Source organism: Marmota monax, unplaced genomic scaffold (genome assembly GCF_021218885.2).
Source record: "Marmota monax isolate L192 unplaced genomic scaffold, Marmota_monax_Labrador192_F-V1.1 WCK01_AAM20220418_F8-fsc00266, whole genome shotgun sequence".
NCBI lineage: Eukaryota > Metazoa > Chordata > Mammalia > Rodentia > Sciuridae > Marmota > Marmota monax.
In genome coordinates this window covers 129,431-411,555 of record NW_026694572.1, presented here as the reverse complement: position 1 = coordinate 411,555, position 282,125 = coordinate 129,431, and the positions used below count along the sequence as shown (strand labels likewise).

At 51.3% G+C, this 282,125-nt stretch overlaps 8 protein-coding genes, 1 long non-coding RNA gene and 2 other non-coding genes across 40 annotated transcripts; 7 read left to right on the top strand and 4 right to left on the bottom strand.

Annotated features, from left to right (window-relative positions):
* The first annotated feature begins 4,881 nt into the window (after positions 1-4,881).
* On the top strand, positions 4,882-48,330 carry Sun1 (Sad1 and UNC84 domain containing 1). 16 transcript variants are annotated; one of them, XM_046420981.2, is made up of 23 exons: positions 4,882-5,018; positions 17,937-18,033; positions 20,800-20,988; positions 22,457-22,641; positions 23,564-23,590; positions 23,698-23,874; positions 26,926-27,096; positions 27,674-27,757; positions 28,050-28,160; positions 29,397-29,495; positions 29,991-30,084; positions 30,939-30,997; positions 31,129-31,274; positions 31,704-31,943; positions 35,307-35,393; positions 36,505-36,548; positions 37,867-37,978; positions 40,026-40,280; positions 40,845-40,929; positions 43,344-43,459; positions 44,423-44,590; positions 46,392-46,484; positions 46,802-48,330. In XM_046420981.2, the coding sequence occupies exons 2-23, from the start codon at positions 17,957-17,959 to the stop codon at positions 46,913-46,915; spliced, it is 2,733 nt and encodes a 910-aa protein (XP_046276937.1). In that variant the 5' UTR covers positions 4,882-5,018; positions 17,937-17,956; the 3' UTR covers positions 46,916-48,330. The 16 variants fall into 16 exon arrangements, with proteins under 16 accessions (XP_046276937.1, XP_046276935.1, XP_046276942.1 ...); XM_046420979.2 differs by having other exon boundaries at positions 26,926-27,123; XM_046420980.2 differs by lacking the exon at positions 4,882-5,018 and adding an exon at positions 5,680-5,701 and having other exon boundaries at positions 26,926-27,123.
* Positions 48,331-50,623: 2,293 nt separating this feature from the next.
* On the top strand, positions 50,624-65,704 carry Get4 (guided entry of tail-anchored proteins factor 4). Its single transcript, XM_046420993.2, has 9 exons — positions 50,624-50,837; positions 56,682-56,760; positions 57,386-57,467; positions 58,848-58,997; positions 61,285-61,423; positions 62,551-62,691; positions 62,787-62,862; positions 63,007-63,079; positions 64,558-65,704. Exons 1-9 carry the CDS (start codon positions 50,686-50,688, stop codon positions 64,644-64,646), a joined length of 981 nt encoding a protein of 326 aa, XP_046276949.1. The 5' UTR covers positions 50,624-50,685; the 3' UTR covers positions 64,647-65,704.
* A 1,691-nt stretch (positions 65,705-67,395) lies between these two features.
* On the bottom strand, positions 67,396-110,803 carry Adap1 (ArfGAP with dual PH domains 1). The gene is made up of 11 exons (XM_046420991.2): positions 110,582-110,803; positions 96,759-96,889; positions 90,945-91,036; positions 84,594-84,676; positions 73,366-73,478; positions 72,548-72,694; positions 70,090-70,173; positions 69,657-69,719; positions 69,060-69,131; positions 68,689-68,917; positions 67,396-68,540 (listed from the first exon to the last, which is right to left on the bottom strand). Exons 1-11 carry the CDS (start codon positions 110,661-110,663, stop codon positions 68,512-68,514), a joined length of 1,125 nt encoding a protein of 374 aa, XP_046276947.1. The 5' UTR covers positions 110,664-110,803; the 3' UTR covers positions 67,396-68,511.
* LOC124076944 (small nucleolar RNA SNORA27) lies at positions 101,681-101,789 on the bottom strand. The gene has a single exon (XR_006846495.1). It is a non-coding gene; the product is annotated as a small nucleolar RNA SNORA27 (small nucleolar RNA).
* A 10,631-nt stretch (positions 110,804-121,434) lies between the features above and the next one.
* Trnas-cga (transfer RNA serine (anticodon CGA)) lies at positions 121,435-121,508 on the top strand. Its single transcript has one exon. It is a non-coding gene; the product is annotated as a tRNA-Ser (tRNA).
* Positions 121,509-125,837: 4,329 nt separating this feature from the next.
* On the bottom strand, positions 125,838-133,310 carry LOC124076935 (cytochrome c oxidase assembly protein COX19). Of its 2 annotated transcripts, XM_058571693.1 has the most exons (4): positions 133,158-133,310; positions 131,487-131,602; positions 126,535-126,657; positions 125,838-126,290 (listed from the first exon to the last, which is right to left on the bottom strand). In XM_058571693.1, exons 1-3 carry the CDS (start codon positions 133,237-133,239, stop codon positions 126,577-126,579), a joined length of 279 nt encoding a protein of 92 aa, XP_058427676.1. In that variant the 5' UTR covers positions 133,240-133,310; the 3' UTR covers positions 125,838-126,290; positions 126,535-126,576. The 2 variants fall into 2 exon arrangements, with proteins under 2 accessions (XP_058427676.1, XP_058427675.1); XM_058571692.1 differs by having other exon boundaries at positions 125,838-126,657.
* Positions 133,311-139,027: 5,717 nt separating this feature from the next.
* LOC124076925 (cytochrome P450 2W1) lies at positions 139,028-147,815 on the top strand. 4 transcript variants are annotated; one of them, XM_046421010.2, is made up of 9 exons: positions 139,028-139,238; positions 140,590-140,752; positions 141,009-141,158; positions 141,225-141,382; positions 142,632-142,805; positions 143,000-143,138; positions 143,220-143,404; positions 143,713-143,854; positions 144,007-147,815. In XM_046421010.2, exons 1-9 carry the CDS (start codon positions 139,065-139,067, stop codon positions 144,192-144,194), a joined length of 1,473 nt encoding a protein of 490 aa, XP_046276966.1. In that variant the 5' UTR covers positions 139,028-139,064; the 3' UTR covers positions 144,195-147,815. The 4 variants fall into 4 exon arrangements, with proteins under 4 accessions (XP_046276966.1, XP_058427669.1, XP_046276965.1 ...); XM_058571686.1 differs by having other exon boundaries at positions 143,000-143,404; XM_046421009.2 differs by having other exon boundaries at positions 141,009-141,382.
* A 2,155-nt stretch (positions 147,816-149,970) lies between these two features.
* Positions 149,971-267,096, bottom strand: CUNH7orf50 (chromosome unknown C7orf50 homolog). Of its 4 annotated transcripts, none has more exons than XM_046421032.2 (5): positions 267,025-267,096; positions 258,778-258,907; positions 155,844-156,037; positions 152,106-152,187; positions 149,971-150,668 (listed from the first exon to the last, which is right to left on the bottom strand). In XM_046421032.2, the coding sequence occupies exons 2-5, from the start codon at positions 258,904-258,906 to the stop codon at positions 150,489-150,491; spliced, it is 585 nt and encodes a 194-aa protein (XP_046276988.2). In that variant the 5' UTR covers position 258,907; positions 267,025-267,096; the 3' UTR covers positions 149,971-150,488. The 4 variants fall into 4 exon arrangements, with proteins under 4 accessions (XP_046276988.2, XP_058427673.1, XP_058427672.1 ...); XM_058571690.1 differs by having other exon boundaries at positions 267,005-267,088; XM_058571689.1 differs by having other exon boundaries at positions 258,778-258,910; positions 267,005-267,085.
* On the top strand, positions 176,387-193,880 carry Gpr146 (G protein-coupled receptor 146). Of its 7 annotated transcripts, none has more exons than XM_046421016.2 (4): positions 176,387-176,670; positions 176,792-176,888; positions 187,291-187,450; positions 189,753-193,880. In XM_046421016.2, the coding sequence occupies exon 4, from the start codon at positions 189,778-189,780 to the stop codon at positions 190,780-190,782; it is 1,005 nt and encodes a 334-aa protein (XP_046276972.1). In that variant the 5' UTR covers positions 176,387-176,670; positions 176,792-176,888; positions 187,291-187,450; positions 189,753-189,777; the 3' UTR covers positions 190,783-193,880. The 7 variants fall into 7 exon arrangements, with proteins under 7 accessions (XP_046276972.1, XP_046276973.1, XP_046276969.1 ...); XM_046421017.2 differs by having other exon boundaries at positions 176,507-176,670; positions 187,291-187,438; XM_046421013.2 differs by having other exon boundaries at positions 176,654-176,670; positions 187,291-187,371.
* Gper1 (G protein-coupled estrogen receptor 1) lies at positions 205,628-227,913 on the top strand. Of its 2 annotated transcripts, none has more exons than XM_046421023.2 (3): positions 205,628-206,507; positions 214,756-223,498; positions 225,560-227,913. In XM_046421023.2, the coding sequence occupies exon 3, from the start codon at positions 225,930-225,932 to the stop codon at positions 227,055-227,057; it is 1,128 nt and encodes a 375-aa protein (XP_046276979.1). In that variant the 5' UTR covers positions 205,628-206,507; positions 214,756-223,498; positions 225,560-225,929; the 3' UTR covers positions 227,058-227,913. The 2 variants fall into 2 exon arrangements, with proteins under 2 accessions (XP_046276979.1, XP_058427671.1); XM_058571688.1 differs by having other exon boundaries at positions 210,589-223,498.
* Positions 267,097-267,199: 103 nt separating the features above from the next.
* LOC124076924 (uncharacterized) lies at positions 267,200-269,184 on the top strand. Its single transcript, XR_006846491.2, has 3 exons — positions 267,200-267,322; positions 268,450-268,582; positions 269,022-269,184. It is a non-coding gene; the product is annotated as an uncharacterized LOC124076924 (long non-coding RNA).
* Positions 269,185-282,125: the final 12,941 nt, after the last annotated feature.

The following is a 282,125-nucleotide window of genomic DNA, read 5'->3' as shown; positions in this document are numbered from 1 at the left end:
TCAGCCTCCCAAGTCACTGGGGATTACAAGCATGCACCACCATGCCTCCCTTCGCTACCATTTTTAAGTGGACTGTTCAGTAGTGGGAAACACATTCTCCTTGCTGTGCAGCTGTCACCACCCTTGGTCTCTAGAACTTTTTCATCTGGCAAAACTGAAACTCTGTGCCCATTAAAAAACTCTCCATTTCCTCGTGCTTTCATGTTTCTAGATCTGACAACTCCAGGAACTCACAGAAGTGGAATCACACGATTGATCCCTCTGTGTCTGGCTATTTGACTGAGTATCAAGTTCTTAAGATTTGACCATGCATTAGCATTTGTCAGCCTCTGCTTTTTTTTTGGGGGGGGTGGATAAATTCTACTCCGTGTGTACACCACAGTTAGCTTTTTTCCCCTCTCTTTTGGTACTGGGGACTGAACCCAGGGGCACTTTATGACTGAGTCACATCCTCAGCCCTTTTTATATTTTGAGACAGGGTCCCATGAAGTTGCTGAGGCTGGCCTCAAACTTGTGATCCTCCTGCCTCAGCCTCCCAAGCTGCTGGGATTACAGGTGTGCACCACAGTTTCTTTATTCACTCATCATAGATGGACACTTGAGTGGTTTCTGCCTTCAGGCAGTGAACATAGGTGACTAATTAATTATCTCTTTGAGATCCTCCTTTCAATTCTTTTGGATGTAGACCCAGAAGTTGGAATTGCTGGATGCTAAGGTCCTATGGTAATTATGCTTATTGTATTTTTAATTGATTGTGTGTGTGTGTGTGGGGGGGTACTGGGGACTGAACCCAGGGATTCTCTACCATTGGGAACATTCCCAGCCCTTTTTATTTTGAGACAGGGTCTCATTAGTTGCCTAGGCCAGGCTCAACCTTGGGATCCTCCCAGGTAGCTCTGATTACAGGTGTGCACCATCGCACTTGGCATGTTTTTAATTGTTTGAGGAAATGCCATACTGGTTTCCATAGTGACTGTACCTTTGAACATTCTCATAAAATGGTTAATTATATGTCACATGGATTTTACCTAAATTGAAAAACAATGAAGTAAAAACAGGGCAGAGGTCATTGAAGGTCACAGTTAGGCCTTGGGCTTCTCCTGGGAGCCCCCATAGGTTGGGTCTGGAATGATTGGACCTGCCCAGCTGCCGTACTACCTGGGGGAATCCGAAGGCAGGGAGGCCAGGCCAGCTGTGTGGGGCCACCGTAATCCAGCCAGGACTGAGAGTGGCTTGGGTTGGGTTAGCAACCGAGGGGAAGATAAGATCCTGCATCTGTTTTTAAGGTAGAGTCAGAGCATCACCCAAGGGTGTATGTGACAAAGGGAGGGACCAAGGGGACCCCAGGGCTTTGGGCTCAGGAAGAGAAGGAACAGGTTGTCCTTGACTGATGTGAGGAAGGAAGACTTGGGAAGGAAGGGTTGAGTGAGGCCAGGAATTTCAATTTGGACATGTCAAGCTGGAGATGCCACGAGATACTCCAAGAATAGGTAGGGGACATTTGTATCTGGGGTTCAGGGACATCCGCGTCTGGTGGTGGGAGGGACAGAAGGATCCTGAAAAGAAGTCACAAAGAAGCCAGGGACAGGTGGATATCCAGATACGGCCAGGGTCAAATGCCAAAAGTTAAGGGACGCCGGGGCCTGAGAACTAGCCCCCAACTTCGTAAGTGGGAGCTGCTAGTGGCCTCCACAAGTGAGTGATTTCTGCAGTGTGGCGAGGATAGGCTCAGGCAGAAGAGACTGGGTGGAGGGAGGGAGTGCAGAAAACTGAGAAAACCTTCTCAGTTGCTGAATAAAAAAGAGCAAGCGGGTTTACTTAGTGCAGAACTCAGGGGCAGGATGTCTCTTAGAAGATTTGTTAAACACCTGTAGGAGACAGAACAGTAGCCCCCAAAAGACAGAGCATCCAGTATGAACTTACTTGGGATGAGGGTTTTTGCAGATGTAATTAAGGTAGAGATCTCAGAATGAGCTCATCCTGGTGTAGGGTGGGCCTTAAATCTAATGACAAGTGTCCTTTAGTAAAAGGAGAAATGAAGAAAGAGGAGACACTGAGACCCAGTGAGAGCCCGGCGAAGACTGACCTCTGTATGCTATGGCCGCAGGCCCAGGAACACCTGGAGCCTCCAGAAACTGAGAGGGAAAACCCTTTCCTGGAGTCTCTCCAGGTCCTGCCACCTAAGGTGAGTCCCTCTCATAAAGCTCTGTACTGAAGGGACATACCCCACCTGAGGGAACGAGGACTGTTCTCATCTTGAGCAATGCTTTTGGTAGTGGTTGTAGGGATGCAGGGCAAGCCAAAACAGAGAGGAGCCCTTGTTGGTAGTGACCTCTGGTGTAAGAATTCTGGATTTTGGAAAAGCTGGCTAAGGGAGGTCATCTCATCTCTCGGCCTAGTTCTTTTACCACTCTCTAAGGACTTCCACACCCCAAACCACAGCAGGACTAGGAGCCTCTCCCGCTAGCCGCAGGGCACAACCACCAGGGACAGAGACCATTTCCTCTGTGGTGTTAAAGCAGGAACCAGAAGCCAGGAGGCTGAGGACCAGCATGTGGAGAAGCCCAATTGTTTCCTTAAGAGGAAGGGATTTCAGGAGCCCAAGGGTGGGCTGCTTTATTTTCCTTCACCCAATTCTCTGCTGGCCCTGCCCCCTGATCCCTGCAGCACCCTAATCCAGATGGCAGAAGCCTCCGGGCTCAGGTTTCCCATCCTGACCTTACTCCTCTCTCAGGAATCGGGTTCTGTTTACAACTGAAAGGCAGAAATGCTGCCAAGTCTGAGGTGTGAGATCACTGAGAAATAAACATTCCTGCCTCCTGGGAGCTAAGCAAAACAAGCCTGGCTGCCCCAGGCCCTGCAGCAGACAGTGGCCTTGATGACAGAGAGCCCTGCCTAGCCACATAGTCCCTGTGCCAGTCTCACTCCAGACAGGCTGCTATCTGAGCCTGCTTCAGTTTCCCTTGCTGAGAAACGGGAATGGCCATACCACTTGTCCTGCTAGACATCGTAGGGCAGATGGGAGCACAGTGTGCAGCCAGTGTCTTCCTCTGAAGTGAGGCTGTCCAGGCAGAGAAACCCAGACCAAGGTTCGTGGACACAGCGCCCCCCAAACCTCCTGTTTCTTCCTTGTTCAGTCTGGGTGCATGCTGGCCAGCACTCTCAGAGGTGAAGGCCTAGGATTTGAATGTCTGTCATCTCTAGTGAGAGACTCAGGTAGTGGGCTCTGGTTGCAGGATACAACCATGTGTCAAAATCTTTCCCCTACAGAGAGATTTTATAATCTAGGGTTGGAACAGTAACGTATATGCAGCTGAAACAAATGCACTACTAAAAAAGTCAAATTTTGTATATCCAAACCATTATCAAGAGAAAAGTAGGGAACAGATAATAAACCTAGAGAACTAAGAGAAATGTCCATATGAGAAATGTCTACCAGTGAAGGTTTATGGAGGCTTCTATCATAATAGTCCCAAGCTGGAAAAAAACCAGATGTCCACCAACAGACTATAGCCACAGGGCCTGTGGAGCCAGCCAGCCACCTGTGGTGAAGTTTCCCTGGCACCTACTTTCCCTAATGTGGACTTGAACATTTGCTATGGAGACCACATGGCCCATAATGCCTCAAATGTCTACCAACTGGCCCTTTGCAAACCTGTCAACTACTAAATGGGACAGATCAACAAACTGTAGAATACTAGTGCATAAGGGGGACAGATGCGTGCAACATGGATGAGGTTCAAAAGTTGCCCACAAGAGCAACTGCTTGTTGTCCCAGCTGCTTAGGAGGGTGAGAGGAGCTAGCTGCTTGAGCCCAGGAATTGGAGGCCAGCCTGGAGACAGCCCACTTCAAAAGAAGAAGGGGAAAAAAAAAAGGTTCAGGTTAAGTAAAAGAAACCATGTTGAAAGGATTCCATTCACAGCACCTTCTGAAAGGCAGGGATAGAGGACAGAAGACAGTGGGTGGGTTGGGCAGAGGGCAGTGACCCCAAGGGGAGGAGGGAACTTTTTGGGGTGAGGAAAATGTTCCATATTTCTATTATGGCAGCAGACAAATACAACTACTTGTATTTGTCAAAACAAATCAAGGAAAGCACTGTAAGAAGGTTAACGTATGGTCTATAAATTATATTTCAATTAAAAAATGCAGACAACCAACCCATATTTGCCCATGCGGGTAGGAAAGGGCACTAGTGAAAATCCAAGGGCAGACCTACAAGTCAGCCGTCCCCCGCCTGCCACCATCCACGTCCCTCACGCAGCCAGGAGAGAAACCAAAAGGAGGTTCACGTTGTCTCCAGTAGGTACCAGCCTCTTGGGGTGCTTGTCCCGCCGAAGGCAGACACCAGATGCACGGTCCCAAAGCGGCACAGTCCAGAGGGCTCCTGACCCCGGCAGAGGCACTGGGATGGAGCTCAGGGCAGCTGCACAGGGAGGGTCACAGCGCGGGGTGCAGCAAGAACCCTCTGGCTGGGTGGATCTGAAAGGGCCTGGCTACAGCGCCGGCAGGGCCAGGAGGGGAGTAGGGCTCCTAGAGAGCACCTCAAAGGAGGGGCGCCCCTTCTGGGGAAAGACCTCGTTCTGGACCTGAGACCCTGGCCGAAGATAAGACCCTTCCCCGAGAGACCCTTCACCAGAATGAAAGACCCGGAGGTAAAACCCCTCCTCCGATGCGACCCCTTGGGGAAATGCTGACCCTCCAACAAGACATCTCAACACCCAAAACGCAACCCGCCCCCCACCACCACTTTCGAGGCGGGCCTACCCCGCCCCGCAACTCAATCCGGGTCCCGCCCTTCCCTCCTGCCCTTCCCTAGCTCCGGCCCGGCCCTTGCGACCGCTGCCCGCAGCTGTCTCCTCATTGGCTGGGAGCTTTAGGTGGAGGGCTCCGGATTGGCTAACGTTCGCATTGCTCCCGTCCCTGGCCCCGGCGCAGCGCGCGATTGGCTGGCACGGCGGGATCCTTCGGGACTGGCCTGGGCGGCGCGGACCAGGCCTGAGGCAGCGGCGCGAGGCAGGTGAGCTCTGCTGGGTTGGCCGGGGCGGGGGCGGGGGCAGGGTTCCCCCCCCCCCCGGGGTTGCGCCTGTGCCGGGGGCGACCCTCACAGTGGGCGGAGACGGTGGCAGCAGGACCGAACTGCGGAGCCGCCAACGGTCTCTGTCCCGGCCCGCCCGTCGCCCCTGCTCGCGGCCAGGCCGCGGCGCCCTTGTATCCCCCTTCCCCCGGTGCCCGTAGCCTGCTGGTGCCGAAGTCCGGCCCCTGGTGCCCAAGCCCGGCCCCCAAGCGCGCTAGTGCCTGAGCCGGGTCCTCGGTTTTCTGAGCGTCCTGGTTCTGGAGCCTGGTCCCCCGTTCCCCTTGAGCGCGCTGGTGACTAAGCCTGGCTCCCAAGCTCCCAGTGTCCTAGAGCACCCGAACCCGACCCGGGTTTCCCCGGGAGCCCTGGTGCCCAAGCCCCGCTCCAGAACCCGGACCCCGGTTCCCCGAGCTCCCAAGCCCGGTGTGACCCCCCGCCGGAGCCCAGCGCTGTGGCACAGACCCACGGTCGCAGGTGCTTGGCGGGGCGCTGAGCGGGCTGGGTCGCCGGTCCCGGCTGCCTGCCTTCGCGCGCGCCCCAGCTCGCGGGCCTTGGCCCGCGTTGTCCATGGTCGCTGTCCGTCGTTGGATGCTTCGCAGTGGCGCTGAGTCTGAACACTCGTGGCCGTTAGTTTTGGGGAGTGTCTTCTGGCCTGTTTACTGTGGGATTTCTTTTCCTTTATTTTTTTGGGGGGCGGGGTAGTGGGTATTGAACCCAGGTGTGCTTTACTACTGAGCTACACTTCCGCCCTCTTGAAAAGATATTTTTCCTTTCCTTTTTTTTTTTTTTTTTTTTGGACAGGGTTTTGCAAAATTGCCTAGATTTGCCTTGAACTCGCGGTCCTCCCGCCTTTCAAGGCGCTGGGATTTTAGGCGTGCGCCACCGAGCTAGGCTTCTTGGTGCTAGAGCCCTAATTTATGTTCTGTTTTCCCGGCTAGATTACCTCGGTCTTTTCGAACAGGTGTGTACCTGCTTGTATTTTAGTTTGGCTACTCTATTTTAAATTCCCTTGAGCGTTTTTTCCCTTTTGAACAGTGACCTCCTGTTCTATTCATAGACTCCCTCCCACCCTGCCCGATCTTATCAACTGGGGGTGATGGCTGGTCAGCGCGTCCCTAGGAACCTTCCCTGTCATCCTTTTTGGTCTTTTCACTGGGTTTTATATTCCCAGGGAAGGGAATTGAATCTGCCTCACTTGAGAGTTGAGGGGAAGGGTTGTCAGTGCAGAGAAGCATTGAGTCTAGAGGAACCTCAGTTTACCCTTCATTTTTGGGGGGTGAGAGCAGAAAGGGGATAGGCATGGCAGCTCGCAGCTTTTTTTCTGTATTTTGGTAAAATGCATATAAAATTTACCATCTTAAACATTTTGAATTGTGCGGTTAGTTGGTATTAAGTACATTCATGGTGTTGTGCAGTCAACACCACTGTCTATTTAGTTCCAAAACTTTGCATCACCCTAAATGGAAACCCTGTAGCCATTAAGCAGTCAGGCCCCATTTTTCTTTCTTCCCACCCCTTGGCAGCCACTGATCTGTTTATTGCCTTTGGATTTGCCTGTTCTGGACATTTCTTATCATTGGAATAATGCAGCATGTGGCCCTTTGTGTCTGCCTTTTTTTGAATTAACATAATGTCTTTGAGGTTCATCATGCTGTAGCACTTATCAATATTTCCTTCCTTTCTATGGCTAAATAATTTTACACTGTATATATGTACCCAATTTTATTTACCTAACCTCTGTTGATAGACATTTCAGTTGTTTCTTCGTGGTGGCTCTTAAGAATTAGTGCTGCTGTGAACATTTGTGTGCAAGATTTTATTTGAGCACCTGTTTCCACTTTTTGGAGTATATTCCTAGGAGTAGAGTTTTTAGGTCATATGGTAATTCTCTGTTTAACTTTTTGAGAAACCGCTCTACCTCAGAGCCCACAGAAAGTTTTTCAAAGTGGCTGCACTATTTTACATTCTCACCAATAACACATATGAGAGTTCCACTTTCTCTACATTCTTGCCAGCATTTGTTATTTTCCTTTTTTAAAACTGTGGACATTCTAGTGGGTGTGAAATGGCATCTCATTTTGTTTTGATCAGCATTTCCCAAATGACACTGTGCTGTTGAATATTATTTCATGTGTTTTTGTATATCTTCGGATAATGTTTGTTTCTTTTTCCTGTGTTTTAATTGGGTTATTTATCTTCTTGTTAAATTGTAGGAATTATTTTGTATTCTGGACACCAAACTCTTACCAGATATATGAGGCTGTCTCTTAGTGCTCAAACTGATGGAGTCCAAATATCTATGTTTCCTTTGTTGCTCATAATTTTGGTATCACATCTGAGAAACCTTTGCTAAATCCTAGGTCACAAAGACTTAGCTGTTTTCTTTTGTGTTTTAAAGTTTTGATTCTGACATGTGGGACTTCGGTCCATTTTTAAATGACTTGGGGCATGATGTGTGTGTGTGATAGGGGCCTAATTTCATCCTTGTGCTTGTGGAAAGCACCATTTGTTGACCCCCTACTGAGTGGTCTTGGCACTCTTGTCAAAATCAGTTAGCCATAGATGTAGGATGGCTGTTTCTGGGTTCTGAATTCTCCTGCTCTGTTGGTCTATATGTCTGTCCTTTTGCTGGGCCACGTTATTGTATAGTGAGTTTTGAAATCGAAAAGTGTGCTTCCTCCAACTTTGTTCTTTTTCCAAGATTGTTTTTACTGTTTAGGACCCATCACTGTTCCATGTGAATTTAAGGATTAGATTTTCCATATCTGCAGAAAAGGCCATTGGGATTTTGGTAAGGATCATAGTGAATCTGAAGATTACTTTGGGAATATTGCCATCATCATAATATTAAGTCTTCCATCCTTCAGTTTGGAAGGTGGGACTTTTAAAATTTCTTTGAACAGTGTTTTGTGGTATTCAGTGTACAAGTCTTATACTTGCTTGGTTAAATTCATTTCTGAGAGTTTTGTTTATTATTTGCAGTACCGGGGAGCTCTACCTCGGAGCCTACTTCCCCAGCTCCACCTGCGCTTTTCTTATTACTATTATTTTATTTTGAGACAGGGTCTTGCTAAGTTGCCCAGGCTGGCCTTGCAGTTTTTGATCTTCCTGTATCTCTGGAATTATAGGTGTGTACCACCATACCAGCTTCTAAGGTTTTTATTCTTTTTGATGCTCTTGTAAAAGGAATTGTCTTAAATTCACTTTCTGATTTTTCAGTGATAGAGTTTAAAAGTACAACTGTTTTTGTGTGTGGATTGTGTATCCTATACCTTTGCTGCTTTTGGTTATTAGCTCTGGTAGTTTTTTAAAGGGTTTTCTATATATGAGATCATATCATCTGAGAATGAAGGTAGTTTTATTTATTTTTTTCAATTTATTTGCTTTCCCCCAACCCCCTTTTTCTTGACTAATAATTACTCTGTCTATAACTTCGAGGACAGTATTGGACTGCAGTGGTGACGTGACAGTGGGCATCCCTGTCTAAATCCTTATCTTAGGGGGGGATCTTTTGACCTTTCACTTTTGAGTGTAATATTAGCTGTGGGCTTTTCAGGGATGCCCCTATATCGTTGAGAAAGTTCCCTTCCATTCCTGGTTTGTTGAGGGGTTTTATCATGAAGGAGTGTGGGATTCTTAAGTGTATTTTCTGCACCTGTTAAGATGATCATGTGGTTTTGCCTAATTACGTCTTAAATAGTCTATGAGGATTTAATTCCTCCTGTATTTTGGCTCCATCCTCCACCCTGGCTTCCAAATGTAAATAAGTGCAACAGTTCTTGAATCTTGGGGGGAGGGGGGGAATGGGTCCTGTGGTGAAAATCAGATATTTTTCAGCATTCCCCATTGCAAGTTTATTATACAGCTTATTCTGGCTTAAGTTTTGTTTTTTTTAATGTTCATTTTTTAGTTGTAGTTGGACACAATATCTTTATTTTTTTTATGTGGTGCTGAGGGCCTCACAAGTGCTAGGTGATCACTTTACCACTGAGCCACAACCCCAGCCCCTAAGTTAATTTTTATTCATCTAATTTCCAAAAGTTTCTTTGTTGTGGCTCTTTTCTTTTTGTTTCCATGGATATATGTCTTTTAAAAAACAGCCCTCTTTTGAAAGGGTGGTGGAAGAGAGTAGAATCTGACATCTGTGTTCATCACATTTTTAACTGGAAATTCCTGGTGACCTATTTTCAAAGAATGCTGGTATTTAATGGCGTATGTTGTCAGCTCATAACCATTGTCTCTTGGTTCTGAGTTTATGACAGTCGAATGGCCTCCTAAATAATCTGCCTATAGCCTTTCCAGATCCTGGAAACAAAGCCAACCTGAATTTGCTCACAATAAATGCAGGCACATTGTTAGGAGAAGTTGGGGTTGGGGTTAGTGGTGCCTGAGGAGGCCTCCATTCAACCTTGCGGCTCACTCTTCCCTGGTCTTCTCACAGGAGGCAAATCCAGGGAACTATAGGGATTTCCTAAGGCCACGGGCATGTGGTCCTGAGCCCTCCAGAATTCTGTGAAGTTTCAGAGCAGGAGGTTGTGGCCCTTTGTTCCCTGTAAGAGGGTTTTTGATATTTAGTTTTTTGAAATCGGCTCTTATCTTTTTCCCCCCTTGCTCCCTAAATTTGGAACTCACTGCTTTTGGGGACTACTTGCACACTCAAATTCAGGTAGAGAATCTGGGAATGCTAGCTCTGCATGTGAACAGTTTACTTCATTGGCCAAAATAAATGAGGAGGTGACAGATGAAAAATACGGAACATGGTACTGCTGCCTATAAGGCTGTTTATTATGTTATAGGTTATAATTTGCTCTATTTCATTAAGCAGCTTGTATAACACAATAACCAGTTTTGCTGCTCAACTTTAGCTGTAAGTAAGCACACTTCATGTGGTCCATGGTTTTCATTTGGTTGCTAGAGGCACCAGTGAATGGCTATGGATTGCAAATTTCAGTGTAGGAGATAAGATCTCTGTGAATGGTGCTCTTTGACCTTTGTGCAAAATTAAATTTCAGGTTATAAGTTGGTGTAAAGGTGCTCATTCTAGACCAGTGGCTGCCAGTGGAAGTGAGAGGGTTCCCTTGGGGCGTGTGGGGTTTAAAAGGAAAGCAGCCCATTGTCTGGCTGCTTTTTTCTTAGTCATTCTGTTTACTCTGATTTTCATGATTGGAATATGGGAGCTATATCTGGAATATGAAAACATCAATTTCTGATTGCTTTGTTTGCCATTTATATTCATGCTGCAAACCTCTTCAGTACTAGAGAGTACTCACCTTTAGCCTGGTGCTTCCTGTTTGGAAAGACAGAACAGCAAAAGGGAAGGGTGATCTAAAAAAGGTATGGATGAGCTGTGTTCGTGAGACAAATAAAATCCTGTGGTTGTTGCTCTTGTTACCATTCCCAGTTATGGTTGGAAATGAAATGGCTGACCCACCAGTTTGGGCTGCATGAATCCATTAGGAGGAGGAATAAAGAGGCCCATGTACACATGACCGTTCTGCTTTCATAAGTTCTTATAGCACTTTGAACAAGATTTTCCCAGAGTATAATCAGATAAGAAGCAGAGAGTGGTGGGGGAGGTGAGTATTTTCAGCTTAATGGCAAAGCAAGTCAAGGGCATAATGATGAGTACTCCTGCTTTGTAGGCACTTACACAGTGTCCCACCACTGGGTGTTAGACCTGCAGGAAAACAGTGCACAATTCCTACCCTTGGAGTTCAGAGTCTAGTTGGAGATACTCATTACTCAATAGTGGTTAGGGTTTGTGTTAATGAACAGAAATGCTGGGAAGCATTAGCTAGGCACTTCACTGGGCTGGAGGCTGGGGTCCCAGGGACTTCCTGAAGGTGATGTCACTACTGAGCCTTTAGGGTGAAGAGGTAAGCCATCACTTGGGCATAGCTAGACCCAGGGATGGGAAATAAAGCGGCTAGAAAATATTTCTTTATTAGAAAATAAAGCAGCTCTTTGTAGGTCAACTATTCAGGTAAGTTTATAAAGAATTGGCTTAAGGGGGAAATACTGGAGCTCGGAAGTCAGTCTGAGTGCATATAAGGGGCTGGCCAGAGATGGCAGGTTGAGGGGCAGGATGAAGAGGAAGAAGCAGGCTTTTAGGGTGATGAGACGGGGGATGAGTGGCTTCTTGGCAAGCCTGGTAGAAAGGTCCAACAGGAAATAAAACCAGATGCAATCCTCCCTGTATACAAACTTGAATTACAGATGAATCAAATAAATTATAAATGGCTTAACATGGACAAGTCAGAGCACTGAGTAGGAAACTGTGTTATAGATCATCCCTTTGCTCTTGGCTTAGAGCACCTTTCTAGAAGCAGTACATGAGCCAGGGAAGACCAGGCCAAGATAGTAACAAGGGGCATCCCTGGCATGTGTCATGTGGAAAGGGCTAATACCTTACATGTATCGTGGTCCTCTAAGGAAATGGGAATAAGAAACCCCTAAGAGCATAAGAAATGCAGTAGGCCCAGAAACACAAAAGGAAGATTCAAGTCATTGATAATTAACACACTCTGTCAGACTGGTGGTATAGGCTCATGGCTTCAGTGGCCTCATGGCAGTCCCATATGCAGGGCTACTCCCCTAGATGGGGTCCTTGCAGTAGAAATTTTGTGGGTAGTCCTTCTAATTGCACTGTTCCCAAGGGAATTCATTACACTCTAGGTTTCTGTCTAAACTATGAAATATTTCTGTATTCCAAAAAGGCTCTTGAACTTAACATGTACAAATCTGGAATAATTTGATCTTGGGCCCTTTGTCATTGTAAGAGGAAGTGGGGTTTTATTAGAAAGTTTGGACCCCTTATAATTAGGAGATGCACACATGTGATAATGCCTCTTCATACTAAAGCTCTCTCCTTATACCTAGAGCTGTTTTCTTGATGCCAACAGCCCATATAGCTTAGCCTCTTCCTGTTGGTTCATCATTTCCAAAAGTGTGCAGAAACGGTACAGCATGGTGAGAGGTTATCTGCCACTGATGATGACTCATTTTTCGTTCTTGTTCCATGTACTGAGGTGGGCAGTGCTAAGCAGGTTGAGTGTTAAAGGGCTCCTTTGGCTGCACCCTGAGTTGAGCTGCAATTTGTGTTTGCAATGGCATTAGAGGTGAAGGCACTGTTGCTGCCTGGCTCATAACTAGAGCCCTGGCCTTGCCTTGGGGAGAGTAAAAGAACCAAGGGGTCTGGCTGCCCCACATCCCTTAACATGGGAAGATGGATTTATCACAGATTCGATATTATACATTTCTAAAGGTTTTGTTTATTGTTTTGGTGCTGGAGAACCCTGGGGCACTGTACCACTTAGCTGCATTCCCAGCCTTTTTTTTTTTTTTTTGTAATTATAGATGGATAGCATGCTTTTATTTTGTTTATTTTTATGTGGCACTGAGGATCAAACTCCAGAATTGTGTACCACTGATCCTGACTTAATACTGATTTTACTTAAAGGGCTGCTCAGAATTTTAGTGTATCTTTGTAAAGGACATAATTAATGAATTGCCTGATAGCAGTCTAGCTGCTATAGAAAACCAAGCCCTGCAGAGGTTAAGGATTTATGAGGATGGAGTTACAAGCGTGTACTCACGGATGTGTGTGTGTTGCACTTGTGTGTATGTCAGTGTTTCTTCAGAAGATTAAGTATCTGCCTAGCAGGGTCAAGTGAGCATCCACTGTAGGCTGTGGTGGGGATCAGGAGCTCATCCCCCCCTGAGGGATGGGGCCTATGGCAGATGCCACTTCCTGGGGAGCTGGGAGTAGGGCCTGGGTTTTGTGCCTTGGATTACAGTGAGGACTAAGAATGCTATTATCTTGGAGAAGCTCTAGACTTGAGCCTCAGAGTTAGATCTGATCAGGGAAGAATGCCGTCTTAAAGGCGGGCATACTGCAATGCCCCTGTGCCCAAAGGAAGTGCCACCCACCAAATTTAAATTTTGCCTTTTCTTTTTCTTTTATTAAATTATTTATTTATTCTAATTTGTTGTACATGATGGCAGAATGCAATTCATTTCATATTACACATATAAGGCACAATTTTTCAAGTCACTGATTGTACGCTAAAGTTTGCCTTTTCTAGTTATATCGGGAACTGATATTGTTTCCTATCAGAAAAGATTGCTGATTTTATTTCAGAACCAGAGTTTTTTCCTGGTCCTTAGCTTTGAGCAAATAGAACAAACCTATTTTTAACTTTATGTGACTTATTCTTTTTGAGATTTTTGCAGCCATGTTTTCTGAATTGCAATGAGGTTGTGCAGACATTCTAAATAGTAAAGATTCATATGATATGAGTGATTAATATGATGTGAGTGGCTAAAACCCATTTTGATGAGAGCATTCACAAAAATTGGACTTTATATTTTCTTCTCTATCATACAATGTGAATCTTACGATCTGTAATATAGGAGATAAATGTTTTTGAAGGAGAAACCTGGTGTAACTTAAAAAGAATCTTAACATCTAATTTTAAAACCATGCTAGGACATGCATATTTATAAAGATATTTCTTTAGATTTGGAACCTAGGTCTGCTCTCCTTTTGCCTGTCATTGAGTTCCATGTTCTCTTGGCCACCCGAAAACATAGGACAAAAGGGAGAGCCCTGCCTAGGTGACAGGTAGCAATGTATCCTCCTTTACTCAAAGATGTCTCTCTAGGCTGCATCTCCCAAAGTGTGTGTTTTCTGAGGTGCTGGCTCTTCATGGTCCCTCTGGGATCCTCCATTGGTCAGTGAGCTGACTTTTAGGAACCCCGGCCACGGGGCTCTCTGAGATGAGGCAGGCCCAGCTCCTGTTTCTGAGTTCTGCACAAAATTGGGTTCAAGTTAGTCATCCCCTTCATAGAGTCAAAGGCACCCATAAGGAACACAGCTTGAGTAAGATGATAGCAACCGTGACACTTGACACAGGGCTGCAGGAGAGCACTGCAAGAGCAAAAAGAGTGAAGCCTGAAGATAGGGGCCTCTCCTGTAATGTGTCTGTTTGCAAACTTGTCGACTTACAGGTTCTTTCCAAGATCATCTTATGCCATTGAAAAACATTTGTAATCCATTTTTCAGTTGGAGTCATTGCTATTCAGATTGTGAATGCAGATTCCTCTCCTGAGTCTGAGACTGAAGCCCCACCCCAGCAGCCCCCACCCTAATGGAAGTGGAGATACTGAGCACTTCTTTAGCCACCAGTAGAACTAATGTCACTGAATCTCACCCCCAAGTGTTCAGATGTGTCTGTAAGGAGCCAGTGCTGTGCGTCTGCCTGAGCTGTGCACACTAACTGGTGTGCTTATTTAGAGCAGCAGCGAGTTAATCTTCCACTTTGAGGATTGCTGAACTAGGAGGGAAATGTCATCGTTGTTGTTGTGTTTGTTTTTTTTTTTTAATTTAAAGCATAGATTATTTAACGTTATTCCATTGTATGATTATGGTTAGCATTTGAGTATTTGGCCTCTATCAAGTACTGCCTTACATGCATTATGTCATTTAGTCCTTTAAAATTTTATTTCATTTTATTTTATCCTACAGTTTAACGTTCAGTCTTATACAGCACTGAAAATGAAAATATTCTGAGTCCTTATCATGATGTGTTTAGAGGGAAAGAAGACAGGAAAGGAAAGAAGCTGGGGAGAGAACGGTAGAAGGAAGGACCAAGGATGTGGGGAGAGTTTAGTTCTGTCTGGCACTTGAGAGATGACGGGCTGGTCACCCTCCCTCCTGGATTCTGAGCCCACACCTCCTCCTTTGTATGAGTTTGTTCTTTTTGTCCTGGAGGGGTGTGTGTGCGCACATGCATGCGCACTTGTATGTGCTCTGGGATATGAAGGGTGGCCAGAACATCTCCTTACGCCTCAGATCTGGTCGGGCTAGGCCAGGTCAGGTGGGCCAGGCTCTATGTTCTCATTTACAAGTATTAGGAAATAAAGTGATGGACTCTGTACATAGTGTTATGCTTTGATGTGTTTCATGGGAGAACGTAAACCCAAGATCCATGTGATCCAGGTGGAGTTGGACTAATGAAGAAAGAGTAAGTCATGATCACATGCAACAACTGCTGAGCCATGAGTGTGAGGTCTCTTCTCCACAGTTACCTTCTTATTCTTGCTGTCCTGCCCTAGGCCTGGCTGCCTGAGTCACCACATGTCCACGCTGGTTCTCTGTGGTGATGTGGGCTTTGTCATATTTGTAGTTCCATTCATCAAACTTTTTCCCAAACCTCTACCAACTGCATCTTGCCCAACTGTGGGTCCTTTTCTGCCTCCTTCTTCTGTAGGCTATTGTGTCCCAAATAGGAAGTAGAACTCATGACACGTGGCTGCTTTGGTTCTTCAACAGGTTTGATTCAGAGTTGGCAGTTACATTTCTCCTTAGATTGTGGGATGGGGCTCTGCTGTATGTGGCACAGGTTAATCACACATCCCACTGACTGCAGGAACCTTGGTGGTAGTTGATCCTGTGTGTTGCCAGATGCTCAGGTTCCTTTGTTACCCTGAGTCTCTCATATGGCCACACATGTGAGAACATGTGATGTATGTGGGTACTTTTGTCCCTGGCACCCATCTTCTAAGAGCTACACACTCTCCTGTGCATGTATTAGCCTGAGCCACGCCCACCCCACTTGCCTCACCCAGGGAGCCTGCAGGCAGGGCTGTCAGCAACAGGGCAGAAGAGGAGTCCAAGTCCATGCCTGCACACATGTGTCTGCATCACCCAAATGTTGGGACACATGTACCTCCATCTCATGGTCTTAGGGCTTACAGGCATTTGCATTCATTTGCTTATGACATTGTTCTCAGATTTCAGGCATGTGAAGCCAGTCCCCATTCACTAGTACCAGTGGACTCTTGATTAGAAGACACTTGGTCGGAATCAGTAAACTTTTATCCTTAGGTTAATGGTGGGAAACAGTGCGGGCACAGTGAAATATGAAAGTGAAAATCACTTTGGGGAATGAAGCAGGAAGTTTGGTTTTGATGGTGAATAAGAAGGGATGAAAACAAATCAGTTGGCCACCTACCCTAAAGGATGAAATGGTAATGGGATATAATATCATTACTCATCCCAGTGTTATGGTTGCCTAGTGAATCATTACCAAACACAAGGGCAGCCAGAAGCCATTATTACATTGCTACTGAGGTGTGGCTCTGTTCCGGAGGGCAGCGGGAGTGGGGCTCTCTTAACGACTCAGAGCAAGTGTAGAGGCAGGACACTCTGTACCTTGACATTCTCTAGGTGTTGATTAAAGTAGGAAAGGGGAGATTGAGGCAGTTAAACAGGTATTAAACCTTACATGAATTAAATAAGAATAGTTAATTTTACTTTCAAAAAAAAATTATTGTGTAAATGAATAGAAAGCCAACTAAGAGTGCACTGTGCTCGTCTAGTGTGTTCTGGTAGCATTGGTGGGCCAGGTGCCCCAAGAAGAACCCAAGAGTTACCAGGTGTTCTTCATGTGCAGGAGTTTTGTGATATTTGTTGAAATTAGTAGATATGCTGAGCACAATGTTGGCACCTATAGTCTCAGGTCCTTGAGAGACTTTGGCCTCTTGAACCTGGTTCTCTTGAACCAGGAGTTGGAGGCCAGCCTGGGCAGCATTGTGAGGCCCTGTTTCGAAAAAGAAATTAGGAGATGCAGTAACATTTATACACATATTCACATACACACACGGTGTTCTTTATTTGTATATGAGTGTTTAATTTTCAAAAGTGTATTTGTTGGGCTGGAGGTGTAGCTCAGTGGTAGAGTGCTTGCCTAGTGTACAGGAGGCCCTGGGTTTGATCCCCACTACTGTAAAAGAAAGGAAGGCGGGTGGTGAGGGGGAGTTTGGGTAATATTTTTTAAAAAATTATACACATTAAAGAACTTTTGTCTTAGTTTATAGAGTTCAGTCATTTATATATAAATACTTTCTTGCCCAAGATATTATTTAGATTTGTTTTTTTTTCTTCTTCCTTAGATTTTTCAACAACAGGTTTTTGATTTACATTACTACTATGAGGGCTCTTAAATTCAGAGAGGGAGGGAGAAAAAGAGAGAGAGAGAGAGTGTGTGTGTGTGTGTGTGCGCGCGCGCGCGTGTGTGTGTTTGTGTTTTGCATGTGTGTTCTCTTGAGTGAATATTTTTAGCCAGTGGAAAGTTTGAGTCATTCCAAAGAAATTAAAATGGCAACCTGAAGAACAATGTGCTCACACACACACCCTGCCTTTTCTTTTTAAGGGATTAGTCCCAAGGCCCTGTGAGCTACTCCCCAGCCCTTTTTATTTTTATTTTGAAATTGGGGTCTTACTAAGTTGCTGATGCTGACTTTAAACTTGTGATGCGCCTGCCTTGGCCTCCTGAGTCACTGGGATAACAGGAATGTGTCACTGTGCCCATCTCACTACCCTTTAATTAAAAATAATCTGTTTTATGAGGGGAGTATAATCAATGTCCTAAACTTTTTTTTTTTTTTAATTCATCCCATAGTTTGTTTTCTGATTCTGAGGTGCTTGTGAAAACTTCAGCTATCTAGTAAATAAAGTATTATAATGCTGCTTTCTGACCGTGGAATAATTAGTTCTATCTTAGATAATAACAATGAAACTTTATTCCAGAAGACTAAGAACATTTTGACACCTTCAGGAATTTAAAAATCTATTTCAAAAAAGGGTTCTGAGTACTTTGAATATTTCTTTGAAAGTGCCAAGTTTTCTAAGTCCTGCCCAGTATTTCTCCCATGACTTTTCTGTGGGTGTAGTGGGGAATAGATATGGCAGAAGCCCTGGGCTTGTAACGGAGAAAACTTGTCTCCTTTGTTAGAAATCAAAAACCACTCATGGCTCATGTCATCAGAGTTCTTACCACCCTTTCTCTGCCTCTGCAGCATGATCTGAGACGGCGAACATGGACTTCTCTCGGCTGCACACATATACCCCACCCCAGTGTGTGCCGGAGAACACTGGCTACACCTACGCACTCAGGTGAGGTGCAGCGCCCACTGGGGCCTGGCTATGAGGCTGCATGTTGCTTAAGTTGGTGGAGATACAGGGACTGGAGAGCACCACCAGCTATGGGTTAGAAGGTGAAACTGAAGAAACCTGCAGCCTTCACGTCTCATTAGATTACAGAACTGACGTGTTGACACAGAGGCTGAGTTAGCTTTGCCTGTGCATGAGCACCCAGTCATTGCAAGTGACCAGCAGATTTAGGCCCTACCTGAGGGCTGCGATCTCAGGAATAAGTCTGTGGCTGTGACCAGTGTTTGGGGATTTATACAGATGGGGTGGTGTATGTGATAACCTGGAATAGGGTTTGCCTTTAGAGAGCCCACAGTTTGAAGAGTGTGACTTTTCTTGGGTGCTATTTCTTTTTAATTCATGTCTGATATCCTAAAGTTTGACAGTTGAGTCTTCAAAGTTGCCCATCCGCCCTGGCTAGTTTGGTGAGGATCTGACTAGCAGGAAGGAAATCTGGGCACCTGGCAAGATGCATCAGGCTCATGGGGAAAGTGCTTTTATAATTATTCAGTGGCTTGTTAAGAATATATGAAAAAGGGTGAAAATGTGAAGGAAACCTTAAGAAAATTAGCAAGTGTTTTAAGAAAAATACTTCTTAACAGTGTTGGTTAAAGTTCACATTTGACGATCGAGCTTTTGTTCACAATTCCAGGTCTCAGTGTGTTCACATGAGGCCTGTCGTATGCCAGCTCAAGTTAAACTGTTCTCTATTCCTGTAGTGGAGCATAGAAAGTTATTCTTGGTAATTTATTTTTAGCTCTTAGGACCTATTCTAAAGACAATTTTAGAAAGTGCTATGTGTAGGGTCTCTACATTGGGAAAGCTACCCTTAATTTCAGTAAAATTTACAGCCTTTCTTCAGTTAGACCTTCGGGTAAACTTGTGGCCAGGTGGAGTGAGAAATGGAGGAAAGGTAGGCAGGGGCTGGCCAGGTGTGGCCAGCCCAATTGGTGAAGGGGAGGGGTGTGGCACTGAGTGGAAATTGTTTTATCCACAGGATTGGCTGAGAGTCTGTGTAGATACTGATGGTAAGGAGAGTTGGAGATTCAGGTAAGGAGAGTTGGAGATTCAGGAGAGAGGGCAATAAATGACAGAAGGAGGGAAGGTTCTTCGAGAGTGGAAAACTTGGTTCAGAGCACAGCACACAGGCTTGGTTGTAGGATTCTCCTTCCATTGCAGAAGGAAGGAAGAGTATGTGAGTCAGGTTCCCTAGAGGAACCAAACCAGGGTAACGTGTGCATGTGGGTGTGTGGAGACAGACTGAGGACAAGGAACTGGCTATCCTGAGACATGCAGGTGAGTCAGCAGCTATGATGGAGAGCCAAAGGTGCAGCTGCAGTTTGAAGGCAAACAGACTAGCAGCCCCGGAAAAGCTCATGTTCCAGGTTGAAGGCTTAGGGCTGAGGGGACTCCCTTCTGCTTTGGGAGTGTCTGCCTTGTGTTCTGCTCAGGCCTTCACCTGACTGGATGAACCCACCATGTTGTGAGGTCCTGCTGCTTTTTGGGTGTTCTGATTCAGATGTTAATCTCATCCAGAAGCCCCCTCCTAGTGACACAGAAATTTTACGACCAAATATTTGGGTACCTCATTGCCAGTCAAGACAGCACACAAAACTAACTACCACAAAGATTTGGAAGCACCCTGAGACTGGCTGTTGTGTGGATCTGGTGGGGGTGAGATAGCATTCTTTTTTTATTTTTTAGTTATCGGCGGACACAACATCTTTGTTTTGTATGTGGTGCTGAGGATCGAACCCATGCCGCACACATGCCAGGCGAGCGCACTACCGCTTGAGCCACATCCCCAGCCCTGAGATAGCATTCTTACAGTGTCTGGCATTTCTGGGAAGGAAGAAGCGGGTCTTCCAGATGGAAGGGAGGAGATGGTGACATCGGAGAGTGGTGGAGAACAGGTAGCCAGCAGATAGCTAGGTGCTACAAAGCTCTGCAGAGTGGACACGGGGATGGGGTGCCTGCCTGATGGGGAACTTTTGAGCCACAATTCCCCTGCCAGGGCTCTGTGTGTGCAGCTTCCTCCTTAGACAATTGTAGCTCCTCTTTTGATTGTGCAGGGGTGGCCTCCACTATTGGGCACCTTGGCATGTGTAACACCTGTCTTCCCCAGGGACACAGATTATTCGGTCAGTGTTTTGACTTGGGAAACTTGCTAGCCACACAGCACAACGTATCTCTCTATTTAACTGCATTGGCCTAATGGCCGCATGGCAGGTACTGGAAGTTACTTTGTCGTGGACTCACGGTTTTGCTTTCATCTCTAGCTTTAGTGTTAGACACAGTGTACTGTGGATGGCTCTGGGGCAGGCCTTCCCTTTTCTTCTCACGTTGACTCATTCAGTGACATCCTGGCCTACTGGGTTACATTTCATGCCATGGTCACTCCTATTATTGCTCTGTCAGGCCTGGTGTCTACTAGCATGTGTCCACTGATTTCCATACTGTCAACATAATTCCCCACAGATGGGGATTCTTATGGATAGCTCGTCCTCAGGGAGCTTCTGGCCATGAAACCTAGACATCTGCACCTGAAGGAGGAGTGGTGAGGATGTACGTATCAGGCCCCTGTTTGCTGGTTTTGTGCCACCTGCCTTTTACTCTCTAATAAAGTTGTTATATGATACAATACATGATAGATCATGTATTATTTGTTCAGTTTGTTTCAGCCCTGGGGCTATAAGCTTATTTATCTCTGGCACATTTTGTTCCTTCCAGTTCAAGTTATTCTTCTGATGCTCTGGATTTTGAGATTGAGCACAAATTGGACCCTGTATTTGATTCACCAAGGATGTCCCGTCGTAGTTTGCGCCTAGTCACCACAACCTACAGCAGCGGGGATGGCCAGGCTGTGGACCTGCACTCCTGCACCAGCAGGGCTGCCTCCCTCCAGGGTGGAGCTGCCAGGTGAGCACTGCTTGTCTTGTCTTCTCTTCATATGACTTCCAACACCAGTTAAGTAAAACCAAGCTTATAAGTTCTTTTGGTCTGTGAAATCATGCAGTCCTTCTTGAATTTAACAGTATGTGTGTGTCACATATACAAGCTCAAGTGCATCCTACAAAGTCATATCTTTGCTATGAATAAAGACTGAAACTAATTCTGGAATATGTGAGGGTGTCTGGGACGGATATTTTGCAGAATAGAGCTGGTGTGGTAGAGCTCTGGAGAGGCAGCTCACCCCCTGTGGCACAGATGTGCTCCATGTCCTCCAGGGAAGGCCACTTTGTCCTTTGAATGAGCTGCACTTCATCTGCACGCCAAATGTTGAAGGGAAGGAGGCTTGCAGAGCATCATGGGCTCCACAGCTGGTTTCTGTTGTTAAGTGTGTTTATTAAGACGTGTGAGTTGATGGTGAGAGGTACAGTTTGGGTACTTTCCTGTGTTTGATTGTCAAGTGCATTTGCCTCTGAACTTTCTGTCCCATCACAGCTCCTGTTCCAAGAAGGAGCAAAGTTTGCAGAATCTGTGCCACTTAGAGACAGTGAACCTTTATGTTGATCACAGGAGGGTGATGGGACTACTGGCGCCTCACCATCTGCCCAGGGACCTGTTAGTGCTCCCCATGGCTTGTCTGAGGCTGTTCTCTTGAGGAGTCAGAGGCCTCTGTAGAGCCCAGTCAGCAGGTGCTTGGCAGCAGCTGAGAGCCAGTTGACTACAGTGTAACCCTCAGTGCCAGGCTCTTCCAGCTGCACTACAGCCTTCAGAAGCCTTTGGGGTTTCTGTGACGGGAGACCAAGCTGTGGCTTCACTGTGCTCAGGCCGTAATTCTTGGACGCTGCTGTCAGTGCTGGCTTTTGTCCACCACTAAGTCTCAGGAGGGAAGAATCTTGTTCCATTGGCCTGTATGTCCCCACTGCTAACTCAATGCCCCAAGGGTTTGTACGCTATTTTTTTTAAGGGCTTACTCTTTTTGTCATTTGTGGTTAATATGAATGCAGAAATTATCTTAGGTTACAACTTATTTTTGCTGTACTTAACTCAGTTCAATCTTTACTAATGACAGAAAAAAAGAGGGGATATTTATGTGTGTACAGTTGCTTTTTTAGAAAAGGAAAGGGTTTGAACTTATAAATCATAGATTTTTAGGTCATTTTTACTTTTAGGTTATTTTATGTTTAAATTACTTTGGATCACTGGGTCTAAAACCATCTGAATTATTTTGTGTTTATGACTTTAGAGGCACTTCTTGGGCTCTGCTTACAAATCTTTTTTTAGGTGAATAGATATTTCATGCAGCAGGAAAAGCATAAGAAAATGGTTTAACCTTAAATGCTGTCTTTATTCTTGGCCACAGATTTTGTGTTGGTAAACTAATCATTTTGTGTTTATTAGAAAAGGTCTATAAACTTGTTTTTTATTCCTTTCTGTTTAGAACAGCCAAGCAGCGCAGAAGTGCAAGCAAGCCAGCATTTAGTATCAACCACCTGTCAGGGAAGGCCACATCCTCAGGCGCCAGCCAGGGCAGCTCTCACAATCTGCGGAGCACTACAGCCCCGCGGCCACCCGTGCTGGACGAGTCTCTGATTCGTGAACAGACCAAAGTGGACCACTTCTGGGGTGAGTCACTGCGAGGCATTATGGGCTGTGATTGTTTGGGGAAGAAGGCAAAGTATGGCCAGGTGGTTAGTTTGCTGTGCTCCACGGGAGCATTGGTGAGGTCAGACTTGCTCCAGACTCAAGTAGGAATGCACTGGGCACTGTCCCATCTGTTGCCAGATGCTTAGTGAGGGTGTCATTGCTTATTATGATGTGGAAGATTATGTGATCAGTCAGAGTAATCTGATAACTTTTTCTAAATGCATGCTTTTGTAGGATGTTTAAGCAAAGGCAGTATAAAAATCGGGACCAGCATATTTCTAGAAAGCTCTAAGCAACAAAACAGCCGGGTTATTTTCTGAGTCATAGGAGTTCTGGTGTGGAGAAAATGGCACTGGGAAGGAGCTGGCTGCTCTGACGATGCTCACCCCATGGAGGGCTGCAGTGCCTCTGGGGCTGAGTAGGGGGTGGCCCTTTTGGTGAGGAATGAGGAGCTGCTTGTCAAGTGCAGCTTGTGTTCTGCTTGACCCTTGCGAGGCAGTGGAGGACCAGATCAGTTCCAGGAGTGCTGTGTGCTGATGTAGAGAGCATGGGGTTGATGTTCACTCCTTTGCTCAGCTACTGAGGCCAGGCAAGAGAGATACAGTGTTGGTGGTTAAGAGGCTGTGCTTCCTGGATGGGTCACTGAAAGTGACCTTACCAGTCTGTTCTGCACTTCCTGCCCCCTCTTTGGGTCAGAGTATGTGTTGGTATGTGTGGGCCTTGAGGCAAGCCTCCACCTGCTTGCATCCAGAGGAATCTCTGTCACCGTAGGAGATGAATCTTGACCTGGGCCATGATGCTGGCTTAGCACCCATCTTAGGTTTTACTTATGTTTAACACCCCCACCCCCACCCCTATGGGTTTTGTTCTATTCAACAGTGAAAATATGTGTTTTTTTCAGGTCTTGATGATGATGGTGATCTTAAAGGTAATTATTTTAGATCTTCTCTCTCTATACTTTCCAGAATAGAAGTTGTAGATTAGTAATTTCTCGATTGTGATAAACAGGTTCCATCTACTTTTTGAAAACTTTAGGTGGAACTAAAGCTGCCACTCAGGGAAATGGCGACCTGGCAACAGACGCAACCACCCACAACGGGTACATCTGCAGGGACTGCAGCATGCTCTCCCAGCGCACAGAAGCTCTCACAGCACACCCCGCCTCCCAAGGACCCTCGTCAAGAGTTTATTCTAGGGATAGGAACCCAAAACGTAAGTCTCACTCTTAAAGTTAGAAAAAGATTCAGTGACCACAAGTCTCCTTGTTCTAAAATTGACTTCATGAAATCTCGGTATCTGCACTATTTCTGTTGTAGACTTGACTTGAAATTATCCTCTGTAAATGTAAAGAAATACACCCAAAGTTAGCTTTGTCGTACTTATCCTCTTTTAGCCTGCACTTCATGTGGTTTGTATTTATACCTAGAAGGATTTAAAATTCTGTACGTTGGGACTTTAGGTAAGCAAAAGAAAATTCCTACTTCAGTGAACTCTAACAAGCCACTTCCAGATGTGTTCCTTCTTTTTTAGGAAGTGTACGGATGTTCAGATGTGCTTGAGTAGTAGCACTTTCACCTCTGCTGCCAGAGTGTCTGTGCCACTGTTGACAGAGGAGGTGCTTTCTATGGTCACTGGTCTGGTGGTCATGACAGTGGTTGGGGTTGTGGTGTCGGGACAGTGGGGCTTTCTGGGCTCGCAGGGAGACAGCCATAGACCCCCTTTCTAGGTTACAGGTGTAACTGTGGTGTCGCAGGAAGCTTGGGGACTCTATACCTTTCATGACCCTGCCCTGAGGTCACACCTATGGCAGGAAGAGACAAGCCCTGATTGGTGGGAGCTGTCTCCTTCTGAATTCTTGTGCCTGTCTGTGGAGCCCCAGCCTGGCAGCCTGGAGAAGCAGGATGGCCCAGAGGTGGGCATGTCTGCCTGTGCACCACCCCAATGCTCAGTTTGTACTTTCCAATGACTAGACATAATGAAGGATGGTAGTAGGACGAAGAATATAGTCCTCATTTATTTCTAGTGTCTTTTAAGTTATTTTTCAGGTCTTATTCTGCTGTGGCATTGTGGACACTGTCAGCATTAATAGAACAAAATAAGAAAGCATGAAAGGGCAAGGAGTAGATGGCAGAATCAAAATGATATGTGAGTTTCCTAATAATAATTTGAGGACCACGTAGGCTCAAATACGTCAGCACACGTAACTTGAGTGCTTGTGCTGGGCCCGCACTCTGCACAGGTAATCACAACAGATGGGCCGACAGGTGCGGTCAGCTTAGGAAGCCTGCTGTAGGTGAAGGAGCTTGGCCCTGAGCCTCCAGTGTCTCCAGGAGTGCCTGGGGTATCAAGCACGTGAGCTAACTTAAGTTGTCTCCTTTTCTAAGTGGATTCTTTTGCTTTTTTAAAATGACTTAACATTCATATAACATAAAATTAACCATTAACCATCCTAAAGGTACAATCAAATGGAATTTAGTGTATTCAGAGAGTTGTGCAGCCAACACCTCAGTTCTGCTTTTATGTACTATGAAGAGAGATACCCTGTGTCTTCATTTAAATGCTGTCATAGTATGTATGTCATTTCATAACCATTTTCATCTTACATGTGTTAGTTGAGATTAGCTTCATTTTTGGGGGATACTTATCACAATGTTTGTGGTTGTATCTAAATTTATTCAGTTCCTGAGCATTTTTTTAAGCTTTTTTTTATTTATATGTGGTGCTGAGGATCAAACTCAGGGTCTCACACATACAAGACGAGCGATCTACCGCTGAGCCACAACCCCAGCCCCAGGTTTATTTTTCTATACCATGAAAAACATTGTTTCTTCAGTGTGTTTGTTTGTACATGTGTATTTGTGTGTAAGCCTCTCCTGTAGACAAGCTGAAAGTAGCAAGAATATGTTATTGATTATGTGCAATTTTAATTTAAATACAGTTTTCCAAGCGAGGCGTGGTGCCACACGCCTGTAATCCCTGTGACTCAGGAGGCTGAGCCAGGAGGAGCACAGGTTTGAAGCCAGCCTTGACAAGACCCTGTCTGAAAATAAAAAATAAAAAGGAGGATGTAACTTAGTGGCAGAATGCTGCTAAGTTCAACCCCCCAGTTACACTAAATATACATTTTTCTATTTACTTTCATTGAAGGCCAGCCCAGGTTCCTACTATGGAATAAGGGTCCCACTGCACTTCTTTTGCTTTTGGTGCTGGGGTTAGAAGCCAGGCCTTGCACATGCTGAGCATGTACCCTGCAGTGAGCTGCACCCCAGCACCCACTGTACTTATGTCAATTTTCATATTTTTGTCCTGTTTGAATCTTGACAACTGATGGAAGAAAAATGAAGTTTAATGTTTTTGATTATCAATAAGAGTGACATGCATTACCTCTAATTAAATTTTTGTCATTTTTGCCAGTGGGGTATGCCTATAATTCCAGCAACTCTAGCTGAGGCAAGAGATTTACCACGTCAAGGCCAGCCTTGGCAAGACCCTGTCTCAACATGAAAAATAAAAGGCTGAGGAGCGCTTGGTGATAGAGCACCCTGGATTCAATTTCTGTTAGTGAAAAAGAAAATAAGTTTTTTTGTTTGTTTGTTGCTATTTTTGCCCACTTCTTTTTTTTTTTTCAAAACTTTTTTTTTCTTTTTTTAGAGAGAGAGAGAATTTTTTAATATTTATTTTTTAGTTCTCGGTGGACACAACATCTTTGATGTATGTGGTGCTGAGGATCGAACCCGGGCCGCACGCATGCCAGGCCAGCGCACTACCGCTTGAGCCATATCCCCAGCCCTGCCCTCTTCTTTTTTAAGTTTGTACGTCTATGTAAAACAATATTGGCCTGGGGCTAGTTGACCCAGGTTTATGTTTTCTCACAAGATTCCAGCTCACAAATATAATTCTTTTGAAAATTATAAAACCCTATTTTAAATTTTGCTTTAAAATTACTCTAGAGACTGGTAGGGCAGAGGTCATGGCAGAGGCAGTTATGTGGCAACATGTAAATGTCGTGTTGTGTGTGTAGACAGTGCTGAATGGGATGGTCCCACAGTGGATACCTTATGGAAGAGACTGGACCAACCAACAACTCCTTTTTCAGCTCTGTCTCTGGTCAGGATACTCCTCATAGGTGGTCCTCTCTGGTGTCCATTTAAAAAGTGTTTTGTTTATGTTTTTCCTGAAATTAGTGATTTAGCTCTTTGGCCAGTCGGGAGAAAATGCTGGCTTTGTGGGAAGAAATAACGTGTGTTCACGGTTTTTTAATAGGCGGTGCTTCTCTCTACGTGGATAGTATTTTGTGGCTGGCCAAATATACTGCGTCATCTTTTTCATCATTCTTAGTTCAACTTTTTCAAGTGGTTTTAATGAAGCTCAATTATGCATCAGAAAATTACAAATTGAAAAGTTATGAATCAAAAGATTATGAATCAGAAAGCTGTAAGTCAAAAAGCCATGAATCAAGAGGTATTTAAATATTTATTCCTCCCTTCTCCACCAAATTCGCTTTCAAGGTGGAGAAGACGCTGCTCCTCTGCAAGCTCTTTCTGGCTCTGTCACGGGTCTCTGCACTGCCCCCTCACAGCTGCTTTTAGTGATCTTTTATCGTGGGAGCTTGTGGGAGTGTTAATGTGCTATGTGTAGCTCACCTTCCTGAAAGGTGGCTGCTATTTAAATATTTTAAAAGTTCCTTTTCTTTAAATAAAGAGCTAATATACTCAGCCTTTGATTTTGATGATTACCTTTTGAAAGCAAAACCAGTTTCTTTGAATGTCATTTAGAATCATGTTTCAAAAAAGTTTTAGGCAAGCCAGTCTTTGTTTGGTATTGTCCATGCTTATTATTAAGCTGGAGGCTTTACAGTCTCTAGTCATATCTAAAGCCTTGTCGCCTGTGTTCATCCACATTGTGACTCTGAATCCCTGGGAAGCCTCTCTGTTGCTCTGGCTTTGTGGGGCATAGGAAGCATTTGAGCTCGTGCAGTGAGCTTCCTAAGCCTCTTGCACATATGTTGCAGCTCATCGCAGTTACCTCGGGAGGATGGCTGTCAGAGAGCTTTCCAGAGAGGATGGCCACACCAGTGTGCATGGGGAGTCCCAGTGTGAGTACGACTCTCCTCCCACACAAGCAGTTGGTCTTGGAAGTGCATCCTCCCCCATTGTAATATGGAGCCATTAACCATGGAGAATGAGCAGCCTGCAGGAGCTTGGTGGCTTCAAAATTAGGACATGCTGTTAAAGTTATTGCTAAACCCCAGTTATTGCTAAATCACCACAGGCTGCATTTGCTATCATTTTTTTTTGGAAATCAAGTCTCCTGGCTTTTCCAGCTATTGTAATTGACAGGGTTTGCATATTAATCTGTCACTCCACTGCTTGTCCCCACACCCACAGGCGACGACTGTAAGGGAAAGAAGCACCTTGAGACCCACACAGCCGCCCACTTGCAGCTGTCCAGGCCACGCAGGGTGGCAGGGGCCGTGGGGCGCCTCTTCACCCATGCAGGTTGTGTTTCGTACCTTGTTTGTGTTGTTTGTCTCATGCCGTGACAGTGCCGCTGTTTTTGTTTAATTTGTTTGCAATTCAAAAGTTCTAAAGCATTTTAAAAAGTGGCAGAAGTAACATCAACTATGTTTTTTAAAAAAATGGAGACTCTTTGTTGAAAAGCTTCTTTGTAAGTTTATTTAGGATGAGTTAGATGTATGGAAAGCAGTTTATTAAAAGTGAGAACACAAGATGAGAAAAGGCCTGCTGCCTCCTGTGTTGGAGTCTGTGCTTGTAGCTGCTGGCTGCCCCTCACTGCATGGCCATCTCACTGTGTCCAGGAAGTGTACACAAAGAAGGGTACCTCAACCTAGAATGGTGACACACACCTATAATCCAGGAGGATTGCAAGGTCAAAGCCAACCTCACAACTTCACCCATAAGGAATTTAGAGTCAAAATAAAATATCAAAAGGGCTGGTTAAGACCTCTGGGTTCAATTTCTGGTACCAAAAAATAATAATAATAAAAATTAAAAAATTATAATCTTCTCATAGCAGTTAATAAACATGAAACAGTGAAGCTATATTTCTTTGTGTATCAGCACACTGAAATGGCTTAGTAGTTTCAGGAGTCAACATGCAGATATTAAGTTATTATGAGGGTAAGACCTCCAATAATTGCTCTGAAAAAATGGAACAAAATTGATTTTATGAGTTTTCTGCCTTACGTAGCATGTGTTGTTCATGGCTAAATTTACTGGGCCCAGTCCATCATTCCAAAATACTTTTTTTTTACTGGAAAATATTTGCCTCTTAGATAATTTTCATTGTGGTCTTTGAGTAATCATTTGCTCAACCAGCACATGTGACTGCTGGTGTCTGGAATTTCAATATCTCTCCAAGACTGCATTATCTTTCCAACACAAAATTCTGCTTTCACCAACTGCCAGCATTTATAGGACAGCTTCTAGTTCTGTCCTGGGTCTTAAAAAGGGGATATATATACATCTTACCTTTTCAGTATCTGCAGTCAGGAGTGAATGACAAATTATTTAAAAATAGCAGGGGTTTCATTAGTTAATTTCATTGAATATCTTGCTTAGACTTGAAAGGTTGTTTTGCCCTTGAGGAGAGACCTCTGACTTACTTCAACGAGAGCATATATTGCAGTGTATTTCTTGTTGAGCTGTCAACATGTAGGCAGGCACTCTGCTGCCTATCTCAGGTGCCTCCTGCTCCTGTCTCATCTATCGCAGGTCACTTCCTGGTGCAGATGCTGCGAAGGGTTGGAGCTGCTGGATGGCTTGTGTCCGAGACAGTGCGGTCGGTCCTTTGGTTGGCTGTTGTTGCTCCAGGTGGTTATTTTGGGTTTCCATGTTAGCATTCTCGCCAAAGTTTTTGGCAGCTAAGAACCTGCAATAAGTAATTCACCTAAACCAAATAAAAATTTCATTGTAGGTTCCCATGCTTTGATCCTCAATGTAACATATTCCATTCTTCTTACTTAGAGATGTTAACATCTTATACTTGGGGTTGCATGGGCATTCTTTTTGCTCTGACACGTTGGGTTGTGTGTAAGTCTGCTGCTCAGCTTTCATGTACACAAGGTGCATGGACGTGATGCCTCCTTGGGACTCTCATCTGTGTGCTTGTCAACATTGAACCTTGCTCTCCTATTGTGGCCCCAGCATCGTTCTGTGCACTCCCTCCCTCACTGACTCATCTTAACACACTCCCAGGAAACCTATGAGCAAGTTTCCTCTGCTTCTCGTTCTGTCTTCACAGCCCACCTGGGAGCTCAGCTCCTTATACACATTTCCTCAGAATGTTTAACCTTTTCTCTCTCTCAGGGAAGGCAGCCTCCAGAATGCTTTGGTGGCTAGGGATTGGATGGTACCAGTTTGTTACTTTGATTTCCTGGCTGAATGTGTTTCTTCTTACAAGGTAAGGAAACTGATACCACACCAGCATGGTGTTCTAAGAACCAATTCTGTCCAGGCATGATGGCACACACTTGTAATGCCAGTGGCTCAGGAGGCTGAAGCAGGAGGATTGCGAGTTCGAAGCCAGCCTCAGCAACCTAGCAAGGCCCTAAGCAACTCAGTGAGACCCTATCTCTAAATAAAATACCAAAAAGGGCTGAGGATGTGGCTCAGTAGTTAAGTGCCCCTGGATTCACTCCCCAGTACCAAAAAAAGGAAGTAGTTCTGTGCCAGTTGCAGGCTGTTGTTTGTTATTTTTATAGTGATTTAGCTTATATTTGCATTGTTTTGTTATTTGGTATGTTTATTTCTTAAATTTATTTATGAATAATTACAAATTATATGTGTATTTGTCCTGGGGATTGCCTTTCACATACTAGGCAAATGCTCAGCCTCTGAGCTAGATTCCCAGCTCATTTTGTATTTTACAGTGTTTTCATGTTCATACTTGATTTTTCCAACCCACTTGTGAGAGGGAAGGGTGGGTGTTATTGTGAAGGAGAGGAACAGTGTGAGTGGCACCCAGCTAGAGGTCTAGTCAGTCTGGAGCCCGAACCAGCACACCTGCTCACCTCAGCTTGCAGTGACTAGGCTTAGCGATGTGGGCACTTGGACTCTAGCCTGGGACCTCCCCTGCAGATGATCTGAGTGTTTTGTAGGAATAGTCTCCTGTAGGTATATCCAAGCCTTGGAGATAAAACTATCATGCGTTTCTAATGTTGTTGGGGGGTAGGTTGCATAAAATTATTGAGAGACAGAATAGTGAACCCTGCCTTTTTCTTTTCCCAAGTTAAATGTTTTTATTTCTATTCCCAGGTGCCTTCGAAATATTTGCAAGTTTTTAATTCTGCTCATTCCACTATTACTTTTACTAGGTAAGTAAAATTTGCTTCACTGCCTTAGATGATCCTCATGGGCACACAGGTGACTTGGTGTGGGAATCGCTCATTTCAGTGCATGGGAAGCCATGTGCATATGTGTGCATAACTGTTTTCTCTCTTTCAAGGTGCAGGCATCTCCCTGTGGGGCCAGGGTGACTTCCTTTCACTCCTGCCTATATTAAACTGGACAAATGTGCATTCAGCACACAGGGCCAGTGATCCTAAGGACATGTTCAGACCTGGGGCTTCTTACCTGAACCAGCCTCTGCAGGTAACAGTGTGGATATTCTTGCTGACATCGCAAGTATGTGCTGTTCAGTGTAAGTTGCATAACGGCCTGTGAACGGAGTGGCTTAGTTGGGGGCCCGTATAGAAAGTATTGTTAAATGTCAAATAAGCAAATTGTATAGTTCCTAAAATGTTCTGAAGTAGCTCAGATAATGTGTATTTAAATAATCTCATAATCAATTAGTTTTAAAGAATATCTACTGTTTTCTATCAGAATATCTATTTCTATGCAGAATATCTATTTCTGCAGAACCGTATGAAGAACGAAATGATGACCACTTGTAGTCATCATGTGAGGGTAGTTGCCAGCAATCAAGGCTTGGCATGTTTCCCTCCTGTGTGGATGCCCTGTTGTTGGCATCTTGCTAGAATGGCTATCAGTGTTGACTGAGAATACCTGGTTTTGTCTTAGGCTGATGACAGGGCTTCCCAGTGGCATCAAGAGAGTGACATGGGGCATCAGGTGGCCTCTCTGACTGCACAGTGCCACAACCATGACCAGAAACTCAAAGAGCTGACAGTCTTGCTCCAGAAGCTGCAGGTGCGGGTGAACCAGATGGATGATGGCAGGGAAGGGCTGTCATCCTGGGTTAAGGACACAGTCAGACAACACCTGCAAGAGATGGGCCTTGCTGGGCTGCCAAGCACTGAGGTAAGACCCAGAAGTTCCTGGGAGAAACTTGGCTTCCTCTCCTAGGAATTCCCACCGCCCTTGTCAGCTTTTACAAACAAAGAAATCTTGTTCACACTTTTACTTATTCTGCTAGCACTGGTTTGATTTGCATTTATTTCCCTGTCACCACTAGTTTAAAAGTTTAGGTTGGTGAGCTGAATGAAAGCTTCTCAAGACTATGAGGTTGATAGTTAAGAGTCGCTGCTATTCCATGTGGAACCATAGGCCTGTGGCAGATGAGAATGGGTTGCCACTTTCACAAAAACATTTGTCAATCCAGTTCCTTAGATTTCTCAACTTTGGCTTGGCATGAGGCGTTTGAATTATTGATGTGCTGACTCCAAGGGGCCCTGAGGCCCCCAGAGTGTTCCCACCTGCTTTGAGTAGTCCCAGAGTGTCTTTCCTGGAGTTTTTGTATCAACTCAAAGAATACCTGGGTGTCACACTTGGTTCCTCTCTATTTACTTATTTTTAGTTTCTCAACCATAAATTTGAAAAGATTTCAGTAAGATCTAATTGGCATAGTATTGTTCTGTTCCTGTTGGCCATTTTCAAGCCTTGTAGACAGAAGGGAGAAAGAAAAGCACAAATCTGAATTTTGCTGCTGCTTTGCAGATGTGGTAAAAGTATAGAAAGGGTTGAGACTAGCTCAGCTTAGAAACAGGTGCTGGTGAAGAGCCAGCAGCGGAATCCTCTTGGTACAGGTGGCTGAGTGCAGTCCCTGAAGGCATGCAGTAGCTTGGCAGTGACTTCCCAGAGAGAGTGTTGGTGGGGCAGCCCGAGGCACTAGGCCCTCAGAATGGCTCAAAGTGGTCTGGTGACCTTTGGTTACAGGGTAGCCCTTTCCTGTGAAGAAACAGTTGTTCAGAAAACCCAAGGCAACCAGTCACTGTGGTGCATGCCTTTAATCCTAGCAACCTGAGAGGTGGAGGTAGGAGGATCACATGTTCAGGGCCAGCCTCAGCAACTCAGTGAGGCCCTAAGCAACTAGCAAGACCCTTTCTCAAAATAAAAAATAAAAAGGGCTGGCCGGGTAACTCAATGTTTAAATGCCCCTGGGTTCAATCCCCAGTTTGGAAAAAAAAAAAAAAAAAGAAAGAAAATCAATTTATCTGGTGTTTCAGAAAATAAATTATATGGATTTTGGGCTTGTTTTCATACTGAATTTCCATACAGAGTTAGCCCATTCTATTCATGTTGTCCCCTGTCCATGGGTGCAATTGTGATAGCAATCCTCATGCAGCCAGCTTATGTGTGTGCAGTTTTCTAATTATCTGATAATTGGTGCCCTGCAAGCTTTCCCGTGGACCTCTGCACACATTTACCTCATGTTTGGTTTATCTGATAGGCATGCCACTAGCTGCATGTGGCTGTGTAAATTTTTTGATATGTTTTTATATTCAATTTGCCAGAATTTTATTGAGAATTTTGCATCTATGTTCATTAGAGATATTGGTCTGAAAGTTACTTTCTTTGGTGTGTCTTTGTCTGGTTTTGGAATCAGGGTGATATTGGCCTATAGAATGAGTTTGGAAGTGTTCCCTCTTTTTCTATTTCATGAAATAGTTTGAGGAGTATTAGTATTAATTCTTCTTTGAAGGTCTTATAGAACTCAGCTGTGTACCCATCCGGTCCTGGGCTTTTCTTGGTGGTAGGCTTCTAATGGTGTCTTCTATTTCATTATTTGAAATTGATCTTGTGTATATCATCCTGATTCAGTTTGTGCAAATCATATGACTGTAGAAATTTATCGATGCCTTTGACATTTTCTATTTTATTGGAAGTACAAATTTTCAAAATAATTTCTAATTATTTTTCTGTATTTCTGCAGTGTCTGTTGTGATATTTCCTTTTTCATCACAGATGTTAGTAATTTGAATTTTCTATTTTTCTCTTCATTAGCATGGCTGAGGTTTATCAAAATTTTTTTCTTTTTTTTTTTTTAGAGAGAGAGAGAGAGAATTTTAATATTATTTTTTAGTTTTCGGCAGACACTACATCTTTGTTTGTATGTGGTGCTGAGGATCGAACCCGGGCCGCACGCATGCCAGGCGAGCGTGCTACCGCTTGAGCCACATCCCCAGCCCTATCGATTTTTTTCAAAGAACCAACTTTTTAAAAAATATTTTTAATTGTAGATGGACAATGCCTTTATTTTATTTTATTTTATTATTTTATGTGGTGCTGAGAATCCAACCCAGTGCCTCACATGTGCTAGGCAGGTGCTCTGCCATTGAGCCACAGTCCCAGTCCAAGAAGCAACTTTTTGTTTTGTCAGTTTTTTCAATAATTTAAGTTAATCTTAAATAAAATTTTACAAGTGTAGTTTCTCAGGTGCACTGGCTACTGTGCTCAATGGCCATACATTGCAGGTGGCTGCTGCCCTGTACAGCTCAGCCACAGGATGGTTCATCCTGGCTCACAGATCTATGGACAGCATCTCAGGAGATTCTGAGAACCAAGCTGGGGCCAGGCTTCATGTGTGTCTGCACCTGGAGTCATCTCTTTAGCTGGCCTTCATCCCTTTGCTCTGGTTTGTCCCATTTCTTCTTAGATTTCCGTCACTTTGGTTGTTTTCCTTCCTCCGTTTTTGTCTTGTGTCCGAGGCCATGGTCATTCTGAATGCATGATGCTTCTGTTATTGCTGCTCTCTGTTGTCACTGCCCTTTTTCCTGTGGCTCAATGCTGTGTCTATACCTTCTCAGGGAGTGTCCCTGATGGTCTCAAATATTTTACCTTCGTAAAAGTTTCCAGAGATGCTGGTGGAAACCAACCACTATTTTTAGCAATTAGCTAATATTCAGAAAACTTTGTTCTTTGCTTTTTGGTGCTCTGATTTATTAAATGCCTCACTGAGCCTGAAAAGCCACCTTCCTGTTCACCTTCTTGGGTTCCTTTAGTTGCCTGGTGGGTTCTGTGGGGGACACTCTAATGGGTTGTTCCTAGTAAGTGTGAATATATTACAAGTTTTATTTGAAAGTGAGATGCTCAAGGGAAAACAAGTGTATCACAGATCTCTGTCTAGGGTTCCTTTCTTTGAATCATTAAACATGGTGGTGCCTAGTGAGCTGTGTTGAATGAGGACTGTTGATTTGTTTTCTGCATCGAGTGTCTTCTGATCTTCATTAACACTCTCATGTCACCAGAAGAGCATCTATGCTGTTGGGCTTGGGCTGGATATCTTGAGTCAGATAGAGGATGCCATTAGGTGATGCCTTTCCCAGGTGTCAAGCCATGCAGCAACCCCAGAGCCTTAAAATCTGGCTGAAGTGACTTGGCCTGACTGGCTAGCTTTTGTTTATTGCTTAACTTTAAAATTGTTCATTCATTTTTCTTTCTCAGACCAACATCATGACTTTCAACCATGATCATGAAGTGCGTCTCTCAAACTTAGAAGACATTCTGGGAAAACTGAGAGAAACATCTGAGGTATTTATTCTTGACCTTATAATTGTGACTTCTAACAATCTGGCTTTCTTAAAAAAAAAAAAAAAACAAAAAAAATCAACTACCACTAATGTTTTCAAAAGTCCCCCAGCCATGAATGTGCTTCCTGGAGGGTATTTGCCATGGTCTTTTATAAAATGTGAACATTTGTTTCTGACTGTCCTTTTCCTGTGGTGGTCTACTTTATTGCTGGAGTGCTTGACCAGGATTCCTGGTTCCTGGTGACTCTTGGGAATGGAGCCAGCCTGCAAGTAAGAGGAGGCAGTTGGTTCTGGGGGCACGTCCAGCCATCCTTGCTCTTCCTGGTACCATGCAGCTTTTGCAAGATCTGCTTGTCTGGAGCGGGGCACAATTAATTTTGGGTGGGAAATATGTCACTGTGTGATGTAGGGAAGGCCAGGGATTTTTGCACCAGTCTGAGACGTGGAGATTTTGGGCACTGAGAGTCAGGTTCTTGGCATCGCTAGGGCTTAGCATGAAGCCTGGAGCCTGGCGTTGTAGATACTCATGTGTTAACTCAACTAAATTGAAACTCATTTTATCTTGGGGTCAGTGGAGTACAGCCCTGTGGAGGTCTTGGGGCCAGCTCCTGTCACTGAGAGAGCCAAGCAAGTTCAGCAGGATAGGGGACTCACCTTCCCAGGGTGCTGCAAGCATGTGTCCCTTGGGGTAGCCTGAACACCATCTCTGATCAACCTGGAATGCAGGCTGCTGTCTTCCTGGCATGTGCTGCAATCTGGATGCCTCTGTACAGCCCATGTGAAGTTGCATCCTCAGGTGTGACCGCCCTTTCCTTAGCCTTCCACTTTGGCAGCTTTCTTCTCTCGACCTGGGTGCCAGTTAAAGGAGCTTTATGTTTGGAAGGTTTACAAGGCTATTTTCAGGTGATTTCACACCTCTCTGAGTTCAATGTCTTTTAAAATTTACATTGAAAAATAAAATAAATATTCCTCTCCACCAGGTAGATCTGGGCTTTGAATTAAGGCTGGGGTTGGGGAAATTCCAAATAGACATAGTTTAAGTTCATCATATAATCATTTTATGAAGTTTGTTTATGACATGTGTTGAAACAGATTGTTTCTCTACTTTTCAGGCCATCCAGAAGGAATTAGAACAGATCAAGCAGAGAACAATTAGGTAGGATGATTGCAAACGATTCTATAGCTTGACCCTTGTATTTTTCTTTCTGGTTGCTAGATGACAGCAGTCATTGACAGTAGTGTTCCTGATGTACCCACTTGCATGTCACCTGAAGTCACTGGCTTGTGTGTCTTTCTGGGTGTCCCTTTGGGGCCATGGGAGGGCAGAGGGCCCTGAGGATCTTGGACATAGCATGAACAGGGCCTCTCAGAGGGCCACCCTTAGGGAGTAGACCAAGGGACCTGGGTTGGAGCTCCTGTGAGAGGGATGCATGAAAAGCCTCCACTGGCACCATTAGTGTCTCAGTGAGTAGCCACTGTCCCTGCTGCTCACAGTCCTCAGGTGGGTGGGACACCTGCCTGCTGGGCAACACTCACACACTAGGATCTGCTCATGCGGTCCAAGCCTTTTCACAGCTGCAGCTTTTACACTTAAAGTTGGTGGCTCTGAACCATTCCCAGTTATCTCCACAGCCCTGGCCCCCCACTGTTCTTGGGGGTCTGGTGCTTATTCCCACCACCAGCTTGCTTTCTCCTGCAGGTTTCAGTTTGCCTGAGGCCCTTAGAGTGAATGTTCCTTTCTTTGATGTTCCCAGAGTTGCATCTTCCCATACATGCCCCCAGCCAGCTCTCTGCCCTCCTGGGTCTGCATGTGACAGCCTTTGCAATCCTGTTGTCCTGAAACCATTTGGAGGGCTTTAGCTGATGAGAGGGCAGCTCACATGCATCCCCCACGTCTGCTCCTCTGTGCTCTTGCAGTGCTGGGCCCTGTGTGGGGGATGCAAGTGCTAGGCATACTTTATCCCTGCAGCTTTGGTTTCAATGGGAAATGGTTTTGATATGCCAGGATGCAGATTTCATTGTTTTTCTGAAAGGAGTATGGTTGTAAGATAGGAATTGTTAGTATCTCAGCAAATATGACGTTAAATATGTATGTTGTAATTACATTACCTCCCTAAAGTAAAATTGTCAAATTCTCAAGCCATTTGTTTTTAGTGCAGTTGTTCATTCCATTAGCTTGAAAATGTATATTCAACTTATAATAACTGTTGATAAATTTTGTCTCATTTCTGAAGTTTTATTTATAATTTTAAGGATTTTCAGAAAGAATTTTTTCCTCATGAGCATATAACCATTGCTAATAGCATTCTGGTAGGTGTGATGCATACATGAATTGAGCAGAAAAGAAATCCTGTGTGATTCTGATAAGTGCTGCTTATTTGTTGACCGTGCTGTCTGGGCCATGGTGGGGCAGGTTCCTCCTGAGTGTGTCTGGGTTCCTGACTTGCTTCTCCTCCCTGGTTGCTGGTTTACAGTGGAGCTGAGGAGCAGCCCCTCCTGCCCCGAATTCAGCGCCTGGAGCTGGAACTGGGCCTGCTGAGAACACAGCTGTCAGACTGGCAGCATCAGAAGGCCAGCTGTGAGGAGGTAAGGGTAGTTCCAGGAATGGCCAGGCCAACTCCAAGAACAGGCAGCTGTCCTGGTTCCAGCCTTTTGCTTTGTAACAAAGTAGAAGAAAGTTATGACCTATGTTTATCAAGGTGTTTAATTTTGACTTCCTTTAAAAACTCCTTTCACTATATTTGAAGTTCTTTTGTTTCTCTTGTGGTGCTGGGGATGGAATGTACTCTACCACTGAGCCCTCTATTTGACATTTTTAAACATTTCAAAGTAACAAATTCAAGGCTCCTTGAATTTCCCCTATTCTAGTGATGTAACATAAGAACGAGCATGTAACTTTCCATGCATACTTCTGTGCACACAACCACATGCTGATGTGTGGTGCATTTGTGTATTATCTTACCAAAGCACTGGGCTGCCTGTGCACACAGGTGGTGCTGCGGATGTGGCTTCAGGCCCACTTGTCTTGTCCTTGGGCAGAGAACATCCAGATGCTTATGGTTGCTGGGAATGAAAGCAGACATTAGACTGACAGAAGTCCTCAGAAGTCCCAGATGATCAGAGTTACTTGTGACAAGAGTGGTTAAGTTGTCTCTGCAGAAAGCTCTCAGAACTGGTAGAAGAAATAGTGGAGAGGACAGAGCACGTAGGCAGGGTGCAGGCTCGTGGCTGATGAGCAAATAAAAGTACATGGCTGCCTCCAGCCACGTGTGGATAGTGGCCACCACTAGTCTAGCCATACCGTGAGCATTCTTGCTTGTGTAAAGCTTTGGGGGTGAATTTTATGTTGTTAGCCAATTATAAATATGCATACTGTTTGAAACTGGCACCCACACTCTTCAGAAAGAGAGGCAGAGCAGAGTCTGAGAGGAGTGGTCAGGGCTCAGGGTAGCACTGGAGAGGGTAAGGGCAGGGGAGTACAGTACATGGTGCAGTCACTCATGGGGTGCCAGAGAGAAGCAGAGGGATGAGGCAGGCCTATAGGTATGTAAAGGAAGGTATGTCGCTGGGTGTAGTGGGTACATTTTGTTGATGAAGACAGCCTTGGTACATGTGTAATTCCAGCTGAGGCAGGAGGATTGCAAGTTCAAACCCAGCCTCAGCAACTTAGTGAGACCCTGTCTCAGTGATTAAATGCCTCTGGGTTCAATCCCTGGTACAAAAAATAAAAAATAAAATAATAAGGAAGAGTGGTATGTCTTGTGCAGCTAGCTGCCATATTCTGTTCCTTAGAAAGTAAAAAATTCACATGCACAGGTGTGTGTAGAAATTATATACATGGACAAGTCAGCATTCGTGATATTACATTCAAAGCTTTATATTGACATTTTGTTGTTGTTTGTTTGTTTTTGATACAGAGCACTGAGCCACATCCCCAGACCATTTTATTCTTTATTTGGAGATGGGGTCTCCCTAAGTTCCTAGGGCCTTGTTAAGTTGCTGAGGCTGGCTTTGAACTTGTTTTCTTTCCGCCTCAGCCTCCCAAACCACTGGGATTACAAGTGTGCGCCACTGTTCCAGGCTTGACCTGTTTTTTTCATTCAGGCCCAGTTTGTTGAAGAGGATGAGTTCTGTCATTCACGTTGGTGCCTCACCCATGGGGCTGCTGGCAGAGGCTTGTTGAGCGCAAACAATGGCTGAATGAGGACTCCACCCGCTTTTTTTAGTTCATGTTTACGCAGTACTGGATTCCTGTTCTCATTAAAGTGTTAGCTGGGCTTGGTGGCACATGCCTGTAATCCCAGTGACTTGGGAGGCTGAGGCAGGAGGATGCCAATTTTGAGGTCAGCCTGAGCAATTTAGCAAGACTCTGTTTTAAAATAAAAATGAAGAAAGGGCTTGGGTATAGCTCAGTGCCACAATACCCCTGGGTTCAATCTCCTGGACCCCCAAAAAGAAAATATTTCAGCATTTTTGGAAGGGGTCTTAAATTTAATATGAAGGGAAAAAATGTGTCACTTTTATATTACATACTTTAGAAAGTTATATGATACTTCTGAGGCATCTGTATTGTGTTGATGTGGTTTAGTTAAAACAGTAAATTCACTGTAATTTTACTAATGACTGCCACCAGGTGGATACCCAGGTCAGAGAAACCATCAAGCTCCTATTTTCTGAGGACCAGCAAGGTGGCTCCCTCGAGTGGTTGCTGCAGAAATTTTCCTCTCAGTTTGTGAGCAAGGATGACCTGCAGGTTTTGTTGCAAGACCTGGAGCTGCAGGTGCTAAAGAACATCACCCACCACATTACAGTGACAAGACAGGCCCCAACGTCAGAGGCTGTCGTGTCTGCCATGAGTGACGCTGGCGTCTCTGGAATCACAGAGGAGGTGAGCAGTGGTGAGACAAGGTTCAGCCTGCATTTGTTGTGAGACTGGATGTCTGGGTGTCATGCAGGCAGGCTGTGAAGCCTCATCCTGAGAATGGTTTCCAGGGCTGGGCCAGGTTCAGTGAGGGGAGGCAGAGGTGCAGGTGCAATACCAGAGCCTATGAAAGCATGCTGTAGGCAGTGTCACATCCAGCTGCTCCCTGAAGCACTTTATACGCTGAAACTTTTCATTCCAAAGATCCCATCCACCTGTGCTGTGGTATACTTTCTGAGATTTATTAGAATTTTCAGTCATACACAAATTTCCCAGATTCCCATGTTAATAGCTCCAAAATCTAATCCCTGTTTCACTCTCCTTGATGGCATCCTGGGAATGATATGTCTGAGCCCTAGTAAAGAGGGTCTAGCTCTTCTGCCCTTCTGACATGGCCCTCGGGTACAGGACAGGAGCATCCCCTGCCTGTCACCCAAGTATACTGCGCCTCTGGTCTTCGTTCATATCACTAATGTGACTTTTTTCTCTTGCACTCGTGTTTGGGCTTCCTTTGCACATGTGTTTGTCCAGCAAGTGCGTGTCCTTGTGAACAAGGCTTTAAAGCTGTATTCTCAAGATAAGACTGGGATGGTGGACTTTGCCCTGGAATCTGGTGGTGAGTACACAGATATTTGAATCATTAAATATGATGTTCACCTGCTAGCAGGCTGGGAGCTCGAAGTATTAAGGGACTTGGTGGAACATTGACCAGTCTGAGTGCAATTCTAGGCGAGTCCCTTGTGCTTTTTTGTCTCTAGACAATTACCTTTTGGACAGAAGGACTGGAACACTGGGCCTACATGCTCACAGGGCACATCCTAGAAGGGCAGTAATGTGCTGGGCCCACATGCTTGCAGGGCGCACCCCAGAAGGGCTGGAACACCGTGCCTATGCATTCGCAGAACACACCTGAGGTTTGGTCAGTGTTGCTGATCATGAGTGTGGTGACTCTGCCCTCAGGAAAGATGATGAATAGGGCAGACAGTAGGAAAGCAGCTGAGAGTAGAAGGACATAGGTGTTATTTTGGTCCCCCAGAGTCATGATCCATTATATCTGGGAAATCAGAACTGTGGTTCCATATACCCTGGCAGTGATTTTGGGATTGCATACTAGGTCAGCACACTAGCACTCTACAGATACCACTTGGACAGCATTGGTGAGTTCAGGTATGGTTTCGCCTCCATGGGTAGGTAGTAAAGAAAATCTTGGTCTTCTGATACTTTTTTTCTTTTTTGCAATACAGGGGATTGAACCCAGGGCCTCACACATACTATACAAGCCCTGTACTACTGAACTATGTCCCCAGCCCTCTTTGTTTTATTTTTGCACAGGGTCATGCTGAATTGCCTAGATTGGCTTCAAACTTGTGATCCTGCTGCTTTAGACTCCCGAGTAGCTAGGACTATTGGTGTGCACCACGAAACTTACCTTAAATTTTTAAATTTTAGGAATTGCAAATGGGGCTGGTGGACTAACATTTCTTGGGAGATAAGGAGATTTTGAATATTCACTAGTGTACAGAAGGGTTGTTGAGCCTGCAGAGGGAATGGGGATTTTTACAACCCACAATCCGTTTGCTTTGGCTTATCTCAGGTTAGGAAACCTGGCAATGGAGGTCATGCACGTAACCCCATTGTTGCTGGAACAGCTGGGTTTTGAGTCTGGATGTTACCCTCTCCTGGGCTCTGGATGTGGTGGTGGGTGAGCCCCAGGGCTGCCAAGGACAGTAGGTCCTTCATGTGCTAGCTAGAAGCCAGCACTAATGTTCACATTCTCTGTATTTTCTAAAATGTCTTTCTTTAGGGCATAGATTTTAGTTATACCTCTGAAATTCAACAATTTAGAAGTTAACTTTGAGTTCAATGGCATCAAGTGACATTTTAACCAAATGGTTGGGCCAGTAGTCATCCTTCATTCTTATGGTCCTCGAAGATTTGTGTATAATTAATTCAGAACCCTCTGCAATGCCTGGCCAGGTTCCATCTGTCAGCTCTCAGCACTGTTTTTATGAAGACTCTTGTTTTTATTGATAGTGGGACTTTTTTTTTTTTTTTTTTAAGAGAGAGAGAATTTTACTATTTATTTTTTAGTTCTAGGCGGACTGGTGCTGAGGGCCGCACGCATGCCAGGGGAGCGCTCTACCACTTGAGCCACATCCCCAGCCCCATAGTGGGACATTTTTAAAAGGCATTTCAGTGGTTCTGAAAAATCAGATAGCCATCAGCACGTTGAACACCTTGTTTAAATGTAAATTCATACCCCTCCCATCTCTTCCTAGAGGAGAATCACTGAGTTGAGGTCCTGCTGTGTAACCACATAAGGGTCCAAGGGCAGAGGGCCAGGGCTGATGCAGCTCTGTGGGAATCTTGAGTTCTTATCTGCTTGTTTGTTGCTGATTCCAGTGTCTTGTCTGTGCTCTTCCTATGGAAGGGCAGACTGGAACTTCTTTTGCTTCTCTGAGATTAGAGGTCATATAACATAAGCATCTTAATTAAAAGAATGCAGCTAGGGCTTGAGTCATGGCTCAGAGGTAGAGCCTAGCATGCATGAGGCACTGGGTTTGATCCTGAACACCATGTAAAAGTAAAATAAAGACATGGTGTGTACCTATAACTTAAAAAAAAAAAAGTATGCAGCTCAGTGGTTGTGAGTATATCCCAGTGCTATGTAGTCATCACCACCAATTCTGGAATTTTCCTGTTACCCCAAACAAAAACTTATACCTCTTTGGTTACTACTGGCCCCCAGGACTTTGGTTTTAATTGAGGATTGTCATAGCATTACCTTACCCCTTAAGTAGTCCTTTGAAAACTCACCTACCACTAGGACTGGTGCTTGCTAGAATTCTTGATTCTTTATCTAGAAAAATTTAAAAGGAAAGGAATAGGGCTGATCTTAAAGCTAAAGGCTCTTTGTGCGAGTGGAAACTTGAGAAGATCACAGCACTCTGGGTAGTGCTTAACAGGCAGCAGTCTTTGCTGGGGGCAGTAGTAGAGTCAGATGATGAAATGAACTTTACTTTGTTCCAGGTGGCAGCATTCTGAGCACTCGATGCTCTGAAACATATGAAACCAAGACAGCCTTGCTAAGCCTGTTTGGAATCCCCCTGTGGTACTTCTCACAGTCACCCCGTGTGGTGATCCAGGTGAGTAGATGCTGTCTGTCTCTATGGTGGCTGAGGTCCTCCACGCAGCCTGGGCCCTGTGCAGCGGCTGGAGAAGTGCAGGGATCATGGGTAGGCAGCTCAGTGGGAGCTCATGAGGGAGTTCATGCCTGAGGGACTGGCCCCAGCACTTCCTTACTGTTTTTGTCAGCTTTTTCACTGCTGTGACTAAAAGGACCCAACCAGAACAACTGTAGAGGAGGAAAAGTTTATTTATGGGCTCACGGTTTTAAAGGTCTTCGTCTGTAGAAGGCCAGCTCCATTCTTCAGGGCTCAAGGTGAGGCTAAACATCATGGTGGAAGAGTGTAGCAGACAGAAGCAGCTCCATGATGATCTGGCAGAGAAAGACTCCATTCTCTAGATAAAAAATACACCCCATTAGCCACACTCCCAATGAACCACTTCCCTCCAGCCACATCCTACCCTTCAGTCACCACCCAGTTAATCCTGTCAGGGGATTAATCACTGATTGGGTTAGACTTTTACAACCCAATCATTTCTCCTTTGAACTTTCTTGCATTGTCCCACACATGAGCTTTTGGGGGACACCACACATCCAAACCTTAACACATTGATTCCTTGGTGCCTCCACCTAGGCACCTCCCTGTGTTCAGCTGTCCTGAAGCTCCTCTGAACTTTTGGCCTTTGGGGGATTTTTGGCTGCTTCATCACACAGGCATAATTGATTACATCTTTGGTGGTTAGCGACCAACTCAATCATCAGCACTTCCCCTTTCCAGGGGAAAAGGAAGGGACCCTTATAGGTACACACTGCAGCCACCTTTCCCTGTTTCTCTTCTGATTTGTTCATGACAGTTTTTACCATGCAAAAGTCCTTATTATTTTTATTTTAGTATTAGCATTGTTTTTTCTTAATGCTTCTGTTTTTTAAGAGGTTAAAGGCTGATTCAGACTCTGAGTTCTCGTGTTTTGCCTTTCCCTAGCCTGACATATATCCAGGTAATTGCTGGGCATTTAAAGGCTCCCAGGGGTACCTGGTAGTGCGGCTGTCAATGAAGATCCATCCCACCACATTCACAGTGGAGCACATACCAAAGACATTGTCACCAACTGGCAACATCTCCAGTGCCCCCAAGGACTTTGCAGTCTACGTAAGTGCACCCTGCTGCTGGGGCATTTCCCTCTCCGGAAATTTCCCAAAGATGAATGACCCAAAGACTGATGGCAGCTCTCCTCTGCCTTCTCCCTCTGCCCTTCAGAAGAATTAGTACATTCAGTGTTTTGGGAACATTCTGACACTTTTCCAGGGAGGGGCACTGATGAGTAGCACAGCAGTCAATGACCAGTTCACATGCCGGGCTTACCTGACTGGGTTAGATGTGCCTGCCTTTGAGAGTGGGGTTCTCCAAGTGTCTGTTCACCTAAGAAGGAAGTTCGTGAAAGAAGCCTCCATGCAAGACAATTTGCTGGGGAGAGTTCCACTTTATTGCAAAAGGCTGTGTGCTTATATAGATCTAAGGAGAGATGGCAGGGCTTAGATAAATGGCGGGCCACCCGTTTATTGGCAAGTTCTTCCAGATATCAGTTCCAGAGCCCAGGAATTAGTTCTTATTTGGGCTAAGGTTCCCCGCCAGCGAGATTTGAAATATTGGCGCCAGTGGGAGAGTTCACACCCGCAGGAATGGAAAAAGGGGAAAGTAGGAAGAGAAGGTCCTTAGGCGCCATGTTAGGGTTTTTTTCTGGGGTGCGGCTGCCGTTATACTTTTCCCAACAGTTCGGACCATGATGTCACTGAAGCAAGTGAAGGATGAACAATAAAGCAAATTTTCTTTCTTTACTTTTAAAATTTATAGAAATAAATGATATAGAATTTGGAAAAAAGCCTGATGTATTGGCCCACACTGTAATCACAGTGAGTCAGGAGGCTTGCAAGTTCAAGGCCAGTCTCAGAAAATTAGTGAGACCCTCTCAACATAAAAAGGCAGGGATATAGTTCAGTGGTAGAGCACCTCTGAGTTCAATCCCCAGTACAAAAAAAAAAAAAAATTCTAAAAGGGTACCCACAACTCTAGCACCTAGAGAAAGCCACCATTACCATTGTGACTTCCTCCCCTTTAAAAAAAAAAATCTATTTTAGACATTACTATTCATAAACTTTTGTTTTCTGCCATTAAAAAAAATCAAAATTTTGTCACAAGCATCTCTCTATGACAATTAAGAGTCTCCAGGCATCTGTAAGTACAGGAGAATGCTGCCCAGCTGAGCCCATTGACTAACCCTTTGGTGGCATGAGTGCAGTGGCTTCTGTCTGCACTTGTCCTCACATTAGATGCTCAGGGCTTAGTAAGAGTGCAGTCAAGGTATGGGGAAACTGCACCAGCCCGGCTCCTGTCTCTGCCAGCCCCAAGCAGAGGTGTGTTCTTCTGGTAACTCCATTCTGGAGATCACACCCTCTCCTTAGTCACTATGTCACAGATAAGACTCCCATTGTCACTCTCAGTTTTTATTTAGTTGCTCATGGCCTGTAATTTCTTTCATGGCATTTTTTATACCTACAAAATCCTTCCTCATTATGAAACAGACATCAAATAGTCATTTATATTTTTTTATTTTTTATTGTGATAGAATGTATACAAACTTATCCTTAAATTGGTGTCTCCTTGGGCTCATGGGAGCCTAGAGTTCCCACTGGTGAGGGCAGCTGTGAGTGTGGTCTGTGCCATTGGACAGTCACATCTCTGCTACCTGCACACGCCTCCTGCTGGCCTCAATCTTCCCCATCTGTATTATGGGAGCAGTCACACCTGGCTAGGAGGGTGGCTCTGGTTGAAAGCCCATGACAAAAGCTTCTAGATAGGGCTTCAGTACTGCTTATGGAGGTGAAGTGACACAGTCACTTCTGTTGATGACTGCTGTTTCTATTGGCTGATGACTACCTGGTCTTGTTTTCAGGGTTTAGAAAATGAATATCAAGAAGAAGGGCAGCCTTTGGGACAGTTCACATATGACCAAGAAGGGGAGTCACTGCAGATGTTTCATGCTCCGGTAAGGACTGGGGCCGCGTCCCCCCACCGTCTCTGTCACTGGGAACAGTCTTGTTGAGGGGCACATAAGGATCAGCTTTGGCAGGAAATCAACCTGTACCTCCCAGCTGTAGTGAGCTGTGTGCAGGTGCAGGTATTGGTGGTGACAGCAAGACAATCTGGCTGGTTGGTTCTGAGAGTCTCCCTGAATTTATGATTTAGAAAGTTCATACTGAGAATTCTAATTTCCAAAGGCTGTTTCCTGTCAGATAGCATACTAGGAGAAGTGATGGTGTCAGGGCTCTTAATCTGAAGTAAATGTGTTTTTTCCCATTTCAGGAAAGACCTGACAAAGCCTTCCAAATACTGGAACTCCGCATCCTCTCAAACTGGGGCCACCCTGAGTATACCTGCCTGTATCGGTTCAGAGTTCACGGAGAACCCGCAAAATAAAGGATTCCCTAGTTTTGTATATGCTTGTATATACCAGAACTGCCAGAAACACTGGATCCTTGGGGTGAGGGCATGCGTAGAACAGTAACATGTCAGCCCTACAATCAGCATATGCAGTGGCAAAGGACCTGCACGGTGAGTCCTCGCAAGCACTGCATGCCATGTGTGTGGTCCACAAAGAGCTCCGTGGTGGGTTCTCTGGAAACTCATTTGAATGTATGGTTCTCAAAGACACTCATTTTATTTGGGGGATTTGTTTTTTAATATAAGCCCTTTAAATTCTTGATATCAGGAGCAAAGCAGGGGGAGTTGACAAGTTTGTTGGACCTTTAGGAGTGCAGACACAGTCCATCTGTCAAACCCACACATGTTCTTTCAGGGAAAACCATCTCCTAGTTTTTGGATTCTGAAACTTACACCAGGTGGGTTCCATGTTTCAGCACCTAGGTTCCCCAGTTGCGTAGGGGCTGAGACGTGTCCTGTGCCTCCTTGGTGCTGAGCAAGACAGAGTGTTTTTCTGCTGAGGGTGGGAGCGTGACCTCAGCAGAGGCAATTTGGGTCCCAACCAACATCATAAATGGAAGAGCTCAGGAGGATGTTGCAGTTGAAATTCACAGCATGGACAGCAACTAAAAGATCTCACCTTCTGTTGTCCTTGGGCTGTGTTTTGAGTTCTGCTGAAGGGGCAACACTAAGGCCCCTGACCCTCCAGGGCATGTCACCATTGCTGTAGAGTCCAGTCTTTCCTATGGCAGCACTGTTTACTGGCTCTCAGTGGGGTTTGCCTTTTATCCAACTGTCAGCTATTCTCACTTGATTCTTGTGAGACTTCTTTTGGTTATAATTAATATTTAATACTACAGACTATTTTATGAGCAGACTTTATAATGGAGATATGTACAAGGCACTTCAAGTGTTAGATGTTTTACTTTAAGAATTATTTGCATTTTGTTGGTCAAGACAGCCTTGGCACACCATAAATGCTGTACTTTCAGAAAAAGCATGGCAGTGCTCACTGGTCTCTGGAGTTTTGTGTGGGCTGTACAGTCCTCAAGTACTTCAGCCACATGGATCTGTGCTTCTCCGAGAGTTGAACCAATGCCCATGCAGCTAGGTTGGGTGAAATGTGTACAGATGTTTCCTATATTATAGGTACATATATAAGTCAAATTTCCTATATAAAGCTAAATTTGGAAGTTGGGGTGGAGATATTTTGAATATTTATTTTTAAAGATGCAAGATAGGACTTTGTGCAATGTATTTTTGTAAATGCTTTTCAAAATATTTGTCTTTGGTAGTGTTTCTTTTGCTGCCACCAAATTGATAAGATGCTATTGAGATGTTTAAAGAGTTTAAATTTTTAAAAGTGCATGTGATATTTCAAATGAGTAATAAACAGTATATTTCCTTTCTCAGTTTGCTTTCTCTCTACCCATGAGGTGTGGGAAGGGACAACTAAGTCTGTGTGCTGAGAGTGAGAGCTCAGGTGCTGCAAGCACTGGCTGTGTCCTTCAAGGCCTTTAGTCTACAGGTTCTCAGGGCACCTCTTCCTGCTTAGGGGAGTCCAGCTGGAAAGCAGATACAGAGTAGATAAGAAGGTGCTTAGGCACTGGGGTATGGCTCTGGTGGCACAAATGCCTAGGCTGTCTGAGACCCTGGGTTCCATACTTAGCACCACAAAAAGAGATACTCAAGTGAGATCATTGGGAAAAGAGGGCTTGCTCTCCCCGAGAAGCGACCTGCCACTCAAGGTGCGTGCTGCAAGTGACCCTGGGGACTCATCTCTTGCTTTTACACAAGTGGCAGCATACTCACCACACTGTTTGCACCTTGCTTTCTTCCAGTTATCAAATATACTTTGGAGATTATGTACCAGTGAAGAATTTGTTTTAACAAGTTCTTTGAAACCTTTTGGTTTCATTGTATATATTGTATTGATTGTACTGTTCAATTTATGGATATCAGTTTCCATTTCCTTGCTATTATAAACAATAATACAGTAGCTTTGATTTTCACTTCCAATTACCCATGGCTAATTGAATGAGTAACTGGGGTTAAGCAATTCTGGTTCTTTTAAGGATCTATAGTAAGTAGTTCTAACATTGTACACACTGTCCTAAGGTAAGGACCCATTCCATTTAGTCCCATCCAGACCCAGTTGTCCCTTGTTCCATTTCCCCACACTGTGACTGCTTCTGGCTGATTGGTTACTGAGTGATTATCAGGAGTGTTGTCACATCACAGTGCTTGTGTTCAGGTGATCTTTAGGTAGTGGTGCCACATCACAACAAGCCTGTATCACGGCTCCTTGCTTTCACCTTGCTGGCACTGCATCATCCCATATCCCCACAAGAAGGGTGAGGACAGCACAAGCAGACACATGAAAGTGAGCCCACATTCATGTACCTAACTCCCAGTGCATTACTGTAATTGAGCTCTTTTGTTAGTAATCTTTTACTGTGCGTAATTTAAAAAAAAAATAGTTGTAAATGGACACAATGTATTTCCATGTATTTATTTTTTTATGTGGTGCTGAGGATCAAACCCAGTGCCTCACACATGTGAGGCAAGTGCTCTACCACTGAGCTACAGCCCCACCCATAGGAGAGTGAGAGTGTGTGTGTATGTGTGTGTGTGTAAAAACAGTTATTGTGCTGGGCGCAGTGGCACATGCCTGTAATCCCCGTGGCTGGGGAGGCTGATTGCAGGATTGTGAGTTCAAAGCTAGCCTCAGCAAAAGCAAGGTACTAAGCAACTCAGTGAGACCCTGTCTCTAAAGAAAATACAAAATAGGGTTTAGGCATGTGGGTCAGTTGTCAAGTGCCCCTGAGTTCAATCCCCTGTACCCACCTACCCCCTCAAAAGAAAGCACAGTTCTTGTATAGGGTTCTGCCTGCATTCCAGCACCCCCAAGTCTTGAGCCAGCCCCACAGTAAAAGGCTCATGTACAGCTAAAGGTCCGGCTGGACCCTTCACCACACAGCTTAACCCATGGCCAAGCCACCCTATCCCATCTGCCTCTGCTCTAATCCATAGCTAGGCCATCCTGTCTCAGCTGTCACCCACTGTAATGCCTGGCCAGGGCACCCTGTCTGGCTGTATCACCAGGAATCGCCAGTGCACCTCAGACAGACCCTTGCATCCCCTCTGGAGCAGGTGTGAAGGCTGTTCATCTTGGTCCCCGAATAATAGATTTCCTAGCAGGAAACCCAAGACAACCTCTTGAATATTCCAAAAAGGTTTTAAATCACTGTCAACATGTTTGAAACGCCCCCTGCCCAGGACCGATGAAGGGCGACTGCTTGGCTCCACCACGGGAAGCTGGGGTTGGACCTATCGCGCTGCAGAGGCCACCACTCGGCCAGTGACCGCCGCGGTTCGCGCGCATTGTGTAGTGAGCAGCGCCCCGCCCCGACACGTGGCCACCCTGGACACGTGGCAGAGGTTCTGGCCCCACCCCGCTTGCGTAGCACCGCCTGCGGTCACGTGGCCACGCGCAGCCCCGCCCAGGGCACACAGCACGAACCTAGGCCCCGCCTCACGATCACGTGGTTGCTTACAGCTCCACCCAGGACACGTAGCCCCGCCCTGCTCACGCGGCCGCCCGTAGGCTCCGCGGCCCCTCCTTAGTCACGTGTCGCCCGCAGCCGTCGATCCCCGCGGCTCCTCGCGGCCACCGTAGAGGGCGTCGGGCGGGCTCAGGGACGGAAGCCGAGAGGCGCCGCCGACCGCGCCTGCGACAGCGTCAGCCCTGCGCGGAACGCCGGCCCATGGCGGCGGCGGCAATGGCGGAGCAGGAGGGGGCCCGCAACGGCGCCCGAAACCGCGGCGGCGTCCAGCGCGTGGAGGGCAAGCTGCGCGCCAGCGTCGAGAAGGGCGACTACTACGAGGCGCACCAGATGTACCGGACCCTCTTCTTCAGGTGGGCGCGGGCGGCGGCTTGCCGCCGAGGCCCCGCCCCCGCCACCCATTGGCCGCCCCGCGGCGCCCCGCTCCTCGATTGGCCGGCTCAGCTGCCTGTCGCGACGGCTGGAGAGGGGGCGGCGGGCTCCGGGTTGCGCGGCGCGGCCTGCCCTATGCGGCCTCCTTTTCCCTTCCCTGGCCTTCGCTTCTCTTCTTCCCCTTCAGAGCCCTACGTTTTCCTTCCTGGGTTTCCCTGTTCGCTTCCCCCGTGTGGTTTACCCACTTCGGTCTCCGCCTTCCCCGGCTGTCTCCTTCCCTGTCTACTCTTTCCCTTCTCTGGCCTCCTTTCTCGGGTCTCCTCTTCCCTAGCCTCCTCATTCCCTTTCCCTGCCCTCTTCCCCAACCTCCCCCTGCCCCTTTTTCGGTCTCTCTTTCCTGGGCCCAGCCTCTCTTTCCTGGCCTCCCCTTCAGAGTCTCCTTTTCCCTCCTTCCCATACCCATTCCGTCCTCATTTTCCCCAGTCTCCTTCCCTTCCCAGCTTTCTCCTCCCCTTCCCCCAGCCTCTAGCCTGGCCCTGCACCCTGTCCTTGTCACCCTGTTCCTTTTCATAGATAGGTTCTGTCCTAGAGCTGTTTTTCTAGAGCGGGCCTCTCAGGCAGCCTTCTCTGCGGGCAATCACGGCCAGGATTGCCTCACAGAGAACAGAGGCCCTGGTGACCCGACGTGTGGTTAGGCCGGTGCTGTTGAGACAGTAACCATTTCCTGTTTTGGGGACTCCCAGTTGTACAGTCCTCTGCGATTGGACTGGTCATTAGGCCTGGGCATGTTTGTTGATAGCCTTGGCCTGAGCCTGCCATGTGCTGTGGCTTTATTCCTAACTTCAGGGCAGGACTGCCCTGTCCAGTAGTGAAGGCTGTGGGTCTAGCCTTGACACTTCTTAGGCCTGCAATTTTCTTTTAATAGACTTTGCATCTTAGAGCAGTTTTAGATTCATAGCAAAATTGAGCAGAAAGTGGTTTCTACTGCCCACCCCGCAGGCCAGAGCTGCCACAGTGGGGTGTTTTAGAGTTACCCCTCCTGTTCTGTGGGCTGAACAAAGGTGCTGGGACAATGGTTCCTCAGCCTAGTGCCTTCTTTTGGTCCTGGGATCATCTTAAGGGCTCTCTGGGACCTTTGTCTTACATTTGGGTGCACTCAGTTTTGAACCACCCAGCAACTGGGTGGACACAGTGGGAGAAGACAAGATCCAGGCCAAGTGTGGGAGTACTCCGCCCTGAGCCTTGCCCTGTGCCCCAGGATAGAGCCCTGCCTCTGTGTCTGCCCACCAGCTTGCAGTCTGGGAGAGGCCCTGGCACCTTGTTTTCAAAGATTTGTTTCTATCCTGTGTTGCCAGGATCAGAGGCCTTGAGTTTAGTTGATGACTCTAGGCTTAGGGAGAAATATTGGCCTCTCCTCTATGATCTTGAATAGCCTGAAGGACAATCTTGTTCTGGAATTTTCTGGGTATTAAACCCTGACACGCTATAAATACAGACCAGTCAGGTTGCATCTAGTTTTGTAATTATGAATGCCTTGCTTTTTGAACTCTGTTGTTTGCTTTAGGAAGAGACTTGTTCTTCCCTTTAGTTTTACCATGGTAAATTCTACCAAAATGAGACCTGCACGTTTGGTAGTCACAGGGGCAAGTTTAACAAAGTTGAGCTGTCACTAACTACATTTCCAAAAGCTCTGAGTTGTCACAGCCCCTTTAATCTGACTGTTGAAGGATCGGCCAAAAGCAGCAGGTGCTAGCATTGACTGGGGCCTTCTACCCTGATGGTCAGTTCCAGCCACACATCTGTGCACACTCATAGCACTTAGGATTCACCCTGACCTTTGGTTTTTGGGGGAATTTGTGTATGAATATTTGCCCAGTGACTAATAAGTAAAAATGGGCCCATTTAAAGACCCATAAAAATGGGTCTTCTCAAAAATAGGCACTGCGTTCCTTTGTTCTGAACCAGCCCTGCCTTTCCTTTGTTCTGAACCAGCCCTGCCGTGACTAGAGATTTGCTTAACTTAGTATTTATTCGATGAGCCCCTTGGTCCAGGGTGTGTCTAGGTGACAAGATGGTGACAGGTGAGCTCTGCGACCTTGCTGCCTCTGGGCTGCTCCTTCTGGGGCCAACCTGCTAGGAATGGTGAGGCAGTGCAGTGAGTGCCAAGCCCAGGGCCACCCTTCCTCTGGGGCCCAGGGAGTGTTACAGAGCCTCCCTGAGCCTTGGCCTCCCTGGGTCACTCCATTAACCCCACCCAGGAGGCCCAGGCTGGGAAGACTATGGGTATTTGGCTGTGGGAGAAGTCAGAATCCCCAAATCATGGGCTGGGGTTGTGGCTCAGTGGTAGAGTGCTTGTCCCTTTACAACTGGAAAAAAAAGAATCACAAAATTATGTTAGTTTTTCAATGTCTAGTAAATGTCTGCATATTTACATTTAAGTATTTACATTACAATTGGACGAACTTTGACATTTGAACCGACCCAGGATGCTTTCAGGAGCAAGGTGTCAGAAGTTTCTCCTCTGCCTTTGTGAGGCCTTTCTCCCCACCCCCACTCCCATCCCCTGGGGCAGCTCCCCTCTACTTAGTCTCTGCAGGTGAAATTGCATTTTCTGAATTCTATGGAAGTGGATTCATAGTACACACTCTTTTTTTTTTTCTTCTGGTGTTTGTATATATATATGCACACAATTTTTTTAATTTACTCAGCGTAATTGCTTTGAGACTGACCTGGGTTGTAGGTCTTTGGTATTGCTTTATGATATTCCTCTGTGGATGTCAACACACTGTTTTGATTCAGTTAGAGCCTACATCAGGTGCGAGGATCGAGAAGAATAGGCAGCCCAGCAGATGGTGTCTGTCCAGCAGATATTGGGTGGTTCACCTGGGCGCCTTGAAGCAGTTTCTTTCTAACTCAGTTTCATGTGGGGCTGTTGGGGGCAGCTCCCTGTGTCTCTTCAGACCTCTCTGCCTGGTGAGAGGGGGAGTAAGTTTTGCAGGCCTCTTGGATTATTAGCACCTGCAAAGTCAGGAAATTGTGTCTTTGAGGACAGCTTTCCCAGAGTGCAGAGTGCGGCCTTCCTGTGTCTAGGATCTTCACTGCGGCCTCAGTGCTTGCAGATTTGCTTTCAGGTTGTGGTTGAGAGGCTGACCCAGAGGCCATGACCTTCAGTTGCATCCCACCTGTGTGGTTCCTGTCTCCCCTTGGCCTCAAGGAAAGTGGGCCGTCCTGCTGCCATTTTTCCTGAGAGTTGTTTGGATTGCTAATTGTGGCCTGTAGCCCTCCTGTGTTGCCTCTTAAATCACATAAATGTTGAAAATGGAAATCCAGAGTGAATGTCTGCACACACAACCTCATGCGGGAGGCAGCCGCACCCTGGCAGTTAGGGTGTTGGGCTTTGGGGCTTCTGGGCTGCCAGCAGGCACTAACCGTGCTTCCTTCTGCTCTCCAGTGAGCATTTTGGGGGCTGGGCAAACCATGAGTTCCACCTGTATTTACTGATACCCACAGGTGTTTATCCCTAGTGTTAATGCTTGAATTTCTGTGTACTGCTTTTTTAAATAATAAGAGCAAAATGAAACAGTTCTTGCACAGCTCTGTTGGTCTTTGGATAAGATGCTGCTGTTCATTTTTGACTGACAGAACACACCAAGATGGACCAGCTTGGAGTGTTCACCAACAACGCCAAGTCCACCTCTAGCGTGGGGTGGTGTTCTTGGCATTTGTGTGATGTCAGCATTGCTCAGCATGCAGAGGGCAGGGCTGTGTGGCATGCATCCTGGGAAAGCCAGCTGCTTTCGGCAATCTGTGGCCTAGGGGGCCCCCACCCTACTCAGTCACCCAGACACAAAAATCCCTCTCAGTTCCCGGCATTCTGCAGTGGAGAAAGACCCTCATTCTTTTTTCTTTTTCTTTTTTTTTTTTAATATTTATTTTTTAGCTATAGGTGGACACAATATCTTTATTTTATTTTATTTTTATGTGGTGCTGAGGATCGAACCTGGCGCCTCACGCATGGTAGGCGAGCGCTCTACCTCTGAGCCACAACCCCAGCCCAAGACCCTCATTCTTAAGGTTGACTGAGACTTTGTTTTCTTACCAGGTTTCCTTGACGTGGCAACAGGTGATTTCTGCAGGATGGGGGTGATGGTGGATGGTTCTGATCCTGTGCACACAGATCCCTGTTACCTGGTCACCTCTGCCCTCCATGAGTTCGCAGTGTCTTGCCTGGAAGGCAGGTGGCTGCAAGAGCCCAGGCTGCTGCAGGCCAGGCCAGGCCAGCCAAGGGATGCTGCTGTGGTCACCAGCAGCCCCGAGAGGCAGACAGACTCCCTTATCTCAGGAACTTGGCTCATTTGCCTCTCAGGGAACTCTTCATCTGCATTTCCAAGAGGTCATCTCTTGTTGGGCCTCAGAAGAGTCTAGAAGGCTGTAGACCGGTGTCTGCCATGTAGTTCATGGGGTTTCATGTCCCTGCAGATGGCAGTGCAAGGCTGCTGCTTTTGACCACAGAACATGTTTTCTGAAATGCTCTGCAGCTTTCCTGATCAAAGAAGGTCTGGGTGCTGGAAGGCTCATGGCTTCTCTGGGCTCAGGGAACACCTGGAAGGGTGACCACACTTGGGAGTAGCACTGACAAGACAGATATGTGTGACCAGTGGGCTGACTGAAGGCTTCCTTGTGGGGAGTAGGCTTTGCCTGCTGGCCCCACCCCAGCCCAGCAAGGTGGGGTCTCCTGCTAGGACCTGTCCCCTGAGGACTGTGGTGTGCTAGCTGGGGTTTGGCTATGGGCCTTTTTTCCTATGGCTGATGGATAGCAGACTGTGCACTCTGACTCCTCTGTACTGGGGATGGTGAAGTCACACTCCCAGACAGGAGCACTGCTCGTCTCTCCTGTCTGAGGCCCTTCACTACTGCTTGAGGATCTTGTATTATTTGGATTGGTTTTGAACACAGCTTTATCCCAGGGGACTTGGGCTGAGAGGCAGTGTGCTGACTCGTCCTGTTGTTTTCTGATGATAAGACACTGATGGCAGGGAAGTGAGATGTCCCAGCATCACCTGGCCAAGTGGCCACAAGAAGCTGACTCTAACCTTGTGCACTTCTCCTGTGGCAGGGGCTCAGGCTATCTGTGTCCCTCCACACCATCCAGTGTACAGACCCCCTTACCCTCTCTGTTACCAGCATCATTCTGGCCACTCTGTCCTCTGTCCCCTGTCCCTGTACAGTGAAGAAACCAGCTCTTCCCAACTTCCTGCACTGTGAGAGGGCATGTGCTCACAGCAGGTTGGGGACACCCACACCATGTGACACATGGGCGGTGGGATGCCACCAAGCAGGCTTTCAAGGACCCTGGCCCGTGACTGGATCTGAGTGGGGGCAGATGTTGGTGCAATCACAGTTGTTATTTTCCCCGATAGGACCCTGTCCTGGAGCCCCACTGTCCCTCAGCTTTCAGATGAGTGGCATCTGTCTGCCCTACTTTGTGGAGCCCCTGCACAGGCAGGCCTGCACTAGAAGATGGAGTCAGGCCCTGCCTCCACCCTCACTGGCTCCCTCTGCCAAAACTCCTAGCTGCTTGAAGGAGGGGCTGCTTTTTGCCTCCTGCCAGGGGGCCTGCTGTGCCCTTCTACTGGCAGCCTGTGCTGTTGGAGAAGAAGCAGCTGGGCCAGGGCACAGCTCCCTCTGGGGAGGGCCTGCCTGGTTTCCCTTCTCCATGGATGATTGGGCAAACCTCAGCATGAACGTCCACAGCCCACCAGTGAGCATGCATCTGTAGGGTTCACATCCTGGGCTCCCTGCTCACACTTTCCTTCTCTTTGCAGATACATGTCCCAGAGCAAACACGCAGAGGCCCGAGAGCTCATGTACTCAGGAGCACTGCTCTTCTTCAGTCACGGCCAGGTAAGGGGTTTCGCCCCTTCCTGTGTGCTCTGCTCCTCGTGGGAGAGTTGAGGGGGGAATGGCCAAAAAAAGGCCTCGGGGTGGCATCAGGACATCCTTGGCTCTGGCTGCAAGTGGAAGAGGGTCCTCTGCCCCTGACTGCAGATGCTTTACACTCGGGCCTGTTACTATGGGCCATTCGTGGCTGGGTGCAAACCTCTGGATTTGTGGGTGTTGGGGTGCTACGCTGTACATGTAATTTTTAAAAAAAAATTTAGTAGTAGATGGACACAATATTTTTATTTTATTTATTTATGTATTTATTCTTTATGTGGTGCTGAGGATTGAACCCAGTGCTTTCATGTGTGCTAGGCAAGCAGTCTACCGCTGAGCTACAACCCTAGCCCTGCACATGTGATTTTGATCTAAACAGCTCTCTCCATTTTTTTATGTGCTTCTGGGCTGAGAGCTCTATGACTGGGCTGCATGGCTGAGTGGTCTGTTCCTGTTGGTGCTGGTGTGTTCACGACTGTAGTGCATTCATGTCTGTAGGAGGAGCACCACCAACCAACCAGCCTTGTCTGTACTGCTCTGAATGACTCAGGTCTGTTTCTAACTTTGTGAGTCTTGTTCATTTGTTTTGTAGCAAAACAGTGCTGCAGACTTATCTATGTTAGTCTTGGAGTCCCTGGAGAAGGCAGAAGTGGAAGTGGCTGATGAACTGCTGGGTGAGGACCCCTCTTGCAGGCTGCCCCGTTGTTCTGATGTAGCCCCTCCCTAGGCACTTCATCCCCTTCAGTGCCCACTTGTGGGTCTCTGGTGTTCTGGGGCTTATCTTGTTGTGGAGGTATTTCCTGCCCAGTTGCAGTGGCCATGCCCACCCATCTGGCCTGCTCCACATGCATGGGCACATAGCAGGATGGGTAGAGCATGATGAGGTCCTGACCCTGCTGTGGCAGTCAGAGAGGTGGGTACCCTGTGACCAGAGACTAGGCTTGTTGGTCTGCCCTATGGGTGAGCGTGCAGTTGGTAAAGCCCTTCTGGGACCTGATGGAAGATGAGAGAGACCCCACTGCCTCTCCTGCTCACATGGCTGGAGGAGGGGACACTGGACCCCTGTCTGCTGCAAAAGCCCCTCCCTAGCTTGTTTCAGGGCTAGCTCTTCACCACAGCCCACCCTTCCTAGCATGACCCAAGTAGATCATGAAGATGCAGCCCACCCTTCCTAGCATGACCCAGGTAGGTCACAAAGATGAAAGGTACTTGTCCTTCCTTGTGGCATTCTGGGGCATGCAGCATTAGCAGACAGGGGTCAGTTGGAGTGGCTCTGGGTAGCCCTAGAACCCACAGGACACACATGGGGGACATCCACCAACTCATCAGTGGCCTCTTTGCTTTCTTTCAGGGTTTTTTTTTTTTTTTTTTTTTTTAAGTTGTTGATGGACCTTTCTTCTATTCATTTGTGGTGCTGAGAATCAAACCCCATGCCTCACACATATGAGGCAAGCACTCTACCACTGACCACAACCCCTGCCTTTCTTTGCTTTCTTTTGAAGTTATAAATAAGTTATTTTTTTGGTACCAGGGATTAAACCCAGGGACATTAATCACTGAGCCACATCCCCAGCACCCCCCCTCCCTTTTTTTTTTAATCTTAAGACAGTCTCATTAAGTTGCTTAGTGCCTTGCTAAATTGCTAAGGCTGGCCTCAAACTTGAAATCCTCCTTCCTCAGCCTCTTGAGTTGCTGCCATTATAGGCATGAGCCTCTGCATCCAGCTGGAGTTAAATAGTTTTTTTAAATTTGTTTTTCCAAGATGCACAATACAAAGAACAGCATTATGTTCCTTCTGTTTTTTGAGGGTTTTGGTTTTTTTATTTTGTTTTATTTTTGTCCTGGGGATTAAACCCAGGAGCATTCTGCCACTGTGCCATACCCCCAGTCCTTTGTATTTTTTATTTTGAGACAGGGTCTGGCTAAATTGCCCATACTGTCCTCAAATTTGGAATCCTTCTGCCTCAGCCTCCCATATCACTGAATTACGGTTGTGGCCGCTGCCCAGTTCCCTCGTGTTCCTTGGGATGAGGATCTGTTTGTGTTGTTTTCAGAAAATCTGGCTAAAGTATTTAGTCTGATGGATCCAAATTCTCCGGAGCGAGTGGCTTTTGTGTCCAGAGCCCTGAAGTGGTCCAGTGGAGGGTCCGGGAAACTGGGCCATCCCCGGCTCCACCAGCTGCTGGCCCTCACGCTGTGGAAAGGTAGGCCTGGGGTCCTCCACCATCAAGGGGTAGGCAGCTCTGCAGCAAGGCTGGCCACTTGCCTCCCCTGGCTAGGCCAGTCGTTTCTACCCTGTACTGAGCTGCCCAGTGGAGCTGCACTGCTCCGGGCAGCAGCAGGACACCAGGCCTGCTCTGCCATCTTTTCACGCTCTAATCTCCAGCCCCTACAAACACTCAGATCCTTGCTTAGACCGCCTGTCCCTCCCACTCTTCCTCCTGCAGCAGCCCTCCATGGCCTCGTTCTTTGGTTCTTTTCTCAACAGTTCTTTTTCTGATGAAGTGTTTGTGGCATTATTTGGCCCGTAGGGTGGGATCTTGGGTGTTTTCTTTGGGGCGGTCAGTGTCTGTGCTCCAAGTCTCTGCTCAGGTACTGGAAGAAGCCCTCAGTAAAGGTTTTCTGTGATCTGAATGACAAATTTGCCAGGTTATGACAGGCTTCCTCCTCGGTGGTGTTCCTGGGGACAACTGGCATCTAGGGCCCTGGTGCTTTGGCTCTCTAGGCCTTGGCCTGTGACTGTCGACATATGGGAAGGCTATAATGGCCGGCAGTGGAGATGGCAGGGTACAGAGCAGCTCTTCTGAAGCCCTGGGGATTCAGGGCCTCTTGGGAACAGCTGCAGTCTAGTGAGTGGCACAATCATTGGATAGGGGGGTGTCAACCACCTGGGCTGCACTCTGCCCTTTCATCTACCAAGCAGACAAATCTGAGTGTTCACCATGGGCCAGGTCCTGTTGGCAAAGGGAATTGGCAGCCCCTGCCTGCCAGGCACTGGTAGCCCTGACTGGAGGAGGCACCAGTGTCCCCTGTGTGGCAGGGGGGAGCAGAGTCTAGAGATCTGCCTGAGAACAAGCCAGTGTTGGTGACTTCCTCTGGTGGTGGGGTGAGGTGCTTGTCCTTAGGTCATGGTGGCTCTGCAGTATACTCAGCACTTGATGGGAACAGGACCAGCTCAGTGGGGCTGCTGTCCCCACAGTAAGCAGCGTCACTATGTTAACAAGAATTGACTTCAGTGCTTGGGCTTCGGTATGCAGTAATCTTCTCATGTGGATGTCCAAATCCAAAAGGTCACCTTGGAAGATTGATTGGGGGTCCAACAAGAGACAAGTGGAAACCTGACTCCTCCTGATTCTGACTGCCATGAAGGCAGCTTGGGGGGACAGGGATCCAGAGTCAGTCCCTTTGAGGTGGGTGGGAGAGTGGCTCTTAGGATGGTACCAGGTCAGAGGTGGGAAGGGGGCTCTTATGAGTCGAGGTTAGTAAGCTCAGAGTGGAGTGGAAGGGAGTGTGAGCAGGTGTTAGAATTGGGTAACCCAACCGGTGTGGTGGGGCATGCCTGTAATCCCAGCAGCTTGGGAGGCTGATGCAGGAGGATCACAAATTCAAAGCCAGACTCAGCAATTTAGTGAGGCCCTAAGCAGTTTAGTGAGATCCTGTCTCAAACAAATAAAAAGGGCTGGGGATGTGGCTCAGTGGTTGAGCACTCTTGGGTTCAATCCCTGGTACAAAAAAAGAAAAAAGAATCAGGTGACCCACAGGGTCCTTTGTGGTATCAGGGATCTACTGGAGAGAAGGGCTTCAATGTGCTATTTTGGAAGGGCTCAACTTTTAGGGTTTTTTTTTTTTTAAGGTTCTTACAGGTTTTTTTAAGTTGCTAGTTTGGTTTTGTTTTGTACTGGGGATTGAACCCAGGGGGCACTTAACCACTGATCCATATCCCCAGACCTTTTTATTTATTTTGAGACAGGATCTCACTAAGTTGCTGAGGCTGGCCTCGAACTTGGGATCCTCCTGCCTCAGCCTCCTGAGTCACTGGAATTACAGGTGTGCACCACTGCGCCCGTCTTAAGGTGCTTGTTTATAAAAGAAAAGCAGTGCGTTGGCAATCTTCACAGTGCCTGCCCAGAAGCATCCGTCAATCAGGCACCTTCAAGTAATCAGATGGATCAAATATTAGTCATTTTTATTGTCCCACCTCATGTGCATTTATGTTGACTGGAGCAGCTTCACACAGCTTGGAGAAACGAGGTGTTGCTGGGGCAGCCTTCTGCTCTTCAGCTTTCTGCATTTGTTCTTTGAGCACAAGGAAGTTGGGGTGTTGGTGTGAGTAGCCCTGTTGTGGTCCCATGAGCCTTATCACTGGTTTTCACCTGGGTCGCTGTGCATTGGGGTGTGCACGTGGAGCACATTTGGGGAGCAGGGAAGGTGGAGCCTTCAGCAGTGTCTCTGTGACATGTCTGTCTCCCTTTTTTTCTTTCCGCTTTGCAGAACAAAACTACTGCGAGTCTCGGTATCACTTCCTGCACTCCACTGACGGCGAGGGCTGCGCTAACATGTTAGTGGAGTACTCCACCGCCCGGGGCTTCCGCAGTGAGGTGGACATGTTTGTGGCCCAGGCGGTGCTTCAGTAGGTATTCAGTATGGCTTTGTGGTGTCGGTACCCTGCTTCCAGAGGTGGCCTCAAGTGGGCCACAACATCCCCTGACTGTAACATGCCTAGAGGGAGTGTAGGGATTGCAGGAGCTGACCACCGAGCTCACTTGTCACCTGTGACCACTGTGTATAGGAGTTGTCGAGGTGTCATAAACTTGGAGAAGCAGGAGCACGCTTTCAGGGGCTGTCTTCACAGCTGTTTCCTTGAGTCTCGATCCCTTTAGCGTGTGGACAGGCTGCACCCTCCTCTGCCAGGAGGGCCTGTCATCTGCTCTGCCAGGCCTGCCTGTCCCATCGCTGATCTTGAAAGTACTGAAACTTGTACTAGAGCTGACAGAGCCTTCCAGCTGCTCACTGACACAGGACACGTCGGCCAGGAACTGTCCCTTCCAGACTCTCCCTGTGGTCCAGTTCAACTGCATCTCCGCACAGGTGGCTCAGAGGCCCACAGGTGCTTTAACGTCATCCACAGCTGCAGAGCCCTGCCATGCACTTGTCATTGTTGACATCTGTGACTTTAAAATGAGTTGTTTAGAATCTAAGATTCCCTGACCCAGCTTGGCCGGGCATGGCGCAGTGTCCTCTCGGGGCTGGGCTTGACCCTGGTTCACTGCCTCTGAGTTCTTTCTCCCTGACCTCTCGGGAGCTGCCTGAGGGATGTCCTTCTTGAGTGGAATCCAGGTGTGTCCAACACCCCACGAAGCATCAGACTGTGGGCCACTTGGGACCCAGGTGCCTGCACATGCTCTGATGCACAGGTGTAAAGAGGCCACGCTCCACGGGGTTCTGCAGATGTGGGCTCAGGTTCTGGCCCCATTTCTTAGCCTTTTGACCTTCAGCAGCCGAGTCTCCTTCCCAGGCTTAATATGCTTCTCGCATAAGTGTAAAATCCCATGGCGTTGGTGTACTTGAGGGACAGCACCAGGATGCAATCCTGCCTGACCCCTTGGCCACAGCTGTGGTGCCCTCTAGATCCTGCCAAGCTGTACCCTTGCTGGTGTGGACCGAGGTAGCAGTGCAGGGGATGCACGCCCTCCTAAGCATCCATAGAAACCAGTCTTCCTGCAGTATTCCCACCCACCAGCATGTTCTCATTTCCAGGTTTCTCTGTTTGAAAAACAAGACTAGTGCACTGGTGGTCTTCACAACGTACACGCAGAAGCACCCGTCGATCGAGGATGGGCCGCCATTCGTCCAGCCCCTGCTCAATTTCATCTGGTTCCTGCTGTTGGCCCTGGAAGGGTGAGTCTGGCTGCCGTGTGCGCAGGTGGGGCCTGGGCAGTGCCGCACGTGCTGCTCACTGGGACACACATCTGGTTGTCTGGTTGTTGTTGTAGCGGCAAGCTGGCCGTGTTCACGGTGCTGTGTGAGCAGTATCAGCCGTCCCTCCGGAGGGACCCAATGTACAACGAGGTGAGGACTCTTCACTGTCAGGCTGAGGCAGCTGCCGAGAGGAGGGAGCCTTAGTGCGTGGGTGGCCCCTGGGGACCCCGAGGGCTGGGGTGGCTCTGCCAGGCCTGCAGGCTCAGTGACCCACTACTGCTCTGCCTCTTGCAGTACCTCGACAGGATAGGCCAACTCTTCTTTGGCGTGCCGCCCAAGCAGACGTCCTCCTACGGAGGCTTGCTAGGTAAGCTCTGCTGGCCTGCAGTGGGCTCCTTGCCGGCCCCCTGCTGGCCCGCTTCTGAGTCCTTGGCATAATTCCACAATTGAGCTGTGAATGGCCATCTGCAGGGCACCCTCTCCAAGGGCTGCAGTGGAGGCCACCTCCTGACTTGCCACTGAAAGTCAGGCAGTCTGCACCCAGGCAGGCTGGACTTGTGAGTGCGCCTGTGGGGCGAGGCCGTGCAGTGCTCTGTCAGAGCGTGGCTTATAATCCTGATACTTTAAGTGTTTTAATTTTACTTGAAGAGTGAATCACATTTCACAGGGTTCAGAAGTACAGAGCGCCCCTGTCCCTCTGGCTCCGTGCTTGGTCTCCTGCCGGCAGGCAGCCCGGCCATTTCATTCCCGGCAGAGGCAGCTGTGCAGGTGCCGGGACACACACCTGCTGCCACTCACCTCGCAGGTGGCTGCAGGCCGCACCTCACATGTTCTACTTGCCAAAGCGCGCACCACATGATGGTTAGGCCCCATGTGCACACAGCTGTGTCGGGCAGCATTCCTATGTGACTATGTGACCGTCATGCCACATGAGCTGGCCAGCACACATGTGGCTCAGATGGAGACTGCCTAACTGCTCCAGGGCCAGGGCTTCTCCGGAGACGCCACTTCACGTTCGTTCTCCCTCCATGACGGGCGCGCTTTTCTCCTTCCCCTTGGCTCTCGTCTGTCTGGAGTGGAGTTCTGCCTTTCCCTCTGGCCTTCAGCTGTGTGTGTTGACCATGGCGCGTGGGAGGCAGGGCCCTGCTGTCCGTGCTGGGCCCCTGTGGCTTGGCACCACGTTGCCCATCGTGGCCTGGGCCAGGAGGTAGCATGTCACATGCACGTGTCTCAGCTTGGGAGCACAGTGTGGTTCCCTGTCCCTCAGGCTGTTTCTGCTGCACTCCTGGCTCCACACTGTCCCCAGCCGCACAGTCAGTGTGTGGTCCTGCCAAGGCCGAGCTGGAGGTGTGAGGAGCCTGCCTTAGGCTGTGGTTCACTGAGGACTGCGGAACCTCTGGCTTGCACTTTGACCCTCATGGGGTTGAGGGGACTTCTCAGACTGAGTTTGCAGTTAGATATGGCACCTGTTGGTAGTGATGGCATGTGCAGGTGACCAAGAGTAGCCTTTGAGGCTCTGCTTTGTTTCTGGGGTGCAGTGTGTGGCCACTGCACAGCTTTCTCCTGGCTAAACAGTCTGCCCGTGACGTCGCTGGCGGACTGCTGTCCCCCGTTGGTGGATGCTTCGGGTTTCCCATCACAGTTCACACGCAAGCCTGAGCACTGTCACTGCACATCAGCACTGTGTCCTTGGGGAACCTTCATGGGGTTCCTGGGCACAGGCTCACCAGGCTCTGCTTGTCCCCCACGGCATGCTGGAGGCCTGGCACAGCCAAAGGCTTCTGGGGGCAGGGCCAGCAGCTGCGTGAACCCGTGCCACTGTTGCCACACTGTCTCTCCTTCCAGGGAACTTGCTGAGCAGCCTCATGGGCTCCTCGGAGCAGGAGGAGGGGGAGGAAAGCCAGGATGACAGCAGCCCCATCGAGCTGGACTGAGCTGCCGGCCTACATGGAGACGCCCACGGTCGGCACCACTGGACAGTTTCAGGAGCCAGGCCCAGAACGTGGCTTCTCACACCCAGCAGGCTCTTGGTCTGTAGTTGGCAGGGCTGCCTGTGTGGCGTCTGTCCCTATTTATGTAAGGTGGCTGAGGGCTGCACAGTCCGCCTGATGCTGCGTGACCAGGACTTGAGACTGAGGCCCAGGCTTCTGCGGGCGGCCGTGTCCCTTCAGCTCAATCACAATAAAGCGCAGGCCTTGCTGCGGCGTCCCTCTGCCATCCTTGTCTGTGGTTCCTTGGGGAGGGCTGCGGGATGACAGGCAGCCTATCGTCAGTGACTAGACCGATTGCGCCCAGCATCCCCGCTCCGGGCCCCCAGCACAGCTTGTGGCATGCAGAGGAGGCAGTGGCCACCAAGACGGGGACTGAGCCAGCCTCCTGAGGTCCTGTAAATGTGCGCGGGTTTCTCGTTTATCTTTTATTGTTTTGAACACGGGGTCGTTTTGCAATCATGGTGTACTTGCCCCTCACAGATGGGACGGGTGAGCTGTGGGCTCCTTGCAGCTTGGGCAGCAGCTGGCCAGACCAATGCTTGCATGGTCCTTGGCCGTGGCTGTGGCCCCGGTGGTGCCCTGACATGGCCAGCAAAGCTCCTCTGTGCAAGTCCCGAGCCACAGCCCTGCTGCTCTCGCAGGCACCGCGCTGCCTCTCCAGAAACGCCCTTTTAAAGAGGGGCGCTGAGAACTTTCCACGTCCTTCGTGACGCAGTATTTATTTTTATTGGGTGATGGATTTCTTTGACCTAACGTTTCAGGTTTTAACCAAATAAGCAGTCCAGGAATGAGCAAATCTATCCTTTATCACTTATGATATTTCACATGTTACCAGTATAATTATAAAGGGAAACACTTTATTTTTTCACGATTAAGAGTTGTAGATTAATACACAGCGATCCTGCATGGGAAGAAGGGAGATGTACGTTATTTACTGTAAAAAATGGAATTTAAAGGAAGGCTTGTCAATTGTTGAGTATAAATAAATCCTTTATACTGGGCTTTGCAGCGCTGGTCCTTTCTGAATGAGCTCATGGGGCTTGCTGTGGGGTCTCGGCGTCCAGCCCCCCACCTGCTGGTGTAGGGCCTTGGGTGGGTCCACTGTGGCCCTTTGCTGCTCCTGGCCCTCCCCTGCCTTGGGTTGTCCAGAGCCTTTGTGGCTCTTGGTGTGTGAGCCCCCCCCCCCCCGGGGGGGGGGGGATGGTGGCATGTGCCGTCCGAGCGCCTGCCTGGGTTAGTCCAGGGCCTGTGTGCAGAAGTAGCCAGTATCAGGAAAGTGTCAGAATCCACAGGCTCCAACTGTAGATGTAAACGTGTGGTTTTATGAAGTCACACGCACCAGGTGTGGGCCCCACAGCTTCAGTGAGCAGGCCGGCCCCTTGGTGGCAGGGAAGTGGACTGTGCTGTTCCACTGGAGCCCATTGCTACAGGTACCAGGAGGGAAACACCAGGGGTTGTCAGTGGGGGCAATCCTGAGGGAGTCACAGAGGTCGGGAAGGAGTCACAAGATTGGCATGTGATTGACGATTTGGAAACAGTTTGAGCACAATTCAGATTTTGTTTTAGGTGAATGCGGAGAATGCCCGAGGTGTGCACCTGTACACACCTTTGCTATGCCACCCACCTCCCGTGGGCCTCCTTCACAGACCTCGGGACCGACCAAAGTAGTGTACTGTGCTTACTGTGGCATTTGCTGTATGCCCGTGACACTCTGGCCGGGGATATGGCACCATTTCTACAGCCCTTGGTTAGACTTAGCTGTGCTGGGCAGGGCACCCAGTGCCCAGGCAGCTGTGTCCCCACCAAGGGACAGCCTGTGGAGCCAGTGACTGTCCTTCCATTGCTGTAGATTTCCTACCGTGTTTGGAAAACTTTCCTCACCAACTGTAAAGTTGTTCTGTGATTTCTCATAAAAACATGCAGGTTTTCTTGGTAGAACACACGCCACACGTGCACACAGCACAGACACCCACAGGCGCACACTCATGAGCTTCCGTGAACCTGGACACACGGCAGACACAGCATGTGCACGTGCCCATAGTGGAAGAAGGTCCAGATCCCCCAGGAGGGCTGGCCAGGGCTGGCCCTACAGTGGTGCGACCCAGGACCAGTGCTGTGGTCTCAGGGCCCAGTCTCCAACTCTGGGAACTCAGGTGTCTGTAGAAGCTGCAGCTCCACAGGGCAGTGAGCAGTGACTCTTGTGGTGGGATGAGGGAGGGAGGGGACTCCAGGCAGAGTGGCTCCTGCCTCCCCAAGGCCTCAGTTTCCTCATTTACAAGTGGGGGGGGGGTGGGGGGGGCCCAGGCTGGGTGCAGGGTGGCCCAGGCCAGGGTAGACCTTACCAGAGGTACCCGCAGACAAGTTGGAGGGGGGCTGGGCCCTGGAGGACCTGCTGGGAAGGGGCACCTCGGGGCCTCCGCTGCAGGCCCAGACCTAGCCTGGGGCAGCTGTGGGAGCAGAGGTGTTCAGGAAGGGGCCCCTGGGAAGACACAGAGACTGGGCCTTAGTGAGCCCAGGGTAGGCCACCAGCCTTTTCTGGATGTGCCAGCCCAGACCATCTGAACCTGGCCTGGGGGCTGGGGTCAAACAGGCTGACGCCCACGGGCCTGTTACAGGGAGTCGTCCATCTGCGCCAATGGAGGGCAGGTGTTCCCAGCTCAGCCCCGTCTCATCCCAGCCTTCAACACATAGATGGGACCACACCAGAGCCACACTTTATTCCAGGATGTGACACAGGGCAGCAGGGTGCCCGGCCTTAGGAACCCTCCCCCATCTCCTCCGGGGCATGACTCTGCTAGAAAGGGCTGGAGTCACCCAGGTCACCCCTGGATGCATCTACCACCAAAGAGCTCCACCAAGCCCGTCCAGCTGGCCAGGACCTGCCCTGCAGGGGTCCCATGGAAAGGGAGCCCAGCTGTCCTGGATGGCCAGAGTGCAGCACGGAAGGAGACGAGGTGAGAAATAAATATGAGGTGGCTTTAACTGCTGGCCAGCCAGCAGCAAGCAGGGTCCCAGGGGCAGAGGGGTACAGGGTCACCCCTGCCTCTGGGGGCCTCTTGGTGGCGCCAGCCATCGTCCTCAAAGGTCAGGGCCGGTGGGCATGGATCACTGGTCAAGGCTGAGCACCAAGCTGGGCACAGATGCCCATGAGCAGATGGTGTGGCTAGGTCCCCTCATGGCACCTGGCAGCCCCTGGTGAACCCCTCCGTCCTCCTGCCCGAAGCCAGGGCCCCAACTGGCAGGGCCAGGATCCGCACGCACCATTCTCCTGGGAAACTGCCCCTGAGGACAAGGGCCACATGTCCTCTGCTGGCCCCAGACCCATGGCTGACACACAGCAGATACCCAATAAATACTTGTCACAACGGGGGAAGGGAGGGGGGGGCATGCGGCAGGTCCGAGAGGCCCCAGTGACCCAGCCAGCCCACTGCTACCACTGCTGCCCACAGCCACCCAGCACACAGGGTCCACTTCAGAGGCCCAGAAGTCCCTTCAGGTTGGGCAGGTATCCAGGAGTTCATGGGGGCTGCTCCTGAGCTGGGAGACCCTGCAGGGCCATCAGGAGAGGCGTCCAGGGGCAGGGAGAGGAGCAGGTCAGCCGGTGTGGTCAGCAGCAGCAGCAGCATGGCTGGGCTGGGACAGGCAGATGGGCCTTTGATGAGGTTCAAGTGCCTCCTAGTGGTTAAAGCTCAGGCTCCACCCAGCTGAGCCCAGGGCTGCCCCGGAGAAGGCCTCCCCGTCCAGCTGCGTCCTTGGCCAACACATCCCGAGTCCAGTGTCCTCAGGCCTCTGGATGGACCGTCTCTCGCTAGGGTTTATGCTTGAAGTGGGCTTCCACTGGAGATGGGACAGACAGCCTGGTCAAGCTGGTCAGCTCAGCCCAAGCCTTCCCCGCACGACCCACCTGGGGGGTTCCGTCCGGCCAGAGGCCATCCCACAGTGTGGACACAGGGCCTGGGGCCTCACCTCAGTGGCCAGCCCTCACCTGCGTACTCCTGGGGTAGCATGGGCCTGTCCACCACCTTCTGGAAGGCCTCCACCCACTCCCTCCGGTCCAACTCCGTCTCGCAGGTGAACAAGAACTTGCGGTCAGGTGTGACAATGGTGATGCCATGTGGCCAGTGGTGGCCCTGGGTGGACGGTGGGAGTCCCTCCAGCACTGTGTAGCCACTCTCCTTGCTGCCAATGAAGACCTCTCCTCGGGCAAAGGCGTCCTACAGCAGGGACCAAGCTGGAGCTGGCCACCCTCCCTGCCCCGAGCCCCACCATACCCAGAACTGGGCGAGGCTGAGGCCAGGACTCTGGGAGCCACCCCCATCAACACCCCACGGTGGCTGCCAGCTGGACCCTCCTTACCAGGGGATCCTTGAAGTACATGAGCCTCCGGTCATCCATGGTGAACCAGCGCTTCCGGAAGCCCTCTGTTTGCTGTCAGTCAGGGAGGACTGGTGACCAGCTGGCCAGCCCCACCAGGCCCCTGCCCTGGCTGGCCACAGTTCACACTAGGGGGCTGGGGCCATTCACTGTCCACTCATACATGTGTACAGCTGGGCCCTGCTCTGCCCACCGACCAGAGGCATGAAGTCCTCACCATTGCTCCTCTTTCCCTGGACCCCTACCTACATGTCCCCACTGAGCATTCGTCCCACCTCAGGGGCCACCAGAGTCCTCCATCCCCAGGCAGCAGGAAATGGCATGAAGGGGCCTGGGGCCAGAAGGCTGAGGTTGACCCAGAGCTCCAGCACCCAAAGCCCAGGGTGGTCCTGGGTTGGCTGGAACTCCCACCCAGCAAAGGGGCCAAGAGGACCGACCTGTGCCTAATAGCACTCGGGAGGCACCTGGCAGGTCCTGCCTCACTGTGCCCTGTGCCGGGTCCCTGCCCACCCAGGCAACAGGGAGAAGCAGCTGACCTTGGAGTGTGCCCGGCAACACCCCACCCGCCTGCAGACCCACCTTGGGCCCCGTCTTCTCCATGTAGCCTTCCTTCAGGTAGTTTCTGGAGAGCTTCGGCACCAGCTGGGGCAGAAACGGGTGGGTCAGGCACCCAGGCTGGCCCCACAGAAGCCTGGCCCAGCCTCCAGGCCAGGGACCCCACCACACACCTGGGGTGAGGTCGCCCCTGCTCCCCTGTCTCTCCTTCCTCTCCTCCTCCCCTACACCTTAGATCCACTCTGAGCTAAAATTCCCCAGGGAGCTGTGGTCACTTTGGGGCTGGCCTTAAACCAGTCTGCAGGAGGACCTTTCTGGGGGCCCGTGCAAGCCTTTGGTCAGTCCTGTGACCCACCCTGGGGCCCAAAGCCATCCCAGACTAGGGGGCATGAGGGCTGAGATGTCCACCGCTAGGTGTCCCCCAACCCTGGGAGATGACCATGGGACAGCCACTCACGTCTGCATCACTGGCCCCTGGAAAGGCCACCTGCAGGTAGTGGAAGCGGGCAGCCCGCAGTGCGTTGAACCAGTCCACGATCTCCTAGGGGCCAAAGGCTGTGTGAGTGTAGCCCAGGGGCCTCCCAAGGCCACCAGACGCACCCTGCCCTCTTCTGGGGCTGATGCAGGCTCCTGGCAGCCTCACTGGGGGATGGGCTGTGTCCCCACTTGGGCCACCATCCCCCCACGGGTCTCGTTCCCACGAGTCTCATGCCTACCTGTCTGCTGCTCCCCAGGTGCAGGGCTCCCACCCCAACACCCCACCACTCCTCTCCCAGACCCTCCACCTTCTGCATCCTTCCGTCCTGCAAGGCCACCACCAAGCCAGTGTGGGACCCCCCCTCCTGCACTACCTCAGCCCCGCCCCTAAGGCTCTGCCCCCACCTGCCCCACCTCAACCCTCAGGCGCTGCCCATCACCCAACCCCCTCCGTGGAACCCACGCTGGAGACCCACTTGATGGGCCACATACTGCCCGTGACCCTCACCCCAAGGTTGCAATGGCTCACACTGACCCTGACATCAGATCAGTCCTGCCCATTCCCAAATCCTGGCCACCTCAGTTCTCAAGGCACTGCCCTTCAGGACCCCCCCAGGGTCACAGGCCTGGCCTGACCCGAAGCCTCCGCTCCGCACTGCCTGGCTGATGGCAATCCAGGTCCTGCGCCTTCCCACAGTTCTCCCACGGCACGCCTTGGAAGGGCCTGGGACGGCACCTCCGCAAGGCCAAGTGCCCTCCTCTCCATACCTCCCCTGGCCTTGCAGCTCAAGCGCATCCCCCTCCTCCTGCCCCGGGGCCTTCACACGCCACTCTCTCCCGAAGCTCTGCCCTCCACCTTGGCTCTCAGCCTGGCGCAGCTGGGATTCTGGCCCTCTCGGCCCCACGGACAGTGCCCGAGGGCAGGGCAGGCCCACGAGTCCTCTCTGCCCCCCACACAGGACCCAGCACAGAGCAGACACCACAGCTGTCCCTGGAGGGTGGGACACTAGGGTCCCAGAAGAGACTCACTGAGAAAAAAAAGTCTCTCTTGTCCCCGGGCCACAGGCCCAGAGGAAAGTAAAGTGGACATCCACTCTCCCCCTGAGCCAGGCTCCCTCCCACCACCTGCTGATTGACACAGCGTTGGAGAGGAACATTCCAAGAACCCAAGGGGTGAGCGATTTGAGAGAAGTGAGCCCCTGACAAAGGGCTGGAAGACAAGTCAGAGAAATTCCCCAACTAAAAAAAGAAGAAAAATGAGGGAGAGAGCGAGTCTCGGAGCACAGACCTCTGGATAACAGGGTCTTGGGAAAAGAACGGACAGAGAAAATTATTCAAGGAAATGCTCCCTAGCCTCCTGGACAGGAGTCGCTGGATTGAAAGGGCCAGCACAACCGAGGGGACAGGCCCAGGAGGAGGCGTGTCACCAGAAACCATGAAAAGCTCGGGATGATGCTGGGCAGAAAACTCAGCACGCAGGCCTTCAGAATGAGGAAGAAATCCACCGGCCTAGAACCGTCCAGCCAGCCAGGCTGCAGGCAGGGGAAGGCAGGGCTCCCCGTGTGCGGGATGTGGCACTTTTCTCAGGAAGCTACATAAGGGTGTGCTCCACCAAAACGAGGGTGTAAGCCACAGTGAACTGAGGCCCAGGCTGCAGAACCATGAGGTGAGTCTGCGATCGTTAGGATGCCTGGTGCCTCAACACCAGTCCCAGGCAACCGCCAGTCCCAGGCCACCTCGGGAAGCCCGGCTGTTTACCCGGGAGACAAGACAGTACGCAGGAGGGAAGAGCCGTGGAGGCAAGCCCCCAGGTGCAGGTTCGATGTCATTTTCAAGTTGTCAGGATGGTGTGGGCAGACCGCAGGAGAATCAGGAGGGGGATTTGCAGGCCCCAGGGGAGCCCTCCTCAGAGGAGTCCCCAGAAGGTACAGAAAGTGGCAGATCAGGCCAAAGGATCTGCCAGAGACCTGGGAAGGTGGCCACCTGGGGAGAGGGCGCCTCCAGCCTGCGGAACACTCACGATGCGCACTTGGGTGAAAATGGAAATGAAAACCAGAATAAGAGAGAGTCTGGGTTCACCCCTGAGGTCTTGCCGTCTGGCCCAGGGACAGAAGGACAGACTCTAGGGAGCTCTGCTGGTGGGGCCCTGCCACACCCCTCCAGAGATGCGGGTGGGACAGCCATGGGGGTGGGATGGGGGCGGCACTGCCCTCCCCCTGCAGGGCCAGTGGGAGCTCAGGAGACCTGACCGAGCCAGAGCCATCCCTGCTCTCCCACAGGGGCCCAGGCCAGGCTCCCCGCTGTGCACGAGGGTGGGTGACGGATGCTGCTGGGTGAGCTGCAGACCCTTGCAGGGGACAGGAGCATCCCTGCTGAGACAGTAAGGGCCCCCTTGGTGACCCATGCCCAGCCCCCACCCCCCAGCCCACATGCACCACCTTCCCATCCTCATGATAGATAAAGATGTTGCGGGTGCTGTTGTCCTTCAGGTAGGTGACCTGCAGGCCATGGGGGTGGCCAATCTTGGCCGGCTGGAAGGTGGCATTCAGGTGCTCAATCTTCATGACAGCCTTGGGCTCCTTGGCCTGCAAAATGAGACTGGTCTGAGCATCAGGCAGGGGCCATTGTCTAAGCTCAGCTAGAAGGAAGGAGAGGGTGGGCTGTATATGGATGCAGGTGGCATATCTCTGTGCTGTGTGACCTTGGGCAAGTTACTTAACCTCTCTGAGCCTTGCCTCCTGGTCTGTAAATCAAAGGTAATAGTATCTCCCTCCCTGGACATAAGAACTAAATGTCACTCTGCGGGGGGCACTCAGTGTCACACCCCTTCCCTTTACCTTCCCCTGTCATCTGAATTGTCCCCTGAGAGCTACTGGCTTGAACCCCAGTTCCTTCCTCCCTTTGTACTGTGGCCTGCAGCCATGACGGTGCCCATGGCAGGGCGGCCAGGCAGTGGGCAGGGAGCTGTGCCCTCCCCACACCTGGGCCCCAAGCCCTATCCTCTCCCAGGCAGCATCCTCAGAGGCCATTGGGGGGGTGTCCCATACGGGTGAATCCTTGGGCTGTATCCTCAGGGTCTGTCCCTTGGAACTGGCCTCGTGGGGGGTGGCCTCGTGCCCGTGGGGGTGGCCCCTTCACGGGAGTGTATCGGTCATGGTTCCTGTCCAGGGGTCGGAATTCAGCCACCGCGGCCCCGAGGGCCACCGAGGGCCACCTCCTCGAGACAGGCGCCCCACCCTGGCGGCACCCCGCTCACATCATTCCTGTTGAAATACTTCAGGGCCCCCTCACGCTCCGTCAGCACGAACTTCCGGCTTAGAAACTGCCCGTTGTCCCGGCCGCGCTTCCAGAGAAAGCCCTCGCGGTACCCTGGGGTGGAGAGGAGACACAGGGTCACAGTGAACCAGGCCCTGAGCAGACGGATCCCAGCCTGAGGAGGGGACGAGTGACTGGGCCTTTAGCCAGCTGTCCTTGTATGGACCTGTCCCCAGGGGCCCTCCACCTCCCTGACCTTGGCTGACTGCCAAGACGCCACAGGTGCTGGGGCTCAGGCCCCCTCCCCGTCCCCACCAGGACGTAGGCTGCCACCTGCTACCCTTTGGGAGGTGCAGCTTGCATAGGGGAAGGAGGGCCAGCGCCCAGTCCCACCCCGTCGCATGGGTGCACACCCACGGGCCACCCTTGCCCACGGTGGTGGCCCCAGTGTCCACTGGTCTCCCCACACCTAGGTGACGGAAGGATCTGCAGAGGTGGCTGAGGACCCTGGGATGGGAGGTGTCCTGGGGGGCCAGGGGGGACGTGGTCACCACAAGGAGGCAAGGCAGGGAGACGAGAGGGAAGAGGTGGAGAGATGCCAAGCAAGGCCTGGGCCACACAGAGCCCCCGACAGCACGCCGCACACTTGCTCGAGCCCTGGAGAGTCACCTTGCAGTTCTGACACCAGGTGTCACTTACAAGAATACGTGTGGGTGGTTTTTAGTCACTGAGCAGTGGTAAATGACTCAGGTACCACCCAGCTCCAAAGCATCTGTTCCCCTCCCTACACCACTAGGCTTCACTTTACCATCATTCCCACCCACCCACCTACCCACCCATCCCGTCCCACCCATCCACGCGCCAACCCACCCACTCACCCACCTACCCATCCACCCATCTCACCTATCCATCCCATTCATTCACCCACTCATTCATCTTCCCATCCCACCCTCCAACCCATCCACCCACCCATCCCACCCATCCATGTGCCAATCTAACTACCCACCCACCCACTCATCCCCCTATCCACCCATCCCATCCACCCACCCATCTATCCACCATCCACCTACCCACCCATCCACCCAGCCCAGCCCACTCATCTCTCTGTCTACCCATCCGTTCATCCACTATCCATTTTCCCATCCATCCGTCCGTCCCTCTGGAACTTCATGGAATCAGGTGGCCTGCCGCTTCCCCTCCCCAGGATGTTCTCTGGAGCTGCCCCTGAGCTGCCATATGCAATAGGATTCCTTTGTGAGTTGCCCATGGTCCCACATGTCCCATGGGCTGATGGACATCTGGGTTGCTTCCACTTTGGGGCTGTCCTGGGCCTTACTGCGCAGTAGGGACATGTCCTCCCACCCAGTGGACACAGCCCTGTGCTTCTCAGGGTCTTCCTTGGGCAGACTTGCTGGGTTTCAGAGCAGCTCTCTCTCTTTCGAGAACAGGGTCCTGCTGCCCCCGGGGTCTGGAAGCTCCATGAGGCGTCACCGGAGGGGCTTGAGGGGAACGTGACCTGGATGCAGGGAAGGGCTGGCAGCACCACTGTGGGAGGGCAGCCCCTGCGCGTCCTCATCACCATCCAGCAGCCCTTTGGGAGGCGCAGCACCCACCGGCCATGCGCACAGCGTCCCTCCTGCCCTTTCTCCCCTCCCCACTCTCGGGCTTGACTGGAGTGGATGACCTTGCCCGCGGGCAGAGGGCGGGTCCGTCATTTCCTTCAGCTTCTTTGAGTAGGTGAGAGTGAGATTCCACCTTTCCAGCAAGAATGTTGAAGGACCTGGCTTCTCAGCGCACTGGTGCACTGATGCCTCACGGTTCAGACACCGCTCAACCCGACCACCAAGTCCCCCATCACGTCCCCTCAGCTGCTGGGCAGCCTCATCCCCAACAACAGAGACAAAGGGCTGTTCTCTGCTCCCTGAGACACGGGGCCATAAGAGGCAGAAGCCTGTGTCAGGAGGGGGCGGTCGGCTCTGTCTCCGGTCAGTGCCAGGCATGGTCCACTGCCGCCCCTACAACTTCAGGGGCCCCGTGAGAATCTCTGAAGCCTGTGGAGATGCTGACCTGCCCTTGCCCCCCCACCATATCCCCAGTGCCCAAGCAGGACATGCTCAGAACATGCGCTGACCAACTGAGCGGGCACCAAGGTCCTCTTCAGCCACTTGGTCCTCTTCAGCGTCAGGTCCAGTCTCTCTGCCCCAGCTGCTGAGCAGGACTCCAAAGAGTGCTGCATAGCGCCTTCCCAAGCAGGCCATAGTAAGTGTCCCCCAGCCTCAGAGTGGCCCAGCCCCTGGCAGGCACTTCGCACCCCCACCTCACTTATGCCCAGAACTTCCCAGGTACATGTGCTGGCCCCAGCCCACCAGCCGCCTTTCTCCTTGCCATACCCGCGGCGCCCAGCAGGTGGCAGCAGTGCCTCAGGAGCCGGCAGGCCACAGGGCAGGGCAGGCTCTGGGCTCCTGCTGACCAGCTGCCCCCAACAGCTGCTGCTGCTGCCAAGGGCTGGGCACAGAGGCAGCTCTGTGGATGCTCGTGGTCCAGCACACATCCGAGGTCACAGGGCCAGAGACGCACTTGGAGCCCATGTGGCGAGACAGCAGGAGGCCTCATCTAGACATGAGGGTGTTTCAGATGGGTGCTGGCCAGGATCTCTGCACCCAAGTCCAAACCTCCAGAGCCTCTGCTTCCTTCTCAGGAACAGGGTCAGCCCAGGGATGAAAAGTGTCCAGGCTCTGTCCTGACCCCGAACAACCTGTCTAGAGGACCTGCCCACCCTAGACTGGGCCCTTGGCCAGCGATACAGCCAGCAGAGCCTGCACCTCTGCTGCTCGGGCCCTTGTTCCATGCTCCCAGCCCCCCCCCCCCCACTCCAGGCCACCTGCACAACTGTCCTCCTGCCCACACTCAAGGCTGGTGGACCCAGCAACCAACTTCTCTGGAAGTTGCAGTCCCAAGGCACAGGCTGTCAACTTGCTCAGCACTAATTGAATACCCACTGCATGCTGAACCCAGCACTCCAGGAAGCGGCCTCTGCTCCAGAGTAAAGAAGCTTCTGGGGCCGACCGTAGTAGGCGCGCTGGAGCACGCTGCGCTTCCATCTTGAGGGGACTGCCTGCACCCAAGGACAGCAAACCCAGCCAGACACAGAGCGGCCGGCCTGCTACAGTGCCCTGGTGACACGTACGGCAGGCCACCTGCAAAGCAGGTTGGAGGCTTCTTCTATGGGAAACACACACATGCATGTGACCAGAGAGCCGTGAAAGTCCAGGAGAAATGACAAGGATGTGCACAGGTGATGGCTTTAGTCTCTCAAGAGTCACAAACCGGACACAACCCGAATCCCTCAGCAGGAACAGAGCACACCCACCGTGGTGCACCTTGCCACAGAGCCACCCTGGACCTGTAGCAATGCGAGGAGCCTCCTGTGTGCCCAGGGAGGGAGCCAGGCACACCCTGCCCGTCTCCACCCAGCGACACAGGAGGGCAGAGCTACAGGCAGAAGGCAGGGCAGTGGCCACGGGGACTGCAGGGGCAGGCAAGAGGACTGCGGGGTGCTCAGGTGAAGTCGGGGTTCTGTACATGGCGTCTGCCGCAGCTCTGAGAACTGTGCTCTAAAACGGATATGCAAAGTGTACGCCAATCATGTCACGTAAATACAGATTGTGTGTGTGTGTGTGTGTGTGTGTGTTTAATTGGGGCAGGGGAGTGTATGGCCTTGCTCTGAGGGTGACAGCCAGGATTGCTGAGTGGTGGGTGGCTGGGCATTCTGTGCCTGGGCCTCTCGGTGGGGCCCTCTCCCACTGTCAGGGGTCTCCTGCTGGGGTGTTGCCTCAATGAAAGGTGAGCCGTGAGCTGGGACTGCGGTGGGGCGGGGGGGGGGCGGCATCAGAGAAACTGAGGCCCTTCACCCAACCCTGCCCAGCCCAGGCCCAGGACCTGGTCTCTGGACTTTAGAGTCCATGTGGGCCAGCCACACCTGGAGAGTTCAACCCAGAGCCAAAGGCCACATCTGTGAAACTGCTCAGGACTCTGCCTCTCCCTGCCCACTGCCCGAGGCACCTGGGCTCTGTCCCCAAACTCCCTGGGTCCTTGCTGGCCTGTCACCTGGGCAGGACCTCTGGCACCTTCTTAGTTGATAGAGGAGGCAAAAATCAGCACCCACACTCTGGGGGCCTCACTGCTGCCTGCTGGGGTCTCACACTGGGAATTAACTCCAGAGGGGAGGGGGGCCACATGGAGGCAGGTGGAGCGAGGCTTCGGGGCCATCCATCCTGAGTGGGCTCAAGGTGCAGAGGCCTACCCGGTGCGTGTGGCCCCCGCTGCCCCCTACTCCCAAGCTACACAGGGCTCAGAGACACTGCCTGGTGCTTTAGGGCTGCTCAGTGACCAGCAGGGTAGCTGGCACCGAGTCAGGGCCTCACCAGCTGGCCCCTGAGACCTCCACCACCCCCTCCTGGCTCTATCAAAGGGGCAGGGCTGAGGCGAGGTCTGCTAGACCCCCTCCCATGGTCCCTGAGAGCCAGCGAGACCACTGGACTTATCCAGCACATTCGGCACAGCTGGGCACAGGACCCCTGATGTGACTTCAGCACATCAGATACTAAGATGAGGCCAGAGGGCGGGGCTGGTGGCTCCTGAGCCACTGTGCACCTCTTGTCCTGGGTGCACCCCACAGCAAAGGGCACACACTAGCCCCGGAAGAGGTCCGAGCACTCCTAAATGGCTGGCCAGCAGCCACAGTCCCTAGAAGGGTCGCGTGAACACTAACTCCAGGCCGATAACTCTAGGCCGCCTGCTCAGAGCTGCTGGGGCCACCTCTCGGGGGTATCGGAGAGCCCCTCCCCACTGCACAGCACCCAAACCCTGAGCCACCCCTGGGGGGAAATGCTGCCAGGAGGTAAGGCCAACAGTCCTGAGACCCGCAAGTATTCTGCCCTGGGGAGGGACAGGCAGCCCCACCCGCCTCCCATAAAACCCCACAAACATGTCACCTCAAGGTATTTGGCATCCTCCCCCAGGGACACCCACACTGAGCAAGTGCCCAGTAACTCTCTGTGCTGGGCACCAGGGCTGACCCCACCACACACCAGGCAAGCCAAGGCTGGGCGAGGCCCTGTCACTCAGGAAGTCCCAGCCCACTGTACCTCTCCATCTCCCTAAGACAGGACAAAGGTTGAGGGTGGTGGCAGCCCTGGGACATCCCTGCCTGGTACAACCAGGCGTCCTAGGAGGGCCACCACTCAGCCCCAGGAAGAGAGGCAGAGGAGGCGGGGCCATTCCCGGAGGGACCCAGTCTTAAGGGAAGGAAGCCGGGTCTGCTGGTGAGCGGTGGCCTGGACCCTGGACAACATGGGGCATTGTGTGGGCCCATCAAAGGCCACCATTGAGGCTCGGCTGGAGGCAGGGACAGCTATCACGGGGTCAATCCAAGAGCAGGGGCCTGGGAGGGGCAGGCATGAGGACACACCCATAATGCCCCACATCTCCACATACTGGGAAGGCTTGGGCACTCCCACACACCAATGGCCCTGGACAAGGAGGGCCACTCAGAGGGTGGGGGGACAGGGCTCTGCTCCTGTGAGGGGATCTGTACCCCAGTGTCCCAAGCCCCTGGCTCCAGGACATTGAGACAGAAGTGAGGGCCTGCCAAGGACTCCGCCTCTCCCTGACCACCTGGGGGCAAGCCTGTCACCAAAGAGAGCTTGCAGGCTCCCCACCCCTGCACCCACCCATATGGAGCCCCATCTGCTCCCTTGGCACCCTGAGCCAGGAGTGGCCCTTGTTCCTTCTGAGCACTCTCAGCCCCCCAGTATCCTGGGCGTGGGGGTCTCATTCCCAGCAGCTCCCACATGAGCAGGCAAAGCTGGGGGCCACAAGCACCTGCCTGACCCTGGGCCTGGGACCTGACTTCTCTCACTCTCCCTGGACAGTGAGACCACTCCCGAACCCCACTCCAGGAGAGGATATGCCCGGGGGACCCCAGGCCTGCCCTGCCCCCGACTCCTGTGGGGCAGCAGAGCCAGACACCCAAGAGTGCTGGTGGCTAGCAGGCCCTGGGGACATCCGACCTGGAAGGGACACTTGGTCTCTGCCTCCACAGAGCTCCCCTTGTGGGGAGGATCCAGATGGGGACCCAGCAGGGTGGGGGACAAGAGGCAGGGTTGGTGGGCGCCAGGGTACCTGGAGACCCCGCCGTCGGGCACCTCCGGCTCCCAGCACAGCCAGTCCCGGTTGACTTCTTCTTTTGAACTAATTTTAGACTTCAAGGAAAGTTGCAAAAAATAGTCCATGCAACAGCGAGGACGAGTGGTGCTCTGTGACAAGCCAACCCAGACGGCCACGTGGTTCACGATTCCGTTTATGTGCAACATCCAGCGCAGGAAAGCCCACGGGGACCGAGAGCAGCTGCTGGACGCCAGGGCTGGAGGGGGTGGCAGCGGCTGCCTGGGGACAAGTCTCCCGGGGGGGGGGGAACTGTTTTGAAGCGCTGGCTGGCGGACTCTGAGCGCAGGACCACGAGTTTGAGTTTGACGCTGGGCCTTCCTGCTGCAGCACCCACCGGCCATGCGCACAGCCTCCCTCCTGCCCTTTCTCCCCTCCCCACTCTCGGGCTTGACTGGAGTGGATGACCTTGCCCGCGGGCAGAGGGCGGGTTCGTCATTTCCTTCAGCTTCTTTGAGTAGGTGAGAGTGAGATTCCACCTTTCCAGCAAGAATGTTGAAGGACCTGGCTTCTCAGTGCACTGAGCCAGGTGCCCACGTCACCCGTGACCCCACTAAGTGTCGACCTGCGGTGAGGGGCATCCAGGTCCCCCCCTTCCTGGATGTCCCCCACCACCTGGCCTTTGGTTGCTGACCAGCCTTGGGGAAGACACTCTGAGCCTGTGGCTCCTCTGCTCTGGCCCACTGAGTCCTGCACTGGCTCTTGGTGGAAACTGTCCCCTCCGCAGCAGCCCTGGGAGCCCACAGTTCTGGCTCATTCCAGGGCAGGTCTGAGGTCACTTCTTGGTGCAGACTCCCAGGCCTCACCCCATTTCCCCTTTCTCCACCGGGAGGGACTTCTGCATTTCACAATGGCCTCAGGGAGGGGCCCACCTGCCATCATGAGAAAGTCCTCTGTGGCAAACAAGGGGCGGAGCCAGAGGGGCCTGGGAATCCCCTGGGGCAGCCTGAAGGGGCTGCAGCGGGGAGCCCTGCTCCCTGCCCACCCAGGGAGGCTCCTGTCCACTCCACCCACCTGGGCACTGCAGGTAGAGGGGGATCTGGAGGGGGACCCTGGCTCCACCTGAGCACTTGGGACCTATCGTCCACCCAGCAGAACGCCAGGTTGGGGTTTGGGGTGCAGGACTTGGGACCAGCCTGTGGTCCCCAAACACTCGCTCTGCCCCCAGAGACAGGTGGGGAGACTCTCACAGAGCATGGCACCCCACAAGCGGAGACAGTGGCCGGGGGCTTCCCCACTCTGAGCCCAGCTGGCAGAGATGGCCAGGAGAGGCAGACACTCTGCCAGAGCAGGTGGGGGGCAGAGGTGGCTCGGGGGACCTGAGCACAGGGCCGCTCCAGCTCCTGGATCCCAGGGGACCCCAGCGGTTCCCCACCACTGGGGCTTCATATGTCCAAGCTCTGGCCTGTGGCCTGGTACGTCCCATGTGACCCTGGGGTGCCGTGTGTGTGGGTGGCTTAGTGGAAGAAGGGTGTACTGATGACCCCAGGTCCTGCCCACACCCAGGGTTCAGTTAGGAAGGGCCACCCAAGGGTGGAGTGTTCAGGCCCCGTGTCGTCATTGTGGTGGCAACGCTTTAAAGGGGAGAGAATATAAATGTGGTGGGTCCCTGTGGTGGTCTGTAATCCATCCCTCTGTGCAGGCAGCACCCGAGGGTCCTAGGGTCTTATTTCCTCCTCGAGGGGAGCCTGATCTGAGCCCTCTGGGGGCCGATGCTGGGTGCAGCTCCCGGGCAGAGATGCCAAAGGTGGGAGGGAGAAGACCAGCTGCAGAAAGGACAGGAAGGCCCCCACACAGCCCGCCAGGGTCAGAGTTATTTCTCATCTGGGGAGGGTGGCACCCAATCCCACCTGTGCCAATGGCCCCCGAGGCAGAGGAGAAAGTGGCTGGAACAAGGGACCATGAGGTCTCCCTCCAGCCCGCTCCTCCTGGCCAGTGGGATCCTTCCCCTGGGTGGACGGCCCTACCCCCGCTCCTGCTCTGTGCCCCCCAGCCAAGCTCCAGGTGTGTCCGGAATCTCGTGGGCTCAGCTGAACTCTGCCCCTCACAGTTGGCATTCAGAAAGATGGGGTGCTCATCCAAGCCCTCACCTAGCCCAGAGGGCCCCTGCCCTCCCACCCTATGAACACCACACTGGCCGTGCAGCCAGGACACAGATGCATTCAGATGGCCAGCCCTCCGTGAGGGAATCCCAGCCTGGGTCTGAAGACCATGATGCCTTCATTAGATCTGGCAGGACATCTCCTGCTTAGCCGTGGCCCACCAAGGCCTATGCCAGGTCCAGGCTCCGCCCTGCCAGTGTGCACCCTGGGACATCTGAGCCTCTGGAGTCTGTCCTCTGGGAGGCCTCTGCTGCCCAACGGCTCAGGGAGTGCCTTTAGCTGCATCTCAAACACTCCACAGCTGGCACTGGTCTCAAGACAGTAATGGGATTCCGGGGGATCCTTGGGCCTGGGGAGGCCTCCTGACTTACAGTGGTGTCCCCACTCCCTGAGCCCTGCTTATGAGCTGGGAGAGACCAGGTCCCTGGTGACCTAAGCACCAGGAACTGACACCCCAAATGCACCCACAGGATGCTTCACCCTCCAACCTGCTGGGGTGCCACCTCTTGATTTTGTTGCCAGCATGCACCCCACTTCTGGAACCTGGACCCCAATTCTTCTCAGGAAGACCACTGTGGTTCCAGAGGCAAGCATACAACCCAGGGCCCTCCGTCACCCTGGTTATAGTGACAGGATCACACGTACAACCTGGACTAGTCAGACCAGCCAAGACATTCCTGGCCCCTCTGTGCATTCCACTCACCTCTACCTTGAAGCCCCAACAAGAAGGATGTGAAATCCAACTCTGCTAGAGTCAAGGTGCCCTCAGCAGTTTGGTGCTAGGCCAGAGAAGCACAACTGGAAGGTGGTGACCCTGAAACCAAGTCCTGACAGAACACCACTTAAACCCTAGATCAAGCTATGCCTGAAGCTAGACCCAATTATGTGAGCCAATCCATTTCTAGATTAGCTCCTCCCCAGTTGATTTTCTGTCACTTACAACAAGAGAGTTCTAGGAAGAGACATCACATTCAGGGATATGGTTACGTCAGCCCAGCCTGCACCTGCCTCTGACACAAGGTCATACACCACCTTGTGATAAATTGCTAAGGTGCTTATGCCAAAGACGAAGGAGCTCTGGGTGATCCTCCTGGGGCTCCATCATCAGTGGGCTGGAGTTCCAGGCAGGGTAAAGCACAGGAGTGCCCAGGGCCGAGGTGGGACAGGGGACCACTGCTCTTTCTCGCATCTGCTCTGAAATCTGGGACCCTAGAAGAGGCAGGACTGGCTACCTGGGGCGGACAGTAACTGGATCAGAGGGGTGGGGTCCTCCTCCAGAACCTGCCACACGGCTGTCTCAGCTCCAGGCTCTGCCCTGGGCACGACCTCTCTCCAAGCAGAGATGGAAGTCATCCTTCTTTCACTGAGCGCCTCAGACATCGTTTTAAAGCAGAGCCCACTCACGACGTTGAACACCCCCCACCTCTGCTGGTTCCAGAACATCCCCAGCACCCTGCAAGAGAGCCTGGCACCCATTAGCAGGAACTCACGCCCCCCCCACCACCACCACTGACCTGCTTCCCCCTTGAGACGATCCTTTCCTGGACGCGTCCTGTGGAGCCTGCCCTGGACGCACCGTGAAAACAGAACACGACGTGTGCCTTCAGGTCTGGCTTCTCTGGCTCAGCATCACAAGGTCCAGGTCCGCCCCCATCCCACCCCCCGCCCCGTTGTGGCTGAGCAACGTCCCTCTATGCAGAAGGCCACACTGCCCATCCCTTTGTTGGCTGATGGCATCTGGGCCGCCCCCCAACTTCTGGCGGAGGCTGCTATGGACATTTGTGCCCAAGAACCTGCTCCAGTCCCCATCTCTGGGGCCTGCCTGTCTTGGATGTGAGGTGGACATGGCGCTGGCAGCAGGACAGTGCTGTGTCAAAGGTGTCAAAGGTGAGGCCTGCCCAGGGCTCTGTCTCCGCACAGAAGGGACCTGGCATCTCCAGACAGCCCTTGCTGCTCTCGGTTCAGCCTTCTAGAACCCACCCGATGTCGGCTGTCAAAACCAGGCCCACGGCTGCCCTTGCTTGCCTTGGCTGCCCCTCTGTCAACTGCAGGCACAGGAAACGGGGGAGGCTTACAAAGCCAGGGCTTGGTGGTGTGCAGGTCTCAGCTGGGTGGTACCCACCTGCCAGCCCGGCCCAGGGGCCAGCTGTCCAGCAGAGGCCCAGCTTCTCCAGAAGCCCTGGAGACTGGGCTTCTGAAGGGTCCTCCCCTGGAGTGGCATGGAACTACCTCCCCTGCCCTGGGGAAACAGCTGGAAGCCCACCCACCACACACAGAATAGTGAGCAGGAGGAAGCCCTGCACATCCAGGCCGGGGACCCACTGGGGCACCCGGTGTTTTATTTTACTTATTTATTTATTTGGGTACCAGGGATTGAACTCAGGGGCACCTGACCACTGAGCCACATCCCCAGCCCTATTTTGTATTCTATTTAGAGACAGGGTCTCCCTGAGTTGCTTAGGGCCTCACTTGGCTGAGGCTGGCTTTGAACTCTCGATCCTCCTGTCTCAGCCTCCAGAGCCACTGGGATTACAGGTGTGCGCCACCACAGCTAGCAGCACTTGGGGTTTTAAATGAGACACATGATGTTCACAGCTGCAGGGCCACCTGCGGAGGGTGTGGCCTGAAGCTAGGGCCACCTACTGTGTGATGGGGAGACTGAGGCCAGGAATGGGGGCCCCTGCCCACAGCCCTCCTGTGGCCCCTTCAGAGGAATGGGCAACCAGCCTGTGGCCCTCACGGGCACCACACACAGAGGGGATTCAGCTCCATGCTGTAAAGCAAAGCACGTCAGGACGCCGCAGGCTCCAACCAATGAGCCAGTTACCAGAACAAGATCCTCATAGTGCTCTGGGGAGGGAGGCAGAGACGGAGGCCCAGATCCAGAGGCCAGGCAGCTCACCTGCAGAGTAGGGCTCCTGCTTCTCGGGGATGATGAACTCCTGCCGCTCGTACTTGGCTCGGATCCACTGCTCTCGCAGGAGCCTGGGAGAGAGAAGGGGACTCAGCCGGGGCCCTGATCCCACCCTGCGGTGGAGAGAGCCCTTCCTGAGAGGCTCCAGCCTCGGGGCCAGCCTGGGCCAAGGCCCCGGAAGTAACCAGTGGGTCAGAAGCTCCAGAGGTGGGCACGTGCTGGCGGCCCCACCTGAGGAGAGGTGCTTAGGTGGAGGTCGGATCCTGTCCCCCTCTCCACATCAGTGGGTCCTGATGGCCCGGCCTCACCCTGCCCCTGGAGGTGACTCTTCTTGGTCCCCTGCTGCCCCAGGTCCTGATCTCCCTGTGCAGCCAGGTCAGCAGGTGAGGGACCTGAGCCCTGTGCTCAGCCCCCTCCAGGGTCCTTCAGTGACATCATGCTCTTCCGCAAGCCCCCAGGGCTCAGCCTCAGCTCCCCAGCTCCGCCCCTCCAGGGCCTCAACACCCACCTGTGGGGCTGTCCCACCCCCTGAGCCCCTCCGCAGTCTTCAGGCCACAGCCCTCCCTGCCCCATGACACTCTGCAGCAACCAAACTGGCAGGAGGTTCACTCATTATGTGATTTCTCTGTGTGTCCACCTCTGAGTCCCAGAGTGGTGGCACTTCCTGGTGGGAGGCCAACCAGGTCCCATCTCCTTCCTGCCTTGGTCCAGCCACCACCCATCAGGGTTGTGTGCAGGACAACAGAGCCAGTAGCCAGATGCCTGGGCCCTCCCTGCCTCTCCCTGGCCTCGCTGCTCAGACTGGGGATGTGGCCTCCCTGCCCAGAGCTTGTAGGTGGCTCTAGGTCCCTGACAGCAGCTCACTGGAGACACAGATGCCCCCTGGCCAGCTGGGTGTCCCTAGGGGCCAATCAGGGCCAAGACTGAAGAAAGGCTGCCATGGGCAGAGGGGGGTAATGTGGCCACCACAGCAGGTGAGCCAGGGCCTTCCTGTCCCCGTGGCCACCACGGCGTCTCTGCCTCTCCTGACACATGTGAGGTCAAACCATTACGTTCCAGGCCAGGCGGGGCCAGGGGCCTCAGCGCTGTTCCTCAGGTTTGGGGTTTTTCCATTTCTGGTCAACTACATGGAACAGACTAGGAAACCCCTGGGTTCACATGGGGGTCCTGGAGTCAGCCTTGAAGCAGGGAGTCACATCCCCGTCCATGGGGACCCCTGGTGTCTCTGGCGGGTGGAGGAGGTCCTCAGTTGCCATAACAAACTACCCCAAACTGGGGGGCTTAAAATAGCAGGAATACGCTCCCCATGGTCAGGGGCCTGAAGTCCAAGGTCAGGGTGTGGAAGGGCCTAGGACACTTGCGCTCCTAGACGTTCTTTGCCTTGTGAGGTCTCGTGTCCTCTCTCTGTTGTCACGAGGCCTCCTCCCCTGTGTCTCTCAGTGTCCCTCTCTTTCCTCTCACGGGGACACCAGCCAGGCCCACCTATGGCAGGATGACCTCACTCAGCCTGAAGACATCTGCAGAGGCCCTCTCGACACGCCAGCCTGCACAGGTGCCCTGGGTCAGGACTGGAGGCAGCATGGCAGGTCACTCTCAGTCCTGAGGGGCCCAGCCAGGGAGCCAGCTCCCCTGCTGACCCCAGCACTTAATCTGGGGATGTGCGATGGGAGACCCCCATGCCGTGCGAGGGGCAGCTATGGGGGGGCGCTTTGAAAACATCATAAACAGCCGTTGCAGGGTCTCAGGGTCTCGTGCCCATCACCATGGGCCCCAGTCCAGGAGAGCCAGGTGCCCAGCTGGGCCTGCCTCCACCCTGGGGTTCTGGCCTTGGCCCCCGAGGCCCTCTGCATTGGGAGAGCTGGTATGGACGGATCCTTCACCCTCACGGCCCAGGGCCGATGATGACGCCCAGTAGGCAGACGGCACCTGGGGGGCCAGAACGGAGCCCCAGCCTGAGACTCCAGAGGTCCCTGCCCACCCATTCCTTGGGGTCAATCCTGTGTTAGGGAAATCGGAACCCAGGCTGCACAGCCCCCCTCCCCTCAGGGCCCCTGGGATGGGGATGGGTCCCCTCAACCTGCAGCAGACTCTGGGCTGGGTCACGGCTGGGCCAGAGCAAGGGGGACTGAGGGTTGGGCAGGTGTTAGGGGTGACTCCCTCCCTAGGACCCCCACCCCCGCAATCCTCCTGTGCATCAGGGTTGGCTGCTGACTGTGCACATCCTTGGTCCCCTGCTGCCAGGCTCTGGGTCCCCTGCTGCTCCAGCATCCCCTCCCCCTCTGCTTGAAGATCCTTCTCCCTCAGTGCTGTGGATTTAGGACATCATAAAACCCTGCCCAGAGGTGGGAAAGGCCAGGCTGGGCCTCTTCTAAAAGTCTCCTCCTCCCCCCAGCTCACCCTCGACTCTCGGCACCCCCCAGGTGGCTTCTGTCCTTCCTTTGTATTTTGGGGACAGAGACAGTGACCCAAGCCCATGGACCCCTGCCACTCACGGACCCCTGCCACTCACGGACCCCAGGCACTGGGCAAACTCCGAGGCTCTAGGCTGAACTGCCTTCCTCCCCTCAAGTCCTGAAGCTGCAGTCCTGACCCCCGGACCTCAGAGGCAGCCTTATTTGGAAAAAGGTGAGTGCAGATTTGTCAAATTAAGATGAGGTCATACTGCCGCTGTTGATCCCTCATCCAATAGGACTAGAGCCCTAAAAGGGGAAATTTGGACCCAGACAGACAAGAGGGGCAACCACAGGGGGACATCACAAGAAGGGGGCCACCTTGGCCTCAGGAGGAGCCAGCCTCCGCCTGCACCTACAGCCTCCAGAGCTGTTTCAGGTTCTGGGGTTTGGACTTTGGTGCTCTGTGAGTGGCCCCAGGAAGCCAGGACAGAGCAGGCAAGTCAGAGGGGACACCTGCCCATCTGAGGTGCCCAGGAGCCTCCGCAGAGAGGAGCAGCCAGCACTGGTGCTCAGCCCCAGAGCTGCGCAGGCCTCCCGCCCACAGGGAAGCAGCTCAGCAGACTCCCTGTCAGGTGAGCCTGGGGGCCCTACAGGGTGTCCTGCTGGTCTCCCCTAAGTCATGGCCTTCCCGCCACCAAGGACAACACACCTGGGACCCTCAGATCTCCTGTGGCTCCACACTTCAGAAAGGAGGGAGGGAAGCCGCTGACCTGAGACACCTCCTCCTCACAGCCCTGAGCAGGGGCCAATGGCCCGTCCTGTGCTGGGGAACACGAGCCTCTGGAGGCCATGCGGTGCCTGTCCTGCCTGGAGGTGACCTTCAATGGACACTGGGAAGCCATGGCGGCAGGGTTTGAATCCTGGGATTCCCAGAATTGTTTGTCCTTCCCAGTGTCCCTGCTGCTGCTCTGTATGTCTGCAAAGATGCCACCAAGGCACCTGAGCAGTGCTTAGCCGGGCACAAGCCTCCACCCTGACCTGTCGGGGACTATGGGCTCCAGGGGACAGAGAGAAACACCAAGGCCTCCAGGGATCCTCACTATGCTGATCATGAACCGGTCACCTGGGCCTACCATCTGGTACAGCACCGTTTCCACGAAGCTGAGGGTGGCCTGAGTGCCGGAGCCTGGGGCAGGCCGGAGGAACAGCAGCCACAAACCCCCAGAATGGGAGACACTGGCTGGGCCCCCCAGAGCCACAAGGTACAGAAGCCAAACCTGCAGCCATGGCGGTGGGCAGGGACCACCTCCGGTTCACTATCCTGGTGTGGCCCTACCTGTGAGGCTGTCCTGGACACCGGCTCTGACAAGGTCTGGGGACTCAGGGGCCAAGGACCCTAGGCAGGCTGGGGCCTTCCTATACCCGCCTGGTGACACCAGCAGGCCACACGGCCCCTTCCGGTTCCTCAGCACCTACAGTTGACACAGGAATTCCCCCTCTGGCTTTCCAGGGCTCCATGTCACCTTACAGTTGACAGAGCTCCTCCCACCACTTCCTCCAGCCAGCTGCAAACATCCCCACCTCCTGCCCCTCCACGAGCTCCACGGTTCACACAGCACGTTCTACCCCTTTCCGTCCATGTTACAGCACTCCACAGTTTACACAGCCTCTTGGGGAAGTGTCAGCCCCAGAGACCCTGCCTAGGAGCCTGGGTCACTGAAAAGGCCCTGGAGCTAAACACAGCCCAAGGAGGAGGAAGTGGAGGGGCTTCCCGTGTCGCCAGGGGGCGCCTGAGGCACACATGCAAATAACCTGGCCACCAAGCAACCTCTGGGTGACAAAATCATGCTCAGAATAGCTGCCCACAGTCTGGGCTCCCGGCTCACACTGAGGACCCAGCAGGACCTAGGTGGCAGGTTTCCCTGTGAGCGTGAGGGCTGGGGAGAGGTGGCTCCTGCAGGTGTCCCCTGAAGAATCAGGCTGAGCTGCCGGCTTGCCTTCTCCTCTGTGACGGGGTCCCAACAGGACCTGCCTCCCAGGCCCCAGTGAAACTCACAAATACCTGCCAAGAGCCTGGCGGGGCCTGGCACATGGTGACCCGGTACCAATCACAAACACAACACCAGACACCAAGTCACCTGCTGCCAGGACACGCCCCCAGCTCCTCCTGCCCTAACAAGGCCCCAACAGGCCCTGACCGCGAACAACGGTGGGCTGGGATTACAGCCAAGAAACCCACCCGCTCCCACCCGCACCCCCAGATTCCCTGCAGATCCCATGAGAACCCCTCCCCGCTCGCTGTGCTGGGATCCCCCCACAGGACCCTGATCCACGGCCCCAGGGGTAACTCCTGAGGGACAGACCAGGGCAGCAGGGCAGGCCCCGGCCTGCTGACCTCTAACCCCAACCCACTGGGGCAGTAGCACCCTGGGAACCTCACTGTGGGGAGTGGCCCCACCCACTGGGGAACCTGGGGCCCAGATGTTTGGGGACATCCCTCTAAGGGGTGTCAGGGAACACATGAGCCCGCACCCCGCCTGCGATTCCGCAGGTGTCCCTGTGGGTGGGTCCAAGGAGTTTGGGGTCACGGAGAAGTCAACCAGAGAAAATCGCTGAGCAAACAGGAGGCCGGGTGGGGCCCAGGTGTGCAGAACTGAGTCACAACGGGACCTGGGGAGCGGGGTCTCACGGCAGCCTGGGGATGGGGGGCGCAGGGCCCGGTACTGACTCCTTTTCCAACAAAGGGAAAGTTCCAGGAGGTGGGGCAACTTGGCCAGCTGTGCAGTTCTGAGCACCAACTGGCCCTCCCACCTGCCAGCCTGCCCCCTCTCATCCCTGTCGGGTGACCCCCTGACTGGAATGAAGATTTCTGGGCTGGGATCCCCGGTTCTGTGCCCTCTGGGAAGTGTACTCAGGACCCTGGGCCTCAGAAGTACCCAGTTAGGCCAGGCCCCCTTGTCATCCCAGAGGCTCGGGAGGCTGAGGCAGGAGGATTGTGAGTTCAAAGCCAGCCTCAGCAACTCAGTGAGACCCTGTCTCTAAATAAAATATAACAAAGGGCTGGGATGTGGCTCAGTGGTTAACGCCCCCTGGATTCAATCCCTCGACCCTCTCCCAGCTTCCTCAGCCCCAGACCCCTGAGGCCCTGGCCCTGGCCCACTGGGCAAGGCCACAGGAGAACCAGGGAGGTGCTCAGCCCCACCCAGCTCAAGGGAGGGCGGGGACTCCAGGAGGCAGTGGCAGCCAATCAGAGCCAGCTCGAGGCGCTGGTCAGGGTCAGGCAGAGCCAGGAGGACACTCCAGGTAGGGAATAGCGGGCCAAGGTCAGGGTGGGGCGGAAGGCGCAGGGCGGGTATGGGAAAGGGAAGACCCGGCTAGACAAGCAGGCCTGGGGACCTGGACGAGGCTAGCAGACCACACTGTCCCTCCCTGGGTGGGGCAAGAGGAGGGCACTGGTACAATTGAAGCTGTCACCTCCTCACCGTTCCCGCTGGGGCTGGACAGATGTGGAGGCTGAGGCTCAGGGAGATAGGTGAGTGGTCGCAGGGGGCCCCTGAGAGCCATACCACGCCAGTGGCATCAAGAGACCCCCTGAGGCCCCCCAAGGAGAAGGCCCTGCCGTGGCCCACCCAGATTGACTGAGCCCTGCCCGCCCTCCCCCATCCGCCCACCACACCAGGAACCCAAGCCAGACAAAGGGGTCTGGACCTTGGCTAGTTGGCTCCCTCCTACCTGCACAGGACCCAGTCCCAGCCCAGAAAGGAGATGAGCCCCAGGGACCAAGCAGCACGGGGACGGGGACGTGCTCTCCTGGGCCGTGGGCCTCTCTGCTGGGCAACTGGGACCTGGGCATGGCTGACCTTCCCCCAGACTCTGGATCCTCCCTGCGCCCCCCAGCCAGGCCCAGGCTGTTGACCAGAGGCCCTGACCAGGCCCGAGTACTCACTGGCAGTCGGAGAACGTGGGCCGGTAGTAGAAAGACGGGACTTTGGACTCGAAAGTGGCTCTGGCGGCTTCATTCCCATGGGACGCCATGAACTGCAAGAGAGGGGCCAGGGTCAGCGCCCTGGAGTCCCAGGTCAGGGGCAGGCTGACCCCAGACACCGAGGGCTTGGCTGGCAAGGGGACGGGAACTCCATGGCCCTCCTGTCCCGGGCACTGTCTGAGTGTGGAGAGAAGAGACTACTTTCCACGGCCCATGGAGGGGCTTCCTGAAGAAGAGCCCAGCCAGGGTGGCCGAGAGCAGAGCCCCCACCCCAATGGCCCTGACTCCACCGACACGTCACTCGGTTTTAAGCCCACAGCCTCCTGCAGGCCGGGCGCAGAGATGCCCCATCTCTACTAGCCAAGATCCAGACCAGAAACCAAAGGCAAGGTCCAGACCACAGTCCACAGTGGCCTGGAGGACAAGGGTGGGTCTGCTCCAAGCCACAGTAAAGCCTCTGTGGCCTTTAGAGCTGAGGCTGATGGAGGACCCTCGTGGGATATGGATATGGCCTCCAGGTACACATAGACAAAAGTCCTGTCCTCTAGGGGTCACTGTGGTCTCAGGACCATGTGGTCATGAACATGAAGGATCAGAGGGATCAACTAAAGGAAATCACAGACAATGAGACCATCCCACGACAGGCCAGTACCACATGAAAATTCTGAAGTCCAAGGCTTTTATTTTTTAATGAAATGTCAGTTCTTTAGGGAGCTATATGGATATCAGAGCTGTCCACTCAGCTAACCATTGGAGAAAATGCCCAAGGTGCAGCTCAGGAAAATAGGTGCAAAGTTTCTGGAAAAAAAAAAAAAATCACATGCTCTTTTTTTTTTTTCTTTTTTCTTTTCTCCTCCTCCCCTTCCTCCCCCTCCCCCATCCCCTGCCCCACCCCCTCCCTCCCCCTTCTTCTTCTCTTTTGTTATTGTTGCAGTGCTGGGAATAGAACCCAGGGCCTCACACATGCTAGGCAAGTGCTAACCACTAAGCAACACCTCCAGACCTTTCATTTTCATTTAGAAACAGGGCCTTGCTAAGTTGCCCTGGGTGACCCTGAACTTGCAACGCTCCTGCCTCAGCCTCCCACATCACTGGGATTACAGGTGGGCTCCAAGCACCCCGTTCTTAAAGGATGCAGGAGAAACGTTGAACAAAGACCTGGGAAGATGGAAAGCCCTCCTCTCCTCTGTTAGCCTATGTATTTTGTACAATTCACCCAAAAAGTAGGAATTGAAACTTTCAAAGCTAGCAATGATTTTAAAGTTTATTTTAAAAATTAACAAGCAGCCAGACAGTGGCCTGGCCAGGAATCCCGGCCACTCAGGAAGCTAAGCAGGAGGACTACAACTTCCAGGCCAGCCTCGGCAACTTAGCAAGATCCTGTCTCAAAATAAAAAGTGAGCTGGGCACGGTGGCAGTGGTGCACGCCTGTAATCCCAGCGGCTCAGGAGGCTGAGGCAGGAGGATCGCAAATTCAAAGCCAGCCTCAGTAATTTATCGAGGCCCTATGCAACGTGATGAAACCCTATCTCAAAATACAAAATAAAGGGGCTGGGACTGTAGCTCAGTGGCAGAGCACTTGCCTTGCATGTGTGAGGGACTGGGTTCAATCCTCAGCACCACATAAAAATAAATAAATAAATAAATAAAGATACTGTGCCAACCACAACTAAAAAAATAAATAAATAAATAAATAAAAAGGGCTGGGGATGTGGCTTAGTGGTAAAGCACCTCTGGGTTCAATCCCCAGGTCCAAATTAAATAAATATAAATTAAATAAAAATAGAAAAGAAAGGGCTGGGGGTGTGGTTCACACGGGCCGAGCATCCCAGTTCCATGCCCAGTACTCTATATAATAATGATGTGTAATAATATAGTTAATTTTATGATGTAAATGTCTCCTCAAAAATAAAAAATAATTACATAGCACCTTAAAAATACAAACTGTACTTTTTGCATTTAAAAAAAAAAGAAAGCTAAAAATCAACCCACAGTATGAGGGAAAACTATTTGAAAAATCCATATCTGATAAGGGATTTGTGTCCAGAATACACAAATAATTCTTGCTTAATAATGAAAAAAAAAGAAAAAATATTTTTTTAACCTTTATTGGTAAATATATATATATATCAAACCAAGTGCCTCATGCATGCTAGGCAAGCGCTCTACCACTGAGCCATAACCCTGGCCCCAAAACTCAATTTTTTTTAATATTTTATTTTCAGTTGTTGATGGACCTTTATTTCATTCATTTCTGTATACGCAGTGCTGAGAACCGAACCCAGGGCCTCACACATGAGAGGCAAGCGCTCTACCACTGAGCCCCAGCCCCAGCCCAAGAACTCCATTTTTCCCTGGTAAAGGATGTGAATGGACATTGATCCAAAGAAGACCCACAGCGGGCCGGTCAGCACCACCCACCAAGGAGATGCCAGTCAAAGCCGCAGTGAGCCACACCCTCACCACAAAGATGGCTGTGACCCCAGCAGGACCTGGCAATGTGAGACTCTCCAGCCTCCTGGGCCGCAGATGAACATGTGAGCTGGACAGTGTCCCCCCGAGGACCAGCTGACTCGCCCCACTCCGGGGAGAGGAGATGTGCTCCTGGCAATATACTCAAAATAGCAGAATATGGAAACAACCCAGGTCCCATCAACTGGCCACTGGACAGACTGTGGCCCAAGCGCTCATGGTGGTGCCATAGTGAGCCCTGACAAGGGCCAACGTGGTGAGCTCAGGGAGACCCGCCAGACGCAAGGGCCCTCGCTGCTGTGTGAGCTGGGCAGGCACAGGCAGTGGCCAGGATAGGCAGACCTGGAGCCTGGGCGGGTCTGCCCCTGGGGAGGGGTGGGACATGGGGCGTGGCTGCTGTGGAGCCGGGCTCTGCTGTGGGGTAGGGAAGTGCTCTGGAATTAGATGGTGGTTAGGGCTGCCCAGCGCGGAGGCCACTCTTGACCTGTCCACCTCACCACGATGAATTGGAAGTGTGTGGATGAGATCTCAGCAGAGGTGCTGTTAAACAATTACACTGGGATGGGCGCACCTCGCTAAGTGTGCGATAAACCCTCAAACCACAAAAGAAAAGGATCGGTTTGACTAAGGTCAACGGAGAAAAATTTCCACGCTAAAACCACCATGAGCAAAGCTGAAAAACACGGTTTTCCACAGATTTCTCAGAGGGTGAAAAGAAACCAAGATGAGAGACACAGCCAAGATGAGACGGGTGGGAAGAGCGGTCCTGAGGGGAAGCATCCCTGAGGCTCCCTTCCAGGCAAGATAAGAAATCCCAAGTTCAGACCCGCCCTGAGAGCCTCTGCACTATCCCATCAGCACAAAAGCCACCAGGGGCCACCTGTGGGCAGGGGTGGCAACACTCACGCTGGGTGGGGCGTGTACCTAGCCAAGGTGCAGTTGGGCAAAACCCCTGCCAAATACAAAGCTATGTGACCTTTGATCTTGAACTTCCACCACTAGGAATTTAGGCCACCGGTCCATTCCCACACACGCAGAGTCACCCACACGATGAGGCAGTTCATCTACCCAACCATCAGGGCAGAGAAAGATTGGAAACAACCTGAATGTCTGTGGGGGCGGCGGGGGGCGGAGCGTCGATGGGTGAGGAACTTGTGGTTCACCCACTTGAGGGACAATGTCACAACCGTGGACTGGATAAGAAGGTCCCAGCACTGATTATAAGATGCACACACGCTTGTACCCATAGTTTGGTGTCCCAGAAAGATGCACAAAACCCTGGCCCTGGTTGCCTCCAGGGGTTGGGGGAGGCTGGAGTCAAGGGCAGGAGGGGCTTGTGTTCTACTCATGCTCTGCTGAAGCTGTTGGATGTGTGACATGTGCAAATGCTACCAAGTTGTTAAAATATACTGAACAAGCTGGGCACAGTGGTGCAAGCCTGTGATCCCAGCAGCTTGAGAGGCTGAGGCAGGAGGATCTCAAATTCAAGGTCAGCCTCAACTACTTAGTGAGACTCTAAGCAACTTGGTGAGACCCTGTCTCAAAATATTTTTTTTTTTTTTTGTTAAATGGCTGGGATGTGGCTCAGGGGTAAAGCGCCCCTGACTTCAATCCCTGGTACAAAAAAAAAAAAAAAAACACTAAACAAGTGGAGCCAGCCAGGGTCCCTCAGGGGCTGGACCAACATGCTGTGGGCATCCACACATTGGAACATCAGCCACAGGAGGGAGCGTGGCACCAACACAGCGGAACACGGAGGGCCTGGCATTGAAGGCCTCCTGGTATGCGATTCTATTTTTGTCAAATATCCAAAATAGGCAGATCTATAGAGAGGGTTTGTGGCTGCTTAGGGCTCGGGAGGAGGTCACACCCAAAAGAAAAGGGGTATGTTTCTGAGGTGATGAAAATGTCTAAAATCGGCTGGGATGTTGGCGGCACAACTCAGAATACGCTAAAACCACTGAGCCATGCGCTCCAAGTGGACGAATTGGTTGGTACATGAATTTAGTCAATGAGACGTTTGTTTAAAAAGACGTTCTAGGGCTGGGGTGTGGCTCAGCAGTGGAGCGCCCGCCTAGCATGCAGGAGGCACCGGGTTCCATCCCCAGCATAAAGAAAGAAATATGAAATGGAAAGATGTTATAGAAGAATATAAAGTTGAAAAGAGAACCATGCACGAAACATGAAGAAAAGAGGAGGAGAGGCGCACGCCTATGATCCTGGCAGCTGGGGAGGCTGAGGCAGGAGGATCAGAAGTTCAAGACCAGCCTCAGATGCTTAGTGAGACACTGTGCAACTTATGAGACCCTGCCTCAAAATAAAACATCATCATCATCATAATAGAGGGCTGGGGATTGAATGCAGGGGTGCTTTATCACGAAACTACACCCTAGTCCTTTTTATTTTTTCAGACAGGGCCTCCCTAAGTTGCCAAAGTGGCCTCAAACTTGTGATCCTCCTGCCTCAGCCTCCCAGGTTGCTGGGATTATAGATGTGTGCCACTGCACCCCCTTGACATTGATCTTTGATTCTCACTAGAGACGGGGACAATCTAAGGTCCATCCTACTTATTTTTCAGAGAGGGAAACCGAGGCTGCCAACCAAAAGATACCACAAACCAAATGTCTATCCAGGGGTCCAGAGCAAGGAGCCTCAGGAGCCCCAAGGCCTCACTCTGCTGGGGTCCCACAGGCATTCACGGGGCAAGGGACACCTTTTGCTGCACAGCACGCAGGACAGCCTTGGTGCCTGCAGTCTGCAGGCCACACAGGCCTGGACTGCATTTCCAACAAGCTCTAGGGTTATAAACTGCTGTTCCCAGGTGTGTGGGGGGCAAGTGCCACCAGACCCACCCCATCCCCCCGAGGCCTCCTGGCCCCACCTGCTCTCACCTGGAGAGCCTCCTATACCCCAGTCACCAGCAGCCGAGGCAGGGTGGGGCTGGGCTTTCAGATCTGTCACCAAGGTTCAAAGACCCTGTCTCCACAGCTCCCATCAAGGGTTAGAGCAAACCCCTCACCCTGTGACGGACAGCTATCCCCCAGTCACGTCCCCTCTACTCTGTGTGGGGTGTCCTTCTGTGGCCCCCACAAGGGTCAGCAATAAAAGCCTCAGTCCTGGGCCAGCCCGAGCCCCCTGGGGGCAGGAAGAGCCTCTCACCAGTCATGGCCAAGCTGCCTGGAGCCCCAGATATTGGAGGGACCTCAGAGGTGTCTGAAGCCCAGAGAGATGGGGTCTGGGGTCCCCCGGCATGTGGTCCCTCTACCCTCCGCCCACGCCCCTTGTCCCTCTTCAGCCCCGTACCTCCACTTGGGCCTCATCCCAGGCATCCAGGCGGACGGACTTCACCTTGCTGATCTGGGGAATGTTCCGGTGGATTCCAGAGCAGCTCAGACAGATGAACACGCCCAGGGTGTAGGAAGCCCAGTCAGGGTCTGGAATGGAAAGGTAGATGTCAGGGAGGCTCGGACAGGGACACTGGAAGGTGGACAGATATTCAGATCAGGGTCACGAGGGCCCCTGAATGGAAGCCTCGACCCCCCTCTGCTCAAGGGGAGGCTGCGGGAATGATCCCTGGGGCCACCCGACTCTGGGCCCAAGCAGGGCTCCCTGCCTCCCCCAGAGGAGTAATTCCAGCTGGCTGTCCTGGATGCCCCCTAATGTGGACAGTGCTCCCCACAGAAACTCCAGAGATTTGCTGAGAGTCCATCCACCCAGGGGCCATGGCGAGTGCTGGGCCCCAGGGCTGGACCAGCACCCAGGATTCCAGAGACCCCAGCAGGGCTGGACGCGCACACACACACACCTTCTGGGTGGCTGCCCTGGGGACATTTGCCTGCAGAAATCATCCCAGAGCAAAGGAGCTGAGGTTGGGGTTTGAGTCTGAGAGAGACCTCACACCAACGCAGGACATGGCCCACGGGTCCCACCACAGTCATGAGGGACGCAGCAGATGGACAGTGCATGGGGGGACAATCGGTGGTCAGCACTCAGGTTATCAGGGGCGATGACGGCCTTGTGGCCCAACTTGGCACCGACATACTTAGAGATGATGCATCTTGGTATCTAGTTTATTTTATAAAATTCAAGAAAGCTGCAATGGCACACGCCTGTGATCCTAGCGACCTAGGAGGTTGAGGAAGGAGGATGATAAATTCAAGGCCAGCTTGGGCGATTTAGCAAGACCCTGTCTCCAAATAAAATAAAAAGGTCTGACAATGTAGCTTGGTGGTGGAACACCCCTGAGCTCAACCCCTAGTACCAAAAAAATAAAAAACAAGGTCAATTAGGGGCTGGGGTGGTGGCTCAGTGGTAGAGCACTTGCCTAGAACACGTGAGGCACTGGGTTCAATCCTCAGCATCACATAAAAATGAAATAACGATATTGTGTGTCCACCTACAACTAAAAAATAAATATTAAAAAAAATCTACTGTACATCACGAATGATTCAAATATGATAAAATGCTAATGATGGTCGGATCTAAATGGGGTGTGGGCAAGTGTGGAGGAATAACTACGTTTGAAATTTCTCATGTTGAACATGGCAACGTGAACATGGGGACAAGAGGCTTGTTAAATTGGGTGAGAGCACTTGTTGGGAGACTTGGTTATTTTCCTTCCCATCTTGCACACCCCATCATAATAACTGAGCAGAGGGGGCTTTGGGAGCTGAAGGAGTTCTCAAAAGAGCAATCTCCCTAAAAAGGGGTACAGTCACCTCTGAACTGCTTTTTGCAAAGGCTCTCCTGGGTGAGGTCCATTGAGATCAAGATATTTGCCAGCAGTTGGGTACAGCCACCAACCAAATTCTGGCCAGTGAAATGTGAGCAGAGCGACTTCAGTTCCTCCAGATCTGGCTGAGAACATCCCCTGGTCCCTGACTGATGGGGGGTGCTCTAATAAAGGAGGAGTGGGGCTCAGGGTTAGGAGGGTCCTGGGCCTTGAGTCAGTGCCCAGAGGAGACCCGTCCAGGAGAGCCCAAGTGGGCATCGTGGCAGGACTGTGCCAAGAGTAAAAGATCACATGCTCCATGTCTGAGGGGTGGGAGCTTCTTGTCACAGCAGCCAGGCTCCCTGACTGAGCCAGTCTGTCTCCCCTTGATGGTGGCTTCCCCTGCTTCCTCACGAGCCCTGGGCTGCTCCTCACCCTCACTCACTAGAGCGGCACCCAGGCTAGTGCCAGGAGCTTTGTTCGTGCAGCAGAACAGAGTTGACGTCACATGCTTTCCTGGACAGCACATGGGGAAGGACTGATGTCCCAGAAAGGAGAGACCCAGTTCCCTTCCTGAGCTCCATCTCCTCCAGAAACCCTCACCAGGCGGCTCACAGTCACTTGGCCAACGGCTGCACATGAGGTCCCCAGCTGGAGAACGGCCTTAGACAATCTCCAGCTCATCTGTGGCCTTGGCTTCCCCGTTTGTAAGACGGGACAGTGGCATCCAACTGCAAGGGGCAGTGGGTACAAGAAGCCAACTAGGACAATCTCTGGGCTCCCGGGGACACCACTTCTCACTGCATGATGATATTGCAGGATTCTGCTCTGACAGTGTGTCTCCACAACCAGGGCTTCGCTTCTTGTGGCCTCATCTACCCATCTGGAAATTGCTCCGTGACTGAACTAAGGTGCCAAAAGTTCCTGCCCAGCCAAGGGCTGGGGTGCCTGTGCCTACCCACCGTCCAGCTTCACAGAAGCTGTGGGGCAAGGCTGTCCAGGTCCTCCAGCAGCCGCCGCCACACTAGGCCCCTGGGCCCACTGCCTCCTTCTGCACCAGAGTTTCACATGAACATACCATGCTTGTCCTCCTACAGGGCGAGCTCTGTGACAAGACTGAACAGCCCTCAGGTCATCTGGCTTTTAAGAAAAAGTCTGCCAACCCCTGCTTAGAGGGAGAGATAGGCAGGCCCGGACAAGTGGACACAAGAGGCTACAGCCACCTCTAGTGCTACCACCTCTAACAAGTTAGCAGGCAGGGCTGGATGAGGAGACAGATATCTCTCTATATACATATCCCATATAATCCAGCCATTCTACTGTTAGGTATTTCTCCAAGAGAATTCAAAACATGTCCATAAAAATTTGTACATATCCAATAATACTTAAAAAGAATAGCCCAGTATGGTGCTGCATGCCTATAATCCCAGCTACTCAGGAGGTTGAGGCAGGAGGATTGCAAGTTCAAGGTCATCCTAGGCAACTTAGTCAGACCCTGTCTAAAAATGGATGGGGATATATCTCAGTGACAGTGTATCCCTTAGTTCAATCCCTAGAACTGTGAAGAAGAAGGAGAAGAAAAAGAGGAGGAGGAGGAGGAGGAAGAGGAGGAGGAGGAGGAGGAGGGAACAAGAGAGAAAAGGAGAAGAAAAAGGAAGGAAGGAAGGAAGGAAGGAAGGAAGGAAGGAAGGAAGAAAATATCATGATCAACAGAGTTTGTACCAGGAATGCAAGGTTGGTTTGATATTTGATAGTAAAATCGGTGTCATCATATTTACAGATTTAAAAGAGAAAAGCCATATGATCATCTCAGTAGGAGCAAAAATAGCATTGGACAAAATGTAACATCCTGATAAAAACTCTCAGAAACCTAGAGATAGAAGGAAACATCCCCACAGAATACCTCACAAAACATCTACAGTGAACTTCTCACTTCCTTGAGAGAGACTATTTTCAGTCAGGTGCAGTGGCCACCTCTATACTCCCAGATACTCAGGAGGCTAAGCCAGGAGGCTCACAAGTTCAAGGTAGGTGTGGGAAATTTAGTAAGATCTTGTCTCAAAATAAAAAAAGAAAAAGGGCTTGGGACATAGTCAGTGGTAGAGTGCCCCTAGGTTCAATCCCCAGTATTACAAAAAGAAAAAAGAGAAAAGATAAAGACTGAATGTTTTCATTCTAAGATCAATAATAAAACAAGACTGGGCTGGGGTTGTGGCTCAGTGGCAGAGCACTTGCCTGGCATATGTGAGGCACTGGGTTCGATTCTCAGCACCACATATAAATAAATAAATGCTCATTGACAACTAAATATATTTAAAAAAAACAAACAAGACCACTATTCAACATTGAACTGAAGGTTCTAATCAGTGCAATGAGGCAAAAAAGGGGACTAGGGATATATCTCAGTTGGTAGAGTGCTTGCCTCACATGCACTAGGCTCTGCGTTCATCCCCAGCACCATCAAATAATAATAATAATGCAAAAAAGAAAAATAAACAACAAGCATCTAGGCTGAGAAGGGAGAGATATAAAATGGTCTTTATTCACAGACAACATAATCATCTATGTAGAGAATCCAATGGACTCTATTTTAAAAACCCTTAGAACTAATAAGTCTTTTAGGAAGGTTTCAGAATACAAGAAAAACATACAAAAATCACTGTAGTTCTATATACTAACAATAAGCAATCAGAAAATGAAATATTTTAAATATCTTTTTTCTAGTTGTTCATGGACCTTTATTTTATGTATTTACATGTGGTGCTGAGAATTGAACCCAGTACCTCACCCATGCTAGGCAAGTGCTCTACCACTGAGCCACAACTCCAACCCTCAAAATTGATTTTTTTTTAAATTCTCATAAGTGTCTCATCAAAAACACAACAGCAATGCAGAAAATGGTTTTGACAGCTCCATTTATTATATAAATCATGAGTCATTTACTCAGAATAACCCAACAAGGCTATGATGTCTTGATTCGTTTTTCAATTATTAATCTAATTGGAAGAGGCCTTGAAGTAAACAACCCTTTGTTGCTTTCTTTTATTAGTGCATTATAGTTATAACAGTTGGGTTCTTTTGACAAAAATCATACTTGTATGGGATTTGATTTACTCCAATCAGCTCTGGGTGCCCGGCCACCTCTCTCACCTAGTCTCCTTCCTCCACCTGTCCTCTTTTCCCTCGAAACACCCCTACTTTACAGCTATTCTTCTGATGAGGTGACAACCTCTGAACCACTAGACAAACCAAATCAAATCGCTAATATAATTTAAAACTTCATAAACTTTTGATGCTATAAAACTAGAACTGCTTTAATATCAAATTGTGTAAGACCTTCCAGGAAATCTATTTCAATTTGCTTCCTCTGACAGGTTACATGGCAAACACTTCATCTGCCTGAGTTTTTTTTTTTTTTTTTTTAGTTTTCGGTGGACACAACATCTTTGTTTGTATGTGGTGCTGAGGATTGAACCTGGGCCGCACGCATGCCAGGCGAGCGCGCTACCGCTTGAGCCACATCCCCGGCCCCAATCTGCCTGAGTTTTAAGAGAACATTTCCTTTGCCCCACTTGAATGACCAATAAAGACATCAGTCCATTTGGCAAAGTGAAAGGGGGACACCAACATTGAAATTTTTGAAACACCATTTATAATAACAAAATACATGAAATGCCTAGGGATAAAGGACAAAAGATAACATAGTACACAGAAAACTGAAAAATACTGCTCAGAGAAATTAAAGAGGATCTATAGATATGAAGGGAGAGCCTGCTTTCATGACACACAAACTTTCTCCAAATTAATCTATAGGTTCAGCTGGGCCTGGTGGCACACATCTGTGATCCCAGCAACTCAGGAGGCTGAGGCAGGAGGATCTCAAATTCTAGGCCAGCCTCAGCAATTCAGAGAGGCCCTAAGGAACTTTGTGAGACCCTGTCTCAAAATAAAACATAAAAAGGGCGAGGGATGTAGCTCAGTGGTAAAACATCCCTGGGTTTAATACCTGGTACCCACCAAAATTAATTAATTAATTAATCTATAAGTTGAATGCAGACCTATCCGATTTCTAACAGTACTTTGAAAGCAGAACTTAAGTTGATTCTAAAATGCAAGACAGAATAGTGAAAATAGCTTAGAAAAAGGACGAAGATGGAGAACACCACATGTTTTCAGAACCTGTTATCAAATGACAATTATCAGGGCTGGGGTTGTGGCTCAGCGGTAGAGCGCTCGCCTAGCACGTGTGAGGCCCTGGGTTCGATCCTCAGCACCACATAAAAATAAATAAATAAAATAAAGATATTGTGTCCAACTACAACTAAAAAATAAGTATTAAAAAAAACCTGAAAAATTACAATTATCAGGACAGTGTGGCATTGACATGAAAATGGATACATAGATCAATGGTTCAGAACAGTGAATCCAAAAACCATACCCACCCCTAGGCAGACATTAATTATTGACAAAGATACCAATGCAAATCAGTAGAAAAAGAATACTTTCCCACCAGCTAGATATCATCTGCAAAGCAATAAACTTCAATCTCCAGCTCACCATATACAAGATATAACTCCAGTTGCCTCCTAGTGCTAAATGTAAACCCCCAAACTATAAAACTTCTAAAATACAACACAGAAGAAATTTTTCTGTGATCTTGGGTTAGGCAAAGATTTTCTTAGATACAGCACCAAAATCAGAATTGAGGGGTGGGAGGAGATAAAATGGCTTGATGAGAATTTTTTTTTAAATTTTTGATTATTTATTTATTTGGCACCAGGGATTAAACTTAGGGGTACTTAACCACTAAGCTACATCCCCAGGCCTTTTTAAAAACTTTTTATTTTGATACAGGTTCTTGATAAGTTCCTTAGGGCCTCACTAAGTTGCTGAGGTTGGCCTTGAACTTTTGATATTCCTGCCACAGCCTCCTAAGCCACTAAGATTACAGGTGTGCACCACCAAACCCAGCCCAGAACTTTTTTTTTTTTAATCTGCTCTTTGAAAGCCACTGTTGAAGAAGTGAAAGTCAGGCCACACTAGGAAAAAAAAATATTTGCAGATCATTTATCTGATAAAACAATTTGTATGCAAAGCCGATAAAGAACTATTCAAGCTCAGTGATAGGAAAACAACCCAATCAAAAAGTGGGCAAAAGACCTCAACACACTCCACCAAGACACAAGAAAGATGCCCAGCACCCTCAGTCACCGGGGGCAGGGCTGGCTGCGAAGGGTCCTGAGGACATTCTGGGAATGAGAAAATGTCCCGTACCTGAAGTGTGACTGTGGTCACTTTTTCCAACTCTGCGTCTAAGGTAGGTGTGTGGTGGGTGTCAGCTACACCCCAGCAGAGATGAACTTCAAACAGAACTGGTGCATCTCTGAGCCCACCTATCCCAGAAGATGGGCCCCCTAGCATGCACTCACGGTCTTCAGGGACCCCTCCCAGACCCAGGGTGGCCAGGGTCTCCAGGTGCTGTGAGAGACCCTGGCCACCCTGTGCTCCTGGCCTTGGTGGGGGAAGCCGTGCTGTGACCCCGCTGCAGGCTCCCCCCAGCTCCCCTCCTCCCAGCTCCATCCACCCTCCCTCTGACCCTCTGGCCCTGCCTCTCCCTGAGGTGACTCAGCCCCTCACCATTTCCGGGAACTGGTCTGAGGCACCTGGGCAGGTGAGGCACATCTTGGGGCTGAGCTGGGTGGAGCAGGTGTGTCCTTGGCTGGGGCCCAGGCAGTGTGGAAAGGGGGTGCAGAGGACCCTGTTGCTGGAAACTGGTGTGGCCTAGCCTGGTGGCCTTGGTCTGGAGAACTTTGTCCCTTCCACTGCTAACACACAGGTTAGCACTGTGTGACAGTGAGTCCACCTGGCTCTGGGCGGGGCAGATGGGCAGCTCAGGTGAGAGCCAAGCTCCCCTCAGGGCCAGCCTCAGGGGAGGGGTTCTGGCGCCTACCACCCTTTACAGTGGTCTCTAGGGGTCTTAGAAAGTAGGGCCCATATGTGGGGTGTGCATAGCTGTCCCCCAATCCACAGCACCCCACCCTGCACTGAGACACAGGCTCCTTGAGGCTCCACCTTCCGGCCTGTGTGGTGGCACCTGCTCCAACACTCCATGTCACCAGGTGTCTGTCATTTTGCCCATCCTCCACTCCCTGCTGGAATCCACAAGACAGCCATGTTGCTTCAGGGCCCTGGCAGATTCCAGTGGCAAGGGGACACCTTGAACACAGTGGGCACCAGTGAACATCTGGGCCCTGGGTGGGCGAGGGGTTTGCACCCCTCCCCACCTCGCTCAGCCCTCAGCCCTTCTCCCACAAAGGCAGCACCCACCTGGCCTCCTGGGTCACTCCCATGAGACCGCCCCCCACCATTTGCCACAGTCCCTCTCTCCATCCCACCCCCACAGCTGCTCCGATGGGCTCCCACGGCCTCTGCCTCCCACGGCCTCTGCCTGCCCCACTGTGACTCCCACCCAGGGCAGGGCCTGGGCTCCCTCCTCTGCAAATCATCTGTGAAAGCCATATTTTTGGAACCAGCTAGAGGTGGTGGTTGCACAACACTGTGAATGTTCTAAATGCCACTGAGTTTTCACTTTTAAACGGTTAATTTTATCATATGTGGATTTTGCCTCAAGAATTTTTAAAAAGGAGAAAGAAACATTTAAATGTGGATGGCGCCCCAGTTCCACCGCAGTCTCTCTCCTGCAGGGCTTCGCTGTGCCGCAGGCTCCGGTCTCCAGGCTTCCCAGCACCCACCCCCAGGAACTCCCGCACCTCCACCGCCCTCCCCAGGGCTGTGGGCATCTCCATCCTCCTGACCATGGGGCTCCTGGCTCCTCCCTGCCCATCACACCCTACATCCCGGGTGCCAGCACACCCTGTTGCCTCTCAGGTCAAGGACATGCCGCTGACCCACAGGCAGCCCGCAGTCACCTGTCTGGATTGATGAGTCCATCCATCTGTCCCGCCAGCCGAGGGTCCTGCCACAAATCTCACTTCTCTTCTCACGTCTCTGCCCCGTGGCTCTCATGTGACCGGGAGTAAAGGCAAGACCTACAGTGGCCCTGGTGGGTCCTCTGACCTCACCTGCCTCGGGCTGGGACATGCTGGCCTCTCTTCTTCAGGTTGTAAAGCAAGCCATCTGCCTGGCCCTGCCACGGCAGCCCCTCACTCTCACTCAGAGGCTCCCAGGACCCTCCCCCCATCCCCTCACACTGCTCCCAGGCTTCAAGTCTGTGACAATGACACATCTGGAAGTTCTCCACCCTAAACCCAGGCACCTGGCAGCCCACCGCCTGCATCCAGCGCTCCCCAGTCGTACCACTCTGTCTTACAGGGTCCCACACCTGCCTTCCCATGGGCCCACTCGAACCCTGCCCCCAGCCTCCAGAGACCCCACCCTCCCTCACCTCCCCCCATGTCTTGGCTTCCCCCTTATCCCACTGAGGTTCCCAGGCGGCAGGAGATCCTCAGCCCCTCCCTCTGTCACTCCATGCAGAGCCCTCCTCTCCACCCACTGAGGTCTGTGCCCAAGATGCAGAACATTCTAGAGAAAGACACGTCCCTGTAGAAGGTACTCTGCAGGATTCAGGACCACAGACCTTGTGGGTGCTGCTGGGAGCCGCCACTCAGCCTCGCTCTCCCTGTTCCTTCTAACTCCCCGAAGTGGGCCTTCCTGCCCCCAGCCCCCCTCTTGGCCACGAACACGGCCTCTTATTCAGGAGGAAACCACAGCATCCCTCCAGGCAGGCTGAGCCTCCCCAGCCCGGGTCCCCAGCTCCCCCCAGGGGACCCCTCCCTTTCAGAGCAGAATCAGGACACCTCCAAGTGCTGCCGCCAGCTCCCAGGCTGCACCCCACGGAGCCCTGGGTGGCTTGCAGCACCCCCTTCCTGAGAGCCCAGCTCACCTGGCCAAGCTTCCAGCCCCCTGTGTCTCCCTGCTGCCATCTCCTGCTGCTCAGGGCCACCTCCTTACCTGCCTTCCCCGGAAGCCCTTCCAGCCTTGGGTCATCTGCTGCAGCCTGAGATCAGGGAACCAGGGCCCTCAGACATTCACTGAACTTAGACCACCCTGCAGGAGGTGACACCTCTGCCCTGTGGTTCCAGAGCTGTCCCCAGCCTTCAATGCCACTTCTTCCTGTTCCTCAAACAGAGACCAGGGCAGAGCAGGGCCTCTGGACCAAATGTCCCAACGGCCAACGTTCTTCTGAGACACCAACGGCCCAGCTCCTGTCTGTCCTCTGGCCTGACCACTCCTGAGAGGGCAGCTGTCCGTCACCGCCACACTCTCACCTGAGGCAGCGGGGCAGGTGGTGCCGCCCTGACTGTGCGGTCACTTCTCTGCCTCAGTCTCCCCAGGCCCAGGCACGGCGGGGAGGAAGGTGCTGGCTGAGGCTCCACCACAGCACGGGAGCGCACAGTCCCCAGCCACACCGCACAGGCCACCTCCACCACCCCTGGCACTTCCAAAGCCCCTTCCTGTCTCCAAGCACAGGTCCTTTGGTTTTGAAGAGGGATTATGCAGTGGTCTCATAGGGAACAGGTGACAGGCAGGTGACATACCTGCCCGACGGGCACCTGAGGCCGAGCCAGGTGTAAATGAGCTGCAGCAGCCTGCAGGGCCTGAGGTCTGGGGAAAGTCGCCTGCACCTGAGCAGTGTGGGAGCCCGGTCACAGTGCTCGCATTCAGAGAGAAACCAGTGGTCACCATGGTTGGCCCAGCAGCCTAAGAAATCCATTGTGGAGTGACCTCAGCCAGCAGCACAGACCAGGGTGCCCATGCGCCCAGGGGTGAGAAGAGAGAGGCGCCGTCTAGGAGGAAGGCAGAGGCTGGGGCCCCCAGTGCTTGAGCAGAGGGACAGGCCTCCAGCCCCCTCCAGCACAGAACTGTTGCCAGCCCAGCTGCGGTGGGCAGGCATGTCGTAGGTCCTGTGGCTTGAGCAAAAACCAGGGGAGACTTAGAGCCTCTGTGGTTCAAAGAAATACTTGTATCCCTGTGTTTCACAGTAACACTGATACTGTTGCCTAAAGGTGGATGGAGTAGCCACCCAGCAACCACACACCTATGGGTAGGTACGCACAAGCGGGTCATTCACACCGTGGAATATTATTCAGTCTGAAAAAGGAAGGACATTCTGACATCTGTTCAAAATGGATGATCCCCAAGGACATGATGCCCCATGAAACCACCAGTCACAAAAACAGACACTGCAGTTCCACTCACAGGAGACCCCCTGAGTGGTGAAGTCCAGAGAGAAAGGAAGGAGCATGGTGGGTGCCCGGGGCAGGGGAGGGATGGGGAGTCAGTGTTTAGTGGGGACAGGGCTTCAGTGTGGGGGGATGAGGAGGACCTACAGGTGGAGGTGGGGACGGCTGCACAGCCCTGGGAAAGTGATAATGCCACTGGGCCACAGACTCAGGCACGGTTAAGATGACAAGTATATTTACAAAAAACAAACAGGTGAGCTACTGCCAAGGGGAGGGGTGGGCTGGGCCTGCCTGGAGTACCTCTTGGCAGCCTGCTGCCACCACACAGACCCCCTCCCAAACCAGGCCAAGTTTCTGAAACTCCTCCCACCCAGTGCCTCTGCCAGGCTGCCAGTAACGTCTGAATCGAAATTGTGGCCTCTGCCCTGAAGCCCTGGGGCTGAATGAGGACTTCACACTCTGAACCCACAACTCCTGTCCCAGACCCTGAGGAACTTCAAGGACTGGGTCTCAGGGTCCCTTTCACCCAGTCCCTGCATGCATCCTGGCCCCCCCAGAGCCTGGACCTGCCAGGGTCCTCAGGCCCAGGATGGCATGCACTTTACTTCCCTGTGATGGTCTCAGACCACCTGGACTAGCTAGAAGCAAAGACTTCCTCCGTGAGCCAGACCTCCAGAACCGGAAGGCCAGGGGGTCCTAGGAGTGTCCAGGGGACCAGCATCACCTGGAATTATTGCCCACACCCCAACCCACCCAAAGAGCTCAGACTCCCAAGCCCTCCTGGCATGTGAAGCACTGGAAACTGTTGCAATTAGAGCAGGCACTAGTGCACCTCCTCTCTCCTGAAACCCCTACCCGCAGAGGGACTCCAGGGCATCTCCCCAGGAGAAGGGGCCCAAGCACAGTTACCCACCCATCCCAGCCTGTGATAAGAAAAGTGACTCTGACAGTGGTGGGTGGGTCCAGGTTCAAGGTCAAGGAGCCTGCTACTGGGGAGAGAAGGGGAAGGGTGTAGGAGGAGACCCTCAGGCACAGCCAGCTGGTAGGGTCTGCCCAAGTACACCCCAGGGTCCCCAGCTGGTGGTCAAAGGTGGCTAGGACTGCCCTGCTGTCCTGCTTTCCAGAGACAGTGTTGTGGGGAGGGTGCCTTGCTCCTGCTGCCATGGTCAGGAAGCACAGCCATGAGCCCGCACGAAGGTGCTCTGATGACTGTGGGCAGCCCATGCCCTCTGCCCCCCACAATTTCATCAACACCAGCATGGCCCCTGTTGCTATATCCCACAGTGACACAGAACAGGGACCCACAGCTGAAGAGCAGAGAGCCACGGGGGTCCCAGGCAGGAATAGTGTGGTGCCCACAGCCTGGGGCAAGGCAGAATGATGGGGAGTTGGCACAGACAGCATGGGCAGTCAAGGCTAGGAATCAGGAAGCTTGGTATGCTTGGGGGCCCCCAAGTTTTCAGGGCCTTGGTTCCCCTGGTTGTAAAGTGGAAACAACCTCAGATCTTGCCTGCTCCATGGGGCTGCTGGTCAGATAAGGCAAGCTGCTGATGTCATGGACCAATTCTGAAAAACTGGTGGCTTGGCCCAATGTCAGGAAGTGCTGGGCCTTAAAAGGGCCAAGGCTGTGCTGCAGCATCAAGCAAGGCTGTAGCAGGGCCATGGCCATGGGACTGAGGGGCCTGGGGACACTGAGTGGGCAGGCATGGCAAGCCAAGGAAGCTCTTCTTCCTCCTGCCAGGCTGGGAGGACCAGGTGGCGAGAGAGTGGATATGTGACCAGGGAGGCCAGGGACAAGGCTCACTCCCCTTCCCCTGGGCATGGCCCCCCAAGGCAGGCCTGAGAGCTGACTGCCCTCCCCTCGCAGGCTCTCCCTGGCACAGCTCTCCTGAACATGTGGAACGCAGGTCTGGAGGAGGGAGGTGGGGAGTCGGTTGAGCCAGCCCGGCTGCCAGGGGCGCTGCATGCATGAAGAGCCTCCGCCCCACTGCGCCATCAGCAGGGCCCAGGAGGCCAGGGAAAAGTCCACTTCAGCCCCACGGTCTGCCCAGCTTCCCAGGAAATCCAGTCATTGTGTCCCTTGAGGGACAATGGGCTTCTGGTGTGGCTTCTCCAAGCCAACCAACAGATCCCCAGGACCTTGGGGTGTCAGAGATCCTTCCCAGCCCAGAAGATAGGGAGGTAGATACAGTCACAGAGGTCCTGTTCCCAGGGTGTCAGCAGGCTGTCTCCAGCCAATATCCCAGGGATGGTGCAGGTCCCTTGGGGGCCCTTGTTCCAAGGGGCTTCAGCTGGGAGCCCCCAGGCTCCTGGTGTACCTAGGTGAAGGCCCCTGAGTGGGCACCTCCCGCTGGGGCGGGTGGCATAAGCAGGAGAACCTCTAGGGGCCACCCTCACTCCAAAGCCCAGGGCCAGCCTGGGCAGCTGCTCAGGAGCAGGCTCAGGCCGGTATGAAAGCACAACCAACCTCTGGGCCCCCTGGACCCTGGCGTCTTGGAAATCACCCAGACCACGGGTCACTAAGGGACAAAGTCTGGAGAAGTCTGGCAGGGAGGATGGAGTGTCAGGTGCACCGAGGGCCTATCTCCACGGCCTCACCTGTCCTGGTGCCCCATCTGTCCTGGCTGCCTGCCCTAGAGCAGCTAGGTGCAGGGAGCTGGATTGGAGTCTGGAGTCCTTCCCCACAGGGTCCCCGCGGCTGGACAGGGTTTCCTCTCCCCCCCCTCCCCGCCTCACCCTCCGCCCTGGGCCAGTAATCGAAAGTGCCTCCTGTGCCATGACGTCACCTCCAGGTAGCTGGAAGCCAGGTGGACCCCACATCCCGGCAGAACCCCTGGGGCTGCTGGCGGGCCCTTTCCTGCAGACATCCGCCCCCAGCAATTTCCTCTTTCTTTGAGAAGCCCGAGGTTTCGCAAGGCGGCTGGCGGTCCGCGGGTGACAGCGAGACACGCAGCCTGGCGGGGGAGGGGAGGAGGCGGCACAGGGAGGGCGCGAGCGGGGAGGCGCCCCAGCCCGCCGCCCGCAGGTGCACTTGGGGCCGTGCCCCACCCTAGCGCGGTCCGAGCCGGGTGGCGACGCCCCCACCTCCAGAGGCGCCCTGGGTACCCCTCCCCGTCCCTGGGGCGGGCGGGCACCTGCCCGAGTCGCATCCGCCCGGCTCCATCCACCTAGATCTGCACCCACCCGCACCCAGGCGACCGGCCCGCACCTACCCGGGGAGCCGCAGTCAGCGCAGCGCGCGTTCCCCGGCCGCTGCAGCAGCTCCAGCACGGCCCTCCGCCGCTCCTTGGCCATGGCCGCGATGCCGCCCGCGATGCCGATGCCGGGCCGGGGCCAGGAGCGTCGTGTTCGCTAGGGCCGCACGCAGGCCGCCCGCCGACGCCCCTGCGCCATCCCCGCGGCTCAGCCCGCGCGCGGGTTCCGCATTCCTGCTGCCCGCCCGGCTCCACAGCCGCCCGTGTGTCGCCGCCGGCCGCCTGGCGCGGAGCTGTGCGGCGGGGCCCAGGAGCACGGCGCGCTCTGGCCGGCTCGGCCCGCGGGCGGCCCCCAGCGGCGCGGGCGCACAGCTGCGTAGAGCAGCCTCCTCCCGCGCCCAGCCGCGCCCCGCAAGCACGCGGGACCCACCCCGCCCCACCTAGCACCCGGGGAGAGAACTGGCTGGTCTGGGTGGCACCGGCTGCAGTCGCCCGTGCTGGAAGTGTTCTGCGCCCACCGAGGTCCGGCGCAGGGGACCCGGGCTCACAGGGCTCCAGATGAGCACCCCCACCCGGCGCGCGCACCGCCCTGACTGTATCCTAGGACACCCTGCCAATGTTCCTTAAAGGGAGGTGTGTGCCCAGCACTAGGGACAAGGGCGGCTCACACCCTCCCTCCTCAAGGAAGAGACAGCCAACGGGTGACAAACTCCAGGGTGACAAACTCCAGTGTGGGAGGGGACTCAGTCTGCGGCGAGCCTTCCACTCTCAGACTGTACCCAGTTCCCCCACCCACCACCACCTACAGAAAGTACAGGGGTAGCCAGAGGATCTAGACACATCCTTCCTGATCAGGGGTAACGCAGGGAGGGGAGGAGGAGGGTGGGGGTTATGTGTGTGTGACAGACCTGCCGGTGTCTCTCCCTCTATGCATCCCAGCATCTTTTCAGATTCCTTCCATTTTTCTTAAATTATAAATGCAATCTGTTAGAAATAAAACATACCCAGCTGAAAAATTAAAGGCTTTCCCCACCTGCCCCGCTGTGATTCTGAGGCCGCCCAGATTCCTAGAGCATCTGGTCCTTCAACCATGAAAACACCCAGTACTGCAGGTCTACCACTAGGGGGTGTTGGTTGTGCTATGGTTGGATCCTGAATGTGCCCCCAAAGGCCTGTGTTAAAGTTTTGTCCTCAAAGAGATGGGGCCTAGTGGGAAATCTTTGACCACTGCGGGGTGTGCCCTCCAAAGGACTGTGGGACCCCTGCCCCTTCCTTTTTTCCTCTTTTGCTCCCTGACCAGGAGGTGGGTTTTGCAGCACCACCTGCCAGGGTCATGGTGTGCTGCCCCATGGCAGGCCCAAAGCAACAGGACCAATCAATCATAGACTGGAACCTGAAAAACTATGAGCCCAAATGAATTTTTTATCTTTATAAGTTGATTGTCTCAGGTCTTTGTGATCATGGCAGAAAGTTTGATTGTTTTTCACTTAACAAAACCTTCTGTGCCTCCAAGTTGATATGCATAGATCTACCTTTCTTTAATGGTTGCATCTATTCAAATGTGCCACTGGAAAATTATTTGCTCACCCTGTCACCAGTTAAGGAGCATGTAAGGCGTCTTCAGTCTGCTGGAATCACAGACAGGCTGTACAATGTACCTTCATACCAACATCTCTGCAAGCACTTTGGGTGGATTCCCATCTGGTGGTGTCATTGGTGAGCATACAACAGGCACAAGTATTTAAAACATTGGCAGACCCTGCAAATGGCCCTCCATTGGTGTACCACAAGTACATCAATGGCACTCTCTCCCTCCTGTCCCTTTTTAAACTCTGCAGATCTGCAGGCAGAATGTAGCAACCAATGTTGGTGTGCATTGCTGAGGTCCCGAGTGTCTCCTTGTGTGCTCTTTCCCTTCACCTGGTCACAAGTCTGTCTCCTTCATGAGCCCGGAGCCTTTTTTGGTAAAAACAGGTGGTATTTCCATCTCTGGGCCCTGTGCCAGGCTCAGGATCAGCCCCCTAGTGCAAGCTTAGAGGATGTCACTGGATGGAGACAGACTAATGCTAATGACAACTCTGAACCAAGCATCAGGGGAAATGCCCAGGAACTCATTCTACTGAGTTGTGTAAAGAGGTTGGATCTGGGATGTGCAAAGGTTCGAACGCTCGCCCAAGGCCACGCACAGCTCATGTGTCCACAGCAGGACTGAAGTTAACAAACCCACCAAGACATGCACACTACACAGCATAGTTATCCAAGCCTACAGGAAAGAGATTATTCTATGGAGGGTCAGAAAAGGCCCCAAGGAGGCCTCAGAGGACAAGCAGGTATGAAGCAAGACAAGAGCTCAGCCTGAGGGAGCAGCATGAGCAGCAGTCCAGCACTGGGTGGCTCTGGGGGTTGTTTGGCTTCTCTGTCCTTCCATTGACAGGAAGTAATGACGTTGTCCAGGGAGGTGGGAGGGACAGAAGATTGAAGACAAAGGTGTGTGTGTGCACAGATCAGAGATGTTGGGATGTAAAAATTTCTCCAAAAAAAGAGGGCTAGGGCTGAGGTTGTGGCTCAGTGGTAGAGCGCTCGCTTAGCACATGTGCGGCACTGGGTTCGATCCTCAGCACCACACAAAAATAAATCAATGAAATAAAGGTATCTACAACTAAAAAAAATTTTAAAAAGAGGGCTAGCCCAGCATGATGGCACATGCCTGTAATCGCAGCAGCTCAGGAGGCTAAGGCAGGAGGATTTCAAGATCAAAGCCACCCTCAGCAAAAGCGAGGCTCTAAGCAACTCAGTGAGACCCTGTCTCTAAATAAAACACAAGGGGCTGGGGATGTGGCTCAAGTGATAGCATGTTCGCCTGGCATGTGTGAGGCACTGGGTTCGATTCTCAGCACCACATAAAAATAAAATAAAGATTACAAAAATAAATAAATAAAATACAAAATAGGGCTGGGGATGTGGCTCAGTGGTCAAGAGTGCCCCTGAGTTCAATCCAGTGCCAAAAAAAAAAAAAATTAAACTAAATTAAATTAAAATATAAAAGGGCTGTGGATGTGGTTCAGTGGTTAAGCATCCCTGGGTTCAATCCCCAGTACCCCAAAAATGAATAAATAAAAAGGGCTCCTCTGACCAAGCCCCGCAGCAGCTCCCTGGACATTCAGGATTGCTAAAGCAGGGTTCCTTTGGTCCCCCCTGGCTGTGGCCAGACTGGGTGCTCATGAACAATCCCAAAGGTAACAGCCTGGCCTAGGGTGGGCCAGACTCAGACAAATGCTGGCCACGGGCAGCTCAGGATCCATGGTGCTGGTGTGGATGCCAGAAAGGCCTGCTGCCTGCTCCTGCTCAAGGTCCACCCACAGGAAGCCCTTCTGGCCTGAGCTTCCTGCTCCCTCTGCCCACTGGATCCCCCTTGCCTACCGGCCCAAGCACGCAAGGGTACACTGAAGGCCCCCAATCCCAGTTCCTCAAGCACTTCCTAGCCTGGTGGGGGCCTGAACAAGACTGGCATCTACATCCCATGGCTATGTGGCCACACTGAGCAGCCCCTAGGCTGTGAGCTCCTTGCAGTAGTTTGTTCTTGCAGCATCCCCTGAGGTAGTCTGCATACTGCATGTAGTAGGTCTGCACGCAGCTTTGATGGGGACACAGTCTCACAGCTCTGCAGCTGCAGGGTGAAGCCAGGGCCTTGTCCCCAGCCTATGGAGCTGCATATCAGTGTGGGCAGGGGTGGCTCTTCCCAGGGAAGGTGTGAAATGGACCAAGGCCTCCAGGGACAGCACAGGCCCCTTGGGGGAGATGGCCCTGCCTTCAGCCTGGCCACTCCCAGCAGAGCAGACACTTTCACAGGGGTACCCAGTACCCTCCCCACTGGCACACTCCTCCTTGAAGCCCCCAGCTGTCCAACAGAGGCCCCCAGATGAGGGGAAGAGGCCCCATCTGAAGCAGGAGGATCCCAGAGCTTCTGGCACCCCACCGAGAGCCTGAGATGACTAGGTCCAGGGCACTGGTGGTGGCACCCCTCTGGGGGAGTATGAAAGAAACTATCTCTCACCAGTTCCCTTTTTTGTTATCACAAATTGATATCTTGCTGACTAGATTTCCAAGGTCCTCAAAGCAAAAATTGTTATCAGCCACCAAGAAACTTCTCTCTGGTCCCTGGAATCCCCATTCTGCAAGCTATTTGATACCAGCAGCTTTGCAGCATGATAATGATGCTTGATTTATCTTCAGTGGCTCAGATGCTTCCGGAAGCACAGGCAGCTCAGTCTGCAACACCCCCCCCCCCATCCTATGCACCTCCCGTGAGATGGGCTGGGAGTTGGCAGGATGCAGGCCTTATCATCAGAGTCCCTCTCTGAACAGCAGCTGCTGGAAGGACACCCACCTTACCAGGGAGGAAGATGGCTGGGCTGACCCAAGGTTCCAGCCAGGTGGAGCCAGGTGGAGAAACCAAGGCTGTTGAGGGAGGAGAAGATGGAACTAGGGGGCAGGGAGTGCCATGGACGTCTTCCTTTCAGGAAAGTGAGGTTTGCCTTGGGGCAGGAGAGCCAGGCTGGGTGCCAGAAACAGAGAGCAAGGAAGGACCCGCTGATGTGCCTGGTGCTGGGGGTGGTCCTGAATCCCCGTGTGCATGAACAGAGTGGCCTTGGCACTGCTGGTGCAATCCACAGAGGTTTCCAACACATGCCAACTCATGCCACAGGCTGTACTGTGTCCCCCAGAGATGCGCTGGAATTCTGACCTGTGGGTCTTTGCAGATGACATCAAGCTAAGATTAAGTCAAAGTAGATTGGGGTGGCCCTAATCCAGTATCATGATGTCCTCATAAACAAGGGGAAATTTGGAGACAGAGACAGGAAAGTATTCTGTGAGACAGACACTAGCGGTGGGTGTGTGAGCTCAGGCCACCCAAGATTGCCAGCAACCATCAGAAACCCAGCAAGGCCTGGAACAGACTCTCACACAGCCCCCAGAGGTGACTCCCTACAGAAGCTTTGACCCCATCTCCAGCCCCTGAACTGAGATCCGTGTCTGCCACTGGAGCCCACCTTGATGCTTGCTGCAGCAGCTGAGCAGCCACAATTTGACCTTGACTTTGTTGCAGTTGCACAAAACAGATCCAGAAACCTGCAGCCAGTTGGGGACTGAGCAGTGAGGCCGTTAGGCATCTGTTGTACCCAGCTGTTTTCTCATAGTCACCTGGGCTTGGCCTCACCCCGTTCTGTCCCCACAGGTCTGGATTTTCCACAAATTCTGCTGGAGACATGGGGTCCAGGTGGTCTAAATCAATGTAATCTGGGGGAAAACAAGGCAGAGGGGGTCCAGCCATTCTGGAAAACTCACAACCCAGGTCAGGTGTCCTTCTCTTGAAGCCAGAGGAGCCCTGGACATGCACCTTGAAAAGCTGGACTGTGTCCCCAACGTTCCTTCCACTATTCCAGCTCAGAGCACAGCCATTGCTACCCACCCCAGGGGTCTCACCTCTTGGTCTGGGGTCCTAGTGGCTGCAAGCAGGGGCAGAGCCTGGGGGAGATGTCTGGGTGCAGGGAACGGACCATCATGTAGAGACAGCAGATATAAGACACATCTGCAGGGGAGAGATAGAGACCAGAGTAAGCCCCAGTGTTTCTGCTCAGGGACCCAAAGAGGTGTGGAGCCACCAGCATAGAAGAGGTCCAGGAAAGAGTCCTTTCGAGGGCTGAGGGCATGGGACAGAGATAACTGGAGTCAGCTGGCCAGCAGGAGCCATGTGGGTCCCCAGGAGAGGGCTGGGCAGGCCCAGGCTGTTGCAGGGAGGTCCCATGGCCTGGGGTGCACAGAGCCAGGAGCTCGCCACCCCATCAGGTGAGGCCTCCCTGGCCTCTCCTGAGCGTTGCAGGGTAGCCATCCAAGGTGATAATCCTCACCACGGACTCCATGTCTCAGGGCGAATGATTTAAATTAGCCTCAACCCCATACCGGGAAGGGAAGAAAACAAGGTCCACCTCCTAAACTAGGTTCACCTTTGTCCCCCTTCCTTGCAGGGCCGGGTGGCTGTGGCCACAACCCTCTGCCTGGTCTGCTTCTAGACACACCCCAGAGAGGGGGTTCCCACAGGTCTTCCCAAAGGGAGGGAGCAGGGGTTTTGGAGCCAGCCTTCCTTGGGTACCCCAGTGTTCCTGTTGGCAAGGATCCCCCGGAGGAACAAGCAGAGCAAGGCTCCACTCCCAAGGGACCAGCTGCTCAGAAGGGTCGAACCCAAATGAAGAAAGCACGGAAATGCAAGTCAGGGACATGCAATGAGCAACGGCTTCGGGGTGGGGCTGGGGGCAGCAGGAAGAGTCCCTGCCTGCCACTGGCTCTCACCCAGCCAACTCCTCTGCCAACCCCCACAAAAAAAAAATGAATTTTTTTCCACCAAGAAAAACAGAAAAATCAAAAGGGAAGATGCTCGGCAGCACAGGAGTGTTTCCAAGGAGCTTTGCTCAAGAGAGGCTTCGTGGAGACCGGCAAGTACATTCAGCAAGAGGATAGCCTGGAACAGTGACCAGGGAGCCACCTCAGTACAGTCCAGAGGCCGGAGCCAGCACACACCACACTACAGGGTAGGGAGCAGGAGGGCAACACCTCTCCCAGGACCAAGATGGCTTCGGCACACCTTTCTGGGTGTGGTACTGAGCCCCAAAGCCCCCTGGAAGCAGGGAGTCCTCTGGCATCTTCCCAAAGATGACAGCTAGGTCTCAGGCCTCTGGGGGGGCTGTGGCTGCTAGGGTCTACTGGGTGCACTCAGGGCATTTAAAAATATTTTCTGGGGGTGGCGGCAGTGCGGTGGTGTACTCCTGTAATCCCAGCAACTCAGGAGACTGAGGCAGAGGATTGCAATTTGAGGCCAGCCTAGGCAACTCAGTGAGACCCTGTCTCTAAATAAAAAATAAAAAGGACTTGGGGGGGGGGCAGTGTAGTGTAGTGGTGAAGCACCCTGGGTTCAATCCCCAGTACTGGAAAAAAAAATTCTGCTTAGTTTTCCAATGAGCAGAGGCAAATGGTGTCTGTCGGGGGAGGGGTGCGTCATGGAGAGCAGCCCTAGGACCCATGAGAAGGTGGTGAAGCTAGAATTGCACCTGGGCCGGATAGGTGTTCTTGGACACACTTCCTTCTCCAATCTGCCTCTAATGACAAGCTGCCTCTCTGGACACAGCCCAGGCCCCCCTCAGGGAAAGGTCATCTGGGGCTGCATCCAAAAGCTGAACTTGGAACTTCCGGCTCGAAACACAGTGCTGGAAGCTTCCCTCCTTTTCCTGGACCCGGCTCCTTTTTTTCTTTAATATTTATGTTTTAGTTGTAGTTGGACAAGGTACCTTTATTTAATTTATTTATTTATATGTGGTGCTGAGGATGGAACCCAGGGCCTCGGACATGCTAGGCGAGCGCTCTACTGCTGAGCCACAACCTCAGCCCCAACTCGGCTCCTTTTTAGTGGCCCCAATTGAGCAGTAGACTTTAAGGTCACGAGAAATATCTACTTACAAAGAACTCTTACAACTCCATAATATAAAGAATCAGGTAACCCTTCCAGGGACTGCAGTACCACCACTTTCCAGCAGGGGACGACAGACCACAGTGTTTCCGATTCTCCAGGCGAGGACTTTCCTGCAGGTGAATGGGAGGCTGTCCTGAGTGGAGCTCCCTCCCTTCCTGCCTAAAATGGCCAGGCTTCTGTGAAGTCCTCAGGCAGGCACCCTGCAGACTCTGTGCCCCCAAAGTCATCAACCACTCCCCAGCACCTTTCAGAGAGGATCGATTCCCTGCCAGCCATGCAATGAAGCCTGGAGAAGAGATGATGCCTTGTTCTTGTCCCTCCTCTGCCGGGAATGTCTCCTCCCTGGCACCTGCCCCCGTGCTCCCACCTAGGGAACCGTTGTCCACACACCTGGTTGGCTCCACCTCCACCCCTGGCCCAGTTGTGATGGAGACAAGCCATCAGAAAGAGCCCCTCCTGAGCAGGCATGTTTTCATTTGCTGAATTGGGTACACCCAAGATTGGGTGCTATTGGAAGTCAAGGTTCTCTTGCTGAGCCCCGAAGAGGGGCTAGGGCTGTGGGAAATGACAACAGGGCTGTGTTGTCCTTGTCTCAAAACTGCCGTTTCCTCTCCGAGGGTCTGGAATGAACACCTCTTGCCCCAGAAACACAGGGCCTGCCCTCGTCTCTCACCCACACAGATGGCCAGTGAGAGCACCAGCAGGCACATTTCTCTGCTCTCTCTGTCCCCAGCCTCCACTCTGTGCAGGTGCTGGAGATCCCTGGTAACTATTCTGGAGTGGCTCTTGATTGACCTGAGCTGAGAGGCTGGTGCTCCTGACTTAGCACTGTGAGTGCGGGCAGGTCGGTGTCACTGTGACTCAGTTCCTCCTGGCCAGAGCTGCCACTGTGCCCAAGCCAGGCCTGATGGCTTGCAGGCATGGAGTGCTCCAGCTCAGCCTTGGCTGATGCCCTGTGCCTGCCTGGTGGGTGGTCGAGGGCAGAGCGTGGACACTTCCTGCCTGAGCCTGGCCTCTGCAGTGGCTCCTGGGTATTGCTACTTTCCAGTTTCACTCTTATCTCAGAGCCACCTTCGCCACACCACTCCAGTCTACCAGATGGGCCCCTGCTCTTTTGTCCTTTGTACCAGGAGGTAGGCTCCCCTCTGCCCCAGAAGAGGGTGTGGTGCAGCACATAGAGGGAGAGGCACACGAGGCCTGTCGGCTGCCCAGCAACAAGAAAGGTCACCATTCAGGGACCTGGAAAGAGGAACCTATTCTAGAAAGTTGACCCTGGTGGGGTATAAAGAGCGAGCCCAGCTGGCCTTGGACCCAGACAGCCTCCTCCCTGCCACCCATCTGGGAGAGGAGCAATGCCCCCAGCTCAGGGATGGCCTCACAAAGAACAGATGCACAGTGCCCAGGGCACAGTGGGAACCTCCTGCCCAGAGACAGTGATTTTTTTCTCATTTTGGTGTCCCTGTCTCCCTTCCCTGAGTTCACAGGTTTTCTCCTAGGGGGTCTGAATTTTGCCTTGGCTCTTCATGTGTTTGGGGTCTGAATGAACAGATGCCAGGCCTCCCTCAGCTGCTGAATCAGCCCAAGGAAACCTGCTGCTCTGACTCAGAAATCCTTAGGACTTTCTGGCAGCTTGAGACACATGCTGAACTCACCTGCGGGAGCCAGGGGTGAAGCATGTCCTCCGCACGGTGCTACTTTCCATTCCAAACTCTGCAGGTCCAGTCTCAGGGGCTGAGCCCTTGGAGGGCAGCCGTGAGGACTGCCACCATGCTGCCTTGCACCTGAATAGCACAGGACCTCCTCCATCCACACGGGCCAGCAGGGGGCAGTCGAAAGCCAGATCAAGACGCAGGAACACACACTGCCCTCCAGCCCTCACCTCCCATCAGCTCCAGCAAGCAAGCTTCCCAGGCCCCCAGCATCCATCGGTACCCCGAACTCCTTCACAAAGGTGCCCACTTGGGTTTCTGAGCCCCTGGGCCCATCTCACAGGGCATCCTGGGTGCAGTTGTGGGATATGTTTTCCCTAATGAAATTAAAGTGGTGCTGATATTCGCTCTAGCTGCCAGCAGAACAGGAGCCTTCCTGACGCCTGCACCAGAGCCCAGCCCTTCCGCTCCGGGAGGCACCTCTCCGCACTCCAGCGCTCTCTTCACTTTACAGTGTGCAGTGAGCACGGCCCCGAGATGTGATTTCACTCCTCCAGAAGGCTGGAGACTCGTGATCTTGTTCACAGCATTATGACAAAGTCACTTGTCTTGTGACTCGATGGGAAGTTCTTTAGTGTTTCTGGCAGTAATAAAATCCCTGCTTTCTCACCCACAAAGATATTAATTTACTGGACAGTTTAATTTGAGCACAAATTGGGTGCGATCATACACCAAAGATGGGAGCATCGGCTTCCCAAGCAGACGGCCCGAGGAGGCCGTGCGCACAAAAGGGTCCGTGTGCGGGTTGTCGTCTGCAGGCTCCTGCATCAGTGTGAAGGCCACGCACACCTGGGCTCCTTTGTGTCTCCCCCAGGGGAAACAAGCTGACAGACAGGATCCCACCCCCACAGCACCCATGATGCCATCAGGGAGACAAGCTTGGCCCCTCCTGTCCCCACGCAGCAAAGAGCCTCCAGCCGGCTCCATGTGCCTCGTGGAAGAGCAGCAGGTACCAACTGCATCCCGACTCCTAAGCCAGCACGATGTCTGCCAGGAGAATCAGCCGACTGGCGTATTCACAGGCGATGGGAAATTAACACAGGCATATAATTTATAGAGGATGTAGAATGATAACTCAACACAAGGGGTTTCTTTAAACTAATGATTTTATTGTTTCTATAAAAATGATACATGCTTGTTATAAAACATAGTCATAAAAATACAAGGAAGAAAAAGCCACACGTCCTCCAACAACTGCATCCTGATATTGCCAACGTTCCCTGTGCGGTGTCCAGGCCCCTCCCTGCTGCACAGATTAGAACTCGTCTAACAGACAAATGCTTCCTCAGCGGAGTCCATGCCACATGCATGGGGGCTGCTTCCACTTCCCATTCCTGTCTGTTAAGTATATAACTGATCTTTGTGTCACTTGCCAGGAAGGAGTGCCAAAGGTCTCAGAAAAACGTAGGATTTAAACTTAGTCCTGAGAAAACTCCATTATGATGTGACTGCTGCCAACAAATAAGAGAAACCAACTGCTTGCTGGGCACGGTGATGCACACACCTCTAACCCCAGCGGCTCGGGAGGTGAAACAGGAGGATCGCAAGTTCAAGGCCAGCCTAATCAACTTAGTGAGGCCCTGAGCAACTTGGCAAGACCCTGTCTCAAAACAAAAAATAAAAAGGACTGAGGAAGGGGCTGAGGATGTAGCTCAGTTGGTAGAGTGCTTGCCTCGAATGCACAAGGCCCTGGGTTCAAACCCCAGCACCACAAAAAAAAAAAAAAAAAAAAAAAAAACCTGGGATTTGGCTCAATGATTAAGCATCCCTTGGTTCAATTCCTGGTACTAAAAAAGAGAGAGAGAGAGAAACTAGTCACAGTTACTCAAGAGATCCAGGTTGTTCCTGGGAACAACAGGATGGGACAGGGCTCAGGGTCCCTTACACAGGGCTGCCTTTGGGACTCAGGTGTGAATCACTGCTGATGTTTTTCACATTTGAGGAAGTGTGATGGGCAGAATAATGTCCCCAAGACATCAAGGTTCCAATCTTTGGAACCTGTGAACTCGGTACTTCTCATGGTGGAAGGGACTCACCAAAGCGATTTAATTAAGGGTCTTGTGACCGGGAGATTACTGGGGCTAGCTGAGGGGCACACAGGCACGAGGGTCAGAGTCAGAGATGTGAGCACAGAGGCAGGGGTGAGATTGACGATTCAGAAAGGGCTACCACTGGGGAGTGTGTGGCTCCAGCATCTGGCACAGGCTGGGAAATGGACTTTCCCAGAGCTGCCTGCAGGAGGACAGGCCTTAGACTGCTTTAGAGCCTGACTTCACACCGCAGTGCTTTCATTTTGCTTTAAGCCAGTGGGTCTAAGAATTAGTGCAGCAATAAAAAATGAACATGGGAGACCCCCCATCACTGCCCCAGGAAGAATCTGACTTGCTCTTTAGGCAGGGTGGGTGGGGCCAGCAGAGGGGGTGCCAACAACCCAGGCTGCGGAGCCCTGAGGTATGTGCAGCACCCCCTCCTGGGGGTCATGAGCCAGACGAAGGAGGGGCTCTGCTGGCCTCTGGTCAGTCCTCATCGTTCTGGGAAGGAGATCATGGGCCCACATCTAAGACCAGGGCTGCCTCAAATTCACCCATTATGTCACATCGAAAGAGAGCTCTTGAAAGATTTTCCAAGCACCATTTGTTTATTCTACAGTGCGGGGGATAGCACCTTTATTGATGTCATAACGGCTGAAGGTACAGGTGCACAGGATAAATAAAACACATATGACTACCAAAAATATTTTCTGGGAAGCTTTGGTGGGAGAGTGGCTGGGCTCCCCTGGGCACCCCGTGTTTGCAAACCAGACCTAGAAAATGAGGGTCAGGCAGCTCCTTCTTCTATGTAAGGAATGCGAGTGACCATGCAATAGGGGCTGTGTCGGGGTGCTCTGCTTTCTTTCCTATGATCCCCTATTGCTGCATTATCTGTGACTGAAATTTATTTCAAAATGAGAATTGAATCGTGTATACAGAAAGCTCAACTACAAAGACTTTCATACAAAAAATTTTAAACTTTATATTTCAAACTAATTTCAGACTTCCTAAGGTGGTACCAGTAAGAAGGCCATACACCCAGCTCCCCCAAAACACTGAACAGCCTCAGTCCAGAATCAAAGGAAATCCATGCTGGTACCACTCCACTGGCTTACCTGCAAGTTCTCAGCACTTAAGAATGTCCCAGTGTCCCTTCTCAGAAGCCAGGATCCACATGGCACAGAGTCCCCACATCTCTTGTGTGCTCAGCCTATGATAGTTACTGAGCTACATCCCTAGTCCTTTTTGAAACACAGCTTTGCTAAATTCCTGGGGCTGGCTTAGAACTCACAGTCCTCCTGCTGCTGCCTCCTGAGCCACTGGGATTACAGGCACGTGCCACCGTGCCTGGGCTCCACGACCTTGACAGTGTTGATGGGCAACTCTCTGGTGCAAGGTCCCAGGGTGGGTCTGCCTGTTTCTCATGATTAGGTTCAGACTGTGTATTGGGGGCAAGCCTCAGAAGCAAAGCTGTGTCCTCTGTGCATGATACGGGGCATGAGCTGAAGTAAGTCTCATTTCTGGCAATGACCACATGGCCAAGGTGATCGCCCCTGTAATGTCACTGTCATTCCCTTTGTAATCACTGAGCATCTGGAGTGGAGGCTTCTCAAGACGTGTTTTGCCTCACATTTTGCCACTAACTTCACTGTCTACTGGGGGTTCCTGTCTGCAGCCATTATCACTGTAGTGTTTGTCACACGATACCTTGTCCCCATCAATTCTTCCATACTAGTCAGAATTCACAAGGAAGAGCTGTCCCTCCTACCACTGACATATTTATTCAATTATTTCCACCAGCATGGCCTCACGGTATTAGTGTCCATTGTGGCTTGTAGCCCAGCACCATCATTATTTATTTTCTTCCTCAGTTCACCTCAGGTTTGGCCAGTGGGAGCTCCGTTACTGCCTCCTGCCTCCTCTCAGCAATCTGGTCATTTGTTCAGTAATTCCTTACTTCCTGGCAGATACACTGGGCTCATCTTGACTTTCACCCTGGTCTTAGCCTCCACCAAGATTCTGGTTCCTCTTGTGAGAGAATGGTGGAACCCAGACCTGGGGCTGGGTGTCATGGCCCCAGGCCTTCCATACACGAGGGCTAGGACACTCGCTTGCTCCCGCCTGCCTGTGCACACACCCTGATTTCTACATCTAGCTATCCTTATATTAGAAAGCCAGGAGTTCAACAGAGCGGGCTCTCAGTGCTGTTTCTAATTTTCCAACTTAGAATAAATAGGGCCAGAATCATAGTCCATGTGGAAAATGAGCTCGCGACCTAAATATCTTTCGTTAGTTTTGGTTAAAATGTCTTCCAAAGTAACCCAGCCTAGAGCCATCTCTGCCATCAGTGGCTCCCCACATCCTGGTTCGTGTGTTTTGAGCACAGTTCAGTCAGAACACAGGTGCTGAGAGGCCTCATTCCTAAGGCTTCTCTGCCTGGTGGGTGCCATTTAGTTTCTGGTTTATCCTTCCTGATTTTTTTTTTTTTTGTACAAATAAGTGAATAATCCTTTGGCTTCCCGTGTCCCTCCTCTGTAATGTTCAACAGGTGCTCTTGTGGCTCTGCGTTTCCCTGCTTATCAGGATGTCATGGCACCACTCGTCACATCACCTCAGCCTGTCCTCCTCCACTGCTGGCGCAGTGCTCCACCGCGTGGAGGTCGCAGTTCATACAGCATCTGGCACAGGAGGGAGTTTGGGTTGTTTAATGCTTTGCAATTGCAAAGTGTGCTGCGATGTGCACACTGTACACATAGACTTAGAGCTGAGCATGGTGGTGCACTCCTGTAATCCCAGAGGATGAGGCAGGAGGCTTGCAAGTTCGAGGCCAGTTTAAGTACTTGATAAGGCCCTAAGCAACTTAGTGAGACCCTGTCTCAGAATAAAAAATAAAAAGGGCTGGAGATGTGGCTCAGTGATTAAGCACCCCAGGGTTCAATCCTCACTACCAAAAAAATTAATAATAATAATAATAAAATAAAATACTTAGGAATGGCTCAGTTTGGCTTAAGACTTTTAAAGTAAAATAATAAGCCCCAACTCTGCAGCACACTGAGCATGACAGAGATCAAATGCTAAACAGGCTGTAGACAGGAGCAGTTGCACCCATGCACATGCACCCATGCACATGATAACCATGTTCTGTGGACATGTGGAAATGAACCCAGCCCAAGAAACATCCCCTCCCGCAGGGTTGTTTGGGATGTCTAACCGAGAAAGGGCTCACCATGGCACAGAAAACTCAAGGCCTTAAACGCAGAGAACTGGGGATGAGCTGAGAGGCCTCCACCCCTCACAGGCCCACGGTGCAGAGGGGCCCATTCTCAGGGCTTACAACTGGCAGGCTTGTTTGCCCTTCCTGGTAGGGCCTGGGGAAGGTTTGCCACCAGAGGGACATGCCCTGGGTTCTCCTCCCCCGAAACCTCCTCTCAATGTCCTCCACACACTTCCCAGGAGCCAAGGAAGGCAGTCTGCAGGGCCAACCCTTCCCAACGTTGCTGTGAAGAGGGGAGGTCTGAGCGCAAACAGGCCCAGATGCACATGAGCATTTGTTGGTGGCCTTGAACCCTGGCATACAGCAGAATAACTATGATGTTAAGCAACCCACAGGCAATTCTGAAAAAGACCCAAGCGTGGGGCGTGGTGGTGCACTCCTGTAATCCCAGGACTCCGAAGGCTGAGGCAGGACAATCATGAGTTCAAAGCCAGCTTCAGCAACTCAGCAAGGCCCTAAGGAATTCAGTAAGACCCTGTCTCTAAATAAAATATAAAAAGGGCTGGGGATGTGGCTCAGTGGTTAAGCACCAACGAGTTCAATCCTCAGTATTAAAAAAAGAAAAAGAAAGACACCTGGGCCGAGAGCCACCATTATAAGCACTGCTTAAAGAACTCAGTTGACACCAGGGCACCACTACTGGGATGCACCCAGGGATTCTGAGCAAGCATCGGCAGTGAAAGAAGTGGGGTGTAATAATAGGATAAAGAAATAGAAAACAACCCACTCTAACTACAAATGAAATGAAATGAAATATTTTATTATTTATAGTCTCACTACAAATGGATTGATATTTTATCCTTCAGCAGTACAATAAATTACTGAAATTAAATGTCTAGTTTGTAATATACCCTAATACTAACTAGAAAACAAAACTTTGGTTTTGAGGCTACTTGGTGCAAGGCATAAACAAAAAAATCAAGAAGCCAAATGTGTCAAAAAGCCAAATTATTTCTCACTTCCTATTTTGTATTCTAGTTTTATTGGGGGAAAAAAAGGAGATGCACTGGCATGCCTGTGCAGGAGCACAAAACAGGGCGACGCCTTGCCAAGGAAGTCATTTCCCGACAGAATGTGTGCGTCAGGGTCTGGAATCTGCACACTTGGCGCATCAGTAAGGAGCGCTACCCAGAGCACTGCAGCATGAGGGTGGCTTTCCGCAGGTCGTCTCTACCAGGAGCCTCCTGGGACCCTGTGATGCACAAGATTTAAACATAAAAGCATCTTATAAAAGATAAATGAGGCTCTAAAAGAAACAGAAATTTTTGAACATGATTTGGGGTGCTCCAGGAGACAGGTGAGTCCTCCACAAATCATCCCCACAAGCGAGGCACCTCCGCCTGGCTGCAGGTGGTGTGCTGCAAAGCATCCTGCAGGCCTGCTGCTGAGGACCACGCGGGCAGGTGAGGGCCGCGAGCAGAAGGGCCTGTGCTCACCTCAGAGCGCCTCTTGGACGCAGCCCACTGGTCATCTTCTCATTAAGATTTATTTTTTGCCTCTGATTTTCCATCTATCAAGTCACCAAATCCCAGTTTCTCCAGTGGTTCCTGTGCCATCAGCTGCCTAAAAGAAAAAATGGGAAGTTGTCAGGTGCAAGAGCAAGGTCCACCCAGGTCCGCCACACACTGCTCTGTCACAACAGCCATTCCCGGGGGCTCCTGGGACCTCATTCTATGTCTTAGGGACAGAGCAGTATTGTCTAATGGGCCCCTCTGCCTGTGCCCTCCCCAGAGGGTGGTGCCCACCCAAAGCCTCCATGTCTCCTTTCAGACACTCTGAGGGCCTCTGTGGCCTGCCTTCCTGGGGGAAGCATGCACCACCTCACAATTCAGAGGAAGCTGTTGAGGGTATGGACAGAGCTTTGCCATCAACAGGTGTCCACACAGGTGTGTGAAGCCCCCGAGGGAGGGGGTGAACCAGGGCTGAGAAGCCCAGCTCCAGAGCCACAGCACTCTGGGACAGACATGGGCAGGTGCAGGACCTCTTCACACCTGGCCTCCAGGTCACCATGAAGGCGTATCTGATGAGGCAGGAGGACGGAACACACTACTTAATAATTTATTAGCTTTAAAATATTTAATATGTGAAGTGTGGGCTCTATTTTGCTCCTCTCAGGCCTACACAGTCAGGGCCTGGCCCCACCAGCAAGAGACCAATCTACTAGACCCATCTGTCAGTCCCCAGGCAGCCAGCACCCTCCCTATAACCACTGGGTGTCAGCCTCCTCCTGTGCTGGTAGAAGCCCAAACCACTAAAGTCAACGCTCAACACTGAGCACTGTGCAGCCCTTGCTGGGCCTCCCACCTCCCCCTGCCTTGGGCAGGCTCTCAGAGGGCAGGGGAGAAGGGCTCAGAATGGAGCGGAAGGAGGGCTCAGAGAGTAGGGAGAAGGGAGGGGCTCAGAGCACAGGGGGAGAAAACACCTCAAGGACTGTGTAAGTCTCTCCTGGTGCCGCACCTGTGTTTTTCAAATTTGAAAAATCAAAGGTGTTTTTGCCCCTCAAAGGATTAAAGTGTTGAAACTTGCCCATTGAGCAGGACAGCAAGAAGTAAAGCCAGGTGTCTGTTCCCATCAGAGCCTCGCCCCACGAACTAGTAGTGGCGCCAGGCCAACAAAACCTGGGCCCACCCCTTTCATTCAAGATGTCCTCAGAATTGCATGTTCCCATTTAGTACAATTCTATAACATGGAATTCACAAGCTATTTCTAGACTCCATGTTAGGCAAACAATAACAAATTTTCACCACATCTTGGTAAAGGACACATCTGGCCAACAGCTCTTCACACCCACCTATTAGACTTTGCTTGGCCAATAGAATAATGACCCCCAAAGATGTGCACATGTCAATTATTGGAGCCTGGAGAATGCTACCTCACCTGGGGAAGGGGAATCCGGCTGCTAATCATCAGGTTTTGAGATGAGAGTACCTTGTGTTATGTAGGTGGATTTATCGAATCACCTGAATCCTTAGAACTGGAGAACCATTCCTGGCTTTGCCCAGAAAGGAAATGGCAAAAGGATCAGAGATGCACCACAGCTGGCTATGAGGATGGAGGAAGGGGCTCCAAGCCCAGGAATACGGGTGATTCCAGCAGATGGACAGGGCAGGAGCCTCCAGCAGGAATCAGTCCTGCTGGCACTTTGACTCCAGAGCCAGAGACTCACACCAGACTTCAACCTACACAACTCGGGACCACAGGTGGTTCCGGCCGCCTGCCCATGGTGTCTGTTATAGGGACCACCTGAAGCAAGTGTAGCAGTGCTTGCCCTGCTGCTGCCACTGATGTTCAAGGAGGAAGAAGGAGCAAGGAGGAAAGACCACGAGCCAGACGGGACGTAGTTCAAGAGATGCCCCCAGTCCTCGTGGAAGCCAGCCCCATGGCTTTCAGCAAGTCCTATGGCTAGAAGAACGGTTTCAGAGCTCTCTTTAGCCTAAGTGAATCAGCCACAAATTTTTCCCATTTCCTAGTCATTGTTTAAGGACTGAGCCACTCAGATACCCGCCAAGAATCACTCTGGAATCTTCATAAAAAGCAAAATTAGTCCTGTTTATACCAGTGCCATCATTTCACAGGTATTTAACTTCATGATTCAGTGCAGTGGAATATTTATAGATTTCTTGTTCTTTTTAAAGCTGTTTTAGTTGTAGATGGACACATAACTTTATTTACTTAATTTTATGTGATGCTGAGGATTGAAACCAGTGCCTCACATGTGCAAGGCAAGCACTCCACCACTGAGCCACAACCCCAGCCCCATACTTCTTGTTCTTGAGGGTAATAATGGCAGCAACACTGACAGTCCCTGAGTCATACCAAGTGCTCCTTCACTTTCCAGGCTGGAGCCCCCATGGTCCCACCACAGGGTAGATGGTAAGAGCGAAGATGCTCCATCAGGTCACGTATATGACCCTGATGTCCCTAAGACAGGACCTGAACTTTTAAATTACTACAAAGGTTTGAGATCTTAGATTATTATGTATTAGTCTTCGCCAAGGTAACCCCAATTTTGACATTTTTTTCTATGAGAAAATATGGTCCTCCAAGACAAGTACCTACTTTTCCCTCATGCTGAAACAGTCCAAGCATGAGAACTTTAAAAACTCTACTGAGGACCATTTTCTGAAAAGATGCATGTGAAAGTAAGTAGAGGTAAAAGAGGGTTTGGGATTTTAGCATAGAAAAAAGGAAGAAAATAAATGGTTAAAAGTGTGGGCATGTGTGCGTGTGCACACATCCGCATGTTCATGTTTTACAAGGGCCAGCAGCAGGTGTGTGAGATCCTGACCTGAGTCTGGGTAGGCCAACCTTGACTGTCTTTTATGATGTTTGATGATTTTCATGAACAACCAACCAGCCACAATTCTCCAGTCGAAATAACTCAGCAAAACAAAACATACACAGCTGTACACTTGCCTCAATGTCACCTGGCCAGTCAGTGAAGCCACTGAAAGTTGTGGCACCATGTCCTTTCTCCTGCTATCCTCACTGACTGTATCCAAGCAGCACTGAGTGCAGCACAGGTGCAGATGTGGGCAGCTGCCTGCAGCTCAGCCCAGGACACAGAGGGAAAGTGAGACTTCCTCTTCCCAGGCCTGCCTGGTAGCCTTCATCAGGGAGGCCAGACACCTTTCCGGCTCCCTCATCCACATATCCTCTGAAGAAACTCCAGGTAGGAGCAGCTGGGACCTGGGCCTAGCTCTGTGGACAGCCCATGGAATGCTCATCTTATTTGCTAACTTTCTCCTGCATATCTAGACCTGCTTACACCCCAGGCACAGGCAGAGATCACTCTTCTCGAAAGCTTGGCAGCACCAAGAAGAAATTCTAAGTTCCAGCCTCCTAAAGATCTATCAACTTAAGATATTCAAAGATGTGGTTTCCAACCCATGTGCGATTTAGAGGTGGCAGGAACTGGATTTAGTATGGCCCTTGGACATTCAAGTCCCTGTGAGCCCAAGAAACACCTATGAAGGCAGGACAAGGGCCTCACAGGAGGTCCACACTGCCAAAGCCCATCACCCTTACAGTCCCAAAGGTCCACACTGAAGGCACACATCTGAACCTTGAGGAAGTGTTCAAAGTTTGTTGCTCAAACTGAAAAGAGGGCTTAAGTGGACCACTGATGTCAAACTGTGAAGCCAGAATTAGACAGCAGTCAATATAGCCAGGCAAATCAAGTCAGATCATATCAAGGAGGACAATTTTAAGTGAATCTGGGAAGAAGGAGACTGTCCCCTGAGGGATTGAAATGTTAAATTTCTTGACAGCCCTTTCTCCACCCTTATCAAGAACCTGCCCCTGCTCTAACCAAGGTAACCTGTCCCAGGAATTGCCCCTCCCTACAGAGAACTCTAAGGTTATTAATTAATATGTCCAGGGCTGCTCCATCCTGCCCTTCCCCCTTCAGTCCACCTGTTTCCCACCTTTGGGCCATCCCACCCAGCATTCCAGGGCCTAGTCACACACGCAGGAAGGAGAGAGATAAGGGAAAGAGCAGGAGAAAAAAGGGAGCCTAAGACCTTAAAAAGGAGAACACCCTCGCTTTGGGGATACCAGGATACCAGCTGCGGCCCCCTTCCCTGTCCTGGGAGAAGTCTATGTTACCCCTTTTTGAATAAACCCTGTTTTCTATGCTTGCCTCGGCGAGCTTCTCTAATGTTCAAACTTCAACATGTGAGGGAGCAGAACTCGTCACCCATAACTGGCGGTATCACCTGTCTGGAGACTGAATTCCTTAGGAGCTGACTGTGGCCTCAAAAAAGCAAAAATGAAAACTCCCACCACGATCATATAATTATACGTTACCTGTTTTGTCACATTAAGGATTAAAATAGCTCTTATTTTAAGTAAAAGCTTCACAGGTCACAGTTAGAAATGTTTTGTTTGTGTTTAAAAGTGAATGCTGGTGAATTCTGGTTAAGATAGAAGAATCATCCATCTTTCATCATTTTTTCAATAGTCTATTGTCTTCCTGTCACATTCCAAATAGCTTTAAGTGGAACAAAATGACACAGTGCATATTTTTATAGTCTGAGAATGTGAAAGAAATAAACTGTGTACCCGTACAATCTTCAAATCTTTTGACTCAGCATTTTATGATGTACGACTCTGAAACCTTAATGACAGGTCAGTAGCACCCAAGTTTGGAAAGAAAATGCTCTGAGGAATGCAATCACGGGTAACACTGGCACTCAAGAAACGGTTCCCAGGATTGCCAAACAGCTTCTAGTACAATCTCATCTGATAAGCTTCAATTACACCAGCAAACGCCCCACAGTTCTGAAATACACAAGTTGAACCCCCGGGCTGAATAATGGCTTTTTAGGGGGGGAAAACAGCTTTGGCTGGAGAAGTGGGAGTAGAAGTCATAATAGTGAGCTTGTACTTGCCTTTCCATCCTGCACTCTAAATATTCTTTTGATTCATTTCTGCACAAAGCATTTTCAAAATGATTGTCACGGAGACACTTCATGAATTTCTCTTTAAAGCTTTTACATTCACCTAGAAGGATAAGGAAAATGTCTTCTTTTCACAGTGAAAACATGAGTTGCCAACACAGCAGCCTTAGAATGGTATCACTGTCCTTTTCAAAACTTGTTTCCCTCATAGGGACGAGCGGGTGTGAGACCCCGGGCTACATCCCCAGCACAGGGAAAACAAAAACAAACCTTGATTTCTTCAGAAACATGGAAAATGACACTCAAAAGACAAAACCAAGTGCAGTAAAATGTTAAGGGCAGAATCAAGATAGTGGGACAAGAGAGTTTATGGTAAGAGTTTTTTAACTTCACTGTGTTTTGGGAAAATTCACAACAAAATATTTGGGAAGAAACAATAATCTAGGGCTGAGGCTGTGGCTCAGTGGTAGCCTTACGCACTTGCCTGGCTTGTGGGAGGCACTGGGTTCGATTCTTATCACTACATACAAATAAATAAAATAAAGGTCTACCAACAACATATATATATATATAAAAAAAGAAAGAAAGAAACAAGAATCTAGGCCGGGCTTGGTGGCACATGCCTATAGTTCCAGTAGCTCTGGAGGCTAAGACAACAGGATCACAACTTCAACGCCAACTCAGCAAAAGTGAGGCACTAAGCAACTCAGTGAGAACTTGTCTCTAAATAAAATACAAAATAGGGCTAGGGATGTAGCTCAGTGGTTGGGTGCCCCTGAGTTCAAGCCCCAGTAACCCCCCCCCCCAAAAAAAAAAAAAATAAAAATAACTGGCACTTTTACCACTAATAACAGTTGCTCATGTTCTGGCACCACACTTTTGAGTAAAAGCAAGAGGAAGATCAAAATTGAATCCTGTTTGGGGGCTGGGGCTGTAGCTCAGTGGCAGAGCACTTGCCTTGCAAGTGTGAGGCACTGGGTTCGATCCTCAGCACCACATAAAAATAAAGGCATTGTGTTGTGTCCATTTACACCAAAAAAATAAATATTTAAAAAAGCTAAAAAGATATATATATATATATATATATATATATATATATATATGAACTGAATTCTGTTTCGCGGAGTCGGTGTACTATCCCTGTCACATTACAGCCATAGTCCCAGTAAGCTCTCACCAGGAGAGTCCAGGCCCCCACGGGGACCTTCAGTTCACGGGGACCCCCAGCCTGTTTCCCTGTCAGCCCCCAACGGGGATGGGGGCAGGTCCAGTCCAGCAGCCTGGGACGGGCCTGGAGCACTGCTGGCTATGGGAATCATACCCAGGATCCCAGACACTGAAGCCCGGAACACCAGCCCTGAGCTGACCAGCACTAGCTGACCGGGACTCCGGACCACCCTCTGGCCCAGCCTCTCCCCTCGACCTGCCCCTAGGACCCGCCCCTCCCTCAGGACCCGCCCCAAGACCCTCCCCTTCTAGTACCCGCCCCCTCCTCAGACCCTCCCCCTGGGACACGGGTCTCAGATAGGATCCTCCCAGGGTCCTCCCCTCGGACCCACCCCGCTCCTAGGACCCTCCCCTCCCCTAGACTCCGCCCCTAGGGCCCGCCCGTACACTCGCGAGCCAGGGTGATGCCGCCCGCCGACTCCCACCCTCACCAAAGTGATCCAGAGGGAAGCTTCCCTTGTCCGGTGGCCGCGGCTGGAAGCTCTTGGCCCCGAAGTTCATGGCGGTCGACATGACGGCGGTGCCGGGTTTCAGCGAGTGCGATGGGCGGCGTGCGCAGGGCTGCCGGCCGAGCACCGAGCAAGCCTCTGGGAGTGCCGAGCGCATCGAGCCCCGAGTCCTCCCCGCCCCGCCCCGCGGCAAGGCCCCGCCCCGATCACGCTCCAGGGCTCGACCCGCGGCAAGGGCCTGGCCACGCCCCAGGGACAAGGCCCCAGGTCCAGCTTCTCGTTCCAGCCTCCTTCCCTCAACTCCGGAAGCTCCAGCCGAACCCTGGGCGGCTGCCTGTCGCGTTCCAGTCCTTTTTCCCATCTGAGCAGAGGGCCTAATCATGGCAAGAAATGCATCACACGAGGGATTGTGCATTAGCTTCCTGCCATAACACGGTACCACACACAGAGGCTTAATCTTCTGTGGTTCAGGAGGCCAGAAGTCTGAGATCAAATGTGGGCTGGGCTGTCCCTTCTGCCGGCTCTAGGGAGACTCAGACCCAGGCATTGGGGTGTGCTGCCAACTCTTGGTGTTCCTTGGCTGGTAGAAGTAGCACCCTCCCCTGCCCCCACTTCATTTGGCCTTCTCCCTGGGTGTCTCTGTGTCCAGAATGCCTCTTTATAAGGATACCTGCTAATGTTGGGTTAGGGACCATCCTAATGACTTCATCTTAACTAAATATATCTGCAACAACCCAATTACAAAAAAGAAAGAAAATTGACATTCTTAGGTATTGGGGGCTAGAAATATTGGGGGAATATTCTGTTGGAAAAAGCCTCTGGCATTTGCATAGAACTGTTGTTATAGAAACAATAACAAGAGGGAAAAGGGCTTTAGAGGCCTTGGTGCTCACCTGCAGAGCCTTTGCCCAGCTCTGTACCTGGGGACCACCTATCCTCTGCATGTCACCGTTCCTCAGCTGCATGACGAAGGAGATAGATTACTGGCCATTCCAGATTCTGCCTGAGCTGCGACTTCCATCCCTTCTCCCATCCCACCCATTAACAATGACTGCACACCAACCACATGCCAGGCCTGGCAGGAAGCAACACAGAGCTCACAGCTGGCCCCTCTGGATGAGCTTTCTTACCCCAGTGCTCTGAAGGGACACAACATCACAGCTGCTTCTACTGTTGGATGGAGAAACTGACTTCAGCAGCTTCCCAGAGGGGTTGCAGAGAGGTGCCCGGCCAGCAAACCCCGAGTTTGCCCCTCTTTTAGTTTGACTGGGGGACCTCTCTGGAGCCTTCCAGCATTCCGCTTGCTGTTCCCTGCACACCTGCCCCCAACAACACACACCACTGGACTCCTGTGTTCCAGTCTGGATTCACCTCTTTGCCCAGAGACAACCCTGAATGTTTGTGAACACCCAGCAGAGGAGACCTCATTGCAAGGACCCAGGGAAGTCCCACGCTTTAGGAAGCCCATTTCAGTTGCCAGAGGCTCTGGGGCTCTGGGCCCACTTAAACTACAAAAGGAAAAATTGCACCTTGTTCTTGTCACATAAACAACCATTTTACATGGCTGAAACCAGGGACTGTACACTGGGTTATTCATTAATAAGGTTCCAGGGCTTCGAACAATAGAAGCTTTTATTACCCAGCAAATAGCCCTTTCCACTTGACTAGATCACACCACTTAGCAGTAAAGGACAGCCCCCTCCCCTGAGGTTGCCAAAGCCTCTGTCTGGCAGCACTGGGGAACTAGGGACATAGCAGAGGCCAGCTTTTAATTGACTGTCTCCTCGCAAATGATTATTGCTTTATATGAGATCTTTAACTGGTAGAGATTTTTATTTGCAGTTCACAGAGAAGAAAAGTGGAGAAAGAGCTAACCTTTCTGAACTCTATTGTGTTATTTTCACACAAGGCACTTTTCACACGAGATCCCCAGCAACTAGACCAATACCTGGCACAGATAGGTGCTCAATCGATCATTTTGGGTGAATGTAGTTAGGATGATGTTACCCTTGTCACCTCACACAGAGAATGAACTTAAAGGGGTCAAATCCCTCCTTTAACACTACAGAGTCAAAGGAGGCTGAGGCAGGAGGATCGCAAGTTTGAGGCCAGACTGGGGAACTTAGTGAGACTCTGTCCCAAACTAAAATTTGGAAAAGGTCTGGGGGTGTAGCTTGGTGGTACAGTGCCCCTGGATTCAACCCCCAGCCCTGCAAAACAAACAAAAAGATTATGGAGCCAGCGTGTGGGTTACCTACTTCTTTGTAACACGCGGACTCAAATTTAATGATAGGAAATAGCAACGATTTGCTTTGCTCAGGAACCTGCAGTCTGGGCAGGTCTTGGTGGAGATAGCACCACGTGGTATCAGCTGGAATGGACTACTGCAGAAGGTGCATTCTGGCTGCTGATGAGTGGGCACAGGTCGTTGGGTGGGAGTGTGACCATGCTTCTGTGGATGTCGGCTCCCTCCACCTGAGCTGCTTGGGCCTCCTCACAGGATGGCAGCTGGGCCTGAGAGCAAGCAGTCCAGAGAAACAGGTGGAAACTGAGTCTCTTTTGTGATCTAGCTTTGGCAGCACTGCAGGTCTGCTTCCATCATGGTCAGGAGTGCCCTCCAGATTCAAGGACAGGGAAACCCAGGCCCCTTCTCTTAATGGGAGGAAGGCAAACTTGTATTATATGGAGGCTGTGTGGTTGGGAGCACCTGTGTGGCTCTTTGGACGCTGCTGTCGCCATGGCTAGCGAGTGGAGGGAATGAGCTTGGAACCCATTCTGTCTGACTCCTGACCCCTGTGGTAAATCCACCAGCCCCACCTCTGGTGGCAGGGCCAGGTGTGGCCTGAGCCTGCATTCAACCAGGCCACGGCACAACTCAAGATTGGAATCTGATGGTCCTGATCAAGTCTGATCAGAACAATCCGCAGTCAGTGTGGGGAATGTCCGCTGGAATCAAAAAGGAAAATCCCTCTGGCCCAGCGATGCCATTGCAAGCTGACACTGCAGCATCCCAGCAGGTGTGCACAGAGGAGCTGCACCCATGTTCTACCAGGACGTTCTCTGATGGCCCAAGGCTGAACTTAGAATGCTGGCACCTGCCGTGCCCTGGACCAGGCAACCGTGAGAGGAAGCCCGTCTTGTCAGGGTGCACAGTCATGCTAAAAATACAAAATGGCAAGCAAAAAAATGGAGGGAGGAAGGGGACACACAGGGCTTGAAGGGTTTGGGGGATGATGGGATGTTCCCTGTCTTGGCGGTGGTGATGGTTTCATGGGTGTGGACATGTGTCACTCAGACTGTATGCTTTAAACACACGGTCCTTGTTTGTTAATAAAGCTAATTTTTAAAAAAGGCACAAATGAGACCAGGTGCCACTGTGTCTCTGGAAGGGTACATGGGAGACGAGGTGCAAGTGGGGCAGAAGCAAGTGGCCCAGGGGGAGGGGCTTCCTTTCACGAAGTCCCTCCTGTGGTCCTAACTGCCTGGGGTGTGCGTCCTGCAGATTAAATGGATAAGTGACACACGGATATGTGCATACCTAGGGGAGCCATGTTCCAGCAGGTTGAATTGTGGCCTCTCCCTATGAAAACATGTTTCCCTTATCTGGAAACGGGGTCTTTGCAGAGGTAACTGAGGTGAGGATCCCTTGGTATTAGGGTGGACCCTAAACCCAAAGTGTCAGACAGAAAAGGAGAAGACACAGGGAGGAGGCATGGGAGAGGAGGCGGAGCTGAGGGAGGCATGCATGAGCCTCGGGTGTCAACCACACCAGAAGCTGGGGACAAAGAACAGATTGTAGCCAGGCACAGTGGCACAAGCCGGAAATCCCAGTGGCTTGGGAGGCTGAGACAGGAGGATCGCAAGTTCAAAACCAGCCTCAGCAAAAGTGAGGTACTTAGCAATTCAGTGAGACTCCGTGTCTAAATAAAATACAAAATAGGGCTGGGGATGTGGCTCAGTGGTTGAGTGCCCCTGAGTTCAATCCCAAGTACCAAAAAAAAAAAACAGGTTGTCCCTTAGAACGTCCACAAGGAGCCACCCTGCAGGTGCTGGACCTCAGACTCCTGGCCCGGAACTGCAGAGTAAACCAAACTGCTGTGGCTCTGCTGCAGTGGCTACAGGAGGTTTCACAGCCGTGACGTGGGGCTCATGCTTTCCCGGCTGTTCCTGGTACCGAGCTCCCTGAAAGTCTTTTCCTGACCTGCTCTGGACCTTCCCAGCTCTCTTCACCTCACCTTAAGCTCAGATCCCAGGTGTCTGTGAGTTGGGCCAGCCCAGTTCAGCAGCTGCAGCCCAGAGGCCACATTCTCTCCAAAGCATCCCCTGGCCTTCTTGCCTTCACGGTGTCTCCACCAGCCCTAGAGGCATTTTTGGTAGCAAACTCTTACGTGACCATAGTCCACAGGGCTGTGAGAGCCTAGTGGAACTTTTGGGTCCCTATGCCAATTTCTGTAGCCCTAGCTCCTGGTAGAAACTGGCACATAACAGGCACTCAATAAGTACTTCTTAGCTTGGCTTGGTGGCACATGCCTGTAATCCCAGCAGCTTGGGAGGCTGCAGCAGGAGGATTGCAAGTTCAAATTTAGCCTCAGCAACTTAGCAGACCCTGTCTCAAAATAAAAAATAAAAAGTGCTGGGGATGTGGCTCAGTGTTTGAGGGCTCTGGGTTCCATTCCTTGTACAAAAAAAAAAAAAAAAAAAAAGTGCTTCTTGAATTAAATGGACTTCCCTGGGCAGACAGGACTCCCTGTAGTGACCTTGGTACCAGGGGCTCAGCAGAATGCCCCAGAGCTCCAGAGGGTGGGACAAACATGCTTCCCTCTGTATCTCTCATTGTGCAGGGGATGGAGGTGGTGACTGCCCCGTCTCAGGAGGTGTGCCACCAAGGCTGGGACTTTCCTTTCACAGCCTATCAAAGGGGACAATACCTGAGAGGGTAAGGGCCTTGGCTGCCACGGCTCTGTGGTTTGTGCAGGGCGTGGATGACACTCTGGGAGATGGGCCTCATGGAGGGGCCCCTGCTGGCAGCGACAGGGCTGCCTCGTGTCAGGGCAGGCGGTGTGAAGCCGGCCCAGCCACTTCTGGTGCCAAGAGCCACCCGCCCCTCACAGCTCATTCCCAAAGCGGCGCCTCCTCTCCAGGCTCTGCCACCAGGGTTTAGCGGAAAAGATTGGGGGCACCTATCACAGTACTGCCTGCAGGGTGGCCCTCTGGGTGAACTGCATCCCCTGCTCCATCTCTCATGTCACCCCTGCAGAACCTCCACAGGAACAGGCTGTGGTGGGAGGAGCAGCCCTGGCATGAATCTGAGGCTCCGAAGGCCCTGGCATTTGAGGCCCCTCGTGGGTGGTCCCCAGGGGCTGCACACTGTCAGCCCTTCCTGGACATTGATAGGAGACAGATGGTGTCAGAAGACACCCAGGAACCTGCCTCTCCCCAGGGTCCTGCTGAGGGAAACTCAGAGCTGGGGGCGGTTGGGGGCGGCTCCTCCCCTCAGAGGCAGGGCCCAGGCCCTGGAGCCCTGTGAGCCCCATTCTGATGGGGAGACCAAGGCAGGCTGGCAGTCCCGGAGGCAGGGATACAACAGCCCGAGTGCCTGGACCCTGGGGCAAGTTCTTGGGGTGTAGAGATCTTGGATGCCTGATCCCAGACAGTCCCATGGCCTCCTGGGCTCCCAGCCACCCTGGGCCCCTATCACACACTCAACCCGCATTCCACGCAGCTGTAGCTTTAAGCCTCCTGCTGGGGCTGTCCCCTGCAAACTGCTTGTTCCACATTCTCGGGGTGGTGGGGCGGGTGGGGTGCTGGCACGCCCTCTGGGAGGGAGGCTATAAGGCACGGGCAGATGGGGCCCAGAGGGGAACTGGGGCCCTGCCTCCCGCTGTCCGCATGGCCCTGCTGCTCTTGGGGCTCCTGGTCCTCCTGGGCCTCTGGGGGCTGCTCCGTGCCTCTGCCCGCAGCCCCTCCCCAGCCCTGCGATGGCCCCCCGGGCCTCGCCCGCTGCCGCTCCTGGGGAACCTGCACTTGCTGAGTGTTTCGCAACAGGACCGGTCATTGATGGAGGTAGGCCTGGGTAGCCCCGCTCGACTCCCTCAGCCAGATGGTGGCCGTGTTCCAGGCCTGTCCCTGAGGAAGCCAAACCCAGTTTACACCATCCATTCAGCATGGTGCTGGGCCCACTGGGATGCAAGAGGAGTGCCCCTACCCTGATCTTGGGAAGAGAGAGCCACCCACCCCACAGGGAAGCTGCCCAGGGTTAGCGGGCAGGGAGAGCTCCTGCAGGAGGCAGCCTTTGGGAAGCACTTTCAGGAAGGTCAAGGTTGGTGCGGGTGGGATGCCCACTAGGTGTGGCTCCTCCTTGAAGAGCTAGTGATGGAAGTTTCTCGGCCAAGTTGAAGGCTGGCTTTCCTGCCGTGCAGCTGTGGGCAGGCTGACTCAGGGAGACACAGAGCCCGGATCTGCCCTGTGAGGGCTGACCAGCCCTGTCCCCTGCATGGGCTGGCACCCTGTCCCCACAACCCCAAAGCAGCCCCTTCCATTTAGTCCCCAAAGCCCTCACCAGAGACCAGCCCCCATCCCCTGCCCCATTGCAGTTCCTAAGAGTTCTCCCTACAAGGGGCTCCTGTCTCCAGAGTCCCCCAGATGGCCTCTCCAGGACTGCAGATGGGCAGGCAGCAGAGGGCTGCAGCCCTGGGCTGAACTGGCCCTGTCACACCTTCCCTAGGGCAGGACACCTGGGCCCCACCTGGCCCTGGGCACCAGGCTCAGGGGCTCAGGCCCTAGATTGGTGCTGGGCAGGAGCAGGCCCAGCTCCGTCCTCAGACATGAGTAGCCAAAGGCAGCTCACCTCCTGCTCCTGAACCTCAGTGTCCTGGGCTTAAAATGGGGAGATGACGCCTTCCTGGGCAGAGATGCCATTAGGACAGAGGGAGGAGCGTGACGGGAAAGGCTGGGGGCAGCCCAGATGTGAACTGTTCTCTGTCCTTGTTCAGCCAGTGAAGGTCAGAGTCAGAACTGACCAGCCATGGCCTGGGTGCTGCTTCTGTCCCTCCTTTGGTGCAGGTTGGGGGGGGGTGCCGCTGACCAAGCTAAAGTCCAAGGAGGGCCACAGCACGGAGGGACTGTCCAGCCTGCTGCCTGTGCAGCCCCAGGCCACCTGCAGCCTGGTCGTGGGTCTTGAGGGCCCCTGGGATTCCTTCTGAAAAGAAAACCCGTGAAAGTCATTCCCAGCACCAAAAGGCAGCACCCCAGTAGACTGGGAATGGTTCTATGGGTCCCCCAAAATGGCCCTGCATGCCCCCTACGCCCTGAAGAGTCTCCCCCAGTTCGTCCACCCAGCCGTGCTCTGCCCAAGTGGACCCCAGAGGGCCTGATGGGTAGGGGCTGCCCACCTGACCCCTGCTGCCCCCACCAGCTCTCCAAGCGCTATGGGCCAATGTTCACCGTCCACCTGGGCTGCCAGAAGACTGTGGTGCTGTCCGGCTATGAGGCTGTGAGGGAGGCCCTGGTGGGCACTGGGCAGGAGCTGGCGGATCGGCCCCCCATCCCCATCTTTCAGCTCATCCAGCAAGGCGGGGGTAGGTGTGTGGTTCTCTGCAGTAGAAGGTGGGGACTGACCTCTGGGCTGGTGCTGGGCCAGGGGAACAGGAGCCCTTAGGGTCTTCCCATCACAAGCCAAGAAGGGGCCTGCTAACCCTGGCCAACCCCCAGAGAACAGGAGGGTGGAACCGAGACCCCTCCGCCAGGCCCTGCTGACCCAGGTGGCCCCACCTGCTCCTGCCTGCCATGCAGGGCAGGGTGACGGCCACACAGCATCTCCGTGTCCGCCCACAGGCATCTTCTTCTCCTCTGGGGCGCGCTGGAGGGCTGCCCGCCAATTCACAGTGCGTGTGCTGCATAGCCTGGGCGTGGGGCAGGCGCCCATGGCCGACAAGGTGCTGCAGGAGCTGGCGTGTCTCATGGGACAGCTGGATAGCTATGGAGGTGAGCAGGGGCTGGGACACCTCTCCCTGGGGTCCCCTGCCTGCCTGAGGCCCGTCTCCCCTGCAGGCCGGCCTTTCCCTCTGGACCTGCTGGGCTGGGCTCCCTCCAACATCACCTTCGCACTCCTCTTCGGCCAGCGGTTTGACTACCAGGACACCATGTTTGTGTCCCTGCTGGGTCTCATTGATGAGGTCATGGTTCTCCTGGGGTCACCCAGCCTACAGGTGAGAGGTCGCTGCCTCATGGGAGCTGAGCCCTTAGAGGTAGGGTAGACCCTGGGGAGAGTAGGACTGGGGGTGTCCAGCATCATCCTTCACCCCAACCGTCAGCAAAAGGAGCCTGGACTTGGGTCGAGAGCTTGAGTCTGTACTCCCTTGGTGACCCCCTGGCTGCACGCCCGCAGACCAGCCTCTGTGCTCCGTGGGAAATAGTAGGTCTGGAGCAGGGGATCCTCATTTTCTCCCAGTGCCCCATCAGTCACAGTCACACCTGCTCCAAGGTGAGGAGTGGGGCCAGACACTCCTCCCCCAGGTGGGTAGGACCCAGAGACATGGGTCCCAGCCCAGGTCCTTCACCACATTACAGAAACCACAAAATCCGTTCTCTGACATCATGGGGGTACGTGTCATTTCTTTTCCAAAGTCTACAGATTCCACACGTCCGTCTTTGGCGTCTCTAACTGTGAGTTAGCTGAAGCCTAGACACCAGGTGTGCTGCTTGTGGGATTGACAGCAGGACTTGGCAGCAGGTGTGCTTTGTCACTCTGCTGTCCCTGGCATGAGGTCCCAGGAGGTGAGGTGGGACAGCACAGCAGTGCCCGGGGCTGGTCCTCAAACTTTGCAGCCCGTGACCCACTGTAGTCAGAGTGAGGCTGTCCTGCTCTTAGGGGCACCAGGCCAACCCGCCCAACTCCAGAGCCCTCCCCTGGAGTCCCTCCCAATGGGGCTCTGTGGGGCAGTCCCATGGCCCTTCCTACCCGTGCCTGATTCTCACCTTGGAGCGCCTTGAGGAGTTTCTGTCCACGATTGCTGGTGTCCTGGGAAAGCAAGTGTCTGAGGGTCAGCTGGACAGCAGCTGGCATCCACCTGCTGGTGGGGGACACCCTGGCTCCTCAGATTCCACCTCTGTGCAACTCCCAGAGTGGGTGATAATCTGCAGCAGCAAATGCCCCCTCTTCCTTCCTCTTCACTTTAGCAGGTGGAAGGGGGCATGGTCACAGGCAGCCTGTTTGCATAAAGCCGCCAGGTGTGTTACTGTCAGATGGCTCCATGCTCGCGACTGAGGTTTCCTGAGTCCCCGGACCCCCAGTAGGGCCGCAGGCCTCCAGCCAGGCGCCCTCTTGTGGCCGTGGGTGGCACATGCCCCAGCACCTTTGAAGCCCTGGATGGGGACACCCTTGCTGCTGGATGGACGGGCTCCCCCCGCGGGGACCAGGTGCCTGGCCCCACCCCACCACCCTGCCCTCTGTCCCAGTTGTTCAACATCTACCCCTGGTTGGGGACCCTGCTCCAGCTGCACCGGCCTGTCCTGCGCAAGATCGAGGAAGTGCGTGTCATCCTGAGGACTCTCCTGCAGGCGCGGGCCTCCCCCACGCCCCAGGGTGGCCCTGCGCAGAGCTTCGTGGATGCTCTGATCCAGCAGGGTCAGGTAGGGGAAAACCAGGAGGCCTGTGGGAGTCCCTGTGGACTCCAGGACTGGGGCTGGGGAGGTGTGAAATGGGGCATTCCTAGTGCCTGGTCTGGGGCACTGGAGGTGGTGAGTGGGTGCTCATTTTTCTGTCCTGGGTTGGGGCTGGAGTGGACAGACCTCAAGACCTCAAGCTCTGCCCACCTGCCTCACAGGGGGATGACCAAGAGGGCCTCTTTGCAGAGGACAACGCTGTGGCCTGTGTGCTGGACATGGTCATGGCTGGCACAGAGACCACCTCCGCCACACTGCAGTGGGCCATCCTGCTGATGGCCAAATACCCAGGCGTGCAGGGTGAGGCCTCGCATGTGGCTGGGTACCCCCAGGGCAAGGTGATGGGGTCCTCCTCAGACATGGTACCACTTTCCGGTACAGGCCGTGTGCAGGAGGAGCTGGGCCATGTACTGGGCCCTGGGAGGCTGCCCCGGCCTGAGGACCAGAGGGTACTGCCCTACACCAACGCAGTGCTGCATGAGGTCCAGCGGTACATCACGCTCCTGCCCCACGTGCCCCGCTGCACAGCTGCTGACACTCAGCTGGGTGGCTACCTGCTCCCCAAGGTGGGGGCCCAGCTGGGCCTCATTCTCTCCTTCCCTCTTGCTCAGGGTTGGTCAGGATCGCTGGACTCTGAGATGCCAAGTCTTGGGGCTGGTGCCTGACAGCACAGAGATTTCCCCCATTGGAACAAGGAAGGCGTCACCCCAACCTCACAGCACCTCCTACCTGGGACACCAGAGCCTGGGGATCAGGGTCCTCCTCTGTGTCCCGAGGGTCAGGCTAGGTGGGGTCAGTAGGAGCCTCATCCTCAGGGAAACCTCCTCAGAGGCCCCTCACCCCATTTCTGGGGTCCTCCTCTTGGCCCCCACAGGGCACACCTGTGATTCCCTTGCTGACTTCAGTGCTCCTGGACAAGACACAGTGGGAGACCCCGGACCAGTTCAACCCGGGCCACTTCCTGGATGCGGATGGGCACTTCGTGAAGCGGGCTGCCTTCCTACCCTTCTCCACAGGTACTAGGGCTGGGGCCAGAGGCCCACAGGCGACAAGCCCTTCTGGGATGTCTGGTCTCTGGCCCTTGGGGCATGCTCCCTAGCACCTCCACAGCAACGCCCCCTCTGGGAGCAGGCCTGGCACCCACTTGGTGTCTCCCTTACCCTCACAGGCCGCCGAGTCTGCGTGGGGGAGAGCCTGGCTAGGATGGAGCTCTTCCTGCTGTTCGCTGGCCTCCTCCAGCGCTACCGCCTACTGCCTCCACCTGGCATCAGCCCCACTGCCCTGGACACCACTCCTGCCCCAGCCTTCACCATGCGGCCCCGTGCTCACACCCTGCGGGCAGTGCCCTGGCCCTAGGAGCTTCCACTGGGCAAACTCCCAGGGGCTGCCCCTCCTGGGCCTCTAGTATGGACGGCAGGGGTGGGGGGCAGCGCTCCTGAGCAGGAACACTGCCAGGCCCCACTCCCTGGTCAGCACCTCTCTGGGCCCCACCTTGACCGCAGCCACCACATGGCTTCCATGCCACAGACCTGTCCACGGTGGGTAGGGCTGTCCTGTCCAGTATGGGCTGGTAACAACCTCATCTAAATACCACGGGGACAGAAGTGCCCCTCCATAGCCAAACACCCTGACCCCGCCCGAGTCTGTGCCTCTGAGGCCCTGGGCTCCCTCCCAGGATTGCACACAAACATGGATTCCCTCCTCCACTCTTGCTTCCAGGGCAGCAGGACACCCCTCCCTGCCTTTCTTCCTCATTCCTTACCTCCCATGTCCTCTGGTGCCTTTTCTGCAGTCACCCTCAGAGTGTCTCTCTGATCTATTCCCTACTATCCAGTTCCCTACCAGGGCCAGTGTCCACCAGGCATGTACAGTTTTGGGGTACAAGGAAATACAGGGTGATGCCTAGGCTCAGGGGTGACGTCTACCCAGAGATTGGTCTTAGTCCAGGAGTCCCATGACCTACCTCATTCTTGGTGCACCTGAGAGCCATGCCCAGAGTCCTCTGAATGTCACTAGTTGCTGCCTCCAGCCCCCAGCCAGAGCCAAGTGCATACTCCTTAAAGGCCAGCTCACACTTAGCTTGTATGGGCACTGGGGCCAAGGCTTCATGGTCTGTCCCAACACCTGGGGTCCTGAAACAAATTCCTCCCACCCTGTGCCTCAGTTTACTCACTGGTGAAATGGGTCACCACGACTGCAGGACCATTGAGCTTTGAGGGAGGTGCAGGGTGGAGATGCTGAGAGTCCAGGGGCCAACCCCAAACCAAGGTGTCCACAGGGAATGGAGAGGCTGCTGAGGAGGGGAGGCCCCTAACCCCACGAGGGTCACTCTGCTGATCTCCCCCAGGGCTGGGCATAGGCAGCACGTGGAGGAACGGAGGTCCCAGGCAAGCCCTTGAGCACTCCCACAGCCATGCCCTGGACAGGGAGGGGCAGCCCCGAGACGCCTCAGGGGAGGTGGGCCACTCAGGGCAGCCACCACCCAAGTCAGGCTGTGTTGGCAGGTGAGGTTCAAGGCCATTTCAGGAGGCTGCTGACCCTGACCTGCTGTCTGCCAACCTCACGGGATCCTGGTGCAGAAAGGGAGACCCACACCCTGACATGCCCGAAGCACAAGAAGCTTCCCTTCTCTCATGATGCACCCAGGCCGTGGGGCAGGGCCTCAGGTTGGGTGTTATCACACTGCCCACGGGGCTACCTGTCTCTCAGATCTCCAGGCTACATGGGCTGGGCTGGAAGCTCCGGTGCTTCTGCCTGATTCTCAGCTCATTTTTGGGATCCTTGGGGGAGTCTCCCTTCACCATTGAAGCAGCCAGCTCTGGGGTGCACACCTGGGGTGCAGGAAAGCCGAGATTGCCCCCCACCTGGCCTTGATGGCTCCCAGGCCTTCCAGAGGTGGGGCTTCTCCACAGAGACCACTATGGACATTCGCATGTGGTGCACCATCCTGGGGTCCAGCCTTAGCTGGGGTCCTGCTTTGTACCTGGCAAGCCTTCTTCAAACCCGCCTCGGTTCAGGCCATTGTCCTGGGAGCCTGGTGGGCTGCAGGTGGGGACACTCAAGGCTCGCTGTGACAAGGGGAAGGGGGTTGGTCCTCCTGTCAGCATGGTGGCTCCAGAGTCAGAGGGCTAGCAAGGGAAGTGGGGCAGCTTCCAAGCTAATTGTTACCTCCAGGAACCTTTCTTAGGGTCCTTCTGATCCCCACTCATCTGCCAAATCTCTGCCCCACGCCTTGACCATGACCTTGGTAGAGGACACAGGAACCAGCTGCTGAGTGGGTGGAGGCCCAGTTGGGGATGTGGATGACACCCAAATAGCAAAGGGGTACCTTCTGAGCAAGGGAGGCACCCAGCCACAAGGATTGGGGGGGCACTGCTTACTCAGGGTTGTGACAGTGCGGGCCAGTCAGTTGAGTGGGATAGGGTCCCTGGTCCAGGGACTTCACATGCACAAAAGGTGGCCCCTCCTGGAGAAAGAAAAGGAACTGTAGCTTTCCTGCCGTGGAGCAGCGCCCCGAGATTGGGAGAGCGGCTGGACCACAGGAGCAGCATGACACATCTCCAGTCCCCAGAGCGGGCGCAGCAAGCTCCCAATAACCGGGGGAAGGTCACTGCAACAGAGGCTTGCAGGGACAAGGTGCTGACACTGTGGTCACGTGAAGGAGTGGGTCAAGGAGGTGAGGGGAGCTTGGCTGCATCCAGTCTTTCTGGGGAAGAGCTAGGCGACAGGCACATAAGTATCTGCTCCTCTATTCTCACGTTTGGAACCTGTCATTTAAAGGTTGAGGGCAGAAAGAACCTGTCCCAGCACCAAGGGGGAGCTTTTCCAACAGAACAAACTAATCTCACCTGGCCTCAACTTCAGCTGACCCAAGGACTATCTGGGGAAATGCTGGTCCCTTCTTCCCAGCATTGGGGAGACTCAGCCGACACTCAAGACACAGGTGATGGGGTCGTGAGATCATCACCCAGAGTCCGGGGGCCACTTGCAGCCTGGAGAAGCCCATCTCCAGCGTGAGGCAAAACTCCAGCATGTGCTGGATTCTGGGTGGGAGGACTGTCCACTATTGCCCATTGCTGTACCCTGGGGTGATGCTGCTCACACCTGCCCCAGGAGGCCGGGAACTGGACAAGTGGGCTTGGAAGCAGGTGGGTGAATCCCTGCTCTGCTGGGCAAGATGCCATGTGGGTGCATCCAGAGGATTCTAACCTTAATTACTACTCAGCTTGAAGGTTCTTTACTTTATCATCTGTGACCCACCCCCCCCCCCCACGAAAATGAGGAAGGTATGAGAGGTTGAGGTCCCTGAGGACAGATACGGAAACTGAGGTTGGGGTGTAACTTGCGCTCAGCTGGGAGGCAGGGGATGGTGACCAGGCACAGTACCTGTGCCCAGGAGCTGCCAGAAAGCTTGTGCCACCAGGAGGAGGGTGTGGGAGCCAGCACCAGCGAAGAGCAGGAGGACAGCAGAAGCCCAGCCTGCCACATCAGAGAAGTCAGAGAGGGACAATCAGGAAAAGAGAAAGACACAGCAGGCAACTGCTCCAGGAAGAGCGCAAGACAGACCCAACACGGCCTCCGTTCTGAGATCTCAGAACCGTGCCTAAACACACACCCTTCAAGACACAGCGGACAGAAGCTACCTCCTCAGGGGCTGGTCTCCAGGTGCCCAGTGGATCTGTGAGGGTCCCACCACCCCAGTCAGCGCCTGCCCCTCACCCAGAGTTCCTGTGCCAGTCCACCTGCACGCCATGGCTCCCAACACCATTCTGACTTTTGAACAGTGGTTTCTGGTTGGTCAAGCCATGCACACACCTGCTGATAAAGAGGAACCTTAGGAGGAAACAAACACTGTCACCTCATGTTGCCAGCAGGCTTTGTCCTGCAGATGTCTTTGTGACCTTTCTCCTGAAGGTGTGTCTGTCCTAGAGGTGTCCTGGGGAACACTAGTTTATTAAAATCAACTTTAGTGAGGAATTATGCATGTAAGGCATAAGGTCTGCCCATAGGCATGTGAGGCCATCTCCGTCAGGACACAGTGCTCCACCTGGAGCCCCCTCGGCCCTCTGGGTCAGCTCCATCAGTACATTTTGCTGTCTGTTAGTGAGCAGCTCCTGGGACCTCATGAGTGGACTCTGGTGGCACTTCCTTGTTTGTGTCCACAGTTCTTCCTTTTTGATGTTAAGTGTCACTTTGTCCAGTTCCTGTGCAATGGACACTGGGAATACTTCCAGTTTGCAGGGGCAGAGGGGGAGATAGCCATCACTTGAGGTTTCCAGATGCAACTTATCCCCTGTGAGCTGTGGGCAAGGCAAGGACTCGCAGCCCAATCTTTTTTTTTTTTTAATTAAAAAAATATTTTTATGTGGTGCTGAGGATTGAACCCAGTGCCTCACATGTGCTCTAACCCTGAGCTACAGCCCCAGCCCATCGCAGCTCAATCTTTGACATTCTGGTCCCCCCTGGGGTCTCATCAGAGAGTGCCACCTCTGAGTGGCATCAAAGGACCCCCCCCAAGGAGCTGCTTGGTCCCAGGTGGTCTCTTGATCATCTCCCTCTGCACATTCTGCCAGAGATGCTGTGGAGATTGGCACTCTGTGACCACAGGCTTAGAAAGAAAAGATCCCTTCTCCAGCAGGTGACAGGGGAATGCTGGTGTTGAAGTCAAGTGGGCCCAGGTCTCCAACACCGGTTTCCACAGACAGTGAGGTCTTCTTCACATTTCCTTTCTAACTTGGCTGCCAGAAAATCAGGAGCTGTTCTTGATCTATCAACCCTGATTTTTAAAATCACCTGTCCCTTCTTTGTACCTTGTGGGTCTTTATCGCTGCCTACCTACTTCTTGGTGTACTAACCTAAGACGCCTCAAAGTTCGGCAACAGTGGAGCTGCACCCAACGGCGCACGTGTCATTACCCTGGGCTGCAGGCAGCTGCTCTGCAGGGCTGAGGTGCCAGCATGTGGATTATAGATCCATGGGGGGGTGGGGTGGGCGGTCTGTTTGTGACCCTATCCAATGGCATAAGGCCCGGGACTCCTCACATGCTGTTCCCAAGGGCCACCGTGGGTTAGTGGCTACCACATGGGTCAGGATATGTGGGCATGTTGTGTGATGAGCATCTCCACTGCAGAGGAACAGAGCCAGGGCCACACACTGCCTGGGGGGCGGCAAGGAGCCCCAGACTGCGAGCAGGCGAGACCCTGGTGGTGAGACCCTTGGGTCTCTTCTAATCCAAGAGTCTAGGGGATCTGTGGTGACAGGTGACAAGGGGTCTGCATGCCAGGCTCGCCCAGGCTATGACTGGCCTTGGGAGAAAGGGATGTGCTTCTGCGGGGGCTGCACCCAGCAAGGCCACCGCCATCCCGCTGCCCACAGGTGTGCACGCACATGGTGCTTCGCTCCTGACCCAAGCGCTGGTGACCAGAATCAGTCACCAGCCCTGGGGAACAACTCACTTTTGTCCACTAGTGTAGCTGGAGTGGCTTGATGGGTGAGTTTGGAGCACCCACAGGTAGCTTGCCCCCTGTGGCTGGGTACATGTCCGAAGAGGACCAGGTGGGGCTGTGTCCTCTGTCTGCCTCAGGAGTCCTGCAGTGGCTGGCTCCAGGGGGATACTGATCATTCAGAGGGGGGCCTGCACTCCACTTTTATTAAAGGCCATGTGCAAGGGCCATAGGTGTGTTTAAGGATACCCTCTTGGGTGGCAGTTGAGGCCTGAGCATCTTGCTTTGTAAAGGTGACCAGGCAAGGGCTGGTGCCACTCTCACTGGCTGAGGAGGCTGGGAACCACTGGGGCCACTCTTGGGCCCTGAGGTCTTCTGCAGGTAGCCTGGATTCAGCCTCAGCCCTTCTTACCCTGGCGGCTCCCCTCCCCAACGGCAGCTTCTCCCTGGCTGCCCAGCTCCTGCACATCCCATGTGACTGGACAGTCAGGGGTGGGAACCCCTGTTCTGCTGTGCAGGGGTATGTCCTGGCCAGGACGGTCACTATGATACCTGGAAAAGGCAACCTGAGAGCATGGCTGCTAGAAATGTCAGTAGAGAGCAGGGATGCTGTCCTGGGAGGCTCCTGAAGACGGGAGTGGCGGCTGAAGCATGCCTACCCGGACAGCCCTCCACAACCTCCGCCAGAGTGAGGACAGGCTGATTTTTATTGAAAATGGGGCAGCACAGGCACAGGCTCTGGACTGCTGCCCCCAAGGGTTTCCCTGAAGCCAGACTGGAGGCCACACAAGGAGGCGAGGCCCACGCTGGAAGGGCTGTCAGATGAAAGGTGCAGGGACCGACTTGGGGACCCACACCCCAAACACTGAGGAAGCACAGCTGGTGGGGAGGGCCAGTTCTTAAGATACTCCTGGTAGAAAAATAGATATCTGGGTTTTGGGGCCACTTGGGGCTGGAGCTGGTGTCCCGGGGTTTCTTCAGGGAGATCATGCTGTTCTGAAGGTACAAAGATCTGGTCGCCCATGAAAACAGTCCCTGATCAAGGCAGGTCAGGAGTTCAGAAGGAGGGTCCAGGGGTCCTTCCAAGGGTCTGGTGCCCCTACGTGGCTTGACCTACTCATGTTCGTCTTTGCTCCTTTTGGGCCAATGAAGACCCTCAATGTGTCTTGAAGAGCCCAGGGCAGCCGAGTGCCACTCCATCCCTGCACTAGGACAGCAGCTGCAGCACCTGTCGGAGGCGCTGGGCCTTCTCCAGCAGGGCGGCCTCCGAGCCCGCCTCATCCAGCTCCTGAATCAGGGCTTCCGCCTTCTGGACCGTCAGCTCCCGGGCCCTGCCCTTCAGCCCCTCCAGGTAGGCCAGGAGGGTGGAGAAGTGCTCGTCGGGAACCTGGCGGCGGGAGAAGGGGAGCGGGTCAGGGCCAGAGCAAGGCGACACACAGACCTGAGCAGCAGAAGATGGGCACACAGTGTTTTTCCACCTGGGCCCCCACAGGGCCATGTGAAGGGCCCTCAAGCTATGGTGTTCCTGCCCTGCCGAGGACAAGAGTCCAGGTACACAGGAAGAGAGGGCCAACTTCCCTGCCTCAGCCATTTCCTTCACCAGCCTCAGATGCTCCTATGTTTAGAGGCTAGCGCCACCATGCCCTCTTGAATGCCACCAAACCAGCAAGTTTTAAAGAAATAGATTAGCTAGGATAAAGAATGGGCGAGGCGGTGACATTCACAGTAGTCTGGGGGATGGAAGACAGGCCTGACAGAGCTCAGCAGACCCGAGAAGAGAAGCTCAAACAGTCTGGGGTCGGAGGACACAGTAGGCAGGGTGCACTGCAGGCCTGGCTGGGCCCTGGCTCCAGGGTACTGTGTTGTCACCTCTAAAGAGGCAGCTGCCACCAAAATGTGTGGCTTCCTGATCTTCCAGACAGCAAGGTACTAGCATAAAGACAGGCACATAGATCAACAGAATAGAATAGAATAGAGCCCAGAAACCAACCTCCCACCAATTTATTTTCAACAGGTGCCAATTCATGGAGGGGAAATAGTCTTCCAGTGGTGGCAGAGGATGCTAGGCACCCACCCATAAGCAAAGGCACAAAGTTGGAGACCTTCTTTATGACAGACAGATGCAATCTAAGCAACTGGTGCCGTGAGTATAAGAGCTGGAACTATAACACTCTTGAGAGACAGCATGGATACTTATCTCTGTGACCTGCCACTTTGTGGGGGGAAATGAATGTCCTCTGAATTTGTTCCATTTCAAGATCAGTGAAACCAATGCACACCCACCATGGCAGGCCACAGATCTGTGTCTGGATGTCCTGGCTGAGACGGGGACATAGGTGAGACAGGCATGGCCCTCACCTGGTCTGTCTGCAGACACAGGTGTCCCCTGCACCCTAACACATACAGCGCACCTGAGATGCCTGGAACGGTGTACAGGAAACTTGAGGGTGCTGGTGTGGAAGGAACGCCCCTGGGTGCCCGCGGGAGTGTGGAGGCTACATGACTGTGGCCTGTGGGGGCCGGGCCTTCACGGCTTGGGGTTGTGTGTCTAGATCCCATCTCCCTTCAGGAAATAAAATCGGCTCTGAAAAGAAGTGTGCACCTGTGCCCTGCACACACGGGCAGGGGCCTCCACAGGGTGCAGGTTTGCCTGGACCTTCAAGGCTGGTGCCAGGGACCTGGCAGGGGCAGGAGTCACTCTGCTTCAAATGTAGGTGGGGGGGAAGGTTGGGCTCCCCATGGGACCATCAGGACAGTCTTGCAGCTTGTGACCTCTGCATAGGCCTGCCACCTGGGAGACCCTTCCCCTGGGGTGTGCACAGACCTTGTCACTGTCGTACATGTGCAGCAGGAGCCACGTCTGCCTCGTCTTCTGGAATTTCCAATTCTTATGCTTTTGGGCCCACCTGAGGAAATTGAGACAAGCATCTCAGAGTGCGGACTGGCCAAGCCCCTCCTGTGCTAAGGGCTGAAGCTGTGGTGTCCTGGGGCCTTGTACAGTCCCTCTCTGAGGTGAGGAGCTGAATCTGCTGGGGGCAGCATGGTGCCGAGAGTCCTGGTCAGGAAGATGTGCCAGCTCAGCAGGCTGCCGAGCCCCTTGGCCAATCTTGGCCCACACTGTAACAGGACATAAAGGCTGGATGGCTTGCGGCCATTTCTTTCAATCCCACTCATCTGTGACCTCTCAACCACAAAGTGAGCATTCTGAACTTCCTGAGTTCAGGCTTCTTCAAAAAGCTCCTCTTGCAGGCTGTGGCTGGGGCTCAGTGGCAGAGCACTTGCCTAGCATGTGTGAGGCACTGGGTTCGAGTCTCAACACTGCATATCAATAAATAAAATAAAGGTCCATTGACAACTAAAAAAATATTTAGAAAAAAAGCTTCTCTTGCATGGGATTGCCAAGTCCTGGCGGCCCTTCCTCCTCTGATGAGTAGGACAGCTAGGTTTCCCTGTGTCTAGGCAGGTCAGTGGAGGCTGGGCCAGGACAGGTGGGGCTGGGAGTGTCCATGAGGAAGTGCGTCACTCTGCCTCCTGCTCATGGGGGCAGGGACAGCCTGTGGGCCTCGCAGTGTGCACCGAGAGAGAGGGAGAAGGAGGGCTGCCATGCCAGTCTGGGCTGCTCAGTTGTCAGGCAGGCACAGAGATGTCCTATCCCAGGGCTTCGCAGTGCTTGGTCTTTGCTACAGCAGCTTGGTGGTGCCTGAACTGACCTGGCCCCTAAGTGCTGTCAGGGCTGCGGGGGAAGAAGAGGACAAAGAGGACGACAAAGAGCACTTGGGCCAGGACGGCAGGCCAGGCTCTCAGAGGTGAGACCCGCACGCTGGGAAGGGACTGCTGAGTGAATCCCGGGTAAGGCAAGGGCAAAGCCACTGCCATGGACAGCAGTCTTCAGGCCTGAGGCCCAGACACAGGAATACAGGTGTCTGTGACAGAAAGACGGAGGGGAAGAAGACGACAGGGCTGCAGTACTCCAGCTGGAGGGCACAGTGGGGAGGGCTTGGGCCTCGAGCCTCACCGCCTGTCTTCTGAGGGTTGGCAGATCCTGCCGGCTGCTGGAGTGGGAACACCACAGCTCTGTCCTGCTTCACACATGGTCCCTGGGGCAAAGGTAGCCACACCAGCTTACCTTCTTGGAACCTGGGGACTCCGTGCAGAGTCAAGAGAAGGCTGGGCCACGGATGCTACCTGCATGGTCAAGGCTCCAGCTCGCATGTCCCTGTAGGAAGCTGACTTACCCTCTTGGAAAGAGGACATTTAGGAGTGAGGGTTGGAGACAGACCCCTCAGGCTCTGTGCCAGGTGCCTTTGCTGTCTATCAGCCCCAAGCCCCTCCCTCTACCAACTGCTCTGTGGAAACGGGGTGGGCCCTTTGGAAATATCTCCTTTGTCAGACACAGTAGGAAGAAGGAGGGGGAGAGACATCAGGGTGCGTTTCCCGCTCGGTCCTCTGAGGGGGAGTTCAGGGTTCTCAGCACCATGTCCCCAGGGAGGCCTCCCTGGAACAGCACATGAACCCCATCCCACAAGGTCTGGGCCTCAGCCCTGGGTCTGGTACCGGCTGTTCTGAGTTCTCTGGAGTCCTTGCTCATCTCACTAGCCGAGGCCCATCGCAGGTGTCTTCCCACATAATACCCCTTCCTAATTCAAGCCACTGTGTGGTGCTTTCAGTCCCTCGACTGCCCACAGACCAGGGGTTGGTTCCCACGTTAGCCCCTCACGCACACTCAGTCATTGAGCAGATCCCCAGAACACGTCACCACCTCCCCTGGTTCGTTCTAGCCTGGGACTTCCCTGTGGTGAAGGCCTGGATCCAAATGCAGCCGAAGCTCCTTGTGTCCTCTAGACCAGGGACCTAACCAGTGGCCCTAGGCCTGCCCCCCACCCCATGATGGCCTTTTGAGTGGCTGCTGACTGCTGGCAGGTATGGGGACATTGGGAGCAAAAAGACCAAGCAGCTAGGAGGGCACAGTGGGCCCCAGACCCACGCCCCAGAGTTGCAGTTCCTGCATTCCTGAGGTCCCACCCCAACTGGGCAGCTGGATCCCACAAGAGGAGACCACAGGGGAGGGAACACTGCCTCTGTGGCCCTGCCAATGTTAGCCCAGAGGGAGACCGTGGTGTGACTGCATCCATGCTCACAGTGAGATGGGGTCTGAGAGGGGCCCCTGGTTACCAGCACTCCACAGGTGCCACAGTGACTGCTATCTTACCCTGTCTCCTTTCCACCACCGAGACAGTGTAGTCAGGGACTGTCTTCCCACCCATTCAGGGGCAGGTCCACCCCACAAGGTGCCCCCACTCACTCTGGGTGACGTTGTAGGAATCCAGCTCTGATCTGAGAGGATATGCTTGCATGGATGCCACTGGCACCCAACCCTATCACTCTATATAGCGCTAGCAATAGGGGAAGCTTGAAAAATGAAAAAGGACCCTGCTAGTGACCGTGGGGAAGCGGTCGCTCTTCACAGGATGGTGAGCAGCGCAGGCATCAGGACTGGGCATGTCCACCCCAGAAGTGCGTGCTTAGATACCCACTCTGACTACCCCTCTGTCTTCTCTCAGGCTGGCTCCCGGCTACCTGTCACCTGGGTTTCCCCCATGTCAAACCTGCTGTGGGATGACGCAGGGCATAGTTCAGAGGCACTAAGTACCTTTATACTGTTGTGTGGCCACCACTGTCCACCACTGTCCACCACCTACCGGCTTTCATCTTCCCAGCTGGCACCTGCACCCACCAAATGATAGCATCCTTGCTCTCTGTCCCCGCTGCCACTGTCACACTCCCGTCTGTGGCTGTGTCTGCCGGAATGCTCCACTCAGGAAGAACGGCAACCCGTGTCTGCACCATGACGCAGCCTCACCCACATCGTATTGCACGTCAGTGCTTCTTCCCCTACCGCCCAGAGCAGGAAGTAGGGGCACACGTGCACAGGTGGTTGCAGTAGGGTCAGGAGCCCAGTCACTGGGGATGAGATGGAGGGACCATGGCCATGGGCAGCATCCCCAATGTGGACCTGCAGGGACGCTTGGATGGGGTTATGTGATCAGGCTGTATATGGGAAAGCCCCCTCTGGCATGGGTAAAGGAGGGTTCATTTAAGGAACCAAAACTGTGGCCAGGGGTGGGATAGTTGGAAAGTCCACAGGAGAAACCATGAGGACCTGAGCCAAGGTCAGCCCTGTGCTGTGTCCCTGGCCAAGGGTGGGGTTGGGAGACCACCACGACAGGGAGGTTCCCAGGGCCCTGACTCTTGGGTATGTGACTGCCCCAGGCTTATGTGAAGCAGGCAGGGAAGGGCACGAGGGAGGCACCTGACCGGCATTCAGCAGAGGGCCACTTCTCTCCAGCCCAGCACTCTCACCTACGTGCTGTCTCTGAGCAAGGCCAGACCCCTGGAGACAGGGCTTTTGAAGGAGGCCACCGTAGGCCTCAGGGAGACCTCCCATCCCGAGGTCCAGTCTGGGGTTGCAGAGGTTGAGGGTATTGTGTAAGCAAAGGGGGACACAGAGATCTGTGACCGCGGTGCCAGCAGACCCTCGTGTGGGCGCGTGTGCAGCAATTACCTGCGGAGGTAGTCCAGGGCCAGCTCTGCGCCTGAGCGCCTGGCTGGCGGGGGCTGGGCTGCGGCAGCGCCAGCCTCTCTCAGTCGCTTCTTCTCTTCTTTCTTACGTTCTTTCTTCAGCTTCCTTTCCAGGACCCTCCTTTCCTCTGGTGACAGCTCGGGGCCTGGGGCCTGTACCCTACTTGCTGTCTCTCCCTGAAAGTCAAGGACAGGCCTGTCAGAGCTGGTGTGTCAGAATGAAGTGACCACAGCACCTCCCTGATTGACCTGTTGCAGAGCCTTGTCCTCCTAGGCCCCTGCAGGGCAGGCCACGGCCCTCTCACTCCATGGCAGAGCTGGGTTTCTTGGGGAGAAGGCTTACATGTTGTCACCACAGGCAACCACCAGAGGGCAGCAGCCCTGATGACACCTGCAGCTGCCGGGCACCAGCCTTGCTAAGTAAGGGGTCCTCCCAGTGAAGACCCCACAGGGAGTCTCTGACCAGGCTAGGGCATTCTGCAGCAACGATTCCCGGCCATCTCGGGCCAAGAAGCAGCAAACAGAAAACAACGGGAAGTGAAGCATCAAATGGCAGCTGAGCAACTCTGGCCAGGGCAGAGGGGCTAATAAAGCCAGCAGCCGTGACCCACTTTGTCCTTCATGAAAATCCAGGACACTGGTGTTTACTGATCTAGACCAGGAGACCAGAAAGGGCACAGGGTACCCACCAGGATGCCTTCCAGAAGGGCGAACCCCCTATGCACACAGGTTCTCAGAGCCCCTGCCTCCAAGACAAAAAGGACAGGACCCAGAACAGAATAGGGGCTCCCTCCTCCCTGCCAGGTCCCCTCACAGAGTGTTCACCCCCAGGACACCCTGAATCTGCTAAAACAAGAACAGGTCTCTCTGCAGCTCCCGCTCTGTTCAAAGAGGGGCTGGGATTGGAAAGCCAGGACTCCAGAGGCTGGCAACTCCCACACACAGCAGGCACAGCTGAGAGGAGGGGCCTGTGGCTGAGGCTTTGCTGCTCTGCAGGGGCTGGTCAGTGGACATGGGGTCTGAGGGCAGGGTGCCTGAGGGCAGGTTTCAGTGAGCTGAGGGGCAAGAAAAGGAGCCAAGGGGGCAAGCTGTGCCCCCTCAGAACCTGGCCATTTTTGGCTCTCACAGGACAGCCTCTGACTAACTCCGAGACCAGAAACGATTTCTCAGGCCAGGAGGGCTGACTAGGCAGATGCCACAGAAAATCTGGCACCAAAAAGCAGCAAACAGTTGGTACCCAGTGCAGGCCTGGCCTTTGCCCCCATGGCCAAGCAGGCCACACCGCACCACTAGGGCAAAAGTCCACCCAGTTGAACCACAGGGCTGTTGTGGGGGAGGGGGTGGACAGCAGGCCTGGGGTCTATTAGCATTGACCCTGAGGGAGGCTGGCAGGCTGGGGAGGACTGTGAAGGGTGGGGAGAGGTGGAAGCAATTGCCTCTGCACATGACAGCTTCATCCCAAGCCCAGCGCCTTGGCCTCTGACCCTAACCCTGGTTGGTGCAGAATGCAGACAAGAGGGTCAGAGGTCCTACAAGGGGATGTCTGTCTGCTCCCTGAGGACTTCCAAGGCTCTGCATGTGGGCAGTTTCCCTACTGCAAAGGCTGAGTGGAGACTAAGGCCAGGGGCCGTTCCACAGGACAGTGTGAGGGCCTGCAGGGTTCTAGCTGTTTATCCCTCAGTTTCCTGAATGTCCAGCACTCAGACCATGTTGTGTCTGAAGCCTACAATTCTGGAAGCTCCAATAACAGCTTCTTTAAAACCCACTGTACTTTTGGCTGCCAGCAACCCCGATGCGCACAGTGCCCAGTACCCAGGTCCTACCCTGAGAAAGCTAGGTGCCTCCTGGAGAGAAGCTATTCCTTGGAGAGCCTCACCGAATGCAGCCACTGGGAGTGCCAAGGAGTGAGCCGGGTGCCCACGCCTGGACGCAGGCCCAGCCCATGGACTTCTGAGAAGCCAGAAACTGAGATTTACATTTATAATCTCCTAAACTGTGAAGGCCGCCAATTGCCAATTCCAATTAAATAGGGCATATTATGACGCCAAAGACCTACCCGCATGTAAACTGTCTGAGGAGGCCAGCACAGATCTGAGACCCTGACTCCTAGGCCAGAGAGGTGGCACTCTCTACCTCCTATCACACAAAATTCCCAAGGTGGAGACAGAGGCGGGCCCTGGCTTCAGCTGTGCTCCTCCACCAAAGGTCTGCCATTCTCAGTTAGTAGCTGGAGGCAGCAGACACACCCACCAGACTTGGGGGCCACCGTGCCCGGGTACAGGCACTTACACACCTCCCCAAACTGGAACGAGTTTTCTCCAGCTGCCGTGGTCTGACAACTTTCTAAAGGAGGCCCTCGTTAGAAATAGCAGCATTAACCTACCACTACCACATGCATCGACTTCATTTAAGGGGTTCTAAGGTTTTAACTGGCTTAGGTTAACGCCAGTCAGTAAAGGGAAGGCAAGTATCCAATGAGGTCCTCGAGGGCCCCTTCTGGGGACTGGCCTCCTGGAGTAAAGAAAGGACCTAAGAAGGCCAAACCCTGGTCCTGTGACTCACTAGACGCTTCTTTAGGCGTCCTGCCTACCCCCAGGAGTGGGCTCAATGCTGCCTGAGTCCACCCCATAGGCCAGGATCTTCTCCATGGGGTGGGCAGTTCTGGGTTGAAGCCACGTGGACACAATAGTGTCCTTAATGAAAGTAGGCACCCACTGCCTGAATCTGCACCTGGGCCTGTAACACCCCCTTGGCGGGACCACCTACCTTGATACTATTACACAGGTATCCTAGATATGATGAAACAGAAATGAAGTAAAAATCAAAATCTCAGCAGGTCTAGCAGATTCAGGGTGTCTGGAGCAGGCGTTCTGTGAGGGGATCTGCTGGGGAGGAGCAGACACACCCACCAGACTTGGGGGCCACCGTGCCAGGATCAGACAGGTGCTGAGTGTGCACACAGGCTGCACCACCCCAGCTGCAGGATGCTGCCAGCCCAAGGCTCTGCCCTTTGGGATTTGGGGGTACCAGGTTGTGCTCCTGGCCTGTCTCACCCTGATGTTGCCTAGCAGGGCATGTGGTGTGGCAGGAGGCCCTCCCCAGGTAGGCAGACTGCCAGGTGAACCAGGGCTATTGCTCTGAGCCTGCCTGTGGTCCCAGCCCACTATTCACTGCCCACTTTACATGTGGCAAACGGGGGTCACGCCACAGCACCATGCCACCAGGTATACCCAGGGGAATTCTCTTCCTCCTGGGGATCCTGGGCCTCTTTTAGTCACAGCCAGGTGAGTGTTCTCAGGTCAGATGTACTAAAGGGCTGGTTCCCTCTGGTCCCCCACAGCAGGGTTAGTGATGTGATACCTGTAGGTTCCAGAGTGAGAGAGAGTCACACAAAGGCGTGTGGAAGTTGGTCTCCCTAGAGATGAAGTTGGCAGGGTTGGGGCCAGAGACATCAGTGTTCTGAGAATTTGCTGCTCTGTGCTGAGTCATGATCCACATTCAGTTTAAGACCTCATAGGTGAGGTTGCCATGTCCACCTGTCGGCTCACAGAGGACCAGAAGTTCCACACTCCTGTCTCAAAAGGGAGCCCAACTCTGATCTGGCTGCCCAGGCCCTCTGGCCAACCTCACCTCCTGCATGTTCTTGGGGGAACCAAGACTTGCATCTGCTGTGGTCTATTCCAGGAGCCCCGGAAATGCAAGGGCCCAGGCTGGGTGGGGCTGGAACAGGCCCTGGGCCTTGCAGATTGTGGCCCAAGTGGCTTTGCTATCTGCTAAGGAGGCGAGGGCCGCTCCCTGATCTCTGTGAAGGCTCAGCACTGAGCTACAGCAAGCCTGCAGGGGGCCAGGTGCTTCTACCTCAGCTTATTTTGTCAAAGCGTGCAACAGGTAGCCCAAAGGAAGACAGGTGAGCTCCCAACAGATATGCCACTTCCCTTTCCCGGGCCCCTTTAGGGCCGTGGATTTGAGAACAGGCTCCAAGGATCCCATAGAACCTACCTCTATAGGAGGAACTCCATTCCTCCCCGTTCTGAACTGCGGGCTAGAAATGTGGGGTGATGGAAATAGCAGGCAGGATTGGCTCTAAGGGTGATAAAGAGTCACAACTACCACTCCAGATCACCATGGCCACAGAAACCCGGTCTCCAAAGTTCAGTTCATACCCACTCAAGTAGGACACTGTGCCGTCTGCCTGTTCCACAAGCATCTTAACTCCCTTCTCTGGAAACCTCGCTCTCTGGGAGCAGCAACTACAAGGATTGCTGCTGTGACAGGACTTGACCCGCCCAGCCGGGCTCCTAGGTGAGGGTGCCCTGGGGGCTGTCTTTGAGGCGGATGCCCCAGGGTTTGGGCTTTCAGCCACAAGAAAGATACCAGGCAGCTCTTTCTCCCTCTGGAGTTATGGTGTGGAATGTGGCAGCAAGCACCAGCATGACACACAGCTGTGACATGGGTATTGTCCACCGCAAAGGCGTGGCCTTGTTATTTGTTTGCACACTTAATCAATTGAGGGTGTCAGGAGCCTGGATGAAATTTTCTGACTGACCACTCTGAAGCCTTAAGGTCGGGGTGGGGTAGGGGGTCACACACAGAGCCGGGTGCTCCAGGTCCAGCCTGTAGGCCAACATGCCTTGGCCTTAGGTGTCCTGCTAGGGCCTCTGGCCCCACACTTGGGCTTCATGTGATCAACAGAAGCTTCCTGTGTCTGGAGGCAGAGTAACCTGGCAGGCAGAAAAAGGGCCCATTGTTTCCTGGAGCTCCCAAGAGTGAAGAAAAAGTCTCGCCTGCACAGTTGGAGGCTGGGAACCACCAGCCCCAGCCTGTGACGCCACCTATCTGCAAATGCAGGAGCTGTCCAGCCCAGCACCTCACCAAGCAGGTGTGCAGGGAGACGGCTGCTGCCCTGGGCGTCAAGGCCTGGGGTTTCTGAGCGCCCACTGAGGGAAGCATTCTTGGAATTACGGAGGGCAGTGGAGAATGCGCCAACCACATGCCAGCTGCAGAGGGGTCTGGGACAAGTGCCCTAACCCTGTATGATTCTCAATTCACTGGAAGCAGGGCTTACAGCATTTCTACTGCCAGGGAACACTCCCAGTGTGGAAACCAAGGTGCACACCTAATTGATGTGGCAGTGCTGGCTTTAGTGGCCAGGGGCTGGGGCTTCTCCTTCTCACCAGCACCTACCAGCAGGGTGGAAGCATCCCCAGGGACTGTGTCCAGGGCTCAAAGAGTCTCACATGCCTCAATGACCTACGTTCACCTCTGCGCACAGAGCAAGGTCCCCTCACTCCCGTCTGGCATGCTTTATTTTCAGAATATGCAGCTCCAGAAGGAGCCAGAGGCCTAGAACTCGGCTGGATGTGGATGAAGACTCTTCATTGTGGCCGGGACCCTCCCAAGCTCTGACCTAGCACACACCAGCCCACATGTGTCACACAGTACACTCACACCAGCACCCCACGCCACCACCTCTGCTCTGGGGTTATGCCCTAGCAGAACACTTGTTCCTAGTGTAGGCTGTGGGACTTGTGGATCTGGCCACAGCAGGGACACCCAAGTCAGACAGCATGAGCCTGAGACCTGTAGTGGTGTGGCCCCACAGAATGAAGGTGGGTGCCAACAGAATGAGCATGAGAGGTTACAGTAGAACTTTGCATCCTCTTCCCGTGCAAAATCTTTGAAACTGATGTGTACGGCACACATTTCTGATTTGGCTTCAATGCCTGCTGTCCCTGGGCTCACTCCATTGTGTCCCATAGCCTGGCCAAGGCAGATGAGGGCCTCCTACAAGGCAGCCCTGTGTATGAGACTCAGTGGCCCACCCTGCATGTCTGTGCTTCCTGCCTGTGGGAGGAGGCACTTGCTCCCGGGGTCCAGAGAAGTATGAAACAGTACCTTCCTGAGAGGGGGGATTGCTGGGGACCGAATGGACCAGAGAAGATCAGGAAGACTGACTCAGCAATCCAGGGAGGCTGCTGGCAGGCAAGATGAGCCCACCCCAGCCTGCTTCCTCCAGCTGCTGAGCGGTCATGTCCACTGCTCTTGGAAGCACAGGGCCCAGCAGCCAAGCCAGAGAGCTGTGCCAGGATGTAGCAGAGCTGAGCCATGCCTTGCATCTAGGACCGTCTCTCTCCAGTTGTGGTCTGTACCTTCTGCCTTTGCCAGATTTTCTTGGGCTTCACAAGTAAGGAAAAAGAGGAGCTGAGTGCAGGACAAAACGCAGCCCTGCTAGGAGGCATTCTGGGACAGGGGCACATCCCTCAGGACCTCCATGGGCCCTGACCTGGAGTCCAACAGACACTCGCCTGCCTGCCACTCCACCACGAGCGTCCCTCCCGATCCACCTGGAGTCCTGAACAACTGGGATCTGGCTGACACACAGAAGAGGAAGTTGCAAAGGGGCAGGCATCTCCTCCTGCCCAGTCTGCAGGGCTGTCAGGTCTGCAGGTCTCAGCTGGGCAGACAGTGGACTTGGGAAAAGCCCAGAGGCACATTAAACCAAAGACTTTTACTGCAACCTTCTGTGCAGCCCCATGCTCCATGCAGGACACCAGTGTTCCCTCCCCACTGGTCACCTCACCGCTGCCTGCCGACCACCTCCTGGAGATTACATGGGGCGGGACCTGGGGGCAGGCCTGCATGGCCCTTGGGTGTCCCACTCCGTGAGGTCACCACACCTGTGAGGGAGGGAGGAAGGGAGAGAAGTCAGGGAAAGCCAAACCTTCTGTAAGACCCTGATATGCAGAGCTGGGGACCAAGAGGCAGGTGACGCACGCTCTAGAACAGACTAGGCTAAGGAAGAGCTCAGTGGCGAAAAGACCACACGGCACCAGAAGAGCCGTTCTTCTCCAGAAGCCTGTTCACCGTGTGGTGTGACTGAGCTTCAGGAGTGCTGGCTTAAGGAACACTAAACCAAGAGTCAGAAAGTAGGCCGGGTGTGGTGTGGACGGCCGTCTAGCTGCCCTTGTGTGGCTTTGACTAAGCCCTGTAGGGTATGACCCATCTCTCCAGCCCCACCTCACCACCAAGCACATGCACCCAAGGGTGCACCTTTCCCTGGGACGAGGCTGGGTGTGCATATGGATTCTGGCCATGTGACCCTCCCCTTCCCTGCACCTGTGAGGAGCAGAGAGACAAAGAGGCCACTTAGATAGTTGACACATGAGGACAAAGTCCCATAGATACAGAGCTCCGGCCACATAGGACAGAGGCCAGGTACACAGGCCTTGCTCTCGCCTCTCATCTAGGACCTAGGTCCCTAGTCATTGCCTGCTCAACAGCCACTGAGAACACTCAGCATTGTGAGGAGTGACCAAGTGACAAGCAACTTTGGGAGGGAAGAACGTGAGCCCTGCACAGGCTGAGGCTGCTGGATGTCCTCTTGATAAGCTGTCATCTGTCGACGGACTCAGGTCTATAAGAAAGAAACTTGTCCCCTGCCCACCTGCGTGGTTCCAGAACATGAAGCCGCTTCCTCCCACCTCCTCAGTCCCAGCCCAAGTCCACACTCAAAGACGTGCTCATTTAACTGCCCGCACTCTTAACACTTTGAGAATGTGCCCAGTCTGTAGACCTTAATCAGATTTTTTAAAAAACATTTTTTAGTATCGGTGGACACAGTATCTTATTTTCATGTGGTAGTGAGGATCGAACCCAGTGCCTCATGCATGGTAGGCAAGCACTCTACCTCTGAGCCACAACCCCAGCCCCCTTAATCAGATTTTTTTACTGCAAATGTTAAAATGTAAGAGGGTAATTCACAGTAGCAATTTTTTCTCCTTTCCTGAAAAACAAGGAGAACAAAAGAAGGAGCATTTTAAGATTTGTCTTTATTGAGACAATTATAAAAAGCCAAGGCGGATGTGAGAGGTAATCCAGGGACACTGTGAGTGCCCCTGCCAGGATCCGCCCAGGGTAACATCCACAGATAAGTACAAGGCCACACCCAGGGTCCCACCAGAGACAGAGCGGGCAGCAGGTCTTTGTAGTGACGAGACACACACAGGTGGTACAGCTGCAGTTATTACAAGAATACAAAAATCACTAAATTCTTTGAGGCTAACTCTTTTTCTCCCCAACACAATACTTGACTAGCCCAGGACGTGATTAGCATTTGGTTCCTTTCTCGCTGTGGCACAAATGGGACAATAAACTTCCTCTCTTCTGAGACATCTTGTTTAAAACTGGAATAACACGAGAAGACCTGAGCGTCAACCATCCAGGAAGCTGCCATCTGACAGGCGGCGCGGGGTTCAGGACAAGCAGCCTCGAGCCTCGCAGGCACTGGCCATGCAGGTGCTGAGGCGGACGCCGGCTCTGTCGTCGAGGCGCTCACAGGCAGGCATACGTGAGCTCCTGGAGGACAGGGAAGGCGGCCACCCGGTCCAGCTCAGTGCTGAGGGGGCCAGGGAAGCTTTTGGGCTGAGGTGGCTCTCTTGCCAGAGCTCGGCTGTGATCACAGGGTGACACTGACCTAGTGACCCGTTCTCAGAATGATGTTTCTAAATGCATAGAGTGGAATCTGCAGACGCACAGGGATACAAAATACAAACTGAACTCAGCAGCAGGATGTGAAAATAGATCAGAGTCCCAGTGATACATATGCTTCACTAATGCATCAAGTGACGAGACCAAGCAGAGGAAAGTGGAGCCGAGGACAGTGAGATGTCCCTGGTTGCAACAAGAAATGAAAGCTCCTGTACTGCCACTTTCCAGGACAGTCTTACCCAGGTCACGGCTATCTACTTCAGCCATGGCAGAAGACATCGTGTCACCTGGAGGTTAGTAGAGACACACATTTATTCCATCCAGGCTAAAACCTCCTGACCTGACACTCTCACTAAAGGTTAGGACAGAGTCCCAGCTCTCCATACAATGGTCTTGGGAAGTCCCTCCAGACAGGGACTTTCGCGGGACCTCTTCCTAGGATGGCCTCCTGTGCACACCATGCTTCGCCCATCCTAATTTACCAGTCTTCAGCCTCACCCCAACTGGACCTCAGAGAATATGATGAAAGATTCAGACCATTTTCCCAGAAATTCAATGTCATGGTTTCAGACCCCAGAACCCCGGCAGGGCCCCACTCCTGGTTTGAGAGAAGGAAACAAGGTTTCAAGGGGTGAGGCCTCACCTACCATCACAGTGCAAGCCAGAGGCGGGGCGAGGACAGGGCCCCGGCACACTTTCTTTTAGAATTCTGTCGCCTTGGTTGATTGTGGGACCTGTGTCCCAGCCAGAACTGAAAACCATCTCCATGCTTGTGTCCTGCAGAGGCGGCAGCCTCAGAACAGAGGCCCCACACATGGGAGTGGGCTCAGTCACGCAGAGCTCTCCCACGGCGTCTTAATCCACGTTCAGCTGCACACATCAGCAGCCCACGTTGGTTGGCAACACCAGAATGCACCAAAAAACAACCCTGGGGTGAGACATGGCAGCTGCAAGGGCTTTCGCTGGTTGTTGCTGAGAAAACACTTAAATCTTTATTCTTGCTCTTCTTTTAACCCAGAATTAGAAATCTGTAGTGTGAGGCAAAGTTTGCTAGATGTTAGGAAAAGGGGCAAGAGGCACTGGCCATCTGATGCCATCGGCTCTGCACCCAGGTCTTTCAGTTTCCCAGTCTGAAGTTAGAGGAACCTCCAACACGAGACATTGTTCCTGCTCAAGAAGGAAACCAAAGCTGACAGTCCTGGGTCCACACAGATCAGGCTTATAGACACAAGGTCCTCAGAGTTTACAAATCGCTGTTCTTATTTAGTCCATGCTCTACCATTTCACAGGCTTCCATCCATCTGTCCAATGTCACGGCATACTCAGCTGTGCCTAGGAGCTCACTCCTCAGTGGAGGACAGACAGACATAAGCACAAAGGACAGAGAGACCCTGATGTGTAGGGAGTGCTGGGGGAAGGGGTGAAGGTGCTGCTGGCAGGTACATGGGGTCAGTCCAAGAAGGCAAAGGGCCTTTGTTCCTTTGCCTCACAAGCCAAAGGATCAGTCCCAGTTGGCCTTCTGCTGCAGCTGATACCAGTGCCCTGGCCTGAAGCCAGCGAAGCCTGGGGCTCCCTATCTGAGCACCACAGGCTGCAGCCACTGGGGGAAGGAGGGCAGCTCAGGAGGGCCCATGTTAGGTGCTTCAGGAACAAATGAGAACCAACCCCTGCTGCCTAAAACCCCTGACAGGGAAGGAGAGACAAACATGAGGCTACTCCTGAGACCAGGAGGATGCAGTAGGTGTGGGAGTGGGAGGCCGAGGGGAAGGGTGTGGAGCCCCAGCTAACATAAGCCTAGGGGAGGAGACAGCACAGGTCAGCGGAGGCGAAGGGAGGCCTCTGCTGTGGGGCCACATGCCCCAGGAAATGTCGACAGCTGCCAAGAGGCCTAGGGACACAGCTTTCTGCCTACACCGAGGTCACAGAACACAATGCAAGGCAGAGAGCAGGACGGGAAGATGTAGCCTGACCTCGCCACCATGTATTTAATTGGCAACATTTCCAGTACAGGAGGAACCGAGTTGGTGACAAGTCCACATGACTGCCTACATCTGGCAGAACTTCCATCTCTAAAGAGACTACACTGGCCCCCGGGAAAGCTAAGGGCGGGACTTCTCATTTGCTGGGTTTCAGCTAGTACCTGGCTCTCTGACTCCAGGTCAGAAGAAAGACTTTTTAGACCAGGAAGAGCCCTGAAAGAGCTGCTCGGTCCTCTCCCCCACAGCCTCCCACTGCCCAGCAACCGGCACAAAACACTGTCGGGACCAGGGGCTCCTTCCTGACCTTGGCTGGAGGAACCCATAGCCCCTTCGGTCCACAGCACTCCACAACTTGCAATAGAGGCATCATGACCACCACTCAGGGAGGTGGCTAACTGGTCTGAAGCAGGGACCTGAACTGTCTCTTGATGCCAGAATACCTTCCAGTTTCTCCAGATCCCAGAGGCCCAGGCCCTTCATCTCTGCTGACAGTCCTCAGTGCAGCATTTGGGAAGATGAACATGCCCCTTGGCTTAGGCTCCCCTTTGGTATAACAGCTGTGTTTACCCACATGCAGGGCTGCCTGGGGCTCTAATTAGATTCTAGGCATAAGGATGCCATCTAATGGTGCATAAGACTGGACATTTGTTACTACTGAGCCCATGCAGCTTTCAACTCAGATGAACCCAGCACACAGACAGCCCATGTGGAATGTCACAGGTATGGCTTTTAGGGGCAAGTGATCACTGGGAATGGAAGGCAAAGATAACACACACAGAAATGCTTCTGAGTGTTTGTTACTAGAAGGTTGTTTTACTCTGCAACTCCCTGGCCAAGCTTATTTCCATCCTAGCTATTAAAATCCTAATCTTCCTTCATTTTATCTGTGGAAAAATATGACTGACTAGGAATCCAAGGCTGCATTTTGTTTTTAAACTGGATTGCAATTCTGGCAGGATGATAGTTAGCAAAGGCAAAGCTGGGCAAAATGCTAAGCACGGGAGTGAGTTTCAAGTAACATTTAACACACAGAAAACATGTTTCTCAACAACTTGCAAGAAATTAGCTGACACTTGTTTCTAATTTGTTGGTGCAGATCTTGCCATTTCAGCGCAACCCAGATTCTTAATATCTAAAAAACCTACTGCAAAAGTGCAGAGTCACCCAACTCACAGCTGCAGCTCTGGCTCCAGGGTGCAGCTTGCAGAGAACACGAGGTCTCCATCTTATCTGAGGGAGAGAAGTGACTGAAAGTGTGGGGGGGGGATCAACTTTGCACAAGGTTTTCAAATACAGTCTTCCTGTTTAAACCTCACAGTCTCTGGCTCTATTCTTCCTGTGATGTTAAAAAGAGTGACTGACTTTTGAGTACTAACTGAAAACACCAGAACTATGTTCTCACGGGGGGGGGGGGGGGCACTTTCCACCTTCAGCCCAAACTTTAAAAGGGGGAAGCTGGGGAGGGGGCCTCTTGCCCTGTGGGCTCTGCAGACACTAGGTACCAGCACCCCAAGCTGTTCGAGGGCCTGCAAAAATGCTTGAGCTCCGGTAAAATAAAACAAAACATACTACTGGCTCCAAAGTGAGACACAGCAGAATCAAATAACTAAGTTCTTCGTTAAATGTCTGTAAAGTTCACTCTACATCAATTTCACTGTCAACTGCAATTTTCATTTAAAAGTTCTTTATGGGTTAGTTTACTCCGCAAGAAATTCTGGGTGTACACGGTGAATTAGAAAAAGCACACTGCCAATTAAATAAGTTTTTCATGGCCAAATAATTCCAAAAGCAAACCAACGAATATACCGCGAGGTCGGTGAAAACTCGATTTGCCCGACCCGAGGCAGGGCCCAGCGAGGGTCGGCAGGGCTGGGCGCCCAGGGCACGGCTGCACCATCCTCGCCCTGCCCCACGGACCTGCCCCTCGGAGGAGCTGGGTCTTGCGCGCGGCTGGGCCCGCGCCGCTGCCCCGCCCTGGGGTCGCTGGGCACCTGTCGCCGCGGGGCGGGGCGGGACACCAGGACAGGACCCGCCCGCTCCCTCCCCGGCCCGGCGCACTGACCTCCGGGTCCCAGGCCGGCGGGCTTCGTCAGCACGGACCGCCAGGACGGCCAGGACCGCGCCCGCCGCGCCTGCGGCCCGTCCCGCAGCCCGCCGCAGCGACAGCACACTGCGCATGTCAGGCCGCCCGGCTCGGCTGGAACCAGATCCAGCCGGCTGGGCAGTGACGCAAGAGCGCGCTCTCTCGGCGTGAGGGTGGGCCCCCCGTGGGCGGGGCTGTCGCCGCTGCACGTGGCGCGCCGCTGCAGGCGAGGCTGGGGCGGTCCGGCACCAAAGAGGTAGGGGAGCAGGTGCTGGCATTGCTGCGGCCACTGCCATGGCCATCAGGCGCTGTTCTGTGTGGGAAAATGGGCGGCGGGCGGATGGCGTGCTCCTCCCACACACTCAAACTACACTTCCAGCCCTGCTCACCGGAGCACTGGGGCTCAGGGTCCCATGGCTCCCATTACAGGGCAGGAAGCCACCCATCGTGGTCCTCGCACCCCCCAGCACTGATTGACCATCATCTCGCAGGACCTCTCACCTCCCAGGTTCTCCTGCACGCCTGCTTACACGCTCCCCTTCCTGGAGAACTGCCAGCGGGGCCCACAGCCCCACCACTGCTCTTCTGCACCTTGGCCCCCAGCTGGGGCTGGGCTTCCTTATGAGTGCCCGCCCTCACAATACCAAAGAGCCCTTCAGAGGGTCTTGCACAGAAGCTCGCACTGCTGACATGCCTGGCAACATGGCGTTCAATAAACACTCCTGGCACTGGGAGGCACCCTGCATTTTCTTCACCAGGCAAACAACAACCCCTAATATCAAGACAGCGGGTCAATTTTATCGTCCCAGGAAATCGCAGCCACACTTGGAGGACCAAGTGCCTGCCAGATCCACCCTGGGAGGACTTAACAATAAGTATTTGAGGAGGAGATGTGAGAGGGGGGCCCAGACCCCTCTCCAGATGGAGGGGTGGCCTGTCACCCCAACCCCTGCGGCAAAAAGCAGAAGTCAGGTGTTCTAGTACATGTTGTGCTTTGGCTGCTGATGCCTGTTCTAGAAGGTTCTTTCCCGCACTCGTTGTGCAAAGCCAGGGGTATAAGTGTCCCAGCCCTCATGCTTGATAAGGATCCCCATGGTGCCTGAGCCAATACTGCACTTTCTAGTTTTTTTTTCCCCCCTTGGCCATTTCACCAATACCTGAGGGCCGGTCCACACACAAAGGCTTGAGGCTTGCTCAGTCAGGCATACCTGCTGGACTACAAAGGCCCAGCCAGATCTGGATGGACAAAGGTAGAGGGAGGGTGAGGACTAAAACCTTGCTGTTGACATCAGTATTATTTTACAGATAAGGAAACTGATGTTTTAAAACATTAGTTTCAGGGAATGGATTCAATTCTGGGTCTTCTGGGTCCTAAAAGACCTAGTGCTGACCTGGTGCATTTCCAGGGTAAGCCCTCTGACCAAGGCAACCACCTGCCAGCACAGGAGCTTCTGGCCAGGTTTCCTCTTCCCTGTGTCCCCTTCCTACTCAACAGGCTGCTTTGGGACTCAACAAAGAGAGCAGGAGGGGGGAAGCTGGCTTAGCAGTAGGGTTTAGCCTCAGCAGCCTGGGGCAGGGGCACTGACTAGGGCACACGAGATGGGCATGCACATGCTCTCCACATATCTGTGAGGCAAGCTGTATATACCAGTACTCTTCGAAGTGCTGTATGCCAGGTACCCTAGGACAGTACACCCTACACATTGGGATACTGTCCTATGTGCTAACTACTGTGGGAAACAGATGAAAATACCTGCCCACCTGGATAGAAGATTGAGGCTATGATACTAAGAAAAATGAAGTGGGAAAGGAATAGAAGGAAGCATAGGCTTCTGTTCTGCAGTTCAAAAGGCTGGGAGGATGTAAATCTGAATTAGCTCCACACAAATGAAACGCGTAGTTGTGGATTAACAAACACTTAAGAATGTTGGATGGAAAAATCACAAGACACTGACGGAGATTTTTAAATATCTAATAAATGGAGAGACCATACTGTGTTTATGGAATACCAGATAACTGAGTAAAGACGCCGATTCGCCCTCATTTAATTATTGTTATTTTATTTATTTATATTTTTGGTACCAGGGATTGAACTCAGGGGCACTTGACCACTGAGCCACATCTCCAGCCATATTTTGTATTTTATGTTTAGAGACAGGGTCTCACTAAATTGCCCAGGTTGGCCTTGAACTTGCCTTACCCCTCCTGCCTCAGCCTCTGAAGTTGCCTGCTCCATAGTGTCTAGCAGAGATTTAATTTTTTGATAAAGGTTGTAAAAGCAACTGGAAGAAGGGAGTGTTTTCAATAAATGATGCTAGAACAACAGGACATCCCAGGGCAAAGAAAGAAACCCTGAGCCAAAGAAGAGGAACAAATGGCAAATGAGCACATGAAAAGATGCTCAATGCCGTATGTCATTATGGAATTACAAACTGAAACAAGATGCTGCTTCACAACTTAAAAACTCTGATACTCCAAATGGTGGTGAGGATGTAGAATAACAGGAACTCTCGTTCGTTGCTGGTGGGAATGCAAAATGGTGCAGAGGAGAGTTTGGCAGTCCTTACAAACTAAACATTTTCTTACTGTGCAATCCCACAATTGTGTTCCTTGGTATTTACCCAAAGGAGATGAAAACTTATGTCCACACAAAATCCTGCATATGCATGTTTATAACAGCCTTACTCATAATTACCCAAACTCAGAAGCAACCAAAGTCTCTCTTAATAGGTGAATAAATAAACAGCGGTATAACCATACAGTGTACCATTATTCAGCACTAAAAAGAAATGGGCTATCAAGCCATGGAAAGCCAGGCAAGATCTTACATGCATGTTGCTAAGTCAAAGAAGCCAATCTGAAACGGCTGTATGACTTCAACAATATGACATTCGGGAAAAGGTAAGTTATCAACAATAAAAGGATCAGGGGTTGAGGGAGGGAGGGATGAATAGACAGGTAGAGGACTGAGTATTCTCAGGGCTGTGAAACCATTCTGTGTGACACTACCATGGCAGATACATGTTTTACATCCACAGAAGTCACGAAACCAAGTGAACCCCAATGCAAATGACAGATTCCGAGTGACAAGATGTGTCAGGGACGTCTTGCTGTCCAGAAGAGATATACCGCTGCTGTTGGAGGGGCATTGATAATGGGAAAGCCATGCATGTGCAGGGACAGGAGGATATGGGAAACATGGTCCTTTCCACTGAGTTTTGTGCAAACCTACAAGTGTTCTGAAAAAAAGATATTTTGAATAAACCCTAAGCTTCACAAAAATGACCTTGAATGGGTTATAAATTAAACTCAAATGTTAAACTAAGACTTTTCTAAGAGAACATAGGGGGAAATCTTCAGGACTGGAGATTTAGCCAAGAGGTCTTCAAAGGACACCAAAAACAGATCCATAAAATTTAAAAGTCAAAACATTAGACCTCACCAAAATTGAAGAATCTTTTGCTCTGCAAAAGAACTCAAAAGGATGTCAAAGACAAGCTATGTAGGGGGACAGAATTTTTAGAAACTGTATCGTAGCAGGAGTCTCCTGTCTAGAATATGTAAACAAGTAGAAAATGAGAAAAAGACATTTCTCTGAAGAGGACATTCAGATGGCACATAAGCAGACAGAACGGAATTTAACATCACAGCCACAAGGGACACGCAAAGACTGACCCCACAGAGATACTGCCGCAAGCTTTCAGAACAACTACGACATTGACAATTTACAAAGATGTGGGAGACCGGACCTCACATCCACTGCTGGTAGAAATATAAAGGGACACAGCGACCAGCAAAACAGCTCAGCAATTATTAAAATCTAACATGAAATACCAGATCATGCAGCAATGAGGACACGAAAACTTAATATCCACACAAAATCCAGGACATAATTGCTTATGGCAGCTTTATTTGTAGCAACCAAAAAGGATACAACAAAAAAATGACCTTCAATTGGTGAGTGGTTAAAACATGGCACCTCCACACCAGGAGTTTTACTTGGCAACAGGAAGGAACAACTGTTGAGACCACAGCAGCTGGGCGACCTCAGGGCATTATATGTAAAGTCATAACAAAGTCAATCTCAAAGGCCACACTCTGATTTCATTCGTAAGGCGTAAGACATTCTCGAGGTGACGTAATACAGAGATGGCGAGCAGATGAGGGCTGCCAGGAGGCAGGTGGCCACAGCTGAACAGTGTGGTTGAAAAGATCTGTGGTGCTAGGTGGCCCTGCACCCGCATTCATGGCGCCAATGGGAGCCTGCACAAGGATGAAGGGCCCAGAGCTCACACAGTGCAGTGACAAGATCCTGGTGTAGAAAATGAGCTAGAGCTGTGTTAAGAGTGAGCCACTGGGAAGGTGGGTGAAGGGAACAGGGACGACTCTGCTATTTTTCTAACCTCCTAAGAATCTATAACTTTCAAAAATGATAAAAGAGCTGAGTACAGTGGCACATGCCTGTAATCCCAGCAACTTGGGAGGCTGAGGCAAGAGGATCCCACGTTTGATACCAGCCAGGGCAACTTAGTGAGATCCTGTCTAAAATTAAAAGGGCTAGGGATTTGGCTCAGTGGTAGAGTGCTGTGAGTTCAACCCCCAGTTCAAAAAGGAGAAGAGGGAGTGGGAGGACAAAAACCTCACCATTCTCTTGAAGTCCCAGTTGCAATGCCATCTGAAGCCCTCTCTGGACAAAGCACATGCCAGAAGCACTCTTTTGCACCTGCTGGTCTAGGCCACCAGTGGAGACAGCTGCCCTTCTAGTGTCAGAGGTCTTGGCTCCTGGGCCAAGGCTAGCAGCCCACATCTTAATGGGCAGGGAGGGCAGGCTTGAAGATGAACAGGTGCAGTACCAGGAACCAGGGGGGCTCGTAGCTCTCCCCTCGTGGACCCCCAGGAAGGAAGCACTTCAGGCATACTGTTTTTAATTTTGACTAAAGGTCTGCAAGGAGAAAAGATACCCCTAGAATAAAGACTCTAGTTTCCCAGTAATCTTCCATCTTCCTCTTCAGGACTGGCTGTGATGTGTCCGCTGAATCACGGGGTTGGGGGTGGTGGTGGTGGTGGTGTAACTAGCCACCGAGGCACCAGCTTTGGAAGCGTATAAGGACATTAAGTGCCAGGACAGCCCACAGGATGGCTCTGGCCACCTGTCTATCCGATGGCTGAGCTTGGGGTTTACCCACGTATCTGGAAGGGGAAGCGAGCTCCCTATTGCCAGGTCAGGCATGGCAGCCCACCCTCAGCTCCTGCCCAGTGGCTAGTTTTCAGGTCACAGAACCAAGAACTTGGGCATCCCAGGGCTATGCTGGGATCTGCATGGTGTCCTGTGGCACCAGGAAGTACATGCTCTCTTGCTCCTTCTTTGATCTTCATGCACAGAAGTAGAGTGTGTGGGCTTCTTTCCAAGCAGGTCCTAGTGGGAGCAAGGGGACCCTCCAAAGTCAGGGTTTCCCTTCCTGCCAAATAGAGCCGATAGAGCCTCCCCTGGTGGGTGCAAGATACCCTGGTGATGGGTCATACCAAAGCACCCTGACTTGGCCCCGAAGGGCATGCACTGTCTCCCTCTGCCTTGGTCCAGGAACTTGTGCATCTCTGGTGAGCCTGACCTCTCTGAGTGATTCCTGTAGCTACTGGGAATTCTACCTCAGTGGACAGAATCACACTGCCATCTGCATGTGTGAGAGGAAGTGCAGTGGAGGGTGCCCAGGTTGTTTTAGGGAAAGCAGGGAACCCTGACTCACCCTCCAACCTTGGAGAACAGCAAAGGGCAAGGGGCTAGGGAACTGTTAATGCTGTTCATCAATTCTATCTCTTAGATGCAAAAGGCAACGGGGTTTAACAGCTGGCGTCACAAGGAAGTTCAGTAACATCCCGGGGCTAACCCACGATTCAATGAGATCATCCCCACCAAGAGATACAAATCTGTACAACGCCCCCATGCCACATCCCTCTCACCCCAACTGACACTGCAGACAGGAGCAGTTTTCCAAGCAGCTGTTTTCCCCAGCACTGGCAATGGCATCCAAGGCCCCAGCCTTCTCCTAGTACAAGATTCAGCTGCACAATGGGCAGCCCCAGCCCTGGTGTTCCTCATTAGCACATGAAGTGTCCACTAACCTGTGCCTTTTCCCTTCTCGGCATGACTTTCGGCTAAACTGATTCCTACTACTTGCGGAAGTAGAGTGGCTATGAGGGACAGGGTGAGCTCATGTAGGTGAAGGTGACCCTTGTGAATCTGTTGGAGCTAGTGCACAGGGAGCAGCTCGCAGGTGGGACCTAGAGAACCCCAGAGGCCCTGGGCTGGAGACAGCTTCACTTCCCTTTGCCACCAAGCCTGGCCATCAATGAGAGTATCCCTTGGGGTCCTGGCCTGCTGGGAAGCAGTGGTCCCCTCCACTCACAAACCAGGAGATGCTGGAGAGAGGAGGCCATAGGCAGGGTAGGATGCAGCTGGAACCGAGAGTCAGGTCCAGACACACTTCCTATACCCATCTCTGTCCTTGTCCCTCAGGACAAGTCTCCTGTGGAAACTGGCCTGCAGTGGAGGGCACTGCCAGCAGACAGTGAAGGCTGCTGGCCTCTGGAGTATATTTCTGTCCTGGTTGGAAGATGCTTTTCTGGGCTCAGCTGGAAGGGGCATACTTTGAAGATTTCCCTAGTCCACTGCTGACTTTCTGCTCCCATCCCTGGCTGGTTTGCCGGTGCCTCAGACAAGGCAGCCCGTGGGAGGCTTGGCCCAAGTAACCTGCAGCACTCGCCAGCTGCACACTTACCCAGCCACAAACATCCTATGGCGTTCCAGGGATGGGCAATACAGCCCCGTTTCTGACCAGGACTCCAAAGGCCTCAGGCTGTTTATACACTGGAAATAACAAGGCTACTCTTGGGCAGATTGCTAGAAGGACCCCAGGTCTCAAACCTAATCTTGAAAGCCGAAGACCACCTGGGCTTAACCCTGGCTCCATTACCTGTTGCATGAACTTAGGCAAGTTGTTCGAGTGTCCTCAATTAAATGTAAAATGAGGATGACAATAATACTGTAATCCATCAATGCTAAGGCACATTTTCTCTCTCAGCATCTCAAAAACCCTTTCTTAAAATTGACAGTGTGTCAGAATTTAACTGGTAGGATGGGGATTTTTTAAAAAAGTAATTCATAAAATAATGGTGCATATAACATTAGTGGTGTCTTAGATTTGATAAAATGTAGAACTATGTACCTCAAAAGGTTGTCTGAGGCCAAGAACAAAAGCTGGCTCAAAACGAGCCTCAGGTGTCACTGATAGGTGATTTTAACTGATCTTGGCAAGAGCAGCACCTAGTGCTCTGGGGCAAATGTGGTTCCTGCTATAGAGCCTGGTATGGGGCTTATGTTTGGGAAATGCCTTTCTGCTCCTAGACCTCAAGCAGACCTCAGCCTCCCTTGCTGACCTTGGCCAAGTAAGGTGCTCAGGTTTAAATACGGGGCCAGCCTTGTGGCTGTTCCCATTATGTGTTCCATTCAACCCCTGGCGACATAGCAAGTCTACCTCAAAATCTTGAACTTGCAGGCTTCGATTTTTTAAAAGAAATCCTTTTACATCCTGGACCAGAACATGCTGCTATGGTACAATTCACTACAAAAATTACAGCCAAGTAAATGAATGTGTATTTTTTTTTTAAAGGCTTGGAGATTTTTTTCATCTTTTACTTTTAAAAATTCATACACAGTTATTTCCAGTGCATTATTATTGTTATGCATAACAGTGGTGTTCAGTTTCACATATTCGTAAATGCACTTAAAAATTTTCTCCATTTCATCATAATGTATTTTTTCAACTTTTCCAACATTTAACAGTAGCTCAGGCTTCAAAGGAGGTGCTGTCTCTTTAAAAGGCTTTCCAGTGACCAGCTCAGTGTATCAAGAAACTCCTAAATCCGGGAAGTAATGGATGAATTTGGAACTAGCAAACTCTGGGAAAGAGGGGCGTGTGTATCTGGAAGGGACAGATTGCAACTGACTCATTTCCTTCAGAGGGTGGCGGGGTCTGTTCCCTGCCGATCAGCGCATCTTATGACTCAGCAAATATGGGCAAAAATACCTTTTAAAAGGAACTGAGTGGGCACCTAGAGAAGTCTCAAGGAATCTCTCAGAACAGACCGTCAGTCTGCGTCTCTGGGCGAGTCTCGCGTGCACCGCCAACGCGCGGATCACCCCCTACTTCACTAGCGGGAGAGCCGGACAGGGCCCGGGCAGCTCTGCTGGGGGCGGGGCCTCGGTAGGGTCGGGGACGCTGGGGAGGGCAGGAGAGGGGCCCCCCGGCACAGCTACTGGGGGCCGGGAGGCGGATTCGCTGCGGCGCTGCTAGGGGCCGGGCTGACGGTCACGTGTGTACACAGGGCCCGGACGGCGTGCGCGCCGCGAGCCGCGCTGCTCTTCGGTCCGGAGCTGCCAGCCTGACTGCGGCCAGTGCGCGGGCCGTCGCCCAGCAAGCCGGTGAGTGGGGCGCGGGAGAGGGGCCTCGGTTCGGATCGGTCAGGCAGGCTCCAGGTCTCGGTCGCGGGGAGCGAACCCTGAACTGCGCCGGCTCCCCTGGCTGGTGCCCAGCTTGGACTCACGGCTTCTGCGTCCCGCTGCCGGGTCCGGGCGCCGTTCCTGAGGGGACCCTGTCCGCTTGCTGGGAGGGGACTGCCTCTGAGCCGCGCTGAGCACTGGGGACGGACAGCCAGGGGCCGGGCACGAGGTCATTAACCTGCTGACCGGCGGCCAGAACTGCTGCCCACGTAGGCGCCTAGTACCGCCACTAGACCTTCACACGTCCGGCAGGGCACTATGGTTATCGCTTTCGTCCCCTCTAATGTTTAAGCTTTTTAGTACACTTTGGAACCATGTCTGCATGATGATAGGAGATGAAGTGTCAGTTGTCCCCGATAGTTGATAGGGCATAGAAGGGTTCTTCAGAGCCTCAATGGAAGGCAGTGCTCTCCAGCCGCCTTAATATTAGCGATCAGAAACGAATATTAAGTTACTTTTATAAACATGGTAAATCAGTTCTTTAACCTTAAAATTCATTCCCCTGAATTTCCTAATGTGTGCAGTCATCTTTACTGTGCATGCTAACCTGAGGATAATTTTAAGTTTGCTGTCTGCACCAACATTTATCACCTTTGGTCTTTTTTTCTATGGAAACATACTTATTCAAGATCTCCATCCCACTTTAAATAACCAGCTTCTATCCTGAGCAGCCTGACATGTACTTCCCACTTCCCTTCATATCTTCAGTATGTTCAAAGGCCCCTGCAAATTTGTGTGAATAAAATGGTTCTGACTATGTCACTAGGCTACTCATGCATAATGGTGACCAGATACTCTATCTCCTAACTGGAGCATCCAAGTTAAAAGAGGCACTATTAATAATTACACCCAGTATACAGTTACATTGTTCAGGGCCTGCTGTGTGGCTTCTTACTACTGTAAGGTCCAGATCCTACCTCCGGTGTCTTCCTGAATGAAGATGGCCTCTAAAGACAAGTGGACTTAGGAATAGTTCGTATGCACCTTTTCACAGGAAGCCCACTGCCTGGGCCACATATGCATCCAATTATAATCCTGCTGCCTTCATAACTATAGGAACATCCCAAGGAGATAGGACCACAGATTCAGGGCAGAATATAAATGTCAAAGGTGACCTGGTGTCCCTGTAACTGATGACCCCTAGTAGGTTGATGGGAAAAGGTAATAAACATCCACCTACTGTGATACACGTAAGGTTTAGGTTAGGATGTCAAGACAGACATATCTATTTAACAGCGAACAAATGACATGCTTGCAAAATTTATCTGGGGAATATGCTTGTGTAATTTACAGGTAGGAAGAGGGACATGCTGGTCACCAGGCAGGGGGACGAACTCTTTGGAGAAGATATCTCTGGAATCTTGAAACTGTAACCTCACCTGGCCTTTAATGACCCAACCACACTGTTGAATCACGTATATCAAGGCCGTGCTTTTGAATTGGGGTGTTACCACCCAGAGCCTCAGGTCCACTGTGTAAGTGCACATGACAATCAAAGGATACTGCTTTCTCTAAATAGTGTTTAGAGAAAAGTGTTTCCCAGTTATTTCCTGCTGCCTTCTCAACTCCCTAAGATGAAAGCTGAGTTTTCATAACCCACTGGCCTGTCTATGGGTTCTCAAAGGGCTCATCATCCCAAAACACTGCCCACTATCAAAGAATGAGAGGGCTCAGTTTAGAGGGTAAAATGTTTTTTTTCTTTTTTGGTACCAGGGATTGAAACCAGAGGAGCTTACCCTACCCACTGAGCCCCATCTCCAGCCCTTTTTTGTATTTTATTTAGAGACAGGGTCTTAAGGAGTTGCTTAGGGATACTAAGTTTTTTCTTTAACATGAGATGCTAAAATAGATGCTGCAGAGGAGCAGAATTTAGTCACTCAGGAGCAAGTCCAGGAGCTTCCACATGCAAACAAAGCAGAGACAGAGTGACACACCAAAGGTCCAGCCTGGGTCTCTTCCATACAAGAGCATGGCCAAGAGTTTCCCCCAACTTAATTAGAACCAGAGCAAACTAAGCCAGCAGCTGTTACTTTTAGACCAAATGTGACAAGTAAAAATAACCACCAAGGCTGGATAAGATCTCTGGCTCCCAGTCCTTCCCTGCAGGTAGAACCACACCTCGCTAAAAGCTGGGGTGATCAGGGAGCCAGATGGGGTGCCACACCTGCCCAGAGTCTGAAAGAGGAGACTTTATCTGTTTTCAGTCTGGTCCTTAAATTTCTGAGAAAGCCTTTTATGTTTGGTTGGTTTTCCCCTGTCTGGTGTAGCTGGAGAGAGCATGGGCCTCAAACCAAGTTAGCTTGAGAACAGGAAAGTCCAAGGAACTAGTACTCCAATGACAAAGAACGTGTGTCCCATCTTCCAGGGAACAAAGCCCCAGGTCCCTTGCATAGGCACCCAGCTTGCACCCAGCTTGCTCCCTGGCCAAGGATGCTTGGTCTCAGTCCCCCCAGAGCCTCCTGGAACCAGCAACATGCTCATTGTTTCCCATGGAGAAGGAGAGCAAGCCCTTTTGTTTATGCCTCTAAGCCAGGTTGCTTGGTTCACTCTCACTACTCCACAGTCAGAACTATAAAGAGCAAAATGCTACAAAAATAGAACACCCATCTATATAATGAAGCTTTCTTGTCACACCCCAGGAAGACACAGTGTGACAAGAATCAGTGAGTACAGCTCTCCACATTGGAAAAAAACCTATGACAACATCAGCCTTCCCTGAGCATCTGGCCTCTAGAGTTGCGTGTTCATTGTTGCCAGGGCCCCTGCCTATTATCACAAAAGGAAATCAATATCTAGGAGTCATTTTCAGAGCACACTGATTGCTCCAGAACATTCACTCAAAGTTGAGAGTCTTGTGCACAACAAGTCTCTTTCCCAACAGACACAACCAGAGCTGCGTACCTACTGGTTCCCGCTAACCCTCTCAGCATGCAATTCCCAGGCCTTGTAAATCTATTTGCAGGAAAATCTAACTCTCTGAGGAGTCAAAACAGACAAGACCACTGTCCTGTAACAGGGGCACTGCAACCCCACCTGGTTGCTGTCCTTTCTAATCTGGACCTTGGGCCAGGCTGCTGGGGCAATACAGAGACACTTCCCCTACCTGCAAAGGCTCTGCATTAGTAGCAAAGAGAGATGGTTATGCAGACAGTCTTAATTCAGCATGAATGACTGAGGATAAGGGGAGATAGTGGCCAAGGAGGTGCTGGGATCCAGAACTAGAGTGGGGTGAACAGGGGAAGCAAGGGAGGGCACCCTGGCATGGGCCTCAAACAATGAAAAAGGATGTCCTGAGATTTAGTGGGACTTCATCAGTGTGGGAGTGGCAGGCTGTGATTTTAATGAGTCCTTAACAAACAGAGAACAGAATTTCCAGATTAAAAGAAATGAAATGACAGGGTATTAGGGACACTAGTTCAGCTACCTAGAAGCAGGGAGATTCCCCTGTGGGGTTTTGTTCTGCTAACTCTGTCACCCACAGTTGGTCTCCTCCAGGGGCTCTTTCCTCAGAGCCACTCCTGGCCATTCATTGCCAGTGGGGATCACTATTTATTCAGCCCTGGTCATTCTGTTGCTCCAGTACATTCACTATTAAGCTGGTTTATACCATAGGGGCTCTTTTTAAATAAGCACAGGAAAAAAGATGTCAACATCTCACCTTACAGTGCTTCTCACAGCTAGCCTGAATGTGGCCTCATCCTTGTCACCTGTGAATGCAAGTGGAGTCACTGCAGTGCCTCCCTGTAGCCTCAGGGGAGCTAGGAATGTCTACTGTATAGAGTGGCCCCACGTGGACCTCTGCAGCTCACCAAAGGCATGGAGGGCTTCAAGATGTTTTAAGCTATGAGCAGAAAAGAACTGAGACCCTTGAATCCTGCTCTTCTCCCCAGATCCCCGTTCCTTGGAAAGCAGGTAAATACCACCAGAGAAACGAATATTTACACAGGAGTTTAATACCAGAGCAACATCAGGAAACACACCATTTTGTGTCATTACCAAAGCCCAAACCCAGAGCACAGAGACTCCCATGTTTGCAAAGCCTCTGCCATGTGACAGTGTATGCGGCTGTGGTGAGCCAGGTCCCCACAGTGTGAGTTCTGGATTCTTTCCTCTTGCATTCACCCTGGTGGCTCCACCCACCCCCTCATGGTGCTTACACATGGTTGTCACTTGGGCTCATGTTGTTGTCATTTCTACCTTCGCTATGGTTTCCTCTTTCCATGTGTCAGTTATCAAAGATTCTAAGTGAAAGGTCACAGACTGGCTTCCTCTGCCTCTAATGAGAGCTGGGGAGGAGACTAAATATCCAAAGCCAAGTCCTCTTACCACCAGGTCCAGCCTAGGGTCAGCAGATGCAGGACACCCTTCTGTGCTTTAAGAATGGGTGTATTTAATTCTCTTATAAACTCACGGGGATTTTTTCTAAATGTGAGAAAAATGAGGCACAGAGGCAGCCAAAGTTTCACAGCTTATAAGCAGAAAGACTGGTATGCAAATCCCCACAGCTCCATCCCCCAGCCTGAAATCCCAAGTACTTCCTTCACAGGGACACTTGGGGGGTGGAGTTTCCCTTAAAATCCTCTATGCCAGTTCATGCTGTCTCTAACTTGAGTCTCTCCGCACAGTCCCACCCTGCAGCAACTGTGCTGATTAGTGGGTCCATACGCTGGCTGCTGGTGGGTCTGGGGTCCTGAGCAATGTGGGTGCAGTTCCCCTTAACTACTGTGCCTATTAAGAGCAAGCAGGTCACTGCAGAGCTGTCTAATGGCCTCAGCAGAGATAAGAGTGCTGGGTAGAGAGGCCCCACACGGACCCTCTGCGGCCCACTCAGAGGCCCACACAGCCTTGAGATGTTTAAGTTATGAGCAGAAAAGAATGAAGGTACGCTCCCTTTAACTTTGTGCCTCAGTTTCCCATTTAGGGAAATCCCCATGATAATGTTAGGATTAAGTATATCTGTTCTTGTAGGCAACAGGGGTCCCTTGCTGGGTCCCAGGGGGGACCCAATGACTCTTTGCACACTGTAGGGCAAAAGCTTTCACTCAGTCAGCACCGTCTGTTAGAGTCCCTGTTTTATGCTCCCTCACAGAGCATGGGATGAGCAAGGACTGGGCCAGTCCTCCTACTGTCAGTCAGTGTCTGCCACCAAGTTTTGGGCTGGTGGTACCTTGTTTTAAGGACCTTGCTCAGTAGCCCAGCTGTCTGGGCAAGAAGCCCTAGCTGGGGATGGCAGCTACTGTTCAAGGGTCCCTATCTTTGTCCCATTCCATCAGCCAGGTCTGGTGGCAGTGATCAACCACGCACTCACGTTGCCAGGGCCCCAGACCTTCCAGACCAGCCAGCATGTGGACTTGCTGGTCAGCACAGGTGCTGCGGGTGGTGCTATGCAGTGGACTCGGAGTTCTGCGGCTGTTTTCCACCAGGCCTGCCTGTGCCCATCTTTGATCAGGGACTTCTTACCTGGCAGACTTGGTGCTATGGAGTGCACCAGCCAGATGCCTCAAGCTGCCCAACAGTGCCTTTTGGAGAGGTTGGCATGCTGGAGGGGCTGCAGTTAGAAATTCAGAAGAAACTAGAGTGAGCAGAAAGCCACCCACCCTGGGCAGGCATTAACACAGATTGAGGCCCACGAGGGAGCAGTTGGAAGGGTTGCTTCAGCTGGCAGGAGGGCTCTGCTCTCGCCATTGACACCACCCTGCCAGTCCCTACAGGCCCTGGAGTCAGACTTTCCTGGGTTTTCTTTTTCAAAAGCTTCACAGCAGCTCAGGAGGAGGGATGCCGAGGGGAAGGCCATGGGGAAGCCCACTGGGGCTGGAGGGTAGGTGGGGGCACCTTCCTGCAGATAACTGGAGCTAGCAGGCCCTGTGGGAAGGAGCTCCAGCTTTCCCCCACCCAGGGCTCCAACAATTAGCTGTTGTCTAGCAGGAGACACCCAGACTGCAGCTGAGGAGCCAGAAAGAGAGGCTACGGAAACAGCCAAGTCCTCAGACCAGAAGGGACAAGGAGCCCCAAAGGGTGCATTCCCTGGAGACCCTAGTATACTCAGAGGGGAGCCGCAACCTCTGTGCCCAACGGCCTGATCAGTCCACCACAGTGAATAACTAGGCCTGCCTCATTATCATGCCAGTCTGCGGGGCTCAGAAAGCACGATCAACAGGTCAGCCTGAGGTCACCCAGAAGCCAGCAGAGAGGCCTGGACAGGAATGCACAGAGCCACAAGTGGGTTGTGGACTTCTGCCTGGGTAACTTTTGCAACCCTGACCCTCTGGCTGTGCTACCCCAATCAAGCTCTCCTCTACAGGGGCGGGCGGTTGCTTTTGCAGGCCACTGGGATTCCCGCTGGGCTTTGCCCAGCACCCCACCCAGCGCATGGACAGAAGTCTCAGCACCTTTTCACCACATGTGTAAAGAAAAACAGCTGGGAAGCTCAGGGTGGCCTCCTGTAGGCACCTCAGTTCCAGTTGTCTCTTCTGACTGCAGCTCCCTATGATGCACATGGAAGTGCATACTGTTGCTATACATGGAAGTGCATACTGTTGCTATGGAAGTAGTTTCTTGGGGACAAAGAGGAGAAGAGGCCACAGGCTGGATGGGCTAAAGTTTTAGGTGAGCCCAGGGCTCAGCTGCCTATAAGTCAGCCTGTTCATATTTCATGGGCCAGTTTGTTTGGGCTCTGTCCCCTCTCTGCTACAGTGAGGCTGGCCTCCCATTTCCCTCTCCTGTCCTCTGCTAGGCCCACTGGCTGGAACCTTAGACCTCTGTATCCACTCACATGAGGCCTGGCCCTGGCCTCATGGTATGCACACTTTCTTTTTTATGCATATAATTAAAAGGACAAAAAAGAAAGAGGGCATGTGTCACATTCATATGGTTAATGAATTCTCTTCAGGGAGACAGTAACATGACAGTAACTGGGACACTGAGGACAGTCCAAGATCCATGCATGGGCCCTACATTCCCCCTGCTCCTGGTCGGGGGTGGGCTGTCACTTGGTCCTTCTAGGGGCTCTGGGGGGTTCCAGGCGGAAGGACAGCTAGTTCATGAGTGGAAACTTGGCAATGCACCTGCCATGCCAGTGCAGCCTCCTTGAGCCAGCCTGACCTGCCACATCCTGGCTTGTCACAGAGAAGGGAAGCGACCTTGGCACCATTTCAACCAGAACCCCAAAGGCTGGCAGGCTGTCCCTCCCACAGAGAGCTGGGGGAAGGAAGCAGAGGGATCAGGCCTGCCGAATGTCCTCCAGGGCAGCCTTCTAAGGAAGTTGCACCTGGGGTCAGAGCATGACTGCGGACTGTTTACTGGTCACACTGGAGCTTCAAACCTTCAGAAAAGCCACCTGGGAGTAGACCGGGCCCTCAGCCAGGCAGAGGTCGCACGGGAGGGGGAGAACCAAGGTCCCGCTGAAGTGTGAGGGCTGGCGTCTGCGGTGGGGCTCAGCCACACGGGCCACGGTCAGCAGAGGCAAGCGGCTGCCAGGCAGAGGCTAGGGGAGGGACACCAGGGGAGTTACAGGGGAAAGGGGACGGGAGACAGGGTTAGGGCCTGGCCCGGGTCCTAGCCTGAGAAGTGTAGGTCCCAGTGCTGATCTGAGAGGTGTGGGCACTGGTGTGGGACCTGGGTGGGAACAGGGAGTATGGCAGGTCCTGCAGGAAATGTGGGGGAGGGTTTCAGGGGTGGGAGAGGCTGGTGACAGGAATGGAAGGAAGGTGGACAAACCAGCTGGTGACAGGAGCAGGGCCTGGTGGGAGGACAGCACGGGGAGGCGGCTGGACAGGGCAGGTGGGAGGGCTCCAGCAGGAGGCAGCACAGCCACTCCGAAGACTCCAGAAATGTGAAGCTATTAGCTGGGGCCTGCGGGAGCTGGGCGAGCAGTGCTTTGTGACTGGGGCCTCAGGGATGCGGGGACACACTCTTCTGGTCTGAGAATGTCAGGCTTACTGGGGTCCTGCTGACCTGGGCCCTGTGGGCAAGGGAATGGCAGCAGGTGGCAGGGCCTGGAAGCTGATATTAATCCTGCCATCTGGCAGGCAACTCTCCAAATGAAGACGGGCGGAATGTGCCAGGAGTGCTCTGCGCCTCGGGCCTCGGCCAGGCTAAGAGAAGGGCCCCAGCATGGGCTCAGGGATGAGCCTCTCTGCTCTCGCCCACATCTCTGTTTAGCCAGGGGCCTCACCAGAACCTCCTGTCACAGCAAACTCGGACTTCAGTCCCTCAGGGACGAGTCCACTTCTGAGGAGACCACTGGGGGATTTCTCCCCTGTCCCTGATCTCCCACCACCTGGTTCTGGCTCCAGGTTCTCATGAAGTGAGTTCTTAGAAGGCCTGGCTAAGTGAAGGGCAGCCCAGCCCAGGTCCTGAGGCCTGTGCTACAGGGTGGAAACCTTCTCGTGTTCCCCAGCTGCAGGACATCCTTCCTCCCCAAACAGCCAGGGAACAGGAACCAGGAAAGGCCAGTAAGTCCGATAGCTCTGCCCTTCACAGCCAGCGTCCCTCCAGAGCCCCTCTGTGGCATGGTGGGCACATCCAGCCTGGACTACAAACCTCGCTGGAACACAGGCAGAGCATGGGCAGGGGAGATGGTGTGGCAACTGCCTGAATGGGACAGGCACCCTGGAGCCCTACGTGATAATGGGAGGAAGTATGTCACTCATCACCCTGTGATTGGGAGAGTGGGAACACTTCCTGACTTGTCTCCCCGAGCCCCAAGGGTCATAGCTCTTCCACCAATTGCAGAGGCAGCGGTGCTTCTGTGGCGCGGCATCTCATCTTGTCCATCCCCCAGCTGCGGCCCACAGCCTGCCGGTGGAGAGCTCACGCTAGCGCCACTGAGTTTCCAGAGACCCGTGTTCTGAATGCCACAGAGGAAATGGCAGAGTGTCACTCTCCATCTCTGACTGGGGGCTGGCCTCCATGGCTGTGGTAGTGCCCACCCACCCTCTCCAGCTGCCTCCTCTTTCCACATGTCCCTGTTGTAGACAGTGCCAGCCTGGGATGGAACTTGTCACTTTGCTCCCAGGATCTCCAAGTAACAGCCTGGTATGGGGAGGTGCTTCTTGGGAGGTCATGTCAAAACAAAAAGAATGTCATTTTTAGATGGACAGAACATGGATAAAAATAGATACCTTTGGGCTTATAACCTTCATTTGAAGCAAAACATCCTTATAATTGACGTGGAAGAAAACTATACATAGAAGCTACCTCTAACCTATAAAGTTATAAATTCTTACACACTTAGAAGCTGCTCATACCTAACACGGAGAGGCCACTGTCTCCTCCTACATGTCCCAGCCGGTGCAAACACACACTCCACATGGTGCTGCTCTCTAACCAAGGGGCCAGGTCATGCCAGCACACGAATGCCCAAGAGATTCTAAACAGACTTGTTCCATGCGATGGCCGGACAGGCTCCCGAGGATGGAGCCATCCTGAGCAGGGCACAGGCTTCCTTCTCCTTCTGCTCCACTAATCTGGTGGCAGGTATTAGCGCTCCAGGCAGCCCCTGTCCCCACTCAACTGCAGGGAGGGCACAGCAGGGAGCAGACCCGCCAGGCACAGCCAGTGACAGGCGAACCTCAGGCAGCCTCCACCCCCTCTGCGCTGTTCCTCTTTAATCCCCACTGATAACCACCCGCGCAGGCTGGGGTGTCTGGGAGGGCGCGTGCTGCAGGCGCGGCCCTCCACCCCATGCTTTAGATTCTGAGCCTGCCCTGGCCCTTCAAAGAGCTCTCTGTGTCCCTGGGTCTGAAATGAAAGCAGCCAAAGTCTCTCTATGGTAGAGTCTCAGTGAGGTCCAACTATTTTGTCCTTAGTTTCTACAGACAAATGTCTGTTCAGTTTATTTCCTCAAGGGAAGAGGGAACTCAGAACTGAGTTTCTCAACCATGCTGTGTAGCAGGACCCCAGACCCAGCTCTGCCAGCCCTGGTCTGGCCCGGCACAGGACACTCTGCAGGGCTGGACGCAGGCAGGGGCACAGGGGAAGTGCCACCACAGCCTCCACACAAGCCCAGCCAGCCCCGGGAGCCTGGATGTCTACCAAGCAGGGTGAGAGGAGCTGAACGCTTGCTCCAGGAGCGCCGACCCATCCAAGGGCCACCTCTTATTTCTTAAAACCAGCTGTAAACAGAGATAGGGAGGGGCTGCTGCGGCTGCCAAGGGAGGCAGAAACTTTGTGAGTAATTTATTAGAAGAAAACAAGCAGTGGCCTTCACGGGCACGAGCATGTGGCAGGCCCTCACACACACACCCGCAAGCCCATGCTGCCTAGCCACTGAGGAGGCGGCAGTGGGGCTTCCAGAGACACAACAGGTCCTTCTGGTTTGCAGTGGCTGCCTCGGCCTTGCCATGCTGCGTGCTGCCGGTGTCTGGAATCCACGCCACCAAGGAACGCGGGACACGAGATAAAAGTAAGAGCCGATGGTTGGCACTGCTGGGGGCCAAGAGCTGGACGGGGGCAAGGGAAGCTGTGGCACAGTGAGTAGCAAGGTAGGGAGCCTCCCAGACAGCCCAGGGACAGGGACATTGTACTAGAGGGAGGGAAAGGGACCTGGGCACTTGACCAGGCCTATCAGATGTGGTGCGCAGCTCCAAGGCTCACTTGTAAATAAGCTGGGGGACACAGTGCCCAACATAGTGTGGAGGGCCCTTCCTTGGCAGAGAGACCTGCAGTCTATACAGCCTCTGATCACAGGGACATCTTGGGTTCTTGTATGCCATGTGAAGCCAGGCTGGTGGGGATGTGGCTATGGGCTGGTGACCAGGCAAGACCAGGATGCTAGTGGGTGGAGAAGCCATCCACTGACACCCACTCGCAGTGGCCACTGAATGTGCATTTCATGGGGGATTCACAGCCGTGGGCCGGAGGATATGGGCTGCTGCTTAGCTTCCAGCGACAGCCGGACGCAGTGCGCAGGAGCCTGGAAGAACCATACGTACCTGAAGGCAGCATTTAATCGTGGACACCAGCCATCAGGCATTTGGGGGGAAAGAGAAAAGGGGCAGCCGCTCAGTCAGACCAGATAGCAATATCCCACAAGTGGACCAGTCCCTGAGGTGCTGGCCAGGGTGGTTTGGTGAAGGGACTGCAGTCTGAGAGTGAGCAGCAACTGGTCCACATGGAGAATGGGAGTACACCCTTGTCCTGGGGGTGGGGGGGGCGGCGTGGACAAGGCTGCCTTGCATGCACCCAGCCCTGGGCACTTGGCTCCATTCAGTGCTCACTGTCCCAGAGGCAGGGGGCACTGGTAGGACTGTGACCTGCCTACACACACCTGCACCTGAGGACTGTGGCCCTGCTTCTGAACAGGAACTCCTGCTCAGCCCAATTCTGATCACCTGACTCTGGGACAAGGACAGCTGAGGCCGGTGTGGGGGACGACCCAGGGAGCAGGCGAACCCATGCTGGGGGACTGCATGATGCCCTCAGTGGTGGCTGATGCTAGGCTCTTCCTTTCCCTCATCACCACCCGAGCCCTGCTGTGGCCCACCTGTCTGGTGTGAGCCTTGGGGTGGCGGGTCCCTCCCTGCTCACTACCATGACCCAGTGAAGCAGTGGAGAGCCAGGGACAATTGGTGCATGCCTGCAGGACCTGTGGGACGAGTGGGGAACAGCCTGTCACGCGGTCACAGAGCTTCCTCCTGGCGGGGCCCACAGCGGGCGGGACCAGTGCCAACACCGGCAGCCTGGCTTCCTCGCTTTGTCCCTGCACTCTGGGAAACGGCGATGTTTGCTTTCTGTGTCTGCCTGAGACGCTTTTCTATTCCCAGAACAGGAGTCTGGTTGGGCCAAACTACATTCCAAAGGTAAAGTTTCTCTTGAGGGCATCTGTCCTTAGGCAGCAGAGAGTTCTGTTTATATTATGCCTCTACTTGCCAGTTTCTTGTTCGATTACAAGACTAGCTGTGTCCCCAGGCTCTGCATTGCTTCAAGGGGCCAGGCCCTAGGCTGGGGTGTTCTGATAGAGGGAATCCCCAGGCTGACTCCCACAGGCACCCCTCAAACCTGAGGACACCCAACAGAGAGTTCAGCTGTGCCTCTTGATGGTGCAATGAGGAGCAGGCTGTGAGCCCTGAGAAGCCGACCAGGGCTCCCTTGGGGCTCCAGGGTACACCATGCACTTTCTCCAGTAGTGACCCTTGTGGGGCTGTGTTCCTCACGGTGCCCTCTCAGCTCCACTCACGTGGCACGTTCCTGTCCTGCCTGCATGCACTGTCCTCCTACCCGTCTGCTTGTGCGCTTGCTAACGTGATGCTCCTGCTCGGCAGGTATACACGCGTGGGCGTGCGTGTTCACATCCTAGCAGGGGACAGGCTATGTTTCCCATCCAAGCTCGTGGCAGATGCTCATCACACTCAGTTACACGAGGGGGGAAGCCCTGTGAGGCAGCCTGTCGTGCAGGACTTGCTGGGGTGCCCTAGCACTGCCAGGTGCCCAGAGTCCTGTGGATTCTAACCCTGAAGAGTCCCCCTACCCCCCGAGCCAGGAGGTGGTAGTAGCTCTCTGCAGGTGAAGAGGAACCCATGCTCAGCTGTGGCTTAGGACGCAGGAGAGTACGTGGAGCAGTTTCTGTCACATCGTGTGTCACCCAGGACACCGTTTCCTTCAGAAAAGCAGGGTTCAGCAGCCTCACCGCACCCACTGGCATTGCTGTAGAGATGGGGACACAGCAGCCCAGCTTGGGACCTGTTTTCATAGAACACACACAGAGGGCAGTTTCTTCCTGGCTCAGCAGTCTGGTGGCGCTGAACAAGGGGACAGGGAGTGACCGAGTGTCCTTTCTCTCCACAGAGCCGCAGAGCCTGGTGAGGCTGCCATGTGGAGCTGCGGCCTGCTCAATGGCACGGGTCAGGGCGAAGAGCAGCTGTGCCAGGATCTGCGCCTAGGGCTATGGGTCCTCTCGCTGCTCCATCTGGTGGCGGGCGTCCCCGTTGGCCTGGGCTACAATGCCCTGCTGGTGGTGGCCAACCTGAGCAACAAGAGCAGCATGACCATGCCGGACGTGTACTTCGTGAACATGGCTGTCTCGGGCCTCGTGCTCACGGCCCTGGCCCCTGTGCACCTGCTGGGTCCCCCCTACTCCAGGTGGGCACTGTGGAGCCTCAGCAGTGAGGCCCACGTGACTCTGCTGATCCTGTTCAATGTGGCCTCCCTGGTAACCATGTACTCCACTGCCCTGCTTAGCCTCGATTACTACATTGAGCGGGCCCTGCCGCGCACCTACATGGCCAGCGTCTACAACACGCGGCACGTGTGTGGCTTTGTCTGGGGTGGGGCACTGCTGACCAGCTTCTCCTCCCTGCTCTTCTACATCTGCAGCCACGTGTCCTCCCGGATCACGGAGTGTGCCAAGATGCAGAACACAGAGGCTGCAGATACCCTCCTGGTGCTCATTGGCTACATAGTGCCGGGCCTGGCTGTGCTGTATGCACTGGTGCTCATCTCACGGATCCGGAAGGAGGACACGCCCCTGGACCAGGAAGCAGGCAGGCTGGACCCCTCCGTGCACAGGCTTCTGGTAGCCACCGTGTGCACGCAGTTTGGGCTCTGGACGCCATACTATCTGAGCCTCCTGGGGCACATGGTACTGGTCTCACGAGGGAGGCCTATAGATGGGCACTACCTGGGGATCCTGCACTTTGCTAAGGATTTATCCAAGTTCTTGGCCTTTGTGAGCAGCTCTGTGACACCACTTCTCTACCGCTACATCAACAAAAACTTTCCCAGCAAACTCCGTCGGCTGATAAAGAAAATGCACTGTGGGCAGCGGCGCTGCTCGCTGGACCCCGCAGGAGTACAGCAGGTGATGGCGCAGGCCTAGGGAAGAGGGTGCCCCAGGCCCAGTCCTGGGGCCCAGAGCCAGCCACGGACACTTGGGAGGCTCCACTTCCTCCCTCCCTGCTCTCTCAGCCTGGGAGATGAGCTGCTCAGAGGAAACTGAAGTTCAACTGAATGCACAGCACTTTGTTACCTGGAATGCCGGGCACTTTCTTCCCCAGAAAGAGATGCACTGAAGCAGGAATGGCACAGGGTGTTTTTCTCAGAAAGGCCAACCCTGGGCCAAGGCCATGCTGTGGAAAGCAACAGGGGCTCTGTGTGAAGAACAGGCACCCCCTCAGCTAACCTCTTGGCCTTCCGACCTTGTGCACCTGTCCTGAAGATTAGGTCATGTCCTCACTCAGCTGACCTGCAGCCTTGACATCGGGCTTTTCTCAAACTTGATGAGAACCTGAAGGCAGGGTTCACACACACCCCTTTTTATATAAAAAGATGTTTCATAGAAAATGCCAAGTTATCAAGATGAAGGAAACAATGCAAGGAAATGCAGACACTCGGCACGAGGACAAGTCAGGAGGGCTGGGCTGCCTGATGCTCCTGCCCCCACCGATAACAGCAGCTTAGTGTTTTCAGGATAGATCTGTCCTTCCAATCAACTCCCCAAAGTGTGCACAAAATGAAATATAAATAAACCGAAGGAAGAAAACACTATTAGGATTTCTCACAACAGCAAAGCTGACGGGCCTTCCTGAGACAGAGGTCTGGGCACCAGTAGAAGTGCCAGCAAGGCACAGAAGGGCATGAAGCTGGGCTCCCCACAGTGACCAGGGACTGTAAAGTGGCCCTGATTGTCTGCTTCGGGCAGAGCTGCACAGGAATGTCAGCCGTGGGGCAGTGCAGGTAAGGCGTCCGCCCCCCAGGCCAAGCCCAGAGGTGTCTGCAGCCCGGCCAGTCACGCGCCGTCAACCTCACGTGGACCTTTTGTCTTCACACTTACTAGACATCTACTTTAAAATGCAGGTGTGGGAAGAACCTCCGCTGCTCTGCATCCTCCATGTGCCCCGATTCCAGTTCTCTAGGCTGCAATTACAGGCCCATGGCCACCTAATCCCCAAATCTAAAACCCAGGAGGCTCTGCAAACAGGACAGTTTCCCTCAGGTGATTCCCTGCAGGGGTGCAGGGTGGTGGGGCTATCCTGACCACCCCTACTTCTGCAGAAACACTGGCATGATGTGGGGTGCTGTGCTAGCCCCTGCATTCTCTCTGACCACCTGGGAACACCTGCCCAAAGGCCATGGAGCCGGGCTGTACTACATGGCCTTCGTGTGTGGGCCTCAAGCACCTGCCCTGGTCTGTAGGGAAATTCAGCTGAGAGGTAGCTGCTTAGTTTTATTTATTACACACAAAGTACATCTCCTCAAATTGGGACCTGCTCGAGTTAGTTTGCCTTGTGAAGAATCATGGAAAGGGCTGGGATTGTGGCTTAGTGGTAGAGCACCCACCCAGTGCGTGTGAGGCCCTGGGTTCGATCCTTAGCACCCCATAAAATAAATAAATAAATAAAAGGCATTGTGTCCAACTACAACTAAAAATAAATACTAAAAAAAAAAAAAGAATCATGGAAATACACTGGATGCTCAGCTTTGTCTGCCCCCAGTGGCTGTGAGGTGCTTGGTGAGCTCTGAGGGCCTAGTTCCTTATTCATAAACCTCAAGGCTGAAGTGGAGGACACTTGTCTGTGTTGCTTCTAACTGAAATTTTCATTTTAAGGTATGCCGGGGTCTCAGTCAAGCCTTCAAGGCCACAAGCCTAACTAGCTGTCCCTCCCTTCTTGGGCACAGCAGTCAGCACTCCATCCCTTCCCATCCCGACTCACCACCCAGACCCAGCCTTCCACTGACCTTAACGTTTGCTAAAGAAATGACCCTAACCCAATAGACACTAGCCTGGCCTGGCCTGCAGGGGGTGCTCTGGCCACTGTGGAAATGTCTGACTTGGGATGAGTAGACTCAGGGCCCAAGGTCAAGCTAAGGACAGCTTGCTTCAGGTTAGCTGGAGAAACAGGATCCAGATGGAGAGGGCTCCTAGTGAGGTGGTGTCCTGGTATAAGAGACCCTCTTCCTTGCTTATGCTTTCTATACCTGCGAAGGGGCAGACCCCCACTCAGCATAGACCTGGAGAGGCAGAGCCTCTGCCCACTTGGACTTCCTCTTTCCAACTGCACTTCCCCAAAGCAGGGAGGGACCCCAAATCACATTTTTTCTTTTCAATTTGTCAGTGGCTTTGGGTGCAAAGTGGCCAAGTTCTGGGGGTGTAGAGGACCCTGGGCCCCACAACTGGCATCAATTTCAGCCACACCCACCCTGCTGAGATGGATCCAGTGGACATCCAGCAGCCAAGTCGGATCTCTTGGCAGAGGCACACATAGGGCAAGGGACACCCACAGACTGAGCCCCTTCACGGGGTGATATCTCCTCTACCCAACCCCCGCTTTGGCTTTAGCCCCTGCTCCTTTGCTGCCTCCTACTCTCCCGTCTGCTCCCAGCCTCCGTGGCTAACGCCAACGTGCTGCTCAGCCCACTTTTCCACAGGCACCTACTCATCTGTGCCCCTGTGCTAAAATTCATTCTGGAGGAGCCAGCGGGGCCTTAGGTCTCTCTGACTCCCAGTATGTTAGGATTTCCAATTCCGCCATGTTGCCAAAAAAAAAAAAAAAAAAGGAAGCGGAAGGAAATTGAGCTACTCAGAGGAGAATAAGGAGCTATTTGAAAAAAGCCAAAGTGGATTATGAGCTCAGTCCTCTATTTCCTCATGAATCTGAAGACACCAGGGCACGGGGTTTTCAAAATTATATTTGAGGGCCATTAACTTGACCATCAACATTTATTGACATTATAATTTAAAATTAATTATCTTAATTATTTAATTATTAATTTATCAAACCACAAGGCCTGCCATGTTTTATTACTTAGGGTACCAAAAAGTGAGTTTAATCTTGGATTTCCTTCACAAAGGTTATGCAACGCATTACAGGAAACTGGACCTATTGCTAATTGTGGCAGATACATCAAGAAAACAACAAACACTTGTTCTTTCATAAAAAGCACTTGGTAAAAAATAAACCAGGAGTAAATTAAGAAGTTGCATGTCAAATTCTTGAATTTAAAGCCAGTTGTAAGATCTGGGGGACTTCTCATTTCTAATTTGTTGCCTCCACTCTCTGGGCTGTACTCATTTGACTGGTGCTCTGTGAAGATGAAAAACTGGGCCAGGCATGGTGGCATACACCTGAAACCCTAGTTCCTTGGGAGGCTAAGGCAGGAGGGTCACAAGTTCAAGGCCAATCTGGGAAACTTAGAGAGACCCTGTCTCAAAATGAAAAGTAAAAAGGCTGGGTATGTGGCTCAGTGGTGAAGCACCCCTCGGTTAAATCCCTAGTACCTAATAAGTAAGTAAATAAATAAATAAATAAAAATAAAAACGGGGGGCTGGGGTTGTGGCTCAACTAGCACATGAGAGGCACTGGGTTTGAACCGCAGCACCACATAAAAATTAAAAAATAAAATAAAGGTATTGTGTTCATCTACAATAAAAAATTTGTTTTAAAAAAACTAAAATGTTCAAAAAAATATGGAAAAAGAGAACCCCATACATTTGAAGACCATTAACCACGTAAACCTTATTAATAACCTAACTTCTGAATTTTTAAAATGTGAATTTCTAGGGATGTGTCCAGCTCTTTAAAAACTCACAGAAGTGGCCATGTGAATCCACCGTCACTGGGTACTTACTGCTGACCAAGTGCTATGTGACATGCACTTAGGGCTGGGGTAATCACCTAAGCACATGGAAGGTCATGTTCCTTTGTTTTTTGTTTTTTTTTTAATAGTGGACACACACAATGCTTTTATTTTATTTTATTTATTTTTATGTGGTGCTGAGGATCGAATCCAGCACCTCACTCGTGATGGGCATGCGCTCTACCACTGAGCCACAACCGCAGCCCGAGGTGAGCAAACAGATCTAGACTACCTGGCCAGAGCAAGCTCCTCACCTGTCTGCCTCTGCCCCTCCTCAGAGCTTCTGATCCTGCATCTGACAATGTCAACACACCAGTCCAGTCCCTGTAAGTCCGCTTGGTTAAGAAAGGAACAAAGTCCTGACAAAGCCACATGGTGGCAGCCTGGGCTTCAACAAGGTGTTCTCCCCCAAACAGCCGAGCCATGGGGTACAGAAGGGCAGTACCTGAGAACCAGGCAAGGGCTGGGCTGCACTGATCGTCTGGCCAGGGGACCTGGGTCTCAACTTTGATGCCAGTCCCTACTTTGGTCTTCTTCATCAGTCTGCTTCTATATTATGCGCCCCTAACTCTGCCTCTGGCCTTTCCACTCGTTTTCACCGCCACCCCAGGCTCCCAGTTCAGCAGATCACAACTGATTCTTCCTCTCTGCTGTGGTGGACATTTGGCCATTTCCCACCTCAGCCAACTGGGGCGGAGCTGCCTCCAGGAGGGTGCTCTGTACGCGACTCCCAGGGCCCACAGCAAGCCCTCTGGGGCACATTCCTCAGGAACAGGCTGACTGCCAACTGGCACCCAAACGTCACTCCAGAGCTCCAGCCGCTGCACATTCTTGCTCCCTGTAGTGCTCTTTATCTGTATTTTCTGTCCCCCAGAACAGTGTGTGCACTACAGTGCGGTCAAGGCCATCTGCACCTTCTCTCTCATGCAGCAGCAGCACCTCTTTGGGGGGATCTGTCCATGTTTCTAACCCATTGGAGCACATCCTTGATTTATCCTAGACATGAGCCCTGGTCACAGGCTCTTAGTGTGGCTTCTACTCAGTCTCCCTGTCAACACAGGACCAGGCCTCTGACATGATGTGATGTTAGGAAGACTTTTGCAGCACCCTATGAAGACCAGCACCGCAGAAAACCATCTGTTCTTTCCTCCAGAGATAGAGTGGTGGTGGGGGCGGTCAACCACACTAAAATAGCAGCACTTAAGGGGACAGAATCATCTCAACAATACCACAAACACTCCAAGACCTTCAGTCTAGACAGCACGTGCGCACACGCGCGCACACACTCACACACACACACACACACACACACACACACACACCTCACCAAGAATAAGGTTACTGGAAGAGATTAAAAAGGGCTGCTGCAAGGTAGGGAAGATACAGGGGTCACCAAAGTCTCCAAGGGGCACTGTGATATCAGGAAGCTCAGGAGGGTCATGGGAACCAAGCCCAGTGGCAGCTCACCCTTTCTGATTTTCGTAACATGAAGCAGGTGCCAGCCTTGATGCTCTGACTGTCCCAGGCACTGACGTCTACCATCTGGCAAAGTTCCCTGCATGATCTAACATGATGTGAAGACGCTGAAATTGCTGCTGCCCCCACAAGGGACACCTCTCCTGTGGGCCCCAGCAGCTCGTAGATGGCAGCTGCAGGCCTAGCCCAGCCCACAGCCTGGATCCCTATGTGCCTGAGGCAAGCTCTCGGCCCTGGGGTTGTTTCTCTGCTGTGAAGTGGGAGGTCAGAGCAGATAGGGACTTCCTAGACAGCACTTAGCAGCAGCCAGGTGCCTGGAAGCACTTGACCAACGTGGACAGGGAGCCATTTCTCAGGGAAACCCTCTCCTTCCTCCTTACGCTTAAAAGGTTAACATAAAGTACCTTGTGGGGTGCTGGGGTACTGTGAGAGCAAGGGCACCACAGCACCTGGTGGGGGACTGCTGGAGTGACTTCTGGGTCCTGAGGGCTGCTGTGTCAAGGGGAAGGGCTAAGTCTTCAAAAGTCACAGAACAGGTCTTCACAGAATGAACCAGGGGGTGGGGGTGGCTCAGAGTCCTTGCCTGGCATGCATAAGGACCGGGGTTTCATCCCCAGCACTGCAGGAACAAGCACAATGAGGCCCCAGGGTGCACATGAGCGAGCCCCATTTGCTAAGGCAAACAGAACCACCAGCTCTGGGCAAGCCATGGCTGCCCTGAGGGCCGTGGGGGGACCCTTGGCATGGTGAGAACTGCCCAGGCCAGTGCTGAGTGAAGAGAAGCTGGAGGTGCTGGAAGGAGGAAGGCGGGAATGTGGAAGGCCAACCAGGGCCTGGCTGTCCCTCAAGCCTCTCCTGACATCTGAAAACAGTGTCCTGTCCTGTCCTCATACAGAGGCGAGAGGAAGCCCAGAGCTAAGCAGACTTCCAAAAGGACCAGCCAGCGGAGTCCAGGCCAGGCTACACCACAGCCCTGAAGACACCTTGGGCCCACCTGCACCAGGGCAGCCCAGGGACTCCTCCTGCTCTGGGCTTACGAGTAACTGAAAATCCCAGGGACCCCTGGGCCAAAAGCTGTAGGACCAGCAGAGACCATCAACCTCCCCGGGGAGGCTGAAGTGGGTGAAGGACTCACCACGGGCCTCGCAGCAAGTGAGGAGCCCTTGCTGCTGTGCCGCAAGGGTACAGAGCCCATGTGGATGCTGGGGGCGTCAGGGAAGGGGGCACAGAAACAGGGCACATGGGCTTCACTGGGTTCACTTCTGTAGAACAGAGATTCTTATCATGCACATTTAAAATTCCCAGAAGGAAGATGTTATTCATTCCCCAAACTTTTCCAATCACCGAGCCCTCTCTCTAGAGCACCTCAGGTCCCTTCCCTTCTGACCTCAGTCTAAGAAACTTCACAGTCCCGCCTGGCCACTGCCACCTCATCCCATGTGACCTACACCAAGGCTGCGACTTGGCTGTAAAATGACAGCCATTCAATAGTCACTTAGAGAACTAGGCTTGCAGTCACCACGTTCCAGCTGCAAAAGCAGATGTCACACACACCTGTGCTTTCACAGCAGGTTTGTTTGTAAGAGCCTGACCTGGAGATGGCCCACCTGTCCATCAACAGTCAAGGAGACAGACAAGGCCTGTGCTGCTCGGAGACGAAAAGGAAGACTGCTGATGCCCAGAATCCCAACATCCAGACACCCGTGCAAGGCAGCCCACCTCGTGGTTCCAGAGCAGAGGAGGTAGCCCCGGGAACTGTGAGGACCTCCTGGAATGACTGCACCTTAGTGGCCTAGATGGTGGAGACAGCCGAACTTGACCACGTGGGGACTGTACCTCAGTGTTTCACAAGGCCTCCGAGACTCCCCGGGGCCCTGAGACTGACATCACAAAAGCCCAGGGAACAGATGCCAAAGACAAAATGCTATGAAGTTCAAAGTGCTGTAGGCTTTAAGCTATGAGCAGAAGGATGCGGTTCACAGCGCTTTTCCAGGATGAAATGGTTCCTGGGGCAGGCTTGCTTTCAGAGCTCCACCCAGTGGCCATTGGCAGACCTGCACTTGTCAGGGTCACCAGAGCCACAGGTGGGGGAGCCTGGCCAGCCCTGTAGGGAGGGCAAGAGGCAGCAGGACCAGAGTTAGCACTGACCAAGAGAAACCTGGCCACCCCAGAAAAGATGCTTTTGACAGTTTTGCAGCCAAAGAAATCAGGTGGACGAAGTAAAGTGACCCAATCCAATATTCCCCACAATGCTTTTATGCCAACCCAGTCAACAAAGAATGAAGAGTGTGGTGTACCAGGTTAAGTATTTCCAAACAATCCAGCCAGGTGGTGAATGCAGGCACCCAGCCCAGAAAACCTACCGCCTCCTTCAGAATCCACCCCGTCCAGGACACGCACAGACATGGTTTCACGTGGCAAAATGTGAAACTTCTAAGTGATTTCACGAAAGTACAGAAATAATACCAACAGCGAGCTTGCAAAGTGTTAAGCGGGGCTCCTACACAACACCATTCACACTTCTTCACAGATTAGGGGTTAGGTGATCAGGGCCTGTCTTTGCCCAAAAATGCCACATCAAGGCTGTGCTGAGGGTCAAGGAGCCAGGATGCAACAGTGTTCTCAGGAGGGGTCCCGGCCGGCCCAAGGGGCCCTTTCTTTCCCCAGAGTCCTGGCAGAAGGAACTCCATCAACAGCCATTACTTCTATAGGTGGTGAAGGCCACCTGTGTCCAGGGGACTGTCTCAGAGCAAGACTAGAAGAGGGAAGGGAGTGGGGGAGGGGCTGGCTCTCTGGCTGCCCTCTTGCTTATCGCTTTCAGAGCTCCATCCAGTGGCCATCGGCGGACCTTCACTTCTCAGGGTCTGCTCAGAGCCTTCTAGACAATGGGCCTCAGGACTCTGGAGGCTAGTGCACCGTCCTGAGCCCCCATCTGTGCATGGGCTGATGTGCACAGCAGCGAGGGCTGTGGGATGACCCAGGTGGCCAGGTTCCTTGCCCCTCACAGAGAGAATGACCACTATGGTAAGCTATACCTGCCATGGTCCGGACACTGCAGCAGATACTGGGGACAAGGGTAAAGGCCCTGCCTCACAACACTTCCACCATAGTGTCTTAAGTGCCTGCTGCCCTTACCTTTATAGGTTCTATTCTCAAGGTTCCAATGGCTTCTTAGCATGAGAATGTCTAAGTGCAGTTGCCTGTTATATCCTCAGATTCCCTCTCACTATGCTTACACAGTGGCACTTGGCCCAGAATCAGCAAGTCTGGGGTGACCTGGCTCTGCTAAGTGACCCTGGACAAACTAGCTCTTGGGCCTCAAGCCAGGTACATGAGCTACAGGGAACTGGGGAGAGGAGAGACCTCCTCGGACTGCCAATCCCATGGGTCTAGGGCTCTCCTCTTGGACGACAGCATGTCTGATAGCTAAAGCAGAAGCTCCTCCTGCAGACACTTGGCCAGAAGGCACACAGCTCTCGCAAGACAGAAAATCCTGCTTTTACAAAAGCACAAATTTAGCAGCACGGGACAGCTCCATCCATAAGGAGCTATGACACACACAGAAGCGACCCAGGGTAGCTCTGGGTCACCAGCATCACAGAGCAAAGCATCTAGAAATAACCAGAGCCACACAGGAGCAGGGTACATGGTGCCTTCACACTGAAATTTATGGTATCCAATTTAAATCAAACATTTAGCACAATAATACATCAGAGACATATTAGGCTATGATTAGAAAGGCAGATTAAAAGTTATAAAATAATACAGTTATTTTTGCAAAAACTTTTTACCAAAAAAGAGGCAAGAGTGAATGGTAGGGTGTCAGAATGGGAGACACTCTGTCCTGGCCCTGTCCCATGACAGAATAGTCAGCTGGGCCACCCCAAGGGTCTTAGTACATCAACTTACACGCTTCCCAGAGAGAACCAGGGCTCTGTGGAGAAATGGCTTATCCACAGTGGGCTCCAAGTACCTTGTGAGGGAAGCAAGATGGAGCTAGAGGACCACCGGGGCTGTGTCTACAGGAGTCAGGAGCTGGCTGGGAGGGGCTCCCACTGGGCACATCTGGGACATTTAAGAAGAGTGAAAAAGGATAACAACCTGAACTAAAAGCAAAACCAACAAAAACTGCCAATGAATCTAGTGACATCCACCAAAGCAGGCAGAAAAGAGATGAAAGAGAGGAGAGTGACAATGACAGCAGGAAGCACACCATTTTTTTTTTTTTTTTTTTGGTACTGGGTATTGAACCCAGGGGCACTTAACCACTGAGCCACACCCCCAGCCCTTTTTATATTTTATTTTGAGACAGGGTCTTGCTAAGTTGCTTAGGGCCTAACTAAATTGCTGAGGGTGGCTTTGAACTTGAGATTCTCCTGCCTTAGCCTCCCAAGCCACTGGGATTACAAGTGTGTGCCATCATGCCTGGTCCAAATGAAAACTTCTTAGAGACTGGCCATGAGAGGCTAAGGTAGCTTGGCAGCACCTGTCTAGTGAGCATGAGAGCCTGGGCTCAATCCCAGCACTAAAAAGACAGTAAAGAGAGGCTGAAGCCACGAGGTGAGAGGGTCAAGTGGGTGCTTTCTTGCAGGATTCTAATTATCAAGGAGGAAACTTCAGTGTATCACCACATCACCAGAGGTGATCCCAGCATCACCAGCAAAGATGAGCTGCCACCACGAATGAGCCTCCAGCCTGACACGATGCAGTGAAGGTGCCCCCCCACCCCGGGGTCTATAGCTCTGTGGGACAGACCCAGCTCAGCCACCTGCACAGGTAGGGCCTGGCCATGGCAGGCTTGTATTATTTTACACCAAGTCCCAGCTTGGAAACAGGCTGCCAGAGCACAGTACCTGCCACCACTCGATCAGAGTCCAGACGCGGGTGCTCCCGCCTTCCCTTCACACCCTTGGGTCAAGCGCTGCTCCTGGGCGCTCCAGCAGTCCAATCAAGGAAAGACTAGTGGGTCCCACCTCTGTGGTGATGCACAATTAGGAAGAAACCCTTGTTACTGCTCCCTAGACCCTGGGTTCACTACACCATGAAGCCAGAACGCCTGGCCCTTCCTCGTAGAAGTGTGTTAATTACAAATTCTATCTCATGAGTTGTTAGGGACTTGTCAAGTTTTCTGTTTCTTCCTAGTACCTTGTGTCTTTCAAAAAGCACATCCAATGTGGGCATGCAGCTATCAGCATGTCTCCTTACAGTCTGTGCCAGGACCCACAAGAGTTCCCTGACTGCCCACCCTGCTCCTCCCAACCAGAATTGGGCAGGACAGCAAAGACCTGTCTGGTCATCATGAAGGACTAATTCCCTTTATAAGTTCTCAACACACACTGCCGTCCAAGAACAGAAATGTCTTCAACTCCACTTTCTTTGACTTTCAGAATAAATTAAGTATAATGATGGACAGCCTCACCCAAGGATGCTTTTGAACAAGACCTGCCCCCATTCCCCGTTACTCTTCTGCTCCAAGACAGGTAGCCAAGTAGCTCCCAGATGCCCCACGGAGCATGCCCCTCATATGCCAGCCCCGATTCCACAGAGATGCTGTACATGCCACACTCAGCCTGTCGTGGTAGCACTGGCACCCTTGCCATCCAGCATCTTAGGGTGTCCCTGGCCCACCTCTGTTCTGGGTCATTCCTACCCTCTAGGTATGCGGTTCTCTCCTAAGCAGCAGTCCCATTAAAAGAAGAAAGCAGTGCCCTTCAAAGTGGCCTGTCGAGGGCGTTTCCACTGGGCCATTCTCCTGAACCCAGCCCCTTCTCTAGGTCCCATGTCAACAAGCTTGTCACCTGCCCCCATGAGGACTTAGTCCCTCCTTCCTGCCCGGAAGCTGGCCCAGCCTGTCAGGTGGCTAGTTCAGCCTTCTCTGATGGGCTGCCCTGCCTTCAAACCTCAATTTCCCCATCTGTAATAAAGACCCTTCAAACAGGGTGGCATGCCACGCGAGTGGCTCTCGTGATGCTGCCAATCTGAAGCACCACATGGGGGAGCAGCTACTGACTTTGAGCAAACAATAGAGGAGATATATCTGAAGGACCCCAAAATATCCCCTGAGAAGAACATTTATCCAAGGACCCATCCATTCCTTGGGCATCTGAGCCTCAACAGGTGCCACCACAGAGGAAGCCATTGGCAAGCTGGGCCCCAGGGCCATGGGCACAGGGGCCACAGGCTGCAGCTTCGCTTCCACCAGGATGAACTGTCCCACCCCAGGGTCCCAGGACCAGCACGTCAGGGATGATGGCCACACACCTGCAAAGCAAAACACCCAGGTGGCTGCCAGGGCTGGATCTAAGACTCAGTGCCCAGCAAAAGGGCACCCCTCTTTTCTCCCAGCATTTCCTGTGGATACTGCAATGACTGGAGTGAAGGCCAAAAGCCCTGGCGGTGGCCCAGAAGGGCTGTGGGACTGAGCAAGGCATCCCTGGACAACCTCGCCTCCTCCTGTCGTGCTGAATTCCTCGGAGGACTGTTGGGGTGACACCTAGAAAGGCTGAGCAAGGACAAGAGCAACCTGTCCAGGGCTCTGAGGGGGACCCGGGCTGCACAGTCAGCAGAGCTGCATTTGTTCAGTGAGAATGGGGCAGCTGGGGTGGCAGCTGGGGCAGCCCGAGGCAGGTGAGCCTGGGGCTGCTGCCCATTGCCCCTGAAACCCAGCACCATTGGCAGAGTCCCAGCTGACCACCAAGGACCAGAGCATGCCACCTGATTCATGGTAGAGCTGGGAAGACCCGTGAGGGGGGCTCTGTCAAGGACATGGACATGGCAAACGCTGGAAGAGCTGGAAGACGGCCAACGCTGCAGCAGCTTTGGGGTGAAAAATGGTTGGGAGGAGCCTTGGATCAACTAGAAAATCAAAAGGGAGGCCAAGAACAGGACTAGCATGTGGCTCTGACAGCACGTCAGAGGTGGCCAAAGGCTGGGTGGGGACAAGAGACAGCAATGGGCAGGAAGGGTCTTTTCAAAGGTGATAAAGGTGTTCCTATATTCTGGTGATGGCTGCAAATCCTATGAATTTGTTAAAAATAACTGAATTGTGTTTTTAAAAAAATTCAAGGATGCCTATGACAAAAGTCAAGAGAAACAAAAAGACAATTACTGTTAATATACAAAATGATACAAAATGCAACTGGCCCCCAGCCCATGGTAGCCACTCCCAGGGCTTTCTATCGCCATGATGTGCCTCTCCTGGGTTTCGTGGAATTCTAATACAACACCTGGTTTTGTGTCTAGCTTCTCGCTGAGCACACAGCTCAAGGGTCGTGAATGTCATTCCTTTATGTGTGGATGGACCACACCGTTGACCCACTCCCTGGATGGGGCATGTGGTTGCACACTCTGTTTGGCTGTGGGAAAGGTGCTGCTGCGGACACTCATGTGCAAGACCTTGGGCAGGAGGAGGGCCTTCCTGGCACCGCATTTGAAGATGGGACAGGTCAGGAACCAGTGTATTCTTACAGAGTACCTGGAACATGGAAAGGAGCAAAAGAGGGGACGAAGTGTGCCTTGCTGGCTGAGTGTCCACCCAGATGACATAGGGTCGGTGCTCCTCGGGGTGCCAGGGAAGGAAGCCACACCCTCACTTACTGCCCTTCTGCTTATTTCCTGTATGCAGTGTCCTTTTACCCCCTCAAATGGTGTTCCCAAAGAACAATCTTTGCTTACCCTGATCCTGCACTTAGCTTCGAGGGCTCCTGTGTGGTGGGCCCTAAGAGTAAAGGGCCACAAACACACGGTCCAGGGGCCCTGTCATCCTGAATTCCTAACTCCCAGTCAGAGCAACTGTTCAAGCCAGCGCCCCCACTGCTAACAGCCCCAGGCATGAACACAGGTGCCAAGCCACACAGTTCATTCAGCCCAGTTACGCATCATGGGCCAGGTGAGGACAGTGCACTGGGCCAGCGGTGTTCAGTCTTCCAGGAGCTCAGAGCCCTCCCACAGGCCAAGTGTCCCTGAGGAAAAGCCCATCTGCTCTGCCAGGCCTCGGTGAGGCCCCAGGGCCTAAGCTCCTGGAACTGGGAGACAGGATGCCCTTTCTAGGGAAACCCACACTTCACAGAAGTCTATGGACAACAAACACTGGGGCAAAGCTGGCCGTGCCTCCACAGGGGTGGCCACTACCTGGGGCGGGGCCTGTCCCCACAGGGCTCCTGCCCAGGCCTGTTCATTGGTCCCCGGCAGTGGTGACACCAAGCACTGCCCGTGACAGGCCAAAGGATGGGTTCCTGGAGGGGATGACAGCATAGATTTCATCCCTTCAGCCAGGGACAGGGTATGCCATCCAGAGGACAAGCAGCAGGCTTCAGGACAGGAGTTTGTTCCCTTCTTTACAGAGGGGAAACCAAGGCCAGGAAGGTGTGGGGGGCTGGTTTACCAAAGGGCATTGGCAAGTGGGTGACCAGGCCAGACCCCAGGGCTCCCCACCCCACTTCCATGCCCTGCTAAGTCCACTGTGGGGACGCCCAGGCACCAGCAGGGTAAGGAGACCCATGGGAGGAATGACTGGCCCCTGACTCCCAGCACTTCCTGTTTCTAGAGACCCCACCCACCTTCATTTAGGGATCCTCACAGCAGTCCCACATTCCTGAGTGCCCTTCATGATGGGTGGGGCAGAGGCCCATTCCCCAAGGATCACTTACTCGGGGGCCAGGCACACAGGGCTGGGAGTCAGGGACCATTCTGCAGGCTGGGGTAGAATGTGGGTTTGTGGAACTATTGAAAGCCACCAAGAAAGCTAGAGCAGCGGCCACACAAACAGACGTAGGGTCACATGCGAAACACCAGTGGTCACTCTCAGCTGAAGCTGGGAGCTTGGTGGCTCTTGGTGGGTCTGCACCCCACCTGTGCTCGGGGCCAGGTACCTACCAGAGGCTGACATGCACTGTGACCCATTGGACAAGCTGCCTTCGCCTCAGGGCTGACACACAGCAGGTGGGCAGTAGGTGCCAGAGGGCCTGGCGACAGCCCTGAAGGGCAGACAACCCCTGCGGGGACAGCAGGAGAACCACTGCAGAGGTCCCCCTCACAACATTCCAAACGCTAGGGCTCCACGGCACCACATCTGCATTCCTGGAAAAGACCCTTTGGTCCCTGGGGCAGCCAGTACTCATCACCCTCAGGACTGATAGCCAGGGACTACTCTGGCCACCCAGCGGCCTGGACCAAGGGTCCAGACAGGTTTCCTGTCAAATTCAGGGGGCTGAGGGAAGTGAGGGGCAGTGCCACAGTGAGCACGCCAGGAGAGCTCGGGGCTCTGGGGCAGCACTGTCCTCTTGCAGATCCTGCAGGTTTCCTATGATGTGGCCAGTGACCCCCGACAAGCTGGGTGCAGCCTAAATAGTCCGTGAGGGTCCCCTAACATGGAACGACCTTCAAAGAGGGGTAGGAGCTGGGTGCGGTAATCCCAGTGGCTTGGGAGGCTGAGCAGGAGTTCAGAGTCAGCCTCAGCAATTTAGTGAGGCCCCCAGCAACTTGGTGAGACCTGTCTAAATAAAATACAAAAGGGGCGGGGCTGAGGATGTGGCTCTGCGGTTAAGTGCCCCGGTTAAGTGCCCAGGGTTCAATCTCTGATACAAAAACAAAAGGGGGGAGGGGCAGGAACGCCAAGGGGGAAGGACAGGAAGACTATGTGTACCTTAAATTCCCAACAGGGCCGCCTGAGGAAAAGCCAGAGGAGGAAGCTGGCTCTCCAAAGCCATGCCCAAGCTCTTCACCTCTGTCTGACCAGGCCTCTCTCCCTTCAGATGTGGGGCCTCTGCCCAGGATTCCTCTCTGTCAGCTCCACAGCCTCCTCAGCAAGGCCAGGCGGAGAGGGCGCTGGGGAACACCCCGTGACGTGCTTTCTGGCGCGTGTCCTGGCACAGCCCACTTCCATGCGGCCCCTGAGTGAAGTTTTGGGTGCCAGTGGCCCCCCAACTCTGCAGTTAGGTCTTGGGTCACCTGGCATCCAGAATGGAGCATCCACTGTCCCAGGTCACCCGGTTGTCAGTGCAGATGGCGGAGACCCCGATCTGGGTGGGGCTGAGGCTGGCCTGCAGCGCTGGCCGAGGGAAGCTCTGCTGGCTCCGGGCTCTGAGACTTTCTCCATCTGGGTGGGGTTTTAGCTCCTATTTAAAGTTATGAACGTTGCTACTCTTTGGGAGGGAGTGTCCCTGAAGGGCCAGCGTGTCTAGAGGAAGGCCCTGGAAGCTCTGAACAGCACAGTGCAACGTCACTTCTCCTGTCTCCACACTGAGCTGCGTCTGACATAGGTTGGTTTGAATTTTTTCTGGGTCACACGGCCAAACCATACGCTGCTTAAAATACAGTGTGTGGTTTTGGTGACTCGCAGCCAATTCCTCTTTTCCTAAGAAGCTGTGGGTTTCTGTGCCTGACTGTTCTCAGTGAGCACAGAGCAACTGAAGGGAGAGCAAGACGGAGGGAGCCTCGCTCCTGAGGAGCTCCGGTTCACATCCCCGAGGGGCGCCAGGAGCCTCGACCCAGGTGAGCACTCTGTTCATTTCTCTGGGAAGCACAACGCCGCCCACCAGCACCTGCCTCTGACTTACCCAGAAGGTCATCGAGGCTGGCTGGGGGCCAGAGCCAGTTCACAGCGATGGGAAGTTTCTTTCTAAAAACCGAAGTGTCTTTATGCTACAGGTTGATTCCGTTATAAAAAGAGAACACGACCATTTTCCTAGCCTTTGGCACTAGGAATGACTGAGCAGGCTGCCCACTTCTTTATTAAGAAAAAGGCAAGACTGACTCTAGTCGCCTCCTGAAAACGGAGGTGGGGAAAGGTTCACGGAGGGTCAGAAAGGGTTGATGAAGCTGCCAGATAATTACTACTGCTGGGTTTTCAGTGTCGCACAAAAACCTGGGAAGGGGCTGAACTGATGAAATTCAAAGTTGACAGGAGGCACATCTGGATCAAGTTTTCGTGGCACATGAAATCTGAAAATGGAGCATTCTTTTGGCTGTGGCACAGTGGGGGCAGGAGCCGAGCTGTCCATTTTTCCACCCAGAGGCAGGTGGCACACAGAGCTTGGGAGGGAACCCCAGGGAGCCAGCAGGCAGGGTTCAGCAGCCCTGCGGCGGGCTTGGTGCTCAGACAGGGGTTCAGTGTGAGGCTCCTGCATACGTGCCTGCCCCCAGGGCTCAGTGCAGGTTCATCTCACTTCATAAGAGCTCCACAAGGGTGCTCTGGTGACACTTTATAATGCATTCCTGGGCTTGTCAACTGGCTGGGACCATTGCCGTGGCATTCAAACCCACTGGTCACCCCTGAGGCAACAAGCAATGGCACTGCTGGCTTTCTGGGACCCCGTCAGCATCTGCTCTTTGAAAGGTAGCTGATGGGAAGGAGAGCCTCGGGCACTTCCGGGTAGGGTGCTGGGCTGGAGGGTGCTGGGCTGAGTGCACACTCACGCAGCTGCCCCTCCGGGGTCCCTCTGCTGGGGCTTACCTACAGGCTCTGGCTGGCCAGGTGCCTCCAGGTGCTCCCATCCCTGGCTCAGGCAGGCTCCACTGAGGCCTGCTGAGTGAACGGCCGGTCAGAGGAAGCCGGCAGATTTGCGGAGGAAGACCTGAGCAGCAAGGGGCAGGCTGCTGGGAGGGGTCCACAAATGGCCCTGTGAAAGCACTCTCAGGACACAGGAGCTCGCACGAAGGGAAGGCTGCCCAGGCTCTTGTGAACACCCTCATGCCCTGTAATCCAGGCCAGGCTCCTGGGATGCCCTCCCTTGGAGTTCCTGTTAGGACACGAGGACCTGCAGACGCCATGCTGTGCAGCAAGAGAAGGAAAGGGTCAGGGCAGCCGGGTCCTCAGGGCTGGATCAAGGTGCTCCGCTCAGCAGCGGGGCAGGATCCCACAAAGCCAACATGGGCCAGGGTCACAGAGGCCACCGGGAAGCCAACACAGGCCATAATACCAAACACCTTCTCTCTGGCTAAAAGAGTGGCCCTCCTTCTTCACCAGTTACAGCCCTGCCCGCACTCCAGCCTGCCACCACACAGGCTGACTCCTACCCAAACCCTGAGCCCCACATAGGTTCTAACACTGCAAGCGGGCAGCTTAAGCTATCTGACCTCAGGGTTCCTGGTGGCCTTGCACACATACATCCACGATGACAGAAATGACATCAGCTCCAGCTTGCAGGGTCTGAGTAAATACAAGCCCGGGAGCTCACATGCCTGCCCCCAGCCCACTTTTGGGGAGGAGTCGCGGCACACAGCATACGGCACAGATGGTGCCCACGGGTCTTCAAAGGGGCACAAGTGTTGCCTCTAGACCCAATTCTCCACCCTTTCCTGCTTGCTTATCTGTCTAATCTGTACCCCGGATGGTCAGGGTATAGGAATGCTTCTCGTGGAGGAAGGGTGTTTGGAAAAATAGGACTTGAATAAAGCAAAGAGCTCCCTGTAGCCTCATTCTTGAACATCCCCGTGCCGAGGAGGGATGTGTGTTAGGATTTCTTGAAGGAGGGGACTCAGGTGTCCAACAATGTGGTCTGTCCATGGTAATGCTGGGCCACACCCTGCAGGAGCACTGTGTGCCCTCAGGTCCTCTGTCCAGGAGATGGATAGATCAGCCAGGGCACTGATGACAGTCTGGATGCTCCATGGCACACAGGACCAGTTCCAAATCTCCTAGAAGCATGTGAGCACACATGTGTAGGAGTCTGCATGTTGGTGTATGCTGTGTGTTTCGTGTGTGTGCATGTGTCTATGTGTGAGACACAGAAGGCACATATGTTTTCTTTGGAAGAGTCAAGAAAAGGAAAATGGAAACCTCTTTTATCCCTATCCTTCAATGAGGTCATTTTTCCCAATACCTAAAATAGAGGCTCAAATAGTTCCTGGAACTGCACAGCCACAGGACCATGAGGGTGGAGGAGGCAGGACAGAGGGGAGCCGTCCGAGTTTCCTTCACCACTTGTCCAGACCTGTGGGCTGGGGATTAAGAACTGGCAGCCTTCAGCTGACCCCCCACAGGCCCCTAGATATTAGCTCAAGACCCTCTCTGAGACTGCACCTCTATTCAAAGCCCGCCAGAGGCTGGTTGTGCAGGACCTCAGGCCACGTATGCAACAGACACAGTGAGTCATCAGGGGTCAGTCCCAGGCTGGAGGACCAGAGACTGGAATGTTTGGACCAGAAGGCGCTAATATAGCCAAGCCCTGTGGAGGGAGGAGGTGCCGCAGGAGGAGGCTCGTGGGGCCCGCAGAGCGCAGGAGCCGAGTTTCACAAGAGGGGCCTCTCTGCAAAGGCAGTTCAAGCTTTTTCTGTGCTCTATCTCGGAACCTGGCCCCTGACCCACCTTCCACCATTCCAATAACAGAGACACACTTTCACAGGCCCTCAGTATCCTCAGCTGGTAGGAGGAAAAACAAGAAAACTACAATTCCCAAAAGATTTAAATCTGAGACCAATGGGACCATAGAGACAGACCTCATATGGCCCTGCATCCCGGCCAGGCAACACCAAGGCCACTTTATTGTGTGCTGCCTGTATACAGGGCCCACGAACCACACAGGAGACTGCTGACCTCACTGGCTAATGCTCTTTTTGCACAGAAAAACAACCTGTGAGCCTTTCCCAGCGATTTGTAAAAGCAAGTACAGGCTGGAATGGATCTGTAAGAGCAAAAGTTCAGAGACAGCTTAATGTCCACAGAGCATAGTAATTAATTGTCACAGCACAATTACAATTAGCCATTAATAATGACAATATAAACTAGAAAGCATGAAAACACTCAATAAACTGTGTGGAGATGGAACTGGCAGAACTCAACAATAGATGTGAACTCTGCCACCTACAACAGATGCCATGGAGAGGCACGAGAAAACACAGTACCTGAGGCAGGCAAGGGACACCCTGATGTCCCCTCGAGGAGCACATGCGTAGAAGGATAGAGTACCCTGCTTCCCTGCACGGGCCCTTTAGGAAACTCTAGTGCCCATTCCTGGGATGGGGGTGGCCTCACCTCCTACTTTCCAACCCTGGGGTGTACATGCTCACCTCCAGAAACCACCCTGACGGCTGTGCAAGGAGCACGGCAGCCAAGCGCTGCTGGGAGCACGGCACGCCCACGGAACAGGCTGGGAGTGCGAGCAGCTCCCCAGGGACCCGGGGATGCCAAAGCCCTTCTGTAGGGGTGAGGGAGGGTTCCAGAGCCCCTGATTCTTGGCCTGAGAATTGATGCTGTGGAGTGCAGGTCCCCCTTCTAGGGAATTTTGGGGCTCAATTAAAAACCTTTGCTTTTACTCAAGTTAAAAGTATAGATTCCAGCAGGAATGTGGGGAGGTGCAGCCACCTCGGGAGATGGCACAGCCACCTCGGGAGACCCTGTAACTTCACACTGACCTGAGGATGCAGCAACGCTGCTCTTAGAGGTGGGCCCCAGAAGAAAGCAAGCACATGCTCTCTTAAGAACCTATTTGTGGGGCTGGGGCTGGGACTTAGGGGTAGAGTGCTTGCCTAACACGTGCGAGACGCTTGTTTGATCCTCAGCACCACATAAAAATAAATAAATAAAATAAAGTTTTTTTTTTAAAAAGAACCTATTTGTGCACTTTTAACACAGCTTTATGACAGCCACTGGTGACCCAGTCTAATTCTATTGAGGCTGCATAGCCACAGAAAGGAGTGACCACTGGCGCCCAACATCATGGAGGCCTCTCATATGCATCACACGAGGGAGAGGGCTGGGCCTGAAGGTGCCACACGATGCCATCATGTGTCAGTCTGGAAGGTGGAGGGACTCCAGCTGCACCTACCTTCTGTGGAAACTGAGGTCTAAGTGACAGCAGTCATGAAGCGCGTCTGGCATGTGCTGGGAGGGTGGGGGCAGCTGGGCCTGCACTCCGGGAGTCTGAGCTGGCCGGGTGTGCAGGCACAGCCCCACTATCTCTTGCCCTCTCCCCATCTTGCTTGTCCCTTTTGGTGGGGGCGGGAAGGTGAGGGTGGAGCAAGGGGAGCGAGACTGCCGAGGCCAATGAGCAGCCCAGGATACAATGAAGCCAGGAGGTTGTATGGCAAGGATGGAATTGTGGATGCTTCAGGAAAAATGCCCCCATGTTTCTGTTTTACTGTCTTCACTCAAAAAAGGAAAAGTCAAGGAGCGAGGTGGCCCCGCTGGGCAGACATGGGAGTCACCACATCTGGCAGGGCGTGCCTCAGGCTGTCCGGGGGAGCTCAGCCCTGCCACCTTGGCGTACATGGTCCAGGGCCACCAGGATCCAAGGGAGTAAGCACCCAGGCAGGATACAGGGAGGAAGGCATGGTGCTCACAGAACTGGGGACAGAGTTGAAGAAACCTGGTACTCCTCACCAGTCAGGCCTCAGCAGGACTGGACCCAGCGGAGCTTCAGCTATCACTGGGAGGACCCCATGCTACAGGGCCCGGGAAGGAGGATGGAGGTGGGCCCGCCTGGGTCTCCACGGCATGTGCACAAGCAAATTCCACCGTGTCCTCAAGGAACTCTAAGCAAAAGCACGAGAGCCAACACTGGTGGAAACACCACCGGAGCAGGACTTGGCAAACCCAGCTGTCAGCACCAGGCACTACCCCCAGAGGGCTCTCAAGTGGCCTTTCTTTCCTTCTATGTCCCAGCCCTGGAAGTGGGTGCTCCGGTGCCCGCTGCACAGCCAAGACAGAGTCCCATGCATCAAGCAAGGTGACCCTCCACAATAAGCTGCAGTGAAGACAGAACACGGAGGTCCCACACGGGGAAGGCAGGAAGATACCGCAGCAGCGGCTCTCAGCCGCCTGAGCAAGCTCGCCCTGGGGAGAAGCTCATGTATGGCAAGAAGCTGCCTGAGGCCCCTCCTAGGGGGCCAGAGCACCCTCCAGGAGGCTCAGGGCCAATGCAGACACTACCCTTCCCTTGTTCATCAGGCTGGGAACCGGGGCCTGGACAAATCAGAGCAGAGCTGACTGCCATGAACCAGGATGGCACGTGGCAGTGACATCCACAGGCCACAACGCCGCCCACATGGCACTGTCCACAAGGCACTGATCAGATGCAGAGGTTGGACGTCTGGACTGCAAATCTGTCTCCTGGCCTGCGGTCAGTGTGCGGAAGCCTTCTTGCCATTTTGCCTGTTGAGATGATCATTGCAAATAGCTTCCTCCCAGTCTGGTCGTGAGTCTTAATTTGCACACCACTTGGGTCCTTAAGCACTGGCAGATGGAAAATATCACAGTCCACTGCCAGCTTTCCATTTGAAGAGCCACACATACACCCAGGGAATGGTGAGCCATGTGGCCCCTGCAGGCCCGTGGGATGAAAGCTGGCCAATGGGGGTGCCACCAGGGCGCCCAAACACTGCAGCACATAGAAGTCAAGCCCACACTGTGCAGAGGAGCAGGGGTACTCCTCTGGCTCGTGGGCTGTCCCCACCCCAGCCTAAAATGAACAAGGTAGCTGAGGCGGGAGAGTGTCCGGCAGACAGAGGCAGGTCCGGCCCAGGAGCTCAGACCTGCAAGGCCCATCAACAGAGCAAGGGGCCTTTCCCTGGGCTCCAGTTCTGGTTATGATGGGCTTTGCTACATAATGAAAGTCAGTTCAAAAAGAAAAAAGACTCTTGTGCACAGCCAGAGTAGATGGCCACACAGGGCCCAGCCAGTCCCTCTGTGCTCCCCAGCACTCGGGAGCCCCCAGGCATCTCACAGAAGCCCAAACAGATATGCTCCAGAGCAAGTCACTCTGATTTGCAAATTATTTCTAAATATAAGTGTTCAAGTATGACACCCAATGCTCCTGTTCAGAGATAATCAGAGATAGAAACTGAAAGATAAGTTTCAAAATACCTATAAGAAAGGAGTACTATAATGGAAACCGTTTTAAAAATGTCACATTTTTAAAAAATCACAAAAGAACCTCTTCTAATAAGAAACACAAAAATTAAAATTTAAAACTAGGAGGATGGTTTTAGTAGCCAATTAGCCACAGATAGAGAGAAATACCATGGCCTGAAAGACAGGCCTAAGGAAAGTCCTTGGTCAAAGTCCACCGCATTTGGTCCGAAAAGGGGAGAGGAAGGAAGAGGAGATATCTGAAGACATGACAAAGTCACTAGGCCACCAACATGAGAAGCCCAGTGAGTCCCTGGCAGGATAAACAGTCGTTCTACAATTCTGACCCCAGAGGAGCCATCAATTGTTTAGACTGGCAACTCTACAAGGCCGTGGAGGCAGAAGGCACTCAGCCTGGACAGAGCCGAGCTGCAGGAGGGACTGCAGAGCAGGGGCAGTGGGGTGGGCGGTCCTGACACTGACCAGGAAACAGGTGCACGGCGGGTTGAGAGGGGACTGGTTACAACTCAGGACACGGCACACTGTGGACCTCACACTGTCCCAGAGAGGGCAACACCGAGTACAGTCTGAGTTTGGTTCAAAGATCCTGACGGCTCCCATCCAGTCAACTGGACATTATACAGCTGCCAGACCCATGAGACAGACAAGTGTGTGTGTACAGAAGGGTATCAGTGACACTAGTGGGAAGCCAATGACAGATCTATGTATGCAAAGATCCTCTGACTTGAGAACAGAACGTGGACGCAGTGAACACCTCCACACACACAGCAAACTCTTCTGCTACTTGGCCATGGGGGAGAAAGAGGCTGTTCACATCCACTCAACCCGCGAGCCGTGTCTGTGCTGTGCTGCAATCTGGGCACCTGCTAGCCTGGGCCCACGGCAGGATATGCTTAGACACACAGGAACGCACCCGCTCAAGTGTGGTCGAGTCCACCCAGACAAGCCAACCGTCCTCAGAGAAAACAAACCTGGCTGGGTCACGCTGGCCCATTACACTTCCAATTTTATTGTTCTCAATTTCCTTTCAGTGAACAGCAATGCTATCTCCCAGCCTCATCTGCTATTTAGTTAAAATTTAAAAGGAGAGAGAAGACATATGTATGGAAACCAAATAATCTCAGTGACTAAAGATGGGCTCATGGAGGTTATTTAAAGCCCGAACACCAGGAATTTACAGCTTGCTGTAATAAAGCCACTCCTGGTGAAAGGGCAGAGGCTGGCAATCCCCAGGTAGACAGCATCCAAAACATGCCACCCCTTTGGTCCCCAGTGTGTGTGTTGAGTGGTAAGAGGCCCATAATGGGGGGTAGGAATTGGCTAGGATTTCTCTGGATTTCTCAGAATTTCTCAGGGGCCCAAAGCCAGACTCTTAAGTGCCAAGGCCTGTCCTGCCTCTGAGCAATGCACATTCTGGGCCGTTCCCTGGACATGCGGAGCCAGGACCAAATAAGCAGGAGCACTGGGCCACTCAAAATTGGCACTCCTCAAACTCTACTCCCCAGAAGCCACTGACTGAGCGCCCCTCTGGGGAGACAGCCACTTCTGCCAAGAGTCGGCTCACAGGGGCACATGCTGAGTCACTCATCCCAGGAGAATGCGACCACACTCAAAGAAGCCTTTTAGCCTACAAGTGATGAGGTTCTCTGGGCAGGGGCGAGGGTGGCAGAAGGAGTGCTCAGAAAGATGGGGGCGGGGTCCTCGCTCCCCACCTTCGCACCACAGCACTGGCCCTGGCTCTGTGGGCTCCATGAAGGACGCTTGCTAGAGCCCCCAATCCTGCACCCACTTACCCCAAACTCCTTCCTTCTGAGCAAGCTGGCCTCCCTGGCGGGCTGGAGGCAGGCGCTCTCTGGGAACGCTGTCCCCTCAGAAAGTGCTCACCCCTCACAGGCCAACCCCATGACTGTCCGGCATGTGCTTCTATTACAGGTCCAACAGCTGCGCCCAAAATGGACTCCCACAACATGTCCTGGATTCGGTACCCAAGCCATGTGTCCCCAGCCGTGGAAGATGTCATTGCTGCACAAAGTGTCATCTCCAGGTGCATGCATGTGTATGTTGCTCTGCTTATACCGCTGAGCTTGGTGACAGGGCTCTTCAACCTGATCACTTTCATTCGGAACCATGGAAAGCTGGTGGCCCTGGACATGCTGCTCTCAGGCCTCACGGTCACAAGTATCCTGGTGACACTGCTGTCACTCAATGCTGCCAGCAGGCCTGACTACATACTCACAACCAACCTGCTCTGTGGGGTCCTCTCCTTCTTCTCCAATATGTGCTATTTCAATGCCCAGTACCTGCAGGCGGCCATGCTTGTCCTGTTTCTATTGCCGGGTTTCTCGAGCTACCTGCTCACAGGGGCCCAGGGCACCTGGAGGCCTCTGGCAGGCCTGGCTGCCATTTGGGGCTGCGCTGTCTGCAGCTCTCTGGTTGTGGTATCCCTACTGGGTACATCCAGAGAGCTGCACCAAACCACCCTGTGCCAGGCGGACCCCCTGACGGCCTGGCCTGAGTATGAAATTGTTAAGTTCAGCCTGGGCTTTGGGCTCGCCCTCGTTCTCAAGCTGGTTCTCCTCCTCCTGCTCTCTGCTAAACCGGCCTGGCGGACAGCTCTCACCCGGAGGGACACCGCCTCTGCACGCTGGGTGGTACTGGCCATCACTCTGAACATGTTTGCCTGCCGACTCTTCTCCAGCACAGTGCTCCTCCAACGGGCCAGGCGGAAGATGCAGAGGGACATAGGATCCCCGCGGGATGAGCTGCTCATGAATCTGGCAGAACTGGTCCTGTCTGGGGAGAGCTGTGTGAACTCCCTGTTTACCCTCGTCTTCCACAAGCCCTGCAAGCTCATGCTGCTGGACGCCCTAGGGCGCCTCACACAGAGGTGCAGAAGAGGAGGCACCAACAACAGCGTCTCCTAGAACAGGACAGGGGCTGGGTCTGATCCTGCCTTCTGGCATGAGCCACAGGGAAAGCAGCAGGGCCTTCTTGATGTTTAAAATACCCGTTTGCTGAAACAGGCCCTCCTGGGAAGAGCCAGTGGGGATGACACAAGTGTTGTGAGAGTGCTTACTAAAAATGAGCATTCTGGCATTCAACTCTATCTATGCAGAGGCACCATGGTTTCTTGACCCGCGCCAACAATCACAACTCAAGGGACCCTGCACATCAAGGACACAGTGACGTGAGCGCGGAGATTGGCCACAGACGCATCTCCATCTGGCTGAAGTGCTCTGTGATGGGGACTAAGCAATGTTTGTCTACTGGTTGGCAAATTTTTTTTTAATCTTTATTTTTATTTTTTATGTGGTGCTGAGGATGGAACCCAGTGCCTCATGCATGCTAGGCGAGCACCCTACCACTGAGCCACAACCCCAGCTGGTTGGCATCTTTCTCTACCCCAACCAAAAGACAAAACGTGAATCTTAAAAATAAAAGTATTTTTCAAATAACTTTACAGTCATATTATGATCAGGTCTGAACCGTTGCTGTGGTCAGCTTTCAACACTGCCAGGAAGTCTGAGCAACAGAAAATCTTGCCAAGAACAAAAAAGGTTACTTTTAAAACTGCCATCACCGTGGAAGCTCTGGGAGTATCCCCTCAAGCTGAAACACCAGGACATCTGCTTTACATCATGATGTTGAGCTGTCCTGCTCCATGGAACCTAAGGGGACTGGCTGCCTAGGTCCAGCGGGTCTGGTAGGCCAGCGGAGAGCCCCAGGTTTCCAAGGCCCCACGGGTTCCACCTGCTGTCTGTACGGGGACTGGTAACCCACGAAATACAGAAACACAGATGTTTGTCTTACTTCAGGTTGACATCCTTCATTCTTACTGGAATTCTCTCTGGTTTTATGAAATCTATACCTTCTATTTTAATGAATAATTTAATGTTAGTCTGTGAACCAAAGAACGAAAGCAGGTCTGTGGTTTTTTTCTCAGTGTTTACATATCTGCATCATTTCTTTAGAAGAAAAAGGATTTGTATCTTATGCAGCTGAGTAGCTTCTGGGACACAATATTAAAATTTCTCAGTGCTTTAAGTCTTCCCGTCTATTTCTCCTCCTTTGTTCCCTTGTTTACACTCCTGATACCCTTAATGTGGCCTGGGTACCAGAGTGAGGTCAGCTTACAGCCTGTTCACGGGGGTTACAAGCAAAACTGGAAGCAGGAGGGAAGAGCATTCTTTCCCACTTGGGACGAAGAGGCAAGGAGAAAGGACCAGAGCTCAATGTACTCTTCCCATAGTCCACTCCCTCCCTCCCCCCAGTACTGGGGATGGAACTCAGGAGCAGTCTACCACTGAACCACATCCTCATTTTTTAGTTTGAGACAGGGTCTTACCAAGTTGCTGAGGCTGGCCTCCAACTTGTGATCCACCTGCCTCAGCCTCCCAAGTTACTAGGATTATAGGCATGTGCCACCATGCCTGGCTCTTTGTTTATTTCACGCTGGACACTGAGTTCTCCTTGTTGAATGTTTGAATCTTGTCTTTCTCTAAAGGGTACTGAAGTTTATTTTGGTACGCAGTTTATTACTGGCAGATGATCAGGATTCTTTTGAGAGTTATTTCCTAGTTTTGTCAATCAGGACCACAGGAGTCTTCAGTGCAAATTTAGCCTGAATGCTAAGGTGTGCCCTTCTTTGGGTCTCTACTGACTACGGTACACTGCTATGTTTAAGTGTGTCCCTGAGGATGCATGTGTTGGAGACTCAGTCCCCAATGTAGGATACTGGGGGGTGAGACCTTTGAGGGTTAGAAAGTTGTTACAGCCCCTTACTGGTCTCTCTGGCTTCCTGACTTGCCATGTGATCTCCCCTCCCTTGCACACATTCCCACCATGATGCCATCCACTGTGATGTGACTGGTCAAGGGGAATCACCAGAGGCTTAGTCAATGGTGGGGTCTGACTTTGGAATTTCAGCCTCCAAAACTGAGCTAAATTAATCTCTTTTCTTCATAAAGTATTCAACCTCAGGTGTTTCATTATAGCAATGGAAAATGGACTAGCACATAAATGGCCCTGTACTCTGGCTAGAGAAAATGAGAATATCAATCATCCCTCTGGAAGCTCTGGAGTTCTCTGGCTTGATGAGCTTCGGCTGTTAGACTGGCCTTCAGAGTCTACTCTATGCACACACGACTCAGCCATAGTCCAGCAGACTACCATTCATAATCGGGAGATCTTCTCTCCATGAGACGCCCTCCTCTTCTAGTACTGTATCCTGCAATTCCTGCTCCCTCAGCCTCCAGAAAGTTAGTCTCTGTCCCCTTAACTTAGCCAGTACATCCTGCTCTGCTTGGATCCCCAACCTGTGCCCCTGACCACAGGCTGCCTCAGATAGGAAGCCGGATAAGCATGGAGCCTGGGCTGGCTGGGGTCTAAGCTGCACTGCCTGCTGTCCCATGTCTGAAAAAGGCTGCTTCTATAATTTACCCAGTTGACAGTGGCTCATGCCAGGTTCCTTCACCTTACTCGTGATCAGAGTAGAAACTCTTAAGGTAATTTACAAATAAATGTCCTGCAACAATAGATGGCAACAGCTTGTTGGTTTAGAACCAGTTGAGATGATTAAAAGCTCCCATGTGCTCAAGTGTCCTGGAGAAACAGCTGATCCCAGGAATAAGGCAAGAGAGACACAGGACAAGCCCGGAGCTCCCAGCAACAACACCAACTTCCTAAGCATTTCAGCCAAGGGAGTAATTTTAGAAACCCAACTGCAAAAATGTGCATTGGTAGTTCTCAAACAGTAGAATCCTACTCTTAAAAAAATAAAAAAAGAAAGAAAGAAAGAAAAGAAAAGAAAAAGAAACCACTTATAAGGGGGCCAAACTTTGAAACATTTAAAGAGGTTCTACTTTCATGGAGGGGCAGGCGGGCCAAGAGTTGAAGCAGCAAGGGACCCTGGACCACACCAAGGGCCTATCCACAGGGAACCACAGGACCCAAGGACCCAGGTAGGCCCTAGAGAGACAGGTTGGTCTGCTGGGACTCTGGCCTTCTGACACAGCACTTGGCCACTTGCCCCTCATCCCATAACTGTCTGGACGTATTCTGAGAACAAAGAGCTTTCCATGTCCAAGGCCAAGAGAAAGACCTAGAGCCAACAGAAAATCAAGAAAGCATCTCAGAGTGTGATTCTAGCAGTGAAGGTATACTCTCATCCAAAGCGAGGTGCATGAAATCTTGATTGCATAGTAGAAAATCATGGGTTTTGGGAGAAGCTGCTGTGGCACCTAGGCTTCTCGGGGCTCTCTGAGGAACAGAGCTGAGTGGTTGCAGGAGGTGAGGTGGAGTAAGTACCCAGCTCACCACCCACTCTTTCTAGAATCTGCCCCACAAGCTTGTTCCCTGCAGGTTGACAGTCCTCTCACAGTAGGACACAGGGGACATCATCTGTCTGCACTTCTGTGAGCTACATGCAGTCCTGGTTGCCATAACTCTCAAAGAATTAGAGGAAGTGCCCAGTACACTCCCAGTAGCCATGCAGAGGAGCACAGCTGTCCAGAATGCTGGCACTGTGTCGCCGTCTGGACTGCCCCCTGCTCCAGGGCTGAGGGCAGATGGCGTGTGCAGGGCTTGAGCAGCGTCAACTCTGAGCACTGTAAATCCCGTCTCAAGCTGGGAAAGGCTGAAAGATAGACTGCCACTCTTGACTTTCTCTAGGAAACAGCCTATGGTAAAAACAGTGTGCCACAGCATGCATCCAGGATCTCACAGCCACATACACCAAACTGGGCCAGGACCAGGGCACCAAGACTGTCTAGGGGTAGGTGCACCCCTAAGCCTGTCTCAGTTTCTAGATTCCACAGAACATGCCACAGGTGAAGGTCAGGTCAATGTCCTGGGTGAGTCTGAAGAAAGGAGGGTAATTTATGGGTTTGTGCTACCTCTTGCCAACACCGTCTTCCTGGGATGAGGATGAGGCAGGATGTCGTGGGCAGTCTGAATTTCCTGATGGTGAGTAAGTGGCACAGGGTGCAGAAAACTGAACTAGGAGAGCCTACATCCTGTCTGCCTCTCACTGCATCATGGCCTATGTAAACTCTTGATCCCTGGGCCCTGGTCTCTTTCTTGGTAAATGGGGGCCACTAGCACTTGACTGGCTCACTGCTCCCAAATGTGATAAGGATTAAACTTCAGATGTACTTGTGTCCCACTGAAGTGGGAAGAGTCATCAGTACCCTGCAAGGGCCTTCCTGCTGCCCGTTTGGGTCCTTAGAGAAAATGCACGCATATTCTTCATGAGGTATCTATCTAGCAGGAATGGAAACACCCTGGGGTGAATTTCTCTGACCTCTGTGCTGTTTTCCAGCATGGATTAAAATTCCTCATTCAAATGGTTTGATGTCTCAGCAGGAAACAGAATCAAGCAAGCAACCCCACAGGCCTTTCTGAATAAGGTGCTATCTCCCCAGTTAGTGCTCAAAGAATAGAAAAGCTAAGCCAGGCTCAGTGGCAAAGGCCTGTAATCCCAGTGACTCAGGAGGCTGAAGCAGGAGGATTGCAAGTTCAAGGCCAACCTGGTCCACTTAGCGAGATCCTGTCTTAAAATATAATCAAAAGCTCTAGGGACATAGTTCAGTGGTAGAGAGCTTGCTGAGCATGCAGGGGGCCCTGGGCTGTGTCCCCACACTGCACAACAGAACAAAAAGAATAGCAAAGCAATCTTGGGAGGATTCACCTCGGTCAAATGACTCCCCACACCTGGGGTTCTGTTTGTGTGTTTTACAGTACTGGAGACTGAACCTAGGGGCACTCTGCTGCTGAACTACATCCCCAGCCCTTTTTTTAAAAATTTTATTTAGAGACAGGGTGTCTCTAAATAAATTATCTTAATAATTATCTCTTAATAAATTTCCTAGGCAAGTCTTGAATTTGTGATCCCCCCATCTCAGCCTCTCACAGGCATGGCCACTGTGCCTGGGGCACACCTGGGTTCCTAATGAGGTCACTATCTCTGAAAGACAGCGTCTGGGAAGGTTGGGAGGGCTGGGAGATGAATAACTACTGAGGGTGTTTTGGAGAGGCACCCAGCTCCATAAATAACCCCACACGCCCCCACCTTATGAATGACCCCAAAGGCTTAGGTTCACCCAAAAGCCCAGCACTACATAGGCCCAAGCACTGCAAGAGAGGAGAACCAGGAGGGGGCCCCGGCAACACTGAAAGTGGGCTTGCTCGGACTGTGCCACTAAGTCTTGCCCAAGGGATATCCATTGTCACAGGAAGGAGCAGGACCCTGGTCACCACGAAGTGTCCAGACTATTCCACACCTGTTCCCTGTCCAGGCTCCTATGAGGGCTTCTGAAGTGAGAAACTATCTTATTTGACTGGCGTTTGTTCTCTATGCATTAGCCAGTATTAGCTGCTCCCAAATTTAACTAACTGCCATCTGACCTTATTGGATTCCCTGTTAAGTTCCCTCCATTCACACTATCCTATCCCAGATGAACAGAAACCGAAAAACCCACAAGAACATCAACTCCACAAGGCAAGAAGGAGGCGGACATGGCACACTGGCCTGTCCTCCCTGTGAGGCCACTCACACTACTTCCCTGAGCTCTATCCGCCAGTAAATGGAGGCCAGAGCCAGCCCCAGATACAAAGGAGGGCTCCCTAGACAGCACACGCAGACCACCATGTGCAGACAGCACCAGGAAGCCTCGTCTAATGTCAGACTTAAAAATGACAGCAGCTCTTCAGACTTTCCAGAAACTTCCACAGCTCCAACCCACCCCTCTCCATGCAAATGTCAAGTAGGAGCCCTGGGACTGAAATGCCTGCCCTCTGGGCCCTGTCCCTGCACTAGTTAGTTGGGTGACTGTGCCAGTACTTTAATGGAGAGGCTGGGCTTCAAGCAAGATGGCTACGTCACAATTCAGCTGCCCATTCTTCCCCTCAAGCATGAGCTCAGAGCCAGGCCCTTGACCACCTGCAGCAAACCCACTAAAACCTGCAAAGTGGCAGCCTCAGGACTACAAGGAGCCAAAAGCCTCTTACAACTCCAGCAAGTGGCCAAGCCCTGAGCCCTGAGCCATGGGTTTGCAAGAGCAGGGAGTGGCTATTTTTAAGTGGCATGCCTCAGCTATTTCGAGGTTTAGGTTTTATTTTATTTATTTAATTCAAGAGGAAGCTGCACTTTCTCATGACTTGTTTCTTTCAAAATGGTGTCGTGGGCATTCTTAATGTTGAAATCATCTTGACTTTGCAGCTGGTCAAAAGATGGAGAGCCAATCAGCTCTTTATTTTATCATGCCATTCAAATTTTTAAAAGTTAACATATTAAGAGTCTGAATTTCTACAGTTCTTCACCAGAGGATTAGTATTTTTCCATAAAAATTTTAAGACGGTCCTCTGTTTTAAAATATGCATACATTTCCCAAGATATCTGCAAGATTTTAAGTCAGCATCATACGGAACACCTTGAAGTGCATTTTCAACAGGCTCTATAGAGAAGAGAAAGCTCACGGGGCAGCAAGTGGACGGGCCCACATTCACGGAGGTACATGGCACTGTCAGGGTCCCACCCGCAAGGGTGCCTGCCTCTCCAAGCCTGTGGCAGCACTGTGGGAGGAGGATGCGCTGGCTCCCACTTATCCTCAACCACAGCCAACTTGTTGTTCAGTGCATAAAAGGTCACTCAGTGTTCAAGCTCACAGCTCCAAAAAAACATCAAAAGATAAAAAGACACCAAGAAGGAAGCATAAATAAGATCACTTAAAATGTAATTTATGAGCCAGGGCAGCTCAGGCCTGTGATACCCAAGAGCCTTGGACAGTGCCTGGCACTGGTCTCTGCTCTGGAGCTGCATGTCCAATCTTCTTCCAAAACTGAGGACAAACTCCAACAACAGGAGGTGGGAAGTCAGAGATGGCAGCCAGACACACAGTCATTCGGTCATTAGGACTTTGGGAGCGGGAGTGATGGTAGGGAAGACCTGATCAGCCATCCATGCCCCAGACAGCTCCCAAGCAGCAGAGGAGAGAAGGGTGGTCAATGATTAGAGCAGAAAGCCACCTGTTTTACCGATTTCTTACCAAATACCTGCTACTTCTTGTGTTTAAATTTCTTTCCATAAATGTCTTGGTGAAGTCATAAATTCTCTATGTATTATTCACATGCTTACTATGTTAACTTGTGAAATTCAGTGTTTAGTTTTAAAGCCAGTAAGCTGCTAAAAGAAGAAAGAATACTGTTGCTTGTTTCAACAAATGATCATAATATCTATTATAATCCCTTCAAACTAAAAAAAAAAAGAGAGAGAGAGAAGGAAAAAAGGGTGTCACTGGGTGAAGAAAACCAGTCACACTGGAAACTTCCATAAAACCATGCTTAGTGGGACTGTGCTCATTGTTAAAGTGTGGGGGGAAAAGGCCAGCAAAAAAAGAGTTAATGCTGGCCTTCAAGGGAGCGGCCAGAGCCCAGTGAGCAGCCCTGGGAAGCCTATAAAGCCGGCCCAGTGCCAAGGGGACCAGACTGCGCCTCAGACAGCCACAGGAGCTGGTTCAAGCGCTTCCTGGGGAACCTTCCCGCCAGGCCTCCCTGGAGGGGTCTTCTCTTTTTCTCTCCCACTGATTCCTTGCAAGTCCAGGATCCCACCACTGCAGGCAAGTGCCAAGTGCACCTCCAGCAAACCCCCGAGGGATGCAAGAGAACCCAGGCAGCTCAGGTAAGACTTGCACCCCGCCTGTGGGTTTTGGGGTCTGGGTGGGTACTGCACACTAGCTGCTAGGGTCAAACGAGGTCACAGTCCCGGGAGGGAAACCCTAGTCCTGTGAGGGGACAGCTGGAGGCATGTCCATACCACTGTACCTTCCAAGGAGCAGCGCCAGCTTCCACCCTCCAGAGGAGACACCTGGGCGTGACCACATGCAGCGAGCCCTGGGTCCAAGCCAGATGTGCCTTGTTTTGAGGCTCTCCTGGTAACTTGGTACTGTGGTCACTACTGTCAACGCAGAAAGTCATGGTGGGCCAATGCCCCCATGTAAAGATAAGGGTAACAAAGCTGATGAAGTGTAGTATCGTTTTCCCAGATCTGGACAAGCAGGAGAAACTTGAAACAAAACGATACGGAACTATTTAACACCCACTTTTAGATTTTCAGTTCATAGCCAACTTTAATAAGGATGCTGTAAATTTCACAGCAAGCTCCCATATCTTCTCTGTAGACCATTATACAATAGCAGTATTGGTCAAGGATGAAAGACTCAATTTACATGGAAAAGAAACAAATGGCTTATTTTAACCTGTTCCCTAGAGTTTATTCAGTAGTGTAGGGAAGAGAAGGCACCTGTGTCAAGGGTCTGCTCACCTTTAAACTGCCCCCTCCAACTGCAGTCTGATACCTGCCAGAATTTCCACATTCAAAGAACAGAACTAGTGCCCTGGGCATTTTTTAAAAAGAAATTAAATCCAGAGGCTTCCAATATTACAGATGGAATCTCAGAACAGTGACATTTACACTGCTCAAATTGGTACTACTTATTAAAGATGAATAAAGAATGTAAAATAACCAATACAAACAAATCCATCAACCCCCACTCGGCAAAGGTTATTGAACACCCTCAGAATCATACCTGCGCCAAGGCAGAGATCTGTTCTTCCTTATTTTCCTTTTTTCTTAGCAGTATTTTCACGAGATAGGTCAGTAAATCTCTAGTCTGGTCTTGCAACACTTCAAAATGATGCCCAATGACCTCAAAGAATGAAACGAAATTCCAAAAGAAAAACAACCCAAACCATCTTCCTGAGGCAGGTCAGTTGACTCCAGGCTTCTCGCCCTCAGACACTGACGCTCAGGCCGGAAATCTTTTGCTGGGGAGGGGGCTGTCCTGTGCACTGTTGGATGCTCAGCAGTATCCCTGGCCTCCAACGGCTAGATGCTCCCCTGCCCCAGCTGGGACACCCCCACATTTCCAGGCGTCTCCAGACGTTGCCAATGTGCCAGCTGAAAACCCTGGTTGCTCCAGAGAACTTCAGGGGCACAAGGAGTCAAGTAAGCCACAGGAAACCCTGTGGCACCTCCACGTCCCCATCTTTACCCAGTTTCTATGCTAAAACAGCATTACAAAAATAAACTGGGCTTTACATAATTGGTTAAATAACATTTTACAAATAACTGAATAACATTTTCATCCTTCCTCCTTCCCTCCCTCCCTCCCTGGGGACAGGGTGTCCTGTGTCGCAGTCTGGTCTCAAACTCCTGGGCTCAAGCGATTCTTCTTCCTCAGTCTGAGTAGCTGGGACTACACCCAGCTAACATTATTTCTTAAACAATGACCATTTTTATTCCTTATTCTCTTTCATTCTATATTACAGAAAATAGTTTCATTTCTGGCACTCAAACTTAGTAGTAGCATTACCAAAAAATGCTGGATTTCTTTTGCCTATTTTATTGCAAGACAAAAGACTTTGTTCAGATTCCACTAGGTTTTCTGGGTCCATTACCTTTCAGGGGGGGAAAAAAAAAAAGCTGGGTTTTTCCCTTCCCATGTTATTTCTCTTTCCGACAGCTGCTGAAATAAATTTTATTTCCTGTTCCAACAAATGGTAGTTTTCCTAAGATTCCCATACTTAATACCCACACTACTTCATGAGCCTGCTATCTGCCTGTGACCCACTCATTGCATCTGGGGATGACTCATGGCCCGTCTCCAATTTAAACCAGGCAAGCATGGGAACCCCTGGGGAAGAGACAGGACGTTTTCCACATTTATTTCTTCTCCTTCAGCTCAGGGACAACCATCTCCCCAAGACAACAAAACCTAGAGTTCTGGCCTCTCTCTACTGCTCTGTGACCTACGACAGCTCGGCCCTGTCCTGTCCTGTCTGCCTCTCCTTGGTGTCCAGATGGTAAGTGTGTACGGCGTCTTCCAGCCATGAGCCAGCTCCGCCGACCAGAGTGCCAAGCGCCCCACTAGCCACGAGCCAGCTTCTGCTGCAGACCAACTGCACCTGTGCATTCAACTTTCTACAGCTGTCAAACCCAAATGTCCGGCTCTCTGCAGAGAGAATCACCTCTCTCTCTAAAGATGGAGCCACCGCTGCAAACTGATTTCTGTGACCCTTCTGACAAATGCTGAAGACAGCACAGTGGCAACATGGATGTGACCTCTCCAGCCCACACCTTTGGCATGGAGATTTACCCAGGTACCACACAGTTGGCAGACTCCAACAGCACCTCCCCAGAACTCAACCTGTCTCTTCCACTACAAGGCACTGCCCTGGTGAACCAGACGGGGGACCTCTCTGAGCACCAGCAGTATGTCATTGGCCTCTTTCTCTCCTGTCTTTACACTATCTTCCTCTTTCCCATTGGTTTTGTGGGGAACATTCTGATCCTGGTGGTGAACATCAGTTTCCGTGAGAAGATGACGATCCCCGACCTGTACTTCATCAACCTGGCGGCCGCAGACCTCATCCTGGTGGCCGACTCCCTGATCGAGGTATTCAACCTGGACGAGCAGTACTATGACATTGCCGTGCTCTGCACCTTCATGTCTCTCTTCCTGCAGATCAACATGTACAGCAGTGTCTTCTTCCTCACCTGGATGAGCTTTGACAGGTACATCGCACTGGCAAAAGCCATGCGCTCCAGTCTCTTCCGAACAAAGCACCACGCCAGGCTGAGCTGCGGTCTCATCTGGATGGCCTCCGTCTCGGCCACCCTGGTGCCCTTCACAGCCGTCCACCTGCAGCACACAGAGGAGGTCTGCTTCTGCTTTGCAGACGTCAGGGAGGTGCAGTGGCTGGAGGTCACTCTGGGGTTCATCATTCCCTTCGCCATCATTGGGCTCTGCTACTCCCTCATCATCCGCGTCCTTGTCAAAGCCCACAAGCACCGAGGCCTGCGCCCCCGGAGGCAGAAAGCGCTCCGCATGATCTTCGCTGTGGTCCTGGTCTTCTTCATCTGCTGGCTGCCGGAAAACGTCTTCATCAGCGTCCACCTCCTGCAGCGCACCCAGCCGGGGGCTGCTCCCTGCAAACAGTCCTTCCGCCATGCCTACCCCCTGACCGGCCACATCGTCAACCTCGCAGCTTTCTCCAACAGCTGTCTGAACCCCCTCATCTACAGTTTCCTTGGGGAGACCTTCAGGGACAAACTGAGGCTGTACGTGGAGCAGAAGACAAACCTGCCAGCTCTGAACCGCTTCTGCCACGCTGCCTTGAAGGCAGTCATTCCGGACAGCACCGAGCAGTCAGATGTCAAGTTCAGCAGTGCTGTGTGACAGGCCTCCCCAGCAGGGACCCAGCTATGGCGCTAGTCACAGGGACTGCACACACCCAGGGCAAGGTGGGCCGGAGGCACAGGTCAAGTCACGCTCCCAAACTTCAGTGCCTCACGAGGGTCGCCCCTTCTGGGTTGCTGGGGAACCTCGCTCCAGCCCTTCCTGATTTCATCCTGCTCACAGACTTGCACCCATCCCAGTGCTCACGACCGCAGGTCATGTGACTCTTACCTCCAAGGGCACCAGAACCAGCTTGTCACTCAGCTTTCTCTACCGTACTATTTCCCCAGTGGAAAATGATTCTGCCATTGACCAAAAGCCAAAAGGAGGGAGGCCTTCTGGGTGAAGCATCTTAGTTACAGATAAATACGCAGCATACCTGAAACCTGGGGGGGAAAGGAAGTCTGGAAACAGAATCTGCTCAACAGACCTAAACTGGATCTGATGTCTGAGATGTGCAACTCACTATGCACATGCAAACTAGTCCACCCTGAGTCGAAGGGGAAAGGAAAAAAGTGTCCTGCACACACCTGAGCATCCTTCCTCTCTAGGAATGCTGCACTCCTGCCCGCCCCCGGCTCCCGCTCCTAATACCCGAGAGAGATGCATGGAGCTAGAAAGGGTCTCATTTAATGAAATACCTGCTCGGAGATGTGTTTAGACGTGCATTTGTTTACAACAGACTTGGCAATTATGTGAATGTGGGATGAGACCACGAAAACTGCATGCAGTTAATGGGATACACGGAGAAATACTCTGGCGTGTGTGGTTGAAAAATCTGCCTCTACAAAATAATAGTGGGAACAATGATGATGGCAACTTTAGCAGTTCCCAATAAAATATATTTAAAAACAAATCTAACTATTGCTGATAATGTTCAGTGTATGTCAATAAAATGTTATGTGTTGATTCTCTGAAATGCTCTAAGCAGTTCCCTAAGTAGTGTGAGACGGGGCTGGGGGAGGGGCTCTCAGAAAGAGCCACAGCCCCACAAAGAAAAGCAAGCCCACAGTTTTGCAAACTCAGGTCCCACCTGAAGAACTCTCCCGCGAGGCCAACGTCCAGACCCCTGCCAGCTGGACACCTCCTGTGCCTTCTCGGGATGTCCAGATGCTGCAGTCTGACATGCACGCTGCATCGTCTCCGGGCACCAAGTGCATCTTATTACCAACACAGAAGGCAGAGCTCAGCCTTGTCAAGGCATCTGCATAAGCAGACTTATCCAATGTCGAGAAGGCTCTCGGCTGTGAGATGCACCCTGGGTTGGCAGGCACTCAGAGCACTCGCGGGGCCAACTGGGAGGACTCCCTGTCCTGTTCTGTCACCAGATAAAGCTGTGCCAGGTTCTCCTCCATTCTCTGCCCACATCCAGAGGCCCCTCAGGAGCTCAGGCCTCCCAAAGAACACAAGGTAATATGGTTAACAAAGAAAAAGATCACTTTTTCTCAATAATTTGCATGTTATTTTCCATTTAAACTATGGTACTACTTTTTATTTCTGATAATATATATTTAAGGTAAAAGATGACCCAGTTAAAAAAAAATCACACAGAGCACCCAAGAGAACTCCCCTTGGCACCCTGTGGGACACAATCTGTGCATGGATGGGTGTGGCAGGCCTGGCTCCAACAGCCTGCAGGGCCTGGATTCTCTGTGCTCGTCACCAGGGAGCAACACTCCTCCAAAGAGGAGACTATTTGTCCCAGACTGAGACCCCAAGCAGTGGCATCTCCAGCACTCCAAATCCCACATGAGCAGGACACAGCAGACCTCTTCCAGGACTGTCCCCACAAATCAAGGGGTCTAGCAATAGGCAGACAACCTCTACAGGAGGCCAAGCCATCCCTCGAGCTGGCACCTGCAGAGGGTGCAAACATCACAAGTGAGGTCCCTGTGCTAGAGGAACAAGGTCCTGAGACGCTTTTCATACCACATGCTTTGAGCCCACATGGTGCTCCTCCAGGGCACACAGGGCACCACTAACAGTGGGGCCCAAGAACCAGCACTGCAAACTCTGACAGGATGTTGCTTTTATAAGGCGAGTGTGTGATCTGAGTTCCCCAGCTCCACTCAGTGTTGGTAACAATCCAAACCCAATCCAGAATGCAAGGAGACAGAGCTGGTGCCTACCACTGAGCAAGGCACCCACAGCCATTCACCCCTCATCCCAGCTTGAAAATTGGTGCACAGAAGCCCCAAACACAGACACAGAGACCCAACACTCACTCTTAGCTCTGATGGATGGGGTGGGAAGACTCAAGGAATAAGAGTGAGAATCTATGACCCTCAAATCCTTAGACAGGAAATGGTGCAGCCAGGAACCGAACCTCGGTCTCTCCAAAGCCATGATTCTTTCTCTGCAGCAAGCGGCAACCCTGATGCTAAAAGCAAAAGTACTCAGTGTGGCAACTGCAGAGCCGGATAGCCCTGGGCACCCTGGCGTCACCTAAGGCTGAGCCCTCTCCTTTGCAGCTACGTCTCCAGCAAGTTCAGGGAAGGCAGGAGGGAGACCTCCCGGGGGGACTCTAAATGCAGCTGCATCTGCCCAAAGTCCCAAAATATCCACAGTGGGAGGGGATCCATCCTTCCAAGGCACCCGTCCCTGAGGCCAGAACTCTAGAGCGCTTCTCTGGGCTACAGCAGAAGCCACCTGCAGACTGGCCATGCAGAACAGGTCCACCCCTTCCTGCACGCAGCTGTCCCCACTCACTCCTACGCAGCCTTCTGCCTGAGGCTCCTGATGACTAGGTCTCCTCAAGAAGGTCTGCCATGGGCAAGGGCCACATGAGGCTACAGCGCAGCTCCTTCGCCAACACTCGAGGCACATTTCCCCAGCTGAGAAACTGGCAGAACTGCTGAGAGTCAGTGGGATGGATAGCTACAAGGGTGAGCACAAGGCAGAGGGCTTCCCTAATGAAATGGGACCCTCCAGAGCCAGAGGCTGGGCCTGGTGCCCCTGAAGTCTCCTCTGCGTCTGTGCGATGGGCAGAGCGGAGGTTGGAAGCCCCGCAGGGCTCTGCGCACCCCACCCAGCCCTTCTCAAGGCATCTGTCTGAGAGCTGAGGCTAACTTGATTATTTGGGGCAGGAACACCACAAGATAAAATCAAGGCGTTTTAATTGCTTTGTTGCTTCCTGGTAACCCAACTCTCCCGCACAATAATGTAGTTTAAACCCTGCAACGGGCTGGAGAGTCCATAGCTGTAGGCACGTAAAAAACACCTGATGAGCACTGACCAGGAGTCCATCACTTTCTTTGTGTGCAACAATTAACTCTTGACCATGACCTTGTCCTTCCCGGCTCCCAGGCCTGGTGAGGAATGGTGGCATGCCATCTATTACACCTCCCTGGCACACACACCTTCAGTCCTGGAGGAAGGGTGGGGAGGAGGGCCGAGGGAGCCTCTCAATAGGCTCTTCTCTGCAGCGTGGCACACAGCGCGGAGCCGCTCGTCTGTACTGTGAGTGAGCACAAGGGTAAATGTGCTGATGCCCCTGAAGACAGAGTTCTCGCAGGACAAGGGAGGCAGAAGCACACAGGAAGCAGAGGGGCACTCAAGAACCCCATGGGAATGCAGCAAAGCAGGTGGATCTCCATTTGTGAGACTCTCCGGTGTGAGAATGTCAAAATCATACCCAGAGGACACAGGAGATGGCCCAAAGGATTCCCACTGGCCAAATCCGGAAAAATCTAGGCTAGGAGGATTAAGAAGAGTTAATAAAAGTTGAGCACAGTGGTGCAGGCCTATAATCCCAGCGACTTGGGAGGCTGAGACAGAAGGGTTGTGAGTTCAAAGCCAGCCTCAGCAACTTAGCAAGGCCCTGAGCAACTCAGCAAGACCTTGTCTCTAAAAGAAATATAAAAAAGGGTTGTGGCTGTGGCTCAGTGGTGAAGCATCCCTAGGTTCAATCTCCAGTACCTCCAAAAAAGTTAATAATAATTAGAAACTATTAAAAAGAATCCTGAGCCCATTCTAATAATAAACAGGCAACAAACATAATTTAAATAAGCAACTAATGAAAAGATAATAATAAATAGAGTGTGTGAAAGATGTGGGGATTTTTGGTTATGGAAAAAAAATGGCCTATAACTGAGGGACTGCTGGGGGGACAGGAGCAGGGAGGGGGGACGGACTTGTCCCTTTGCAGCTTTTACTGTGAGACTGGAACAGGCCAAGAACCCCCAAAGGAGGCACCCCAGGAGCAGTGGGGTATTTGCAGAGCTCCCACAGACTGCTCGTTAAAGCAAGGGAAAGTCACTACACAGCAGAGATGGGACAGCCCTTCACTGAGTGGTAACATGAACATCACCAAGAGGAAAAAACCCAGCTGTGATACCCTGAGAAGGACAAAACGTCTCTAATGTCCTAATCGAAGGGTACATACTGAGTCTAATCAGAAGCAAATACCAGAAAAACCCAAAATGATGAAAGGAAGCCAATTTACAAAAAAAAATGAGAATGTCATAGAGATAAATAAGCGTGGAGGGGCTGGGACTGTGGCTCTGTGGTAGAACGCTCGCCTGGCATGCGCAGGGCCCTGGGTTCGATCCTCAGCACCACATAAAAATAAATGAATGGAATAAAGGTAGGTGTCCAACTACAAAAATAAATATTAAAAAAAAGAGATAAGCGTGGAATAATTCTTCTAAAGTCAGGAGAAAAGAGGGGGAACAATTACATGCGATGAAGACCCTAGATGAGATGAGCCACCACAAGGAGGGAAAAGCATTCTGGGGATATCACGGGGTCAGGGGACAAAACAACGCGGGCAAACCTGGAAAACCTACTGCGAAAGACGCCAGACACAGAAGGCCATATCTGTGTGATTCCTCTTATACAAAGTATCCAGAGTGGGCAAATCCAGGGGCAGGAAGGGGCTGCCAGGGCCACAGAGGGGAAAGGAGATTGCGAGGGGGCACAGAGCTGCCCCTGGGGACGGAGAAGGTGCTCCAACATGGCTGTGGAGGTGGATGTCCATTTTAGCTGTGACCCTTTAGAGGGTGAGTTCATGGCATGAAGGTACGTCCCAACAAGTCAATGTTCCCTAATAGCTTCTCATTCATACCCCACACAGGGAGATGCCCAGCACCCTTCTGGAGTCCCAGGAACTGCTGCTAGCATTTACTGTAAAATTCCTAGTTTTCTCTCCTCACTTACTGCTGGTGATTCAAGCTTTATGTTCTTTTCCACAGTGGCAAGCTAATTATCTGGGGTCTATTTTGATATGATTTTAAATTAAAAATAGAGAAAAAGAACTTTGGTAAAATTTAAAGCTGAATGTAGTCAATCATTCTCCAGGATCTCAGACAATGGCTATGGCCAGTTCTCCCTCCTGCTGGGCACAGTCCTTGGAGAACTAGGGGACCTGCACAGGCTGGCCCCGCGGCCCCCATAGGTGCACACTTCAGGAGTGACCAAGGACAGAAGGGAGTCAACAATATCATTTCAATTACTTAGACGCTTTCACCAGTGATGTGCTCAGAAATCTAAAAACAAGGCTTATCACTGAACCATCCCACAGCACTGCCACCCTGTAGATCACAGTTGTGACCGGCATCCCTGGGAACAGCAGAGACCCAAGGCGAACAGACACATGGACACACACAAGTGCTTGCTCCCGGGTCAGATCACAGAAGAAGCTGGGACCTTGGGGGTTTCCAGCTCCTCTTCCTGCAAATGATCAACAGAGGCTTGGGGAAGTTCCACCTGTTACAGATTTAATGCGCTTTGCCTTCCGGACTATTGGGAGGGTGGGGAGCCAGTGAGTCCGCCTTGCACGGGAACTAAGGGAGGGGAGAGAGAGGGAGGGAGAGGGTCATCATGAATAGCCATTACGTCCCAGGATGCTCACTCTCCACAGTGTCCTCAGACTCCTGGGTTCCATTTGGAATTGTCACAGAAAAAGATGTTTTCCAAGTTCATCTCCCTCATAGGCAAAGACCATGGCCCCTAAAAGGAAAGCTGCCGGCCTACAATTAATCAACAAGTCCTCCAAGAATGGGCTCTGGGCAGAAGGCTAGGGAGCACAGAGAAGTGAGGGCAAAGGTCCTGGCACAGCTGGATGGGCCCTGGGCCCAGTGGGTTCTAGGCAGGCCCCTCCACAGCTGAGGGATGGCCACCAAGGCTACTCCAAGGTTGCCCAGACAGCCATGGTCACTTCTGAGCAGCACAAGCTGAGCAGTCTACCAGGGTTCCCAGGATAGCCCGGAGCTGACACTCAAACAGGCGCGTGTGTCTGCTCACAACCACAGCCTCGCCTTCCTCGTGCACCCAGGCTGTGTGTAGGAAGACGTCAGTGTTGAGCTCATCTGACTGCTGCCCTGGTTAAGTGGGTGGGGTCCCATCTGCCAATAAGGGTTTTAAGAGTCAAAGGGACACAGAACACAAAAGTGTACCAAGCCTGCCTGTGTTTCTATGCCTTCACACTGGGGTGGAGTTAATCCAAAACTTATCGCAAAAAATCAGCTGTTGGGTCCTGGAGCTCCAGGCCCAGCTCCAGGGCCAGCGGCTGGCTCTGCTGAGCACACAGGCTGATACGCAGCCTCTCCAGGGAGAAAATACAATTGAGTGGGTGGCTTCATAGCAAAGTTGCTGTTCCTTCCTCCTCCCCTGCAGGATGTTGCCTAACATTCTGGCTACCTCCAGCCTCCTGCGCTGATTCCCACCTGAGCGTCTGCCTTCCCCATTGCAACCTCAGCGCCCTAAGGAAGGAGAGTGCAAGCTCCTGTGAAATCCCCAACACAGCCGGCGCTGGGGCCTTCGGCAAGCACCTGCTCAATGAATACATGGCAGCCACAGCTAGTGGCTGTGGGCCACACACCTCCTCATAGCATTAACCAAGCAGAGGTAAAGGCCATATCCCCAGGGGGCATCACATCACCTCAGGGAAGTGACAGCAAAAGAAGGAGGTGGACCTCACTCACATGGGACATTCTTGGGAATGAACATAGTGTCCTTCTTTGTTGACTCAAAAGCAGTCATTTTCCAGGAATGAGGAGAACCAACACAGCCTGCTTCTCCTCCTCCTCCTCCTGAGCTACCCTCAGGAGCTCAAGCTGCACTGGCTGAAACAAACCCCCAAGGCCAGACACATCCCAGAGAGTTCCACAGACTAGCCTCTGGCTGGGCAGGCCAGCTATCACCTGCTGGGTGGGCAACACATACTGATCAACATCTTAAAGGCATGTCAAGCTGAAAGGACCTCTGGAACTCAGGACAACCTCCAGAAGCAAGCTGGACAGTGCAGGGAAGTACCTAGGGACCCGGAGTATGTGCTTACAACAGCACCCTCACTGTGGTACCCAGAACACATTGCATTCTCAGGAACACCAGCTCAGATACAGATGACACTAGGCCCTATCACCTTTTCCCAGCCAGCATACATGTACACACACATGCATGCACCCAGACACACAAAGGCATACACACACACAGAGAGAGAAACGCATGCACACATGCCCACAGAGACAAGCACAAATGCAGACAGGTGTGCACACAACATGCACATGTACAGGCACAGACACTCACACACACAGACGCACAAACCCGCCCATGATGACTGCTACTCGCATGCATAAGATTATAAAAGCCTGGCCATCCCATGTTGCCAAGGCAACAGCAAGGCATGCACTTTCATCTGTTGCTGCTGAGGTGTTAACTGGCATGACCAGCTTCAGGGAACACAGGGATGTGTGCTGACTGCTTCTGCGAGGCTCCCAATGACCTGCCTCTTGGCAGTCACACCCTGGACGATCCCCTCCCCAGGAGTGAGCTGCACCTGGCAAAATGCCACTAGAAAACAATTCAGCAAGGGGGATAGGACATTACTTCTGAGATTGGGACTTTTGATCTTTGCATTCTCCCCTCTCCCCCTCTGATGAAGTCAGTTGCCAACTGGGAGCTCCCTAAGGAGAGGTCCATGTAGAAGAACTGAAGGCAGCCCTGGTCAAGGGCCAGCAAGGACCTGCAGCCCTCAGTATAACAACCTTGTAGGAATCAGATCCTACCAATACCCACAAGTGAGGCTGGAAGCAGACCAACCCCAGTTGAGCGCTCCAACCAGCTCAGCCCTGGACAACCCTTGACTACTTTTATGAGTTGAAAGGCCTGGCTGAGATACATCCGGATTTCCATCTACGAATTTGTTCTTATAGCCACTATATTCTGCATCAGGTAACTAATTCAGTTGGTTTATGTAGTAGAGATGAAGATTCACAGCCCTAACACTATGATCCCACCCTAGGTATGTCCCCAAGAGGAGCCCATACACCTGTCTGATAGGATATACATGATCATTCTTCGCAGCACTGTTTATAACTGCCAAAGACTAAAAATATTCAGATGAATAGAAAAACAGATAAACTATGGTATAGTCACATACCAATAAAAATGAACAATTTAGAGCTAGACACAACAGCATGGCTAATACAAAATGTAGCCAAAGCAGTAAAATACAAAAGAAAAAAATGCATAATACATCTCCATTGCCAGGCACGGTGGCACACACCTGTAATCCCAGCAGCTAGGGAGGCTGAGGCAGGAGGATCACGAGTTCAAAGCCAGCCTCAGCAAAAGTGAGGTGCTAAGCAATTCAGTGAGACCCTGTCTCGAAATGAAATACAAAATAGGGCTGGGGATGTGGCTCAGTGGTCATGTGCCCCTGAATTCAATTCCCAGTACCAAAAAACAAAACAAAACATCTCCATTCACATAAAGCTCAAATACAAGCAAAGCCAAATGTATTTCTGGGATGCACGCGTTGGAAATAAACCCTGGGGAAAGCAAGGACATGGCCGGGAAGAGACAGAACAGCCTCCCGTCTCAGCCTGGGGGGCACTTTGTGGAAGTGGTACACACCCTTCTATTTGTGCATTTTACAGTAAAGCAGGGGGAGAAGGAAAGCCTATGGTATATCATGCCCGTCTGCAGCATAAATAAAGCCCTGCTGAATCACAACTGCTAAGTCAAAGCCATCTGGAGAAGAAAACTTCCCTGAAGCAGGTGAATTTGACTGAGGAAAGAGAGGCATGTGTAAATCAGTGAACGGCAAAAGTCATTTGCCAACAAAGGAAAAGGGGAAGAGACCAGGCTCCTGGTGACCTCACTTAACTCCCAACACCAGCCCATGCCTAGGGATATCAGGAGCCCTCAGCAACTTGGGGAGTGTGGCCGGCCCTGTGGCCAGTTCCTCCTCTCGTGTTACTCATGCTCTACAGCCCCCCGCAGTCCCCTAGGAAGCCTCTACCACAGTAGCACCCAGGGACTTCCTACCAACAAGACAGCTTAGCCCCCAAACTTCGTGGGCTTCCCCCTCACCCTCCACTCCAAGGTAGAATATCTTCCCTTAAAACCTTTGAAGTTTAATCTACCTGTAATGGTACACACAGCTGTAAAAGCAAATCAAGACTGAGTTTTCTGCAACTAGTTTATCCCAAGGAGACCACCTGCCTCCCCCTGCAGACCATTACAGGGCAAGCTGCGCCAGTCACGAGGCTCCCAAGCAGGAGGAGGTGCCCTGTGCCCGGCCCGCTCAGCCCTGTGCCGGGGAAGGCAATTTCCCTGGTCTGCCATCTTGAACACAGTTCTATCTTCCTAGAAACAAAGTTCCACAAGGCTGTGCAAGCCGCGGCACAGCTCCTTTTCAAACTGCTTGTCTGGATAAACTGACAGTGTGGGACTTGTGGCTGCACTTGTCTGGAGGAAGTGTTCAGGGACAGGAAGAAAGAAAATGCCACATATTAGATCTCTTACCAAATACGCACTGCAGGGAAACTCAATTTAGAGATGCATGGAAACATCTCTAACTTCCCTCCCTAGTCACAAACCCACAGTCCCTCTTCAGACATGCTGGCGACATGGCACCAGAGGGAACCCTGACAGGAGCTGCCACATCCGGACCCAACAAGCAGCTGGGGGATGCAGAAGCACTCAAGGACAGCAGTGCTGGGCTTCAGAGGCAGGGACCTCACAGAGCAGGACACAGGCCATTCAGGCCAGAAGAGTGCAGAGCCATGACCAGGCAGAACCAGAGTACTGTGCGGGAGGACCAAGAGCACTGGACGTCTGCAGGGTCCACACGTGCACACAGGCACATACATCTGCACGCACACCCAACATGTGTCACCCACAGACCTGTCCTGGTCAACTTGGGACCTCCTTTCTGGGGGCTGGATGACACATCTTCCCAGGCAAAAGGGTATGCTTCCATGGCTGCCAATGAGACTCATTCTAGAACTCCTTCCTAGTCCACAGGCACGGTGCTCTGTGAACCTAGCCCATTTAAGTTCACCATCACACAGCTGAGCCTCCATTAATCAGTCACTTAGGATGAAGAAAACCGCACCGAACTGCAGGCAAAGGAAAGGGGTCACATTGGGCCCGCGTGGGAACTTTATCCCTGTGCTAAAGACTTCTGTCAGGTGCAGTTATGAAAAGAGCCACACACAGAAGGCACAACTCACCGTACTGATTTAAAGAATCAGGCGCCATCAGTGCAGTGGAGGCTGGAACGGCACACTGTAGTCTAGGGTCTCTGTGGTGAACGGGCTGTCATCACAAACGCTCCTTTACTTCCACTCCAACTACCAAAGGTCACTGTGTTGCTAGACAGCTGCAGGTAGGACAGCTGACAAATCCTGGCTTCCTGGTTCGGAAGCCAACAGGCAAGAAATTCAGACCACATCTTCACCTGGAACCCACCATATGCAAGTGCTGTGTTCTGCCTCCCACACGCTCTGCCTCATGGGATCTGCCTGATACTGACACGGGCCTGCAGCTGTCCCCACTTTACAGGAGGGACACAGGAGTGAAGGGGATTGCCCCCACCTGCAAACAGCGTGAGAGTGGGCTCTGATGGGCTCTAGGTGGTGGCAGAACAGTCCGAGGGAAGGAGCAGGCCCCTGCACAGGCATGGCGCAGGGAAGCCCCGACCCTGAACTTTAAGTTAAACTTCTGCCCTACTGAAAGCACCGTGTTTTGAGTATCAGTGTCACCTGATGACCAACCCCACCTAGCATCTGCCCCGGCTATGGATACAGCACCCAAAGGTTGGTGGAACGGCCTCCCTCACACACTCGGGCCGATTATACTCACACCCTTCTAGGTGGGCCACAGGGCCTAACTCAGGGGACTGCTATACTGACCTGAGCATGGGCAAGGCTGTTAGGCCCACAACAGGCCTGAGGAGACAGGTACAGCACCACTGGGCCAAACCTGACTGTCAGCACCAAGGCCAGGCCTCAGATTCGAACCTCATTTACCAACCTTTAAAAATACTGATGCACACAAAAGAAAGCTCATCGGCCAGAGAAGCTGATGGCCTCCAAGGGCTCACATATATTCTGATACTGCATCTCCCTAATGGCATTCAGATGGCACTGGGGCAAAGGGAAGCACCGTCCTTCTCCCAGTCGGTACAAGTGTGCTCCCGCAGACACTGTGAAGCTGCCCTGCCCAGTGCAAGGTTCCGGGAGCAGCCAGTCAAGCCAGACCCTGCCCATGCTCCTAACAGCAGGAGATGCAAGCTCTGTGCCTGGGAAAATGTCTTCAAAGCGACAACTGTTTTCCCAGCTGCGAACACTCCACCCTGGGAAATCTTTCCATGCCATTACAAGAATAATTTTGAAATGATTGTGCAAATATGCAGCCTAATCCATTCATTCTGGTATTTTAGATCCAAACTTAAGAATGTCCTTGAGCACACTGTCTAATCAGCCAGTGGCTAATACAACTCCTATCATGAAGTGAGCTTCCCTGAACAAATGTGGCATCAGCGCACCTCACCAAGACCAGCAAGCTCAGGCTTCCCCTGAGCAGTCAGGAAATGAAAACAATGTCTGTCAGCAAAGACAAGGCCAAAACGGGAAGCTCACCCGTGTGCGTTTTCCATTTTATTAATACGTACAACCTATGGAAGAAAAATGTTCAACAGTCATAATAAAGGAAAAAGAATCACAGCACTTTCCCAGGGCAAAATTACTTGGGAAGGAACATGTACACATCACAAATGAGCTCTCAAATCCCAGGAACAAAATGCTGCTTAAGTTAAAATATCAAATTTATACCATGATCTCCAATTTCAAGGCTATGACTACATGGCATGCCCCATCAAGAGCCAAAAAGATGGGTTGGGGTGGTGGCTCAGTGGTAGAGCGCCTGCCTAGTACGTGTGAGGGTTAGGGTTAGGGTTAGGGTTCAATTCTCAGCACCACATAAATAAATAAATAGATAAATAAATAAATAAGATGTGTCCATCTATGGCTAAAAATATTTTATAAAAAGGAGCCAAAAAGAGGAAAAGCAGACCATGGAAATGGATATTAGTCAGGAGACCCTGGTGAGGTCCATTCTGCCAGATGTGGACAGGCTTCCCAACACCCAGGCTGAGGACCCCAGGCCTGGCCACCAAAGTGACCACAGGAACAGGAAACCACAAGCCTGGGACATCATAGGACAGAGTGTTAGCCCACGTAGCCTGATGGCACTTTGGCCATTCAAATCATGGTTCAGCCTTAGCTATAGAAAGGTAAAACCGCAAGAATCTGTTCGCCAGTCACTAGCACGTCACGTGACAAGGCCCTGTGCAGAACCTGAAGGCCAGACACGCTGTAAAAATGCGAAGTTAAAGTTACAAACATGCTAACGTACCAAACATTTTTTTCTCTAAGCTTATTCATGTTTTCTTAATTTCTACAAAGAGTATTTTTTTAAGCGGGGGCGGCTTTGTTTTAAAAAATTACATTAAAAATGAGGTTAAGCGAGTCACGATGCCTTGCACATTCTGCGTTACTCCAGAGGCGAAGATGGAAGCATCACTTGAGTCAAATTTAAGGTCAGCCTGGGCAACACAAAGAGACCCGACCTCAAGAAAAGAAAGACATTAAAAACAAACACCTATAAAATGAATCCATGTTGAGTTTAAGTGTGTCAGGAAGATGTATCTACATAAAAGGAAATGGGGGAAGGAGCCGAGCGGTGAGAGGCAGATTGGGGATATGCTGTCCTTTCTAACTCTTTTTTTAAAAATTACTTTGATGTTGTTTATTCAGTAAACAGGAGGAGCAAAGCACTTCCAGGCATGTGCAACGCGTACTTTATTTAAAACAGTTGTTCCACCATCCCTAGATGTGACTGGCATTGCCTCCTCCAGTCAGAGTGGCTGAGACCTTCATTCTTGCTTCAAAGGGGTGCCTGCTCCAGGGGGCCATCCAGGCCACGGGCCAGAACAAAATCCCCAAAATGAGTCTGTCCAGAACTGTTCTGGAGTGCTCACTGTGCTCCAGGAACCACGCAGGGGTTGGGACTGAGCGACGGTTAGTGAGAATAATGTGGCAGGAAGTGAAGGAGAGCAGGTGTGGGGGAAGCGGGCAGGGCCAGCCCAGGGCCATGGGTGCAGCAGAGAGTGACAGTGATACTCCCAGCTCCTAGTGCGCGGTCTGTAGCTCGCAGAAGGGCGCTCAGCCACTGTAAGCAACACTGGAAGAAGGCTGGGGGAACAAGTATGGTCTGTGTAAAGACGAGGGAGCTGATGTGGTCAGGTTTAGGATGAGGCAGGGCTTACGAGGCATGGGTACAGTGAGAACAGGAATTAGAGTGGACTCCTCTCCTGGGAGGGACCCAAGATTCTGTCCCCAGCTCCACATGGTCAACTGATGCAGGATCCAAATTAGCAGTAATCCCTCCCTTCATCCAGCTTCTCCAGCGGGGAAGGGTGGCTGTCCCAAGGGAGCAAATGATAAAGAGAAAGCCAACCACCACGTGTGCCCGGGAGAGCAGACGGAGGAAAAGCAGATGCCTGCCACCTGGGAGGGCAAATCCGAGTTGGAACTGAACTGAGTGAGAAGTGCACCCCACTGCCCACTCCGGGCCAGTCCCTCACCTGTGCATGTGAGCTCTGCCCAGAATGGAGCTGGGAGGTTCTGGGCAGTTCTGGGGAGGGAGCTCCAACCACTCTCCATCCCTGGGCTTTGAAGAGACTAGCTGGGGAAAGAGCCAAGGACAGAGCAGAGAAGGCCCATGTCCCGTGGGAATAGGGTACATCCACCCAGAAAAAGGACAGTTTACTCTGGTCTGCAACTTCATTTCTTATACCATCATTCTGGTGGCAACTCAGCAGCCTGCTAGGAAAGGGAAGAAGCCCAGCAGTGGTCTCTCACAGGCACATGGCATTTCATGGGTCATGAAACACAGTGCCATCCATAGAGAGCAAAGAAAATGACAGTTCTCCAAGAGTCGAACACACAGGCACCAGGGACTTTGCAGAGCTCTACTCCCTCAGTCCAGCCCAGGGAAGCTGGGGGCTGCACCCAGCTCAGCTGTTCTCCCTGATGCTGCAACTGCCCATAAACCAGAAGGCACTTGGAAAACTCAGAATGAAGGGGATGGAGCCCCTGGAAGGGCCTTTAAGCTCTTAAACAATCTGATGAAAACTAGGTGCTCTCCCCACAAATGCACTAACGTGACACTCTGTTGGCAGCTTCTTCCTTGGACTCCAGGAGTGGCGAAGAGGGAAGACCTTTCTTCTGCCAAAGCCTGTGTGTCCTTGCATCAGGCCCTGGGGGCTGAGGTGAGCAGCTGCCCTGTGGGAGGCTCCCCGCCACCTTACTGCTGGTAAAGGACCCAGATGCCAGGTGTAAGGAACATGCTCAATTCCTGGCCCTCTGATATCATTTTATTTCCATAATGGGCTCTATATAATTCTCATGGGGAAAAAAAGCAGAGATTTTATTTTGTTTTTCATCTTCTTTTTCCTTGGTTCAGTTTTCCACTAAGAAAAAGGACATGGGAACACACAGCCGTAGTTCAAAACTTCCAGACACCGGGAAAGGTCTGGAAACTGCTCTCATCATTGAAATGGTCTTTCTCCCACCACACCCATTTCCACCAGGGGTCAGATAAGCACCACCTCACCTTTCATGACTGGAGGAAATGCCACATAGAAGCCAATGCGCCCCCACACTGAGCATCCCCTTTCTGAGGAAGCGGGCCTCCTTCCCTGCCCCTGCTACCTCTTTTATTTGGAAGCAGCATCCTGCTCCAGAGCACGGTGGCCCAGGTGGGTCCACAAGACCCATCACTGCTGAGCCGCGGGGAGCTGGCCCCCTCACATGCCCTCCCAGCTGGTCAGCCTCTCCTTCTTGGCAGCTCCTAGGAGTTTCACTCTTTCTTTTTGATGCTCTGCTCCTTCATTCTATGTGTCTATGTGTTTTATTTATTCTGTTTGGAACTGGATCTTTCTTTGACACAGTCTTTCATCAACTTCCCACATCTCAGGAAGGAAGTTTTTCTTGAGACACTATCCTGCTTGCATTCTCTCCATTCTGTCCTACTGAATGTTACATCTTTTATTCCAATTTTCATCTCTCCTACCTTCTCTTTCACAATCTCTATCTCTTCCTTACAGATGCCTTCCAACTTCTGATGCTCTCTTTAGCCACGTCTAGTCTGCTATACTCTACTTGGTTTCCGTAACTGCACGTTACTTTCAGGATTTCACTTTAAGTCCTTTTCAATTCTACCTAAGCACTGCTCATTGAGGGCTTTCCTTTAGTTCTCCCAGTATTTTAAACATATTTAAAGTTTCTCGGATGCTCTGACTTGCAGCTCTTGTGAACTCTGTCATCCACTTTACCTGCGGGCTTTCATGACTTCTCTCTTCCTGCCATGGACTGTGTTTTGCTGCAGTGGAAAATTCTTGAAGTGCGACTCTCCAAGTGATCCTGGTCCCAGCAGGCTGGCCATCATGAGCCTAAACATCCCCGGAAATCCAGCCTACACATATGGCACTGCGGCCTGGCCTGTTGGTTTCCACAAAGGATGTTTCTAGCTCATCTCTTACACATTACAGCGGAACACACTGGACCCCCCAGTTCAGGACCAATCCTATGACAACCTCGCCTAGAATGAGCATGGTTTCCAGGTGTAAGAACTGAGAGGTATGAACGACTGCCATAGTCACCATGCTGCAATCTCCAGGGCCTTAGTAGAGTCAAGTAGAGGCTGCTGGCCTCTCTCAGACCAGGCTCTAAATCAGAATCGGCTTCTTGATCCCATTCAAGTTGCACATTTGCACTGAGTTCCGACTTTTGGTGGAGATGCTAGCAAAGTCACCTCTGTCTTCCAGGCAGCTGCTTGCCTCCGTGGCTTCCTGTGAGGGAACTCCCAAGTGCCTGAGGATGTGCCTCAGCACACACGGCTCTGCAGCATGACGGGGTAAAGCGAGTCACAGGAAAACAACACAACAGGGCAAGTGCCGACACCCCTCCCGGCTCCTCTGTCCACAGTGAAATGAACCTGCCACGAGGCCAAGGGGGCAGGCAAAAATCCTAGGAAACAAAGAAAGCGCCAGCACTGAGCCAAACACTCCGCCTGTGAAGGACTTCCGCTGAAAAGAAGCACTGGATGGACTTCCCACACAGAAGTGCCTGCCCTCCAGCTCCAACACCTTCGAAGACACTAGAAATTTAAGAACCCACAGCACCATGAAGAGTGAGCCAGAGCTGTCCCCACCAGGAGGAGGACAGGAACCTGGCCCGGGGTGAGCGCTTGCCTGGCCAGCAAGGAGAAACTTCCCACTACAAGGGATGGAACAGGACTCTGGTATTCAGGGTGTGGCTTATAAAGGACAGATGGGCCTTAAAGCAGCAGGAAGGGTCCCTCGCCTCTGTGCCTCGCTGGGCTCAATATCCAAGGCTAACATCCAGAGGCGGCCCTTCACAGGGAGGGCGTGGTTTCCAAGGCAGCCAAGAATTCTCTGAGTCCCCCAACTGACTCCCAAAAGGGAAAGAGGGACAGGCCTAGCATCTCCACCAGGCGTGGGATAGGCCTGCAGTGGGGTACTCCTGGGAGGGGGCAGTCTGCACAGCAACCAGAAGCAGGCACAGGGCACTGTGGGCAGGGCAAAAGCCATGAATAAAAGTAACTAAACTGGACAAACATGTGAAACGCACCAGACGACTAGATCCCTGAGCATAAAAAGGATGTTTTCAAACATGGAAGGAATGAGCTTTACAATAGGACTTAAAAAAAGAAAAAAAAACTATAGGCAACTCACAAAAGAAAAACAAATGACCAATATGAATACGGAAAATGTCCACTCATGGAAGTAATCAAAGAAACCCAAATGAAAACAATCGCTTTCCTGCTGTCACTCTGGGAAACAAGAAAAACCTCTCTCTATGCTGCCTGGGGTTGGACTGGGGTGGGGGGGTGCCTAATGAGCACTCTCATACGTCCACTGAAACAGTGCTGAGCAGGACACGCTCCAGACACTCACCACAGTGCTACCTGGGCCGGAAGCTGGGCACTCACATGCCCACTGTAAAAATTCTGAGAAGGACTAGCTCCAGGATGTTCATCACAGCGCTACCTCAGGGCGGAACCAGTCTTTCTGGTTTCTCCTGCACACTTTTATTTTCTAATTTTTTTAACATCGATCATGTCTAACTCAGGAAAAACAACAACCATTACTTTCTAAAATTACATTTTGCTGAGTTATTTTCTGTTGGCCACAAGGAAGCAAAGCTCACAAGCGTCTCCTCAGCTGACCGCAGCAGCAGTTCAAGAGCAGATATCGCCGTGGCGCAGCTGGACTCTGGGGGTGAGGGAAGTGGATCCTGTTTTCTTTGGCCCAGAAGGAGAACCGCCAGATTTCCATGGCAGCAAGAAAAGCTATCCGGCCTCCAGGTCTTCTGCAGTTCTTCAGACCTGACCAACAGACTGAGAAAACACATCTCAAGAGACTGAGAGGTGCAACTTCATGTGCAGAAGTCAAAGCACGCGGGAGAGCTGGCCTAACAGACCCCAGGGCCACCTCCACCAGACACTCTGAATGGTGCCTCATGCATGGGACAGCCACCGCTGAAAAGCTTCTAGAGAGAAGCAGGATGTCACATGCAGGCACCCCGAACAAAGCACGAGGCCTCAACATGAAGCCAGGAAAATCCTCCCTACCAGGCCATGCAGCAGTTTTTAGAATTGATAAAGCCAATAGCATGTATCACCAAACCTGAGAAAAGCAAAGAGTCCTCATTCTGCCTCCGCTGACTCCCTGGACAGTCAGCTATCCTCTCACAAACTCGAGTACCATGGCGAGCATGGCTAAAACCCAAACACGGAGACACACGCGAGGGGCAGAGAAACTCCTCTCTGTTCAGGTGGGGGATGCAAAACAGAACAGCTGCTCTAGAACAGAGATTGGCAGTTTCTTAAAAAATTAAACAGGCCTGTACAATATGATCCAGCAATTGTGGCCTTGGGCTTGTGCCCCAGAGAATTTAAAACATGATTGTGAATATTTATAGCAGCTCTATTCTCAAAACCAAAAATCTAGACTAACCCAAATGTCCTTCCCTCAGTGGGTGAGTAAAGGGCTTTCGAGGGATCTAGTTCTGTATCTTGACTGTAGTAGTCATAGAAATTCACACCTGTGATACCACTGAGCAATCACATACACACACACACAGATGTCAGAGTAAGCTCTGCAGGCTGTACTGCTGTGTCCTGGCTTTGACACCATGGTGGATGTCACGAGGAATTAATTATCACTGGAGGAACCTCAAGTGCAGGAAGCACCTCCTCATGTGTTGTTTTGCAACTTACTACGAATCTACAAGTATTTTAAAAATGCGTTTCTTTCAGGGAAGATAAAGGTGAACTCCAGTGGCACGATCCTGACACCCCCACATTCATTGTGCACAGGCTGCTGTTCCTGCTCCACTAGGCAGGAGCTTCCCGGGGGGTGTGGTGTCCTCTCCTTCTGCAGGCATAGGTGTCTGGAAGGTGTTTGGGACAAGGAGCTGGTGAGCCAGCCACTTCTATCGTGCTGGAGATTCTTTTTGTGCCGACAGAGCGCCACACCCCTGAGGACGCAGGATAGATGGAATGAGAGCAGGAAGGAGCCCAGAGGCTGCCTCCTTCACCTCCATGGCCACAGGAACCTTCCCCGCATCCCTAGAAACAGCCCTCCTGTCCATACACGGGGAAGTGCATTACTCCTGAGCTAGGTTGGGCTGTTCCAGAGATGCCTCATCTCAAGTCCTGTCACTTCTGCTCCCAAGTGCCAGTCCTGACTCATCCTGAGAAGGGACAGTCCTCCGAGATGGCTATAGGACACATGGCACAGCCACCACTATCCGCTAGTCTGCTCTTCTCTTGGTGGCTCAGGGACATGGAGTCTGAGTTGCCAGGGCAAACCAGCATGAGTTCTCATCCTCCAATGCCAGCAGCCTTTAGACCTCAACGAGGTTCCTCGGGGACCTGGGCAGGGTTCCTTTGTTTCCCAGGTAAGTGTCTGCTTAACCCAGTGAACTGCCACCCCGTCAGTCAGCAGCCTCCCCAAGAGAACAGAAAAGGGGAGGCTGAGAGGGTATGGACATCTGACCCTGGCCCATCTCTTGGGAGAGAATGGAGGGGTGTCCAATCTCGGGAGTAGGGGGAACACACAGTGGCACCAAGTTCTTGGTGCTCAACCTCCCATCAGTGTGCATGTGATGCTGTTGAAAGCAGATGTCTCTGCTGCCCACAGATGCCATGTTTGAGCCCACTCGGCCCTCCCTGGGGTGGTACCCATGGCAACCTTTCCTGCTACAGCCATGACACACAGCCCTCATTACTTCCCATAACAAGCCCAGAGTTCTGTCAGCCTTCCCAGGGAGCACAGCCAGATTGTCAGAACCACCAGCCCACATTAGGGCCTTGCCCCCTTTCCTCAAAGTGCAGCCTCTGGCTTTCCACACTGGAGAGACTCAGAACTCTAAAAGATCCACCACCTGGACAGCTAGAGCCCTCGGGGAGAGCCCCTGCACACGGGCAGGAACCCAGGCTGAGGGCAGAGGCTGGGTAAGGCTGGACACCAAAGTCTTCATTTCTGGCTTTGGTAGGCCAGAAGACTGGACAAGGGAACGGCAAGTCCCACCTGACAGCCTACTGTAGCAGACACACTCCCAAATGGACACGGCCACCCAATCGTTTGCACATTTAGGTTGCTTTTGAGCACCGTGGCAGAGCTAAGGGCCTAAAAGATTTCCTAGATGGCCCTGTATAGAAATGAGAGATCCCGATTGGACTTCACTCTCAGTGGGCAGGACTAGTCACTAAAAACGTGACTGAGACAGAAAAGCCGATCACTTCACAAAGCATCAGAGCTGACAAAGAATGAGGACTGCCAGGCCCTGCTAGGGGCAGGCTGGACTCAGAAATATGGGCAAGGGGACCCAAGCCCAAGGTCCCCACGTGGAATGTCTGCCAGGAGAGCTGCCCCTCCAAGCAGGGCACACCATGTCCCTGCAGCCCCCAGCAATCCCAGCAACCAGGCCAGCACCACCCCCAGTGCAAGGCTCTCCCTGCACGGAACACCTAGAGTGTCTCTGTTTTCACACACGCTGCATATAGTACACAAAAGCATACCAAGAAGAGTTAAAAGCTGAGGCTTTGGAAGAAATAGTTTAAAGTCTCTTGTTTCTTCAAAAATGCTCATCCTCTGAGGCACAGATCCAAAAAGATGTGTCTGACTTTACCATAAATGTCTGCTGGGTTCTTAGGAAGAGCGCTTGGGGGTATGTTTGGGGGGGGCACAGTTTATTTTTAATCACGTTTGGATGTTGATTTACACCAAGTGCTTTCCAGTCACACACTGAGAAGGGGAACTGCCCCGGATGCAGTCACCCTGATCCTTACAGGAACCTAAAATCCATCAATATCCATCAAGCGTTAGCTCACCTTCACGTGGCAATCCAAGCTGTCGGCTGTTGAATGCATCAAGAAGAAACTGGGGAAACCCACTAATGACCTTCCAGGTCAGAACAAACCAATGGCCGGGTTTTCTCATACTTCGTGAGACTATCCCTCTCCAGTGACTGACGGGGCTGCAGACCCAGACAATGAGTGACACCGAAAGTAGCACAACTCTGCTTGGCATCAGCAGAACCTCACAGAGCTGCAGTTTTGCTAAAAGTTCTGTTACCCGAGCCAGTGTCACTATAAACAGTCATCCTGAAGCTCCCTAATCCCAACCCAACACCCCACAATAACAAGCTTGCTATATTTACCATCCTTCAAAACAAAAGAACTCTTTAAGCAAGTAATTGAAAGCCACTGGGGGGGAAAAAGCAATTAACAGTTGCATAACTGATTACATATAAAAACATAAGTTAATGCAATATCAAATAATTATGCCATTTCTAGCAGCATAAAAGCCCAATTTTTAACACACTTTTGCTGAACAAGCTAAATGTCCTAACTTGATCCGGGTGAACTACTGCTAAGTGTTACCACTGGAGAAGAGTCAGGCTACGGGGCCAACATGGAGAATGTGAAAAAATAAAAGAAGAGAAATGAAAAGGTTGCTCAGGCCACAAAGAGGGTTTCAGAAAGGTGATGGTCAGAAAGACTCTGCCCCAGAGGGGGACATACAATGTGCACTGCGCTGGAACTGGCAGGAAGGCCGGGACTCGAAGCCAAACCCCCAAAGTCCTCTGCTGTGGGCAACAGCAGCACTGCAGCTCCTTACAGAGCAGGCTTTACCATCACGGGTCTTTGATCTCGATGTACAAAAAGCAGACAAAAGAAACCTGTGCTGTGCTCGCTATAGATACTGTCAATGTCACCTTTCTCCCATCTATCCTGTCATCAAGAGCCAGAGGACAACATAAATGCTTCTTTCAGAATGCAACTAAACCAAAACAAGAAATCCAGCATACGATCTGGCTTGTCCAGCATTAGTTGCAACCCCAGGTCAAGGACACCCAGAAATAGCCAAGGAGCTCAGCTTAGGAAAGGGAGTCACACCAGCAAGTCAGGGATTTGCGGCTCCACTCTGCAACACTGGCCCCCTGGCAATGGTTTTATAGATGTGTCATCAAAGTACAGGCAACAAAAGAAAAAAACAGACTACATGTCATGAAAATCAAAAACTTTGGTGCTTGAAACAGTATCAGCCAAAAAGTGAAAAAAACAACCCACAGAACAGGAGAAAACTTTACAGGTCTTCTATCTGCAAAAGGATCCTGTCTAGGACTTGTTTATTTAGGTACTGGAGCTGTAACCCAGTGGCACTTCTATTTTGAGACAGGGTCTCACTAAGTTGCTGAGGCAGGCCTCAAATCTCTGATCTTCCTGCCTCAGCCTCCCAAGTTGCTGGAGTTACAGGAGTGTGCCCTCATGCCAGGCTGAATCTCTAGAATTTATAAAGAACCCTCACAACTCCATTATAGAGACAGATCACAACATTAAAATGGGCAAAGAAAATATTCATTTCTTCAAACGACCAAAGAGCACATGAAAATAAAGCTCAACACATTGGCCACTGGGGAAATGTGAATCAGAGCCACGTGAGACCCACCACACACCTTCTAGGAAGGCTAGGATGAGGCTGGGCAACAGCACTGCTGCTGAGGACAGGAGAAGTGTGACCCAGCGTCGTCAGTGGTGCGGGGAGTGTGAAATCAGGCAGCTGCCTGGAAAACACTTTGGCAGTTCCTCAAAAAGTTAAATGTAGAACTTGCATATGATCTGGCAGATTATACTCCTAGGAATACAGCCAGAGGAACCAAAGCAGGAATCTAAGGGAAAACTGAAACCCAAATGTTCTTGGGAACACTATTTATAAAAACCTAGAGGTAGGAACACCCCAAAGACCCACCAGATAGAAGGTGGATACTCAAAGAAAGAGATCAATACAATAAGGGGGAGAGCCAGAGCCCAGGGCAGGGGCTCATACACTTGACCACCACAGCCTCCCTGCTAAATCAGACCCCTTTCAGATTCTAGGGATTTAGTCCATTTCAACAGCCCCTGCTGAGTTAAACCATCAATAATCTCCATCCTAATTTTTAGAAATATAAACCAATTCTCAGCCAGGCACGATGGCGCCTGCCTATAATCCCAGCAGCTCAAGAGGCTGAGGCAGGAGTATCGTGAGTCCAAAGCCAGCCTCAGGAAGTTAGCAAGGTCCTAAGCAACTCAGTGAGACCCTGTCTCTAAATAAAATACAAAATAGGCTCAGTGGTCACGTCCCGAGTTCAATCCTGGGTACTCCGCACCCCCACCGCCGCTGCACACACAAAAAGAACTATAAACCAAATCTCTTGGTGACCAGAACTTTAAAAAAAGGAATTACCACAAAAAGGATACACGACTACTTCCTTTAGAAAACATCTCGTTAAGTAAACAGTATGGATGAAAGATATAAGCAGAAAGAGAAAAAGGCTCACAACAAAGAGAAGCTTTAAGAAAGATCTTCCAAATGAACAATAAAAAGACAAAGAACCCAGGGAGCAAATAGGCAAATATCTGAATAGATATTTATCCAAAAAAAATACACAAATGGCCAAGAAGCACATTAAAAGATATTCAACATCATAAATTAACAAGGAAATGAAAATCAAAACCACAAAGAGACATCACTCACATCCACCAGAGGGGCTGATAACCAAAAAAAATGGACAAAAGCCCAAAGGTCTACCCATGGATGCCTGGATGATCAAATGTGGCACGCTCACACAGTGGAACAGTGTATAACGTTAGGTGTGAGCAGGACCAAGTCGGGCAGAGGTACACGCACAGACTTGGAAACATCTCCAGGGCGTGCCCAACCAAAATAGTGTGCTGACCAAAGTATGAATCACAAGAGAAAAATTAACAAGCTGGACTTCTCCAAAATTTAAAATGTCTGCTCTTCAAAAGCCACTGCTGAGAAAAATGAAAACCCTAGCTACAGACAGAGAAAAAAATATATTTACAAAACAAAAATTCTGATAGAGGCCTTGTATACAGAATATACAACAAACTCCCCAAACTCAATAATGAGAAAACCAACAAAAATGGCCAAGAGAACTAAACAGACACTTCACCAAAGATAATTTATAAATGGTAGAAACAAGTGTAAGATGTTCATCGATGATCATGGTTGGTCAGGTAAAATGGAGCAGGAGCACAGGTTCAGTTAAAGTCGGTGATTATTGAAAGAAAAGGACCTCCTGCTCTAAGCTTGAGGTGAATGGCAGAGGACGTTCCCAGACTAGTCCATCCTCTAAGGCATCAAAGTGGCAAGGAGATGTGACCACAACCTCTCACTAACCAATGCACTCATTTAAATACATTTACATGCTAAAACAGATGCCCAGGCCGGGAGACCTAACACAATTTTAGACATATTTCCGGGCACAGGCACAATGAGAGACTGCAACATAGCATGTGAAGATGTCAATTTCTAGCCCCCAAAGCATATATATATATATATGTTGTTCAAACTTTGACCTCCTCGCCATTCTGCCTACAGGGCAGCCACCTTGCTCTGTGAATCAGTGTAATAAGTAACTCCTAGTAACCCTTTCTTTGCTAGCCATGTTTGATTTGTACCCTGAATGATCTAAAGGACCCACTGAGCCTGGGACAAGTTAAAACCACAAAGAGAAACTGTACACTTGAAGTAAGTGCAGTTTACTATGTCAATTATACCTCACGAAGCTGCTTTTAAAAAAATACACACAGGCCAGGTGCAGTGGCACCCACCTGCAATCAGAGCAGTTCAGGAAACTGCATCAGGAGGATCACAAGTTCAAGGTCAGTCTGGGCAAGTCAGCAGACCTCTTCTCAAAAGAATAAAAAGGGCTGGAGATGTAACTCAGTGGTTCAATCCCCAGTACTAGGGGGGAAAAAAATGAGAAGAATCAATCAATCAATCAATCAATCAATCTCTCTCCCCTCATGATTACATCCAGTGGCCAAAATTTAAAATACTGACAATAACAAGTGCTGATAAACATGCAGAGCCCCCCAGGCACCTGCACACGCTGCTGGGGGAAGCAGAGCACAGGAGCTCTGGGGACCAGCTTAGTAGTGCACCATCCTTAAAGACAGTGACAAGAAAAGAATGCCACGCTCCTGAAGTGCCTCTTGGTGCCTGGAGCTGCACCAAGTCAAAGGAACAAGGAGGGCAGGGTGGGCCAGGGTTCCTGGATAAGGCAGGACTCTGTCTTTTCTCAAGAAGTCTGAGAACTAAGACAGGCTGACGGCACCCGTCGCAGCAGCGCTTGCCTGCGCGCGCACCACAGCAGTGGCTCCTTGGCTCGTCGGCCATACGTGGAACTAAGCAAACTAAGCTTCTGCCAACCAACCTTTAAAGTCCTGTGGAGAGGGTGTGTGTCCTCCCACAGCACTGGGAGGGATGGAGGGGCTCTTTTTCCTGGAGCAAAGTCATGGGACAGAGTGCTACTGGCTCAGCCTGTCACCACTGAACTCTTCTTGGAGTAGTCACTCATCTCTTGTAAGCTTTCCCATGTCTTGCACATTGGCTTCGGGCACTTTCTTTGGCCTCTCAGCAACCTATCCCCTTGCCCTGGCCCAAGTGGGCTGTGGACCTGACAAGCAGTGTCTCAGAAAATCACACACATGTTTATCACACGGTATGGCAACTGCAGTCCCGGGATTCATGGGAGAAATGAACACACAGAAGGACTCACAGAGATAGCCACAGCGTGTTCAGAACAGCCAGGACTGGAAATGACTCACGGTCCAAAATCTGGTCAAGAGGTAAACAAATCTGCAACTCCATGCAGTGCAGTGGTACTCAGCCAGAAAAATATAAGACCCAGGAGGCACTGTCCTGAGGTGACTGAGCAGAGAGATCTGACCTCCTCCTGGCCTAATGGCCTCCAGAAACCACTAAGGCTCTCAGGGTCGCTGTGTTCTCTGGGTCTCAGTTCCCCAGGTGAGATGACTAATCCATCTGTAAGTCACTTTAGCCTACAAGTCTTCCAACTTGTAATTCCAACCTAGGATCCAGTAGTCACAAAGTAATGGGGGCAGGACGGAATTCCAAAAGAAAGCAACTCAGGCTCCAGGAAACTGTCTGTAAAGACTCCAACTACTCGCCCCAAGGGTGCAATGACATACCCGGGGAATACTAACAATCCTTGAGGCCAAATGCCATTGGTGTGAAGGATTTTGGCTCTGAGCAAATTCTCAAGGCCATGGAGTTCACCACCACATCTTGATGGTTCTGTAAAAACCTGCAGGCTTACTACCTGGGTGAGTCTATCTGACTTATGTTCAAGATTACCAAGAAGGAAACTAAGAGCCACAGAGCAGTCCCAACTGAGCAGCTCTTTCCTTCTAAACGCAGCCAGCCTCAATCCAGAGTCTACTGGGCAGGTTCCAATGGAGACCCTGGAAACACACGGGACCTGGACGCCAACTGGCTTCCAACTGCACACACATCCTGAAAGAAGAACACAACTGACCCCTTCCAGGAGTAACCCTACTGTGCACTCCTGCCTGCTGTTCCCGATGTGGACGTACGCACCCCACATCTGGGCTGCTCTCCCATTCAGGTCTCCAATACTCAGTATGAAGGCAGTGCCAGGAAACATTGGTGACATTCATGGAGTTTCACCGGTTAGCACCCTGAACCACCATGACTGAGGACAACCAGTGGTGGGAAAGAGGTGGGAAAAAGGCAGGAAGGAAGCTCAACTGTGTGTTTCCTCTGTCACCAGCTAGCAGGTGACTCTGCAGGTGGCCCACTCTGCATTGTCTGCAAAATCAGCACAACTTCCCCACCTTGGCCCTGGGCACCTCAGAGCTGCTGAGAAGCCAACACTGCAAGGCCTCTGCACATGCTCACACCAACTGGGTGTGGTGGCACATCTGTAATCCCAGTTACACAGCAGGCTAAGGGACTGGGGTGTTCTCAAGTTCAAGGCCAGACTGGGCAGCACAGTGAGACTCTATCTCCAAAGAAAAGTACTTGGCAAACACAAGGATACCTATCAATGACAGGCCGTGAGATACACTGCCTCAGCTAGAGCCCTCCTCCTAGCTCGCCCACAACATGTCGGCAGCCGGAGGTGTATTTACAGCAGCCGCGGCACTGCCCTCTAAACCTGCAGACGCGTGGTTGGCTTTGGCACGACAGTCCTGTTTACACTGTCTCCCCTTCAGGTGTCTCAGTGTCTAGGACAGAAACAGAATGCCCAGCTTCTCCCCTGGAGGGATCAGAAAGGAGGTGAGGGAAGGGGGTGAGGGAAGGAAGGATGGAAGGATGCAGGAAGGAGAAAAGGCAAGAAAGGAGGGGAACAAGGAGAGGAAGGAGGAGGAGAAGAGGGAGGGAGACAGGAGGGCAAGGATCTGCCAAATCACAGCCACGCCTCCTTCCAGTTCAGCCAGTTCAAGTGCACAGAGCAGGCTTGCCCCCCAGCCTAGTGCCTGGAGCCATCCTTCTGAAGCCCTAAGTCATCTAAAACTCACCCCCCACACACCGGCCCTTTGCAGTAGAAAACCAGATCTGGAAGGGTTAAAGTAACTGCGGGAGAACTCCAGGGGTCAGGCACAGTAGAAGGGCTTTCCATGGCAGACAGGTAAAGTGAGACTCCACTGCCCCAGGACACCCTCCAGGAAGAGCAAAGTCCTGTAAAGCCAGCCCCAGCCCCGTGAATCCACTGCCCAGCAGAACTGAGGAAGAGGGAAGCTGCAGGCACCCAGTCCATGGGAACCCAGCCACCAAGACGAGGGGCAGGTGTTTTGGAGCATCTGTGCTCTTGTCCAGGGACATCACAAACCACCCACTTCTCCAGTGCTGCAGGCCTGCCAGGGCCTCTAGACAGTGAGCTGAGCAAGCAAGCCTGGGGCTGAGGAGCCTGACGCCAAACCAAGGGCCAGCAGAGCTGCAGCCCCAGGCGGCCCTCGAGCTGAGCCCACAGGCCTGAATCGGAACTCAAGCTCCATGGAAACCATTCCCCAAGGGGCGATGAAGTTTCTAGCACTTGGGGACACTTCAACTGTCCTGGCGCAAGCACGGAGTGCTCATACTGTGGGAAATGGCTGCGCAAGGCCCAGGGAGCTCCCCAGATGGACATCTCTGGGAGACAACACAGCAGCTCAAGGACGACAGAGGCCTCTCCCTTCTCCACCGCAGATCCCAGAGGCTCTCTTAGAAGTACTGGGGGACAGGGAGGCGGCCAGTGCAGTACTTTTCCACCAGCTCCCCAGTGATGCACAATGGCGCTTTCCAGGCCTCACGACCTGCCATTCTTCAACAGTTAGGTTCAGCTTTCCATATTTTTTTTTCTCTAAAATATATGTCTGATGCCTCCATTTAATAATTTCCCATGAGAACAAGAAGAGTGAGTAAAGAAATATTTTTATCAGCAGAGATCAATGTAGATTTTCAAGGAGAGTCCCCATTTTGTTGGGATACTGACTTCTGGAAATACAAGAAAAGGATCTCGGGGTGTAAGCCTCCAAGCCCCTACACAGAATCACAAAGACCAAACTGAGAAGCCGCCCGCAGCATAGGAACTAGCCCTTGGGCTCACAGGCTCCCTTGGGGAGTGTGGCTGTCGACCTCTGCTGGTCAGTGACTGCAGGCCAGCAGCCCCCCAACAAAGGCCACAGGACATCCCACTGCTCCTGGTGAGCGTGAAACTAACTCAAAACCTATAGCCAGAAAACTGAACACAGCACACAAATTTATCAGTAACTCCATGTTATAAACCAAACCAGACTAGCAAGAAACACACCCCAAATGCTTTCTTCTTTCTTGTTTTCCAAATTTCTTTTAATCAACATATACTTTATAATGATAAAAAACAATGACGGCTGGGGATGTAGCTCAGTGTAGAGCCATTGCCTGGCAGGTGCAAGGCCCTGAGTCATTCCCTGGCACCGCAAAGAAAAGAAATCACATTCTTTAAAATATTATTTGGACTTTAGCCTGCATACAGTCTCAGTAACAAAGGACAGCCAGAAGTTCTACAACACAAAACCTCCAAGGCGACGGCCTGGAGCTCATTTTAAGAAAACGGAAGGAGCCTCAAAAGAACAGGGCAGTGTCATCAGGAAGGACCAAGGCTCTGCATGTAGCAGGCAGGACCCCACGTGAGCTCTAGGGAACCTGTTTCCACCTGGAACCTGGAAGCCACAAAGAACTGACCAAGTGGCCTCAGCAGGAGACAGGAAGCCAGAGGAACAGGAATTTAACTACCTGCTATAAAGGAGCCCACTCAGTAAGACACAGCCAAAGAGAACCCAGGACAAGACAGGGGACCTGGGTCTGGAGTGTCCCCATCACTCAGGTTGTGGTGACCTACTCCTGGCATGCGGTGCCTGTCCCATCCAAACTACAGAGTCTGTGCTGCTACCAGACACATTGTACATGTTATTTACACATCTCTCAAAAGCTCAGAACTGCCTAACTGCATGTTGCAGCCCAACCCTGAAGACATCAAGACCCCCACCACCCTCAGCCCGGCTAGGTGTCCATGCAGGCTTGCTGAAGACTGCAAAATGTCCAGACCAGGTATCAGTCAAGGAGTCAGGTGGGCTCTGCTTTCCTACTATTGTTATAGTTAAAGCTTTGTCTCAGGGTTTCATAAACTGACTTCCAGACCACTCACGTATAATCGAATCAAGCCTTTATTGAAGCACACCGGTGGCGGCTGACCAGAACATAGAGCTGTTCCCCTGATCAGCCCCGAACAATTGCAAGGGCACTCCTTATAAGCCTGAAAACCGCAAAAGGGATGTTCGGGGGTCTAGCCAATGCAAGCAAGCCAGGTTACAGAAGCGGGACAGTGCAGTCAAGCGGAGGGAAGCCTAACCAATCAGTTAGCCCAGTCACCCCAGTTTCAGAAACAGAGCCCCGTTACCCTAGTTATAGAAACAATGCCCCATTAGGTAGTTCCATGTTCTTAAAGTTTTCTATAGCAAAAGGAAAAGAACATCTTGCTCCAGTCATGACTCTTCTACTTGGCATGGTTGTTTTACAAGATGAAGTCATAGAACAAAATGGAGTCACATTTGCTCCTACTACCACACTATCCTTCTCTCATTTCATAAAGGAAAGGATACCTGCCACCCAGAATCATACCTTGGCGCACCACCCCAGGAAACAGGAGTCTCTGGGGCACCTCACAAAGACAGACTGATATATGGCGCCATGCTGCACAAGGGAACAAATCCTTATACTAGTCAGGCAGGTCCAAGTCTTCCTTCCAAAAACTGAAGAGCCTAATCAAGTTGTCATGTAATGGTTGATATTTAAAATATATTTTGTGGACTTGGGGTGTAGCTTAGTGGTGGAGTATGTGCCCAGTATGCACGAGGCCCCAGTTCAATCCCCAGCACCAAAATATAAATACACACACACACACACACACACACAGACATAAAATATGCTCCTAAAAAATCATTCAATGAGGCCAGGATGCAGTGGCGCACACCTGTAATGCCAGCGTCTCAGGAGGCTGAGGTAGGAGAATAGTGAGTTCAAAGCCAGCCTCAGCAACTTAGCAAGGCCCAAAGCAACTTGTGATACTCTGTCTCTAAATAAAATATAAAAAAGGGCTGTGGATATGGCTCATTGGTTAAGTACCCCTGGATTCAATCCCTGATACCAAAAAAAAAAGGGGGCTGGGATTATGGCTCAGCGGTAGAGCACTTGCTTAGCACGGGCGGGACCTGGGTTCGATCCTCAGCACCACATAAAAAAAATAAAGGCATTGTGTTGTGTCCATCTACACCTAAAAAATATGAATATTAAAAAAAAATCACTTAATGGTCTCAGTTCAATGAATTAAGCAACAATGCTAGAACAAACTTCTTTTCCCATTTACTTAATTATTTATATCCAGAAATGAGAAACCGGGGGGGGGGGAAGAGAACCAACATTAAACCCTGTCTCACTCAAACATGAAATTCACCAAGGTACGTGAACCAAAGGCAAAACTCTGAAAAGCCCTGCCATGTGATTCTGTAGTGCGTGCCTAACCAGTCTGTATTTTACGTTGACTTGACAAAATTTGTGATGTTATGCTATTTTGATCAATGCATACTACTAACTATAAAGAGAGCCCAATGTAGAAGGAAAATTTCAACACTCACAACTTAGCAGTAACAAAAAATTTTAGATTTTTCAAAATTTAAAGGTATAAGCATATTTTTGTGGTAGACAAGATTTTGAGATGAAGAATAGAAATGCATTAGGAAGAGAGATTGTTCCTGCCTGGTCTTGGGTGGTATTTAAAACCCCAGTTATTTAGAATCTGTTGCATGCAATTCAAACAGTGATGTTAATAGCTGATTTTCAAACTCTCTGCTGGTATTATTGCCAGGTAAGAACATTTTTAGACGTATGTTTTTAAACAGAGCTCCCCAGGCCCCGCCACCTATTGTCAAGGTGAGGAGCAATCGCCCTTTCTGCAGGGGAAGCCCGGTTCTCTGAGCGCACATCCCCAGCCCAGCTGCAGGTCCCCAGTTACAATCCCAGCCCCGTATTCCAATTTTCTGACCTCACATGAATACAAAGCTCTTAAAATTAGGAGAATTACCATTTTTTAGTGACAAGCTCACAATGTTCCAATGGTGAAAATTTGCTTCCCTTAAAAATTTGGATTATTTTTATTTTCTACAATTGTGGACTAACTCGTATTTCTACATAGGCTATGGACGAGTCACCCACCCTACCCCAGGCACCTGACTACCCACAGGGGAAAGGACTCAAGGATCGCTCCCTGGGCCCTCTGTGGCCAATCTAGTCTACCACAGTTGCTGTAAACTAGATTGTAAACAATCTAGTCTCACACAGGGGCCAGCAAAGAAGGCGGCCCAAGCAAGGCAGGAACAGTGTTCCAACCTAACACTGTACCTGCTGTCAGCAGGCGCTGGGTGTGTCCATATGTAGCCCGTGTGTCTGTCCTCTGCTCCACAGAGGCACAGGTGGCCTTACCTTGGGGCTGGCTTCTTCGTTGTCTGCTGTGGTTTCAAGTGCCTGAGGTCTCTCTTCTGCAGACGCCTTCTTTACTTTTTTGCTCTTTTTCGCTATCACTTCGGGACCTTTTCTTTTCTGTTTTGCCATCCTGCTATGGAGAAAGCACACTGCTAAATTCATAGGGAAAAAGGGGCTTCCGCCATATAATATTTTTAAACAAAGGGGGGAGCACTTTCCTACTAAGAGACTACAAAGGTATTTCATGAAATACAGTATACAAAAGTTAAAAAAAAAAAAAGTCAAACTCCTAGTTCATCACCAATTTAACATTTTGGCACATTTCCTTTCTATTTTCGGGTGTTTACTTAGCGTAGCTGCATCATGCACACATTACATATTCTATTTTTTTAATAGCAATCTTTTATTTATTTTTTTGTTTGTTATGTGGTGCTGAGGATGAAACCCAGTGCCTCACACATGCTAGGCAAGCACTCTACCACTGAGTTACAGTCCAAGCCCTATCATATTCCATATTTCTGACCTCACATGAGTATAAAGCTCTTAAAATTATGAGAAATACCATTTTTTAGTGACAAGATCACAATTTTCCAATGGTGAAAATTTGCTTCCCTTAAAAATTTGGATTATTCTTATTTTCTACAATTCTGGACTAACTCATATTCTTACACAGGCCATGGATGAGTCACCCACCTTACCCCAGGCACCTGACTACCCACAGGGGGAAGGACTCAAGGACCACCAGGAGCCTGGGATATCTCCTCCGACCAGGCCAGTCATAAGGCCTTATGCAAGAAATATGGGATGTGGGAGGAGAGATGTGCCTTCGAGGTCTATTTCCTCAGGCACAGCAGCTAGTTACTCCTGTACAAGAACAGGAGTCCATGAGCTGTAAAACCAGTTCCCTCCGTGGGATTATGTGATGAGAGAACCAAGAGCAATGGCTGAGGTTGCCGGAGCCTGGAAGCTTTGGAGGGGAAGGAGGAAGGAACCCTGGACCTTGCAGGAAGACGATGGCTGCTACTGGGACCTGAAGTGGGGACCAGACTACCTCCAGAAGGTTGAAGTAGAAACTAGCAGCCCAAAACACCTACCCACATGGAACTCCCGTTCTTATGGGGGAGCCAAATACATACTATGTCAAAAGTTGAGAACCAGCCGGGCACTAGTGCACGCCTGTAATCCCCGAGGCTTGAGAGGCTGAGACAGGAGGATCACAAGTTCAAAGCCAGCCTCAGCAAAAGCAAGGTGCTAAGCAACTCAGAGAGATCCTGTCTCTAAATAAAAAATATGAAATACGGCTGGGGATGTGGCTCAGTGGTCAAGTGACTCTGGGTTCAATCTCCAATACTCGCCCCCCCCCCCAAAAAAAAAATTGAGAACTGGTATGCAAAAGGGGTGGGTGTCATGGGAAGGTGACCATGTAAACAGGATGATGGGCCTGGAAGCACAGCTCCGTGTAGAGCACTGGCCTCTCTGTGCAAGGCCCTGGGCTCAATCCCCAGATCCACAAAAGAAAGAGGATAATCATAATGAAAAGGGCCAGAAGTAGCGAGCATCCCCAGAGACCAAGACCAGTTTGGGGACCAAATACCACTCTATGTGAAAGCCAGGGGGGCATAAGGTGGATCTGGGACACAAGGGGAGCCAGCACCAAGGATCTCCGCTCCCATTTGGGTCTGTCACTGATGACAGCACACTGAAAGAATATTACTATTCTGGAGTCAGAAAATTCCAAGCTCCATATTCCTTAATTAAGCCTTATCTTTAAAAATTATTTGAAGCCAGAGGCTACAAATTTCAATTAACTGTGTAATAAGATATCTTGAAAGAATGAGAGACTGTTGAAATACAGTATACAATGTTGACATAGGGACCCTGAAAACACAAAGGATGGCGCCAGCCCATTACTTGTTAAGAGAAAGAAGTTCGGCAAATATTTATACACCAGTTACTATAAAAGTTAAATCTATATTCATTCCGTAAGTTATCATTAAAAACTTTAATCACTAAGTCTATTTGCTAAAAAGAAGAAAAAGATTTTTCCATACTATAGAGTGATCTCTTTTAACAGTTCTAAGAGATAACTCATAACTCTGAGACACTGAATGTTTCTTCTAGAAAATATTTTTCATTTCTGGGCAACTGATTTTCAACAAGGGTGGCCAGGCAATTCAAAGAACAATCTCTTCAACAAATGGTGCTGTGACAACTGGACAACCACACAGGAAACCATGAATCTGAAACCCTACCTCACACCACGCACAAAAATGAACTCAAAATGGACCAAAAACATAAATGTAAGAGCTAAAACAAAATTCTTGGAAGAAAACATAGAAATACATCTTCAGGCCTTAGATGAGGCAATAGTCTCTCTGTAACATAAGTAGCAAAAGGAAAAAAGTACATAAATTGGACTACAGGGCTGGGGATGTGGCTCAAGCGGTAGCGTGCTCGCCTGGCATGCGTGCGGCCCGGGTTCAATCCTCAGCACCACATACAAACAAAGATGTTATGTCCGCTGATAACTAAAAAATAAATATTAAAATTCTCTCTCTCTTTAAAAAAAAAAAAAAAGACTACAACAAAATTTACAACTTTTGTGCTGCAAATGATGCCAGCAAGAAAGTAAAAAAGACAACTTGCAGTCGGAGAGAGAGCATTTTTAAATTATACATCTCACAAGACACCTGAATCCAGAATATATGAAGAACACTTACAACTCAATAATAAAAGGCAAATAAGCAGGGCACAGTAGCTCACACCTGAAATCCCAGCTGCTCAGGAGGCTGAGACAGGAGGATTGCAAATTCAAAGCCAGCCTCAACAAAAGCAAGGCACTAAGCAACTCAATAAGACCCTTTCCTAAATAAAAACACAAAATAAAGCTGGGTATGTGGCTCAGTGGCCAAGTGCCCCTGAGTTCAATCCCTGATAGCCCCCTCCAAAGGTTTTTTTAGTACATACTGAAGACCTGAAAAGATGCTTCACTTCATTAGTCACTTAGGAAATGCAAATAAGATTGTGCTCAGTGGCAGAGCACCTGCCTAGCATGTGTGAGGCACTGGGTTCGATCCTTAGCACCACATATAAATAGATAGATAGATAAATAAAGGTACATTGACAACTAAAAAATATTTAAAAAACAACAACAAAAAAAAGAGATACCACTTCACATTCACTAGGATGCCTATAGTAAAAAAAAAAAAAAAAAAGACAGATTGCGATGGCTCAATGTAGAGTAGTTCCCTAGCAGGTGCAAGGTACTGGGTTCCATCCCAGCACCATAAAATAATGAGCTAGAAAAAGAAAAGACATAATAGTAAATATTGGTAAGAATGTAGAAAAACTGAAGCTCTCATTCACTGCTTGTGTAAGTGGCAGAGTCACTTTGGAAAACAGTCTGGCAGTTCCTCAAAAAGTTAAAAACATGCAATTACCATATGACTCAGCAATTCCAGTCATAGGTGCATATCCAAAAGAAATAAACAACTCCACATTAAAGTTTGTATTCTAATGTTCCTAGCAATATTACTCATAACAGCCAAAGGTGGGAACAACCTAAATGCCCATCAATGGATGAGTAGATAAACTAGGTATTCAGGGTGGAATATTATTCAGCCATAAAAAAGTGAATACTTATACACCTACAAAATGTGTCACCTTGAAACCTGATGCTAAGCAAAAGGAGCCAGATATGAAAGACCACGTATTGCATGATTCAACCTGCATGAAGAACTCAGGATAAGCAAATCGGAGACAGAAAAGGCTAGTGGCTACTCAGGCTATGAGCGAAGTGGCAGTGACTGCTAGTGGGGACAGGGTGTCTTCTGGGAGGAGGAAAATGTTCTAAAGTTAGATTTTGGCGAAGGTTGCACAACCCCATGAATACACTAAAAAAACAAAAACAAACTATATTCTCTCTCAAGTTACCATAAACTTAAAAATACAATGTTCAAGGGGCTAGGGTTGTGGCTCAGCAGTAGAGCGCTCACCTAGCACATGCGAGGCACTGGGTTCGATCCTCAGCACCACATAAAAATAAATAAATAAAATAAAATAAAGGTATTATGTCCAACTACAACTAAAAAAAATTATAATGTTCAAGTACTGTTTAAAAAATAAGAAAGATATAAATGGGGGAAAATGCATGTAGAAGCCTCCTTGTGTCTTTTAAGTGGGCTGTTAGTGGCCAAGGTGAGCTCACGGCTACAGGACAGCAGAGTAGCCTGCCACCATGGCCCTTGATCATTGCCATTCCCAGTGACTGAATTAATTTCTGTAGAGCAATGAAAACCCAAGATTTCCCTTCTGGTGGTTGGGAGGATTCTGAGGGGGTCAAGGATATTAAGGAAGCTAACCCTAACTACCACTTTATGGAATTAGCATTAAGAGGCCTCACCAAGGCCAGGCCCTGCCCCAACATGCTCTACACACACCAGCCCACTCACCCCTGTGACCCATGCAGCTGGCATGCAATGCGGAAACAGGCACATCTGCCCGTCAGAGTAGAAAATCAATAGAGAATGTCTGAAATTGGCCAATAACCACATCACAAGCATATTATTTAGAAACACAGAAGTAGAAACAGTAGAAACAGCTGCAAGATTAAACTGGTTTTGCCTTTAAGGACATGAATGGGGGGAGACAAATGATTTCGGTCTACAAGTCGTCTAGCACCATGTCAGTCTTCAGTTACATGCATATGTAACAGCTAATTTGAAGGTTAAAAAATATTGATTTTAGCTGGGTGTGGTGGCATATGCCTGTAATCCCAGTGACTCGGGAGGCTGAGGCAAGATTGCAAGTTTCAGGCCAGCATCAGCAACTTAGCAGGCCCTAAGCAAGTTAGCAAGACCCTGTCTCAAAATAAAAAATAAAATGGGCCGGGGATGTGGCTCAGTGGTTGAGTGCCCATGGTAAACCCAAATTCATAGTACCAAAAAAATAAAATAAAAAGGGCTGGGGCTGTAGTCTAGTGGTAGAGAGTCTCTGAGTTCAACCCCCAGTACCAAATACAAACAAAAATCAATTATTTTCAAAAAAGATTTTTTAAAAAATTATACTGTACAGTATTGGTCAGAGAATAGGAAAAAGGACATTATCATGCCCTGCTAATAGGAGGACAAATTAGTACATCCTTTCTAAAAGGTAATTTTATAACATTTATCAAGTGCTTTGGCCCAGTAATTCCACGCTAGGAATTCATCCTGATGAAATAATCATGGACATAGATTTATATGTACATAGATGATAATGGCAACACTATCTCTAATATTAAAAAATTGAAAACACCATAATTGTCCAACAGTAGCAGGCCGGGGAAATGAATGACTCCTCCATGCAAAGGAATATTCCAAAGAAACCATTAACAACTGTGATCTCAAGGAACATCCGTCACGTGGGTAAGTGCTCATAATACAATAAACTGAAAATCAGATATAAATCTATGGAATACAATATGACTCGTTTTGTAAGAAAAATTATAGACAAATGTGCACAAAGGAAAAAAACTAAAAGGAAATATACTAAAATAGATTCAGATTATAAGAATGTTTATTGTTTTCATATGCTCTTCTGTAATTTCTACAATAAAAGCAAAAGAAAAGAAATTGTTTTAAGACACAGCCCAAAAGCTTCAATTAAGCAGATGGGCCAGACTGAACAAGCACAGGACGACCAGACCTGCCTGCCAAGGCACACTGCCAGTGATCAAGACGGCTCAAGCAGGCAAAGCTACAGTCCCCAGGTGGAAAAGCATCTAACAGGACCCTGATGAGATAAATCAGCCTATAGGCAAACACCAGGCACACTTTTATTAAACCTGAAAATACCACCCACAGACCCAGATGACACGGGGGACATCTCAGTTGGTGATGGTCTGATGTGGTCGGGACAGGTTCTAGAGGGGACCTCCAAACTCACCAGGCAAAGGCCCACCCTGAGCCCACAGATCTCTAAGGGCTCAGTGTAAGGAATCCAGATGCAAAAGGGCGGTCCCCACCCCTGGACTGTGGCTCTGCTCTGACCCATGCCTAGGCCATGCTCTGAACTGCCTGCTTAGATTAGTGGCCTCCTGGCCTCTGCTATTGTGCCCATGAACACTGCTCTGTTGCCTCCCTATCTGAACACTACTATACTACTGCAGTCACTCAAAGCCTACCACCATCCTAATGCCAAGCATCCATGACCAATTCCACCTCCTATCTTTCCAGCTGGCACCCTGGAATCCAATAATCTTTCAACCTCACCAAGATCTGCAATCCACCGACCCTACTACATTTCAATGTCCTTCACCCGTCTCTGTCTCGCCTCCACAATGTAATTTCCATGGTCTCTCAGTCAATCACTCCCATACACTCCCTTGTGGCTCTCTCCCTTCATGCAAAACCCCACCTCTGGGACCTACTCCGCCTGCCAGTGTACTCTAAGCCTGCAACTCCACACAGCTGGAGAGCCCACAGACTCAGGCTGACCAGTCTCAGTTTAAATTCAGAAGCTCTAAGCTCAAGGGGATGGTCAGTGCTGCACAGTGACTGAACACCTCCCTACTCCACCAACCTCTCTCCAGACTGACTCCTTCCTTTGCCTCTCCTAATCTCACACCTCCAACATCTTCTCTCTTCTCAGTGTAGACCTAGTTTCTAATCACTGAGAACTTAGGGAACTTCCACAAACTCCTACCACATCACCCATCCAGCCAGCATGCCCATGTTCTTATTAGGCCAACCCTTTAGGTGAGTTGAGTCCTCTCCCCCTTGCCTGTCAAGGCAGCACTTTTAGCAACTGTCCCCTCTCCTGCATCATTAGCTCTTCCCTTCTACTACACCAATTACAACCTCCCCTATCTTATCACGCTGTCCTCTCCACTGGCCCTTCAATGCACACTGCATTTCCCAGGAACTCTGGTCCTCTCTTGCACCCTCTCCCCAGCTCCTTTATCACAATGACACCCATGTGGCTCAGGCTCATTGCTGGTATTCAGCAGCATGTGTCAGTTGCTCCCTGCCCCTGTCTTGGCATGCATGTTCTACTTTTCCAGCAGAGACAGCACGCTTTGCTGTTTCTTGATGGCCCCGATCTTGAACTCTGAAGGTTCTGGGCTCTGGGCTTCCTTACTTTCTCTGCTATCTCGCTCAGCCATGTGACTCTAAATACCCGTTAGATGATGATGGCTTCCAGCCTTCACTGGAGGCTTCTTCTGGGCTCTCTCCCTGTATTACACTGCCGACTCACTCATATAACTACACATACACTTAGATATCTCCCCTGCACACTCAAGACTCACCCATGATTCTCAAAGCTCCTGATCATCCTCCACAAATCTGATCTTCTCAAGGTGTGTGTCCTCATGATAAACAGCCTTCTGATGAAATCCAGTTTTTAGCTCAAGCTACAACCTCGGTGCCACTTACTGCTCCTCTTGCTTCCTCACTCACTCATCCAACCACCACTAAGCCCTGTTGACTCAAAAATATCCAGAATTTTACTCTCTCATGGCCTACTACAGTTCTCAGTTCTGCCCTCGCCCCTCCAGCTGGTTTCCCATCCAGAACGATTTTAAACACCTGAGATTACATCTCACCTCTGACTGAAAACTTCCCACTACAAGCCAAAGTCCTCCCTGAGGCCACAGGGTCCCACATGATCAAACATCCTCCACCACAATTCCTTCTTTCTCTTTTCTTCACTTGGCCCTGGGCACACGGGGCTCCTTGCTGGTCCCCCTGCACCTGACGTTTCCACTACCTGGACGTTCTTCAAGCTACCAAGGTGTCTCACTCCTTAACCTGCTTCGCCTCTCCACTCTCCATCTCCCTGTCGTAACTTTTCTCCGTGGTTACATATCACCACCTGGTACGTGATCTTCCTCATCTCTCTCTTCTCCCTAGAACTTAGTTCACCAGATCCGAGGTTGGTCTGTTTTGTTAACTGCTGTTTCAGCAGTATCGACACACACGAAGAACACGGTACGTTTTTTAAAATGAATGAATGGATGACGGAAGGAAATGCAATGCATGCTTATGATAGAAGCGCCGAAGAGCCTCAACAGGGGTTCTTAAAGCTCCAATCCGCAAACACTGGGCAAGAAAGGCTGGAGCCCAAACCCAGCGCGTCCTCCGCTCGCCCGCGCCCGCCCGCCAAGCCTTCCGCAAACCCACGTGGAGAGGCCAGCGCACGGGAAGCAGATCTCCAGCGCGGCCCAGATCACAGCACACGCGTTTACCTGTGCCCACCTGCGCCCACCTGCACGCGCCCTGCTGCACCGCCAATGCCAGCTTCCGGCCGGCCCCGCGCCTCAGGTACACGCCTGTCCCGCCTTCAGAGACTCGGCGCTCCCCATTGGGTAAAGCCTGCCTCGGTCTTCTGGCCGGCCAATGAGAAGCGGCGGCCTCACGGGGGCGGTGCCTCTCCCGGGCGCGGAATGGTGGCGTCATCTCGCTGAGCCCTAGTTGCTGCGGGAGCGCGAGTTGCCATGGCAACTCGCCCTCTCGCCGACACGTGCAGACTCGCGGTTGCCACTCTCTGTTCAAAGTTGGAGCTGGTGAGCTAACTGTGGGCATCCAGATTTTTGCTGAGTTCTTAAAGCTCGGGTGCAGAAGTACAGGTGTTAAAAAGTAAAAACAAAGAATAGGGAATGCTGCCATGATACCGTGTACCATCTTCAAACGCAACTATTTAGGCATTGCCCACGGATGTGAGCAAAGGTACAGAGAATTAGAGCGGAGGCCACCACAAGCGGGATGGGCGTGGAGTGCGTTCCACTCCACTGCGTGCAGGTAGACGCAGACCTACAGAGAGTAGATACGAAGTAGGATAGAACAAATAAAAGGAATAGGTCAGTAATCCCAGCGATTTAGGAGGCGGAGGCAGGAATATGCCAAGTTCCAGGCCAGCTGCAGTCATTTGTCAACACTTTGTCTCAAAATAAAACGGGCTGGAGATATAGCTCAGTGGTAGAGCACCGCTGGGTTCAATCCTCAGTATGCCCACCCTCCACTAAAAAAAAAAAAAAAGAAGTGAAAGGAAGGACACGGAAATATAATTTTTAATCTGAAGTTCCAAGTACTTTTTCAGTCCCGTCACTCCCCAAATTACTTCTTCTAGATCTGTCACTCCCAAATTTTGGGGAAATCTGTAAATCTTAAAGGGTTACTGGAAATTCACCCACTTGTGAAAATTACCTTGGACACTGTTCATCAGCTCCCGTAATGACCAGAATAAGCAAAGAAGAGATACAATATTTTAAGAAACCTATAATTTAGGGGATTTTCCAACATTATCTATGATCGGATAATGAGACCATGTGAACGACCAGACACCATAAACCACCTTGTGATCATCAGAATGATGTCATCCTTACCTTCCCACCCCCCACCCCTCACCAAGTTTCTTTGAACTCCAAAAGTGTCTCTGTCTCTTGAGAAGGTCCACATTCTCCCTTGAATGCATCTTTACTTTCTTAAATAAATCTCAATTAGGAAGTAGCTATAGCAATGAGCAGTGAAATGCAGAGAAAGAGAAGAGAGGGGTGGGGAGAAAGAGAGAGAAAGACAGAACTCTCTGGCTTAAGCCTCATTTTGCTTTTACTTTCACCTCACTTTCACTTATAATAATAATATAATTCTCTTGCATGACTTTTGGTGTCTGACTTTAAATTTTCTTTTATAGGAATACAGGAACCAAGATTTAGAGCTTCAGCTCCTTGCTTTCCTGTGACATCTGTGTCTTTGATGCATGCTGAAATTCTTTCCTATCACCTATGTCAAGAACTCCACTCATGGGGCTGGGCTGTAGCTCAGTGGTAAAGCGCTTGCCTTGCATATGTGAGGCACTGGGTTTGATCCTCAGCACCACATAAAAATAAATAAAGATAAACTGTGTGTTTATCTACAACTAAATAAATTTTTTTTTAAAAAAAAAGAACTCCAATCGTCCTAAGTTTAGGCCCCCCTCTGGGAATTCTTGGGACCTCTTCTGGTGACAGACACCTGGTGTACCAAGTTTCAGCTTTTAGAAATAATAATCTAGATGCTTTTGCCATGGGAGGAGAGGGTGATAACTTGTCAGCTAACTTTTAAGATGAGCATCAGAGGGATATAGTACGTATCAGAAGAAAGGTGGAATCGAGGGGACTTGGGGTGCTAGCACAAGTTAGTGCTCTCTGGTGTCACTTGCTTTGATGATTAGCTTATGAGTAAATCATAATAAATACCTGGTTTGTCTCCCTTGTGTGCATATAGGAGAGTGTCTACAAGGCACATACTCAGACTTGCCGAAACACGGGTATCAGCATGTTGGAGATTCGGTTTTCAAACAGCTCCAACTGGCTCCCCACAGTGATTGTACTACTCCGCCGAAAAAACACTCACCCATACAAGTAATATGTAATAAAATATGAGTATATGAAAACACAGTTGGTTTTGCTTATTTAGCTCTGGGAATGTATGGGTAGGCAATGCATATCAGCTTTTCACTGAGCACAGTTAAAAACTGATCCAAATATAGCCATTTTTTTTTTTAAAAAATTCTGGGACAGGGATATAGCTTAGTGGAACAGCACAGAAAAAAAAAAAAGATTCTGGTTTCATTCCCATATGGGATAACAATAAAAAAAAGAAATTCTGTTTTATAGCATCTGAGCGCTAATTGAGCAGTAAAATATTATGAGGCTAATAAACAAAAGAAAAAAGAATCCCAAAGCAGTTAGCCTGACATTTAGGGCAATTTTCACTTAGGGTGCAGTCGGTTCTAAAAAAGAACAGAAAGGTTGGATATCTGAGCAGGAATTCTGACAGTTTTGTGGGCTGCGGGCCCAGAGTTCAATGCCCTATCTTCAGGTTGAGAGCCAGGAAAGCTACACTGTGGGAGTGACTGTGAACTAGAAGTAAACCAACCTCACGGGTCCTCCAGAAATCCACTTCAAATTCACCTCAGTGTTGAAACTGCATTGGAAGGATTCAGGAATCATTGCTGGTGCCACTAGACATTTGAGGGAAGAAATGGTGAGTTCTAGAAGACAGTCTCTTGGGCCCCAAATTATATTTGCTTATATATTCTGTCCAGCTCCATAGAAAATAGCTATCTGTGCAAGAAGACATCACGATAGAAAGCCAAGAAAAACTATGTACAGTAGATTGCTGATCTACTCATCTGGCAGTATAATGTCATAGATCATGATAGCTCCAGTCATGTGTTAAAGTGACGTCCAGTGGTCAGTATTGTAGGGCCCAGGGGCACATGGAGCATCCTCAGTGGTTTGGGATCCTCTGCAGGAGAAGGTGTGGCTTCACTCCAGAACTCAGGGGACTCTTATTGGATTTACCAAAGATCCCACAGTCTTATCCCCCTCAAACCTCTCTGGCATCTTGGATCTTCCAAGTTATACAGCCCAAGTGCGAGATGGTTGATACTATAAACCCCACCTGCTGCAGAGCCTTCTCTCACCAGGTGACCCAGTCAAAACTCAAACTCAGGCTTCCAATTACCCAATACATGGGTGGTGGCCATATTAAATATGATATAAGCAGCCTCCAAAATCTAAAGGGTCCGGGCTGGGATATGGCTCAGTGGTAGAGTAGTTGCCTAGCATGAGCAAGGCACTGGGTTCAATCCTCAGCGCCACATAAAAATAAATAAATAAATAAATGTACTGTGTCTATATACATCTAAAAAACTTTCAAAAAATCCAAAGGGTCCAAGGAAAGGCAGGACTCTTAGTGGTGGAAGATCATATTTATGTTCTATTTCTGCATAACAAATGAACCCCAAATTTAGCAGCTTAAAAGAACACTCATTTTTCTCAGTCTCTTGGGTCAGAGCTTGGGCATGGCTTAGCTCTGTGCTTCTGCCTCTTGGCTTGTGGTACCCCTAGGTGAAGTAGGGTATCTGTCAGGCTGTGCTCCCCTCCCAAGTTCAGTCATGTGAATACTGGAAAGAGTCATTCCTCAGAGGTCACAACCCTGTGGCAGTTGGCCTCCCTCAGTTCCTTACTATGTGGCTTCTTCACCAGGCAGTTGATGACATGACGGTTGGCTTCGTCCAGAGACAGTAGAGGGACACAAAGATGCATGGACTGCCTCTTGGCAAACTAATCTCAGAAGTGGCTTCCCATGGATTCTGCCATATTCTGTCCATGACGTCATCTTACACTCAGAGAGGGGATTCCCTAGGAGCAGGAAAACCAGGAGGTGGGCATCACCAGGGGCCATATGAGAGCCTGCTGGATCCTGGCAGAAGTGTGATCACTTGGTCCTGGGACATATGGGGGATATTCCAGACCTCTGAAACTTCACTCATACATCCAACCCCTGGAGCTCAGGGCTTCGCATCTTCCTCCCCCAGACATGAGTGTCCTACCTATGCACCAGAGTACTTGCCACCTGCTCATCACCAGGTCTGTTGAGCACGATGTCATCTATACTGTGGATCATTTAAACTCTGTGATGGGGAGCAGGAGAGTTGACACAGCCCCTAGACAAGGCAGCAGACGCGATCCCCTGTGCCTCCCACTTGGGTGCAAATGGTTATTTGTTCTATCTTGATAGGAACAGATCAATAATCACATGCCAGGTGCCCAAAGCTGTGCTGATCTGTTGGAGCAGATGTCACCAGCACCCAGCTGCAATGAGAGGACATGAAACAACAGCACTCACCTCAGCCACGTGATCCTCAGGGGCATTCCCCTCGGCACCTGCTTCAGCCACATGATTCAGTGGGCACATCCCCAGCACGTGCCTTGGCCACAAGGAGCCACGTGACCCTTTGGGCACCTCCAATTGGTGATTTAGATAATGTTGGAGAGTTTGGAAGAGAAAATGTTGTGAATGTAAAACAACTAAGCAAAACAGAAATAAAAAGGTACTTGTTCTGGGCTGGGGTTGTGGCTCAGCGGTAGAGCGCTCGCCTAGCAAGGCCCTGAGTTCCATCCTCAGCACCACCTAAAAATAAATAAATGGAATAAAGGTATTGTGTCCAACTACAACTAAAAAATCAAAAATATTTTAAAAAGGTATTTGTTCTAAGGAAAACAAAAATGTTGTAAAGGAAAAGGAAACATGGTATTGCTACAATAGCTGAATTCTATGGCCAAAATAATGTGAATACAGCTTATTTCCCTTTGGGAAAATGGAGCAGGGTGCGGGGGAAGGAGAGAGTTTCCAAGAGAGATGCAAGGAGGAGATCAAGTTCCCATTTCCTTTGCAGAAAATTAATAGACATGCCTAAAACTGTAATTTGTGAAGTAGCTAATAATTGTGCTATTTAGAGATGCAAGTTGCCTCCAAGGAAAGGAAATGGGTGAAAGGACAATGGTGGGATTTTTTTTTTTTGTAATAAAACTTGCAGGGCTATTTGAATGTTTCAGGGTATGTACAAGTACACCAAAGATCAAAATTAAAATATGTAATAAAGAAAAAAAGATGATTAAAATGTCGAGCAGCTTGGGAGGCTGAAGCAGGAGGATGGTGAGCCAAAGCCAGCCTCAGTGAGACCCTGACTCTAAATAAAATATTAAAAAGGGCTAGGATGTGGCTCAGTGGTTAATCCCCAGTACCAAAAATAAATAAATAAATATTAAAAGCTGGTGAATTTGGGCTGAGGCTATAGTTTAGGGGCAGAGCACTTGCCTAGCACATGTGAGGCACTGGTTCAATCCTTAGCACCACATTAAAAAAAAATAAACAAATAAAAGTTTTGAAACATTTTTTTAAAGTAGTGAATTTTTAATTTTTGTTTTTAGTTACAGTTGGACACAATACCTTTATTTTATTGATTTATTTTTATGTGATGCTGAGGATCGAACCCAGCGCCTCGCACATGCTAGACGATTGCTCTACTGCTGAGCCACCACCCCAGCCCCCAAACTGGCATTTTATGTCATGTATTTACTGTAATAAAAGTCTGGGTTGGGGGTTAGCACCGTGGTACAGCAGTTCCCAGCATGCACAGACCCTGAGTTTGATCCCCAACACCAGAGACAGGAAAAAGTCTGTCTCTCCCCCTTTAATGTGGTTACGTTTGCCAGGGAGAACTAGTCTGGCCAGGTGTGGTGGCTCATGTCTATAATCCCAGTGGTTCAGGAGGCTGAGGCAGGAGAATCATAGGTTCAAAGCCAGCCTTGGCAACTTAGCTAGGTCCTGAGCAGCTTGGCAAGACCCTGTCTCTAAATAAAATATAAAAAGGGCTAGGGATGTGGCTCAGTGGTTAAGCACCGCTGGGTTCAATACCTGATACCAAAGGGGGAGAAAAAAAAAGAACCAGTCTGTTCATTTCTGTCTTCAATTTAGTGTTCCTCCTGCCCCACCATCCTTGTTGATTCACTTTTATTGAATCTGTAAAATAACAGGACTCCAAAAGTTAAAACTGTCTAAAAAGTTAGACTCAGAGAAGTGTCATTTTCTCCCCTTCCTGGTATCTCAGTCCCACCCACCCCAACCTAAAGGTAACCAATTTCACTTGTTTGTCTTGTGCTTTTCTAACAATGATAAACAGATAAATGAATATTTACATCCCCTTCTTTCTCACATAAAAGGCGACATCCTACACATTTTCTGCACCAAGCTCCTTTCCTTGTTCTGGATACAGACTCCTCATTCTTTCTGACAGCTTATGGTACTTGTGTGTGTGGCTTTGCCATGGCGCACGTCATCACGCTCTGTTCTGTGACCATTTAGCTCCTCTCCAATCCTGCAGCTAAAATAATTGTACACTGAATAATCCTGCTCACGTATTTTCATATTGGTGGCATGGCTTCAGGGTAGATTGCTAGAAGTGGGGTCGCTACATACATCCTAGTTCCCCAAGTTCTCGCCAGGTTCCTCCAGCAATGTGTGGAGGACCGTTGCCCCTCAGCCTTCCCCAAAGAGAACGTTGTCCAAATTGGGATTTTTGCTAATCTGAGAAATGGCATCTCCATGTGGCATTGATTTATATCTCTCCTATGATGAGGGGAGGTGACCATCCCTTTACAGACACAAAGGCACTGTTGAAACTCTTCAGATCCTGGCTGTCATTCCCCTTCCTCTCAGGTTTCTGATCTTCCCCCGCAGTACTAGAGTTCTTCAAAATGAGAAATATGTGTGTATGCTGAGACACATCTTGGTTTGTCACTGTCCACGGACTTTGTGTGTGGTTTTCTCTGCTTTACAAGCATCCTTGTCACCCATGCAGTTTAACTTACCAAACTTCTCTTGTTGCAAGAACATCCCCAAACCCAGGTCATGGAGAGACTCATGGCTAACACTTGTTGAGATTCACCGTTCACACTCAGATCAGAGATCTGAGTCCTTTCCCGGGTGTGAGGTAGGCTTCTGATGGCATCTTCTATTTCATCACTTGAAATTGATCTGTTTAAATTGTGTATATAATTCTGATTCAGTTTGGACAAATCATGTGATTCTAGAAAATTTTCAATGCCTTTGATATTTTCTATTTTATTGGGATACAAGTTTTCAAAATAATCTCTAATTATCTTCTGTATTCCTGTAGTGTCTGTTGTGATATTTCCTTTTTCATCTTGTATGTTAGTAATTTGAGTTTTCTCTCTCCTTCTCTTCGTTAGCATGACTAAGGGTCTGTCAATTTTATTTAATTTTTTCAAAGAACCAACTTTTTGGTTTGCCAATTTTTTCAATTGTTTCTTTTGTTTCAAATTCATTGATTTCAGCTCTGATTTTAATTATTTTCTGTCTCCTACTAATTTTGGTGTTGATTTGTTCATCTTTTTCTAGGGCTTTGAGATATAATGTTAGGTCATTTATTTGTTGACTTTTTCTTCTTCTAAGGAATGAACTCCATGCAGTGAACTGTCCTCTTAGCACTACTTTCATAGTGTCCCAGAAATTTCAATATGTTGTATCAGTGTTCTCATTTAGCTCTAAGAATTTTTAAACCTCTTTCTTGATGTCTTTTGCAACCCATTGTTCATTCAGTAGCATATTATTTCATCTCAAGGTGTTGAAGTAGCTTTCATTTTTTTATTTTATCATTGTTTTCTAGTTTCATTCCATTAATATCTGATAGAATTCAGGGTAATATCTCTACTTCTTTGTATTTGCTAAGAGTTGCTTTGTGGCATCATATATGGTCTATTTTAGAGAAAGATCCATGTGCTGCTGAGAAGAATGTGTATTTGCTCATTGAAGGATGAAATATTCTATGTATGTCAGTTAAGTCTAAGTTATTGATTGTATTATTGAGTTCTATAGATTCTTTGTTCAGCCTTTGTTTGGAAGATGTATCCAGTGGTGAAAGAGCTGTGTTCAAGTCACCCAGAATTATTGTGTTGTGGTCTATTTACTTGAACTTGTACTCTTGAACTTGAGAGGAGTTTGTTTGATGAACGTAGATGCTCCATTTTTGGGGCATATATATTTATAATTGTTATGTCTTGTTGGTGTATGGTTCTCTTGAGCAGTATGTAGGGTCCTTCTTTATCCCTATTGATTAATTTTAGTTTGAAGTCTACTTTATTTGATATGAGGATGGAAACCCCCATTTGCTTCTGCAGTCCATGTGAGAAGTATGATTTTTTTCCAAACTTTCAGCTTCAGTCTGTGGATGGCTTTTCCTATGAGATGAGTCTCTTGGAGGCAGCATATTGTTGGGTCTTTTTTGTTGTTGTTTTGATCCAATCTGCTAGTGTATGTCTTTTGAATGGTGAGTTTAGGCCATTAACATTCAGGGTTATTAATGAGACATGATTTGTATTTCCGGCCATTTTTGTCTATTTTTGTATTTAACTTGACTTGGTTTCTCCTTTATTAGTTTTTTCCCTTAGTGTAATACTTCCCTCTGCTGATTTTCATCATTGTTTTTCATTTCCTTTTCATGTAATGTTTTGCAGAGGATGTTCAGGAGTGCAGGCTTTCTAGTTGTAAATTCTTTTAAATTTTGTTTATCATGGAAGGTTTTTATTTCATTATCAAATCTAAAGCTTAATTTTGCTGGATATAAGATTCTTGGTTGACATCCATTTTCAGAGTTTGGTATATGTTGTTCCATGATCTCCTGGCTTTGAGGGTTTGGGCTGAAAAAATCTGCTGGGATACAAATTGGTCTCCCCCGTATGTGATCTGATTCCTCTATTTTGCAGCCTTTAAGATTCTGTCCTTATTCTTTTTTTAATATTTATTTTTTAGTTGTAGTTCAACACAATATCTTTTATTTTACTTATTTATTTTTATATGGTGCTGAGAATTGAACCCAGGGTCTCGCACGTGCAAGGCGAGTGCTCTCCTGCTGAACCACAATCCCAGCCCCTCTATCCTTATTCTTTATGCTGGGAATTTTCATTATAATGTGGTTTGGTGTAGATCTGTTGTAATTTTGTACATTTGGTGTCTTGCAAGCCTCTTGTATTTGGTTTTCCAATTCGTTCTTCATGCTTGGGAAATTTTCTGATATTATCTCATTGAAGAGATTGTGCATTCCTTTGGTTTGAAAAATCTTTGCCTTCCTCTATCCCAATAACTCTTAGATTTGGTTTTTTGATGCTGTCCCATAAGTCTTGGATGTTCTGTTCATGGTTTCTTACTATCTCCACTGTGTGGTCAACTTTATTTTCCAGATTGTATACTTTGTCTTTATTATCTGACGTTTTTTTTCTTCCAAGTGATCTAGTCTGTTGGTGATGCTTTCTATTGAGTTTTTTATTTGGTTTATTGTTTCCTTAATTTCAAGGATTTCTGATTGGTTTTGTTGTTGTTGTTGTTCTTGTTGTTTTTTCAGAGTCTCTCTCTCTCTCTTGAGGTAATCTTTTGCTACTGTATTTGCTCTCTTATCTCTTTGTTGGGGTGATCAATTTTTGCATGTATTTGCTCATTTAGGTCATTCTTTAATTCACAGATCATTTTGTTTTTATTTTTTTAAATTTTTATTAGTTGTTGTTGGATACATTACCTTTATTTTATCTATTTTTTTAATGTGGTGCTGAGGATCGAACCCAGCGCCTCACATGTGCTAGGCGAGCGCTCTACCCCTCCTGAGCCATAGCCGCAGCCCCTCACAGATCTTTTTAATTATGAACCTTCTGAACTCCTTCTCTGGTATTTCATCAACTTCGCTGTCCATGGGTTCTGTTATTGCAGTATCCTGGTTTGTTTGAGGTAATTGCCTCCCTGGTTTTTTCATGTTGTCTATGTGTCTTCCTTTCTTGTAGTGTGGATCTGAGATATTACAGTTTCTACCCTATAATCTTGAAGTATCTGTGCAGATTACCTGTACCTCACCTTGATGTTGGACTTCCAGACCCTGCTGGTGTCCCTAGATATATGCTACTGCAACTAAAGGTGGTGGCGGCAATAGTGGAGGTATTTCAAGAGAGCGGTGGAAGTGCCCCAAGATGTATGCAATGTCTTTCAGCGATGAGGCTGAAAGGGTGGGCCTTACACTGGATTTGGGATGCCTGCTCCAAGATGAAACTGCTTCTAGGCCCTGTCTGTTGTCAAAAGGTAGAGGCTACTGCGTGGGGGAGGCTATGGCAATGTCTACAGTGTCCCAAGACAAAAGTGGGTTAGGCCTGGGCTCCCAGGTGTTGAGGAGGGGGGGTGGCAGACTCAGACCTACCCTGGGTCTGGATCCCATGCAGGTTGGTGTAGGCAGATCTGGGCTGGATTGAGATCCAGCAGGTGTCTGCTGGTGGCAGGATGGACTCGGGCCTACCATGGGCCTGGGTCCCACACAGGTTGGTGTAGGTGGATCTGTAGCCCAGATCCAATTTCATTTTTCTAATTGGCTGTCCAGGTATCCCAAAACCAATTTTTAAAAAAATTCATCTTTGTCCAGTGATTTGGATACAACTCTTATCACATTCTGTTTCTATACGTGCTTGAGTCAGTTTTTTGAATTTTCTATTCTATTCTCTTCTGTCTATTCATGTGCCAGCCCGATACCATTTCAGTTAAACCTTGTCATGTGCTGTGATACCAAAGAGGGCTAATTCCCTGTAGAGTTTCTCTCAGTATTCCTCTGCAATCTTTCATGTTTAGTTTTCCAAATGCACTTAAGTATTAAGTTACCAAAAAGCTTACTGGTATGCTTACCGGGATCATTTACATACATTAATTTAGAGAAAACAGATGTCTTCATGATGCTGACTCTTCCAAGAACAGGCCCATCTTCCCATTGGTTGGCATCTGCATCCACATTTCAGTCTTTGGTGTGTGTCAAAGTTTTTATCCAGGATAGGTCTGCCCTTGTTTATTCCCAAGTACTTTATTAACGCTATAAATGGGATTTTCTCTTCCATTATATCCTCTGGTTGATGATGGGAATGAAGGCTATTGATTTCAGTGTGGGTTTTATGCCCTATCACCTCACCATATCCTTGATTATTTGGGGAGGTACATATTATATGTAATGATCTTAAGGAAGTATCCCTGACATCTGGGATACTAAGCTCTCCTTTTCCCTTTCTCTTAATGTTAATATTCCCTAGAGCTCCATCTTGGGTCCAGTACTGCTGTTTCCTTCTCTGGCCACCTGTCTGCCCCTTCCTCTCACCTCTCTCCTTGATTTCATGTTTCTGTGCCTTCTGATCTCAGTGCTAACGACTTCTGAGTTCTACCTCCAACCTAGACACTTCCCCTCAATTCATGACTTATAAGTCCACCTGCCACTGGGCTCCTCTATACAGTCATCCAACAAACGCTCCAACTCAACATCCCAGCACGTGGCTGCAGGAGGAGCTGGGCACTCTCCTCAGCCCTCCCCTCTGCACGTCCTGTTGAAGTAACACTGGAAGATCTCAAATGAGCTTGCTCATCTCGACCTCTCCTACTACCTGCCTCCTCCTGGCCCCCTAACCTCTAACTGGTCACTGATAGCTAAAGGGCCTCATTTCCTTTTTCACCCTTCTAACCTCTCCTATGCCCCACACAACAGACAGAACAATCATCTTAAGATGCAATCATTGTAATGCTCATTTTGCTTTTGATTTTCAAGAGGGTAAAATGCTCACAAGTATAAAATTTCCTCCCAGGTTCCCACAATCACCCTGAGGGCTTTTAGCCCTCCTTCAGACTTACCCAGGGGAAGTGGCACCTGTTTCCATAACTGTAAAGCATACAACATGGCTATGGATGTAGTTATGATGTTCAAAATGAGAGTTTGTGAAATTTTTGACTTGTTACTATTCATTATCACAAAATCATTTATTCAGCCATTGGAAGATGCAGTTTTATATATAATGGTATCATTCTGGAGGAATGTGTTAAGCCAAGGCAGCTCAGGGCCAGGTAAGGAAGCAAGCTGTTGCCTCCTGACAGGAAAATAGCCACACACAGGTGATTCCACAAGGCAGCCCCGCATGTGCACCAGCACCCAGTAACCAAGGAAAACCGTCTTATTTTTTCCTTAGACTCCCACAAGCATCCCACCAGACTGCTACAGTAATCTTTCAGTTCTCTTTTCCTTGGCCCTGGGCCCAGGGTGCTTTACCCCTGAGCCACACCCCCTAAGTTTCCCAGGCTTGCAATCCTCCTGCTTCAGCCTCCCAAGGGGCTGGGATTACAGGTGTGCACCACAGTGCCTGAAAGTCTTAAGTTGTTTTTGTTTTGTTGGTTGATTGGTACTGGGGATTAAACCCAGGGGTGCTCAACCACTGAGCCACATCCCCAGCCCTTTTTATTTTTTAGTCCTTCTCTCTAAATTGCTCAGGACCTCACTAAATTACTGGGGCTGGCCTTGAACTTGTGATCCTCCTGCTTTAGCCTCCTGGTTCACTGGGATTACAGGTGTGCACCACCACACTTGGCAATCTTAGCTTTTAATACATTGAGAAAACACTCCATTGTAGCTCAGGCATGTGTGTGGAGCCCTCTACAAGTAGATGTTAGCAGAGCCCTTCCCCCACCCCCTGCATCCTGACAATAGGCAAGAAAAATTAAAAGAACAAGAACACAGAAGTGAAAAGCAAACAGTAAACGAGCTCTTTAACCAACATTTAACTAATGCCAGGGCCTAAGTTTTCTCTCACTCACTTTATTCCCTTGTATAAGAAACTGTGGTTATAAGTTTCAGGAAATCAAAGCCGAGCATAGTGACCATGCCTATAATCCCAGCAACTCAGGAGGCTGAGGCAGGAGGATGGCAAGTTCAAGGACAGCCTCAGCAACTTAGTGAGGCCCTGTCTCAAAAATTAAAAGTAAAAAGAACTGAGGATATAGCTCAGTGGTAAAGTGCCCGTGAGTTCAAACCCTACTACCAAAAATAAAAAGCAAAAAAATGAAAATAAAATAATATTTACCCAGGAAAAGTGCACAGGGGCCAAGCTGAGTTAGGCTAGCTTCCCTCTCACATGCTACTCTCAAGACATTTGCAAAACTGAACATCGAAGATCCTGACTCTCAAGCTTGAATTCAGAAAACAAAGAATATTTCAGTCACTGACCCATTTCAGAACCAAGTTGGGTCTTGGGCTTATTGCAAAGAACAAATTCAGAAAGTTAATTTAAAATGCCCCTTCCACACTGCCAACCCACAGCACTAAGCCAGCACTGATGGGATGCGAGGCTGTTCTTCCTGTGACATTGTTCGCAATTCCTCACAGGGCCTTTTGGTGACATCTGGTGAAAAGGTTTGATACTGCAGCCGCATACCAGCATGTCAGCTGTCCCCTAGACCCTGGATACCAGGCAATGTGGCCTTGATTCCTACCCAGGGACAGACTAGATATGCCAGCCAAGGCTCAGCTCTCGAGAAAGAGGAAAGAGCTGAGGCAGAGAGAGATGTCACTTCCCACACCTGCTTTCTGCTTGCTGTAGGTAGAGTGGCTAAGATTTAAGATTTAAGATGAAAACATGTGTCCCACCAGCAAGAGAAAGCATTCAGCTTATGCGCCTGCTTACTGCGCACCTGCCTTTACTGTAGATCCAAAATTGTCTCTGCAAAAGGAGGTTGACAGCTCAAAGTTCATCTTTACAGGAGGGCTGCAGCTGATGGGCATGCGGCAATGACTCTGGCCAAGCCACATGAACTGATGGACTGTGCCACTAGTGCAGCTTTGGTTCAGTTGGAAAACCCAACTGTGCTCCTCAACGGGCTCTGTGGGTGCCCAGGCCACTCTGGAGAAGCTCATTAAATGACACACACAGGTCATCCAGTGGCATCTGACCAACCTAGTGCCATTCATGAGCCGAACCACTGGCTACCATGTGCAGGTACAGAATCAGGTCCACTATGTGGCTTAACCCCAAGTTTTGCAATTCCACCTTCCATCACCCAGGGATCCTCAAGCACTTCCACTGAAGCACTCCTGCCCCTTAGGAAAGTGGATCCCTCCTACCCCAGGCTGGGACTGAGCCCCGAGCTGCTGAGGATTAACTCAGAAGTGCATGAAAACCTTTAACACTAAAGAACAGTTCTCCACACTCTACTCCTGATCTAAGCATTTTCTATCAAAACGTAAACCCACCTGGGGCCCCTATTCCTGGGCACATGCTGTAGGCACCTCCTCCTCCACACACACAAAAAAATCTTAACTAAGCTTCTCCAGAAATCTTCACCGTAATTGATCTTAAGACTATAAGCAAAAGAGTCTCTACAAAAGAGTTCAGTGTAGATAAGCTTCCTATTTTCGTGTTGCCTTATTTTACTTGGCCACAAGCCTGGAAGAAATCAGCACTCCAGGTGATGGACACCCTCTTACTAGTTTTTCACAAACATTTATCCAGTAGAGTAGTTTGTAGAAATGTGTAAACAAGGCCTCTGGGCCTTGAGCTGGACTTCACAGAGATGTCTACATTTTTAAGATAAGTTACAATTGGGCTCCATGGTAACAGCTGGCAGGGGGAGGAAAGAAAGGGGAGAAGAAGCTCTCCCCTTCTTAGGTGTTGTCTTTGAAGGGTTAACTTGCCCAAAATAGTGAAAGGAATAAAGCTGCTTTATGTGAACTTGTGCAGACTGGGAACTTCTGAGCCCCTCCCCTTACATGCTGGGTATAAAACTCTGAAACTCCCTGAACTCAAGGTTCAGGGGATTGATCGATTACAGCAAAAGCTGTGCCCTCTGAGCCTGGCTGCAGCCAAATAAAACTGTTTCCTGCTGTCTTCGGTGCCTTGCCTCGTCTGTCCCTACAACAGTGCCAACCAACCCATGCTATGCTTCCAAAGGGCAACCACTAGGAAGATGCCTAGCTCCCTTTACCAAAAATGCACTTATTAAATTTATGCTACTGCCATGTTTTCACCCGAGTGGGAAAAACTAAACCAGTAACACCAAAGCTGATGAAGGTGTGGGAGAATTGACAGAGGGGAAGTTTGATCTTTTGCACAGCAACTTGACAACTTGCATCAAAATTTAAAATGGTCATCCCCTTCAGCCCAGCAGTAGCAACTAGGAGACCACAGT

Coding starts and splice junctions, on each gene's coding strand:
- Sun1 (XM_046420979.2), top strand. CDS start 17,957: ATGGACTTCTCTCGGCTGCACACATATACCCCACCCCAGTGTGTGCCG. Junction 23,591..23,697: donor TGATGATGGTGATCTTAAAG/GTAATTATTTTA, acceptor TGAAAACTTTAG/GTGGAACTAAAGCTGCCACT. Junction 30,085..30,938: donor AATGTGTTTCTTCTTACAAG/GTAAGGAAACTG, acceptor TTCTATTCCCAG/GTGCCTTCGAAATATTTGCA.
- Get4 (XM_046420993.2), top strand. CDS start 50,686: ATGGCGGCGGCGGCAATGGCGGAGCAGGAGGGGGCCCGCAACGGCGCC. Junction 50,838..56,681: donor TACCGGACCCTCTTCTTCAG/GTGGGCGCGGGC, acceptor TTCTCTTTGCAG/ATACATGTCCCAGAGCAAAC. Junction 62,863..63,006: donor GGGACCCAATGTACAACGAG/GTGAGGACTCTT, acceptor TGCCTCTTGCAG/TACCTCGACAGGATAGGCCA.
- Adap1 (XM_046420991.2), bottom strand. CDS start 110,663: ATGGCCAAGGAGCGGCGGAGGGCCGTGCTGGAGCTGCTGCAGCGGCCG. Junction 69,132..69,656: donor TGGAGAAGACGGGGCCCAAG/GTGGGTCTGCAG, acceptor CCTGACTGACAG/CAAACAGAGGGCTTCCGGAA. Junction 68,918..69,059: donor TGTACTTCAAGGATCCCCTG/GTAAGGAGGGTC, acceptor TCCCTGCTGTAG/GACGCCTTTGCCCGAGGAGA.
- LOC124076935 (XM_058571692.1), bottom strand. CDS start 133,239: ATGTCGACCGCCATGAACTTCGGGGCCAAGAGCTTCCAGCCGCGGCCA. Junction 131,603..133,157: donor CTTCCCTCTGGATCACTTTG/GTGAGGGTGGGA, acceptor TTATCCTTCTAG/GTGAATGTAAAAGCTTTAAA. Junction 126,658..131,486: donor AGTGCAGGATGGAAAGGCAA/GTACAAGCTCAC, acceptor TCTTTTAGGCAG/CTGATGGCACAGGAACCACT.
- LOC124076925 (XM_058571685.1), top strand. CDS start 139,065: ATGGCCCTGCTGCTCTTGGGGCTCCTGGTCCTCCTGGGCCTCTGGGGG. Junction 140,753..141,008: donor GCTCATCCAGCAAGGCGGGG/GTAGGTGTGTGG, acceptor GTCCGCCCACAG/GCATCTTCTTCTCCTCTGGG. Junction 142,806..142,999: donor CTCTGATCCAGCAGGGTCAG/GTAGGGGAAAAC, acceptor CCTGCCTCACAG/GGGGATGACCAAGAGGGCCT.
- Gpr146 (XM_046421011.2), top strand. CDS start 188,400: ATGCTAGGCTCTTCCTTTCCCTCATCACCACCCGAGCCCTGCTGTGGC. Junction 188,768..189,752: donor GGCCAAACTACATTCCAAAG/GTAAAGTTTCTC, acceptor TTCTCTCCACAG/AGCCGCAGAGCCTGGTGAGG.
- Gper1 (XM_046421023.2), top strand. CDS start 225,930: ATGGATGTGACCTCTCCAGCCCACACCTTTGGCATGGAGATTTACCCA.
- CUNH7orf50 (XM_046421032.2), bottom strand. CDS start 258,906: ATGGCAAAACAGAAAAGAAAAGGTCCCGAAGTGATAGCGAAAAAGAGC. Junction 156,038..258,777: donor ACGAAGAAGCCAGCCCCAAG/GTAAGGCCACCT, acceptor CTTGACTTTCAG/GGAGAGACAGCAAGTAGGGT. Junction 152,188..155,843: donor GCCCTGGACTACCTCCGCAG/GTAATTGCTGCA, acceptor CAATTTCCTCAG/GTGGGCCCAAAAGCATAAGA.